Below are 288358 nucleotides of genomic sequence, written 5' to 3'. Positions count from 1 at the left end.
CTCTAGTTGCAGTGAGCCGGAGCTACTTTTCATTGTGGTGCGTGGGCTTCTCATTGCGGTGGCTTCTCTTGTTGCAGAGCATGGGCTCCAGGCACGCGGGCTTCAGTAGTTGTGGCATGCGGGCTCAGTAGTTGTGGCTCACAGGCTCTAGAGCGCAGGCTCAGTAGTTGTGGTGCACGGGTTAAGTTGCTCAGCAGCCTCTGAGATCTTCCCGGACCAGGTCTCAAACCTGTGTCCCCTGCATTGGCAGGCAGATTCTTAACCACTGCACCACCAGGGAAGCCCCTCATTCACTGTATTTTGTTTATCTTCTCTGCAACCTGCCACCTCTTTCTGCCCTTAGCTCTAGTAATCTGAGTGCTGGCTCTAGTGCAAACTCGTGGATTTATACAGTCTAATTTAGACTCACAGTTGGTTAGAAAATAGGACCCATAAGCCTAGGCTCATCTTTTCTGAAGAGAGAAATATATATTGTGTGCTGTAACGTGAGGGAGAGTTGGTGTGGGAGTGGAGAGGTGAGTGGAACGAGGGAAAGGCGGCACATCACGTACAGGTGGCCCTGATGTCAACGTGAGTGGCTGTCGTGCTGTAGCTGCCACGCAACAGCACTTGGCCTAAGGTTACATTAATAAAGATATTGTCTCTAGAATGGGGGCTGCTCTACACTGATCCTTCATTCAACTGATATTTGTTGTGTGTCAGATATATTACACAGTATTTATGCATCTAGGAAACCTCAGTGAACTACAAAGAAGCAACCATTGCTGTCTTCGTGGAGCATATGTTCTACTGGTAAGGGGCAGACTGTATACTATAAGCATAGTAAATGAGGGAAGTGTTTATATTAGAAGTTGCTAAATGCTTTAAAGAAGGTGATTCAGAGTACAAGTGTGTGGGGAGAGGGAAGATGTCTGTTGTGGTCAGTGTGGGCCTCATTGAGAAGGTGACCTTTGAGAAAAGACTGAAGGACCTGAATTTTTCAAGAGGATGTCTGGGGGATGTTCTTTCCAGGCAGGGAGGACCTCCAGTGCAAATGCATGAGAGCAGCAATGTGCCTGTGTCAATTCACTGTATTTTTAACATTGGTTATTTTAATATTTGTTTATAACATCTCTGTTTGTTTCTCTTTCAAGTTTGCTACAACAAATTTGATAGTTTCCTATAATGTAATGTTCCCTATGGTATACCTGTTTTCTGCAGGTATTTTCAAGTTTGAGCTTGGTAATGAAGGTGATGTTTTAGTCTGTTTGATAGTCTCCATGTCTGAGAAGAGAGCAGCTGTGTTTCTGCTTTTCTGCTTCCTTTTGGTTCTTTTGGATCTGAGAATGGAGGGGTGCTTCTTTCTGTTCCTGCTAACCTTTGACTGCTGGCCTTTTTTGCCTTTGTAAAGTTACTCGTAGGGTAAGCAAGACCTGGCACAGGTGTTCCTGCCGCCAAGAAGCTTTGGGTTCACTCTGTCAGGGACCTGGGTCACTCCCACTTGGGTATCACCTTAAACCATTTTCACAATTTGAGATTCCTTAGCCAGCTCAGGTTGTGAGTCCCTAGGTGTCAGTTCTCTTGAGGCCCAGTCTGGGCCCAAAAGTCCCCCGGTTTGGGGGGAAGAGGGAAAGGTTTCCACTAACTGCCCTGATGTTGAAAATTCAGCTTTTTGAAACCCCAGCTTAAAGTGATCAGGTTTCCTAAAAATGTCCGCCTTTCATAGGCTTTGTGCTCTGACTTTTGCTGCCCCTCGCCCATGCAGTCCCTGAGCAGAAGCCCAGAACAACAATAACCAGAAATGCTTGCAGGCATAAGAGCCTCCTATATTCCACTTTTCTCTCTGGTTACGTGTCTTTCTCCAAAAATTGGCCTGGGAACAACCTACTGCTGTTTGGACTCCTCAGTCCATTTCGGAGATGTTGAACGTATTGAAACCAGTGTGTGCAGGGTGTGTGTGTGCGCAGGGGGGAGTGATCTGAATGCCGGTTGTTTTTAGTCTCTCATATCCTTAAATGTGTTCAAGTTGGCGTGGGATCCCCAGAACATAATGGAATTTGGGTGCTTAAATGCTTGTGAAGTGCTATACACATGGCCATGGACCAGCACAAGAGAAAATGCACTTTGTTTAGGCTTCTTATCTATTTCCAGCTGTTTAAGAATGTGTTTCACATCTTTACTAGACAACTGCTTGCATGTCTCAAGGCTGTATGATTTCCACAAGTCTTAATACAAGAAGCTGAGCAGTCTTTTTAATTGTTAACATATTTACTGGAGAGAAAATAGATTCATCTGTACAAATGATCAGGCTTGAGAAATGAAGCCTTCAAAGACACACAGGTAAGGAATCGACAATTCCTCTTATTTATTAGGAAAACAGGCTGTATGTTATATTTTAAAATGTCAGTTTTCTCATGCATGCTCTTATGCAAAGTTAATGAAATAGAATATTTTCATTAAAATATTTTCAAATAGCTATGTTACTGAAATTAGGACTACAGTGAAGACTAAAAATATTTTAACCCAAATTATAAAGCATTTTGTTCTGAAGACATAAGTGTACTCTTATCGTCCTGTGCTTACCATATTGTAAAGTTTAAAATCCTTGTGAAAATTGCAAGTGTCAACTTTCCTACTGATGCGGTGCATAGATTTCAAAGTCCAGTCTTTTTTTTTTTTTTTTTTTTTTGCGGTGTTGTGGCCTCTCCCGTTGCGGAGCACAGGCTCCGGACGCGCAGGCTCAGCGGCCATGGCTCACGGGCCCAGCCGCTCCACGGCATGTGGGATCTTCCCGGACTGGGGCACAAACCCGTGTCCCCTGCATCGGCAGGCGGACTCTCAACCACTGCGCCACCAGGGAAGCCCCAAAGTCCAGTCTTTATTGTTTTATAGTACATGCTTTTTGAAGGGCACAGTCCATCACAGAAGAAAATATTTCTTTTTCTTATTTATGCAACACATATGTTCATGCCATTCAGTTTCAGAGTAGAGTGAGTTGATTGTTCTTCATTCTTTAAAAAGTAAAATGAGATAATAATCGCCTGAAAGTATCTATCATAGAAAAGTTATTTCCTTTCCCTGTGGGTTCCATCAGCAATGATGAATTCAGAGTAGTGCCCTGAGTGAAGGTGGTGGGCGCCTTTCCAGGGCCCAGGGTAGTGGTGTGGAGTAACACGGGTTTCTTTCCTTGTGCAAGAAGCCAGGCCAACTCACCCCTTCCTGACTCCGTAGCCTCTAGATGACCCACCTCAAGTTCCAGAGGGCAGAGGTTCTCAATGACCCCTGAGTAGCTGACTCGAGTCATCGTGGGTGATTTCTTCCACATTGCTTTTTGCACACTTACTCAGAAATTGCAATCTCAAAGGGGAAAGCACATCTCTCTCTTTAGAGTCAGCAGGGCAGAGTTGGGGAGGGGGCAGTGTGGTCTGGGTGTGGGGGACTGGGACTGAATGTTGATTCACCACTTATGGCCTTTGGAACTTACACAAACGCTGTGTTTCTCTGCCTCTGTTTTCTCACTTGTCAGAGAAGAACAAAGACTGTTTCCACCTCATGCACTTGCTCCGAGGAAACAATGAGATCATACGTGGAAGGAATTTAGGCTTTGGCATATAGAAAGTGCTCAATAAATGTTTGATTTTAGTATTCAGACACAAGAAATGTTTTGCACAGATTTGGTTAACTCACCTGGGAAGAGGAATATTCTTGAGAGAGAGTTTTGAATGCAGTTCAGAAATAATTAAATGCCTTCCTTGATTGAAATAGAATGGCAATTAAGACAATGAAGCATTTTTCTCTGTGTTATCTAGGACATATTATTCTCATTTTCCTCTTGTAATGGGAAAATTTGAAACTCACACATAGTGGTGACAAATTACACACCCTGAGGTTAATTGTTTCCCTACAAATACATTTCGAGTAGGGAAGGTGCATGATTCCAGAGGTTTCAGAATCCAACTGTGGGTAGCATGGTGCTTGGGACTCACAGAGGCCTGGGTTTCTGGTGTGGCCAGCATAGGATTTTGGAAAAGTTTTTTTAACGTCCTGCGATCTCAGCCTCCCTCACCATAATTAGGGGTAAAAGTACCAAACTGCCGTGGTGGTATCTGCAGGTTTGTAGGTGACAGGCTATCACATACTATTACATCATAGCCGAGCCACAACCAAAAGCTGACTTTGCAATATGTTCCAGGGGCTTACTTATTGTAAGAGGGAGCAACCTGTTCACATAAAATGAACCAATTAACCAAACTCTGTTCACTTTACCCAAGCAAACTGTCTCCCAAATGTGTGTCTCTGGTTATCTGGGATGGGGCACAGACAACACTGATATGTGTCCAGGAATAGGGTGATGGCATGGAGGGGGCAGAGGTGACTTTCAGTGTCATAGCTCTTGCATCTATTAATTTCCCCATGCACATGAATATCTATTTGATGGTGTTTATTTTATTTCACTAATATGTATCGGGAAGGCTTTGTGACAGATGAATAACCCACAGTCCTTGTCTTCAAAGGAACATAGGGCAGAAGAGGGACTTATGTGGTTGGTATGATATCTGTTGGTTTAAAACCTCAGGAGCTTCCCGGGTAAAATCTGAAACTGACCCCTGTACACGGAGGGCAAGGGGAGACCGAAGAAAGAGGCAGACGACTCCAGATTTGTAGGTGGCAGGTTTGATAAGCAAGAGAACTTACATACGAGGCTTGTCTTGGGTGGCTGCAAGATGAGTAGATCTCTGCACATGCCCATCCGAATCTTAAAAGTTTAGGTAGATTTGGGATAATGGATTTCAGTCACGTATCCTGTCCGGATGGTCTCAACAACACATTGCTCTCTCAAGGCCATGTCCTTGAAAACAGTTCCCACTGTGGGAATGGGGGCAAACGTACATTTCAAGGACAGGGGAGGGGGTGAAGAGCCTCAGATTGCCCTTATTCAGCTCGAGGGTCAACAGGGGGTCACATCTTTTCCATGACCTCCTCCAAAAATGTCACAGTAGGCTAACACTGACAAAAGCCTAAAATCTCTTATGAGTTAACGTAAGACAAGTTTATTTCTTGCTTGTATTAAAGTGCATTTCCTCGCGCAGTTTTAGGGACCCAGACTCCTTTGACCCTGTGATTCTGACATCCCAGAGCAGGGGTCAGCAAACTTGGCTCTTGGGTCAAATTTGAATACTTTTTTTGTAATTTTTTTTTGTAAATAAAATTTTATTGGACCACGGCTACATCCATTTGTATGTATCACCTGTGCTTTGTAGCTGCGACGGCAGAGTGAGCACTTGCTGCGATGGCAGAGTGAGCACTTGCGACAGAGGGAGTATATAGCCCATGAGCCCTGAAATACTGACTCTCAGCACTTTACAGAAAAAGTTTGTTAAGCCCTGCCTTATAGCATTGGAGTCTTCGCTTGGATTCTCTGATTCAGCTCACAGAAGGGGGAAGAAGGGTGGAAGATTCTGTGGGAGGTTTTTATAAACTATATTTGGAAATGGCTTCCAGCAATTCCACCTACACTTTATTGGCCAGAGCTCAACTGGAGCCATACCTAGCTGCTAGGGAAGCTGAGAAATGCAGTCTTAGCAATGGCCCAGGAGGAAACACATAGCAGTTCTCCACAGACTGGTACTGTGCTAGACTCTTCCATTTACTCTATCTTCGTTGTTCCTCAAGACAACTGTTCAATGGGTACAGTACTACTTTGCTGATGAGGTACCTGAGGTTCAGAGAGGTTAAGCAACTTGCCTCAAGGTCACTCAGCATCAAAATAGTGGGAGTGGGGATTTGATAGTCAGGAGATCTTGCTCTGAAACTTGCACTATTCTCTCTGAAAAAAACTTTTTTTAAATTGTGGTAAAATACACATAACATGTACCACTTCAGCCATTTTTAAGTGTACAGTTCAGTGGCATATACAATATATTTTGGAGAGTGGGGAGTTTCTTAGATTTTGACAGGAACTTAAAAGCTCAGGGCTTTCACTTCAATGATAATATTAAAAAGTTAAGCATAGTCAGACTTATCTGGGTAATTTCCATAAAACCGAGTACTGACATAAAATTTTTAATCTCACATTTTAGTTAGTGTTTATTGGTGCCAACAGTGATTCTTTATTGTCATAATCTGGTAAGAAAGGGACAGAGGTGGATTTGCTACTGAAATAACTCCTTTAAGATCTTCCTATACCACATGTATTAAGGAATGCTTTGTGGTGGTTCAAAAAAAGAGAAAAATGGTAGAAGAATTGAGACATTTCACCAGACATAATTATACAGACATATCAGCCTCAAAGAACCTACTTTTTTGAACTCAGAGCCATCTTGACATTTGAGTGGCAATTTAGTTTCCACAAAACAATGTTTTCCAGCGTTTTATTATTGTTCATTTATAAATCTTTGCTTTTGTGGTGTTTTTCATTATTTTTGTCATTTGTTTTCACAGTTGTTTGTGCCATATGCATAAAGAATTTATCCCTAGTTTTATGCTTGTGCATATTTAAGTAAGATAGTAAAATTAATTTAAATAAAAACATGAGGGATCCAGGAGAATGTTTTCTTTTTAAAAGGTATGTGTACAGTTGTCCCTTGGTATCCGAGGGGGATTGGTTCCAGGACTCCACAAATAGAAAAATCCAAGGACGTTCAAGTCCCTTATGTAAAATGATGTCGTCCAGTCGGCCGTCCATATCCACAGGGTTCCACATCCAGTGGATTCAACCAACCTTGGATCCAGAGCACAGGGGTACGGAGGGCTGACTGTATATGACTCAAGTTTACAAAAGACCACCCCACAGAGATAGTTTTCTTTTACAAAAGAGTTATATTTGAATTAGGAAACTACCAGTCAGGACAGGCTAATCTAAGCTGCAATAACAAGCAAACCCCAAATCCCCAGTGGCTTAGATCACTTGTTTCCATTAAGTCTACTGGGTATATTGGCCAAGACCTCTGCTCATTGTGATCATGGACAGCAGGACCCCAGCTGGTGGATCTACCCTTGGTAATGCCTCTGGTTGAGGGGAGTGACTACTCTGGGTCCTCTCACTTCTAAATAAATGCTCTGGCTCAAGTAGGTCAGATGACCACACCTCACTACAAGCAGAGGACTGTAATTTTGGGGGGGTACCCAGAGGAGAGAGAAACCAGGAATCAGCTCACAGCAATAATGTGTGTAACAGAAAGCATCCTTCATCTTTCTGTAAAGTAGTACCCTGTGCCCTGGTTTCAACACTTTCTATTCCCTGGTAGAGTTGCAGACAGCTTTCTTAGTTTCATGGACATTTGTGGCTCTTGGGTTACAGCCAGGCCTGGCCACTTACTAGCCACGGGGCAAGGGCAGATCTCAACCTCAGCTCCTCCCTTGTAAAATGGGGGAGAAATGTCGATTGCATGGTTTGTTGAGAGGAGTCAAGACAACAACTCATGTGAAACCACCTTCTCAGTTGTAAACTCTTATCCAAAGGAAGGTAATAGTATTGCTTCTGGTAATAAGTCATACCACACTGAGGATAAAGAACAGATAGTAATGATTTCACCCTACAGCACTTGTTACACGATCAATATTTTCTCACAAAAATTTCCTGAAAATTCACAAGAAATATTTCCTTCGGTGATCTGCTCATAAAACCTGAAGAGAATAGCTCTCCAATGGAAAAGCAGAATGTTCCTCTTGGCTAGACAATGAAAATGCATTTTATATGGCCCCAAATCTATATGGTCCAATTTTCTAGCAGATTCCTACATTAAAAAATGTGAGGTTGAAGAAAAGAAGCACTATCTATTTTCTTAAGGAGCAGTAGCTTTAAGTTGGGGATCAATATTTTAAAAACTACAAATGTCTCACAAAATCGTGCTGAAGATAGAAACACAGGAAGATTCTTGTACTACTGTAGCACTGATTCCTAAAACTGAAATCACCCAAGTATCTTGGAGTTCTAATTTAGTGGAACTGGATGGCATCCTATGATGGTCTTGTCCAACACTCTTATTTTCCAGATGAAGAAAGTAAGGTCTGGAACAGTTAATTGACTTGCCCTAGATCATGTTCCTTAGACACAAGCTGATAAGTCAAGTATTTTTTCCCTTTACCCAACCTGAAATTATAGAGATGAACACAATGGAGGAAGAAATGTTTCTCTGTTCTCTCATACAATTGCTAATAAAAATCTCTTCTAATCAGAACCTGTGAAATTCCCCACATTGTGTATCTGCAAGTGGACAAAGGGCCCACTGGAAATTCTTGTGAAGGTCTAGCAATGATTTTGAGATTCCTTTTCTGCATATCTAAAATTATTTCCCCACTTCAGAATTTTCAAAATGATGTTTTGATCCACAGGAAATGTATGAATTGAGTAAGAAAATAAGATACCAATTTCTCATTGAATAATTTCATTATCTGATTATTCTATTTAATTGGGTGTGGAAGTGTACTTTTCATCCTAGGAGAAGAATTTTCACATTGTCCACAAAAAGAAAAAGAAAGATAAGCTACCTTCCTAGGCATATTAGTCAGGAGAGGCTCGATTATGCTGCAGTAAAAAAAACCTCTGGGATGGGACATACAGTAACAAAAGATTAGTTCCCATTCATGTTAAAAGTCCACTGTGAGTTGGAGGGCTCTTCACTCCACATTATCTTTGCAAAGAATGGCAGGTGAGGCGAAACTCCATCTGGGGGTGGCCAGCAGCTGTGACACGGGGAAGGGGATTTGGTGAATTGCACACTGGCTCTTAAAGCTTCTGCCTGTAAATAACACACACTACTACTGCTCATTCCTCATTTGTCAAAGCAGATTACAAGGTCACATCTAAATGCAGAAGGATCAGAATACTTTCATCTTACTATGCCCCTGGAAGAGGAAAAGTCCTAATTTTGGTGAGCATCTCTAATGGCTACCATACTAGGAATAAAAAAAGAAGAAAATAAACAGAACAGGACCCACCGCCTCCCGCCACCTGACACAACTGTCAAAAAGCCAGAGCCTCACACCATCGGTATGAAGCAAATCCCCAATCAGGGGTAATGAAATATCTGTCAGCTACACAACAAAATCTCTTAACACATTAATTTGAGGCAGGTAAGATTTCCTGAATCCACTTCTCCATCTTCATACATTAGTATTGCATAGACTAGGAAGGAGGTACAAATGAACTAAACTAAACGTGGGGCTGGGATGAAGTTTCCAGAAATTCATTGTGGGCCAGCTAAATGGAGAAATCACTTCTTTATGACATGATTATACCAATCAATAGAGTCTTTCTAAAATAATTTGACAGTAAAAAAGTTAGAGCCTGATCAGACAGAAAAGTTCATATTCACTTAAGTTGCTAATAAGAGTAATTGTTTAATGGGTCACCCTACAAAGACACCCTGAACCTTTAAAACTTAGCCTTTTGGGGAAATGTCTGAAGTTCTGGAATATGTTTAAACAAGCTTCATTTGTTTCTTTTATTTGGGTACAATTATTTGCTTAGACACATAATTTTAAACTTTTAGTGTATTACTAGCAACAAAGTGTTTCAAGTGGGGGGAAAAACTAGCCCAGAACGTCCCCAAAATTAAAAAATAGAGTTTTGTACTTTCCAGAATAATAAGCACTTTTATAGTCTTTCTTTAAATCCTTCTTGGTAAAAACCTACAAAGCAAAAGGAAAGGGTGAGAGTCAAAGTCTGCTGATTTGCTGTTTAATTATATCTTCCCCCCCCCTTAAAATTTTATAACAGAGCAGAGTTAACATTAACACTCAAAGCACAATAAACCAAACATATTTTATTACGTATTTTATGTTCAAGATGAAAATTAAGGTATAATAGTGAGATGATTTTATACAGAGGCACCATGAATTCTCTGTGAATAGGGGTAAGTCGATTTTGTGTTTTGTGCCTTAGTTTTCTAAACTATCATTACTAATTATATAAATAGCAAACTTTTATTGAATATGGACTACAGTACCAGGGCCTGTACCAAATACTTTACATTTTCCCCTCACTTATTCTTCACAGCAAACTTACTTTTACAAACAAGGAAATTGAGGATGAAATGACTTCAACAAAGTCACCTATCTAGTTAACAGCGGAATCCTCTTTTGGGTTAAATCATCGTGGTTAACATTTCAAGCAAGGTATCTGATAATTGCAGTGTTTTTCTAATCCAGCTGTCCTGGAGAGGAAAGAATTTAAATTGGCAGTGGTTCCTTTATTCATAAATATGTGAATGCCCACTCTGTGCCTCGTCCTGTCTTAAAGCCTGTGGATATAGAGCTGAATAAATTTGCAAGGCACAGAGGTTAAGAAAAGTGGGTTCTGGCATCAGACCAACAAACTTGGTTTGGGATCTTCAGTGCAACCTTGGACAGGAACTCTAGCTTCACCTGAAAACTGGGAAATTATATGGATGCTTTACTTCATGGTTTTCCTGGTAGATTAAATGAGATAATGAAAGTCAAGTATTTAGAACAGTACATTGCATAAGATGCTCCATGGTATGCTCTCAGTAAACACTAGCTTTTATTGTTAATTTTTGTCATTGTCGTTTGTATAAGCAACCACAGACATTGTCGAGGAGCTCACTGATTAGGGAGGACGGAGAGACACTTAAAGGATATTTCCTGTCCAATATGATATGAGCATTAGGCGAATCAGGAAAAGGCGCGAGTGACTGCCTATAGTATGGGTTTGGAAAGTTTTCGCGGAAGAGGTGAGCTTGAGCCGGTGATTGCAAGAGGAGAGGAGCTTCTCCAGGTGGAGAAGGGTGTAGGCGTTCCGCCCCTGTACAAAGGTGCGGCGGCAAAGGTGTGTTTGGAGGAATCTCTAGGCTCCGGCGAAGTGGAACATTCTAGTGAGGGCAAGAGGAATGAAAAGCGAATCGAAAGCCAGTAGTGGGAACTTGGGTGATCTGGCCCAGGAAAGGCCCTGCCTTGGGCGGCAGTGACGGGAGGGAGGTAGGCAGGGTGGTCGCGAGGTGGCGCTGTGGCTCCACGTAAAGGGACGATTCGGGCACCCGCGGGTCACTGCGCGCCCAGGGCAGCCTCGAGGAGGCGGGGCACGGCGGTCTCGGTGGGCTTGGCACCATCTTCATACAGCCACCAAATAATGACGGTGATAAAGGTAATAAATACGCAGTTAACCCGAAGCAGTCTCTTCTAGGACACAGGGCATCAATAATCAGAAACTGTGAGCGAGGAACAATTGAAAGCGCGGAACTGTCCACCAGGGATCAGTGCGCGCGCAATCCGCATAATTTGCGGACCCCGGCGGAACCTGCCTCGCCCGCCTGGAGCCGAGCTGGGCGCTAACCTGTAGCCTCTGCGCGGCTCCTGCGCCCCGTGGGCGACCTCCTGCTACCTGCAGGCCAAAGGAGCCACAGTTTCCACGCCTGCCGTGGGGCGCTCAGTCTGCAGCCTGCCTGCACCGTTCCTCTGACTGGACCTGAGATCTTTGGAGGACTACTTCGCTGGATTTCACGTGTACATATGGACACACGAATCACATATGAGCTCAGGCTCAGACACGAGTACCATGTTTCTGCACACATATTACATGCATACCCGCTCACATAAAGGAGGAATGTCTACACGTGACACATGCACACACTATACACATGCACTTGTATACTCACTTTTGTGTGCAACAATCCTCCTCAAGCACACGCGCACACATGCACCCAAGTGCGCGATGTCACTCACTGCCACAGACTCGTATTCCACAGACCCACGGTATGCAACCACTCTTCGTTTGTACAAACATATTTGCACACTCACATCACACACATCCAGCAAAGACCTCCAAGCGCGGAGTGGTGCGTAAACACCCAGTGAATTGCACCTTAAAGAAAACACACTCGAGAACTTTTTGTGACTGGGACATCTCGAGCTTGTCTGCTAAACTCCTCCTCCCTTCTACTTTCCTCTAAGCAAACACGCCTTCTCCTCCTTCCCTTCCGCTCCAAATCCTCGGAGGCCTCAGTTTCCTTCTTTCAGATCTGCACTACTGAAGGGATGCTAATTTCCAAACAGCCCGGCAGCCCTGTTCTCCCACCCTGGAGTCTCCTTCCGTGCGGGGAGCGAGGGCCATTCAGACTCCAGAATCAAGCAGCCTGATCAGACTCCAATCCCACCGGCTGGAGGACTGTGTGGAAGGGTCAGGGGAGGGGTAAGGTCGCGCCCTGGGGCAGCCTTGGACTGGGACCTTTCTGGCAGTGCCCCTAACTGTGTTGTCTCTGCACAGACTAACTTCAGCTTTTAGCTATGGTCATTCCAAGGCCATGTGGCCTTCCTCCATTAAAGCACATCCGCAGGTGTCCAGATTTTTGCCCTCTGATGGGCGTCCCAGGCATCCCCGCAGTCTTTTATTTAGTCTATTTCAATTAGGCGACTTTGCGTCCGCCTGGAGCTCTAAAACTTCAGCTAGGGCTGGGGAGAAGCGGCTAACTGGAGGTCACATAACAAATGTGGCAGAGCCAGGGCTGGAGCTGGCACGACCCTAGCGCGCCCTGCCGCCGGCGGCCCGGAGAGACGCGGGCATCTGTATCCGACCGCTGGAATGCGCACGCAGTCCGCGTATTACAGCTTTTCAGAACCGTTTACCGTCCTCTCTACCCTCTGCTGCCTACCTTCGGGGAGACAGCTTGCGCCCACGCTCCTTTGTCATCCAGGATACCTACGGGCCCGAGAGCTAAAGGGATCTTCGAGCCATGGGGTCAAGCACCAAGGCGAATGCGGGAGATGAGCACCGAAGCTGGGTGAGTGGTTTGGATCCAAGGTTCAGAGCATACATAGGCTCTGAAGAAATTTCGGCTCGGTGAGTTTACTAGCAATGCAGCTGTGGGCAAGTTTCATTTTAATCACAGAGCGTCAGTTTTCTCACCTGTAAAATAGGGGTGATCTTACCTGCCTCGTTTGTCTGTTGTGGGACTTCAGTGAGTTTATGCCCATAAAACCTTCAACAAATGGGATCTATTCTTATCTGGGGACCACCCCAGAGGAAACCCGAGAGTCTGCAGGTTCGATTCGGGAAAGGTTCGTTAGAACCCCTGGCCTCAAGCCCTCGTCCCAGCAGACTAAGCGCTCCAAAGCCAGAGCCCCAGCGGTGTTATTTGCCTGACCTCTACCTCCTAGCTCTCTGTGGGTGACTCTGTCCTTCTCTAGGCCTCAGTTTCCCTGTCCGTGCTGTGGGAAGAGGCACGCTCCCAGGGTCTGGAAGTATCAGCCGGACTGGGCGCAAATCGGGGCTTCTCTGCAGCGCTGGGGGTCGGAATCAGGGTTCATGGTCCAGGGAAATGCCCCCTTCCCTTTGCCGCTTGCCGGAGAGGACTGACAGCAAGGAGGGAGGACAGACGATTTCCGGTGGAACCATGGCCAGGGCAGCGCGTAGAGGCATTAGGAGGGCAGGGGCACGGTTTTGCCGCGGGCGACCGGGACCCGTTGTTTGACCACCCCCGCCAGCGTCTGGGTGCTGATCAGGGGCCGCTGCGGAGCTGCGTCCCGCTCAGGTCCTCTCTTTCCCAGGGCCCCGGGCCACCACCCTGCACCCACCTATCCCTCTCCTCTCTGGGGCAGTGCCTTGGCCTCTGTCCAACCCTGCCCGTGACTCCAGCAGGGCCGCCTTCGGAGACTTTGGCCTTCATCGCCCCGTCTTTCCCTTTTCCCTTCTTCCCAGCTTTGGAGGAGGCATATTTCCTCCGGTTTCACTCTGGTCTCTGGCTAGCGGCAAAAGGCAGGGGGCCTTTCCCCGACAGGCGGCCCTTCTGGGAGCGTGTCTCCCTAAGGGGGACCGAAACGAGGGAATTTTCTAAATGACAGGTCCCAAGTCTGGCTTCCTGGGGGTGGACTCGCGGAGAAGATTCCCTCTTTCCCTGGGACGTCCCCCTAGTCTTAGCTGGGCAGTGTTTATCTTGTCTCCGCTCTTTTGGGGAGCGGGGGTGTTTCCGTTTGCACTCCCCGGAAGTTACCGCGGCGACTGATGCTCTCCAGGAAACGGAATTGATCTCTTTGTGACGTAAGAGGCTTGGGATGGCCGCGAGTGAGAGGGTTTGCAAGGTCGGGGTGGGGAGAAGGGCTTGCGCACAGGGCCTGAGTTGCCCCCAGCGCGGGGAGACCCCGAGGGCTGGGCAGCCTTGTCTGCTGTCTGGAGCAACGGAGAGGAAGAGGGTGGACGCTGTACCGCGCCCACCGCCAGGCGGAGGAAACTCTGAGAAGCCCCGAGGGAGTCTTCACTCCAGGGGAATATAAAGCCCTTCCAATTGCTCCTGCCACATATAGACTCACTCTGCTGTATATTTTCCTCATGTACATGTTCTTTACCCCTCACTTTCTTCCTCCCTAATTCTGCAGGTCTGGACAATGCCTGGAAATCTGCATTTCTAACAAAATTCCTCCTTTCCCCATTTGATTACACTGATAAGCAGGGTTTACCTTATAAGTGATTACCGTTATAAGTTACCCTAAAGTCATATCACCCATGCTATAAAGCCTGGGCAATGCTATGCATACAAGTTTGTCTCTCCACAGAGGATGTGGCTATAACGTAAAGAGGATGAAGACATTCTCGGTACATACTTTACAGTCACCCCTGTACACACACGTTTTGCTCGCTGCAGGTGGTGCAAACCTTACATGAGGGAAGACTGAAAAGCGTTTAAGGGATTTTTCAAAGTTTAAAACTGCCAGTGCTACTTCATGATTCACCAGAGGAAATCCACAAAAAGGTACCATTCTGCTGGCCTGGGTGTTGTTCCCAGTTTTCTATCACCCTCTTCGTCTCTTTTCCACCTTCTCTTTAGCTTCCTTCCTACTTAAACATTTCTTACTAGGTAAGAGAGCAAGGTTGAAAGCACAAGGATGCCCAGAAGAAAAACTACGAATACACTCTGCTTGGTTAAAATAAAGTACACTCAGCATCCCAGGTGAGGTATCTGCTGCCTCTGCATAGCCAAATGGACTTGGTCGTAGCAAAAGATACCTGCCCCCTTTTGCTTTTCCTCCCATGGCCTGGTGGATGTGGAGGTTGCCTTCCTCCTATTTAGTTCCTGGAGATTACTGGCTCTGGGGCAGGAATTGGGCTGCTGAAGGCTTCTTTCTCTGGGCCAGTTTCTCTTTTGGATCACGCAGCTTCAGGCCCCTCCACAAACACATCATTTGCAGAGTGATTCTAGATTTGCTTGACCCCCTAGAAATCCATCTGTTGTGTTACTCTCACTGATCCTGGTCATCAGAGTGGCTGTGTCTCTCCTTTCTCTGTCACCTTTAGCAGTGATCTGATGCCCCATTGTGTGTTCCCCATCACTGGGGTGTGTACCTCACCAGACTCAACTTGGGAGTCTTAACACTGTTTACTGGAGAGTGAAATGGAGGCTCCGGCAATTAAAGAGAGGGAGGTATCGGTCTTATGCCGGTGCTACCTGGGGCTCTTTGATAGGGGGGTGGCCTCTGCTTCCTGGTCCCCCTTCTCTGAAGGATCCCCTCAGAGAAGGCAGGGGATGGTCCAGGAAGGGGAAGGGATGGGCTCTGGGGACCCTTTGGGCCTTGGAGGTTAAACTTGGAGCTTTGGGAAATTTTCAGCAGGCCAAGATTCAACTGTGCACTTAAATTTTGTAGAGATGGAGAGTGTCCAGCTTCCCCTTTCCCCTCTTCACAAACCTATAATCCTTCCAGTGTTTCCACCAACATACCTCTCCTGAACATATACTGTGTGCCAGGAACTCTGGTGGGTGGTGTGGGGATCCTGATGGAACAAACAGATCTCTTCGAGAGCATCTTGGAGGAAATGGCATTAATTACAGTACCAGGGAGGAAGAGCTCAGCACATGAAATGGTCCAAATTAAATGGTATGAGACTGGGCAGGCTTTGTGCACAAGAGACAAAGCAGTGTTGAAGACAGTGGCCATGTATCCTCAGGCCTGAAACACAATCTTTCAACTAGTTTACGAATCTGGAAGTGGCTCCCACTTTCCTGCTCTGCCAAGAGTACTAAGTTTAACTTCTGCCTGTCTCCATTCCATTCAACATGGGCATGTGTACTTTTCCATCATTGATCCCATGAGGTCCCTAAATCAAAGGGCCAAGAAAGGCCGGCAGAAAGGGGACCTGGATTTCTGGCAGACAATTTCCCCGAAGGAGGCCTTAGCAGACTTGGCTGCATTCAGGGAGTTCCTTTGAGGGCAATGAAACAGAAGTTCACCATGTGCTTATTAGAGGTTACAGCCTGCTAAAAAATGATGGGGCACGTTACCCAGAAACATCTAGCTATTTCCTTTGCCAGCCACAAGCATATAAGTTGAAAGGTCTGAGGGAGGAGATCATTTCGTCTTCCCTTCCTTCCTCCCTTCATTCCCTCCTTCCTCATCTCTCTCTTTCTTGACAGGTGTCAGAGGCCGAAGTTGGGGGGAAGGTTTGTTCAAGCCCCCCATTTTAACAGAATGAGGAAGAGAGAAACTCTACACCAAATAACTAATCAGAGACGTTGTTTTTGCTTTGGTAGCTACTCTAAGGAAAAAACTGTTTGGGGGGCGGGGATGAGGGGGTGGAGATTGAATCCGAGCAAATTTTAAAACGCAGCCTGGCACAGCTCCAGTGCGAGCATTCGTTAGGTAAACGGTGGTTTACCTATCCCGCGGAATGCTCCAGAGAAGTGAGCACGTGAGGACAGTGCCTAACGCCGGCGGTCTCCAGTCTAGCGGCGGAGCGAGAGGTGTTTCGTGGCTTGACTAGGGGCAGAGCGCGGGTCCCCCACTCCCTGGGGATCCACGGCGCCTTGCTTGCCGGGGCCCAGGGTCCACCCCACCCTCCCAGCGTGGAGGCAGTGCCATCTGCGAGCTCCCAGTGCCGATCTCACGCACCCATTTTTCCAGCCACCACCCCTCCTCAAAGCGAAGAGGTGGACGCCTGGCATGCGCGTCCTGCTTCTTCTGCCCGGGCTCTCCCATCTCCTCCACTTTTGCGCCCGACGTCCCAGGACAGCGGAGCAGGACACGACCCTGGGAGGGCGCAGCCTGCGCGCCTCGAGCGCGCTCAGGGCTCGGCGAGGATGCTTAGCTGACTGCAATGGCCGGGATGCAGACCCCAGCTCAAATCCCTGAGAAGAATATCCTCCTCCCCTTCCTTCTGTCTCCCTTCTGCCCGGCTCTGCCCAGCTCAGCCCCGCTCCTCTCCAGCTCGGACACGGGTACTAAGCGATCCTTCGCGCGCCACTTTGCGAGGAACTTTGGCAGCCTCCCCTGCGCCAGCCGGAGAGGGATGTTAACGAGGGAGCGTGACCCTGCGCTAAGAGCCGGCAGGCTCCTGCGCCGCGATTGGCTGCGGCGAGGCGGAAGGATGGCGTTATGCAAATGAAGGGGCGGGCCCTTGCCGCGCGGGCCCCGCCTCCTCCCCTTGGGGTTAGTGTGCTTGTGTTTAGCTCCGGGGAGAGTCAAACTGGATTCCATAGGGAAAGCCTGCAAATCACTTCTATTTTAGCAAGGAGAAAACAGAATCTCCGTTCAACAGGGTCCACCTCTCTCTCTCTCCCCCTCTCCTCTCCTTTCCTCTCTGTCTTTCCCTACCCCCCCTCCCCCTTTCCCCACCCCACTCTCCCTCTCTGGTTTATCTGTCTAGGGCAACCAGCGTCCTCCTCATCTATACGCACCAAAGAAACATCTTTGGTTGGGAGAGAAGGAGGAAAAAAACAAAAAAAGGGAGAGAGAGGAAAAACTTGCCTGGTAGTGGAAAATGACGAAGTAGCAAAGCCGGCAGCGCGAGTTGAGTCTATTGTTTCTTAAATTGCCATCAGGGTTTTTTTTTTTTTCTTCCTGCTTCTTCAAGCGAACGGTACCTCTACAAAAGGAAACTCCAGTCCCTCCTGTCTTCCACCGGCCTGTGATCATTACAAAAAGAAAAAGAAAAAAAAAAAGCACCCAAACCAAAAGTTAACCAACCAAACAATCCCCAACAGCCAAGCATACATCTCTGTTTTTTAAGTTTCGATCTTTTTGTTGGATTTTCCCTTCCTTTTTTCTCTCCTTTTTTTTTTCCCCTTCGGGTTATCGCTCAGTTTTGAGCGAAGGTTTACATTTTTAAAAAATTTGCTTTCCAGCCCCCCTTGATGTTCTAGCGCGAGTTCAACGACTCAAAAAAAAAATCTCTGGCTGGCGTTTCTTTCCTTTTTTTTTTTTTTTTTTTTCAAATTTTCAAGGGGGAGGAGATTTTCCACAAGAAAAGGTTGTTTTCATGTTTGGGATTCAGCAAAGCATCGAATGGAGTGGGAGCAGCATGAAGGAAGAGCCGCCGGGCAGCGGCAGGAACGCGGTGCGGACGTGGATGCAGGGCGCCGGGGTGCTGGACGCCAACACGGCGGCGCAGAGGTGAGTACCGCTTGGGGACCGCGGCCGGGGAGGCAAGCGGCGAGCAGCAGAGCCCGGAGGTGGTAGCGGAAGCCGCCGCCCCGGGGCCGGGCCGCGCTCGTGCGTCTGCCGCTCGGCTCTGCTCGTCTCCGGGGCTCCACGCCCCCCGGCCGCTCTGTCTTGGTTGCCTGCGGCCGCAGAGCCGGGAGCTGCCTGCGAGGAGCCCGCGCTTTACCGGCACTTTTCCCTGCCTGGTCTGTGACTGTTTTCATTTTGTTTTAAGCCTGAAGAGGCGTCTCACCAGTATGATGTTGGATATCTGTGTTTCTCTGTGATTGCTGTTTCTTTTCAGGCCGCCTGTCTTTTCTTTCTTTCCTATTTTTTTCTGTTCTTTCTTTTTCTCTTTCTTTCTTTCTTTTCCTTGCCTTTTCTTCTCTATTTCTTTCCTTCCTCCTTCCTCTCTCTTCATTCTTCTTTTCCTTCCTCCTTTCTTTCTTCTTTCTTTCCTTTTCCCCCTCTTTAAAAAACTTTCCTTCTCCTTCCTTTCCTCCCTTACTTCCTCCCTTTCTTTCCCCCTTTCTTCTCCTTCCCTCTTCCTTCTTTCCTTCCTCTTCTTTCTTCACTCTTTCTTTCTCTTTCCTCTTTTTCCTTCTCTTAACTCCTTTTTCTCCCCTTTTCTCTTTCCGTGTCCCCATAGAATCATCTCTTATTTCTCCTCTCTGGTTCTCCCTCCCTCTCCCTTTAGCTTTCAGTTTTTCTTGGTCCACCCGAAGAACAGCAACTCCTAACTTTAATTCTGATGTCTCCTAAAAGTCTTCCCCACCGTCTAGGACCATGGCCCCTTCTAGCCCCTTTGCCACTCTCAGCTCCTGGATGCTAGGCTGTATGGCCTAGAGGCACTGCTTTTGGAGATGGACCTGGCGGAACTTTCCTGGGCACCCTCAGTACCCTTTCTGGGGACTCCTGGTCCCAAGTGAGAAATGGTCCCCCCCTTTTTTTTAGGCCACCAGCTGGGCTTGGGGGAATGGGAGATCTGGTGGCTCCGAGCTCTCTCCGGCCCAGAGAGGGCGGAAGGGGAAGAATGAAGATGACTAACTACATCACCCTCATCTTCTCCGGGCTGGGGACAAGTGTACACAACACTGTTCCCATCCCCGATGATAGTAAGGGTGGAGGTGGTTGGTAGTGAGAGTGAGTTGGGTAACTGGGCTAGAAACAAAAGGATGCGTGTGTGTGTGTGTGTGCGCGTGTGTGTGCGTGTGTGTGCGCGCACCCTTGTGTTGGCCAGGTCGGGCTGTCAGTGGCCGCCCTGCGCCCCCGGCGCCCCAGGCTCCAGCCCCCGGGAGGGCGCCCTCAGCCGTCAGCCCTTATCCATAGGATTTCTGGAAAGGGTGTGAGGATTTCTGCGGAACAGCGAACCTTTGTCAGGACAGGTCTTTTTTAAAAATCCCCAATTCCCTTTCCCACAGCGACCACTCCTGACTGCTCTGAGTTCCACCCGCAGATCCTTTTTCTCCACATGCTTTATTTGGGCGGTGAGGGGACAGACGGCTCCCCGAGGCCGGGCACCCGCGGCTGGGCAGTGGAGACAGGGGGCGCATGAGGTTTCCCGGAGGATGGCTGCTTCAGCGAGGAGGGGAGCATGTTCCCCAACCATTCGCACCTGCGCAAGGGAGATTCGAGGGGGTGTCGAGAACCAACTCCCATGCCCACCCTCCTCCTAAGTTGTAAACGACAGGCTTTGTTCCACGATCGCGCGTCCCCTCATCCACCGCTACTTTTCTTCCTCCCGATGCAGCGCGCGTCAGGTCGGAGTAAACGCGTACAGCGTTTTGTCTCTTGCGCAAAACCCAAAGAAAACTTTCACACCTCTTCGTCGGGCTCGGGGGGGCGCGCAGGTCCTCGGCGGGGAGGACTGGCCGGGCGACAGCACGCGTGTCCCGTCGCAGGCTGGGCCCGGGGCGCCTGAGGGGGCGTGTAGGGGGCCCACGGGGCGTTTTGGGGGCAGAGGAGGCGGGTGTTTGAGGGTTCGCGCGTGTGTAAGGGGTGACAAGGGGTCACGGGTGTTGTCCCGCTGAGCCGTCTAACTCTGCGTCTTTGGCCGCAGCGGGGTGGGTCTGGCCCGGGCTCACTTTCCGAAGCAGCCGCCTTCCAATATGCGGAAATCCAACTTCTTCCGCTTCGTCCTGGCCCTCTACGACAGACAGGGCCAGCCCGCGGAGATCGAGGGGACAGCCTTGGCGGGGTTCGTGGAGAAGGAAAAAGTAAGTGGGCGCCTCGGGAGGCGCGCTCCCCAGCGAGGGCAAAGCATCCGTAACACGCCCCGCGCGGGGTCCCCCAAGCCGCTTCCCGTTCCGGGAGAACGCGGGCTCCTCGTTCCTGAGGTTCTGCTCCAGAAAAGTTCGTGCTGAGTCCCGAAAGATGGAGAGAGGCGGGCCCGGCTTCGCACTCCAGAGTCAAGGGCGCCGGGACGAACCCGCCCTCGACCGCGCGACCACGCGCGGCTCCTGCCTCTGCTGGAGCGGGCTCGAGCCCCCAGGCCCTAGGAACGGGATCGCCCGTGCGCGCCCCATGGAACTTTTTGGAAAGTTGGAGCAGTAAGGGTCGGGAGGGCGGCAGAGGAATCCCAGCTGGCCGCAATTTCTGCTGCCCCCGGGCCTGTCCGGCTCCCAGGCCAGGGGTCCCCGCTTGGGGAAAGTTGCCTCGAAGTCGGTCCACTAGCTCACGCCGACCTCCCTCCCGCGTCTCTTGTGTCCTTGCGGCCTGCTGCGACCCAGGACGCCAGCAGGGAGCAAAGCTCAGTCGTCCGCCATCCTCGGGGTAAACCGGCCTCTGCTAAGTTTCGCCCGAAGAGGCTTCACCTGAGAAGGCCCTGAGTGGCTCGAGGGCGGCCGCATTAGCGAGCGCGTACCTGGGCCCAGGTGTGGCGCCTCGGCCCCGCTGGGCCGCTTTCTTTCTTCTTCGCCGTCCTAAGGCCTGGTTCCTCCGCTTAGCATAGACTTCATGCCCAGGTCCCTTGCGTTCAGCGGGCTAGAGCGGTCAGGGCCTTGGTGGCTCCCGGAGAGCACGCAGAGGGACTCCAGCCGTGGGAAGGGAGAGAACCCGGGGTGGGGGGGACGGGGGGGGGATCCGTCCGTCCGATTCCCAGCTGCTGTGCTTGGGGGCGGGGCTGCCTTCCAAACTCTCTCGGGCTGGACTAGAGGCCCTCGTCCGGGAACTGGGGAAGGGGGTCCTGGCTGTGCTTCTCCAGGACAGTCGGCCTTCCATCAGCCTCGGAGCCCCATTCTTTGTTTGTTTGTTTCCTGCAGATCCTCTCTCACTTAATTCTCCTTCGTTCCCCTATCCCCCGCCCCTCCCCCAGGAATGAGGACGCAGCGGGATTTCTACGTTCGCCTCATTGACTCCATGACAAAACAAATGAGTTTCTTAAATTCGCGCCGCGGGGGTGACTCTACGGCCGCGAAATTTGGGAGAGTCAAGGAGCCGGCTACTCCTTAGCGGGAGGGCTGGGACTCGAACTCTCAATGCCAGGGCGGACCGCGCTCTCAGCGCAGCCTTGCAAGCGCCCCAAAGCACGTTGACTCGCCGCGCGGGAGATGGCTGGGCGGCCCCTTCTTCTCAAGGGAACTTCAGACCTTGCGATTTGAGACTACTTACTGGGTGCTGCGCGGGGAGGGTACGGGCTGAACTTCCTTTGACCCGGCCGGGGGGCCCCAGGGGGCGCAAAGGTGCCCAGAGACCCTGGTGCAGACCGGGCTGAACTTGTGAAACCCAAACCGTCAGGGCCTCCGCCGGGGGGCAGAGGTAGAGGAAGCGGGTGAGGGGCAAAGGCAGCTTCCCCAGGAACGGTGCGGTGGTCTGAGAGCGCGCTTGACCCACTCTACACATTTTTTAAAGAAGAGATGGTGGTGGTGGTAGTGCTGGAAGACGGAGCGACAATTGTCAGAAGATATCTTGCAAAAATCCCCCTGCTTTTGCCTCCAAGTTTGGCAAGAAGCCAGGCAGCGTGAGCGAGCTTGTGGTCTTAAAGGTACATAGACGGCATTTTCTTACGTTCCCAGCATGCGGGTGCCGAGCGGTATACATGCCGAGTTATGTTTTAAAAGACACAATTATGAGGCGAGTCAGAAAAGAGATCTGACGTTTTTACGAGGCGCATGAACATTTTTTCTTTTTAAGAAAAAGTTTAGGAATTAAATGTCTGGTTAGGTAGTTGGAGGATTTCGTGACAAAAAAGAAGACAGTTTTATTGGGTGGGGGACAAATCAGAACAAAGAGAAAAGTTACCCATTGTGTACTAACCACCAATTCAGTGAGAGGGGTAAGACTGGTTTGCATGATGGCGGTTTTAAAAGATTCCCTTTAAAATAAGGGACGTAGTTTTCATAAATGCTGGCTTGGAAGGTTTCAAATTAGAGTATACATGCATATTTAAAAATTATTTTTAGATACCCATGGCTTAAATATGTTGTACAAAATGCACGTTAATAACCTGTTGGGAGTTTTAAAATCTACTCAGCAAGAACCCATTTAATAACAGCTAATTGTAATTATTACCTTCATATTTCATTGTGAACCAAGTGAAAAACATGAGGGTATGCCATGTATTTTTTAAAATGATAAATACATATCTCTTGAAATCTATTTCAAGTTATTAGCCTAAAATATTTGACTTTCTTGAAGATCTGTTTTATTTCTTAGTTGATTGTTCAGAGTAAACACACATTTATACTTTTGGTATTATTATTGTTTTTTATTATTATTACTATACTGGTTTTGATCATTACATAGGATAATTCCCTTTGATTTGGACGCTCTGTATGTTGTTAAATTTTTTTTTTTGCCAAGCAAAAAAATGCAAAAGCCTGATTTCAGTAACTTTTTAAACAAATGATATCAAAACAAAAATGTCTTAAGTGGAGTTTTGTGTTTAAAAAATTGTCTTTGATACCCTGGATATTTTTTCCTGCCATTCCCATCAGAGGAAAGAAAAGATGGGAGGGGGAGAGGGAAAGTATGATTTCTAATACATATTCCTTATGTACTTATTACAGTTTATTTTTTAAAGAATAAAAACTCCCCACAAACCAGTATGTAAGACCTGTCTGCTTGTGAAACATTGGCCACTTAAATATTAAATTATCGGCAACTCTACGAAGTGGACAGTTGTAAGGAACACAAAATCAGGACATGTTTGACGTGATACCTTCTCTCAAAACTTTATTTTAGGCCCCGTAAACCAAAAGTGCCACAAGAATTGATCTTCCCATTATGAGATGAAATGACTTTACACACTCTTCTAAGGAGGAAGAATAATCTTGATTCTTATAAAGCAATACATCTAATATCATTTTACTAACAAGGTCATAGAGCTTAGGGAAAACTATAGCTTAAGGCATTCTTTGCACGGTTTCATAAATTCTATCGTGGTGGGGATGGGACCAGAATAAGATACAGTGTAGTAATAGCAGGTATAAGAGAGTTACTTGCCATACTGTGACATCTCACTGAAAGTTAAAATTATAAAATTATAAATGTAGGCAATTATATATTTTGGTGGGGAGTGACCTGAAAAAAAGGCTTAGTAATTATCTGAATTTAGTCTAAAAATATCAAGAAAAAAGATTTTTCCAGGCATACCTGTTTGCTTTCATAATAGTTGTCTAATGCCTTCTCTGTAGCTTTTACTTTGAAAGGCAATCCCTGCCCGTTATCCGGTTGCTTCTTCCTTGATTATGTGCTGTAAGAGTTTGGGAAGTAGGTTAGCTTCTTGTGTACACAGCTAATACAATAGTCTTCAAAAAGCAGATCAGCGTGGAGAGCATGACTTTCCTTAGCTGTGACATAATAACTATGTTTTAGCTTCGAAGAGTAAAACAGTGGATTCTCATCTAGCTTGAAATTATTCTGTGATAATTAAATGCCAAGTCGGATTTTTAAATTCTTAAATTTTTGATTTTAGTTAAGTGTGCAGTGACTCCTTCAATCAGAAGTAAGTCTTGACAGAAGGTGACCGATTAAACGGTTACTATTTTTTTCCCCCTGTGAAATTCTTCCAGGTAGATTGACTCAGGATTTTGATAGAGTGCAGAATGGAATAATTTCAGTGACTGATGAGTTCTAGTAACATCATAAGTTTCAGTGGGAATAGCTAAGCATAGTTCAAGTGTCTCCTCTTAGCTGCTTATTTATCATAACATTTTTCACGTCAGAGATGCAGCTTTATGTATGTGATGTCATACCTTTGACTCACAAGTTGGGGTTAAAACTTGAAGGGAATCTTTGGCAAGCAAAATTCAAAACTAGCTGTGCACTTTGTATTTTCATAGAATGTTTGTGATCTTGAGTGGAGTTAGCAGCATTGAGATCAAACAGAAATGTACTCAGTCAACCAAGATGTATTGGTAGGACACAGTATTTCACACCTTTTCAAAGTGTCTCATTACGCTATTTGGGGTAATGACTCTTAATTTTGGACTCTACCAGGAAAGGGAAAGCTTTATTAGAAGTGAATGTGTAAGGATCTGAGCCCTCTTACCCCTATGCTTTTCTTATAAAACACTAAGGATATAATTATGCTTAAAATATTTGTCCACAGCCGCATAGCACAGGGAAATCAGCTCGGTGCTATGTGACCACCTAGAGGGGTGGGATGGGGAGGGTGTGAGGGAGGGAGACGCAAGAGGGGGAGGAGATATGGGAACATATGTATATGTATAGCTGATTCACTTTGTTGTAAAGCAGAAACTAACACACCATTGTGAAGCAATTATACTCCAATAAAGATGTAAAAAATAAATAAAATAAAAGCATTCAATTTCTGAAAAAAATAAAATATTTGTCCACCAACTAGAAAATAAGAAGCTTGCTTTTGGGAAGGGTTTTTCAAAACCAAGTTTAGCTGGACTAAAAATAGGGTTCTTTTGTTTTTTGTCATTGCTGTTTTTGGTATTCCATTAGTGAGCATGCAGAAAGGCCTGTAGGATCCAGAAGTTTATGGCTGTTGCATCCAGAAACAGTATCTACTGCAGAAACTCAAATGAACTCAGTGGGAGACGTCTGAGTTTTAATGCGCCTCAGTTCAGATTTTCCTGTAGTATCTGAGATATAATTACATTCTGTGATTGCTTCAGTGAGTTATCTTTAAATAGTTTTTTTAAAAAAAAAAACACCTTTAACTTATCTGCCCTCTTACCATCTTGCTTTGAAAAAAGGGACATTTTTATAATTCAATGAGAGAGTACCAAATTCCATAAAGTTATCAAAAACAAAACATTCCCTGCCCCCAAACCAAAGCTCTTTTTTGGAAAAGGAAAAATAATAAGTCACATAATCCTTGTGTGTATGGATTTGAAGGTAGGTGATATGGTGAGGGGACCCCTAAAAAGCCCCAGGGCAGTGGGAAGTCTAAGGTACAATAATCAGAACTACTGTTATAGTTCTCTTTCCAGCTAATCTTTATGTATTTGTTTTGATGTTCCTGGTACTTTAAGTTATTGATGCAAGTGCATTTTTTCCTATTGATTGTTTCATCATATCCTGCCACAGCTACATAGATTTGATTAACAGCCCTTTCTGTTCATGGTTCTTCATTGGTAGATAAGCACATTTTTAGTGTATCAATATGTTCCTAAGGAATTCAACTAGGCCAGCAGAGAGGTTCTTTCATATATTTGGGGAAACAAACAAACAAAAAATGACACAGCAAGTTTATAGTTAGGAGCCATATTTTAGCAGCTGTCTCTCTTCTTTGGTAACATGTCAAAAATGCAGGTGATTTGAATTTTCTTGCATATAGAGGAATGAAGAAGTTTGGAATTTTTATGCATGATCAGGACCTGTGTTTGGGAAAATGTAAACTCATCACAGTGGAAAACGTGTTGTTTGGAGTCTGGGGGTGAAAACAAAGCTGATGGTTTTGGAGAGATTGCCAGAGCCAGATGGCCTAGTACTTTCCCAGTCTGGCGGTCCAACTGCTCCCTCCTGGATAATATACAGCCATTTGTTTGGGGATATTTACGCTAGAGCTGTTTCCATGTGAATGTTTGAACAGCATTAAAAATGAACATATTAGTAGTGATGCATTTATCGAATTTGTATGACTACACAGTCTGTTCTTGTGTCTTATGTTGCTGAGGGGAATGAAGAAGTGTCTGGATGTTGGTGAACTGTTTATATAGTTGTTGAGCAAGAATGATTTGGTCTTAGTTATTAAACTACGTAAGCATTTGGAAACTAACTGAAGTAATGGCAGCACCTACCTGGAAGCTCAGTTGTGAAAATTAAATGAATTCATACATGGAAAATGCTTAGAACAGTGACTAGCATACATTAAGTGCTTAATAAATTAGACGCTTTTATTATTTTATTATTATTACTATTATTACCCCATTGAGTTGACAAAGCCAGTTGTATCTACTAATATAGTTGTAAATGTTGTTATCATATGAGTGAAATATCTTTTATTACTGCTAGAAAGAGAAATATTGCATGATATTGTTAGAATGATTCAGTTTTTATCTTGGTGTTTGAATAATATGAGAGATTTTATTTGAGACACAAAAGATGCATTCTGAAGCTACCTGCTTTTGGTGCACGTTCTCTTTATTCAGGGCTGTGATGTAACTGAACAGCATACTGAATATGATATTCCTATGCAACTTTCCTAATTCAGTTCTGCAAACAGGCCTGCTTAGCTGCTGAGCTTAAATTACATCTTTGTAATTTGTTCACCAGTAGCCAAGCTGCTAATTGAAGCAAAATAATTTTTTATTTCACTATTAGTTTTGGATTGCTGTCTGACACAGTTGTTTCTGAAACGTCACATTTGTAGTGTTTTCGTTGGCACAGGTTAATTTTTAACTAAGGCTCCCTCACCTACTGGAAATTTCTGGAACCGCATTAGCTAACACTTTTTTTTTTTTTTAAATGACAAGCAGTGGAACTTGGTGGTTGAAAGTAATGATTAATATTACAGCATGTTGATAACAGGTGTTCATATTTTTTTTATTAGTTTTGATTCTTGGTAATTTGCTGCCAAAGTCGTGTTGACAATCTGTATTTAGAGGACACTTTACTTCTGGTTGAAGGAGATACTTTGTACATTCATGAATGGATTCTTTAAGGTGACAAATTAGGTTTGGCGTTTTATTCTGTATTTGGAAAAAAGAGTGATGTATTTTCAAGGTTACTGTTTTGATTTAAATGGAAAATTAGGAGTTTTTGTTAGTTATAGGTTACCTATCTACCTGTCTTCCTTCCTCCCTTCCTTCCTTCCTTCTTCCCTCCCTTTCTTCCTTCCTTCCTTTCTTTCTTTCCTTTCATTCTCTCTTTCTGTCTTTCTAAATTAATGATGACAAGTCTCCGATTGTTGCTTTGTAAACCAAGAAAGACTCCTAACGAAAACATTTTGTTCCTAAAAACCTTTCAGATTTTAATGAACCAAAGTCAAAAGTATTCTCTTTGCCCACTTTATTTTTGCATGGAACAGAAAGAGTTAAAATTATTTGAAAAGTAAACAAAGAAAACTGTGCTCAATTCCCTGTATTTCTTTCCGCGTGCCATTGAGGTGTGATCCCTGTGTAAGTTCACCGTGTATTTTCTGTTTTACTATGCGGTCTTTATCCATAGTAAGTTTCAATTAACTTTTAAGACCCAGTGATATTTTAGAAAGGTGGAGATGAACCACAGTTCACAAGATGCCTTCTAAAACAGTGGCAACAGAGGCAGATTTTTTCTATTGATTGATTTCTTTTCAAAGATGGTATAGGTTAATGTGTAATTGGGCATTTGAAACTGATGGCATTTCATCCTCTCACAGCAAACCTTCTGGCACTATTGTTGTGTAAGAATGTGAAAGTTTGGGCTGCCCTGGTGGCGCAGTGGTTGAGAGTCCGCCTGCCGATGCAGGCGACACGGGTTCGTGCCCCGGTCTGGGAGGATCCCACATGCCGCGTAAGCGACTGGGCCCGTGGGCCATGGCCGCTGAGCCTGCGCGTCCGGGGCCTGTGCTCCGCAACGGGAGAGGCCACAGCAGTGAGTAGGCCTGTGTACCGCAAAAAAAAGAAAGAAAACAATTATTCTTGAAAAAAACCTCAATCAGAAAGTCAACAGAGTATTAAAAATAATTGTGATATTTTCATTATTCTCATTAGAGGAGAACATTAAGGGAGGCTAGTATATCAGAAGAATAAATCTGCTCCAAATATGTCACGTTTTGACAACTTGTTTATCAATTTCACCAGGTGTTTAAAGTTGAGATGAAGTTCGTGCTGTTTATTCTTTTACTTTTTTTCCTGTACAAGCAGTCCTGCCACCTTAAGGGATTTATTTGCATTGGCAGGATTAATGTAAACATCATTTTCTATTTGATATTGTATTTTGTTGTTGTTTCTTAGGTTAAACCTCAACTTGCTTCACCATCAATTCATTTATTTAAATAATATATTTGATATGCTTCCTCTCCCCTCCTGCCCATCTCTGGAACAGGCCTCCCATCCTTACTCCTTCCTGGTGAACACACTGATTTCTTTAAACCACTGTTGTTTTTGTCGCTTTCACGGCAGACCTACCTTCCTCCCAGTGAGCAGACACATGACTTACTATGGAGGATGAAGATAAGCCTTCTTCTTGGTGTTTCATTGTCTACCTCCTAAACCAGGTGTCTGTTAAAATGGTTTCACTTAAAGTAGTCAATGCTGTTTATATGCTTCTGTGATCTCCCAACTGATCCGGCCTCAAAGAGCTTCACTCACACCCCACAGAGGCACATATTAAATTGGGAAAACAAGCAGAAACTTCTCCCTAAGCTGGTGTTAGAGGACCCCTTTCCTTTTAGGCTCGAAGTCTGCGTTTGCTGAACTGTGAACCAGTCTTGACGTGTGTACTAAATGTACACGGTAGAATTTGTGTGAAAGCTGGAGGGAGAACTTGTTGACATTTTTAAAAAGTCTGTTTTATTGTTGACACTCTACATCGGAGACATTCATCAAAATAGACTTACCCTGTTTTCCTATGTTGAATCTCATCAGAATGTCGATTTCTTGGACCATACTTTTATATGATAGTGTGCTATGTGTGTGGTGTGTGTGTGTGTGTGTGTTTTAACAAGCTTTTTCAGTAACAAAAACTCCTTAGGTGAGGTTGGAGGTGGAGCTGCCTTTGACGGAGTTTCACTGTATAGCTAACTCTATTACACTGAGGTTCTAGATTATTACTCTATTTCCAGGATTTTAGTTCTACTCCTTAGGAGAGAGAAAAGACTCTCTGTTTCACTTGTTTTTATTTCAGAGGTCACAGAAGCAGCAAGCACTTCTTTGTCTGTGGTTATGTGCTGAGAAGTATTGTTCTGCTGAGGCCCCAAGGAAAGGGACAGAAGAAACTTCATGCTTCCTTCCGTCCCCAGAGTTTAACTATTTCTGAGCAAAAATCCAAACTCATGCTTTCATTTTTCTATGCTTGATGTAGAGAAAGATTCTCCATTTTGACTCTGCTGCCAGAAGCGAAGTGGCAGGTTGAGATTGGTAGAGATGTATTACGGAGGCCCTGGGCCTTCAACGAATGATGTTCAGTCACCAAAGACAAAAACATGGAATACCTGGGAGACCATGGATCATCTACTGTTTTGGGGGGTCGTCAACATATTTTCACTGCAGCATATCTTTTTTTTTTTTTTTTTGTGGTACGCGGGCCTCTCACTGTCGTGGCCTCTCCTGTTGCGGAGCACAGGCTCCGGACACGCAGGCTCAGCGGCCATGGCCCACGGGCCCAGCCGCTCCGCGGCATGTGGGATCTTCCTGGACCGGGGCACGAACCCGTGTCCCCTGCATCGGCAGGCGGACTCTCAACCACTGTGCCACCAGGGAAGTCCCCTGCAGCATATCTTTAATTGAGTATCATCACGGGCCCACTGATTTCAGTGGAACCAGCAGCCTCAGTAAAAAATAATATTGGCATTATCTAGAAAGACTCAAAATGAGAAGGTCTGATGTAATTGATACTCCTTTCTCCTCCCAAAACCAATTTTTTTTTAAAAAGGAAGGAAAACCCCATTAATACCTGTGAATTTCATTTACCAAGTTACTTGTATTAGTTTAGCATGACAGAAAACTAAAGTTGAACCAGAGGTTTTCAGGGGTATTAAGAGAACGTACAAAACATGTAGTGATAATAGGATTTCCCAGAAATGCATGATGGAATTTTTTAGCACCATGTATGAGATCTCATCAGTTATTTACAGTGTTTGATTTTTTAAAGCAGTGATTGCAGTAAATCAGGCAGATATAAGTTTTGGTTTTTAAAATATTTTCAATTAATGCATTTTCTTGAGTAAAGCAACTTCTTGGGTATTTAAAAGGTCTTTTAAGATTGCAGGAATGCATCATCAGTGCATGCTAAAACTAATGGGTGAAAATTTAAGTCATAATATGATGTTAACATAATCTAGATGATTTCCCCAGAAGATAGTTATGAATGACTTAAAGTAGTAACTTTACAGTACACAAATCTGGCTGTGCTCTCTGATGGGTGGCAGGCACCCCCTTAACCAAATGGTCAGAGTTTACTGCATTAGTGGAATGAGTTGACAGTGTGATGTGATACAAGGAGAAGAACTCAGCATCCTGTCTGTGGTATTCCGGCCCTGAATTACATAACTTTAGTCTAAGCCTGAGGAAACATTAGACAAACCCAAATTGAGGATGTTCTACAAAATGGCCTGTATTCTTCAAAAATGTCAATGTCATGAAATACAAAGACTCAGGAATATTCCTTTTTTAAGGAGATATGACAACTGAATGCTGTGATTGGTATTGGTTTTGTTGTTGTTTGCTATAAAGGACATTACTGGGTATTTGGTGAATCTCAGGTGTTGATTTGATTACTGTATTGTACCAATGTTAATTTTCTGTTCAGATAATTGTGCTATGGTTATGTAAGAGAATTCCTTGTTTTAAGGAAATACATTCTGAAGTATTTAGGGCATGTCTGCAGTTAACTAATAAATGGTTCAGGAAAAGAAAACAGAGAAGGAAAGAAGAATAAAGCAAATTTACTAAAATGTAAACACTTGAGGCATCTGGGTAGAGTATCATGGAATTCTTTATATATCCTCACAACTTTTCTATACATCTAAAATTCTATACATCTAAAATTATGGCAAAATAAAACATTAAAACTATAGGGTTATAACATGCTTTCGATGGGCCAATGGTAGAGAAATGTTTTCTCCTTATACAGGTACTTTTTCTCATTTTTTAATTTGTTGCAATTTTTGTTTTGTACTGGAGTTAGGTAACAAAGCCAGAGCCTGCTCTGAGGGTCTGCACACATAGTGTCATAAGCTGTCCTCCATCATTTACAGTTCTAAAAGTCTCAGGTTCATAAACAAGCACATTCCTGACAACTATAAGTTAGTTACTGCAGTTTTTGTGTGTCCTAAAAAAAGGGTAGTCTCTGGTTAATTTAAGTAGTTTCATCACCAAGAAATTGAGTTATCTGAATGGTGTGAAAGTAATTTTATTAAGAATTTGAAGCTGTGTTATATTAGTATTACGCAGTGCTACATTGTCAAGTTAGTTAAAATGTATCCCCATGCAGAGCACTGCTCTACCCATAGCTGTGAGCTTTTCTCTGGCCCAGGTATTAACATGTACATCTTCCAGTAAGCAGAGGTCTCAAGGAAACTTCCAGCAACCTTAAGTAACATGTTTGTACACATATTACTAAAAACATCTTGGCTGGTGAGGTGGTTTGGGACTCCAAATTTTGAGAGTCAGATGTAATTCTTCTTAGTTGAGGGAGATAACTATGGCTTAACTCCCCGCCCAACCCTGCCCTTCCCCCAGCATATGCGGGCGAGTATTACTGTTTGGGTGGTTATACACCCCAGAGAGCACATGTTTTCAACCTGTAGGCAGGAAGGATTTCCGGATTGATGAATCATCACAAGACAGTGAGTGGACTCATAACCATACCCTCACTTGTTTTCTGCTACTTACCTCTTGAATATTACATGTTGGAGTTGGAAGTAGTAAAATGAGGTGACAAATACAAATCATTTAAAAATAAAATCCATGTGCTTTTCTATATTTTAAATCACTAGTATCTCAGTCTGCTAAGCCTTCTGGGTTTTTCCTTCCCCACTGATTAGATTTATTTTTATTCTGAACTGAAGAGAGAACTGTGGTTGTCTTGATGACAGAAGCCCATCTCATACAAGGATCCAAAGATGTGCATTATAATAAGGTGGTTGATGGGACAGAGAGGAACATATCCCCTTCCACTCAATTTGGGTTGATCCTTAACAACTGTCTTAAAACAATCAGCCCAGTGAGGCCTTTGGCTCTGAAAGCTAGTTGGCCTTGCAGCACTGGTGAATGGTCAAGAACTCGATTGTGGTAGTTTGTCCTCTGCTACTTGGTTCCATTCTTAGCCCAAATCGTGCCTTTGTTTACAGGCCGTAGCGTATGAAGGCCAAGACGAGAACCCAGAGATGCGCCGAGTCTTGCCCACACACGAAATCACGTGCAGGTAAGAAATACCTTGTTCTTTCCCTTTAATTAGCAAAGAGAAGATGAATTCGTATCTCAAATCTAGGTGAATCAGGTCTATTTTTGGGTATATGTTTATCTTCTGATAGACAATCTAAAAACTGTTAGATGTGAGTATTTGGTAGTAAAGTGTCAGGCATCACAGTGGTTCTCAATTATTTATTAGATTTCATCCTAAAAGACGTATGTTTCCATTTTGATATCACATTGTTAATGGGTGCAAAGCAGTGCTGTCCCCTTTTTCCTTTCAACCCTTTTAGTGTTAATATATGTGCTCAACTGCATTGCTAGTAAAATAAGAGTTCTATTGATGTCTGCAGAAACCTCTGTTTGGGTAAGACGTGAAAGTTATAGTTCCCCTTTTTAATTCTTCCACTTAAAAATGTGACCATACATACATAGGCATCATTCCTCCCCACACCAACCCTGCATCTGATCTCTTAATCTTAGTTACCTTTTATATAACTATGACAGTGTAGCTAACATTTCTTAAATGTATCGAGCTTTTGGAAGGATGGCAAAGATGAGTCACTGAAAGGTATAAACATTCATGTTGTCCACAAATGAGTATCTTTATTTTTGTCTGAAGCTACGTTTGAAACCAGGCAAGCAGACCACATTCACTTCCGTGGCCTCAGCCAACCCTCCACATGGGAGAGTAAACCAGAGAACAGCCTTGTAACTTGTAGTTTAGGATTCTAATTCTTCGTAAAATAACACTGGCGCTTTGCTTCTGATATATTCTGAGTAATTGGATAAAGCATGACGATGACACTCTGCACCAGGGAAGGGCTACTAATTGCTTTGTTAGCAACACAGGCTCTCCTGGCACAGAGTGTTCTTGGCTCCTGACTGTTACTCACCAAACCATTTAGGACTTTCAGCTGCCGCTTCAGCATGGGTGGGTTTATTTGCTGCCCACGGACCTGTGGGGAAAGCAATCTGAAAACTCTACAGGTGGAAATAAAATAGAAAAGAGATGAACGTGTTTCCTTAGTGAAGTCCCAAATAGTAACTTCTTCTGTATCTATAATAGGTATGTATGTTAAAATTTCTTTTTTCTCCTTTTTAAAAAAACATACTGCTAATATACTATTCTAAAATATACAGGAGTTTCGCAAGTTTTCACTTCAGTGATTTGTAAAACTTGTTAATTGTTCTGAAAACAGGTTGCTTTTCTCTAACTTTAAAGCAGCAACAAAATCCAAAAATATGGTCATGGATTTCTTAGAAGACATTATTAGGCAAAATTAGTGTTATACTGTATACAACAATTGCACAGCTAAAGCTGAGCTGCACTCTTCAGAATGAGTAAAGTCATTCTGAAAAGCATTAAAAAATGATCTCCTTCATATTACTATTTTTCCAACCATATCTCTATTTTATCTTCCCACAATTAGCATGTTGTTAGAATGAATTTTCCGTATTCTATTCCATGTGATTCCAGCAAACAGGAGACAGGAAGATGGATCTCAACCAATAGGCCAACTAATATCTATAAATCATAGATTTGCATCTCATATCTGCACTTGTTTGGACTATGCTAGAAATTCTTCTTAAAATACTTAAATATATATTATGCCTTTCACACACAAGCCTACACTATTAATGCAGTTCATATTTTTCTTGTTCTTAAAATTCATTGGTCCAAAGTACTTTGGGTAACCCTATTGCATGAGCTGTCTAAAGGGCTTACTGCAATGGGATTGTTATTATTGTCTCTCTTTGAGACAAAACCCCTTTGACTTGATGGCACAGAACCCTTTCCATGGAATTCTGGGAGAGGTTCTGCATTTTTGGTAAACTGGAATCTATTATACCAATCATCATTATTACATTTTGCTAACACTTGGTGATGAAACTCTTAAAAAGTATGGCCCCATGAAGGATTTTTAAAAGCAGGATGCATTCCACAAAGCATTTGATTATAAATGCATCTCCACATCCTGCGTTTAAAATGTGAATGGAAAATAGGAGCTCTGCTTGGTAGGCGAGTCCAGTTCCCAGCCCCCCAGGCAGGGCGATGCAGCTTTTCTCCCTTTCCAGTGAACAGGACAGTTGCAGGGGATGGGTGCTGTATTTAGGATGGCACTCTTTTCCCACTGTCAGTGCCTAGCACCTTGTGAACCATGAGCTCCCAGGGCTAGCCTGGCCCCTCGATATGGCTTGTTCTTCCTTCCTCTTTGGCTGGTTTATTCTCATTTTTTCCTTCCGATTCCCACTTAAGCATCCCTGGTCGTTGGCCTGAGCGAGGTCCCCTTATTATGCATTCCTGTGATATCCTGCGCTTTTCCTTCATAGCATGCAGCACATTGTAATTGTGTGTCCAAGGCCTGTCTTTCTTTGCTGGACTAAATGCTCCTTGAAGACAAAGAAGTTACCCAGTTTTCCTCTCTGCTTTAGTTGCCCATTTGTCAAATGGGGAGAAACTATTACTTCTCTCACAGGGCGGTTGTTAAGATTAAATGCTGTAATCCCCATAAACGCTTATCACGGTACCTGACACATAGTAAGTGCCGAATGTCTATTGTTAGTAGTAGCAGCAGGAGTATCAGTATTGATAGAAGCAGTGGAAGTGGTGGGGGCAGTAGTAGCAACACCTGCAGTGTGTAGTTAAGCACCTGGCACAGAGTTGCTCAAAGGGAAAGATGGTAAGAGAATATTGAAGGGAAGGGAAGCGTCTACTAAAATGTTAACATGCTTTGTTCATTCTAGGTGTGCTGTTAAGGATATTTTCATTCATTCTTTTAGCACGTACGTAGGAGAGCTGACAGGTTAGCCTGGGAGAATGAAACCCAGAAAACATAACTAGACAGCACTGCAGAAAGGGTGGCCTGGGATAAGAGGTGAGGCCAAGGACCACAGCTGCTCAGAGAAAGGAGGACATACTTGCAGGTGGGTTTTAGCTGCAGGAATTGGGAGGAAGGTGACACAGGACCCGGATTTTAGAGGGTGCACGAAGGAGCGTTTTGGTCCATTTGTTGGCAGTCCAGGCACGATTTCTCTGGGGAGAGGTCTGCAGATGGTGGGCCTTTGGCCTGGAGCTGGGCAGAGAGTCAGGGCGAAGGATAACCAACTTCTGAGGTCTTTTCTCAAAGGTGCGAGGTAAAGCTATGGGCTTACATGGGACTGACAAGGATGGGCAAATAGAAAGAGAAGAGGCCATGGATACATTCTTGGGCAACAATCTCATTTAGTGTGTTCGAGAATTAGGAAAAAGAACCTTGAGCATACAGAGCATGGAAATAAAAGGAGGGTGTTTCAGAGGCAGGGAGCCATCCATGTAGTAAGTGTGGGGAGATCCAGATAAACTTGAAGACTGAGAAAAGCACCAGAAAGTCAGCTGGCGCTGAGGTCCAGAAGCCAGCTTTTATGGGGTTCAGGTGGCAAGGAGTGACGGCAGCTCTGGCAAGGGGACAGCTGGACAGTGAAGAAACCAACTCCTCAAGAGAAAAAAAGGAGCGAGTCGTTTTTTCATCTTTTTAAGAATGGAAAAACTTATGTTGGTTAAACAGGGAAAAAATGAACTTATTACTATTAATCGGACTATTCAGATAACTCATATATCTCATTCTCTAGCCACTTTGGCTAAATGGGTTAGATAATCTTGCTTTTTGTTGTTTGCTGATGTTTTTTGCTGATGCTTTCCTCCTCTTGAGACAGCCTCAACTTATGGGAAGAAGTTCCATGTCCCTAAGATGAGGATCTGCAGGCCTCATGACCAGGAAACATGTATATGTTTCTTGCCCTGATTTATGAAGCCATGTGTCAGCGCACTAGAGATACGCCACCTGTGTCATGCTGCTAAGGAAGAAACTCACAAGCTTGGTTTTCCCTGGACTATCTTGTCCGAGGGATGCACAGTCTTGCTGGGGAGAGTCCACAGGGTATGTAGGACACCAGGTGCTGGGTCCCCACCCCTGTGATGGGCCACACTGCTCTCCTGCCACTTGGGTTGCAGGTTGAGAAGGGGTGTGAAGTAGTGGGAATCCCGCTCTGTGACAAAGCGAATGAGGAAACTGCAAACCTCCTGACAGATTCCTGCTTTAGGGAGCAAATGCCAGGTCTGCGCCTGGTGCAGTGCCTGACCAACACAGCATTTGAAGGGATGAAGATCCATCAGTGATGAGGACATCATTAGCATGTGATTTCTTCTGGTAACCTGGTAACTTTTCCCTTGAAGTGCTTTTGCGTCTGTTGTTCCATGTACTGTATTGTTTCAGCCCAAAACCTCTCCTGCCTTAAACACAAGTGAATCTGTTCTCCCTTCATTCTGTCCTTCTTGCTTAATGCCTGCCTTGTGTATGGTCGTGGTCGGTACCCACCTTTCTCAGTCCTTCTGAGTTCAGTACAGGGACACGGGGAGCAGTTCAGCTTGGAGAAGGTCTTGACACTGTCCCTAAGAAAGCCCTGTCGCTGTCCCTAACAGGCCCTGAAGCTATCCCTGAGGCCCTGATGCTGTGCCTAACTCAGGCCCTGATAATGTCTTTAACTAAGACCCTGATGCTGATCCTAGCTAAGGCCCTGACATTGTCCCTAACTAAGACCCTGAAGCTGTCCCTAACACAGGCCCTGAGGCTATCCCTAACTCAGGCTCTGACTCTGTCCCTACCTCAAGCCCTGAGGCTGGTCCTAACTCAGGCCCTGATGCTCTCAATAACTAACATCTTGACACTATCCCTAGCTCTTTCCCAGACTCTGTCCCTAGCTAATGTCATGACTCTGATCCTAACAAAAGCCCTGATGCTGTCCCTAACAAAGGCCCTGAAGCTACTCCTAACTCAGGCCCTGCCACTGTCCATACCTAAGGCCCTAATGCTAGTCCTAATGCAAACCCTGATGCTAGGCCTAACTCAGGCTCTGATACTGGTCCTAACTAAGGCCCTGAAGCTGTCCCTAACATAGGCCTTGATGCCGTCAATAACTGAAGTCCTGACACTACCCTTAGGTAATGTCATGAGGCAACTCACCAAAGTCCCAACGGTGTCCCTAAGTAAGCCCTGAGGCCATCGCTAACTCAGGCCCTGAGGCTGTCCCTAACTCAAGCACTGACCCTGTCCCTAATGGAGGCCCTGATACTGTGCCTAACTCAGGTCCTGGCAATGTCTTTAACTAAGACCCTGATGCTGATCCTAACTACGGTCCTGATGCTGGTCCTACGTCATGCCCTGACACTCTCCCTAACTAAGGCTCTGACGCTGTGCATAATATCTTGGTCTGTCCCTAATTCCCTGAGGCTTTCCATAACTAAAGACCTGACACTGTTTCTAACAGCCTGACTCTGTACCTGATACTGAATAAGCAGCCTCTCTGCACCGGTTTTGAATTGAATCTCAAGAACAGTGTTTTGGAAGAAATAGAAAAGATTAGTTTTATCACTCTGCCAGCCAATAGAGGACATAGCAGGCTCGTGCCCTCAACAACTGTGTGTCCCAATGCGGGAGGATCTGGTGAGGTGTTTTACAGCAATGGTTCAAGGGTGTGGTTGCTGATAAGGATCAGGGTGTATACAGGGCCTGCACTCCTTTAATCTGGCCTCAGATAGTCTCTTGAGGAGCTTCTCTGGAATGAAGAATGCTAACATCTTCCATTTGTTGGGGGTTTTAGTGACTTAAGGAGCTCAAAAATATTGTTATGTGTATCCCTTGAGGCAGAACCAGGACCCTGCCTCAAGGCTGCACTATTGTTTCTTGACTGTTCCTCCCTGTCTCTGCATCCCCTCCCTTCCCTGATTAGCAACTGTTCGAATCCACCCTTTGGAACTCAGGGAAGGTCCTGGAGTGTCTAGTCTATTCCCCACAAACAAGTTAGGAGGCACACAGAAAGGCTTCTGTGCCCAGGAGACCCACAGAGTCCCACTCAGTTTAACTCCTCCTCTTCTAGACACTCCTCAATCTTTAGGACAACAGGTTTTTGACAAGAAAAGGAATAATCATTTCAGATTGAGACATTAATCATAAACTTGGCACAGGAACTCGGTTTTAAGGGGACTCAGTTTTAATCCCCACTTCAGTTTTATCTTTCCCCACATCTTTCAGGCAACGGGGCAACGACTGCTCTGGCTGCTTCCTGCTGAAACTGGGGGTGGGGGCGGGCGTCATCCTGCCTAAATCTGGGGGAATGGATACCAAATTACAAATATTTGAGTTCCAAGTCCTGGACCTGAGACTCGTATGATTAAGATCTCAATCCCTTGGTCTGCCATTTTGGTGCAACCAACCCAGTTAAAATAGGAGGGGTAACAACTGAAACTTTAATAGTAAAAGTAGATCTCATTCCCTTAGGAATTCAGAAGAATAAGCCTGAAACCCAGTCTGGAACTGGCACTTTGGAGAGACTTTGTAGCCAGTTGTCTAATTTTACCTAAGTAGGTCTTAACTTCTGATGTAGTATTAACATATCCATAACAGGAGCTATTGACCACTACACATATGTCTCATCTTTCTATTAGTATCTGATCTAACATCATTGTTTAAAATTTAATAGTTAAGAGAGGAGTCCTTGAAAACGTACAGTTGCAGCTACCAGCAGACATTGTTTTGAAAATGGCTAGTGGCATCCCAAGTCTGACATAGCTCAGAAATTCAAGTTCAACAATACAGGAATGTGAGGACTTCCCTGGCAGACCAGTGGTTAAGACTTCATCTTCCAATGCAGGGGGTGCTGGTTTGATCCCTGGGTGGGGAGCTAAGATCCCACATGCCTCGTGGCCTAAAAACCAAAACATGAAACAGAAACAATACTGTAACAAATTCAATAAAGACTTAAAAAATGGTCCACATCAAAAAAAAAAATCTTGAAAAAGAAAACAAAAAAACAATACAGGAATGCATCTAAAATCACATCTACAATGGTCACTTAGCTTTACCTTGGATGTCTGAAGCATAGTTACTCCTTTTTGACTGTCAAATGCATTCCCCTCCTCAATGCCAAAGCAGATGTACAATGCATGTCCGAAAGGCTACAAAACGGGCCTCTTTGGTCAGTAAAATTTAAGTTAAACCATGTATAAGCCAAAGCGACTTCCTCACACCTCAATACGTGAAGAGTTTTTTTCCCTTTTGATTACAAGTCTTTCAATAGAAAGCATTGATGATCAAAACGTCAATCCCTCAGTGCCAGAATGATTCAGCTGTTTGGCCCACGTATAGATCATGTCCCTCAGCGCTAGGCCTCCTTTATATTTGCCTAGTTAATCCACATTGGGGGAATACTGATCAGGTATCATGAACATGCTCAGAGGTATGTTAATGAGAAAATGCTTTATATAGGCCATACATTTTATTATTCATACCCAATTGTCACACAAGCATTGTACATGTGCTTTTAGCAGTAGACCTAAAGCAAACAGTGATACATCATGAGTAATTACATTCTGATAACTTCACTAGGTAATTTTCCTTTCCTCCTAAACATCAGGGCAAAAGTGAAGCCAACACAGTAACTTTCATAAATACACACTTCAATACAGAGGTGTCATTTACCCAACTGCTCAAAGTCCTAAGTAGCTCCAGGGGAAGGACTTCCCTGTGTCTGGAAAACACAGATCAAAGCCAGTAACAAAAAAACAAAAACGTTATAACCATATTCACCAGTTCACCCAGTAACCAATCCTTTTGTTAACTTTTTATGAAGCCATCAGATTCTCCATTAAGATTTTTCATTTCTTACCCAGTTTGGCATTATGATACGAAATTTATCAGAGACCTGTGTTTGCCAAAAGGCCCTTCACATAGATCTTCTTGAAAATGGAGCACTTTTCCAAAGTTTAGAGCACAACAATAACTATCTATAAATCACATAAAGACTTAAAAGGTCACGGTTAAACATTTGATCACAATGTAAATGACAAAAGAAACAATTATTGCTGTTACATGAAACATTTAAAAATAACTAGAATTATGACTGATAACATTTTACCAGGACATACTAGATTTTTAGGAATTCCATGTAATTTAACATACTAATCAAACATTTCTCTCTGAGATGGCTCAGGGGCCTTCTAAAGCACCTCAAAGTTAGCTGGAGATCAAAAGAACTGTTAGAATTGGCCAAACAACACTTAACCAAAGTAAGGAGATTTCAAACAAAAATACAGATCACAGACACAGGCAAAGGAACTCACAAGCTGTTATTAAAAGCTGTGTTCCAAGAAAACTTTGGAGGGAGAAACCAAAGCCAGTCTTGCCCTAACCCACTTCCAACAAAATCCATTTACCCAACTAAATTTAATCCAATAGAAAATCCTGATCATGCACAACTTGTTTCCTCAGTGTTCTCTTTTCACAAATTTTCATCACCTTCTGTATCCATCTTATTTTGCCCCTTATTTTCTTCTGCATTCAGAAACTAACAGCTCTAGTACAAAGTGACTTTCTTTTCTCTTTGTACTATCAGCCTGGTACCTAGCTGCTCACTTTGTTTATTACGTAGCTTCATAAATGCTTGAACATATGGAACTTCTTTTGTCTTTCTCTTCCTGTTACAAAATAACTCTACCTGAAGGATAGTATAGTCATTTAGGCTACCATTCAAAGACCACCTTTCCTCATTTTCAAGAATGTATCCATATGTTGGCCAGACAAAACTACAATAGAATTCCATTATTTTCTTAGTCTTAGGTTTACAACTACAGGTTGACCAGTCTGCCAGGATTTTGCCCATTGGCTATCCGATGGAACTGAAGAAGCACTTCCTATGTCTGAACCATAGAACACTCATACGCGGACTAAGAACAAAACAAGATCCTCACCACCAATGGAAGCCTCAAACCAAAGGAAACCAAACAGAAACCAAAAACCAAACAGCACAAGACTCAAATCAGCTTCCAAGTCTCAACTTAGCCTGTGACCTCTGTCCAAGTGGTGCACCTTCCAATTGAGATTTCCAGGAACGGAAAGTCACCCAAATGGGAGCCAAAGTTCCCCCAAATGTACAGGGCTAAAAGGACCTCAGAGTGCATGCCAGGGGAGTTACCACATGCTGGCTGAGGTATCGCAACATCCTAAATGCTACTTTTCTGGTTCCCCAAAATAATCCCTTGGAGTAGGACATTCGGGGCAATCCAGGAAGGAGGAAGAGAGGAATATCCTCAAGGCAAAGATGGCCTTGGCAGTTGCTAGGGTGGTCCCTCTTCCGCCATCTTCTCCACTGCTGGGATGGCAGATGGGGTATGACTGGGGCTTGGCCTCTCCAGGCAAGGGTCCCAGGCAGTCTGGCCTCTAAAGGAATTCTACAACCCTACACTCTCTCAAAAGAGGCTGGCATGGAGAAAATCAGAGTGTCCAATCAAGTCAGGGGACCCACAGGGGCCTTCCCCAAGTCAGCCCCATACTGGGTACTAAACTTGATGCCGAAAACTCGACCTCTGTGCACCAGTGCCAAATCGGATCTCAGAGACAGAGGTTTGGAAGAAGTAGAAAAGAATAGCTTTACTGCTTTGCCAGCCACAGGGGGACACAGAAAACTCGTGTCCTCAAAAACTGTGTGTCCCAATGCAGGAGGATCTGGTGAGGAGTTTTACAGCAATGGTTTAAGGACACAGTTGCTCCTAAGGATTAGTGTGTGTACAGGGCCTTAACTCCCTTTAATCTGGCCTCAGATGGTCTCTTGATGAGCTTCTCTGGAATGAAGAATGCTAAAATCTTCTATTTTGTGGGGGTTTTAGTTTGGTAAAGAGCCCAAAGATACTCTTATGTACATCCCTTTAAGGCCCTGAGGCTGTCCTTAACAAAGGCCCTCAACTTATCTTTAACTGAGGCCCTGACACTAACTAAGGACTGAGGCTGTCTCTAACTAAGGCCCTGAGTCTGTCTTTAACTAATGGCCTCACTCTTTCCCTAACTAAGGCCCTGACACAGTCCCTGACACGGCCCCTAATAACATGAGCTGTCCCTCATTAATGCCCTGATGCGGCCCATAACTGATGTACTGAAGATGGCACTAAGGTCCTGACCATGTCACTAATGACCCAAAATGTCTCTTACTAAAGCCCTCAAGTTACCTCTGAGGCCCTAAAGATGTCCATAACTAAGTCCCTGACACTCTCTCTAAGACCCTCAAGTTATCTTTAACTGAGGCCATGACAATATCCCTAACAAAGGACTTGATGCTGTCTCTAACTAAGGCCCTGAGTCTGTCTTTACCTAATGGCCTCACTCTTCCCCTAACTACGCCCTGACACTGCCCCTAACCAAGGCCCTGACACTTTTCTTAACTAGGGACTTGCCACTGTCCCTACCTAAAACCCTGACACCGTCTGTAACTAATGACCTGACTCCTTCCCTAACTAACACCCTAGTTTTGGCCCTAACGCCCTGACACTGATTCTAATTATGGCCATGATGCTGGCTCTAAGGCCCTGAATATATCCCTAAGTAACAGCCTGACTTTTGACTAAGGCTCTCCCTTATAGTCTAAGCTGTCCCTTATAGTCTAAGCTGTCACTAAATAATGCCCTGATCCTGTCCATAACTAAGGCCCTGAATATGTCCCTAAGTACATCTCTGACGATGTCCCTAACAGCCCGAACTGTCTCTTCAAGTTATCTCTGAGGCTCTGACACTGGCTCTTACTAAGGCCTCACCCTGGGGCTGTCCCAGGCTGCTGAGCAGTTTTCTCTTGTCCGCATCTCTAGACAGCTGCCTGCCACTGGCCACTCTAAGATTCTGCGATGCAGTGGTCCCACGTGGGATGTGCCTGTGTAGGCTCACCTGCGGGAGGAGAGTCATGGCCACTCCGCCCTCCAGGGGACTGCAGCTCAGGGTAGGAATCTCTCAGCCAGTGTCTGGACACAGGGTTCTGTGTCCTTGTTTGTTGTAAATCCCTTGGAGTTACCTCTCACATTTTTGAATGGATATACCCCGCTCTGCATATTTATAATATAAATTATTTACCACATTAAAATCCAGGAATGACATTCTTAGAATGAGCAGGAGAACACTGGATGCCCCCCCTCAATGATCTATTACTTGGAGGATTTAAAATTCTAATGAGAAAACACTCACTCTCCTCACACTCTTGGGTGTCAGCACAAGGCGGGAATCAGCTGCATCCTTTATTTATCCCTCTGATTTTCCAGAACCTTTCCTTCAAGGAGAAATCTCTGGGCTCTGCGGGAACTGTGAGTGGTGGCCGTCAGGTAAATCTGAGACTGAAAAGCAAGAGGAAGAGAGACAGAGGAGGAGATAAGAATCGGTGACAAGGAGAAGCAGGGGCGTCCACGTTCAATCGCAGGCTGAGAGTCTGAGTTAGTGTCCAGCGAAGCTAAGGACCACCAGGGTCTGGCCCCACTGGCCTTGTCACCTGGTGTGGGGACTGCGGACAGCCAAACTCCCATGGCCACTCTCAGAGAAATCAGGGAGGTGGGAGGGCACCCCTGAGAGCCAGATTGAAAATGGTCATGCTGTGAAATAATAAGATGCCCTTTCAGAAAAGTGAAGACTGTCCTCTTGGTTCTCAAAGACTTGCAAATACTCTGTGTCCTTCTGGAGGCATGCTGAAGCCTTCAGCCTTTGAGGGCAGTAATGGGAGTACATCTGGGCTCAAAACCATCCAGCACTCACTCCCTGAGGGTGCTGAGGATGACCCGTGTCCACCCCTCGGGTGCTGTGGGGCCTGAAATCCCCTGATCACCGACGACGGGAGGGGCCGCACAGACACTGCACTGGACCACCGGGGGCCTGGCTGGTGGGCTACAGTCCTTTATCAGATACATGGTTTGCAAACATCTTGGGCCATTTTGGATGGTGGATTATCTTATTCCCTGCTCCTTTTATACACAACTGTTTTTCATTTTGAGGAAGTCCAATTCATCTATTTTGTCTTTTGTTGCTTGTGCTTTTGGTAGCAAATCTAAGAAATCATGACCAAATCGAAGGTCATGAAGATTTACTCTCATGTTTTCTTCTATGAGTTTTATAATTTTGGTTCTTACATCTAGGCCTTTGGTCCATTTTGTGTTGATTTTGTATACAGGGTGGGGGGAGGTAAGGGTCCAACTTTATTCTTCTGCATGGGGGTATCCAGTTGTTCCAGAACCTGTGCTCACTGTTTGGGAGAAAATACCTGCAAATGATGTGACCAAAAAGGGCGTAATTTCTAAAGTATACAAATAGCTGATACAACTCAAAAAAAAATAAAAAAGTGGGCAGAAGGTCTAAATAGACATTTTTCCAAAGAAGACATACAGATGGCCAATAGGCACATGAAAAGATGCTCCACATCGCTAATTATTAGAGAATGCAAATCAAAACTACAGTGAGTTATCACCTCATAGTGGTCAGAATGGCCATCATTAAAATGTCTACAAATAAATGCTGGAGGGGGTGTGGAGAAAAGGAAACCCTCCTACACTGTTGGTGGGGATGTAAATTGATGCAGCCACTATGGAAAACAGTATGGAGGTTCCTCAAAAAACTAAAAATAGAATTACCATATGAACCAGCAATCCCACTCCTGGGCATATATCCAGACAAAACTATAATTCAAAGAGATACGTGCACCCTAGCGTTCACAGCAGCACTATTCACAATAGCCAAGACATGGAAGCAAGCTGAATGTCCCTCAAAAGATGAATGGCTATAGAAGATGTGGTACATATGTATAATGGAATATTACTCAGCCATAAAACAGAATGAAATAATGCCATTTGCAGCTACATGGATGGACCTAGAGATTATCACACTAAGTGAAGTAAGCCATAGAGAGAACGACAGATACCATATGATATCACTTATATGTGGAATCTAAAATGAGACCCAAATGAACCTATATACAAAACAAAAACAGACTCACAGATTTAAGAAAACAGACTTGTGGTTGCCAAGGGGAAGATGAGGGGAGGGATGGATTGGGAGTTTGGGATTAGTAGAAGCAAACTATTATATATAGGGTGGATAAACAACAAGGTCTTACTGTACAGCACAGGGAACTATATTCAGTACCCTGTAATAAACCATAATGGAAAAGAATATGAAAAACAGTATGTATATATGTATGTGTGTGTGTGTGTGTGTGTATATATATATATATCTGAATCACTTTGTTGTACAGCAGAAATTAACACGACTTTGTAGGTCAACTATTCTTCAATAAAATAAATTTTTTAAAAATTAGGTTGAGATTATACCATCAATTAATTTGAAGTCACTTTTATAAAGTAGGCCTTATTTCCCTTGTCCTTTCATCCTGGGACAAATGTATAACAGATAGAAACCAACCTGGATTACTCCAGGCTGAACTCATATCACACAGAACTTTAATTGTTGAACAAACCATTAATACCAGTTACACCATGGGATGTCCTGATTCAATATCAAGTTTGTAAACCTTGTATCAAGCCTGCAGAATCCACTAAATTTGGAAATTCAAACTGAAATGAAGCCAACTATCCCATGACTTCTCTAAAACTAGTTATACAACAATCAATTGGAAACCATATGCAATCAAATGAATGTAGACAGAAACAACTCTACCCTTCCTTTGTTTTCGTTTTAGATGAAGACGGTATTTAAGGTGATGTCTTGGGCCATTCCAAGGTGTTACTCAATTCCCTGGGTATCTCCCATGCACACAGGATGTACACGTGTTAGTTAACTTGTTTGTGCAACTACATGAAGGTAGTTAATACCACAAAACTGGATACGTAAAATGAATTAAACGCTAAAGTCATGTTTTGTATCTGTAATGACAATGGAAAAAAAAGTGCAGCGCTGATATTTGTTACAAAAACGAACGTTAAAATCATCCTTAGTGAAAAAAGCCATACAGAAAAGGCCACCCAGGGCTTCCCTGGTGGCACAGTGGTTGAGAGTCCGCCTGCCGATGCAGGGGACACGGGTTCGTGCCCCGGTCCGGGAGGATCCCACATGCCGCGGAGCAGCTGGGCCCGTGAGCCATGGCCGCTGAGCCTGCGCGTCCGGAGCCTGTGCATATCACAAGGGGAAAAAAAGAAAGAAAAGCCCACCCAGATCCCACACTCATCTTGTCTGCTTCAAATCCATCAAGGTTGTCCAAATGAGGGGAAAACTCAGTAATGCGTCCAGAAAAAGAAAACTGGATCAGGATGGAAAAAGACATTTTCATACAGTTGGGAGAGCAGATGAAAGTTGAAGTGGGCCTGTGTATTAAATTATAATGTGGACATCATGATTTCCTCATTTAGGGATTATGTGCTGGTTCCTTGGGTAAAACACACTGAGCATTTTGTGTGAAGTGGCAAATGTGAGTACTTTTTGCCATTATTGAAACTTTTCTGTACATTTTAAGTTACTGGAAAGTAAATAACTTTTGTAAACAACCATGTCAGTACCATGCCAGAAAATCAGATAAGACAGACATCAAACTTAGTTATAGAGGCCAAGACTTACCCAGACCACGTTCAACCAAAGTTGTGATACTTACTTCCCTTGTAGGAGTCCACATGGTATTAACAGGCACCGTGGGAAGAGTATGTTAGTTAGCTACCATGTCGTGGGTCCTGTGGATTACCTGGGGTGCAGTAGAAACAGTGAGATTTTAGTATTACAATTTTTCACATTACTTCAAAAAATATGTTAAAAAATAAATTCAGTAGAGTTGCAAAATATGGAATCAATATACACAAATCAGTTTTATTTCTGCACACTAATAATGAACCACCAGGAAGAAAAATCAAGAAAACAATCCCATTTACAATTCCATCAAAAAGAACAAACTATTTAGGAATAAATTTAACCAAGGACATGAAAGACCTATACTCAGAAAACTATAAAGCATTGATAAAGAAATTGAAGACACAATAGAAAACAATATTCCATGCTCATGCATCAGAAAAATTACTATTATTAAAATGTTTGGGGCTTCCCTGGTGGCGCAGTGGTTGAGAGTCCGCCTGCCGATGCAGGGGACACGGGTTTGTGCCCCGGTACAGGAGGATCCCACGTGCCGCGGAGCGGCTGGGTCCGTGAGCCATGACCGCTGAGCCTGCGCGTCCGGAGCCTGTGCTCCGCAACGGGAGACGCCACAACAGTGAGAGGTCCGCGTACCACAAAAAAAAAAAAAAAAAAAATGTTTGTTCTACCCAAAGCCATCAACAAACAGTGCCAGGAAAACTAGACACCAGTCTCCAAAGAACGACACTGGTCACCATCTACACTGCACATAAAACTAACTAAAACGCACAGTATTCCACACTAAACCCTTTCTCTCCTGAGTGCCCTGAAGATGCACCCCACCCACCCAGCAGTCAGCTGCACAGGAGGATTCTCCACACTTGCTCATTTTTTCGTCTTGTGGAATCTCCTCACCAGTGGTTCCTGAGAAAACCCAGCTCCTGTTAGTGTGGACAATGCCTCATGGTCCAGAAACCTAAGCCCTGACAGGAGACAAAGCTCCTGTCTGCTTGTCACAGAGCAAAGTCTGTGGGCAGGGTGCACCTGTGCCCCCAGGGTCAGACAGGTGGGTTCGGCGCCCCCTGTGGGACGTCAGAGAAGTGCCAGGAGTGCCGCACTCACAAACCCAGAGGCCTCATTCGGAAGGCAGTTCTGCTGTATATACTAAGTTTGGAAATCCAAACTGAAATGGAGCCAAGTATCTCACTGTATCTTCTCAAAACATGGTTAAGGAACAATTAATCAGAAACCATATGTAATGAAATGAATGTAGACACAAACTTCCCAACTTAAACCAAAATTCACTCAAAATTGCCCATAGACAAATTTAAATTACCAAACTATAAAAATCCTAGAAAAAAAAAAGAAAATCTACATGACCTTGGGTTTGGCGACCTTATTCAGAAAACCAAAAGACAAACCACAAACTGCAAGAAACTATTTCCAAAACACGTATCTGATAAAGGATCTGTACTCAAATTATGCCAACAATGCCATTAAAATTTGGTAAAGGTTGAAACACACACCTGGCCCAAGAAGATAAACAGGCAGTAAATAAGCATACAAGAATAAACTCAAGATGCTGGTGGAATGCACGTACAACCAACTTCGGAAGACAGTTTGGCAGTTTTTTCCAAATCTAAACAGTCTCACCTTAGGATCCAAGAAGTGTACCTCTTGTATTTAGACAACTGCTTTGAAAAACTGTATTCAAACCAAAACTAGCATCAAGTAATGCACAGCAGCTCTATTCATAATGGTTAAAAACTTAAAGATATCAGGATGTCCTTCTGCAGATGAATTCATAAGCAAATTAGGGCAGATACATGCCAAGGGGAGCAGAATACACCACCCCAAAATATGCCCATTTGACAGAAGGATTATTGTGGACGGATTAATTTAAGAAACGGGGGCTTCCCTGGTGGCGCAGTGGTTGAGAGTCCGCCTGCCGATGCAGGGGACATGGATTCGTGCCCCCGTCTGGGAAGATCCCACATGCCGCGGAGCAGCTGGGCCCGTGGGCCATGGCCACTGAGCCCGCGTGTCCAGAGCCTGTGCTCTGCGACTGGAGGGGCCACAGCAGTGAGAGGCCCGCGTACTGCATTAAAAAAAAAGAAAAGAAAAGAAACAGACCCAGGAGAATCTTTCAAAACCAAGTAGAAAATGCCCTTTTATGAGGTAAATTTACAATTATTAAGGATATCTCCATTTGTAAGGGTATGTCCCTCTCTGGACCAGGAATTGAATGATGACTAAATATCAAGAAAAGCTTGTTGGGACTTCCTTGCTGGTCCAGTGGTTCAGACTCCATGCTCCCAATGCAGGGGACCAGGGTTCAATCCCTGGTCAGGGAACTAGATCCCGCATGCTGCAAATAAGAGCCCGCATGCCGCAACTAAAGATTCCACAGGCCTCAACTAAGACCCAGCGCAGCTAAGTAAATAAATGTTTAAAAAAAAAAAAAGCGTGTCAATGAAACAGGCCTGGATATAAATCTGTGTAACAACCATACCCTTGTTTACTGTGCTTTGCCTAATAACCTCCCTTAAATGGCTGACTCCATTCCCTAACATCTTTTTTTGGTCTCAGCAGAAGCATTTAAGGTAATGGCTTGGGCCATTTCAGGGAGTGACTCAGTTTTCCTGGGCATCTTTCAAGTATACAGGAGGTATGCATGGTATATATTAAACTTCTGATTGTTTTCTCCAGTTCATCTCCTTTTCATTACAAGGGAGATCTCAATGAAGAACACAGAAGAGTAGAGGGAAAATTATTTTTTCTCTCATATACATGCAATGCAATAGCATTCAGCAATATAAAGGAATGGACCATCAACCCGGGCAAAAAAAAAAAAAAAATAAATAAATGCATCTAACACATTGCTAAGTGAAAGAATCCAGTCTGAAGTGCTACACACTGTATGACCTCATTTATATGACATTCTAGAAAAGGCAAAACTGACATGGTAAACTGCTTATGGAATATGTGGTTGAAACAGTCCATATAATACTTTAGTGGTGAATAGCTGTCACTATGTATTTGTCTACACCCACAGATTTTTACAACCCAACAAGTAAATTACAATCTATTCAAATTTAGCTACTTAGGATATGGGAGTGTCAAAGACTGGCATACAGAATGTAACAAGAATCTAACTGATTTACAAATGTATGAAAAAACTCACTGTTGGTGGTGGGACAAAATGGGCTGACCTAAGTTAACTCTGGAAATGAGCGGACTCTGTAGGCCAAAGGCAAAATATGCCATACATACACAGTGGACTCTAAGTTCTCTCCCATGAGGGGTAGCAGCTAACAGTACTGAAACTACTATATCAGTCATCGAATGGAACAAGCAGTGAATTTAATAAACGACAAATGGAGGAAGCCAGGTTTCTGACCATTGGAGTGGGAAGTCACAGACAAAGAGAGAAGGTTACAATATTCATGTAATAACAGATCATGTTGGAGATATCAGTATAAACTATCTTTAGCCTAATAGAGATACACCTAATTATAAAGATTTCCATGTGGAACTATGTGTATATGCGCAGGCTGGGATACATGCACATATTTCCATGCACTGTCAGCTAGGCATATTTAGCTCCCACATGTAAGTTTTTAATACCATTCTCTAATAAAAGGAACAAGGGCTCTTTGAAGAAAGGGCTGCTGCTAGGACTGAGACAGTAAATATATGAAGCAGGATAATCTTAAAATATCAGAAAGTAAAGAAGTACCAAAAATTAGAAAAAACACATGAAAGAAAAATTATGTAAAATGAAAACAGGAGCAAATGGAAAAAGCTCTCAACAGCCAAAGCAAGAATGAACTAAGCAGTCTAATAATGTAGTGCTGGATTATAACCAAAAGTTTACAATAAATATTCACGTGTCCAAACTGGCATAAATAAATTACATAGTTTTTGGTGAATGGTGTTAAATAGAAATCTCCTATGCAGAAAGCTTCTAAACAATGTATATAGCCACTCAGCTGTCCATCAAGGATGTGAAGCTAACCCCTCTCTCCTCAAGTGTGGCTTCTGCATTATGACTTCCTCCTACATAAGACATACAGGATGGACATGGGAAAAAATTAACCTCACTGTGGGAAAACTTGACAAACATTACCTCAGCTAGGTGACCAAAATTAAGAATATAAGGGAGAAGTTCCCTTAAAAGCCTGTCCTCTTGATATATAGTGAAGAGGAAGCACTTCACATCTGTGGTCTGCTTTTTCAAAGCCAAGTCTAACCACGACAAAACCACCAAGCAAATCCCAGCACCCGGCAGTCTATACAATACCTGAGCAGCCCTCCTCCACGCTGTCAAGGTCATGGAAACAAGGAGAGTCTGAGCAACTGTCAGAGCCCAGAGAAGACTAAACAGACATGATGACCCCGTGTCCTATGCGACCCTGGAACAAGGAAAGGTATAACAAAGGGAACGTGAATAGGGACTTCAGTTAATAATAAAGTATCAGTATTTCTTCATTATTTGTGATGATTCTGTAGAAAATTAGACAAGACAAATTAAAAGTCAGATAAGAGAAAACTACTGTAACAGGAAATCTAGAGGAAACGGGTGATTTCTTTGTAAAAACACATTACCAAAATGAACCCTAAATTAAGGAAAACACAAAAAGACCAATTAATCACTGAGGAACCTCTTCCCCATACTGGTTATCCTATCACTGTTCCAGGCTTTCCCTCTCCCGGGACAGGGAAGGAACAGGGACAGAGCTGTTTGGCAGCTCCCCTAGTATATGACCCCACCCAGTGTCTTCACCTCCCCCAGCCATGCCTACCCAGTGAGAACACCTGAGGATGGATCAAGGAGTACTGATTTGGATGTGTCAACTAGGACTTTATTTTATTCCCAGCAACTGGACACACTTACTGAAGTAAAATAAATTAGTATTTATTGTAAGGGTATAAATACATTAAAACTTGCAAGTGGCAAGTTGAAGAATGGGTTTGGACCTGGCAGGTCCAGGGGCTCACACTGTCTCAGTGTGATCTTGCTTCTCTCCAAACCTTTGTCCCGCTCAGTGCCTTTGGGGGACCCCATTCACAGGCTCTCTCACTGCCCTTGGGCCAACAGCTATTCTAGGCTGACAACCATTCACCATCCATTTTCCAAGAAAGAGTTTCTCCTTTTCCTGGATTCCAAGAAAGTCATGGTTTTAAATGCCTTTGGTCTGGCTTGGGTTACAGTCTCATACTTCACCCATCACCAGAAGATGGAAAATGGGACTGGCTAGACGTGGGCAGTAAACCTATCTTCGAGCTGGGTGGAACATGGGGTCATCCTTTTGGAACTGTTTGGACTGGAAGCAGGTGAGATGTAATTCTCAAAGGAAAACTGAGGCACTTGGGCATGACAACAGATGCTGGCCAGGAAAAAGCAACAGATTCTATGTCAATGACAGCTCACTGTACAGCACAGAATCTGACACAAAAGGAAGAAAGGGGTTCACTTAGGGTCAGGGGCTGCAGCTACTTATCCAGTGCTTTTACTGTCCTCCCAAGACTGCAAGAAGTTCTTTCACTTGCTGAAAAGGTAGGATTATTCTTGATGGTAAACTCAAGTCTCCTGCCTTGGGCACCAGGTCCTCACATCTCAGAGGATGGCCCAGAAGAGCCCATGTGCCCTCAGAAGACACACAGACCTCATTCCTGCCCCTGAGAGGTGGGAGCCCTTGAGCTATGCCATCTCCCTGGCCATATTAATTGCCCATCCCTGAAAAACAATACTGCTCCTTTTCCACTTTCTTCTGTCTCCTTTACTAAGGGAAGAAACCAAATGCTAGGGTGGTAAGGAAACTCTTGTGCAATGAAGTAATGGGAGGCTCAAGAATTATTCCATGCCATGGAACCCATAATTGGCAGGCTTTCCAGAGGCCACATGGATGCATATGGCTCTCCAAGACAATGCAGTCTCAGTGTGAACCTCCCGTTGGGAGGTCCAGTTGCTCCCGTATCTTTTTATTTTTTATTTTTTTATTTTTTGCAGTACGCGGGCCTCTCACTGTTGTGGCCTGTCCCGTTGCAGAGCACAGGCTCCGGACGCGCAGGCTCAGCGGCCATGGCTCACGGGCCCAGCCGCCCCGCGGCATGTGGGATCTTCCCAGACCGGGGCACGAACCCGTGTCCTCTGCATCGGCAGGCGGACTCTTAACCACTGCGCCACCAGGGAAGCCCCGCTCCCATATCTTTGATTCTTAATGAATATGAATGTCAAAAGTTTCTAACGACTGAAAGGACAAAGGATTGCAGGACCATGGTCTGCTGTATGGTTGTTGTGTCAGGGACACACTCCAATGTTTAGAGGATTATCACCTCTCTTAGCAAGCTACAAGGCTGTGAGGGGGAGGGCTTTTTCTCAACCACATGGATGTTGGTAGTTGAAACTTCTCAAAGGAATGTCTACACTGCCCAGGTAGCTGTTCAATTGCCCGGCAGCATGGTCAGCTCAGTAACTATACATGAGGGCCTGACAATGCCCAGGCTGGACTGAGCTAGAGGACCACAGATGCCTGCCTGGATAGTCAGAGGTCGAGGGCTGTCCTGCCTGAGACTTGGTCATCTATTCATGCCCACTCAGATGGGACAAAGGATGCCTCCAGTGCCAGGAGGGCCCCACCAGCCCTCAAGAAGGCAGCATCTGGGGGCTGGCAGGTCACTGCACCCAGTCCTGTAAAAATCCACACATGTCCACTGAGTGCCCTCCTGTCTGGGCTGTGCTGGAACCTGGGGCTGCCCAGGCAGAGTAGGGCCAGCATCACCCTTCCCAGGTGGGAGGGCAGAAGGAAACCATGCATGACTTCTGACACCCTCCCCAATCCTTGACAGAGGTTGAGGTGGATAAGAAACAGTCCGAGACAAGAACAGACATTTCATTCTTCTCTCAGAGCCCAGGACTGGGGGAAGGGAGGCCAGAAAAACAGTTATTCACCTCAGCTCCCTGACTCCTGTTTGACCCAGGGCAAGTCCTATCCATTCTGGAGGCTTCAGAGAGAAGAACAGGGGAGGGCAATGAGGGCCAATTGTGCTTAAACCTAACTCTAACCTTTACCCTAAGAACCCTAACCTCTAACAGTAACCCCCTAACAACCCTAGCCTCAGACCCCTAGACCCTCGCCCCTGACCCCCAAACTCTAATCCCTGACCATGACCTTTAACCACAACCCTCTACAATAACTCCCCAACAATGACCCATAACCCTAAACCGTGACCCCTGAACCCTCACACTGACTCAGCCCCAGGCCTAAAGCCTGGCCTAGTGAGTACCGAGAAAGGATCTATGAACTCTCAAATAAACCAAAGAATTAAATCTTCCTGACCACGAATTTAGCAATGGTTTCTTAGATTTGACAGTAAAGCATAAGAAATGAAAGAAAACAATAGATAAATTGGATTTCCTCAAAATTACAAACCTTTGTGCATCAAAAGAGGCTATCCAGAAAGTAAAATGACAGCCCACAGAATTGAAAAAAATATTGGCACATTATATATCTGATAAGACTCTTTATCTAGAATATACCCAGGACTTTTACAACTCATCAACAAAAAGACAAACAATACAATTTTTGAAACGGACAAATGACTTGCATGGACTGTCCTCCAGGCAAGACATACAAATGGTCAACAAGGACATGAAAAGATGTCAAACATCAGTGACGCAGTGGTTGAGAGTCCGCCTGCCGATGCAGGGGACACGGGTTCGTGCCCCGGTCCGGGAAGATCCCAAAATGCAACGGAGCGGCTGGGCCTGTGAGCCATGGCCGCTGAGCCTGCGCGTCCAGAGCCTGTGCTCCGCAACGGGAGAGGCCACAACAGTGAGAGGCCCGCGTACCACAGGAAAAAAAAAAAAAAAGAAAAGAGTAGTAGCCCCTGCTCGCCGCAAGTAGAGAAAGCCCGCGCACAGCAATGAAGACCCAACACAGCCAAAAAATTAAAAATAAAATAAACTTTGTTTAAAAAATGGTTTAAATGGTAAATGTTATGTGTTTTTAATCACAATGGAAAAAATGAATGAAATAATGATCAATGTTACAATGCGGATAAACAGTGAAAACATCCCAAGTGAAAGAAGCCATACAGAAAACCACCCAGATCATGCTCATCTTGTACACTTTCAATCCAGCAAGGTTTTTAAAGTGAGGAAAAGCCCCAGTGATGGTTCCAGGAAAAGAAAACTGGATTCGAATAGAAAAATACATTTCCACAAAGCTGGGGCAGCTGGTGAAAGTTGAAGCAGGTCTGTGGATAGGATTATAATGTGGAAATCATAATTATTCCTCATTTGGGGGTTATGTGCTGGTTTCCTGGGAGAGTAGCCCTCCCACTCTCACAGGGTAAAACAAACTGGAGTATTCTGTGAATGTGGAAAACTTTATACTGCTATTTAAAGTTTTTTATACACTTGAAATTTACTAGAAAATAAGTACTTATCAAACCAACCATGTCATACCATGCCAGAAATACAGACATCAAACTCTGTTATAGAGGCCAAGCCCTACCCAGATCCAGTTCACACACAGTGGGGATGCTAATCACCCTTGTAGGAGTCCACATACTACAAGAGGCACCATGGGAAGATTATATTGGGAGCCACTATGTCTTGGATGCTGTGGATGACCTGGATGTAGTTGAAACAGTGGGATTTCTGAATTCTAGTTTTCCACATCCAACCACCAAAAAACTGTTACAACTAACAAATGAATTCAGTAAAGCTACAAGATACAAAAAAAAAAAATCAATGCACAAAAATCATTTATCATTCTATACACTGATAATGAACCATCAGAAAGAGAAATATTTTTTTAATCCCACTTACAATTGCATCCAAAAAGATAACTAGGAGTAAATTTAACCAAGGATGTGAAGGACCTGCACACTGAAAACTGGAAGACACTGATAAAGAAAACTGAACAGACAAAAATAAATGGAAATATACCCCGTGTTCATGGGTAAAAAGAATATTGTGAAAATATGCATTCTAAGGTGGGACTTCCCTAGCCATCCAGGGGTTGGGACTCTGCGCTCCCACTGCAGGGGGCGCAGGTTCCATCCCTGGTTGGGGAACTAAGATCCCACATCCTGCATGCCACATGGTGTGGCCCAAAATTTTTTTTTAATTAAAAAAATATATGCATTCTAGCCAAATTAATGTACATTTTCAACGCAATCCCTACCAAAAGTCCAATGACATTTTCCATAGAAACAGAACAAACAATCTTAAGACGTGTGTGGAGCCACAAAGGACCCAGAAGAGCCAAAGCGACCCTGAGGAAGGAGAACGGGCTGGAGGCATCTCGCTCCCTGACTTCACACTTCATTATGAAGCTACAGTCCCAAAGAAGTGTGGAGCTGGCACAAAAACAGGCACACGGACCAGAGGAACAGAGCAGAGAGCCCAGGAATCAACCTACAGGTATGTGGTCAGTTAATTCACAAGTAAGGAGCCAAGAACATACACCAGGGAAAGGACAGTCCCCTCAATAAACGGTGCTGGGAAAACCAGACGCCACATGCCAAAGAACAACACTGCACTATGTCTACACCACACACAAAAGGGGCCAAAAATCCAGTTTTCCACATCAAGCCCTTCCTCTCCTGGGTCCTCTGAAGACAGACACCCGCAGCAGTCAGCCACGCACAGGAACCTTCTGCCCACTTTTCCTCACCTTTTCCCTCAGCGGCATCACCTCCTGGCAGGTCCTGAGGAGACCAGGCTCCTGTCTGCATGAACTGGACCCCACAGTGTCCCAAAGCTGAAGCCCCAGGGGGTCCTGAGGAGACCCAGCTTCTGTTAGTGTGGACTCGACCCTGGGTTGTCCCGAAGCCCAGCCATCAGCATGGACTCGGCCCCGCGTGTCCCAGAAGCCAAAGCCCCAGCGGGTCCTGAGGTGGCAGGGCTCCCATCAGCTGCGCATGGCGCCAAGTCCGCAGGCAGAATGGGCCTTCCCGCGGAGGGCCAGGGAGGCGGGCTCACGTTCCCTGCCAGCCAATGGGAATGTGCAGACCAAGCCACCTCCCAGTTCAGTGGAGGCCCCGCCCCCTGAAGGCACTTCCCCTGCATCCACTAAACTGTGGAAATGCAAACTGAAATACAGTCAAGTATCCCATGACTTCTCCAAAATAGTTAAGAAACAATTAACTGGAAACTGTATGAAATGAAATGACCAGACACAAACTTTAAAACTTACGCCAAACTCACTCAAATTTATTAACAGACATTTAAAATGTGAAACTATCAAAATTACAGAGATAAACACAGAAATACATGACCTTGGGTTTAGTCTCTCGATCATGAGCTTTGAGTTTTAACACACAACACAAAAAGCCAATCCACAAAAGAAAAAAGTAATATTATGGACTTTATCAAATTAAAGATTTCTACTCTCAAAGACGTTATTCAGAAAATCAAAAGACAAGACACAAACTGGGAGAAAAATATTTGCAAAACTTGTATCTGATAAAGGATCTGGACTCAGAATAGACAAAGACCTCTAAAACAACCCCATAAAAAAAAAAATGGGTGAAGATCTGATCTGGTCACCCAGCCAAAAAAGATATACAGATAGTAAAAATCATACAAAAACAAGCTCAACATCATATACCATTAGGGAATTACAAATTAAAATCATGAGATATCACAGCACACCTATTAGCACTGCTAAACTCCAAAAATATGACAATACCAATTGCTAGAGGGTGAGGAACAACAGGAACTCTCCCTCATTGCCAGTGGGATGCATGTACAGCCACTTTGTAAGACAATTTGGCAGTTTTTTCCAAAGCTAAACAAGTCTTACCTTGGGATCCAACAATTGTGCTTCCAGTATTTAGGCAACTGCTTTGAAAATCTATGTCCAAATGCAAACAAGGATGCAATTATGCACAGCAGCACTATTCATAATGGCTAAAAACTTGAAGAAATCAGGATATCCTTCCAAAGATGAATGCATAAGCATCCATGTCGAGGCAAGTAGAATATGCCACCCCAAAATCTCTCTCTCTGGCATGAGGATTATTTCAGTTGGATTTTTTTAAAAAAAGAAAAAAAGGAATCTCAGAAAACTGAGTAGAGATTGCCCTTTTGTGAAGGACATTTACAATACAGAAATCTCCATTTATAAGGGTATGTCCCGCTTTGCACCAGAAACAGAAGGATAATGAAATCTCAAGTAACACTCATCAATGGAGATGTCCTGACTTAAATGTGCAAACAATCATACCCTTCTTTACTGTGCTTTGCATGATAACCTGCCATAACTGGCCTTCCCCCCCTTCCCCGACATCTTTCTTCTGTTTTTAGCTGAAGACGGTATTTAAGGGGATCATTTCAGGGAGTGACTCAGTTTTCCGTGGTATCCTCCCTGTATTCAGAAGGTATACATGTTATTAAATTTGTTTTTCTCCTGGTAATCTTTTATTACAGGGGCGGGGGGGGGCGTCTCAACCAAGAACCTAGAAAAATAGAGGGAAAATTGTTCTTCCTCCCATACATGTGCAGTGGAATACTACTCAGCAGAAAGGAATGCACCACCAACCTATGGAAAGATATGGATATATCCTCAGTATGTATTGCTAAGTGAAAGAATCCAGTCTGAGGAGGCTGCACACAGTATGACCCCATTTACGACATTCTGGGAAAGGCAAAGCTACATAGATGATAAGCAGATCATGGGGTGGGGGGGTTGAAGTATACCATGTGATACTCTAGGATGGATACCTGTCACTATGCATTTGTCTAAGCCCATAGATGTGTGTAGCCCAAGGGGTCAATCATAATCTATTCAAATTTAGTTATTTAGAATGTAGGCATGTTGCAGGATGGAATACATAATGTGACAGAGTCTAAATGTATTAGAAATATATGGAAACAACTCACTGGAGGGGATGGGGTAAAAGGTGCTGACCTAAGTTACCTTTGGAAATGAATGGAATCTGTAGACTAAAGGCAAAATGGACCGTATATAAACAGTGGGCTTTATTTTATGAAGTTATTTCCAGGGTGTAGTAGCTAACAATTCTGAAACCTCTGCACATGTAACCTGGAAAGGAGCAATGCACAGATAAATGGCAGATGGTGGGAGCCAGGCTCCTTGCTGTGGGCGTGGGAAGTTACAGATAAGCAAGGGGAGAGCCTCTGCCCTCGTAATCCTGGATCTGGGCTTCCTGGGAGGATGCTGACTGGCCAGAGGAAACACACAGATCTTCATGCTGGGAAGACCCTGCAGACACAGGAACTTCACGCCCCATCTTTCCACCCATATCTGCTGGAAACACCCAGTCTTTTGTAATCAGTCACTTGCAGCTTTTAAGACATTCTCATCCCTCAGCAGATAAAGGAGCATGAGGGTCTTGCTTACCCCTAAGCTGTCCCAGAATCCAGGCCCTGGAGGTGGAGCCAGGTTGGGGGTTCCTGGGCCTCTGAATCCAGGCCCTGGGGGTGGAGCCAGGTTGGGGGTTCCTGGGCCTCTGACCAGCAGGTGAGAGGAGGGAGGAAGACCGGTCCTGAGGACAGAGGTTCCCTCAAGTCTGTGAGCCCAGGAGCCCCGATGGGGTTCATTCCCAGTACGGACATGGCCGGGGCCTGCAGTGGTTCTCTGTTCCCCCTGGGCCCTTTGATGAAGCCATGGCAGCACTGGGCCCAGACGACTCCTGGCGGTGTCTCAAACTCTGACACAACGGCTTTACAAAGGAACAAGAGAATGAAGGTCAGCCCCTGATGGCCACTCCTTTCTGGCTCTGAGTTGCTTCCACCAGGACCGCAGTCACCTGCACAGTCTGCTGTGACCTACCTGTCCCCACTGGCCTTTTCTCTCCCTCCCTGTGATGATTCCAGTGACATTTCCAGCCCGGACCCCTCTCCCAGGCCAGACGCCTCTGTCCAGCCGCTGCATCCCCGTCTCCCTTGGGGGCTAACAGGCCCCTCAGAGGACTGGGATCCTGCAGCTCCCCACACCCAGGAGCAGCCCCACCTTCCCAGGTTGCTGAGCCCAGGCACCGGTAACCGAGCAGGACCCTACGCGGCCTTCCTAGGACAGACCCCTCCCCCACATCCTCTGCTGTAGCTCCTCTCTGAAGTACCTGGATAACAGTGTCTGATGCACGCTTCCTGAGTTGTTTTACAGATGCTAAAACCACCACCGAGTGGAAGAAATTAACTACTTGATGATCATGAACAGGTAGCCCCAGAGATTCTGCTGCCTAATAATTTATAATGTTAACTGCCTGTTACCTCATCTTCAACCAGAGAACTGTGCACCAGCTGATCACACACCCTTCAACCCCCCTCCTTCACCTGGCCTTTAAAATTGCCTTGCTGATATCGCTCAGGGACTTCAGGGTTTTAGAGCACAAGCCACCTGTCCTCCTTGTATTGGCGCTTGTACAATTAAGGCTGCACCTTCCTTCACCACACCCGGTGTCAGACTGGCTTTACTGCACTCGGGCAAGCGGACCCACGTTTTGTTCGGTAACACTGGGGTCTCCCAGGCTCACAGCCTCCTTGTGCCCCACTGACTGTCATCTGCTCCTCCAGAGTCTTGTAGCAAAAATAGAAATGAAGTTTTCCCTCCCCTGAGAACAAGGAAAATAAAGGGAACAGTGAACAGGCTAGAGAAGAAACATAACCTGGCCTGAAAGAGTTCATCACTCCTTGTTTTACTCTGTCACTCATTTGTAGTAACTAGATTTGTACTTTACAAAACTAACCTCACTCCATGACACTATGTAATTTACCTTTAGCACCCATCACCCCTGACTCTGTGTGAGTTACATCCCCTGCCTCTCACTCCCTAACCTTATGTCCAGCACTTACATTCTATACGCCCCTCCTAACAAATCACCCCCTATGGTTTTTGCATTTCAGAAACGAGGTCACCGCCGATAAACCAGAGGCAAACGGACGCAATTACCAGACTGCTGGACCCCAATTACCGGGCGGCCTGATGCCAACTGTGACTGTTTTGAAATAATGCAAAGGAAAGGAGGAATGCAAGACCTTCACTACTTTTATCCTTAACCTATACCCCGACTGCGAGAGTCCCACATAAAAAATCTTCCCTGATTCTCAAGGTGTGCCCAGTTCTTGAGGCGCTAGCCGGCTGTGTCTTCCCTGCTGCCTGGCAGAAAAATAAAGCCATCTCTCTCTTCCTCCAAAATCCCTGTCTCCGTATTTCTGCTCGGCCTCGGTGCACAGGGAAGCCGAGATTTCGACAACACTCTGTGGCCAGTTCCCACGCTAATTCCCCTCTACACCCACAGCCCTCGCCCAAGCCCGATCTGGTGCCTGGTTCCTCCATCAGGCCTGACAAAGCTCCCTGCCCACAGGGTGCGTCTCACATCCCACCCCAATGTGGTCTTTCTGAAGCATAAACGAGACTGACTCTCTCCCACCTGTAATCCCCCAAATGTTTCCCCACTTTCACTAGGGCATCTGCCGGGAGAGACATCTGCCAAGGCCCTGAGAGTCCCCGGCATCCCCACTAGGCTGCTGGCTCCTGAGCTCCCCGACAATGAGCACCTCAGCAGGCTGGGAGACACGGCCGGAAACCCCAGAACTGCTCACCTCAGGACGGGGCAGGCACTGCCACGGCCTCATCAAAGAGAGCAGAGAAGGCTTCCCCAGCTGGGACACAAACTCTGCACGAGTGGCCTCTCCTTGAGCCATTACATCACCTCGTGTGACTTGAGGGAAGGAAGGACCAAGGCACACTTGGTTCCTAAGGAGGATGGTATAGGCTCAGTCACGTCCCCCCAAATTCACATGCTGAATCCCTAACCCCAGGACGTGGCTGTATTTGGAGATGGGATTTTTAAAGAGGTGATCAAGGTAAAAATGAGGTCAGTAGGGTGGATCCTAATCCAATAGGATTGATGTCCTACAAGAAGAGATTAGGACACAGATAGGCACAGGGGGAGACCATATGAGGACCTGGGGAGAAGATGGCTGTCTAAGCACCAAGGAGAGAGGCCTCAGGAGAAGCCAGCGTGCACACACCTTGATCTCCGACAGCATCCAGGACTGGGAGATAGGTCTGTTATTCAAGCTGCCCTGTCTGTGCTATTTGTTACGGCGGTCCTGAGCAGACTCACACACAGGGTAACTCAGGGCTCAGACTGGACAGAGCCCACTCTCCCTCCCCCTGTACGTGAGTTACAGGAGCCCCAGGAACTGAGGAGGGGGTCCCTGAGGAGAGGCACAAGATAGAAGATTTTCGGCATAACACGACTGCATTCACGTTAAACGTGCCTGAAGTCCAATCACACGAGATGGTTTTGTCCTGTATGTACATCGGCACCTTCAGTCTGAACTGTAGATCTTTGGCTTCACCAGCTCCACTGAGAGCATTAGCTTCACCTGCTGTGGACCGTCTCCTATAGGATTTCCAGAACCACAAAGCATCGAAGCTTCACAGGACCCAGAGTCTGTGCGCTACCGTCCAGGTGACCCTCACAGGAGAGCCGTGCAGCTGCCCGTGAGAAACAATTTCCCTTTTTCCTGTTCACAGCTACCCTGCACCTCCCAGCCTTCCCACCCCTTACAGCTGGGGCGTAGTGCCTCGTGTTACCAAGGGGAAGGGGTGGATGGAGGTGGTGACGGCCTTGGCCAGCCTGCATCCTAGGACGGAGGGCATGATGCCCACCTGGCCACCCCACCCTGCTGGTTGGAGCCCTCACCTGGAAGCAGGAAGGAGAAACCAGGGGGACAGAGCCTGGGCCCCCACACGCACCTGCCCTGGACTCTCACAAGAAGGGGACAGAGACATCTTGAGCTTCAGCCCAGTTTTGGGAGACACTTTGTTCCAGCAACAAACTATGCCTTAAAAGCCAAGGTGCTTTACAAACCCCTCCCCAGCTGTCACAGAAAGTCAGGCTTCATCTCATCACACTTTTCTCAAACCCCAGCTCACGGTGAGACCACCTCTCAGGTGATGGTGCTTCAGAGCAGCCCCTTTAAAAGATCCCAGGAGTTCAGCTCTCCCAGCCCTGCCTTCAGTTTAAGGGAGAAGTTTCCTTGACAAACCTGCTCAGTTTCCTTGACAACCAAGCTTCGCAATCTCCCAAACTCTTCTCCTTCAAACATTCCTATTCTAGGCTGGATGAGCCTAAAGAGACAGTGCCGTCATCACGTGCCAGAAAACGATTCCCCCAAGCCCGTAGTTATTGGTTACATGGTGCTATTGATGATGAGATCCCAGGAGAGCCAGCTTTGCAATATAACCATTTCCGGACTCGGCACTTTCCACGGACAGAGTGGAGTGGCTGTTTCCACGTGCCCCGTGGTGGAAGAGTTCACCTAATGCAGCCAGGACTTCATCCTTTCCAGGTGATTCCAGGGTCCTCACTCTGCCCAGACCCCACCCACATGGCTGCTGTCTGTGCCAGTCCATACAGGACCTTGGTAATCTCCTAAAATGAGGGTTATTTTATACACAGGCAATGGGTTGAATGCTGGCCCCAAAAGATGTGTCCCTCCAGAACACGTGAACAGGACCATATCTGGGAAAAGGGTCTTCGTATATATAGTTAAGGATCTCGAGGTGAGGTCATCTTGGGTTAGGGCGGCCCTCAATCCAATTGAGAGAGTCCTTATGAGAGACAAAACACGAGAGACTCAGACACAGAGGAGAAGCCACGTGAAGACAGAGGCAGAGACGGGAGGGATGCAGCCGCAAGCCTGGGGATGCCTGGAGACCCCAGAAGCTGGAAAAGGCAGGAAGAACCCTATCCTGGAGCCTCTGGAGGGACTTCCGTCCTGCAACACCTTGATCTCAGATGCCTGCTCTCCAGGACTGGGGGAGGATGAATTCCTGTTGTTTTAAACCACCCACCTTGTGGTCATTTGTTACAGAAGCCACAGAACGGTCACACAGACCCTGCTCTGTAGGATCCCGGAAGTGCAGGTCTCACTAAAAGCAGATAGAGGCTGGATTACAGAACCCTTAGAGTCAGCACTGAGCCCTAGAAGTCCTAAAGCAGTGGCTGGACACCAGAATGTTGAGGGGTCAATTCGGAAGCCCATCCCCAAGGGTACTGGCTGCACACGGCCTCCCCAGGTTTTTATGCCTGTACCTGTTGGGGATAAGTATTTCCACCCTAATTCAGGACTTCTGATGTCACCGTTCACGTTGATAATTAAGAACCCACTAGTTACACAGATGAAAACCCTATCAGGACACCTGCTCCAGTGGTAAAGAATTCTGAAGTTGGTCAGAGGTGGGGAATCGTCTCCCAAGCAGCCAGCAGCCCCCCGGCAAGGAGTGTCCTCATTGCAAAGCTGGTGGACGGTGCTGAGGCGTCTGTGAGTAAACGTGAGCTGAGCCCCAGGCCAGCTGCTGCTGAACTGTTCCCACCCTTCCCAGGTAAAACACCTGAATGTGTGCAAGGACTTGAAAGCCTAGAGGAAAGGGCTTGGAGTCACACCAGCCACAGCACGCAGGCCAATTTGGTGCCTGCAGGCCAGCCGGAATGGTCCTGGCCCCGGGCGCTCTTCTGGAAGCTTTCCATTTCCCTGCCTGAGGCACCCCTCCTGTCCCGGCCCCCACTGTTTTCCTTCCTCACCTCTGCCCGGGGAGAAATTCCAGCGGCAGGTATGGGTGACACATTCTCTTGTTTAGCAGATGGCAGCCCGGCAACTCCTGCAGAAAGTCCAGCAGAGCCCCACTCACACCGGGCCACCCACAGAGCCGCAGCCCCTCACTCCCTCCCACCAGCCCAGTCCCGAGACTGCTGACGGGGCAGAGAATATGGCGTCAGGCACAGCTGCAGGGGCTCTTGCTGCCTGGAGCGGTGTTTACATTGACCTCAACCCAGGCACACCTGGGGAGGGCTGGCCGGCAGGGTCAGGCTGCCCAGGTCAGCCAATCCTCGCCCCTCAGGGGCTCATAGCTGCAGAAAATGGGCCTTGCTGCACCGCCCAGGTCCAAGGAACAGGTGTGGGGTCCTGAGGGTCAGGATAGACAAGGGGCTGCAGCCCTGGCTTGTTTTCTAATCATTTTAACTGGCCCGTGAGCGGGAGACAACTTCAAGAAGTGCAAACCCAGCTTTGCACGCCAAGCCCTTCCGGCTCCCTACCCAGGAGGGAGGGTGTAGGGAAACCCTGTATGACCTCTGATGCCCTAAGAACACTGGACTGATGTTGAGTTCAATTTGAAACAGTGAGGGACCAGAGCAGACACTTCATTCATCTTCTATCAGGGCTCAGGGCTGGAGGAGCAGAAAACAACGGCCGAGCTCAGCCTTGATGCTAATCCCGACGCGGATCCTCACCCTAAACTCTGATCCTGACCCTAAGCCCTGAGCTAACCTTAGCCCTAACCCGTACCCTAAACCTGTACCTTACCCTAACCCATACTCTACCCGTATCCTACCTGTACCCTAATTCTAGCCCATGTCCTAACACCCACTCTAACGCAGGACCCTAACACCCTGAGACCAAAACCATAAACCTTAAGGAATAAACAAAACCACAACCATAACCAAAACCATAAACCATAAAATGTATTCATTAACCATACGCATAAATAAGTCATAACTGTAAACATAACCATAAGACATAAACCATAACAGCAACCATACACAGCCCCAGCCCTAATGCGAACCCTCCAAACCACTTACACCAAGCCAAATCTAATCAAATTATACAAATACATCATAAAAAAGAAAACTACCCCAGTATACCTCATAAAGATGAATGTAAAAATCTACCACAAAATAATAGCAACAGGAAACGAAAAGAACATTAAATGGATAATGCCATAAGCAAGTATCTCTACACCAGAAATTTCAGGTTGTTCAACATATTAAAATTAAGCAATGTAATAAACCACAATAAAAGTGTGAAGTAAAACACACGATCATATCAATTAATGCAGAAAAAACTAAAATAAAAAACCTGTGTTATTTCATGATACAAACACTCAAGAAAGCAGGAATAAAAGGAAATTTGTTCAATATGGAAAAGAGTAGTACAAAAAGCCACAGCAAACATCATGCTCAATGTTAAAGACAAAGGTTTACTCCTGAAATCAGGAACAAGGCCAGGAAGCTGGTCTTCATCATTGTTACTCAATAGGATGCCGGAAGTCCTACCCAGAATCTTGAGGAAAGAAATAGGAGGCATCCATGTGTGAATGGAAAAATTCAAACTGTGTCTCTTCACAGAACACAGATCACATCATTTTATATATAAAACTACCTATAATGAACAAAAAATTATTTGAGCTAGTCAACTAATGCAGCAAAGTTATAGAACAAAAAATCAATTCACAAAAATCTATCTTATATGTATACACTAGCAATAAATAACCTGAAAAAGCATTTATGATAACAATTTCACTGTAAATAATGTCAACGTCAATGTTTAGGAATATATTTAGTGAAGATACAAGACTTGTTTTATGTGTGTAAATTTGTATGTTTGAAATTACTGGAAAGTAAATTACTTTTCAAAACATCATGTATGTCAATAGCACGCCAGAAAAGCAGAGAAAACATCAAGCTTCCATAGAGCAGCCGAGCCCTACGCAGATCCAGTACACCCGAAGTCCACGTGTCATTTAGAGGCACTGGGGGAAGGTTCTATTAGGGGCCACTGTCCTCCGTGTTGTGGACGGCCTGGATACGGTAGAAACAGTGGGATTTTGGAATTCCAATTTTCCACTTCATTCCACAAAAAAACTATTAGAACTAATAAATGAATTCAGTAAAGTTGCAAAATCAATACACAGAAATCAGTTGCATTTCTAAACACTAATAATGAACCATCAGAAAGAGAAAGAAGGCAACCCTATTTACAACTGCGCCATAAAGAACAAAATACCTGGGAATAAAGTTAACCAAGGAAGTGAAAGACCTGCACACTGCAAACTTTAAGACATTGATGAAGAAATTGAAAAAGACACACCAAGAAATGGAAAGATTACCCTGTTCTCATGGAACGGAAGAATTAACATTGTTAGAGTATGCCTTCTACCCAAAGCGGGGCACACAGCGAGTGCAGGCCCTCCCGAAATGCCATGGCATTTTCCACAGAAACAGAGCAAATCCTCCTAAGGCGCGCGTGGAGCCACAAAGGACCCCGAAGGGCCAAGGCGACCCTGAGGAAGGAGAACGGGCCGCAGGCATCTCCCTCCCTGACTTCACACTACGTGGCGAAGCTACAGTCCCCAAAACAGTGTGGAACTGGCTCAAAACAGGCGCACAGCCCAGAGGGACGGGACGGAGAGCCCAGAACCCACCCCGCACGGTGGGGGGGGGGGGCGTTAAGTTACGACAAGGGGGCCAAGGACACACCGAGTGGAAGGGCAGCCCCACGGTAAACGGTGCGGTGAAGGCTGCACACCCCGTAACCCACGCGGCTCCACCGCACACCAGCCTGACCAAAAACCCAGCTTTGCACGCCAAGCCCTTCCGGCTCGCATGAAGACGGACCCCCGCAGCCGTCAGTCGCCCCCAGGAAGCTTCTCCTCACTTTTCCTCACTGTCTCCTCACCTTTTCCGCCGGCGTCGCCTGCGTCCTCAGGAAACCCAGCTCCCGTCAGCGTGGACGCAGCCCCACGTTGTCCTGAAGCCGAAACCCCAGCGAGTCCTGAGGAGACCGAGCTCCTGTCAGCACAGACGCTGAGCCCAGCGTCCCAGGCGCAGCCCCGGCAGTGCCTGAGGAGACACAACTCCCCTCAGCTGCGCTGACAGCCGAGTCCGCGGGGAACGCGCATGCGCTGTGGGGTCAGAGAGTCGGGCTCAGCGCCACCCTGTGGTCGGTGCGGGAAGTGGTCGGTTACTGGAGACAGCGCCCCCTGCTGGCGGAACTGCTGAATCTGTTAAACCGTGGAAATTCAAACTGAAATGGAGACAAATATCCCCAAAGTTTTCGGAAAACAGTTAGGGAACAATTAACTGAGAAAGGAGAAGAGGCTGGAGGCATCTCCCTACTTGACTTCACACACTGTTGAAAAGCTGAAACAGTGTGGAATTGGAACAAAAACAGGCGCAGGGACCAGAGGAACCGGACAGAGAGCCCAGAATTCAACACGCATGGCTGGGGTCGGTTAATTTATATCAAAGGGGCCAAGGACACGCCGAGGGGAAGGACAGTCCCCACCGTAAACAGTGCTGGGAAAACTGGACACCTCATAACTCCAACAAATTGGAAACCATTTGGAACGCAATGGACGTAGATGCAAACTTTACAACTTACACCAAATTCACTCAAAGTTATTCACAGACAAAATTTAAATACAAAACTATTCAAAATTATGGAAGCAAACATAGAAGACAATTGACAATGAGCTTGAGTTTGGTCATGTAGATCATGAGCTTTGGAGTTTTAACACACAGCACAAAAAAGCAATCTACAAAGAAAAACAAGGAATACTGTGGACTTTATAAAATTAAAGATATCTACTCCATGAAAGACCTTATTCAGAAAATCAAAAGACAAGTCACAAACTGGGAGAAAAATGCTTGCAAACACACATCTGACGAAGGATTTGTCTCAAAACATACGAAGAATGCTAACACAGACAACCCCATGAAAAATAGGGAAAGATCTGACTGGACACCTGGCCAAAGAAGATACACAGACAGTACACAGAACTATGCCCAGGACTAGGGGGCAGAAAAACAATGGTCCAGCTCAACTTTCTGAGCCATTTGTGGCCGTGGACTACACCTGTCCTTCCTGGAGGCCTCAGAGGGATGGAGAAGGAGGAAGGGGTAGAGGGCCAGTTATGCTTAAACTCTAACCCTGACCATTCTCACCACCTTCATTGGACATGGTCTAAGAAGTCCTAGCCATAGTAATCAGATTTTAAAAAGAAATAAAAGGAATCTCATGGCAGAGGAAAAAGTAAAACTGTCACTGTTTGTAGATGACATGATACTCTATACAGAAAATCTTGAAGATGACACCCAAAACCAAATAGAACTCATCAGAAAGTTCAGTAAAGTTGCAGAATACAAAATTAATCTACAGAAATTGGTTGCATTTCTGTGCACTCACAACAAACTGTCAGAATGAGAAATTAAGGAAACAACCCCATGAGCAATGACATTAACAAAGATAATATACCTAGGAATACACCTAACCCAGGAGGTAAAAGACCTATACTCAGAAAACTGGAAGACATTGATGAAAGAAATGAAGATGACACAAACAAATGGAAATATATACCATGCTCATGGATTAAAAGAATCCATATTGTTAAAATGATTCCACACCCCAAGGCAACCTAGAGATTGGATGCCATTTCTATCAAAATACCAATGGAATTTTTTTGGAGAACTAGAACAAAGAATTCTAAAATGTGTATAGAAACACAAAAGAACATGAATAGTCAATACAATCTTAAGAAAGAAGCACAAACCTGGACATATCACGCTCCCTGATTTCAAACTATACTACACATCTAGAATCATTAAGACAGTATGGTATTGGCACAAAGGAAATATGCATAGAGCCATGGAATAGAATTGAGAGCCCAGAAACAAACCCACACTTATACAGTCAATTTATCTATGACAAAGGAGGTGAGAATATACAATGGGGAAAATATAGCCTCTTCGATAAATAGTGTTGAGAAAACTGGACAGCTACATACACAAGAATGAAACTGGAATCTTTTCTTATACCATCTACAAAATAACCTCAAAATGAATCAAATACTTCAATGTAAGACCTGAAGCCATAAAACTCCTAGAAGAAAACATAGGCAGTACACTCTTTGACATCAGTCTTAGCAATACTTTTTGGATCTGCCTCCTCAAGCAAAATAAACCAATGGGACTCCATCCAACTGAAAGGCTTTCCAGCAGCAGAAGAAACCATCCACAAAAGAAAAGGCAGCCTACTGAATGTGAGAAATATTTGCAAACAATATATCTGGTAAGTGGTTCATACGCAAAATAGACCAAGAACTCATTCACACAACTCAACCTCCAAAAAAACAAAAACCCAATTAAAAAATTGGCAGAGGACAGAACATGTTTCCAAAGAATATATACAGATGGCCAAAAGACACATGAAAAGATGTTCAACATCACTCATCATCAGGGAAATGCACGTTCAAACCACAATGAGAGTATCACCTCACACCTGAAAGAATGGCTATCATCCAAAAGACAACACATAATAAATATTGCCAAGGACGTGGAGAAAAGGGAACTCTCACTCACTTTTGTTGGGAATGTTCATTGGTACAGCCACTATGGAAAACAGTATGGAGGCTCCTCAAGAAATTAAAAATAGACCTACCGTATGATGCAGGAATTATACTTGGGGGTATCTTTCTGAAGGAAACAAAAACACAACTTCAAAAATATATATGCACCCTTATGTTCATGAAGCCTTTATTAACAATAGTCAAGATATGGAAGCCACCAAACTATCCATCAATAGACAAATGGATAAAGAAGGTTTCATATATATATGTGAAAACTGGACACACACACTTAAGCACACTGGAACATGACTCAGCCATAAAAAAAGAATGAAATCTTGGGCTTCCCTGGTGGCGCAGTGGTTAAGTATCTGCCTGCCAATGCAGGGGACACGGTTCGATCCCTGGCACAGGGAGATACCACATGCCACAGAGCAACTAAGCCCGTGCGCCACAAGTACTGAGCCTGCACTCTACAGCCTGCAAGCCATAACTACTGAGCCCATGTGCCACAACTACTGAAGCCCATGCGCCTAGAGCCTGTGCTCCATGACGGGAGAAGCCACCACAATGAGAAGCCCGCGCACCACAACGAAGAGTAGCCCCTGCTCGCCACAACTAGAGAAAGCCCATGTGCAGCAACAAAGACCCACCACAGCCAAAAATAAAAACAAATTAATTTATTTTTTAAAAAAATATGAAATCTTGCAAGAACATGAATGGACCTAGAGGGCATTATGCTAAATGAGATATAGCAGACAGAGAAAGAGAATTACCTTATGATGTCATTTATATGTAGAATCTATAAAACAAAACAAATGAAGAAACACAACAAAACAGAAATGGACTCATGGATGCCAAGAACATGCTGGTGGTTGCTAGGTGGGTGGGTGCAGGGATGAGTGCAATAGGTGAGAAAGATTGAAAGGTTCCAAATTCCAGTTATAAAACAAACGTCATGGGGTGTGATATACAGCATAGGGAATAGAGTCCATAATACTGTAATAACACAGTATGGTGACAAATGGTAACTAGACTTATCTTGGTGATTATTTTGTAGTGTATAAAAATATCAAGTCACTATGTTGTATACCAGAAAACTAATATATAATAATTGCCCATCAAGTATACACCAATTTTTAAAAAGAAGAAAAGGTACTATCTTTTAAAAAACAGAGTGTTGGGGAACTCCCCAGTGGTCCAGTAGTTAGGACTCCGCGCTTTCACTGCCGAGGGAGCGGATTCGATCCCTGGTCAGGGAACTAAGATCCTGCAAGTTGTGCAGCTCGGCCAAAAAAAAAAAAAAAAGAAAGAGTGTAGTGAGATAAAGAGCGGATGTCAGATGAAACGATGAAAGAACGCGGGTTGAAAGGCCATCTGTGAAAGTGTCTGCTGAAGTTTGACACTCAAGTGGCCCAGACAAACAGAACTTGAAGAGAAGCAGCCATGTGATGCTACTGGAATGTTCATTTGTTTCTTTGTTTAAATAGGGTTTATTTTTTTTTAAGATGTTTTGAGTTCACAGCAAAATTGGGCAGAGTACAGAGAGGTGCCACGTGCCCCCTGCTCTGCTGTTACTGCTCTCCCCATCTACCCCCTCCGCCCACCCACACAGGTGCTCAGAGTTTCCCTCTCCCCAGCTATCCTATCAGCATTCTGGGTGTTGGTCACTATCGATGAATCTGCATGGACACATCATGATCACCAGAGTCCAGAGTTTACACTAGGGTTCACTCCTGGTGTTGCACAGTCTATGGGTTTTGACAAATGTACCTTGCCATGAATGTATCACACTGAATAGTTTCACTGCCTTAAAACTCCTCTGTGCTCGACCTATTTATCATACCCCACCCCTTAACCCCGCCACAAACCCCTAGCAACCCACCCTTTCCATGGTTTGCCTTTTCCCGAATGTCATATGTAGTTGGTACCCTAAGCTATGCCACCTTTCCAGACTGGCTTCTTTCAGTGACTGATATGCACTTAAGGTGCCCCTCCCGTCTCCTATGGCTCCTTCTCTCTCTCTCATTTCTTTTCAGTGTGAAGAACATTCTGTTGCATGGATGGAGCCCCGTCTATCTGTCCAATCACCTCCCGAAGAACATGTTGGTTGCTTCCAAGTTCTGGCAGTTATGAATAAAGCTGCCGTAAACGTCCGGGCGCAGGTTTCTGTGTAGATGGAAGCATTGGACTCATTTGGGTCCATTGATACCAAGGAGCTTGAGGACTGGATCGTATGGTAAGAACGTGTTTCATTTTGAAAGACACAGTCCATGTTCACAGAGCTTCTGAAGATGGTAGCTGAGAGCATGTCAGCATGCTGAGGACTCAAGCCAAGGAAGGAGGTAGAATTCAAAGATGCCGGCAGGGAAGATGTGGCCAAGACAGAACCTGACCTCCACCCTCTTAGAGCTGACGGCTGGTCCTGAGAATTGAATGGACATGAAACAGACTCACAGGAGGGAACCATACACATTTATTTCCCACAAGTTTTACCTGACCAGGGCGCCCTCTAAGGAAACGAAGAAAGACCCAGAGAAGTGGCAAAACCTAAATTCTTTTCTGTTGGGTTGAACAGAGAGGTGATTGTGGAAAAGGAACCACACTATGTGGGGAGGCTAAGGAGGTTGAGAATTATGCTGCACAAAGTCTGTTTGCACGGAATTCTCTCATTCTCCACTGCCTGCCCTTGACGATCACAGTGTCACTCTCCTTCCAGCAGAGGGAAGGCGTATTCCTGGGGGGAGCGGGGGCGGGGGGTGCAGTGGCGGGGGGGACATGTTATCTGCTGCTTCCAGGAAGAAGGGGAAGGCTCAGCTCACCCTTAGACCTGCTCTATTGGGGGGTGGGGGAGGGGGTGTTTATTTGTTTGTTTTGGTTTTGCTTTGTTTTTTGAAGTGTCCGTAGCTCAAGACAATATTCTGGTTTCCTTCTCATCTAAGTCCTTTCCCTGGGGTTGGCTTCTGACAAGAGGAGGGACACATGTTTCTGACACGATGGGCCAGGCAGGCAAGGAGGGATAAGATGGGTGCAGGCCCGTGCCTGTTCTCTTCTCACGTGTTGGGAAGACGATTCTGCTCTTGCCAGATGGGATCTAATTTCTCCATGAACGATCTAGCAAGATATCAGCTGAAAAGAGGGAGGGCAGAGGTCAGAAGAACGTGGAGAAGATGGATGATAGATGCTGGGGTCTCCTGAGCAGTGATTTCATCAGAGGCACATGCACATCCCTGGTCTCTGGACCACCACGTTTATGGTCGATTTGGTGTGTAGGTCATTTTCAATGTACGGTGGTACCATCAGACCACTTTGGGGTACTGTCTCCGGCTCACCTGAGTGGTGCCGTCGTGCCCACGTAAGACGGGGCTCACCCAGGGATGGCATGGTGCCAGAGAAAGGGAGATGGCGGTATGTCATTGAGCTTAAGGTATTTCTAAGAGAGTGACTCTCTGAAGCGGCTGAGGCAGAAGGAGGGCAGCTGGATATCTGTCTGCTTGTTTGTTGGCTATGCGGGGGGGGGGGGGTGTTGTTTATTTTCTGGACAAAGTGAAAGAACTCTTAAAGTGAAGGCATTTGTACAAGGGGTCTGGCAGGATGGGAGGGTGGGGCTCAGTCCGTGTGCCATGAAATCTAGAGAATCTAGAGTGGCTCAGACTCAGGCCTTTTCTCGTAAACAGGCAGAGAGGGGAGCTGGCTTTGGTCATGGCAAAGCTAACTGGCACCTCAGTAGTCATGACAGAGGGTTCCCAGAATGAACTGATCTGCAGGGGCCAACATGCCTGCAGCCCTTCCCCCTCAGACCTCAGGCCTCAGCCCCCAGGTGGTGTACCTTTCACAGGACAGATTTCTTTCCTACTTGCAGGGAGACAGAGAGGAGATCTTTTGCATGGGTCTTTTCTTAAGTAATATTAATTCAAAATAATCAATATGTCATTAAGGCCTATTTAGAAGTGACCTGCCCTGGACCCTAACAATATACACATACATACATACAAGAAAGAGAGAGAGAAAGAAGAGACAGAGAGAGAAGGGACAGAGAAGTAGAGACAGACTGAAACGTAAAGAGGCAGAGAGAAATAGACAGAGAGACAACGAACACAAGAGACAGGGAATGAGTAGAAGTCACACGATTTCTATCAATCAGTCTGCACATTGGAACCCAGTCACAATGTCCATCCACCCTGGAGGGGTGGGGATCACACAAGGATGTGTGACCAGGAGGCACGAATGTGGGAGCCATGGTGGGGGCGGCCCACCCCAGGGCCAAGATGAGACACGGACCTGAATCTAAACACAGCACGAGGACCTGGAAGGTTGTTGCTGGGGCGGGAGGGGTGATGTCTGAATTTTACTGAATTTCAACCCCCCAGGGTGGGGGTGGGAGGACTGAAAAACTGGCAGGAAGGGGAGTGGCTCTCCCTAGATCCCAGAGCAGAGCCGGGCCTGTTCAGTTGTGTCCTGTGCTATGCCGGCCCTTTAGGGAACCCTTCCTTTGCTAAGCCTGTGCATGAGCTCCATGTGATACCAGCCCACGGGTTTTACAGGCACTGTAGGTGTTTCCGGGTCTGTACACCTAATGGCCTCCCTGGGAAGTAGATGCCAGCATGACCCCCACTGCGCAGATGGGGGACTGCGGAGGCCCTGAGAGGCACATGGCTTACCTAGGGTCACATTACTGGCAAGGAGGAGCCGGGTCTGAACCCTGCTGTGTCCTCAGAGCTGGGGCCTTGGTGGCACCCAGGCCTCCCCGGGGCTGTGGAGTGGGCCGTGTTGGTGTCACTGCGCAGGGACGTGGCAGGGGTGGGGGTGGGCAGTCAGCAGCCCAGAGGTGCCCTTGGAGAGCTGTGTGTAAGGAGGAAGCCCAGGTAAGGGGACCCCAGGAAGGGACCTCACTTCCCTAGCCATAGAGCCAAGCAGAATTGGAACCTGGGTGACCAGGTGCCTACTTCTAGAGGAGCCCCCTACCCAGCTCACTTGGTTGGAGATGCTCGAATGGACATGTTGTGCTGTGTCCCAGTACCCCGAGGCCGTGGCCTCAGGAAAGGCCCCAGAAAGAGTAATTTTGGATGCTGCAGGCATTGGGTCAGGTCTCACCCCAGACGCCTTTGGCCATCTGCCCAGAGGGACCCAAAGGTAACACTGGGAGGCCCAGGCCAGGCCAGGCCAGGCCGCCGCTCTGATCCCATCCAAGTAGCCCTATGTCCCCCTCCCTGGACGTGTGGCGGTCAGGGCTTCTGTGGGCTGGGTCTGCCTGCCGCTAGAGCAGGGTGATGAGGGGTCAGAGGCCGGGGGCGCCGGTCACGTCCACACCTCCGGTCAAAGCTGGCTGGGCGGGATGTGGAAAGCCAGGGCAGCACGCTTCTGCCCGAGGTCTATCCCAAGCCCTCTAGGTGGATCTCTTGCCTCCCCGGTAGGAGGAGAGCAGACACAGGTCTGTGATCGATCTGGGAGCAGAAGTTCGAGTGGGCAGCAGCAGTGGCGGTGATAACGGCCAGGCAGGGCTCTGATACCTCCGGGCCGGGCCAGCTGCTGGTCACTGTCATTGCAGAGCCTCACACTGGAGATCGGCGACGAGCTCATCCATAGGGACACCCGACCCACCGTCTCCCCAAGTGAGGGGCCGGGACACCACACTGCCCGTGAGGGCAGGTGCAGGCCTCGGGTGAGTGTGGCCATGGAGGGATCCGCGGACCCGGGGCCCAGAGGTAAGCGGGGAAGGCCTCCTGCCCGGACGCCACCCAGGCCACACCCCAGGCTCCAGCCCCCGGCTTCCACGGAGCTCAGCACACCCGGCTCTGACCTGGAGCACCATGTCCACCTTCCCCCGGGGCAGCTGGAGCCCACCCAGGCAGAGCACAAGGGTGAGCAGGCCGGGGGTGGGTGCACGTGAGGGTGTGGGGAGGGGTGAGTGCTGGGCCACACGGCGGGGAGTCCCCCGAGGCTGGGGTTGGGCCCGGAGCCAAGGCTGGCCTGAGGCCACCCATCCCATGGACTGCCGTCAGAGAGGACATCCTGCTGTGAGTTCCTGGACTGGGAATTCTCTGGGAAGCTCTGGGTAGAGTTCTGTCCTCAGAAGGGCACACGGAAAGGCAGGCATGTGGGTCATCTTTTCTGCTGTCACAGCTCCAGCACTTCCCCGGACCTTAAACCTGGCTCCAACTCCCAGACCTTTCTATCTAGAGGCGTTAGCCGCAGGCGCAGGACCAGGGACCAACGAAAGGGAAATCCCAGGCTAAGGAATAGCCTGCCAAAGACACTGCACCAGGCGAGGATTTACCAGCCCAGCAGGGAGAGCCGGCACGTGCGCCTGCAGGAGACCCAGAGCCATCTCTGGGAACGCCACCCCAGGGGCGGAGCTGGCCTTGCAGCCACCATCACTGTCTGCTCCCGACCTACACCACCAACATGCTCCCCAGCCCGAACTTTACTTCCCTTGCCCTGTTGTTGTTTCTATTTTTTATTTTTTGTAATTTTGTTGTTTTCTTTCACATGGTTTATGGTATTCTGCACTTCGTTTTTTAAGTTTAAAATAATAAAATTCATGTTCTTTCAATTTTAAATTGTGCAATTCAGGAGCATTAAGCACATTCACAGTGCTGTGCAACCATCACCACTGTCTAGTTTCAGACCCTTTCATTCCCCCTCCCCCCAGTGAAACCCTGTACTGAAACCATGCTCTCCCCGTTCCTCTCTTCCCCAGCCCCTGACAACCCCTAATCCTCTTTCTTTCTCTGTTTCTTTACCTATTCTGGGTGTTTCCTATCAACGAAATCATACAAAAGGTGGCTTTCTGTTTCTGCCCACATATCTTAAGAGGGGACTGGTGAATTCTTGTATTTTTTTTTTCATCTGAAATAGCATTTTGGTATTTGAAAGGGAAATCCAGGTGGATTAAAGATGTCACATACAAAACGAAGCCCGTTTAGTAAGTATGTGCATAGTCTCAGGGTACACACTGCTGTTCTAAGTGTGACACCCCAGCCAGAAGACAGAAAGGAAGTGCTGAGCTCTTCCTGTGGCCCAAAAATAACTAACAAAACGAAACCAAGAAAGACAGCTGGAAAGACAAACCCCAACACAAACTGGAAAAGCATTCCTCATAACCCAGAGCCAGAGAAAGACCTAACATCCCGGTGGCCCCAAAACCCTCTCGAAAATCAAATGTTCTGAAAAGAAACAGAAAAACACATGCAGTTGCAATGAGAGGCTATGCACATGGTCAGTGTAGCTTAGAGACTGCTTGACCTCTCAGATGAGGACACACGCAAATGCAAACACTGGGGACACTGCATTGGTCATCATCACCGAGGTAGGCATTTAGTCTGGTGACGACCAGCCCTGGGGACCACGTGAGCGAGCAGAGTCCCCAGCAGATCCCCCAAAGGGAATAGTGAACGGACACTCCTCCCCAGGGGAACAGTGTGCAGGACCCATCATAGTGCCACAGGTGCATCCCTTTACCCTTTACTAGCAGTGTGGATCCTTAGAGGGGATCCCACCCCAATTCTTGCACAATTTTTCCTCTCAGCTTAGACGCCAACCCTCGGCGTCCGAAAGCTGCAGCCCTGGTGGTACTTGAGGAGACAGAACTCTTTCAGGTGTGCACACGGCCAAGTCCACCATGGAGGGCGGACATGCCAGTGGGTCAGAGGCGGGGGCGAGGGGGCGCTCAGCGCCCCCTGTGTTCAATGCGGAAAGTGCAGGCCACACCTCATTTCCAGTTCACTGGACACAGCGCCCCTGCTGGCAAAACTGCTGAATCCATTAAACTGTGGAAATTCAGTCTGAAATGGAACCAAATATCGCATACGGTCTCCAAAACAGTTAAGGAACAATGAATTGGAAACCCTACGGGATGAAATGAATGTAGATGCAAACTTTGCAACTTACACCAGATCACTCAAAATTGTTCAGAGACACATTTTAAATGCAAACTTCTCAATATTATAGAAGAAAATATAGCAGAAAATTGACATGAGCTTTGAGTCTTAACACACAACACAAATAGGCAATCCACAAAGAAAAACAAGGAATACTGTGGACTTGATAAAATTAAAGATTTCTAATCTGTGAAACACCTTATTCAGAAAAGCAAAAGACAAGTCAAGAACTAGGAGACAAATATTTGCAAACACATGTAATAAAGGATTTGTCTCCAAATAGACAAAGAACACTAACAGAAACAATCCCTTTAAAAATAGGAAAAGATCTGAAGGGACGCCTGGCCAAAGTTACCCAGATAGCATGCAAAATTATGCACATGACTGAGGAGCAGAAAAACAATGGTCCAGCTCAACTCCCTGAATAATGTGTGACCCTGGACTAGTCCTGTTCTTCCTGGAGGCATCAGAGAGATGGAGAGGGAGGAAGGGGAAGAGGGCCAGATATGTTGACATATAACTCTAACCCTGACCACACTCCTCACTTTCATTCAACATAATTAAATAAAAAGAAATAAGAGAAATCTGATGGCAGAGGAAAAAGTAAAATTGTCACTCTTTGTAGATGGCATGACACTCTGTGTAGAAAATGCTGAAGGCAACACCCAAAACCAAATAGAACTCATCAGAAAACACAGTTAAGTTGCAGGATACAAAATTAATCTACAGAAATTGGTTGCATTTCTATACACTCACAACAAACTATCAGAATGAGAAATTAAGAAAACAATTCCATGGACAATGACATTAACAAAAATAAAATACCTAGGAGTACACCTAACCCAGGAGGTAAAAGACCTGTACTCAGAAAACTGGAAGCCATTGGTGAAAGAAAATGAAGATGACGCAGACAAATGGAATGATATGCTGTGCTCATGGAACGAAAGAATTCGCATTGTTAAAATGCTTCCACACAACCAAGGCAATCGAGAGATATGATGCCATTCCTCTCAAAATATCAGTGGATTTTCTCAGAAAACTACAACAAAAAATTCCAAAATGTGTTATGGAAACACAAAAGAACCTAAAGAGTCAATAAAATCTTAGGAAGAAGCACAAATTTGGACATATCATATTGCCTGATTTCAAGCTATACTGCAAACCTAGAATCATCAAGACAGCATGGTATTGGCACAAATGAAATAAACATAGATACAAGGAACATAACTGAAAATACAGAAATAAACCCACGCTTATATGATCAATTCATCTATGGTGAGAGGGGTGAGAATATACAATGGGGAAAAGACAGCCTCTTCAATAAATGGTGTTGGGAAAAGTGGACAGCTACATGCACAAAAATCACCATTGGATTCCGTTCTCATACCATCTACAAAGACAACCTCAAAATAAATCCAGCACTGCAAATACTTCAATCCTGAAGCCATAAAACTCCTATTAGAAAACATAGGAAGTACACTCTTTGACATCAATCTCAGCAATATTTTTTTGGATTGGTCTCCTCAAGGAAGGGAAACAGAAGCAAACTAAACCAAAAGGACTCTATCCAACCAAAAATGTTTTCAACAGCAAAGCCAACCATGCACAAAACCAAAAGAAAGCATACTGAATGTGAAAAAATATTTGCAAATAGTGTATCTGATAAGGGGTTCATAATCAAAAACAGACCAAGAACTCACACAACTCAACTTCCCAAAAAACCCCTAACCCTAACCTTAACCCTAACCTGTATAATTCTTCCTTTTAGGGGGAAACATTGTAGAAGGCAGACCATGTTGCTGTTAGCCAAAGGTTCTTGCCCTTTACCCACAGTATTAAGTCTTTGGGGAAATTCAAACTGATCCTTGACTCTGAGTGTACTCATTTTCACCATTCCCTAGACTCACAATAAAATAAGTACATTGATACAGGACACCAGCCCTTTCTAACTATTAATAATGAATTGTAGCCTTGCATATTCTTGAATAAACAGTTCAGAAAATGCTTTTCTAAAATTTTATTGTCTAAAATTATCTTGTCTTAATTTGTCTTTCTTGCAGGATTCAGAGGCTTTTCTCTCAAATCTAGTAGCTAGCAAGACCATCTTTGCTAAGGTAGACAGGCTAACAGAAATCATCAATTTCCAGGACCCAAGGATTTAAATAATGTTTTAAATGACTGGTCTCAACGAACTTATGGTTACCAGGGGGGAATTGAGGAGGGAAGGGATAGCTAGGGAGTTTGGGATTGACATGTACACACTGCTATATTCAAAACGGATAACCAACAAGGAGCTACTGTATAGCACAGGGAACCCTGCTCAATGTTATGTGGCAGCCTGGATGGGAGGAGAGTCTGGGGGAGAATGGATACGTGTATATGTATGGCTGAGTCGCTTTGCTGTGCACCTGAAACTATCACAACATTGTTAATCGGCTATACTCCAATATAAAATAAAAAGTTTAAAAAAATAAAATAGGGCCTTCCCTGGTGGCGCAGTGGTTGAGAGTCTGCCTGCCGATGCAGGAGACACGGGTTCGTGCCCCGGTCCGGGAAGATCCCACATGCCACGGAGCAGCTGGGCCCGTGAGCCGTGGCCACTGAGCCTGTGCGTCCGGAGCCTGTGCTCCGCAACGGGAGAGGCCACAGCAGTGAGAGGCCCGCGTACTGCAAATAAAATAAAATAAAATAAAATAAAATGATCAAATAAATAAATAAATAAAAATAAACGAATGGTCTCAGAAACTGAACTCACTGATGTCTCTAGTTAACAAAACTACACACCTCATTGCCAAAGAGGAGATGATACATAATCTACAGTAAGGGTCTCCATGCCCTTAATGCTTTCAGAAAAGATTTAAAATCAGAAGTCATATATTAAAAAAGACTTATATGATGTATATGTTGGGGTTGTTTTATTTTCTATTCTCAGCTCTTTTGTCTAAAATTTAAAAGATAGTCAATATATTTGAGGCCCCTTTCGATCTTTCTATTCCTCGATTTCATTATTAACTTTGTATTTGCAATTGGTGCAAAAATATATAATACATTTCTATTGTCTGAGTACTCAAAAAATTGTCAAAACTTACCTAAATATGTTTTTCTATCATTTGAAAACTTTTTTAGCTATTATTTGTTTTCATTCAGCTAACAACCCAAATTAAAATAATAAAAAAGCAGTATGTGAGCATGAGTGCCTTGAGAAGGGGTCACCACGCTGTCATCCTTACAGTTCCCTATTTGTTGTGAGTTGTACGAACTTCTCCTTTCAGAGCAGTCATCTTGTTTTTGCCAGGAATATATGATAGGGCATGGTCCTTCTGAGGTCTGCTTATTCAGTGAGTGTGAGATGATTCGTATCACTTTCTTTGGTTTATTTTGACTGTAATGTATTTTTTTCTGCATTAAAGTTTGAATTACTTAACAGAAAAAAAAAACCAGTATATGCATGTTTACTTTCTATGGTTACCTGTGTTTCTAAACATTTTGTGGGATAGTAATTTAAGTGTTTTTTAAGTAAATAAATTTTGTTGTAAAGCTATTGATTATTTAGTAGAATTTAAAAAGCAACATAGAATCTATAAGAACATTTGGGATAAAGTTGTGATTTATGAAGAATTTGTATTTTAGTATCGTGTCAGAAAGTCTCTAGATGGTGTACAGAGCTATCAAGTAGGCTATAGACATTTTTTTTTTTGAGTCAAACTAGTTTTAATCACAGTAGCTTATTTTTACCCCCTTCCCTTGACTTGACCAGTCGTTAAACTAAATCAACTGACATTGTGTTGACACAGTTTAATACACCAAGTCATTTTGATAAGACTCCTTTGTGGCTTTAACTTCTATGTCTAATTACATCATTAACGCTCCAAATTCATTTTCTCCCTATAGGAACTTTAGTTCCATTATAATGTGTGCTAGATAACAACCTAAGATGCATTAAAAATGGTTAAATTTTGATTTCAGAGAAAATAGAAAAGAAACCAATGGTAGGATATTTAAAGTATGTTTAAATAAAGAAAGTGTAAGGTCTACTTTTTAAAAAATACAAATAAGGAGAGGCGGGGAAGACATTCTGGAAACAGCAGTTCTCATAATTCATTTTCCATTTAATGGTCACTAAATTGCCATGTTTCATGATCCCAGGGGCTGGAGACAATTGTGGAACCTCTATTTTTTTTTTTTTCTGAGTCATTGTGAATAATAACATTGCACTGATCTAATTTTATTCTTTGGAGATGTAATATCTTGGCCACATTAATAACAACATCTACTATCACTATCTTTAAAAACTAACCAAAACTATGGCAAGTTCAGAAACATCAGAAGTCCACACTAGCAGTAAGAATATGATTTTAATTTTCTTTTGAATGAAAAGGATAGAATATAAAATCCTTTGCATTGTTAATTTGTAAATTGAGTTGGAATTAATTTGAATCTAGCTTCTCCTTTACTTCATCTTTCTAGGGACTCATTCACCTTGTAGTTGCCAAACCTAGACTGTTTGGCCAAATATGTTGCTGTAAAGATCTAAAATGCTCCTTTTCTTTGTTTTTTATTTATAATGCTCACCCTCAAACTAAGCTTTTTGTGTGTTCTGATTTGGTGCCATTTGTAACTGTGTCCCAGTGGCCACATCCCGCTTGACTTAATTAACTGCTTATCCATTTTTTTGTTTTTTCTGTTCAAGCAAACTTAAGACTTATTACCAGTTTCTTAGTGTTACAAAGAAGACTCCATTATCGTAAGGCAGTGAAATGTATGATATGTTCAGAACCTAAAATCCTGGCTCCCATTTCAGACCTAAGGCTGGCATGCATGATAAGGATAGAGCCACTTTGTTTTAATATGGAGAAGAGAATACGTGACTTATTGTTTTCATTAGGTTACTAACCAGCAGGAGAGGTGACGGGCCACTGTTTTTGTTTTTGCTTTTTTAACGAAACGCGTTTTACCCTTTATTTCTATATAATTTATGTTTTTAGAGTTCAATTGTTATTTCTGTAATTATCTTCAATTTCCATATGCTTATTATTGAATCACTGAAAAACTCGTCTTTAAAATTCATATCATTCCATTCTATCTCTTATAAGTGTTAAATGTATGATAAAAGTATGATAATTTTAAATTACCTTCAGCTCCTGGATATAACTGCAAGAAAAGTACTAATTTGTGGGTATTTAAGAAAAGCCGGAGAATAAACTCATACTTTAAAATATCACGTCTCTTTTCAACTCTTTTACTGTTTATAACAAAAAGCCGTAGATAATTTTCATCTTTCTTTCAAAATCATGTTATCTCTCTAAACCTGTTTTTAAGCAGTGGGAAAACATTTTGTACGTTGCAACCGGTTGGCTTTTTCCCCTGGATTCTTTCTGATTCAGGCGGGGTTGGTGAAAGGCTGTGCCTTGTTGTGTTTGACCAATGGATCTCTAACTTAGCACACATGGGAATCACCTGGGGGGCTTGCTCCACCATGGATCTCTGGGCCCACCCCCAGAGTTCCTGACCCAGTAGGTGAGGCCCAAGAACTTTAATTCCTAACAAGCTCTCAGGTGATGTGGGCGTTGCTGATCCATGCACTACACTTTGAGAACCACTCCTTGATACCTGCAGTAAATGCTAGAAAAGAACCATGTTGAGTTTTTTAAAGATACTTTTGTGAGAAAAAAATGCTGAGTGAACATGGACATCAGTAAAGTTAGGACTGTGCTGCAGGGTGATGCTTATCCAGTGTCAATTGTTTTTGAATCTAGTTTTATCCTGCCCCCTGAGATGCAGAGAAATGTCACTTTTTGAGTGGACATAAAACAATGTCCCTAACTTGGAGTTTAATATTTCCTACGTTGAAAGAATTGAATGACATCTCTTTGAAGATTGCAAAGGCTTTATCATCTTGCTATTTCCTCTATATAAGATTGGGAACGATGTTTTTATCTTTGTATCCATCATTCTGTTACATAGTAGAAACCTAGATAATTGTTGAGTTAAATTGTTTTAACCAATTAATCTTTTTCACCCTTCATTAGCATATTTTACTTTTTAAAATTTATTTATTTATTGTCTGCTTTTGGTCTTTGTTGCTGCTCGCAGGCTTTCTCTAGTTGTGGCGAGCGGGGCTACTCTTCGTTGCGGTGCGCGGTCTTCTCATTGTTGTGGCTTCTCTTGTTGCGGAGCATGGGCTCTAGGCATGCGAGCTTCAGTAGTTGCGACACTGAAGTTGTGGCTCAGTAGTTGTGGCTCGCAGGCTCTAGAGCACAGGCTCAGCAGTTGTGGCGCATGGGCTTAGTTGCTCCACAGCATGTGGGATCTTCCAGGACCATGGCTCGAACCCGTGTCCCCTGCATTGGCAGGCGGATTCTTAACCACTGCGCCACCAGGGAAGCCCTGCAATTTTGTTTTGATCCTCAACTTCCAACTTTTAATTACCCTGTAAGCATGCAGTACAGTGGTATTAGTTATATGCACAGTATTGTACAACCATCACCACTATTTCCAAAATTTCATCATCCCAAACGGAGGCTTTGTAACCATTAGCAGTAGTTCCCCACCCGCCTCCTTCCCCAGCCCCTGGTAACTTCTGATCTCCTTTCTGTTTCTGTGAATTTGCCTACTCTAGATATTTCATATAAGTGGAGTCATGCAATATTTGTCCATTTTGTGACTGGGTTATTTCACTTAGCATGTTTTCAAGGTTCATCCCTGTTGTAGCATGCGTCAGAACTTCATTCCTTTTATGGCTGAATAGCATTTCATTGTATGCATATACCACATTTTGTGTCTTCATTCATCTGTTGATAGTCACTTGAATTTTTCCTACCTTTCGACTATTGTGATTAGTGCTGCTGTGAACACGGGTGTACAACCGTCTGTTTGAAGTCCTGTTTTCAGTTCTTTTAGGTATATTGGCTTAAAAACAGCAACAACAAAAAGATTCAGAGGAAGTTGTAAAGATTGTGCAGACAGGGAGATCAGTTCGGGGCTTTGTGACCACCTAGAGGGGTGGGATAGGGAGGGTGGGAGGGAGGGAGATGCAAGGGGGAAGAGATATGGGAACATAGGTATATGTATAACTGATTCACTTTGTTATAAAGCAGAAACTAACACACCATTGTAAAGCAATTATACTCCAATTAAGATGTTAAAAAAAAAAAGATTGTGCAGAGAGGTCCTTTGTACCCTTCACTCAATTTGCACACTGGCTTTTAAAACCAAAAGGAAGTTTAGGCACAAAGGAATAATGTGGTAGACCAGAGAGAGATCAATTCCTGATAAAGCTGTTATTATTTAAATCTTATCTCACTAACCATAAAGACAAATTCCAAAAGAACTCCTGTTATCTTGGACCTACTGTCAGGGGGGTCCAGAGTCAATGGAATAGGAACCACTTGTGATCAGAGTGATAAGACCAAATGTCAACCATGTTGAACGTGTATCAGGTGCATAAGTGCCAGTAGTGCAATCAGCATTAAGTAAAGCACTCCTGTCTTCAGAATAGGTGGTCTTATATCTGAAACCCACTAAGGTTTTAGAACCCTGAAAAACCTAAAGCACATTTGGCATCACTGGGAGAAATAAAAAGAGTATTATTTAGACCTTGGACCTAGTTGGTTCTAACCAGTTTATGTCATATCTTCAATGGCTATGCCATTTTTTAAAGGTTGTGCCATGCCTCCTTATCTCCTTTCTCACAAGTATTTTTTCAAGATTGAGCGTTGACTCCCTCAGGATTGGCTGTGGAGGGAGAATCTTAATGCACAGTGAAAGCACGGAAGTTAGGCTACATATAAGGTGAATCTTGGACAAAAAAAATCTTGGTCAGCTCTACTGAATGTGGGTGGAGACTACCCAAGGTCACGAATACCAGGAGAATCTGAAGAGATGCCTTTCTGCTTACAACAAAAGCTAGTGCCATTATTTGGCCAAAAGTGGTGCTTCTGGGCCACGGGGCCACAGGCATCTTCATTTCAGAAGAGTAGCTCTGCTCTGCATTTGCATAACTAAAAGTCCCCTTAAGGGGCTTCCCTAGAATGAAAATGGATTAACGTCAGCTTTGAAATGAAAATTTTTCATTTCCTATCCGTGGCAAAGAGAGCTCAGCCCCAGGAAGTCGCTGTCTGTTCATTCAGCCAGGCTTCCCCCTGACATAGTCAGGCCCAGGGCAAGAGTGCAGATGGACACCCATAGACCATATGTCTAATATTTAAAAATTATAAGCCAATACAGGGAACTATACTCAGTATCTTGTAACAACGTATAATGGAAAAGAATCTGAAAAACAGCGTATATATATTATATATATATATGTATATGAATGACTTTGCTGTACACTTGAAACTAACATTGTAAATTAACTACACTTCAATTTTAAAAAGAGCATTAAAAATAAATAAATAAATATTAAAAATAAATAAAAATTAAGAAGCATTAATTTGTACAAATAATAAAAGTCGCTAAATAAACATTATTTATACATCACACGCACAAAATAATCTGGGCCAACTTTTCCGAAACTTTAGGGTGTAGAAATAACGCTCTCAATGTGAGAAGCTTTATCTACAAGGAATAAAGCAGGTGTCACAGAGACATCTTAATTTTTCTGTATTGCCATACATACAGCCTTGTTATTTGATACATGATGAGTACCAAACCTGCAGTAAAAATCCTCTTTGTCTTTAAGTCTAATATTTCTGAATTTAGTGCCCTGATTAATTTCACATCTTAATTTGAACTTTGGACATTTTCCTTGAACTGTGAAAGAAAACTTTCTGGTTCCATAATGCCTTTTAAAAAAATGCTTAAATGCCACTTGAAAGTACAGAAAGTTAAAAGGTTAAAGCAATATGATGTAAAATAATTTTACTTGACCAAGACTTTAGTATTGTATTCATTTAAAATTTTTGAGGATTTGAAGGATTAGATAAGTTTAAAAGAACTAACTAATCTTCAAGAAAGAGCAAAGATAATGCTGGGAAAGAATAGACGTTTCTTAAAATGCATATCATGTCTGCCACTACTGAATGCACAGCATAATGCCTCGCTACAGAATGCTAAACAGCTGGTTTCCTGGTGTGTCCACATCGATTTCCATTGTGTGTAGAATGCAGGGCAGGTATTTTATTCAAAGCGTTCCCACTTAATGAAAACGCTATATAAGACCACATCCCCTTCACTTTTTGAATGCAAATCTTGAAAGAGAAGCTAATGTCATTTTCTTCTACTGTGAGTACTTAGGGATTATGCTAAGAGTTTGGAAATAAATTCTTCCTTTAAGATTTAGATTCAAGTAGCAATATATTCTGGACCAAAGCAGATAAGCAGATACATAATGACTCCCTGGCTGACAAAAATCTGACTCTAAGAAGGTAAGCTTCTAGAAGCCCACTTTTCACAACTAGTTGACAACTAAATTCTCAACATCTGGAAGGTAGCTATGCTCACCACTATACCACCAACGCTAAATTCTCAACATCTGTAACTAGTTTGCTTAATTTTATGTTATGGAAATTTCACCTTAGGTTTTTTTTAAGATAAGATCACAACTCATGTAAATATAAAATACACATATCAAGGAATTTATTCAACTTACAATTAATAAGGGAGCCAGTAAGATGTTAAAAGATGTTCCAAGGGATCCTTATATAAGAATAAAACTGCTAGTCAGATACAAAATTGGTTAATGTCCAACAAGGCCATGCATTGTAACGTCCTGAGGTTACCTATTTTGCCAGACAGGAATTATTTGAATCACTAGTGGACAGAAATCTGTATTCATCTCTGCTCCTACAGAATTTTATTTATTTATTTTTATAAATTTTATTTATTTTATCGATTTTATTTTTGGCTGCATTAGGTCTTCGTTGCTGCGCGCGGGCTTTTCTCTGGTTGCGGCGAGCGGGGGCTACTCTTCATTGTGGTGTGCGGGCTTCTCATTGCGGTGGCTTCTCTTGTTGCAGAGCACAGGCTCTAGGCGCCTGGGCTTCAGTAGTTGTGGCTCGTGGGCTCAGTAGTTGTGGCTCGCGGGCTCTAGAGCGCAGGCTCAGTAGTTGTGGCGTACGGGCTTAGTTGCTCCGCGGCATGTGGGATCTTTCCAGACCAGGGCTCGAACCCATGTCCCCTGCATTGGCAGGCAGATTCTTAACCACTGTGTCACCAGGGAAGCCCCAGAATTTTAAAATAGCCCAGAAAGTGTCAAGATCAGCACTGCACTGAAAGAAAACCAGCAATCTCTTTTACCTATTTCCAAGTTTTAAATACTTTTTCTATACTTAAAAGTGGTTTAGAGACTGTCATACAAAGTGAAGTAAGTCAGAAAGAGAAAAACAAATATCGTATATTAACGTATATATGTGGAACCTAGAAAAATGGTACAGATGAACTGGTTTGCAGGGCAGAAATTGAGACTCAGATGTAGAGAACAAACGTATGGACACGAAGGGGGGAAAGCGGCGGCAGTGGGGTGGTGGCGTGATGAATTAGGCGATTGGGATTGACATGTATACACTGATGTGTGTACAATGGATGACTAATAAGGACCTGCTGTATAAAAAAATAAATAAAACAAATTTTTTAAAGTGGTTTAAATGGTACATTTTATGTTATTACATTTTACTATAGTAAGAAATCAAATGAGAAATACACATACATACATACATACATACATACACGTTTTTTCTGATATTGTGTGTATCTGCCGCCCAGGAGAGGAAGGGGTACTCATGTGGATGACAGTTAAATTCTCATTAGTGATGAACAAATGGTCATTCTGGTGTTACACACCAGTACTGCAATGGATAGATAGTGTATATTCATCCCTGAAAGATGGATCTGCTCTTTGAGCTGGAAACACTGGGTTTCTGTGCCTGCAAGGCCAGAGGTCAGACTTGGTAGAAAATTCACCAAGGTAACAAATGTGGACTGGTGAAGTCTTTCTTGATAGACAGCTCTTTGTACTCTCCCTGGTCAAAGAGAGAAGAGAGTCCTTTTCTTATTTTGAAGTTTAACAACTTCATGTTGGCCCTGAAGCATTTTTTTTTCAGATCTTGAAATCAAATGTTTAACCATTTATCTACTTCTCTGACTTTTGAGATATACCATACTGTTGAAATAAGTTTACTAAACTCCAATTACTGTGGAATGTTTGCTGAGATATTCAGGCAAATTACTCACCACTTGAAGTCATCCAAAGTATACTCAATTGTGAGGTAAAAGCTGGATGGGATACAAGCGCCTATAGAACACTTGTGCCGTTGTAAGGAAGCTCTGTTCCTTCCCATGAGATAACTATCACTCACTTCCTTCCTGGTCTTTCAATTCCCATGCTCTTTGTGAACGTTTATGGCAGGGTTTTATGTTGAGGGGAACATTGGCCGATATTACGTTCAAGTGCTCTTTCTGTCAAAAGCGTTTTCAAGCTCTTTACTGGTTATAGTAGTTACACTGCAGCTTGGTAGAGTTGCATTAGATGCTACTTCTTTTGATATGGTATCCTCATGACGTGTATGTTTATGAGCTACCTGCTTCTCCAATATATGGTAAACTGACTGTCAAAACAGTTTCCTTGGAATCCCGGGGTTTGGATCAAAATCATCCAGTTCTGCTACTCAAAGTGAATTAAACTAGGAGAATTGCTGAGAGCTGTTTCCATTTCCTCCTTTCAGATGCACCTGGAAGCACTGAGTCACAAGGTTGTTTTCAAAGTTCATGTCCTATAGTATTTCCCATCACTTTGGGCAAGAAAACTATCAGTGTCCTACACGGACTAAGTGAAACGAGAGGAGGTGATTGTGCATAGATCTACCCAGGAGAGAACCTGTACAGAGAGCCAGGACTCTGGGAGTCTCACTGCCAGTTACTGATGTGGAGATAATTTATCGAGACTTTTCTGCTGTGTTCCCACTGCCATGGAAGACTCAACAACAAACAAGCAAGATATCTTCTCTCTTTCATTCCAAGAAGCCTTTGTGTTTCATGGCCCACCTCCCTTTCCCAAAGGGCTACGTCGTATGGGCTGAGGAGTTATGGGAATGCTCTCCCCTCTACCTCTGGGTTCATTTGAGGAATAAGCAGTTTATTCAGCGAGCCAGATGTTGTCAGGGGATGGGGAGAAAACTGGCATAACTCCCCTGGGGAGGAGAGAGTTGGTTACACCTGGAATAATTACACCTTGAAACCCACTCCACTTTTGGTTTTATAAATTATGAGATATAAGAAAATTTTATTGTTTAAGCCATTTCGAGTCTTAGTTTTCTGTTACTTTGCAGCCCCAAATATTGTAACATACTTACATATGTAAAATCTGTCCAAAAATGTACACAAGTGAGACCATTCGGACACACTGCTCGGTACTTTGCTTTGTTCGTTAAATATGTCTTGTGGCTGTTTCCATATCTCCTTGTACAGATCTATCCATCCTCTTTTTAATGGGTGCATGGATTTTCAATGTATTAAATAACATCATTTATCAACCAGCCCCCAGTGATTGAATGGTTGTTTCCAGGATTTTTAATTTTTAATTTAAAGATTATTTTAATTATCTTTTCCATTTTTCCCCAGCTTTAATGAGGTGTGATTGACAAATAAAAACTATATATATTTGGCACTTGCCCAGTGGCGCAGGGGTTGAGAATCCGCCTGCCAATGCAGGGGGAGCAGGTTCGAGCCCTGGTCCTGGAAGATCCCACATGCCGCAGAGCAACTAAGCCCGTGTGCCACAACTACTGAGCCTGCGCTCTAGAGCCCACAAGGCACAACTACTGAGCCCAAGTGCCTAGAACCCGCGCACCGCAACAAAGAGTAGCCCCCACTCGCGGAAACTAGAGAAAGCCCAGGCACAGCAGTGAAGACCCAACGTAAGCAAAAATAAATAAACAAATAAATAAATAAATAAAACTGTATATATTTAAAGTGTACATGATTTTTTGAGAGTTTTGAAAATATTTTATTATTCCTGGTGGTTATATAATTTTAATGATTTTATACACACTAAACATTTAATACAGAGAAATAATAATGTATATGTCTTTTGTTCCCTTTGAATCCACATTATCACGTAACTGTGTAAATAGCAGTTCTAACTGGGCCATGAACTGGGATTGGAAAAGCCAAATGATTCAACAGAACCTTAACCTGTGCCTAGTTGAGCCTAATCTTCTTGTGGTAGGAGGAATCCAAAAACATTTTCAAAGCCTTTGGAGTTAATTCTTGGCATTACATGTTGTTCCACAGAAATGCAAGAGTAGAGGGATCTACTGATAAAAACTTGCCAGGAAGAGAATTTTATTTTTATTTTTTTTAATTGAGGTAACATTGGTTTATAACATTATGTAAGTTTCATGTGTACAGCATTCTAATTTGACTTCTGTATACACTACAGTGTGCTCACCACCGAAAGTAGAGCTTCCATCTATCACCATAGCGTTGACTCCCTTTACCCATTTTACCCTTCCCCCCGCCCCCTTTCCCCTCTGGTAACCACCAACCTGTTCTCTGTATCTATGTGTTAGTCTTTGTTTTGTTTGTTCACTTACTACTTTTAAAAAAAATTTTATTGAAGTATAAGTTGATTTACAATGTTATGTTAATTTCTGCTGTATAACAAAGTGACTCAGTTTTACATATATATTCTTTTTCATATTCTTTTCCATTATGGTTTATCACAGGATATTAGTTTCCTGTGCTATGCAGTAGGACCTTGTTGTTCATCCATTCTCTATATAATAGTTTGCATCTGCTAATCCCAAACTCCCACTCCATCCCTCCCCAACCCCTCTCCCCCCTTGGCAATCACAAGTCTGTTCTCTATGTCTGTGAGTCTGTTCCTATTTCATAGGTAAGTTCATTTGTGTCATATTTTCGATCCCACATATAAGTGACAGCATATGGTATTTGTCTTTCTCTGTCTGGCTTACTTCACTTAGTATGATAATCTCTAGGTCCATCCATGTTGCTGCAAATGGCATTATTTCATTCTTCGTAATGGCTGAGTAGTATTCCATTATATATATGTATGGACCACATCTTCTTTATCCATTCATCTGTCAGTGGACATTTAGGTTGTTTCCACGTCCTGGCTATTGTGAACAATGCTGCTATGAACATAGGGATGCATGTATCTTTTCGAATTATGGTTTTCTCCAGGTATATGCCCAGGAGTGGGATTGCAGGATCATACAGTAACTCTATTTTTAGTTTTTTAGGGAACCTCCATACTGTTCTCCATAGTGGCTGCACCAATTTACATTCCCACCAACAGTCTAAGAGGGTTCCCTTTTTTCCACACTCTCTCCAGCATTTATTATTTGTAGAATTTTTAATGATTATTAGCCCCCAATTTAGAGATGAGAAAGCTAAGGCTTAGTGAGGTTCAGTGTACTGCCCACACCATATGCTGTTTGGATGTGTGTGTACATTGTGAAAGGGTGACCACAGTGGAGCTAATTAACATATCCATCACCTCATATGGTTACCTTTTGTGTGTGTGTATGTGTGTGTGTGTGTGTGTGTGTGTGTGTGTGTGTGTGGTGAAAACGTTTATCATCTACTCTCAGGACATTTCAATTATATAACACATTACTGTGTCTTATTACTGTAGTTACCATGCTGTACATTAGAGCTCCAGAACTTATTCCTCTTGTAACTGAAAGTTTGTACCCTTTGACCAACATCTCTGTATTTCCTCCGTAGCACCCTCAACTTTTATTATTTTTACAGCCTTATTGACACACAGTAAACTTCCCATATTTGAAGTGTACATGCTGATCCGTTTTCAGATCCGTATACATCCCCACAACTCTCACCAACAGCAAACAGTGAACATATTTGTCACCCTCAGAACTTTCCTGGTGCCCCTTTCTTCCTGTCTCCTGCCACCAGCCGCAATCATCCTTCTTTTTAACGAAGCCATAGACTTTCATTGTATTAGATATCGTCATTTATTAACCAGTCTCCATTTCTGGGGGATGATTTTCCCTAGTTTTTGTTCTTAATTTTAATCTTTTTTTACCTATTACAGACACTGCTCCTGTAAACATCCTTGAACAGCTATCTTGGTTTGGCTGTTCTCTTAAAGACATAAAACCTCACTGACATTTCGCTTCTTATGTTCTTTAAAGTCACAGTTCAAATTATTATTCAGATGACCCACCAGGTACCTTTCATGCACCATTTGAAAACTTCTTGGCCTCATCTGTCACTTTTCCAGTCACCAAGGCAGTGATCATTTCTGTGTAGACGTGACGGATTTCAAGCTGGTGTGACCACACCAGGTTCTGCCCTGGGTCTGCTTCACCGCTTCCCTCCTCCTGCCCTAGGGCTTCCCTGTTGACATAGCAGGACCCCAGCTTGGCACCCAAGTGAGTCTGTGCTACAGAAAGGGAGGGGGGTCAACATCCCAGGAGGCGAATGTTTGACCAGTTGGAGAAGGGAGTCAGGTGCTGTTTCTCCTCCCCACACCCCCCAGCCTGCTCCCCGGGCAGACTGTCCTAAGGTGCCAGTTACGTGACTCCTTGGAGGATGGTCCCCCAGGACTGAGCAGCTAAGGAGCAGCAGGTTTAAGGACGCATCTTTCTCCCGGTAGTGCCTCTCGCTCTTTCCAGACCTCCTTGCCCTGGTCCCTCACTCCTCTGCTGTCTGAAATTGCACTCCCTAACACAGTCGGAGCACGTAAACTTTCGCCTGAAGCTGTGCTTTCTGGGGAATCCAGGCGAAGACAGTTGGACTTCCCACGTGATTATACTGACTTTAAGCCATCTGTAAATCTTCTTAGTTATCAATGTTGTAATTAAATACTGAGTTCTTGGGATTGTAAAGGATGGTATGCAGCAAATGCAGACCTGCTCCCTCCTCTTCTGGATAAGAGAGGTGTAAGAGGATGAGGGGTCCGGGAAGTAGCAGAGACTTTGACAAAAACGCATCCTATAACCTTGTTCACTGTCCGCCTTCTCCCCCTCTTCTCTCCTCTGTGCCCTGATATCTGTCCTTCATCTCAAGCATTCTTCTGAGGAGCCCCTTTGGAGGACGTCCACACCAGCCATCACGTCACATCCAGTGCTCAGGTACCCTGTTGCTGTCTTACCTGGTCCCTCAGCAGCATTTGGCTCAGTTAACTGCTGGCTGATTGAAAGCTTCTCTAGGCTTCTATGCCGGAGCTACCGTCACACCCTACCTCAGGGACTGTTTCTGGGCCAGCATTGCCAGACCACTGGCTGTTAACGGAGGGCCGAGGGTCTCCCCGCAGCCGTCTTCAACTTCTCCATCTGTGCTCTCTCCGCAGATACTCTCATCCAACCCCATGGTTTTAGATGTATCTCTAGGCTGATGACTTTCAAGTCCCCGTCTTCTACCTTTTCTTTCTCTCTTGAACCTCAGACTCCAATCATCAACTCATTTCTACTTGAATATCTACTTGGATATTTCCATCTATCAACTCATTTGTCCTTGGATATCTCGAACATGTTGACTTTTCTTGGGTCAGCATCTTTCACACGCTAATGTCTCTTTTCTGAAATACTCTTCCCTAGATCTTGACATGGTTGTGGCTCTCCTTGGGCTCTTTCTTATCACTTGGGTCTCTGCTCGGATATCATTCCTCCGAGAGAACTTCCCTGACATCTCTGGTTCAGGTGGTCCTGGTCCTGAGATCCTCCGTATCCCGTTACCCAGCTTTATTTTAGCCACGTCATTTATCACTGTCTGAAATTATCTCATTATTTGTTTCTTCCTTCTTTCTTCCTTTGTCTAAGTACAGACTCTCTCCCTCTCCTAGACTACTTGACCTTTGCCCTGTTTCCCTACTATATCCCTGGACATTAGAATAGTGCCTGGAATACAATAGGAACTCATTCTTTGGCTACAAAATACATATTTGTGGAATTAATGAAGATGTGTGGTAGCATTCTGGGTTGGCTACTTCCCTGCAGCAGGCTGTTTTAAATGACTTGAAACAAATGAGATCAGAGGGTGGTTTGCAATCTTTGGAAAGAACTGTCTTTTCTGCCCATTAAGAGGAAAATTTCCCTGGCCTTCCTTTCATTACTTTTACAATTATTATGCTTTTGCCCGAAGAATTAGGGTCACAAAGACCTTATTGAATTGTGAGGAATAGAAATCATCCCGTGCCTGCCCTCTGTATCTGATGCATGTGGAGAATGTCGGAGCTTGGAGGAGGGACCCGAGACGAAAAGGAGGGAATGTATGGTGAACCTAGAGGGCAGGAGTGTCCTGAGACACTTTAGCCGCTGTGCTGGTTGGCTCAATAGAGGGGTTAATATGTGGTCCTATCCCTGAAGCCTGGACGCGGATCCCAACTTCAGACTTCCCTGTTCAATAGCTGGGCACCCCTGAGTAAGTCAATTCACTTCTCTCTACTCCAGTTTTCCCATCTGTATGGAGATGAGGATGATGATAAAAATAAAATACCTCTGTCGGGTTGCATAAGAATTAAATAAAATTATCTATCCCAGTAAAATATTTGGCGGTTACCAAACTGGATTTCTAGCTAGTTTGCTAAAAGGGGCCAGACTTGAAGTGTCACAGAGCAAGTAAACTAATAGTTCTCCTAGGGGAATATTTAACCTAGCCTCACATTTATTAAACAGGTTAAAAATCCCCTTGGTCCCTCCTGCGCCCCTCCCATTTTGCTCCTTTCTCTCCTTTCCTGTCTCCTTCTTCTATTCCTCAGACGTATAGAGGAAAAGAGGAAGAAAAGGGGGAAATAAGTATTCCCTCCAATATTTATTTTTTTAAAGCTTTTATTCATCTGTTTCTTTAAGGAACTCTTAATACGTGACTTCGTGGAAAAGCCGCCGGCCCTCAGAAGCCACTAGAGGGCCAGCTCTGCTTGCTGGTCCCAGCCGGTTCTCCCACCACCTTTGCTGCAAGAAAGATCTGAAATACCCTCCATTCCCGCTGCTGCTCTCCAAAGGAAAAGCAGCAGGAAACGGCTGGTGTCTCCTTTCCGCGGCGGCCAGTGGCCCAGGCGCCGAGTGGCCGAGTCGCCCAGGGCCTTGGTGCCCATCCCGTGAGCTGCGGCACGCCCTCCCCCGCTCCCCCCGCATGAAGCGTGGGCTGCAGGATGGGCAGCGGCCGCCCGTGGGAACTTCCCGTTGCCACGTGGAGGGCCAGGAAGGAAAGGACACAGACGCGTGGTCTTCTCCGCCTCCTTCCCACAAGGTTGGGGCCAGCTATAAGGCGAGACCCAGGACCAGGGCTGAGGTGGCTGCCCGCCCCGCCCATCCCGAGCAGGGCATCAGAGGGCCTGCCTCGCTGTCTGGACCTCTCATGGACAGGAAGGGGTGTTCCTTCCGCAGGCCTTTTAACAGCCCCTCACCTCCGCAGACAACCTCTTGCCTGCCAACTAAGGGGAAGGGGCTGCCTGTGTGTGTGTGTGTGTGTGTGTGTGTGTGTGTGTGTGTGTGTGTGTGTTGGGGGGGCAGGTTTGCTCCAAGATGAATTCCAGAGGCCCCGGGGCTTAGTGAGGACTGTGGGACTGTGTATTAGTTCGTTTGCTCAGGGCGCAATAACGAAATACCAGACCCGGTGGCTTAAAGGACAGAAACTAATTTTCTCACAGATCTGGAGGCTGGAAGTCCAAGAGCAAAGGTGTCTGCAGGGCTGGTGTCCCCTGAGGCTTCGTGCTTCCTCTTCACACGGTCATGCCTCTGCCCCAGGAGCCCCTTCCTCTTCTTTTATGGACACCAGGCCTCACTTTAACCGAATCACCCCTTTAAAGACCTGTCTCCAAACAGGTTACGCTCTGAGGTACTGGAGGTTAGGCCTCCATCGCATGAGTCTGGGGGACACGATTCAGCCCATAGCAGACTGTGACTCAGGGGGCTCAGTTCTCTTCAATGTCAAGAACAGCTTAAAAGCCCACCAGCGTTCACATCCTCCAACTGGGATGACAGAGGCAAGGAGGGGAGGCGGGGGTGGGGAACACCGGTAAGGACAGGGGGGACCGTCTTCTGGTGGCCAGTGGGAAGGCCAGGGAGGATTGTGAAGGTGCTGGTGGTGGACAGAGGGGTGGTGTGAATTGTGCCCCACTTCGTGTGGTCAGTGCCCTGCTGTTGGTGGGCAGAGCTGGGGCTGTCCTCCTGCCCTGCAGAAACCCATGACGTGACACAAGAAGACACCGCCTGCTGTGGCCACCTGGTCCCTCAAGTGGGGAATCCAATGCTCTTCTTGGTTTCACCTTTCTAGGATGAAGCCCTTTGTGTGTCACGGGAAGGATGGAGAACGAGAAGGGTACGTGGGGTCCAGTTCAGGCCAAGAAGCCTCATTAGAAAACCCAGGAAGGTGGTTAAAGGGTCCTAACTTGATAGGAGGGTGGGAAAACCAGGACCCTCCTTGATATGTAAAACCCTCCTCCCGTCCTCTTTCCTTCATTCCCATCTCTGGAGCTACACCTCAAGAAGTCATAGCAGGAGACAGTCTCCAGCATGATGGTCTAAAGATGCCACCTCTTCCCATCTGCTGTGATGCTGTGATGTGTGTGTGTGTGTGTGTGTGTGTGTGTGTGTGTGATGCTGTGATGTGTGTGTGATGCTGTGATGTGTGTGTGTGTGAGATGCTGTGATGTGTGTGTGTGATGCTGTGGTGTGTGTGATGTGTGTGTGTGTGATGCTGTGATGTGTGTGATGCTATGATGCTGTGATGTGTGTGTGTGTGATGTGTGTATGTGTGTGATGCTGTGATGTGTGTGTGTGTGTGTGATGCTGTGATGTGTGTGTGTGTGTGTGTGTGTGTGTATGTACAGTCAGGCCACCCAAGACAGCTGTGCTCTTTGTCTCTGTACATCCCCTGCTGGACCAGTCCCCGCCTCACCTACACTCTACTCACTTGGCTGACCTTCCCTCTTAATCGTAGAGCCTGATCAGTAAATGCCTACATACCTGCCATGGCCCAGCTAGTGATTGTGCTAATCTTTAGATCAGAACTATCCCCACCATGATAGCTTATCAAAGGGGCAGTGGGAAGCGGGCTCCACTGCTGGTCTCTCTGGTGACAGCTGAGCCCCCCTGACATCAATTCCCTCTCTGACTGGTAACCTCCCTGCCCCTCAGAAGCGAAGGCTGCTGCCCTGTCCTGCGTGCCGTCTGCACCCACGGCGGGGTGTTGCTCCGGGCCCTTGTGTACGATCCCTCATCCACTAAACCACCGATGTCTCTGTCGCTGACTCCAGGCTCTTTCTTGCGTCTGGGCAAGTACAGGGCTTGCAGGCCTGTGGGAAGCAGCCCAGCGCGGAGGGCGTGTGAGTTGCAGCTGGGGGAGGTTCGGGGTAGCTGTGGCGGTGCGGGGACGCTCTAGCCTTCCCCACCACTCGCTCCTCCAAGACCGGGGCCAGTTCCTAGCACTCGCTCAGCCTCAGCCTTACGTGCATCTCCTCACGCTAGTCTTATCTATTACACCATCCTCCAAATCAACTGGAACATTCTCAAGGCCACATTCTAAGGCTTCCCCCAGCCCACCCAGCTGTAAGATGAGAGCTCTGAGGGAGCAACTTGAAACTAAGTTATGAAGAGGCCACGATTCTGCTATTCTGAGGTGGCTGTGAAATAGCTTCACCATAGTGTTTATGGGAAGAAAATTCATTCTTTGGGAAATCAGGGGCTGCAAAAAGATGTCAAATGATAGAAAAAACAAAAAACAAGAAATGGATTTCTTGGAATCCAGAGATGACTGTACTGTCCCCAACTCTCTCCTGTTTCTTGGGATGAGCTCAGTTGTTCCTTCCAAGGAACATGCCAAATGCTTTCAAAGGACAGACTGCCTGTGGACTCTAGAGTGCAGACTCTTTCCACAGTGGTGGCTGGTGTGAGCAACACAGTCCCAACATGGCTGAAAAGGCAAGAAAGGTGGTTTAAGTGGGAGCAGAAAACAACTTGCCCTCCCACCGCCACCGCCCGCTGGGGTCCCACTCAGAAGTGTTAGAAGGTGGAGATGCTGGAAAGTTTTCCTGGGATTCCAGGGGAGCGGGTGTGGGCCGGGGGCTCAGGCGAGGCATGAATTCTGCGCTGGGAGTTTGGGCTACATATTTCTGGGGAAAAAAAGTCTGCAACCGTGTTTCTTGCTAAGTAGGCCTGCAATCAGGGAAACCAGAGTAACTCTGAGAGAAACTATGGGGCAACAAAGCCACGGGTGTATATGCTGCCTCTGGCCTCCCAGATGTTTTCCTCCCTCAGCAGCAACCTCATTACAACCGCCAATATTTCCAAGAGCTCCTAAGCCGCCTTCCACAGCCCACACTTTCCCCCATGCTGAGGGGCTTCTGCGCGTGGAGTTCAAAACGTGCTTATGGCTAGTGAATAACCCTGCTAGTTGTAGGAAGATTTAAACCACAGAAAAATGTCAATTACCTGTTATTGGACCACCCAGAGAATATCACTGATAATATTGTAGGCTCCTGGTCTTACTTGTCAATGCATGCTTTAAAAAACTTTAAAAACATACATGATGTATACACACACACACACACACACACACACACACATATAAAATCCTTTTATCTTCACTTTTCCATTTAACATTATATCACGAGCATTTCTTCCGCGGGTGGCGCCCCCTTGAGAGAATTCCTCAGACGCCAGGGAAACGTTCCAGGCAGAGCCTGGGGGGAGAGGCCGCCTCTCTTTCCCTCACTGACAAAGCACAGGGGTCAGCAGTCCGGACTGAGCAGAAGCCTGGATCTTACCCCAGCTTGGTGCTCTCCCCCAGGTCAGTCAGAGCTGTTCGCCTGCCCATGCCAAGTTCCCTCCCATGGGGGCTGCTCGAGCTTTCCACAGTTTCAGCATCAACGATACTTTTGTCTGCTCCCCTTGGGAAGAGGGCTGGATACTCTGCTTTTGTGTCCTTGATGGATCCAGCCCAAGTTCGATGGACCCGTGTACTTGCTCAGTTTCCCTTGATGGCCCGGTTCCAAGAACAGCTCAGAAGCCAAGGAAACCAAAATCCATGCCTCTGCAGCCAAAATGGAGAGGCTGTTTCCTGATACTCCGTGTGTGTGTGTGCGTGCGTGTGTGTACGTGCGTGTGTGTGTAGTCCCAACCTGTGATTTTATTTGTCATAGTATAAAACAGCTTAGTGCACAGTTTTTTCCCTGCTTTCATGCAAATAGATGATCTATCCTTCCCCAGCTGACTCAGTTGTGAAGAATAAGTGGCTGTGAATGAAAATTTTTGCAAATGAATCCAACTAACAACTGAACCAGAGCTTTGTTGATGATGAAAATCATCAATGTTTTAGTAGATGTATAGCTGCTTCCTCAGGTGTGAGCTATATATATTGTAGGTAATATGTTTCTTTTTTCAAAAAAAATTTATTTGTTTATTACTGTTTATTTTGGGCTGTGTTGGATCTTCATTGCTGTGCGCGGGCTTTCTCTAGTTGTGGCGAGCGGGGGCTACTCTTTGTTGCAGTGCGCGGGCTTCTCATTGTGGTGGCTTCTCTTGTTGTGGAGCATGGGCTCTAGGCGCTTGGGCTTTAGTAGTTGTGGCACGTGCGCTCAGTAGCTGTGGCACGTGGGCTCAGTAGTTGTGGCTCGAGGACTCTAGAGTGCAGACTCAGTAGTTGTTGCACGTGGGCTTAGTTGCTCCACGGCATGTGGGATCTTCCCAGACCAGGGCTCGAACCCATGTCCCCTGCATTGGCAGGTGGATTCTTAACTGCGCCACCAGGGAAGTCCTGGTACCAATGTTTGCAAATAACTTATTTTTAAAATTGTGATAAAAGATTTACCATTTTAGCCATTTTAAAGTATACAGTTCTCTGTCATGAAGTACGTTCACATTGTTGTACAACCATCACCACCTGTCCATCTCCAGAACTTTTTCATTTTTCCCAACTGAAACTCTATACCCATTAAATAATATCTCCCCGTTATCCCTTCCCCAGCTTCTAGTAACCATTCTTCTACTTTTTGGAAAATAACTCATTTTTCACATCAATTAGAGTGTATTCTAGGTTATGCTTATATCATTGCTCACATTCATTCACTCATTTATTCATTTTACAAATATTTATTGAAGGCCCGTACTGGTGAGTAGAACAAAACACCTGCCCATGTGAAGCTTATGTGCTTAAACAATTAACTGATAAAAATAAAATAAGTGTAGGGTAGTAACAAATGCTATGTAGGGAAACAGTTACCAGGTGGTCCAAGATGGTTTCTCGCAGGATGTGAAATTGTTGATGGAGACTTAAGAGAAGTGAAAGAGAGTCATGCAAGAATCTAAGGGAGGAGAATGGGGGGGAGGTCCCGGGACGGGGGAAAGCCTGGAAGGAATAGATGCACCAACCCCGAGGAGGTGTATCAATTACAGGATTTTCGCTCCAGGTAGTAGAATATCCAATCAAGAATGGCTTATGGGAGTTTCCCTGGTGGCGCAGTGGATAAGAATCCGCCTGCCAATGCAGGGGACACAGGTTTGAGCCCTGGTCCAGGAAGATCCCACATGCTGCGGAGCAACTAAGCCCGTGTGCCATAACTACTGGGCCTGTGCTCTAGAGCCCGTGAGCCACAACTGCTGATCCTGCGCGCCACCGGTACTGAAGCCCATGTGCCCAGAGCCTGTGCTCCACAAGAGAAGCCACCACAATAAGCCTGTGCACTGCAATGAAGAGTAACCCCTGCTCACCGCAACTAGAGAAAGCCCGTGTGCAGCAATGAAGACCCAACACAGTCAAATATAAATAAATAAAATTTAAAAAAAAAGAATGGCTTATGGGAATTTCCCTGGTGGTCCAGTGGTTAAGACTCCACACTTCCGCTGCCAGGGTCCTGGTTTTTGATCCCTGGTCGGGGAACTAAGATCCTGTAAGCCCGTGGCATAGCCAAAAAAAAAAAAAAAAAAGAATGGCTTAGACCACCCTTTCTCAAAGTGAGATCTGGGGGGGCTTCCCTGGTGGTGCAGTGGTTGAGAGTCCGCCTGCCGATGCAGGGGACACGGGTTCATGCCTTGGTCCGGGAAGATCCCACATGCCGCAGAGCGGCTGGGCCCATGAGCCATGGCCACTGAGCCTGCACGTCCGGAGCCTGTGCTCTGCAACGGGAGAGGCCACAACAGTGAGAGGCCTGCGTACCACAAAAAAAAAAAAAAAAAAATGAGATCTGGGGATCCCCTGGGGATTCCCAAGACCCTTTTAAGACATCTGTGAGGTTAAAGCATTTTCATAATAAGACCAAGACCACCTTCATTATTTCACAAGTGTAAAGTGGAGGTATTTCAGCGGCTATATGATGTGTGATATCACAGAGATGAAGTGCAGAAGCAATTATTATCAGAGACCAGCCATCTCCCATTAACTCAGACTTAAAGAGATTTGCAAAAAGGTAGAACAACGACTCTTCCTACTAATTTTTTCTTTTGGAACATATAATTATTTTTTTCATAAATCCATGTTGTTTATGTGAACAACAAATGGGTTTATTATCTTTATTTATAAATATTTAAACTTTTTCTCTGTCTCAGTTTCTAGCATGGTAAATACTGAGTCATAGCACACATAGGCAGAAGCTCTTTGGGATTCTCAGTAATTTTTTTTTTTAAGATCTATTTATTTATTTATTTTTATTTTTGGCTGCGTTGGGATCTTCGTTGACGCATGCGGGATCTTTCATTGTGGTATGCAGGCTTCTCTCTAGTTGTGGCATGCAGGTTTTCTCTTCTCTAGTTGTGGCACGCAGGCTCCAGGGCACGTGGGCTCTGTAGTTTGTGGCACGCAGGCTCTCTCGTTGAGGCGTACGAGCTCAGTAGTTGTGGCGCATGGGCTTAGTTGCCCTGCGGCACATGGGATCTTAGTTCTTTGACCACTAGCTTAACCAATAAGGATATTTGTTATCTCACATGATCAGAGGTTCAAAGGCAGCGTGGTGGCCCCTGGGATAGATGCAGCGGTTCAACCATGACATTGAGAACAAGGGTGCTTTCCAGCTTTCCACCTTTCCATCTGGCTACTCTCAGCTTGTCAGCAGCATCCCTTCTTCATGGTCAAGAGACAGATGTCTGAGCAGTTATAGACATTGCAGATACGCACACATCTAGCCAAGAAAGGAATCTCCTCCCATGAGTCTCCACAGTAGGGGAAAATTTTTGCCTAAAAGCTTTCCTACAGAAACAGTGGGCCAGGATCAGGCCACATGCCCATACTCCAGCCCTAAGTCCTAGAGGTGAGTCTTGGCATTTTCAGCTTCTATGGAAGGGGTTTCTGCAGCACGAAAGGTGGGGGGAGGGTACGGTAGGGCTGGGGCATGGGAACAGCTTGGCCTGTTGGAGAAGCCACAGGCCATCCACGGTGGGAGCATGGGAACACTGTTGGTGACACGTGTGGAAGAAAGTGAGGAGAAGGTTAGGATCTACTACTTTAGCTTAGAAAATGTTATTATAGCTGGGTCCGAGGTTGACCTGGGTCCTGGGTAATTTTTGATAAGGTTCAGTCAACAGCAAGAATGAGATCCAGCTGTTTTGCTGGATGAAAACTTGATATGAATTTAGAATGCATTATCCTAAATTCCTTAAAACTTAAGCCATAAATTCAGTGAGTTAAGGGTTGGACTTTTTGTGATACATTTTAATTTCTTCACCAGACTTTTAATTAAAAGGCAATCTGATATACAATAGCCAAGATATGGAAGCAACGTAGGTGTCCATCAACAGATGAATGGATGAAGATGTGGCACATATATACTACGGAATACTACTCAGCCGTAAAAAAGAATGAAATTTGCAACAGCATGGATGGACTTGGAGGGCATTGTGCTGAGTGAAATAAGTCAGAGCAAGACTTATTTCTGTATGAGCTACTGTATGATCTCACTTGTATGTGGAATCTAAGACATACAACAAACTAGTGAATATAACAAAAAAGCAATAAACTCACAGATATAGAGAACAAACTAGTGGTTACCAGTGGGGAGAAGGAAGTGGGGAGTGGGCAAGGTAGGACTAGGGGACTCAGAGGTACAAACTACTATATATAAGATAAATAAGCTACCAGGATATATTGTACAGCACAGGGAATATAGCCGATATTTTATAGAATAACTATAAATGAAATATAACACTTAAAATTGTAAATCACTATGTTGTACACCTGAAACTTATATAACATTGTACTGTACCTCAATTGAAAAAAAAAAAAGGTAATCTGATTAATGCAGGAAAGGACTATGGGAAGGGTGGGTAAGGCATTTCGTAATTATGGCCGGAGTATCAGGCTTTTTACCTGGAAAGCCTGGGCTGGCCAGCAGTTACGTGCATCTTGGACTTGGGCTGCACCTTCCCTAGGCAAAGGGCAGAAGTGCAGGTGACCCCTAAGGACAGTTCTTCCTCTGTGCTCTTTGCTAATTGGGACTGGACTCCAAAAAACTGCCCAAACAAACCCAAGCCAGATGGATCACAATTTTTCTTGTCCTTTGTATTATCATTTCCCATCAATGATTTTTTTTCAAATGTCAATCAAACGTTTATTGATACTCTTCTAAATACTGGACACTGGTTAATTGACCCTTGACACAAAAATAGACTTAAGTGTTATAAGCTCAAGAAATACCCAAGTGGAAAATTTTCATGGCCTTAAGAAGTTGGTTTTTAGATATAGTGTCACATGATTTCCTTTAGTCAAAATGACCCTGTATCTAAATATCTCTGTTAGAATGTACTTTGCCTGATTTTACAAAAGCCCTCACAGGGCAATCATGGGCTTTCATGATGGGAATTCTGATTTTGAAAATGATGACCCGGACATGGGAACGTCAGTGTGTTGATGGTGGGTGTATGTTCTAGAAGCAACGCAGTAAAGTCCGTCCGGTAAATTTGGTTGTCTGGCCTAGTGCAGATAACAAAATCAAGGCTGAAAAAATATAGATTTGTTGTTGTTAGTGATGTTGTTTTGTAATTGAAGTTCTATTTATTAGAGATTTACTATTTAGGTCAGACATTTGCTGATTCAGTTTTTAAAGAATTTGCAAACATTGCTTCCTCGGGCTCCCCCAGCCTGGGGGTGTAGAGCACAGAGGCATGAATAATAATTGTAGTTATAGTAAGGCTGGGAGCACTGAACTTTTACCCTGCCCCCATCCCCAAGGCACCAGGCCTGGGGGCAGGGAGAAATGTGCTTGCAGCTTGGGCCTGCCAGCACTGTCAGCTGAGGTAGGATGCTTTGTCATGTAACGGAGGGCAAGGAAAATGTGCATGTTCACGAAGCACAGGGCTTAACGGATTAGTTTATGGGACCCGTCAAAGCTGTGTTAATAGAAGGAATGCAAATTTCCTATGCATTCCAGACAGGAGAGGGTTTTGGATGAAAATTAATCCTGGTCAAGGCAAGCGATGTTTGATTTTAAATACACTAAGAGAAGCCAGCTGCAGTTCCAAATGGAACATCCCCCCATCTTTGAAATCAGAGCTCACTCCTCCCATCTCCCTGCAGCCCACTGGCTGCTCTGCAGAAGCATCAGTAATCTGGTAGAGATGAAAGGGCATCAACATCCTTTTGATACCAGCCGCTTGTGAAATTTGCAAGACACAGAGAAGGAGAAAGAGGGGAATTGAGGCTTGATCCTTTCTGTAAAGAAGGGTGATGGATGGGGGAGAGGGTAGGGGAAGAGTCTTGGAAGGGGAAGGGGTTTACGGGCAAGGGCTGCCTGAAGAGAGAGAAGGGAGAGATTTGCAAAAATAAATAAATAAATAAATAAAAAATCTCTTTCTACTACAACACAGAACATTCTAAATGTTTCTAAATTCAAAACAAAAAAGATTGAACTATATTCAGGATTCTAATAGATTTAGTATACTTTACATGTAGCAAATGACAAGGTGTTTGTGGCTAGGGTTTGCAGATGTATGGAAGGAGTGATGACGTGAATGTTTCTTGGATGTAATGTATTCTCCAGCAGGTATCAGAAATAGTTGGTTCAATATAAATCCAAGAAGTTCCCTAAGAGAAATGGCAAAGGGAACTTTGCAGGATGAGTAGTTGAACCTGCCTACATGGATGATTTAGGCTTCTCCAACAGGCCTGCTCCTCTTGGGTGTAGGTGCTGGACACTGGCTGCTCTTAATTTCTTCTTCAAAGGTGAAAAAGGGATGTAACATTGGCGGTAAGAGAGCCCATCCTTACCTCCGAGAGAAGAGCAGTGGCAACTCTGAGACAGATGAGGTCAGGGAAGTTGGCTCTGGTTTCTACACAGGCAGAGTGGGAGAATCTGTCCAACTTTCTCTCCCTGGCAAATCTGGCCTTGGATTCCAGCCCAGGCCAGGAGCTCCGTCAGGGCTGGGCTTGAGGGAGAGCGTGCTTGGTCAGCAGTTATGAGGCAATGGAACAAAAGTGAAATTGGGTCCCAAGCAAGGGTGGGTCAGACCTGGGTTCTGGGTCATAGTGTAAAGTGGAAACTGGTGTGGAGTCCTGGGAAGGGGCAAACAAGGAAACAAGTTTCGACTTGAAACATCAAGTTTAAAACCAGGATTTGAAGGGGCAGGTTGGCAGCCCTGAATTGGCAAGAAGGTGAGGCTGCGAGGATGAGCTCAGATAGATCCCAGAAGAAAACCTACACAGGCAAGAACATTTACGGAGTGGGACGGATCGAACTGTTGAGAGCCAGCATAAGGACTATGGAAATAGGACCTGCTCTGGCCCGTGGAAAACCAGAATGGCTGCCAAAAAGAAAGGGCAAATCCTCTGGGCTACTCCCCCTGGGAAAGCGGAGGGCAAAGTCTCATAGCATTCAGGGAGCTCTCCTCCCCTCCACTTCCCACCACGCCCTGGCCCTTTCAGCCCATACGGTGTCTCTAGCCGTCTTTGTGGAGCCCGTAACTGGACAGGTTGCCCTGGTGTGTGCTCACTCTTGGGTAGGTGTTCTTTGTGCTAATGACCCATGAGGAGGGGCTGCTGACGCCTGCAGGGGATCCTGGACGGGGTGGGGGGTGGGGCCTCTGCCTGCTCTGCAGACCTTGCGGCTTCTCATCATCCACAGCTGTGTGAGCCGGTTCTCTTCTGTCTGTCTGTCTCTCTTTGTATACACACACACACACACACACACACACACACACACACACAGGAAACAGGAGATCTGTGTATTCTGCATATCTGTATCTCACTGGTTCTGTTTCTCCAGAGGACCTGACTAACACCTCCTCTCACCCTCCCTGCATTCTCACCGCTTGTCCTCTTTGACCCCTTTGCCCTCCAGTGACCCTCCCCTGCTCCTCCTTCTTCCCTATCATTCTTTCCTACAGAAATAACCATGTTTCAGTCTTTTTTATTCTTCCTTTCAACTGTGCCTCTGAGTCTTCCATAGTGTAGAAGAAAAAGCTCCACATGTGAGTAAAGGCACTTGCATTTTAATCCTGGCTCTTTCATTTATTAGCTGTGTTGACCTGGACATGTGTCATCGCCATTGTAGTTAAGCCGAGTGGAAACCTCACTGCCCCAGGACCTGTGTCAACCCTGGAAATGTTCTAAGCCAGCTGTTTCCTCAGCTTCCTGAGAACAGAGTGTGTCTTACACTATGACAGTAGCCTCGACCTCCAAGTATGCATGAGGCACACAGTAGGTGTTCAATATATGTGTGCCTTGTGTCAGGAGCACAATGTTATAAGCACCAACTTTGAGACCAGCTGTGCCATGAACCCGCCTCTGAGACGCAGAAATGGTGCTTCACGGAGAATGCCTGGAATTTCTAAAAGCCTGGAAAATCACCCAATGTGTCTCTAAATCCAACTACAAATGTACCTAGGTTCCCAGTCACAGTGTCATCCTTGGTTTCTTTCATGGTTGTCACCCTCCCGGTTTTAATGTCTCCCTTGCATCCTGCCTTCCTAGATCCTGACCTTTGGCTCCTGATATATCTCTCATTTCACTCCTGGCTTTGGCTTTGGCCCACCTATCTCTTTGGCCTGAAGTCCCAGCTCCAAATTCTGCCTTGGAGTCTGTAGCTGCTTTCCCCCCATTCCCAAGCCCTTGCTGGATCCTGAAAAACTGCAGCATCAGGAACAGTGCACGGGACCCCACTGTACATTGTACATGTATATTGGTGACTCAGTCTTTACCAGTCTGTGAATACAGGTAGAGCCTCATTTAAATGAATGCCCAAATCTTAGTTGCTCTGAGGTCTCACCTTTTCAATCTTTTATAGTAGCCTCTCTTACTTTTACAAAATCACTTAGGAAATACCAGGGTACCTAGACATATTCACAAACTAGTGCTGGTCACTGGTTGCCACTATGGCTACTTGAACTTGGACCTAATGATCCAGATCCTAACAGTTGTACACATGCTGCTCCATGGGCAATACTTAGATTCCACTGCTACGACCACCACTAGATGCTGGTGGAACGGGAGACCCACCACGCATGATGCCAATAAAACCGGAACATCTCTGGTGCTCTAAAAAACCAGAAATCCTTTCTGCTACCTTGGGCAGCAGAAGGCTGCTCCTCTTCTTGCAAGGAGCACGCTTACTATCTGAGAGGTCTGCAGGACAGGCCCGCGTATGAGTAGTTACATCATAGCTGGAAGTAATCACTCTTCCCTAATTCTCAGACCCTTTCACTGGAGCTAGCTTTCAGAACCATTGTAAACTTCAGGTGCCAAGACAAGTCAATGGGGTAAATACAGTCTTTTCAACAAATGGTGCTGGGACAACTGAATATCCACATGTAAAAGAATTAAGTTGAATGCATATCATATACCATACACAAAAATCAACTCAAAATGGAAAAGAAACATAAGTGTGAGAGCTAAAGTTATAAAACTCTTAGGGACTTCCCTGGTGGTCCGGGGGTAAAGAGTCTGTCTTACAATGCAGGGGACGTGGGTTCGATCCCTGGTCGGGGAACTAAGATCTTGTATGCCACGGGGCAACCAAGCCTGCGCACCACAACTACTGAGCTCACCTGCCTCAACTAGAGGCCCCATGCCGCAAACTACAGAGCTCACACGCTCTGGAGCCTGCACGCCACAACTAGAGAAGAGAAAACCCGCCACCACAACTAGAGAGAAGCCCGCGCACCACAACGAAGAGCTCACATGCCTCAATGAAGATCCCGCTTGCCACAACTAAGACCCGACACAGCCAAAAATAAATAAGTAAATGATAAATAAATCTTAAAAAAATAAAATTATAAAACTCTTAGAAGAAAACCTAGGAATAAATCTTTATAATCTAGGGTTAGGCAATGATTTCTTAGATATGACACCAAATGCACAATGAAAGGAAGAATTCATAAATTGGACTTTATCAAAACTAAAAACTTTTACACTTCAAATGACATCATCAGGAAAGTGAAAAGATAACTCACAGAACTGGAAAAGGTAGCATATTTATATAACTGATAAGGGACTTGTATCCAGAATATATAAAGAAAGAACTCTTACTTAAGAAGAAGAAAATAAATACTTCCATTTTAAAAATGGGCGAAGGATTTGAAGAAACATTTCTCAAAAGAGATATACACATGGCCAGTAAGCACATGAAAGGATGTTCGACATCATTAGTCATTAGGGAAATGCACATTAAAACCAAAATGAGATACCACTTTATACTTGCTAGGATGGCCAGAATAGAAAAGCCAATAAAAAGTGTTGGTGAGGATATAGGGAAAGTGCTGCTGGAATGTAAAATGGTACCGTCGCTGTGGAAAAGTTTGGCAGCTTCTCAAAACGTTCCCACATGACCCAACAATTCTCTTAGAGAAACAAAAATAAATGTCCCACAAAGACTTGCACAAAATGTTCATAGCAGCATTGCTCACAGTAGCCAAAAAGTGGAAACAACCCCCTTGCCCCTCAACTGGTGAATGGATAAATAAAATGTGTTATATCCACACAGTATAATACGAATAATAATAAAAAGGAATGAAGTACTGATACATGCTACAACATGGATGAACCTCAAAACCATTAGGCTGAGTTGAAAGAATCCAGTCATAAAAGACCACGTATTACATGTCTCCATTTATATAAAATGTCCATAAAAGGCACATCTATAGAGACAAAAAGTAGTTTCGTGGTTGCCAGAGATTAGGGGAAGGGTGGGGAGTGACTTTAAGTGGGTACGTGGTTTCCTTTTGCAGGGATGAAACGTTCTAAAATTAGACAGCGGCGTTGGTTGCGCAATTCTGTAAAGGTACTGAAGACCATTGAATTGTATACTTTACACGGGTGAATTTTATGGTATGTAAGTTATATCTCTATAAATTTTTTTTTTTAAAGAAGTCTGATTAATTCAGGGATATTTGTCTCCGAGACAGATAAAACTTGCAACTTAAAAAAATACATCAGTTACTTCAGGTGCAGTTCCTGGGGCCTATGACCTTTGTGAGAATCTACAAAAAGATTTTTGAGACCTAAAAAAAAATGTATCGGCTTTAAACTGTAAAGACTTACCTGAAATAAATCAAAAGCTGACAAAATATAATAATACGTCAACGAACCAATGAAAGCCAACTCATATGAAACTAATATGCATACACATACATTGACGTAATATGGGATGTGAGTGTACTTCACATGTGACATGAAGGGATGACACCCCCAGGAGCAGGGTGCTAGGACTATGAGAGTCTCGGGACAGGGAAGCTGCTCCACGCAGCCAATTGTTTCTTTCCTTAAAGTGAGGCCTTTCTTAAGGCTTCTGTAGTCCTCCCCTGTACGCTTGCCCCTTTCTGGCCTCCCAAGCTCCTCAGACATAACAATGATAGACAGGGTTCAAGATTTTGCCTTCCAGAAAGTTTGTTATCCTACATAAAAATCAGTGTATGCAAAGCAGTTTTATAATAGAGCAAATCAAGCGTTCTCATTCCACTCAACAGAGGAACCCAGCTCCGCTGTGCAAGGCACCTGCTTCCAAACCACCCTGGAATGGCCCTTACCGTGTTGCAGAAAATATATGTCCATGCTTGTGTCCTCCACATTAAAAATAGTGTGCTCCCTGAGGATTTGGATGTGTCTCATTTACTACTGGACCCCAGGGCCCAGCGCAGTGCCAGGCACATGCTCTGGGCCCAAAAAGAATTTCTTAATAGGTAAGTTATTTTTATTTATAGTGTTCAGGGTGACAATCACCACGTGCCTGGGTTCTTGCTTTCACATTCTAAACTTCTACCTTCACATACCAATAAAGTGGCTCAAAAAGTAAATAAATTAAAACCTTTAAAAGTAAATAAATTCCAATCCTCTTTGGGAAAGAATATAAAAGAAAAAGTGTTATCATATCACTATTGGGCAACCATTATAGTAATATTTCATTCATGCAAGAATTATCAATGGATGCTAAAGTTAGCGGGTGAAAGTTGAAGGATTAACAGGATATTTACACAGACTCGAAGTATCTTTCCACAAGATGGTGATATCATGGTTTATAAGAAATAGGTATTTGGTCGTTCAGATGGCCAAAATATATATTTCTCATACATTTGGACTTCACCTACAGTTCCTGGCTCACAGCTCCCCAAACCTTTGGAATTTCCTGAGCTATAAGAGCAATGGGATGATTATTTGGTCTCTTGTCTTCAGTTCCTGAAAATGCTTTGGGGAAGGTGACTTTTGGATCCCACCCAAGAGTGGGGGCTGGTTGCCAGGAAAACCAACCATGAAATCAGAGGGTTGGAACTTTCGGTACCATCCCCCATCTCGGTGGAGAGGAGAGGGGCTGGAGGTTGAATGACTCGCCAGTGGCCAATGATTTAATCAATCGCGCCCGTGTAACGAAGCCTCCATAAAAACCCCAAAGGAGAGGGTTTGGAGAGCTTCTGGGCTGGTGAACGTGTTTGATGAGAGTGGAGTGCTTGGAGAGACCCTTTCCCCATACCTCACCCTATGTATCTCTTCATCTAGCCATTGATTCATATCCTTTTATGATAAATCAGTCATCTGGTGAGTAAACGGGTTTTCCTGAGTCCTGTGAGCCATTCTAGAAAATTAATCAAACCCGAGGAGGGGGTTGTGAGAGTCTCCGATTTATAGTCAGTCGGTCAGAAGCACAGGTAATAATAACCTGGGCTTGCGACTGGCATCTGAAGTGGAGGGTGGTCTTGTGGGACTGAGCCCCCTACCTGTGGAATCTGATCCTATCTCCAGGTAGATAGTGTCAGAAATGAGTTGGATTCTTGGACACCCCACTGGTGTCAGAGAATTGCTTATTGGTATGGGGAAGCCTACCCACACACACACACACACACACACACACACACACACACACTGGAATTGGGTCCGGGAACCCTTTTTCAAGTTACTTATTAATTTTACAAAGAGAAAATAATAACTTTTCAGAGCAGACACCATCCCAACTGACAGCCAAAGTTAACATCACCAGTAATGGGACAAATTGCTACCTCTTGAAAGGATGCACTGAGAATAACACAGCATCAGTTCTGGAGGATTCTGGCGCAAAATACACAGACTGAATCGAATCATGAGAAAAGCATCAGATGTACCCAAACTGAGGGACATTTTACAAAATAACTGACTCCTCAAAAATGTCAAGGCTAGGAAAAACAGGCCAAAACAGAAAGTTTTCCAGGGCGAAGAGGCCTAGGTAGACACTAGAACAGAATGCAGCCTATAATTTGGGGTTTCCTCTTGTCTTTCTTATGGGGCATTAAGGACATTATTGGGCCAATTGGCAAAACCTGAGAAGAGTCTATAGTTTAGCTAATAGTATCGTATGAGGGTTAATTTTCTGATTTTGATTATCTTCCTGTGGTTACGTTGCACTTAAGCCCTTGTTCAGGAAATACCCACTTAAAGTGTTTACGGGTAAAGGGGCAATGTGTCTGCAACTTACTCTCAAGTGTTTCAGGAAAAAAATTTGATATACAAAGAACGATAAAGTGATGTGGTAAAACATTAACATTTGGGGAATGTGGGTAAAGGTCGTATGGAACTCCATGTACTATTCTTGCAATCTGCTGGGAAGTCGGCAATTATGCCAAAAAAAACAAAAAAGGTGAGAAATGTTAAAATATCTTTTGTCTCTGGTCATTAAAGCCATTGTTGGATGTCATTTGTGGCACTTAGGGAGTCTGGTAAACATGTGAAAACTCGTCAAAAGGACTCGGAGTCATTAGCATTCCTTACCTTTCTATTTTCTCTCTTGGCAAGGCCCATCCTTTTGCGTGGGTCCAGATAACTTTGATTTCTGTGCAATATGAATTTATAAATTCCATATGTTAGAATGTGCATTTGGATACATATCTTCCAAAATAACAGTGGCTTAAATGGGATAGAAGTTTAGTTTCTCTCTCGAGGAACAGAACTCAGCAGTCTGTCAGGCCAGGGCTGGTCTGGAGGGAGGCTCCTTTATCAATAGAGATCAAGTCTTACTGCTCTGATGTGCTCGGTGTATGGCCTCATGATCCAAGTTGGTGACTGAGGCTCCAGACAGCACATCTCTACTCTAATCAGTAGGAAATGGGAAGGAACGAAGAAGGGTGTCCCACAGTCCCCATTGAAGGACGTTTTCTGGCCATTGCACACAACAGTTTTGGTTACATCTCTGTTCCAAGGCAACTTCTAGCTGCAAGAGAGGCTGTGCATTGCATTCTGGAATGCAATGGAATGTATACATTCCATCCAAAAGTTAAGAAGGAAGAGAATGGTTATTGGGATGTGAAATAAGTCCATGTTCCAAAGCGAGATAAAGGTACTCTATAAGGAAACTCTTGCAACTGTGACTCAAGTGACAGTATTGGGGCTGCCTGGTGGCATAAAGGATAGTAGATTTGGGGGTGGCCTAGGACATGTAAGTGGAGACAAGAGCTATTTGGAAAGAGGAGAAGAAAATGGAAACAACCCTGTGGATCCTGTGGGAAGTGAGATGAAATAGACCTAACCCTATGGATGCTGTGGGAAGTGAGACAAAATAGAGCTAAGACCTCTGCGTAAGTGACTAAGACTCCAGCTGAATATAGGGAGAAAGGGAAGATAAGGAAAACAGGAAAAAGGAAGAGACTGGGAAGAAAGGACCAGACGGCCTGAGCAAGGGAGACGTCAGGAGTAACAGGGGGGTAAAGTCCAGCTGTTCCAGCTGCTGGAGGCTGGCTCTGGGGTCCCTGGGACTGTGGCCTCTTACTCACCTGTAAGGAGAGTCCTGGGAAGCACAGCTTGGTCTGGCATAAGGAACCACCAGTCATTTGTAGCGTTGGAGACTCTCCTGGCTTCATGAAAAGCCTTTATACAACTAAGCTGGGTGAGCAGACACAGTACCAGGGCCAGAAAAAAAAGTTAGGCTACACTGAGAAGAAATCCTAATTGTGTGCTAGTAGGAGCTTTAATGACTCCTGATAGATCAACCCATGGCTTTGCTGCCGCCTTCAGGGATATCACGGGGATGGCTGGAGGACTCAGTGTGGTGGCTAAATACTCGGAAAGCTGCTCACAAGGCTTCTGAGTCAATAGAATTTTTTTTTAGTCCTCTAAAAAAAACTGCCTTTCATCCAATAAATACTTCCCTGTGAGGAGAATCATCAGGGATATTTACCTTTCAGCCAAGCCTATGGGGCAAAAAGATGTATTGAGGTAAAATTATGCACTTGAAGTTTCCTAGGGAATAGGCAACTTGCTCATAAAGCACTTCATTCAGCGCAAAATGGTTACATTATAGCGTCCTAGAGCTGGAAGGGACCCTTCTCTTTGGGTATAAATATTTCTACAGAAGGCTGCAGAGACTGGAGTTTGCTTTGTTTATGGAAATCTGCTCCACCTCGCTCCTGAGAATTTCACGATGGTGGACCTTCCCTTTGCCAATAACTTCAGAGTCGAAGACTGGCGAATGTTTGCAAGTTTTGCGGAATGTTATGCATATCTGGACTTGAACCCCTTTGAAGAGCTTCCGCCGCGGTTGAGGGTCTGTGCCTGCTCCCAGGACATCACTTCCCTGAGGCCTCAAACGGTTCTTTAAAAGGACGAGGGACACCAAGATACTAATCAGAGCAGTGACAAAGCAGCGGGAAAGATCTGGCATCTCAGTCTAGACCCAAGCATTGCAAACTGCTTGGCCTAATAAAAACACACTGAAGGCAACACATTTTTGTTTCGTAACATATGAGAGGGCAGGTTGCCAAGTACTTGGCTATGAATGTGGAATCCATTAAAAAAAAAAAATCCCTGCACTTTGTCACTGTCCTTATACTGGATTAACCCTATAGCATCAGAAATGACACCAGAGATTTACTTAAGTCATTTTAATGTGAAGCTTTCTCTCTTGGCAGTGACTTTCTGCAAAACTGGCAAAGCAGCTTCCAGGGAGTCCTTTCAGGTATGTACACTGGCCTGTAGGTGGAAAGTGTAAGAAACCTTCCCCAAACCTTTCTACTGAAGAGTTATCTGCTGGGGAGAAAGATTAAAGTTAAACTAAACAGAACAAAAAATGCCTAAGTGTTGTTTGTTTTCCTGAAAGTAAAATTTGACTTATAATTAAAACACACTTTTTTTTTTTTTTAAAGGAGGACCTTAGGGGCCTTTTTTTTTTTTCCAGCTCATTCTTAGCCCAAAGCCTCATGACTCCTTTTTATCTTTGGGGGTGATATTGAAGAGTGGAATCCTTCATCATGAAACTGAAGGAACTTTAAAGACCATTCAGTCCAACACCCCAGTTTGATGGGTAGGGAAGTGAAGTAATTAGCCCAGGGTCTCCTGGCAAACCAAAGCCTGGGTCACCCATCTCCGAGTCCCAGCATCTCGCAGTATCCTAACACTTCTGAAGAGTAGGCTCGCCACAAGAGAATTCATCAATGAACTATGTACTTCTTGCTGTCTCTGTGAATGAAAAGCTCCGCTCCAAAACTTCAACTACTAGAAATAAGGGAGTTAGACTTGTAGGCCCTAAATGCCATTGCCAGTTACAATAAGGTCTAGGAAGAGAATGTCCTCAAACATATTATCCTATTTGAGTGCCATTTTCCTGTGGAAGAAGTCTTGGTTCAATTGTGAGTGCCCAAGATAGGTTACCAGGGTGTTTCTGGTTTGTTTTGTTTGTTTGCTCCTGTGATATCAGTTCTTAACTGGAACATGGGAGGTGAAAGGCAGGAAGAAAAGAAATGGGTATTTTTTTAAACCCTCTACTTTAAAACTGAAAGCTTTGAAAGGAGTAAGAGCTAGCCTTGCTGCAGACTTTATCCAAGCCATGGCTGGAGATGCCTGTAACCCTCAAACAGTCATTCCCATTTTACGCATGGGGAAATGACAGCAGAGAGAGGCAAAGGACTTTCCCAGGGTCATCTGATCGCAGGAAACAGCATTTCAGGTGACTTGTTCCAGAATTTGTGCTTCTAGTCACAGATGATGGGACTCTTCTCCAGACCTATTGAGAGGTATGGGTTCTGCCTTCAAGTTGGCTGCTTCCCCTTCGACAGTTCTGTGGCCTTTAGTTCCTTCCTGCTCTGCTGATTCAGGACCCCAGGAAGCCTGGCTTCCTGTCAAGATCATTTTGAGGGACTGCCAGCAGAAATGCAGACTCAGCAAAGCAGTGCTCACCACGGGAGAGGCTGCAAAAGGTCAGAGAGCCAGAGGCAAAGGCAGACCCACAGAAGTGCTTGTGCGCGCAAACATGCGCTGAAAATTACCTTCTAGGGGAGACAGGGAAAGGGGGTGGGTACAAGAACTGAAAAGCAAAACCACACGGATGAACCTGGGGGAGACTATGCCGAGAGAAATAAGCCAGACACAGACTGACACTGCATGATCCCACTTATACACGGAACCTAAAAAAGTCAAACTCTTAGAACCAGAGGGTAGAATGGTGCTCGTCAGGAGCTGAGTGGGGAAAATGGGGAGATGTTGGGCAAAGGGCACAAACTTTCAGTATTTAATAAGTTGACTAAGTTCTAAAGATCTACTGTATGGCATGGTGACTATAGTTAATAATATGGTACGATATACTTGAAATTGGCTGAGAGAGTAGATCTTAACTGCTCTCACTCCCCATCCCTCCCCAAAAAGGTTAAAGTGATGACGTATTAATTAACTTGATTATGGTAATCATTTCACAATGTATATGTATGTTAAGTCATCATGTAGTACACCTTAAGGAACTCGCTTTGTACAACCTAAAAGAAAAAAGCAAGAAACAGCAACTAGATAAGTTTGGGGATGCCAGAAATTCTTTAAAAGTCTATTTATTTCCTTGTAGAAAGAAATATTTCTGCCCTTATTAGGAAGGAGAAAAATATAGTCTTTTGTTTGTTAAATCTATCCACTGAGTTTTAACTTTTTATTTATTTGTTTTTAAACTGGGATGAAATTCACATAACATAAAATTAACCAAAGTGCACAATTCAGCGGCATTTAGTACACATTCGTGATGTGCAACCCCCAACTCTAGTTCCAGACATTTTCATCACTCCAAAAGAAAACTCCATACCCATCAAACAGTTGCTGCCTCTTCTTTCCTGCCCCCAACCCCTGGCAACAACAGAAACTCTTACATAGCGGCTTAATGAGTTTGGGGACTTTATCCCTCATGGATGGCAGGGAAGAGTGCATGACAGGACCGTAAAACTAGACTAAGGGCCTGTTTCTTCCATTCTGCCTTTGCTGGGGCTGGAAAGGAAAAATCCAGTGGTGGTTTTGGTGCAAAGATGCTGCTGCTTCTCCAGGGCAGACTGGTACCATGTGCCCACTCATACTGTCTCTTGCTGCAACCTGCACTTCTTGTCCCCCAGATTATTTCCCCTGACACCAAACAGTCTGGCCAGGGAACACTAGGTAAATGTTAGGACCCTCCGCAGAGCATCGAGGCTTAAAAAAAATAAGATAACATGATAAAAAAAAGCCAAAACCTCAAATATATAACATACAGGGTTTGCAAACATTCAGCCCAATATTTTGTAACCTTTTCTGTTTTCTTTCGACCTTTTTAATTGTGAAATAGAACACACACACAAACATATGAAACAGAGATGGACAGCTCATTGTTTTATCACAAAGCAAAGAGCCACATTCCGAAACATTACGTAAGGCAACTCAGAATGCTCACGTATGCTCCCTAACCTCCCTTTGGAGGTGACCTCAGGCCAGAACTTTATGGCAATCATCTCCTTGCTAAGTGTGTATCTTCCAACACTATAGCTGAATTTGCCTGCATTTTGAATTTTGTATAAATGGACCACAGGGTATGGACTCTTCTGTAACTGGTGTTTTTGGCTCAGCATCCTTTGTGAGAGTCATTCATGTTGTTGAATATAACAGTTGTTCATTCTTTTTCATGGCTGTGTAGTATGCCATTGCATGACTGTAGCAGTTTACTTATTTTTTTTATAGGTACACTTTTATATAGTTTCTTTTTACCAGCTTTATTGAGTTATAATTGACAGATAAAATTGTATATAAGTTGTACAACATGATGATTTGATTGTTTACTTATTCTCCTGCTATGGCTAGCAGGTTTTACCCAGCTTCCGGCTATTACAAATGCTGCTGCTATGAGCACTCTTGTGCACGTCTTTTGATGTTGGGCATATTCGATGTTGGGCATATTCGATGTTGGGCATATTCCTAAAGTGAGATTGCTGGCTTAGAGCATAGGTTCATTTTAGCAGATGCTGCCAAACAGTTTTCAAAGTGGTTATACCAATCTAAACTTTCATCCAACTCTATTTGAGAGATTCCCTTGGTCCACATTCTTACTGCCAGTCTGCTTTGTCAATCTTTTGGATTTTAGCCATTCTGCTTGGCGTGTCACGCTATCTCATTATGATTTTAATTTGTATATCCCTGATTATCGCTGAGGTTGAACACTTTGAACATGTTAATTGTTCATTTGGATTTTTTTTTTATCGGGGGGGAATTGCCTGTTGAAGTCTTTTACCTACTTTGGGGTTGTTTGTTTTCCTTTTTATCTGTGGGAGTTGTTTATACATTCTGGATATGAGCCCTTTGTTATGTGTTGCAAATGTCTTCCTACCTGTGACTTGCCTTTGTGCTCCTTTTCTTTCTTTCTTTCATCAAAGTATATCATGACATGTTTACATGCACAGAAATTCTTAATTTTCATGCAGTTAAGTTTATTTATTTTCTTTTTGGTTACTGGTTTTCATAGGCTGTTGAAGAAGTCTTTTCTATCCTCAGGTCACGAAGACAGTCTTCAATATTGCCTCCTAGTTCTGAACTATCCAATATGGCAGCCACTTGTGGCCATTTAAATGAAAGTTAATTAAAATGAAATAAAATTTTAAAATATTCAGCCCTTCAGTTGCCTGTATTGAACAGCACAAATGAGAAAATATTTCCATTTTCTCTTGGTCTGTACTGATCTAGAAGCTTTATTGTCTTGTCTTTCATAGTTAGATCTACAATCCACCTGGAGTTAATTTTTGTTTATGGGGTGGGGTGGGGTGGAGGTAAGGTTTCATTTTTTTCTGTAAGGGCATCCAACTGTCCTAGAACCATATAATGACAAAGACTTCCATCACTGGTCTGCAGTTTCACCTTTGATGTAAATCAAGCATTCATATAGGATCTGCTTGTCTCTGTGTTCTCTCTTCTTTTTATGTATTTGTACCCAAACCACATTGTCTTCATTTCTGTAGCTTTATAGTAAGTTTTAATATCTGGTAGAGCAAGTCCACCTACTTCCTGTTTCTTCAAGAGCATCTTGATAATCCTTAGCCCTTTGCATCTCCTAATAAATTCCAGAATTGGTTTATCATTCTATTGTGTTTGTATCTTTTGGTCTATTTTATACTTTTTTATAACATTTGCTTTTGTCCTGACCATATATATATTGTATAGTATATAAAGTGTTTCTCCTCCAAATCTGTCAATCCTTGAATATAGTCCCACAGAATATTTGTTTACTTTCTATTTTCAAAAACTTACTATGGGCAATACTCTTTGGAAATAAATGTGTTATATGAGCAAAAATATTGCAAGAAAATCAATATTTGGAGATTTTGATATGGTTGTATATAATCTATAGGGCATTTGCAGGTGAACTGACCTCTTGAAACGTTTTTGAGTCTTTAAACCCAGGAGTATGGTATGCAGGTCAGGGTGTCCAGAAACAAATGTTTAATGGAGTTTGGAGCACAGGAGTTTATGAGGGAAAAGGAAAGCAGCAGAATTGGGCAGAGGAAGAAATCAGATCCAGACCTGACAAAGCTTGGGCTACCCTGGTGTGTTTTGGAGCATTTATTGTTGTGAGAGTGTCCGGTGTTGGGCTGAAATGTCCATGCTGAGTCATGAAACCCAGGCTGCCCGGGAGGGGCCGGAAGAGAGTGACCCTAGGCAAAGCAGCACTCAGCAGCTGAGGCAGGCCCCCAGGAACTGCACGTCCAGGCTCTGCATTCCCCACAGCTGGGCAGAGTGTCCTTCCCTGAAGGAGGACTGGGTGTGTCTGGCACTTCCAGGTCTACGCAGCTCATTCTTAAGCTTTTTAATTTTCTCCTCCACCTTCTTTCCTGGCAATTCTGGGATTTCAACTTTTCTAATGGTGAGTTTGCACCCGAGACCCTTACCAGGATGTTGAATCCTGTATCCCAGGAGAGCACTGCCAAGTCAATAGACTCCTCTGAACCCACATTTATATTCTGGCCCCCTGGATCAAGCACCCTTAGAATCCAGTCCCCGGCATACTGGCTAGGGCTTGCAGCACTTTTGTGGGATATAATCCCTCAGCATGTCCCTAGCTGCCACAGACTGTGACTTAAGCTAGCGATAGGCATAGTGACCAAGGAGGGGGAATTCCGAGGAACCTAGGCTCTTCTGCATGGTGTTCCAGCAAGTGGGAGTGCTAGCTCTTACTGGGGATTCGGGGATGATGGGCCACTTCTGCAGGCTCAGAAGGTCCACAGGAGTCCAGGAAGCCAAAATCTTCAGTGTCATTGCCCATATGTCTCTATCCCATCCAGGGTCTGACCGGCCTCTGCTGGGCGTTTAATCTTCATTTCCTTTGTCCTTAGCTTTCTCTGCCTTGTCGCTGCAGGAGACGAGAGCTTCATTTTATGCAACCAAGGAGGCCTCTGGTTTTCACACCTGGCTTTCAACTGCCCATTACCTTCAACTCTTTACCATCTCTCTGTAGAACATCAAGGATGCATATCAATAGCTATCCAAACCAATCATCTCTATAGCCACTATTTCCTCCGTAAGTCTCAAGGGCCTGATAGCGACCTCTGCCAATGCTTTCACTTCGACCAGGACACCTTCCTCACGTGCCAACAGAAGGATGTGAACAACAGAACCAGCACCTTGTGCCAAGGGCTGTCTGAGTCCCACCCACCTACCATCAGTAAGGGAGACCTGCTGGCTGGCTCTGAACCCCATCTTATCACCTGCTTCCTCAAATCTCTCCTGAGCCAGCCGTCATGGGTGAGAGTCTTCAGAAGCAGAGGCAGAGACCGACTTTGAGGTGCAAGATGTTTATGAGGGCTCAACACTTGGGGAAGGGAAGGGAGGCAGCAAGGTCAGGCACAGCAAAGGGTCAAACAGCAATGCTGGCCCCATGACACTCCGTCAGCGCAGCAGGGAGTGGCCAAGAGCTTTGGAATATCGTGCATTAGCTGAAAATGGCCCTAAGTATGTCCCTGTCCTGTGTGTGTCACTGGATGTATGCTGCTCTGGGACCCGTGTAACCTCAGGCAAGGCAGCTTTCTGCAGCTGGAGGCTGCGTGCAGCCCGCATCCGCATGGCTGAGCAGAAAGCTCTTTCTTGAAGGGCATCTAGATGACAGCTCCATGTCTGCCACACGTGATGCCTCTCATTTGTGTCGATTTCCACAATGGTTAGTTCTGCATAGAGTTCTGGTACACATTCCAACAGATACCTTCCTATGTATTCACTATTTTACCACTGTTGTAAGATTTTTTTTTTTTTGGTGATTCCCCGTTATTTAAAAAAAATTTTTTTAACTATAGTTGATTTACAATATTGTGTTAGTTTTCAGTGTACAGCAAAGTGATTCAGCCATATATATATATATATTCTTTTTCTGACTCTTTTCCATTACAGGTTATTACAAGATATTGAATAGAGCTCCCTGTGCTCTGCAGTGAGTCCTTGCTGTTTATCTATTTTACATACAGTAGTGTGTATCTGTTAATCTCATACCCCTAATTTATCCCTCGCCCCCTTCCCCTTTGGTGACCATACGTTTGTTTTCTATGCCTGCAAGTCTGTTTCTGTTTTGTAAATAAGTTCATTTGTATTATCTTTTTTTAGATTCCATATATAAGTGATACCATATAATATTTACCTTTCTCTGACTTACTTCACTTAGTATGATAATCTCTAGGTCCATCCATGTTGCTGCAATGGCATTATTTCATTCTTTAATGGCTGAGTAATATTCCATTCATCTGTCGATGGACATTTAGGTTGCTTCCATGTCTTGGCTATCGTAAATAGTGCTGCTATGAACATTGGTGTGCATGTATATCTTTTTAAACTTTTTATATTCTACCTGATTATTGTTTTATATAGTATATACTAGTATGTAGAAATACATTTTAATATTGATATTAGTAACCTTACCTCATTTTTTAATACTAATTGTATACTTGTGGATTTTTAAACATATGTATCAGGTCATCTTGTAAACAGTGTTTCTTCTTTTTCAAACATATACCTTTTACTTTTTTCTTGTGCTGCTTTCTGCACTGGCTTGGTCCTCCATCATGATGGTAAATAGAAGTGGTCAGAGCAGGCATCCTTGTTGCCAGTTCAAGGGGAGAGCTTTCAACATTTCACTACTTCGTATGATGCTTGTAGGTTTCTACACTATTTGGTGTGTTTGTTGAAAATTCTGCACACACTTTATCAAGCTCAGAAAATTCCTTTTTATTCCTACTTTGCTAGTACATACATTAAAAAAATCATAAATAGTGCTGAATTTTATTCAACATTTTTTTCTGACTGATTTTTGAATGTTAAACTAAACTAACATTCATAGAAAAGCCCACCTTGGTTGTGATGTATATTAACTTCTTTACATATTGCTGGATTCATTCTGCTGATCATTTGTGTAGTTTTACATTAAAGTTTATGAGTGAGATTAGCCTGTTAATTTTCTTTTTGGTAATGTCTTTGTTAGGTTTTGGTATCAAGGTTGTGTGGACCTCATGGAATGGTTAGGGATTATTTCCTTTTTCTATTCTTTGAAGGAAAATTAGATTGGTGCTAGTTTTTCCTTAAATATAATTCAGTGAACTCACTGATGAAGCTGTCTGGGCCTGGAGTTTCCTTTGCAGGAAGATTTTAAATTATAGATCTAATTTAAAATAGTAGATATAGGACTAGTCCGGTTTTATATTTCTAATTGTGCCAGTTTGGAAAATTGTATTTTCAAGGAACTTCTCTATTTCAATCAAATTTTCAGACTTATTGGCATACAGCTGTTCATAACGTTATCTCAGTGTCTTTTTAATGATTGAAAAATCTGTAGAAATGTTCCCTTTTTCATTTTTTGGCATTATCTGTGCTTTAATTAGTCCCAGGAGGAGTTTATTAATTTTATTAGTCTTTTCAAAGAATTAACTTTTGACTGTTTCCATTTATTTGCACTTTCTTTGTGCTTAAAGAAATCTCTCAGAAGAATACTTTGCTTATACTTTTTTTTAAAGCTTCCTTTATATCTTCAGAAAGGAAACTAACATTTTTTAAATTTTTTTTTTTTTTTTTTGCGGTACACGGGCCTCTCACTGTTGTGGTCTCTCCCGTTGTGGAGCACAGGCTCCAGACGTGCATGGGCCCAGCCGCTCCGCGACACGTGGGATCCTCCTGGACCGGGGCATGAACCCGTGTCCCCTGCGTCGGCAGGCGGCAGGCGGACTCTCAACCACGTGCCACCAGGGAAGCCCTTAATTATTCTTTTTTTTTAAATGTATTTATTTTATTTTTGGCTGCACTGGGTCTTCGTTGCTGACCGTGGGCTTTCTCTAGTTGTGGTGAGCGGGGGCTACTCTTTGTTGCGGTGCACGGGCTTCTCACTGACGTGGCTTCTCTTGTTGTGGAGCACCAGCTCTAGGCATGTGGGCTCAGTAGCTGTGGCTCGCGGGCTCTAGAGTGCAGGCTCAGTAGTCGTGGCACACGGGCTTAGTTGCTCCGCGGCATGTGGGATCTTCCTGGGCCAGGGCTCGAACCCGTGTCCCCTGCACTGGCAGGCAGATTCTTAACCACTGCGCCACCAGGGAAGCCTCTACTTTGCTTATTCTTATTTCAGGCTCATTTTTTATTACATGCTTTTAAAAACTTTCCATGTTCGCATGGCTCTAGCTACATCTTAATTCTGGGATGTAATATTTTCAAAAACTTCCAGTGTAAAATATTTTCTAGTTCCCACTGTGATTTTCTAAATCCATGAGTTATTTAGGAGTATATAGAATTTTCAAATATGTAGATAATTTTTACTTTTTTTCTTGTTTTCTATCTTAACTGCATCACTGTCTGAGAATGTACTCTGTATGATTTAGAGCATTTGAATTTGTTGAGACTTGCTATATGGCCCAGCATTTTCATAAACATTCCATGTAGACTTGAGAAGAATTTGTGATCTGCACTTGTGGGTGCAGTATTCTCTATATATCTATTAGGTAAGGTCTGCTTATCCAGTTGTTCAGATCTATTTCTCACTAGCTCTCCATCTGCTCGTTTTAAGTTACTGATATATGCATCTTCCACTATATTTGTAGATTTGTCTCTACCTTCTTGCAATTCTGTCCATGGTTTTGCTTTCTATATTTTGAGGCTATGTGTATTAGGCACACACAAATTCAGAACTGTTATGTCTTCTTGGTGAATGAAGCATACCATCATCATGAAGCATCCCTCTTTACTTCCAGTCATGCTTTTTTGCCATAATGCCTACTTTCTTTTGGTAGTTTTTGCATGGTTTGTCTTTTTAAATTTTTGTTCTTCTTTCAAAAATTGTGGTACAATGCACATACAATTTACTGTCTTAACCATTAAAATTTTTAAAAATTGCGGTAAAAATTCTGTTAACATGAAGTTGACCATTTTAGTCATTTTAAAGTGTACAATAAAGTACATTTACATTGTTCTGCAGTTAATCTCCAGAAGTCTTTTCATCTTACCACACTGAAGACGCTATATGTGTATCCAGTTAACAATTCCCCATCCTTCCTCCCCACCCGCTGCTTGGCAATCACCCTTCCTACTCTGTAAGAATTTGTCTACTCTAGATGCCCTCATACAAATACAATCAGACAGTAATTTGTTTCTTGCTGCTGGTTTATTTCACATAGCACAATGTTGTCAAGGTTCATCCATGTTGTAGCATGTGTAGCATTTCCTCCCTTTCTAAGGCTGAGTAATATTCCATTGTGTGTATATACCACATTAAAAAAAAATCTATTCATCTGTTGATGGACACTTGGGTTGCTCCCACCTTTTTGCGATTGTGAATAATGCTGCTATGAACATGAGTATATAATATTTGTTTGAGTCCTTGCTTTCAATTCTTTTGGGTATATACCCAGAAGTGGAAGTGCTGGGTCATATGGTCATTCTGTTTAATTTTTTGAGAAACTGCCATCATGTTTTCCATAGTGGTCGCACCATTTTACATTCCTACCAGCAATGCACAAGTATTTTAATTTCACTGCATCTTTGCCAACACTTGTTATTTTCTGTTTTTTGTTTTTGTTTTGATAACAGTTGTCTTAATGTGTGCGAGGTGATACTCTGGACTTAAGTTGCTGTCAAAAGCAAAGGACCTTAGGGCACAAGGACCCCAAATCTCAGAATCACCTCCCTGTTCTGTCTACCCCTGATAGTTTTCACTTTTGTGAACCTACCAGATGTTTCCAAGCAGATGTTTTGAGGAATACATTGTCTATTTTGTTTTAGTAGTACTTAGTGGGAGGGTTAGTCTGAATTATCTGGACCACCATCACTTCTTTTCTGTATTTCAAGAAGAAATGAAGTGGGCCTTAAAGGTAGAAGGAGAGTAGGAGTCCACGGATTTAATATTTCTTTATTTTTTAACCCACGTTATTTCCCACGTCTATATTTTAAGTAACCTGGAGTAGATATCCTGGCTGAGTACTCGCAGTAGCTCAAATTAACAGGCAGTGAATTTTTTTTTTTTTTTTTTTAGATTAAGTGGGAATAAAAAGAGAAGAAAATCCATGGAAGAAAAAGGAGTGGAAGAAGAAGGGGAGGGAGAAGGAGGACCTAGAGGGATAGAGATGGAGAAGGCAGAAAAGTGGGAAGAAGAAAAGAGAAAGATGAAGCAGGGAGAACAGAATTAAAGGAAGCTCCATTTAGCTTTACCAAGACCTGTAGCCAGTGCTTCTGTAGAAATCCAGAGTTACTCCTTGTTTAACAAGCAAACAAACAAAAAATTCCTTTCACATTGTCCTTTCCTTGCCAACCATTCACTTATTTTCATGACTGGTCATGGAAAAGGAAATTAGTTCATTCACTCAACAAATATTTCTTAGGTACCCACTATATGCCAAGCTCTGTTCTGGGCACTGAGGATGAACAAATGAACAAAACCTACACAAGCCCTTGCCCTTACTGAGCTTCCGTTCTAGTGGGCCACTGTACCCAAGGTACAGTGATTGAGGTGCTAAATGCTATAACAAACAGATCACAACTTCTCAGCAGGTTAACATAATAAGGTCTGTTGTCTGCTCAGCTGAGAGTCCTTGCATGTATTTTTGGTCATGCAGATCTGCCCTGCTCATTCAGAGTCACACTTCTGCTTCACGTCTATTGGCAAGAACTAGTCACATGGCCCCATAGGCAAGGGCATGGCTGGGAAATGTAGTTCCCAGTAACAAACACAAGTCTTTGGTGATAGCAAACTGATTCTTCACATGGAAAGATACAGACAAGAAACTGAATAACAAATTATTTATTACTTTAGGAGGTGATAAATGCTATGAGAAAAATGCAGTGTCTGGGAGGGGGGAGTATTGAAATTTTAAATAGACTGGCAAGAGATGGACTCACTAGGCTGAGCAAAGCTTGAAGGAAGCAGAGGAGTGAGCCATGTGAATATAGGGGAGACGGTGTTACTGGAAGAGGAAACACTCAAAAAGGAGCCCATTATGGCTGAAACAGAGCCAGCGGAGAGAGGCAGGAGATGAGGTCAAACTAATCAGAGGCAAATCGTGTGGGACTCTAGTTTCATCCTCTGAATGAGATGAGAAGAAATCAGATGGGCGTGAGCAGAGGAGAGCTAGGATTCAATCTGCACTTTATCGAGACCAGTGTGGTGGCTATGTTGGGAATACACTGAATGGGGGCAAAGGGAAGGAGATAAAAGTGCATGGGACCAGAGTGGCAACAACGGAGGTGATGAGAGATGTCAGTTGCTAGATACATTTTGAAGGCAAAGCAGGATATGTAGATGGATTGAAGATGGAGTTTGAGAGAAAGACAGGAGTGACTGTGGCCTGAGCAATTAAGAGATGGAGCCAGGGAAGACCATGGTGGAGCACGTTTGTCGGGGTGGGGGGAGTCAAGAACTCACCTCTGGACATGTTGAGCTTGCGACGTCCATATGAGTTTCACGTGGAGACACTAAGAAGCTGCTGGATTAGGGTCTGAAGCTCAGGAGAAAGCCCTGGGCTTGAGCTACAGGTTTAGAGTCCTTTCTCAGGGTAAAGACGCTATTCAAAGCCTTGAGACCGAAAGAGAAGGGCAGGCAGTGTAGTTGAAAAAGAGAGACCCAAGGACTGAGCCTTAGGTCTGGACAGAATAAGATATAGCCACTGCTGGGGATGGGGAGAAAAAAAGTGAGGGAAGGAAGCGGGCGTGAGTGGGGAATTATTTGGGGCTGTGGTTCATCAGATCAGAATCAGAATGGAGCACCATTAATGGTGACCAAGGGGTCTGTTTTCCCCCAACTCCGCTCCTACCTGCCTGCCTCTAGCTGTGTACAATCCCAGTGGTCTGATGATGGGCAGGGCCCTCAGCTGCTCATTCCATGCTTCTGCACTCTTTCATCACCACCCCTTGCTCTCATAAAGGTTTGGTCATTCATTTAACAATTCTTTGCTGAATGCCTATATATGTGCCAGGCCCTGAGTGAACAAGCTAGACAAGGCCTGTGCCCTTATGGAGCTTATACTCCAAGGGGGCTGGGGCAGATAATAAACAATCAACAAACAGACAAACAAGAACATTCCTAATCCAGGGTAAAAGAATAGAGAATGCCCTGCTTTGGTTAAGGGGATCATGAAAATTCTCTTCCAGGAGGGGACATCTGAGCTGAGACCTGAGTGCTAAAAGGATGATGGCCATCAGATCTGGGGGGGTCAAGGATCTGGCTGGAGGGAGGCTTGCAGTGCTGCAGGGGGCTGTTGAAGGCCAGTGTGCTGATCATGGCGAGGAGCCCCCTCACACAGGACCTTGTAGGCTATGGTTAAGAATTTGATTTTATTCTAAGTGTGGCGAGGACACCTCCCATGGGTTTAAGCAGAGGACTCACGTGACATTTCACAGACCTCACTGGGTTGGTCAGATGGAGAGCAGACAGTAGCGGGCAGAGTGGAGGCAGCGAAAGGAGTTAGGAGGGTTTTCTAGCTGAGGCCACAGGTGGCATCTTGCACTAGGATGGGCCAGGATGCACGTTGTATTGGACGAACGGGTGGGTCTGGCAATCACATATATCAAGCTCTTCTCTGGGTCCAGCCCTATGCAAGGCCAAGAAAAGCACCTACTAAAGAAACGTCAGCGAGGTACAGTCCTTGCCCTCAGCTTACTGAGTGCTGAATTACAGGAAACTCAGACCACACATATTAAGGTGCCGGGTAAACACAAAGCAACCAATAAGTCAGTGCATAGGAGTGGCTGACTAGGTGTAGAAGGGGGACTGGAAACAGTAACTGGCTACCGCGTAAAGAAGAGACTTTGGAGCCTTCTCCAGACGGGCGGGGCGGCTCATTTTCCAGCGGGCAGCGGCAGAGCTTCGCGAGCAGCGCTGCCTCCCCGCCCCCAGCCCACGGCCCCGCGTGGCGGCGGGGCCTGGATTGTCCAAGAACTTGGCTCCGGGCTCCAGTTTCCCAACTCACTCGGAGCTCAGAGAATTGGTGACTCAGGCGAGGGCCCTCCCGGCACGCTGCGTTCTCAGCCGGCCTGCAGTGACTCACCACCTCGCTCCCTCCCTCACTGCTGACCCCGGGCCAATCCCTTAATGAGTCTACACCCCACTCTTCTCACTTGGCCGGGACAATTGCCTGGTGCAGTTTTTAGCTCCCCGGGGGCAGGGCTTCTGTCAGCAACCGTCCAGGTTCCTCGAGAGAGGCTTCTCGTAGGGTCTGGAGGAGCATAAAACCCTTGGGTGGACCCAAGGTCTCAGGCCCTCCCCGTGCACCGAAGGAGGGCTTTAATGCCTGTGCATTCTTCTAATTCCAGAGCCTTTCAACAGCATTTTATACCGAATACAATTCCGCAAGTCTTGGTGTCCTGGAGGAATTTTCCCTTGGACACCTCTTGGTCAAAATTTGCTTGGGGGAAACAAAAAAGCAACCAGAGTAGGCCCCCAAAGTCTGCAAAGCAGAGACCAGTGGCAATGGGAGGTGAGAGTGCGGCGGACTGACCAACGGGCCCCGGGGCAAGGGGACCACCGCGCGAGGGCGCGGGCGGATGCTCTGCTCGCCCGCGCAACCGAAAACGGGCGGCGAGTATCGCGAGAGGGCTCAGCTCCCCTGCAGCGAGCCCTCGGGCAGGAGCAGAGGCCCAGGCGGCGGGCGTGGGCTGCGGGGTCGCTCGCTTGGTTCCCCGGCTGGCATCTCGGCGCCCCTACTTCCAGCGCGCCCCGTCGCAGCCAGGCGACCTGAGCGTCCCCCAACCAGCCTTGGGCCGGAGTGCTGCCCGCGGTCCTTCGCTCGCCCGGCCGCCAGCGCTCGCCGCCCGGCCGCCAGCGCTCGCCGCTCGGCTGGGACCCGGCAGGTGGACTGCGGCGGGCGCACCCTCCTTCCGGCCCCGGTCCCTCTCCCGGACCCTCCCTCGAGCCCTGGCGCGCCTCTGCTCCCCGGCCAGAGCTCGCAATCTGCGCCCCCGAGTTACCTGCCTCGGGAAGTCCCAGTTCGCAAGCAGCCCGGACTGTAAAAGGGTGGATTCGGCAGAGCCCAAAACCACATTCCTAGGGGAGGGGTGGGGTCCCCATCTAGAGGGTCGCGGATCGCATTACCGGCCGAGGGGAGGAGACAGCGGAAGGGAGAGTCAACAGGGGTAAAAGTTGCTTTTCGCTTAGTACTCCCCCTCCCCCTCCCTAACGCGCTGCGATGCCGGTTGGCTCGGGGACCCAGTGTCCGCCCAGGTTCCGGAGCCCGACGGCCCCGGAACGGTTTGGCAGGACAGAGGCATCTTTACATCCGCGGATGCGGCAGTCAGAGCGCCGGTTGGTCTGCAGGGCTGCCGGGCTCCGGGGCCCCGAGGGCGACCCCCGGCTGCCCGGGGGCGGGAAGCAGAAGCCCGCCTCCGGGCACCGAAGATCTAGAGCAATAACAGACGCATAAATAAATCAATGAGCAGCTCTTTGCTGCCAGCAGCAGGGAACCCTCGGGCTGATTAAATGCAGACGTGGGGTGTCTGCCAGGACAGGAGGGCGGTGGGGTACAGGGAACCGGCGTGGAGGCGAAGGGTGGGGGGAAGGGAGGCCGGGCCAGGAGCGACGGGAAAGACCCAAAGCCACGTTTTTAAACATGGAGGGGGGGGAATTTTAAAGGCAAACAGTACGGGGGAGGGGGGGGCCGGGCTGCGGGCCTCTGGGCCTCCCAGCCACCCGGGGCAACTTTCCGGGCGGGAGGTGCGGCCCGAGGGGCGGCGCCGGCGGCGGGAGGCGGGAGTCCGAGGCCGAGGGAGGGGGGGGAGTCACTTTAAAGGCTCTTTCTTACCCATAATGCTTTGTGGGGACGTTGACAAGTGGATCCAAGATGGCGTAGAAAGTAATGACAGGTAAGTCCTGACTTCCCCCTTCTCTGCTGCTGGGACCGCTCCGCGAGCTGCCGGAGCCCTCCGGAGAGGGGACCGGACTCCCCTCCGGTCCTCCGAGTCTCGGGAAGGGCGGCCCCGGGGCGGGCCTGGGGCCTAGACGGCCCGCGGCGGGGCCTGGGAAGCGGGGCTCTTCGAGGCGAGGCCCGGACGCTGGGGCTGTTTACAGCTTCTTCCCCTCCCTGGCCCCCTTCCCCTCCGCTGGGGGCCGCGGAGCCCTCGGCCCAGGCCGTGGAGGGGGCCTCGCAGACCCCGGCCGCGAGCCTGAGGGAGGTTTGTCCAGCCCACGGCACTCCGGGAGGGGGAGTCGAGCCGCCTTGCACGCTCGCCTCCTCCGGGTCGCGGCTGGGGGTGGGGAGCGTGCAGGCCTCCCACGCCCCGCTCGATTGCCCCCTCTGGGCTCGGACTTCCACGCGGGGTGGGGCGGGGGCCGGAGGGTGGGCGCGGGGAAAAGTGGGTCAGGGGTGCACCCCTCCCTCCCCCGCCGAGGGCTGTTGCCTGAGCTTCACTTTCTTTACCCCCTTTCTCCGCCCCCTCCTCGGAAATTCTCATTGGCCCACAAGCACATCAACAAAAATAAAAACAGAGGATCCTTTCCTGGAGATTCCTTCAAGACTTCCCTTTTCTTGAGCTAAGGGACCGCAGTTTTATCTAAGGAACTTTGATTGCTCTCCCCCCAAATTATTTGAGGCTTCTGCACCCTCCCCTTTGCTGAGGATCCTCCAGCCAGGGTTGGAAATCAGGGCCTTAGGATTCTTCTTGGATTGAGACCCTCAGGTTTTGTTTGAAACTCAAAATTGTTGTTCCTTCACCCTCACCACTTACACTTTCCAGGCAAATCGTTAATAGATGTGTAACTCCAGAGACAGTGGATTCCTAGAGTTGGGCGGGGGGAGGGGGGAGGAAGGCGTCGTCCTGGCTAGTTCTTAATTTTGCCCTCTCTTTAACTCGTATGAATGGATTTCTTCTCCTTCATCTTTTCTTTTTTCTCCTTTTTTTTATTTCATTTTTTGAAAGTAAGGTCAGTCAGATATGACATTTTTATGTTTGGATTTTAAGAGCACTTTATAATTATTCTTTTATCACACAGAGAGGAAATGTTTTTGTTTTAAAGTAAAGCAAACAGACTCATTTACAAAGCTGCATACTGTACCATTTTGGTAACTTTTTCCATTTGAAATTTATATGCCCTTTCACTTCAGGCTGATAGAATGTTTGCTACTGATCATGTCTCTTACTGGTGTTGTATAGACACATTATACTTTTCTGTTTATCTCAGGAATTGGATGAAGTAATTGATCACTAAAGAACTACAGTGCTGGTGAGATGTGTAAGGTGAGACTGCAGTTAAAAATGATTTACCTTTTTTCCTTCTTTATTTTAATCAAGTCATGAGGGTGAGACTGAAACTAAGTAATTTGATGGGGCCATCTTTATTTCCAAATCACTCACTCAGTCAAATGGGAGTAGAGGCAGGGCTAGATTTGGAAAGGACAACTGTGTCAAGTATACCAAACTTTTCAGCTACTGGAGCTTATCCAGAGCCAAGTGTTATTTGCAGCCATCCTTGATTAGTATCTTCACCAGGGGTAATTATAGTTTGCCTATTTAAATTCCCTTGTGTAACTTTAATTGAATGTCTTAATTTTATCTGTGCTTTGGTGTCCATCACTTAGTCTGCATTGAGTGTTAGTGATTGTGTATGTGGATTTTGTATGTCTGCAGTTTGTGGGACTCGTGTAAAGTACACCCTTTCCATTGGAAAGCGTTATTTCAGGCACATCCTGCTTTTATTTTCTGAAAAATGGAACAGTGCTTGTCTCTCTCATAATTATTTGGAAATAAAAATGATAGTGTTGCATTTTGGTTATAGGTTATTAGGGATGAGACTGGCTTGTCATTATCTTCTGGTCACATGTAGTGTGTGAATTCAGAGTGTTGCTTTATTTAATCTAACTTATAAGGCTTTGGATTTATAGAACATTATTAATATAGTGTCACTGAACAGTCAGTATTCTGTACTGGTGAGAAGGAGAGTGGTTTGCTAATTTTACATTATTCACAAGCAATTTTCTCAACTTTAAAAATATATCTTTTTATTTATTTTTTATTTTAGTCATTGTAGATGTACTATACTACAGTGTGTGTGAGTGTGTCTGTAAAATATTTTACTATGGTTTATTGAGAAAATGTAAGTTGTTATGGTAGATTGGTTACTGCAGGGTTTTGTTTTTTTTTCCTTTAACACATCTGGGTAGCCTTTGAATTTTGAAGTCCACTCACAAAGTTTTCATCTCTATCACACATCTGTTTAAGAAGAGTAAGCTGTGCTTTATTTTATTCCAGATTGAGGCATACAATTGACATTTTTGCCTTAAAAAAAATACTTGGGAGAGGAAGGTGGACATAAACCAAGATCTTTTTGTAAGTGCACACACCACATTTGCTTGTGTTTGAAACTCAGAAGTGCTTGTGTGTATTACATATATTTTTATTTTTATTGTTAGCAGAGCAAATATGGATTTTAAAATTTATTTATTTTCAGCTTACAGATGGAGGCATATTCATGCCTTAGACCTCCCAAACTGTACCTTTTATCTTTTTTTTTTAAATACATATTACTTTGGGGAAAGAACCAATGATCTACTTTTGGGCCTATGGAGATGTTTGTTTATAATCCAAAAGGGACTATTTAGAAATAGGTAATCTTGTGTGGCCAGTGTTGTTTGGCCTGAGCTGTGTCAAGACATTTTCCACAATTTTCACACATGTAGACCATGTGAAGTGTTAGTATTCACTTCAAAGTGAAGTTGGTGGTTGGCCACCGAACAGGTTGTCACACTAAGCATTCTAAAATGGGAAATGCCATAGTATTGAAGTTTGTGGTGAAGCGGGGGTCTGTGTCTTTGAGCTGAATGAAGACACAGCTTTTTTAGTCTGTCCTTTTGGCTGGGAAGCTGGGACACTATTTTTAGGTAAGGCGGGAGTTTTGGGGAGTCAGTAAGTGCCTCTCTATCAGCTGGTGTGCTTGATTTTTGCAGTTGTTAGCAAGAAGTTTCATTTCTAATACCATAAGTATTCAATCTACATTGTTTTAAAGTCTGTATACATTTATGGACAGTCCAGTGTTTTACTGGAGAAGGGAGTGATGCCAAAATAACAGGGGAAATCATTCCTACTTGCAAAGGCCTTGTGTAGTTTAAAAATATAGAGCATATTCATGAAAGGCTAAGAATATTGCAGAGGGACCTACAAATAAGTAGACCAGATCTTACACATGCATTTTTGTTCTCTGTTTAAGCAGTAGGCATGGTATTGATATTAAATGTAAATTAGTCTATATTATCTGTCAGACTATATTTAAGATTCTAAATACAGGCCCAGCACAAGAAGTAAGGTCCTTTGCCTGTTGTTTTAAATGCATAGCAGTTTTAAATGCATAGTAGATTTGGGGCCAAGTTTATCAACTTGTCGGTAAACAAGAGATGGGGAGGAGCTACTTAAAAAATTATAAACAAATTGTTATGGCTGTTTATTTCCATAAACTTAGATAAGTATACATGCAAATATAATTTGATTTCTAAGTAATAGTTTGAATTGTTTTCTAGGAGAGAAGTATGATATGTGTGGAGAGTGTGGCCACAGCAGCTTGTAGTTCATTTAAATTGCTGGGTGTAGTCGGGATGACTTCGGTAGCATTGGCTAGGAGCAGCGTAAAACTTAGTGGTCTGTCACTTCACCGGTGGCTGAGATTATCCTTTTGAGCTACACTGAATTTAATAGAGTTAATATTCCTCTTTCAAAAATAAATAGATATAACGTGAAGATTTTTAATTTATATGTATATATATGTGTGCATATATATTTATATATGTATATATCTTTATTTTAAAAGCTACCAATTGTATAAAGCAAATTGAAGGTTTTTCAGCATACTACTAAAGAGTCATACCAACTTGTTTACTGGTGTAAATTGTACTGGGTCAGTTTCTCCAAGGGCAGGAAGTTGTATGGTAAAGCCAGAATTTGTGTGTTCAACTTGTTTTGACTCCCCAAAACTCTGATTCATCATTAGGTTCTTCAAAGAATGCACGGCAAATTTTTTTGAGTAAACCATTGTGACGTGTGAATGTTTGTGATTTTTGTTATTTCTGTGCCATATTTTAGGTGTTCTCGGAACATCTGAATTTGCCTTTTTGCTTTCTTCTGTCGATATTCTCCTTGTGGTGAAAATATTCCTGTGAGGCGAGCTTCCTTTCAGTAGGCAATATGTGTAACTAATATAGTTAAAAAAATTATTTATTTTTATGTAAAACTGATGCATGGGGCTTCCCTGGTGGCGCAGTGGTTGAGAGTCCGCCTGCCGATGCAGGGAACACGGGTTCGTGCCCCAGTCTGGGAAGATCCCACATGCCGCGGAGCGGCTGGGCCCGTGAGCCATGGCCGCTGAGCCTGCGGCTCCGGAGCCTGTGCTCTGCAACGGGAGAGGCCACAACAGTGAGAGGCCCGCGTACCAAAAACAGAACAAAACAAAACAAAACTGATGCATGCTATGGTAAACAAATCGGAGCAGTGCTAAGTGTATATAGGAAAAAAGATAAAAAGCCTCTGCTCTCCTTCCTCCATCTTTAGCCATGTCCCCCTAATCTGACCGTAGAAAGCAGTTGGTGTTACGTGGTGTTTGGAAGACCTCTCTTGCCTAGGTGCGCGGGCAGTAGTGAAAGCAGAGGGAGAAGTCAGGGAAGGCACGGCCACTGAACCCGTTTAGATGTTAGGCAGGGATTCCGCCCTTATTTCCTGTGATGTTAATTAATATTGATAATCTTAAACTTCCATTAGTTTAAGATAACTGTAATTGAATTGTTAGTGAAACACTCAAACAGTTAATTGCATTGTCAGGTTGGTAAAGTTTTGATTTGTTGATCTTGTAAGGAAATAAATAATTGGAAATTGAATTCACATAACCTTAGGGCTGGGAGTAATGTTGGTAATTATCATCTGTGGAATTTTATGATGAGATGCACAGTATACTTACTATAGGCTTTTTATAACTCATTATCTTTCCTTTAGTTTTCAGAACAACTCCAAGATAGCTGTTATTTCTGCTTTGCAGAGGAAATTTAGGTTAAATGTGAATTAACAAACATAACGTCACAAGACTAGTAAGTAGTGGTGCTGGCGTTGTGCCTTGGAAAGGGCGTTCTCTTTCCATTGCAGTATGCTCTGCTGCTTCTATCTAGTCTGTCTTATTTTCCAGATGAGGAAATTGAGGCCTGGAGAAGTCAAGTGGCTTGCCCAAGGTCACACAGCTGATTAGTAGCAACATTAAACCAAACTTTTATCTCTGGACCCTTATCTCAGGACTCTTGGTCCTGGCTGGTTATGCTACATTTTATTGAAGTACTATGGACCAAAGGACCATATGCTGTGACCACTGGATACAAATGCTTCAGAACTGATATATCAGCAGTGGTGTTTTCTAGTATGTATTAAAAGGTTCCTTCTCTCTCTTTCAGACATTATAAAGAGCTCTGATGGGCTATTTGGGTGATACCCAGTGCAGTGAACTGCAGGTGAGTAAGGTCTGGGAGAGCCTTATTTACAAAGCAAGGACTTGATAATGCCTGAGGAAAAGACAAAAGAGACTTAATCTAGAGGAGGGTGTCTGGTCAGCAAGATGAGGTGGGACAAGGTGGAGGAAGTAGGGCACTGGTGCAGCAGTGGTGACCTGACTGAATTGGCTACTTCTGGAGCAGACTGGATGATGGTGAACCTACTCCACACAGACTGCCTGACGCTTTGTCAGTTTGTTTGAAGAGAAGTGCGGGTAGGTTAATCTTCCACTTCTGTTTTGAATGAGTAACTGCACAGGGATTCAACCTATCTGCATATGATTGGATCTTCAGAGGTCCTTCAGTTTTTTGTGTCAACATTCTTGAGTGTTGATCACCCAGTGCTCTGATGAACAGGTTAAGTATTAAATTGTTTGTTTTTCCTGTTATCTACTATGTGTGTATTGTCATGAATGACTGTATATATCTGCATTTTTGAGGCTCTAGATGCCAAGAACATATCAAAGGAAACAAAAGGTTAAACTTTTTTCCTAATGGTTGTATTAGTCCTTCAAATTATTTGTTTTTTGCTGAAATGCCCTAAGAATGACATTTTAGTCTTGAGTATTTATTATTTCACAGTTAGTAATCTTCTTGGTCCATTATGGTATCTTGGCCATTCAGTATTAAACTAAGAAAATGGTAATACTACAGAAAAACAGTTAGAAGACTGTTTTAATATTGTCCTTGTGGGGCATCGGTGCTAAAATTATTTTTTGATACATTTTTAATACTAGTCCCAGAGACTTTAATGAGACAATGCTATATACTTTTAGGGTTTATAATTAAACTTAGGCTTGGCTACTTACTGATTGCTAAAGTAAAACATTGTTGTAGGGGTTCTTTGTTTCCTGAGTTAGGGTAGTTTGCACATTCATCCCCCGCAGGTTCATGGGGGTGATCAGAAGACTAGTTGAGCTGGTTTCTTGGTCCTTGGAAAGCTGGGGTCTGGGTTGTCATAGGTCATTGTGATAAGAAGTGTGTGAGAGTTAAGGCCAAAGTGAGCAGTAAAAGAGAGGTGTGGTCCTCTTCCTGAGAGTATATCGAGTTTGCATCCTGGGACCCCTAGTTTCCGCAGTATGGTAGAACTTTCTCTCTTAAATTACAAAATAATTTAAGAATTGTTATTAAGTAAATTGTTAAATATTTGGGTTACTACCCCTAAAACAGTTGATTTTCTTTTTGGCATTCTGTTAAAAATATATATATATATATGTATATATATATATATATATATATATACACACACACACACACACACACACACACACATATTGTACTCATTTTTAATTATGATGCATATAATTTGAATTTTTCTTATTTATTAGGTTATGAAACATTTCCATGTTATAGTTGTCACAATTTTAATTGACATGATTACACTTTGAGAGGCTGCAAAATATTTCATCAAGTCATGCCGTCAGTAATTTACTTCAATCTTTTTATGTTAGATGTTTATGTTGCTGGCTGGTTTTCAGTTAATACTTGAATCTACGTTATTGTATATATTATTGTATTTTTTTCTGGCTAATTATATCTCTAGGATAAATTTTTGAATGCATTATTGTGTTAAATGGTATGAATGTTTTTATGGCTTTTGATATATATCACCATACTGTTTTTTAAGAATGTTATACCAGTTTGTACCACTAAGAGATATACAGATGAACCTGTTTCACCATAACTGGATATAAATACGTTTTTTCTTAAAAGATTTTGCTTATTTAATAGTGTAAAGTGGCATTTGTACTTCTTTGTTCTATAATGTTGAATTTTTCTCTTTGAGTCTCTTCATGGTGAATTGTTTGTTCATATCCTTTGCTATTTTAATCAGCAAACTATTGATGTGGGCTTTGGATGGTAAGGCACGTATAACCAGCTAATAAACAGGTGCTTATTAAAAAGATGATCAGAACATGTTCAGTGAGAATGTTCAGAGAGAGTCTAGTCTAGATGGTAAATTTTCTTGAGAATAGTGGTTGAAGGGGAACAGGTGAGTTATTCCAGATTCAGTTCAGCAAATGTTTAGTACGCATCTGTGTACCATGTGTTGCATCCTCTTAGTGCTTCTCAAGTCATCATGGCATATACTTGGTTGAAGGAGGAGGCTGCTTGAGGCTGCTTGAGGCTTGACTTGTTGGGACTTTGGCTCTGAAGTCGCTTTGTGGAGGGCTGAGGGGATCACTGACTAGAACATCTTTAGCTCATTCACGGCATACCACAGTGCCACGGCACTTTGAGAAGCTCTGTTCTGAAGGATACAAAGATGAATAAAACATCATTTCCTCTGACAAGGAACGAATCATCTAGTAGAGAGAGTAGGGGCACCAAAACAAGAAAGGACTAATAGGAATTTGAAGGGTGCTGTAAGAGGGGTTCAGACAAGGTGCTTAGGGGTTCAGTGGAGGGAGTGATACTGCCCCCTTGGGGATATAAGCTAACACTTCAACTGAGGAGGTGGCATTTAAATTGCACCACTGTGAAATTGAGGCGCCATGGCAAGAAGAGGGCATTCTGGAGGGAAGGGTAGCTTGAGCAAAGGCTGAGGGGTGGTGTTGGAAATGAGGTGGCTGTCCGGAAACTGCGTATCCAAATTACCCGGACCCTGGGTTACATGAAGGAACGTAGCGCACAGTGCGGCTGTTGAGAGGTCATGACTGGGTTTTGGAGAATGAATATGATGGATTGTCAGTGAGGAGAAACTAGAGACAGCGTTTTCAGTTGGGTTCCTGGTATTACTCCAGGTGAGGGATGATGAGTGCCTGAGTTGGTGTACTTGGGGATGAAAGGAGGTGGTGGAGTCAAGAGGTATTTTGGAGGTTGAACAGAGAGATGTGGTGACTGATTAGGTAGGAGGGGAAGCGAACAGTCAGTTCTATGTCTCAAGTCAGAGATGATGCTGAGGTTTTTATGGTTGGATGGCTGGCAGAATGGGGCAGCAGAAGTCAGGAGGAAGAACAGGCCTTAGGGGTTTAGAATAGAGAAAAGACGAGTTTGGTTTTGTGAGTTTAAGGAACTAGTAGAAAGGTGAAATCAGAATCTTAACCCTGGAAGGAACAGATGAGGAAGTTCAGGGCCCAGAGGAGCTAGAGGGACCAGTGAGGTCTCACAGTTAGATAAAGCAGAGTGTAGACTGCAGCTGCCTGATTCCCAGTCCAGCACTCTCTTCACTGCCTCAGACTGAGAAACTTCTCTGCGGTGTTTTCCTCGCACCCAGGTGTGCTCAATAGGAAGTTGGAAGTGGCAGAGCTTATGTTGGGAGTGAAGAGTTTATTTCTTAATTACATTTTTTTATTATGGAAAATTCCAGATGTATAGAAGTGGAAAGGGTATAATCAGTCCCACTGTACCCGTTGTTCAACTTTAATAGTTACTAATGTTGTTTCATCTGTTTCCTCCCTCTCCATCAGTTATATTGAAGCAAATCGGGTAGAGTGTTTTGGTGAACCTGAACTCTGGGTATCTGTAGTTAAGGAGAATCGAACAGTTCAGTAGGGTATGTTCTGAGCTTTCTGGGTGGGGGTCTAGAGTGAACAGAAGTAGTATTAATTGCCAGAATTCCTGGGCAAATCACTTACGTCTTCTGAGCCTTCGTTTGTCTGTGAGACGGAGGTAATAATGGCAGCGTCACAGAATCACCTGAGATAAGGTGTAGAAAACCCTCTGTGAACTGTGAGCCTGAAGTGACGCAGATTTTAGTTGTTGGTAATAACAGAAAGGTGATGCTATTCCTTTGGGCTTCTGTGTTGCTGGCATTCAGTACATTTTTATTATTCAACAAAGAATTATGTGAGGTACCTGAGGCTTCAACAGGGAACAAAACAGACAAAATCTCAGCTCTCCTGGAGCTCATGTTCTAGGTCTGGAGTATAATAGGAAGCTAATACCTTAATAGTGATTAGTGTGGGCCAGACACTGTTCTAAGTGCTTTCATATTTTACCCTATTTAATTCTTGCAGCAATGCCTTGAAGTGTAGCACTGTTATTATTCCCATTTTGCAGATTTGGAAATCAAAGCAAATTTTTAAGCAGATTGCCTCAGGTCACAATGCCAGGATTCATATTGAGGCAGAGCTGGCTTCAAGCCTTACACTCTTACCCCTGTGCCATTAGAACGCTTCAGCTCATTCATGGCGTACTAGTGTTTGATACAAATAAAAAAGGTAGGCCCTGACTGAAATTATCCCTAAACAAGTAAGTGTTCTCTTCTTGTGGGAGAAAAAAGACAAAAACAAATGAAAAAAATGGCAGTACACAGTTCTCTGTGGATGGGGGTATATTAATATTCTTACATAGACAAGTATTTTTCTTCCTAACTTTTTATAGGCTTCACCAACTTTCTTGGTTTCTTTAGATGCAAATGGCCACCTCAGTGGAAGGAAGTCATTTTCCTGTTGGTACTTGGGAAGAATCGCTTCTTGAATGAAGCTCCTTCTTGTTTACAATTCTTCTTTTTCTCCTGCTGCTCTCTCCTTACCTTGGGGCAGTTCCCTTCTGTGATTTCCCCGGTTCTCTGCTCCTCCTTTTGCGCACAGCTGTGGTGTCCCTTCCCAGTCTCATCATCTGCCCATGTTCTCAAGGATTCCTTCCTTCTGCCTTTGCCTTCTCTTCCCTGGCCTGCCTCCGTCAGTCACCTTGGGCCTTACCCTCTGTTTTGGCTTTTCTGAGTTTATTCATTGGGACGAACATCAGGACCAATTTCCCGCCTCTGGCTCTGGCGCTGCCCTGCCAGCTCTTGTTTCTCCTTCATGGGCAGGGAAGATTGGGAAATGGGCAGTGAGCATTCCTTAAGTTTGCATCGGGATTAGGACATGGGTCTCACTCCTTTTAAGGAGGGTTAGGAGGGTATTATGGCTTGCGTACTTGTGGGTTTTTTTTTAAAATATTGTTAAAATATACATAACATAAAATTTACCATTTTAATCATTTTAGCATACAGTTCAGTGTCATTAAGTGCATTCACATTGTTGTACAGCCAGCACCACCATCCATCTCCGGAACTTTGTCATCTACCCAAATTGAAGTTCTGTACTCATTAAACACTAACCCTCCATTCCCCTTTCCCTCAAGCACCTGGCAAACATCATTCTACTTTCTGTTTCTAAGAATTCGAATAGGGTCCTTTCATACCATAGGTACCTCATGTAAGTGCACTGATACAATATTTGTCTTTTTGCGACTGGCTTATTTCACTTAGCATGTCTTCAAGGTTCATCCATATTGTAGCATGTGGCAGCATTTTCTTCCTTTTTAAGGCTAAATAATATGCCATTGTATGTAAATATATTTTTAAAAATCCATCCATTTTTTTGATAGACACTCGGGTTGCTTCCACCTTTTGGCTGTTGTGAATTATGTTGCTGTGAACTTGGGTGTATACATATCTGTTCAGGTCCCTACTTTCAGTTCTTTTGGGAAATGCCCAGAAGTGGAATTGTTAGATCATATGGTAATTCTGTGTTTAATTTTTTGAGGCATCCCCATATTGTATTCCATAGCAGTAGCACCATTTTATGTTCACCAGAAATGTAAAAGGGTTCCAATTTCTCCACACCCTCGCCAACAGTTATTTTTTTGATAGTAGCCATCCTAATGGGTGTGAAATGATAATATATACTTGTTTTTAAAGGTGTTTTATGTAGAATAATAGAATTTCAGGACTAGAAATGGTATTAAAGATTTCTAATTCAGTTAGCTGTAGACAGCAACGAATGTTCTCATATGTCTTAGCATTTTCACTTCTTTCTCAGTTGGAAAAAGGCATTTTGGGCAGATGGGTGTCTACTGGATCTTCGGCTCAAGATGAACTATGTCTGACCCAGGCAGGGTACATGGAATGCAGCTTTGCAAGAGATCTGCTCTTCTCTTCTGCCAGTGACTCTTATTTCTTATACTTCTTTACAGTTTCCAACTGTGTCTTCTGGGTTATTTAATCTTCTTTCTGGCTTCTTTAAGGGATAAGGTAATTGTATTCAAATAAACATATTTATTTAAAAAAGCTAGGTAAGTTAGCATTTAATGAGCCCAAGATCAGTATAAACTGCTCAGATGATTAAAAAGACTGTATTCAATATCAATTTGAAGGAAACCTAAATATTACTCCTGGATGTTAGCTATAATTCCTTACTATGTAAAATAAGTCACCCCTTTTCAATCTTTTTTTTTTTTAATTTGGAGGAGATGAATTAAGCAGCATAAAATAAAATATATTTTATATTTACGAGAAGATTATAACTTCTGGATTAGTTTGGGTTTTGAATCTTTTTTAAGTTAAAGAATACTGTTAGTTTAATTTATATTATGAAAATCTTTACGCCTACAGCAAAGTTGTAAGAATAGTATAATCAATACCCAATTGTTAGTGTTATGTCATAATTTGCCTTGTCTCTCTTTCTCTGTCAAATAGCTAGAATTTTTCTTTTTCCTGAGCCAGCTGAAAGTAAGTGGCAGACATCTTAGATGGCATTTCATTCATACTTCACCATGTGTCTCCTAAGAATGAGGACATATTTCTTCATAAACATAATACCATTATCACACCTAAGGAGGTAATTCAGTAATACTAATAGTTATACTATCAGATATCAAGTCCATGTATAATTTTTCCTATTTCTCCCCAAAATATATTTTATTTCTTTAGTTTCTTTTTTTTTAAAATTTATTTATTTAATTTATTTATTTTTGGCTGCGTTGGGTCTTCGTTGCTGTGTGCGGGCTTTCTCTAGTTGCGGCAAGCAGGGCCTACTCTTCATTGCGGTGCGTGCGCTTCTCACTGTGGTGGCTTCTCTTGTTGCGGAGCACAGGCTCTAGGCGTGCGGGCTTCAGCAGTTGTGGCACACGGGCTTAGTTGCTCTGCAGCATGCGGGATCTTCCCGGACCAGGGCTCAAACCCGTGTCCCCTGCACTGGCAGGCAGATTCTTAACCATTGCCCCACCAGTTATTCTTTTTTTCAAAAATTATTTCCTCATTTGTTTTTATGTGATGATGCCTTTATTTATTTATTTTTTATTATTGTTTATTTTTGGCTGTGTTGGGTCTTTGTTGCTGCACATGGGCTTTCTCTAGTTGTGGCAAGTGGGGGCTACTCTTCATTGTGGTGCGCGGACTTCTCATTGTGGTGGCTTCTCTTGTTGCGGAGCATGGGCTCTAGGTGCGTGGGCTTCAGTAATTGCAGCACCCAGGCTCAGTAGTTGCGGCACACGGGCCCTAGAGTGCGCGGGCTTCAGTAGTTGCAGTGTGTAGCCTCAGTAGTTGTGGCTCGTGGGCTCTAGAGCGCAGGCTCAGTAGTTGTGGTGTACGGGCTTAGTTGCTCCGCGGCATGTGGGATCTTCCCGGACCAGGGCACGAACCCGTGTCCCCTGCATTGGCAGGTGGACTCTCAACCACTGTGCCACCAGGGAAATCCGGTACGCTTTTGTTTTAATTATGCAGTTGGCTCTCTTGCGTTGATTTACATTTTATTTATAAAGCTCAACTGCTTTGGATTATGATGTGTTTACAAGGCTGCACAGATAATCTGGAAGGGAAAATGAAGAAATACAAATGACAGAAAATGTTTTATAATAATAAAATTTTCTTGGCAAGCAGCAACCTTTTCTCAAAGTCAGTCTTTTAATATAATTTGCTTGCTTCATAAATATGGGTTTTTTGTTTTTTCATATCTTTATTGATTAGTAAGCATGTTAAATGACTTGGGAGGAATCTCACTCTCTTCAAGAAATAATTTGGAATTATTGATCCAGAATGCTGACAATTCTCAAAAATGGGCCAGGAAAATCAAAGTAATAGATGGAAAAAAAAATCTCAATTTTAGCTCTTGATATAACTTTTCTTAAATTTAGGGTTTTTTTTTTTTTATAATTTAAGTTACTAAAACAGATGGTGGAAGGTCCATCAAGATATTTATTTTATGTATTTAAAGCATTTTACTTTGCTGTATTGAATTCCATTCATTCTGGAATTTAGGAGAATTTACCTCTTTATGAAAGAGATTATTCAGAGTAGAAAATGATTGATGACCTTCACTTCCAGTTTTCTTCTCAATAGACTTAGTCTCTCTTCTAATGCTTCTTGCATACTCAGTAATTTTATAAGTTTTAGAGAAAAATGCAAGTCTGGCTGAATATTAAGCACAGTACAATAAATAAAGCTTTTTTACTTTGCAGAATATTTTACATGTGTGTCCCATAGATTCATCAGAGATTCTAGTTTTGCATAAAGGCAAGTACATTTAAAGACAATACAACATCCCTGTCTATGACATTGGCATTCGAATGAGAAGTGAATTTGGTTCAGGACAGTTCTTGGAATGCTTGGCATTTAGGTTATTTTAGGTCAACTCTTTCGGAAATTCAATTAGAGTATTTATTGAATGGTTTTAGTGAGCTGAATGGTTGTCATGGGGATATAGATGATATAAAACATGACTCCTATTTATAAAATAGTTGTGTTTGTCAGATAAGGCATCTTACATGATGTATTTAATCCAAGATAATGGATGAGTAAGAGGCAGATCATTCTATAGGAAGTAATTTTGGTTTTGAGAGAGGCATTCTTAGGGAAATAGGCCTTGAAGTGTTCATTTAGAGCTGGACAGGATTCAGGTCCGGAGAGAGGAGGGAAAGGATATTTGGGTAGAGGGAAGGGCATTGGCAGAGCCTCAGAGGCCTGACGGTCCCTGGGGCCTGTGTGGGAATGGTGGGAAAGTTGGGTTGCAGTCAGCCTGTGGGTGGCCTGGACGTTGGGTAATGAGCATGGACGTCAGTTTATGGGCGCCTTCTCTAGAGTGGTCTGTAACTTGCTTCCTCCCTGAGGAAGTGTGACACGCTTGTGCTAGCTGCAGTGTCTTCCCCACAGCTGTGCTGTCCATTGAGGAGAAGGGGGCCTGCTCTGCCATGGCTTCCTTACTCCTCAGGGTATGGCATGTGAGTTATTTTAATAATGTATCAATCTGCCTTTTCTTTTGTCACAATGCATTTACTTTCTAAAGTGGTCTTGTTCTCAGGATAATAATTGGGTTTCCACAGGGAAAATAATAATGTATGAGGCAAATTACTGACTAAAGGCAAATTACTGACTTAAAAAAATGAATCTCTAATTTTTTTCTAGTAGTTCTTCTTTTGTTTAAATTTTTGTTTTGTTCGTTATGTAAAGAAACTTATGTATAGTAATTTCTGCTCAGGTGGATAGTGGTAATGTTTAGCACAGCTCATTGGTCTTCTGAAACCTTTACAAATGCAGTCTGATTCATTCCAGCCAAGTTAATTACGAGGTAGATAATTTTCTTTTCCCTAATGGAGACAAATGTAAAAGACAGAGATACAGAAATCATCTTCAGTTTAGATTGAAGAAATTTTAGTTACTACTGTTTGTTCCTGCTATTTGATCACAGTTTATTTTTGTTTTTTGAAGTCTGTCTCTAATCAAATAAGATTTAATTTTTTAGAAGTAAAAGAGGACCATGACTAAATTAATAAGAAAAGTTAATTTAGGACAATAATTGATTTTTAAAAATATAAAAGTATATTTCATGACTTGATTTCAAGATGATCTGGCGGTTATCCTTACACTGTTGCAGAAGGAAGTCCACAGTGGGACGAGAATGGTGCTGACAAATCACCTCCCTTATTATCTATTACTGAACATGTCTTAGTCCAGGCCAGTCTGCCTACCACCTCGGTGGTACACTGTTGATTTCATTTTTTTCCAGTATTTACTTTTGGTCCTGGACCAATTATCTAGCTGTGATGGGATTCTTCAAAAGTATCCTACATTTTGTACCTAGTGAACTAGTGATTGTTCTGTTTGCAGACATTCTTTCTGAGGCTCTGCTCTTGCCTCGAAAACCTGCATTTGCAGAAAGGGAAATGTATAGGTTTCCCTTTTAAATTTATTTATTTTTATTTATTTTTTATTTATTTTTGGCTGTGTTGGGTCTTCGTTTCTGCGCGAGGGCTTTCTCTCGTTGCGGCGAGCGGGGGCCACTCTTCACCGCGGTACGCGGGCCCCTCACTGCCGCGGCCTCTCTTGTTGCGGAGCACAGGCTCCAGACGTGCAGGCTCAGTAGTTGTGGCTCACGGGCCCCGTTGCCCCGTGGCATGTGGGATCCTCCCAGACCAGGTCTCGAACCCGTGTCCCCCCCATCGGCAGGCAGACTCTCAACCACTGCGCCACCAGGGAAGCCCAGGTTTTCCTTTTATTAACAAACTTATCCTTCTTTATCTCTTTCCAGTTTGTTTTTTTTGTTTTTTTTTTGCTGTACGCGGGCCTCTCACTGCTGTGGCCTCTCGCGTTGTGGAGCACAGGCTCCGGACGCGCAGGCCCAGCGGCCATGACTCACGGGCCCAGCCGCTCCACGGCATGTGGGATCTTCCCGGACCGGGGCACGAACCCATGTGCCCTGCATTGGCAGGCAGACTCTCAACCACTGCGCCACCAGGGAAGCCCCTCTTTCCAGTTTTTAAAAACCGTGTCCATTGTGATATTGGGATTCATATTTTAAAAATAATTTAAAAATTTTATTCTTAAAATTATCATACACTAAAACTAACTTTTTTCTTTTATTCTGTTAATTTCACACGTGTAGTTTGTGCAACCATCACTACAATCAGAATACAGAATAATATTATCACTCTCCAGAATTCCCTAATGCTATCCTTTTATAGTTAACTGTTCCCATCCTATAACCTCTGCAACCACTGATCTTTTCTCCATCCCTATAGTTTTGTCTTTTTGAGAATGTCATATAAATGGAATCATACATGTAAGCTTTTGAGACTGGGTTCTTTTACTCTGTCTTTGAGATTCATCTAAGTTATTGCATGTATTGAAAGTTTATTCCTTTTTATTACTGAGTAGTTTTCCATTGTCACTCATTGAAGGACATTTGGGTTGTTTCCAGTTTTTAACAGTTATGAATAGAGCTGCTGTAAACATTTGTGTACAGACTTTTGTGCAAACATAGTTTTCATTTCTCTATCTCTAGGGTAGCTGTCTCTGGGGAGAGGGGATTGCTGGGTGATATAGTGAGTATATTTTTAACTTTATAAGAAACTGTCAGCCCTTTTTCCAGAGTGTCTGTACCACTTTATATTCTCCCACTAGCAGCAATGTATGAGAATTCCCCCTATTCCACATCACTGATACTATCAGTGATTTTAATTTAGCCATTCTAATAGGTATGTGGTAATATCTTATCATGGTTTTAATTTGCATTTCTCTGATAACTAATGCCGTTGGACATCTTTTCGTGTGCTTATTTGCCATCATTAGATCCTCTTAGTGGAATGCCCGTTAAAATGTTTTGCCTAGTTTTTTTTTTTTTTTTTTTTTTGTGGTACGCGGGCCTCTCACTGTTGTGGCCTCTCCTGTTGCGGAGCACAGGCTCCGGACACGCAGGCCAAGCGGCCATGGCTCACGGGCCCAGCTGCTCCGCAGCATGTGGGATCTTCCCGGACTGGGGCACGAACCCGTGTCCCCTGCATCGGCAGGCGGACTCTCAACCAATGCGCCACCAGGGAAGCCCTGCCTAGCTTTTAATTGGGTTGTTTTCTTACTGTTGAGTTTTGAGAATTCTTTATATATTTGGATACAAATCCTTTTTCAGGTATGTGATTTGCAGTTGGTTTTTTCTCAGTCTTTAGCTTGGCTTCCTATCCTTCTAACATAATAGTGTCTTTCAAAGAGCAAAAAGGTTTAATTTTGAGAAAGTCCAATTCATAAATTTTTTTCTTTTTTATATTATACTAAGATGGGTAGATTTTAAAATAAGTTTCTGCTCTATAAAAGTGGTGAAAAGTAACTTAGTGATGGGAATGTTCTCATAAAGTTGACTTTGTGGAAGGTGCAAATGTTATTTTCTGGAAAGGTAGTACTATATAATATACTCCTTAGTCTTGGCAACATCTAGGACTTTTGTTTAACCAAAGAATGCAATTGGTTGAGGTTTGTGAGGGTTTTCACACTTTTTTAAAAAATGATAATCACTAATGTGGTTAAATATGTATACTTTCATAATGCAGAACTATGTAGGAATTAGTCCTTAAGACTCTTCCAGGGTTAAAATATTACATTCACATTTGATGCTTTTGGGAGTGCCTGAGTCTGAGTTTCTGCTTCACTGGAACAGCATTAGAACTTTGAGTGTAGGTTCAGATTCAGTGTCATGGCTAAAAGCACGAGCTGCATCAGAGTGTCTGCATTTGAATCCTGCCTTTTATTTACAGTGTAACTGTGGGTGAGTAACTTAACTTCTCTGTGCTTCAGTTTCCTTATCTGTTAGTGGGAATGATAATAATAACATCCACCTTGTAAGGTCGTTTATGAGGAATCAAGTAGATTACATAATATAGTCATTTCAACAGCCTCTGGCCCACAGTAGGCATTCAGCAAATGGCTCTTGTTATTATTTTTATTATTATTGCTGAAATAGCTTTATGATAAAATTGTTTAAACAAATGTTTTGGAATATTTTCAAGAGTCGGAATAACCACATATCACAGTAAGTCATTTCTCTCCCATGCCCACTTTTTTCTCTTTGCACTTATTGTTAATCAATACCTGTGACTAGTGTTTTTAATAATCATGTGTATATACACTATTTTACAAGACAACTGTCAGTTCATTCCATTTTTCACATCCTGTGAGGTACTAATCAGATATACACATATACATCAATTCGCTTCAGCTGCCTGAAATATCAACCTAAATTGGCTTAAGCTGGAAAGAAATTTGAGTTAGGCTCACCTAACTGCGAAGTCAGGCACAGCTAGCTGGATTCAGGGCTCAAGTAAAGTCATCAGGACTCAGGTTCTCCCCACGAGTCAACTCTGCCTTTCCTTGTGTGGACTTCAGTTGTAGGAGCTGTATGTTACAAAAATGGCTGTAGCATATTCACCCCCTGTAGCCTGTCAGCGTTTAGATTCAGCCGGAAAGAGTGCCTGTCTCTTTCCCAGAAGCCTCAGCAAAAGTCTCATGATGTCTCATTGGCTCTTATGGGGTCACATGTCTGACCTGGAGCCAATCGCTGTTTGAGGCTGTGAGACTGGGATTGGCCAGTTCTGGTCACATGGCACCCTGGCTCTTTGGCAGAGTCGACCCCACTGGAGCCATGCCGACTGAGAGTCGGGGAGAGGTACCTACTCTGAGGGAATTTGTGGGCTTTTATTACCATAAAAAGGGATGGACGCTGGCTGGTCAAACGACTAATATGCTATTAGGCTCTTTTTGTAGATCGGCAACAGATCACAGGGGTTAATGGATTTGAATTAGAATCTGGGTTACTGCTTCCAGCTTTTTTGTCTGTGAGTTACATCCTCCAGGAATGCCGTTCCCCGCAGGGGCAGGAGTTTGCGGAAAGTTAGTGTTGTGTATTCTTTTGGTGAAAGTTGGATAATTTTTAACACGAAGAGAAAGAGTTGAGGCAAATAGGGGTGGCCCTCGCAATGGGTGGACGTGGTGCTTCTTCCCACACTGGTGGGTTCAAGCGACTCAGCGCCCTTCTCCAGGCCTTTCTGTCCCCGTGGCAGAGGCTGTAGAAGACCCAGCTTGGTCAGTGTCTGTCCACCACGTAGCAGGGTCGCGTGCTATAGACACGGGTGTATCCGTGTATCCTGGCCAAGAGTGTCGGCTGCGTGGTGAGGTGTGTCTGGGAGCTGGCCTCGTGTAGAGGTAGTTTCTAGATCTGTGATTTTTGTAGTCCATTTTAGCGTGGCTTGAGACATTGTCTCTCTTTGACTTCGTCTGGCAGTTTTTATTTTATGTTTTTCAAGAAGGCACTTGAACTTCTTCAGGAGTATGTGTAGCCAGGTCATGCTGTTTTCTGAAGAACCAGGGAAGACAGTTACCAGAGACTTGCCTTGTATGGAGAGCTACACTACAGAAGTACCTGCAGTGAGGTTCAGGGAGACCGCAGTTAGAAATGAACTGTTGGGACCTGATTAATTAACAAACGTAGTTGTGGTAGGCATCTTCATATCCAGTGCTGAGGTGGGCACCTGAGCCTACATATCAGAGACATTAACTCTTGAAATTAAGCCACTTCCCCCCATAGCTCCCGGAGTTAGTAATTCTGTCCCTAATCTCTACTTCTGTGTTACTTTTATTGAGATATCCCTGGCTAATATGTTTGGTGATTAATGTTGACGGTAGTCTTTGTGATCTCCCCTCAGAGCCAGTTTTAGGGGTTAGCTTGCCTTCGTCAGCGACGTACAAGTACACTTGTTTCTCCAGTGGCTATTGGGGAGCATAATCATTATTATGATTGCATAATCATAACCATTATTATTTTATCGAGATGGAGAAAATGGGTGAAAATAATTCCTCTGTCAAGTAGATAAAGTAGTTACATAGCATGATATTTTATTTTCTATAAATACAGTGTTGTATGTTGAAATCTGTAAAGTGATTTCCACTTCGTATAAATTGAAAATATGGAATTTTAGTGAAATAACAATAGCTAACTAACACTTACTGAGCACTCGCTGTATGCCAGGCATTCTTTTAAGCACTTTACACGTATTATTTCACTTAATTCTTAAGTGAAAATAAATAACCATAGGAGGTAGGTATTAGTTGTCTTCTTGCCATTTGAGAGGTGAGCAAGTTGAGATACTTGAGGCTAAGTCATTTGCTCCAGGTCACACAGCTGGTGAGTGACACAGCTGGTGAGTTCTGAATGTAAGTCCTCTGGCTCCAAGTCTGTGCTTTGGATCACTGTGCTGTGTTCTCTCCCTAGCAAAGATTTTAGCTCATGTGTTGTTAGTTTTTTGTTTCATTTTACTTCTTTTTGTAATATTTTCTAGATGTGGGCTAGGAGTTTTATAGAGAAGATTTGCTAATTCTAGGACCTTTGGAATCCATGGATTTATCCATCTTCTGTTGCTGTTATTTGGCAAGCAAACACTATATGCTTGTTTATATCAGTAGGTCTCAACCAGGAATGATTTTGCCCCCCAGGGGACATTTGCTGATGTCTGGAAATAGACATCTTTAGTTGTCGTAAGTCAGGAGACGTGCTCCTGGCACCTAGTGGTCAGAGGCCGGGATGCTGCTGAAACATCGTATGAAGCACAGGACAGCTTCCGCAACAAAGAACTGTTCAGCCCAGAATGTCAAGAGCATCAGCTCTGGCCTATAGAATAAGCTACTGATGATCCTGTAATGCCATTCTGATCTCTAATGGGCAAAGTCACGTTAGTATTGTAGAAATGATTACTTTTGATGTTTATTTGATAATTGATTTCCCCAAATTAATGCACGTTTGTATAAGGGACATAAACACCAACTATAACTGAAATATTTAAGTTCCCCTAAAGTAAACTGGGAATTATAGCCCACTGAGGGAGAGCTGAGGAAGTTTAAAGGGAGGCCATGTAATACCTGAGGATACAATACTCTAAATATTTGTTGGATTACCTTGTGAATAACACAATTAGATTTCATTTTTTGTGTTGTGTTACCTTGTCAAATGTATAAACATTTTAAATATCCTGTAATTTTAAAAACCGTGTTTTGGTATTTTTTAATAAAAATTTCATACTGAGAAAAGCGGAGAATATTACATTGTACCCCGTGTATGTACCACCCATATTTAACAAACGCTGACAAATACTGAAATCCATTTTGAGCTCTTTCTCATCCCATCCCTTAGGTGTTTCTACATTTTTTGTTATACCAAACATCTCAAAAGTTGAAGGGGCCTGGAACTCTTCCGATGTCTGTCATCAGGCCTCACTCACTGCTGCTGCCTTTTGTCTGCCTGTCAGCTTCTCCCCTCATCTTTCACTGCAGTATATAGGCGGCAGAGGGCGGAGCCAGGTTGTCTTTTCAGAGCTGGAAAGGCCAGGCCGAGAGTGGATGTGCAGGCTGGAGGGAGGCGGGAGGACAGTAAGTATGGGTTTCCCCCAATGACTGAAAGCAGAGCATTCCCAGGAAACCTTCCATAAGCCGACATGGCGTAAAGCGAAGAAGCAGTGACCATAGGATACATCTTGCTAACGGATGCACAAAATAAATTGCGCTAAAGCACAGAAGTCCAGTGACAGTTCAGAGCTATGGTGGCTTGATGCTGAGGTGCTGAGTGTGGTTCCCGGGAAGGAGCTGGGCAGTGCCCCTTGCACCCGCTTTTGCAGCTCGCAGTGTGGATTGCCTCTGTAAGGGCTGCTGCAAAACACACGCCGAACACTGTTTTCACTTTCCCCCCTTTTTTGTAAAAGTAGATATCCTCTTTGGATTTCTTTTGGTTAGGAAAACAGGCACTAACGTGGGTCCTTCTTAAAAGCAAAGTGGCATAAATTGAGCTTTGGAAAGATGGAGGAGACCTGTACCTTGGGGCCATTTGGTAAGGTAGAAAGTGGGGAGAGTGAGCGAGGGTGGGAACAGGCAAGAAGAGCAGTCTCCATCCCGACAGAGATGGTGATAAGAGGTCAGCAAGGGTGATCCTCCGAAGCAGTGTTGTGACTGTCAGGTCCAAGGGTTTTAGGTATTCTTTGCCCAGGTTTTCTGCTCCCTGCATTATGAGTGATAGAGCTCAGGAGAGGCTGCGCTTGAATTCTCAATCTCTATTACTTGGACTGCTTAGTGGTCTGTTATTAATGGCAATGCCTGCTTCTCACCAGTTGTTCACAGGACTTCTACATGATAGGTTCCTTCTTCTTTTTTGTTTTTTTTGACCGCACCATGCCGCCTGCGGGATCTTAGTTCCCCAACCAGGGATCAAACCCTCCCCCCGCCCATTTCCGCCATGGAAGCGCGGAGTCCCAACCACTGGACTGCCCGATAGGTTCCTTCTTTATTTAAACACCTCCCATCATGCTCCATTGCTATGGAATAAAGCCCTCACTTCTTGTGGCATTGGAGGGCATTCTTAGCTCCTTTCCCTCCTTCTCTGACACACCTGGAGTGTATCATGTGCTTTCTCTTGCCGTGGTGGCTTCTTGTGCATATTCTCTCTGAAAAACTCCCCTGTGCTCTCCCTGTCATCTCTGCACAGTGAACTTGTGTTCTTCTTTTGAGGCCAGCTCATGCCTTTCGGCAGATGGAAGGTATTTCTCGTTATTTTTCACTTGTGCTTTGCCTGTCTTGCTAGAATCTGAGTTTCTCGAAAGGAGTAATGACATGCTTCCTCGTTGAGTTTAGTGCTGCTAACACAGGGCCTGGCCTCAGGAAATGTTTGCTGAACTGAATTAATAGCCAGTTCAAACTTGCCCTTGAGCCAGTGTTTTGTACTGGTGGGAAAAATCCTACATGGTATGGACTTTGATTCTCTGCAGTCTCAGTTACAGAATTATAAGACTGAAAATAGGAGGCTGGGATAGGAAACATTTTTGCACCTTCTGGTTTTAAAAAAAAAGAGACGCCTTCATGGCTTATTACACGTTGTAATATTCAGCATCATGTTTCATTTATAAATTTGATGTATTGTTGGCATGATCCTGACTTACGGTTGATATTTTGCTTGGATTTTAGTGAAGACTTCATAAAATAGAAAGGAGAAGCATAGAGTTTGTAGCGTCAGTAGTTGCTCCTCAGCTCTGACCTTGATCAAAAGGCTGCTTGAGAGTAACTATTCAGATAGCTAGTTGGGCCAGTTGAGTTAGGAATGGGGCTAGAATTGATAATTAGTAACTTTTTAAAACCTTTTCTTATTTGTTCTTTCTCCCTGTCTTTAGGATTTTTGTCCCTGAGTCATGGAAGACAGAAGAGCTGAGAAGTCATGTGAACAAGCGTGTGAATCACTTAAGAGACAGGACTATGAAATGACCCTCAAGCACTGCACAGAGGCCCTCCTTTCTCTTGGCCAGTACTCCATGGCTGACTTCACAGGGCCGTGTCCACTGGAGATAGAAAGCATCAAAATCGAGAGTCTTCTTTACAGAATCGCCTCCTTTTTGCAGCTGGTGAGTAAACACTGTCAATGAGCCAGTGCTGAACCATGTAAAATGGCTGTTTTCTGTGAGTGGGACTATTGCTGATCACTGCTGCTACAAATCACCACGTTCTGGGCTGAGGACACAAGTGAAGTGGCTAGTGATTGCTGAATATCTTTGATGGCAAGTAACTGTGTTTTTAAGCCTTGAAAGTATTACTATCGTTTAGCATTTTGGATTATTCACTCCATTCAACAAATATTTCAACCAATATTATTCACTCAATTCAATGAATGTTTACGCTGTTCTAGGTATCTGCTATACGTTGGTGAAAGAGAAAGAGAAAGATCCCTCCTTCATAGTACTTTTTCTAGTAGGGGGGGCAGACAATAAACCATAGGCATTATAATTAGGTAAACACTTTAGATTGTTAGAAGGTAACAGTCTGCATGGAAAAAAAAGTAGAATAGAGGGTTACTAGGGTTAGGGTTAGGGTTAGGGTTGCAGTTTTAAATTGGGTTAAGATGGGCCTCATGATATAGGTGATAGGAAGGAGGTAAGGAAGTGAGCCATGTTGAAATCTGGAAGAAGATCATTACAGGCAGAGGGAACAGTCAGTGCGGAATTCCTGAGGCAGAAGCATGCCTTCCACGTCTGAGGAACAGTTGGGAGGCCCTTTTGCTGGAGTAACGTGCCCAAGGGGGAGAGTGCAACAGGGCTAGATCCTGTGGGACCCTTCAGGCCACTGTAAGGGCTGGTGTCTGCTCTACTTGAGATGGGACGCTGTGGTGGGATTTTGAGCAGAGGAGTGGCATGGTCTGCTTTAATAGGAGTTATTTGGCCTTTGTGTTGAGAATAGACTGTAAAAGAATAAGAGCAGATGCAGGGAGACTAGTTTGGAAGCTGTTAGAATAATCTAGGCCAGCGGTGAAGTGGCTTAGATCAAAATGCTAGCAGTGGAGATGGTGAGAAGTGGTTTGTTCTGGTTACAATCTGAAGATAGAACGAAGCAGATGTCCTAATGTACTGAAGGCAGGGAGTGAGAGATATGGAGCAGGCATAGTTTACTTACTTTGCCCTTTTTTTGTCTGAGCAATTGGAAGCATGGAGTTTCCTTACACTGAGATGAGAGGGCTGTAGGTGGGGAGATGGGAAAGAGTTCATTTTGGACATACTGATTTGAGATGACATTTAGATATCCAGCTGGAGATGTTGAATAAGCAGTTGGAAATGCAGGTCTGGAGTTTGGGAGAGAGGTCTGGGCTAAAGATGTTGATTTGAGAGTCTGTGGCCTATAGATGATATATAAAGTCTTACACCTGGGTCGGATCAGCAGGGGAATGAGTATAGGTAGAGAGAAGGGGCGGGCTGAGGACTTAGTCTTGTGGCACTAGTTTAAGAGGTTGGGAGGAGAAGCAAAGCATCCAGAAAAGCAGCCCGTGAGGTTAAGGAAAACTAAGAGAGTAAGATGTCCTAGGAACCAATCAAAGAAGGCCTGTGTCCAAAGGAGGGAAGGTTCAGTGTCCGTTGCTGTGGGTGGAGTCGTGAGGATTGAGAATTGACTGAGAAATGACAGTGTGTCTAAATGGGTACATGTAAGTGTATCTAACTGGATCCACTGGCAGTCACTGGTGACCTCCATGAGAGCAGCTTCCATGGAGTGGTGGGTGAAAGCCTAATAAAAGAGAGTTTAAGAGAAAGTCAGCGGGAAGGGAATTGAAATACACGATACAGACAATTCTTGAGTTTGCCCCACTGAAGCACAAAAAAATGGAATGGTAGCTGGTGGGAGAAGTGAAGTGAAGAGAAGGATCTTTTCAGATGAGAGAAATAAGAGCATGTTTGTTTCTAGGACTGAACCGTTAGAAAACAAAAAATTAATGATGTAGGAGAAATAGAAGAAGCTTGCTGGAGCGCTGTTCTTGAGTAGGCCCTGGAGCAGATCTGCACAGGTGGTAGGATGGGCTTTAGGAAGGAACAGCGCTGGCTCACCTGGTAACAGGTGGAAGGCACAGTGTGCCGGGAAGCGGGCAGCCATGGTAGTGGCCATCCGTGGAAAGCCTCTTCTCAGGGCTGCAGTTTACTCAGTGAAGTCATTAGCTGAGAGTGAGGGTGGGGAAGAGATTTCTGGTGCCTTGAGGTTGGAGAGGGCGAGGGGAGGAGTGTGAATAAATGGCCTAGGGAAGTGTACTGTAATGTCTGTTTGTAGAATGTTGTGTAAACCTCGGCCAGAGCTAGCTTTACTCTGTGCATATTAAATTTGCAACATTAGTGATTAAACTTTGAAACAAAGCTGAGCTTTTTGATAAAATCTCTTTTAAGCAGCCCTTGAACTACTTAACTTTATCTTGTATCTTTTATTTTGCAGAAAAACTATGGGCAAGCTGATGAAGATTGTAGGCATGGTATGTTTAAAAGCAGGATTCTTTTCTGCTGTGAAGATTTTGAATTATTTAATTGAGCAGTGTTTAAGATTTGTTTTTTTTATATGCTAATTTCAAAAGTGATTATAATATTTAAAAAACCCACCTCACGGTGGTGCTGAGTGACTAATTTGGATGGCGATTTTCCTGCTATGATGGGTGCACACATGAACATTGTTCCTAATCACAAGTGTTGGCATTGCTGTCACCCCCTTGGGAACATTACATTGATAATGCCCTTTTAAAGTTTGTGTGAGTATTTTCAGTCAATAAAGAGCCATATTTTAAGAACTGTAGCGCATAACACACATTGATTAAAACGTTAAGCTTGGATAAATTGAAAAGCTGGGCCTCTGCCTCCTAAAATGTTCTTTTCCCCTTCATTAGAACATTTCCCTTAGAGAGCAGAGACTGGCTAGAATGCTCTTTAGTGCTTTTTCCTGTTTTCTTTTGGGCAGGAAATTGATTAATAAGATTCGTGCTCTTTGGGTACTCATAGAATAGGAATCCTTTTCTTGGAGATTGCTGCCAGTTCACTGGAATGAGTCTAGAAGTGAGTGGGAGGAGGGTTCAGGGTACATTCTCTCACACTCTTGGTGGGAGTGTGTCACAGCTCAGTGATTTGGATAATATAATGTTTCAATTATCCAGATTGGGGTTGGGGGGCTGAGGTGTCTAACATAAGTTAAAGTTTTTTTTCCTATTTGCTCCTTTGTGTCAAAACTTTTAAAGGTATTAGCTCTTTTTGTTGTTAACCTTACAAAACCATCTTATCTACTCCTGGGGCATATTGGACATAATTTAACCATTCATTAAAGATTCAGTGACCTCTTTGTAAACCTTGCTTCATAGAATTGTATACTTTGGGAGTTAATTGGCGTGAGAGATATCTAGTACCATCTTCCGTTAAAAAAATCTTTACTATCTGTGGACATTTAAAAGTTACCAACAAGCCAGATAATAAGTCAGATAATATAGAGGAATATGAAGAAGGGACCCACTTCCCCTTCTCCCCCATCTGAAGGAACCATGTTATCAGTTTGCTGCATCTTCTTCACCTTTCTCTGTAGTGATAAGCACAAATGCTTATAATACATAGGTAGGGTTTTCCTTTAAAAATTAAAAAAGAATTATGTGATCATCACACAGTTTCTTGCTTTCTTCTGTAACAATAGATCATGGACATCTTACTATGTTAATAATACATCAGCTCCAATTCCTGCTGAATATTCCATGGCACAGATGTGCTGTAATTTATTCAGCTATTCCCATATTGACGGGCATTCAGGTGGTTCTAGTTTCCTAGTTTGTTATAGTTCATCCTGTAGTAAACATATATTCTTTCTTACTGTTGCCTTTGTTTCTTTATGGTAGTCTTAAAAGTTAGATATCTGGGTTAAGGAGTTTTAAAAGTTGGATGTCTGGGTTAAAATACACTTGAATGCCTGTTTCCTGTGAGCTCACTAACTGGAACCTCTCAGTCTTGACATTGTGACAATCTTGTGTGTGAGAAATGGCCCCTCTTTCTTTAATGTTCCCTTCCATGAGTACTAGTGAGGTTGATGCTTTTCATTTGGAGACACACAAAGTCCCAGAAGAGTAACTGACTTGTGAAGAGTTGTCGAAGGGTAAACGCTGTGGGTGAAGGAACATAAGGAAAAACGCTGCGTTTTTTGTTAATTGTTTTATTAGCGTTTTCAAGTTAGATACTATTTTACAGCTGCTGAATTACCGCAATAAAAGCTTAACCAGGAAACCTTGGGGATGAAGGATAAGCCTGTTACCTGGATTGTGATCATCGTAACATGAATGTATACGTATGTCCACACTCAGCAGACTGTATACATCAATTACGTGCAGTTTTTGGATACTGATTATGTCTCTGTAATGTGGGGAGAAAAGTTTAACCAATGCCTAAGATAAGGTTGCAGTGAAATGAGTGTATGCTTGTGGTGTGGTAGAGTATGAAGCGGAATACGGCTTGGTAACATGTTCGTTCCTTTGACCCACTAATCTTAGTTCTGGGATACTGTCCCAAGTAAATATTCCAAAAGAAGGAAGAAATTGTATGTGGAATGGTTTTCATTGCAATACTGTGTGGAAAAGCAGAAAATCGGTTAGCTTGCAATAAGGGTTCATTGATTACACTCTGTGCATTCCTTGTTACCATTTATGTGATAAGTAAGAACATGGAAGTGCTTATTTAATGTATATAAACTTTGTCGTTTGAAATAGACATTTGGGAGTATTGGCAAAGTTTACATGTGTATATTGCTAATTGTAGAGTTCTGCTTTTATATTATGTACATGTAATTTTTTTTTCTTTTCACCTTTTGGTAACTTGTGTTTTTTTAAATTGAAAGTTGATTTACAGTATTAGTTTAAAGTGTACAGCAAGCTTATTTTTATATAAGGTAATAAAATACCGCAGTTAAGCAGTCAGTAATAAAAAGCAACACGAGAATCTCAATCTCTGTTAATTATTATATTGGTTTGTAACGCTAGATAGCCCAAATAGCTCCTGCCTTAATGGCCCCAGAGCTTTGTTTGAATTTTATGTACTAGAGTATCATCCTGGTGTCTGCTCCCTCACTGTCAGGCTATCAGTTTGCATTCCTTACAACTCTCAACATGCCTCATTGCAACTACCCTCCCCCTCTTCTCCACTTGCTGCTTCTGACCCTGATTTCACTTTCTTAGGCAGGGATAGGAAACCAGACAGGCAATCTTTGTCATGGAGTTAAAAAACATTGAAACATTTTTTATTATGAAAAATTTAAAACATACAGGAAACTAGGGGAAAGAGTATAATAAACATTCATAGTCCCGAAACTTAGGTTGTAACCTTTTGCCATATTTACTTCATTAATTTTTTTCTGAACTATTTAAAAATAATTATAGACATCATGATATTTACTCCTAAATACTTCAGTATGCATCTCTAATAAAAAATAAGGTCATGTATAACCACAATATTATTATTAACCTAATAAAAATGGCCATAATTCCCTAATGTCCAAAACCAGTCCATAATCAGATTTACCTGGTTGTTCCCAAAATTTTTTTTTTAAGGCTGATTTGTTTAAGCCAGGAACTAATCAGAGTCATAAGATTTAATAGTTGGAATTCTACTTAAATAAGAAATAGGTTCTGAGTGAGGACTCAAGGGCATCCTGAAAATAAACTACACAGACTTTAAGTTCATGGAGTTTAGTTCTGAGTTTGGTGTTGTGTTCTGGATAGTGAGGGTTGTCAAGCCAGTGACCACTGAGTATGTGAGGTGGTCAAGTCTGTTTTCATTATCTGAACATACGCTGTATTTGGCGTAACAGGAAAACTTTCATAACATAAGGATTCTTTTTCTTCCTCTGAAATATTCATCATATAGGAAACTCACTTTTTTTTTACACTAACAAAAGGGAATGAGGTAAACGGAGAAAGTGAAATCAAAAGATAGTCTTATCAACTAAGAGTTTTGTGCTACATGTACTGTGTAGATCAAACTCAGTCATTATAACATCAATGAATACTTTTCATAAGGCTGCAAGATTTTTATTTTATTTTTTTTTAGGCTGCAAGATTTTTAAACCCTAGGTGAGAGTGTCATTAATTTAAGAAATTAATGTAAACAAAGGAGTTTGGGCCATCAATTGATATTTATTATGTTGATAACTTGCCCTGTGAAGTAAGTGATTCAGTAAGCAAAAAGCCCTGTTAAATAGATGCTGACTGTATTACAAAAGGCAAATTGATACATGATTGATTGAACCTTCTATACTTTCCTTCTCTGAAGAGTTTTGATTAAATAGATTTTATATTTTATGGTAATTAAAAATGTTTTGGAAAAATAATTAATAGGGGTAACAATACTTATTCAGAATTATTTCTGAGTAAGACCCTCTGAAGTATTTTGTTTAATCACACTGTAATATCATTCCAGCTTTATGGGTGAGGAAACAGATTTTGTGAGATTAAGTAACTTGCTTAAGAGCATAGAGACAGTCCAGAGTGGAGCTGTGGTTTTGAAGTGAGGTCTTTCTGATCTGAAAGGCCATGCTCCTTCTCTTTATCCTAAGGTACAACCTATTTATTCTTTAGGGTTTTACAGACATTATTCTATTGAGTGTAATAAACCTGGGGGGAAAAAAGGCAAATGGGTATTTTATATTCTAGAAATGAAAAACACTGAGGCTCCGGATCACGTAGACGATAGTGGAGCGGGACAGGAGTTTGGATCTTTAAGCCTCTAGTCCATCCAGTTTTTCCTGTTGACCAGAATGTTAAATAGGGATGCAGTTCAATAATATTTCTTAATTATTTGTTCTTTAGATACACTTGTGGTAACTATTTAAAAAATTTCATGTATATAAGCTTTATTTCTCCAACAGGAATTAAAAAGCTTTTTACTTTGAAATAATTATGGATTCACGGGAAGTTGCGAATATAGTACAGAGTGATCCCATGTACCTTTCCCCCCACTGGTTACATCTTGCATAACTGTAGTACAATATCAAAACCAGGAAGTTGACATTGGTTCAATGAATATGTGTAATTCTATTTCATTTTATTATGTGTGGATTCAGGTAACCACCAGCACAGTCCTGATGCAGAAGAGTTCCATCACAGTGAAGATCTCTCTTGTGCTACCCTTCGCAGTTACACTCACTGTCTTCCCTCCCTGTGTAACCCCTGGCAGCCACTGATCTGTTCTCCACCTCCATAATTTTGTCATTTTGAAAATACCACATAATGGAACCATATTGTACGTGATCTTTTTAAGGATGACTTTTTTTCTCTCACCATGTGTTTGAGACCCATCCAAGTTTTTGTGTGTATCAGTAGTTCATCCATTTTTGTGGCTGAGTGGTATTCCACAGCATGGCTGTACCACAGTTTGTTCTTCAGCAGGAACCTAAGGCTTTCTGGAATAGGACCTTAACTTCCACTCTTCATTTCCCCATAATGCCTATTAACTGTTTTAAGTAAATTTCTTATATGTAAGTTGTTAGGGATAGAATATAAATCAGGAAACTGTTTTTTTAATATTTAAGTTAAGTTGGAGACCATCCTCTGAGTATGCAGACTCCCTTTTTGTTGTTTTGCTGTACGCGGGCCTCTCACTGTTGTGGCCTCTCCCGTTGTGGAGCGCAGGCTCCGGATGCGCAGGCTCAGCGGCCATGACTCATGGGCCCAGCCGCTCCGCGGCACGCGGGATCTTCCCGGACCGGGGCACGAACCCGCATCCCCTGCATCGGCAGGCGGACTCTCAACCACTGCGCCACCAGGGAAGCCCCAGACTCTCTTTTGTATGAGTAGATATTTAAGTAAGCAATAGTCTTTGAACTACACCCTTTGAACTCAGTTGCAAGAGCCTCACCATGGTTATATGACTGTCTGTTCTAGACCTTTTCTTATTTATGCAGGGTGTCAGTTATAGTCATGAGTGACATTATAAATGTATTTCATGTTGTTTTTCACTCATAGAATAAATACTAGCATTAATTTTATATTAGCTCAAATTATATGTATACCATAAAAAGAGAAGATTTAAAATGAGTGGTACCTTGCCTTGTAAAATCTCAATAAAAACTATACCAAAGCGGGGCGGGGGGGTGGGGGGACGGACAGACACGGACGGGCAGGATGATGACACTGAAATTAAGATTATTGTGAACACCTGAAAACATAGCCCTCTCACATAGTGCAAAGAAAATAGTCAGAAGAGGAGCAAAATGTCAGTTCTTCTCAGTAAGCAAATTATTTTTTTCAAAAGCAAGCAAATCAACCATGGAAACAGTGAAGTAAGGGAGTGCCTTAGCAGAGGATTTCCTCTGAGTGCTTACAACGGACATAGAAAGACGTTGACTTCTGACGTTGACATAAAGGCACTGAAAGAGTTTTAAGATTAAAAAATACAGTTAAGTTGATTTTTTTAAATAGAAACAACTTTCAGTTTTTTAATAAATTTTATTTATTTATTTATTTATTTATTTATAGCTGCATTGGGTCTTGGTTGCTGCACTCAGGCTTTCTCCAGTTGCATCGAACAGGGGTTAACTCTTCGTGTGGTGCATGGGCCTCTCACTGTGGAGGCTTCTCCCGTGGGGGAGCACAGGCTCCAGGCACGCGGGCTTCAGCAGTTGTGGCACACGGGCTCAGTTGCTCCACGGCATGTGGGATCTTGCTGGACCAGGGCTCAAACCCGTGTCCCCTGCATTGGCAGGTGGATTCTTAACCACCGCACCACCAGGGAAGCCCCCTTCTTCCAGTTTTTGAACAGTTAACAGAGATTAACTTTCCTGTAATGATACAGCAAATGCATCTTGGAAGTTAGGGTTCTTTATAACGAGGAGGCTGAAGGCTCGGCAAGCAGCATGCTCGCTCTCTCTCTCTCTTTCTAATGCACACACAGTACAACAGGCTACTCAGGAGTCCAAGAGCCTTTACTCTGAGCTGCAGTTGAAGGAAAGAGTACTTCCAAAAATATATAATAAGGTCTCAGCTTCAAAGTTTATGGCACACACAAGAGGTCTGTAAAAGAGATTTTTGTGACCAGGTTAAGGACTGAATACTGGAAGGAGCAGAGAGCAAGGTAGCAGGGATTTGGGGAAAAAGAAAAGAGAGAGAATGAGAGAGAGTATAGTATTTAAATCTGGAGATGAAATATTCAGAAGAGGTCTGTGTGATACCTGAGATTGAATACTGTTAAGGCTTTTCATTTTCCAAAAGCATCTTATAAAGGAAAGATTATATCTGCAAACGACCTTGGGAGGAAAGACATAAAATGCCACAAAAGCTGCGGTCCGCATGTCTTAAAGTATTATGTATTACAATTGGAAGTAAAGAGAGGGCAAGGGGAAAAAGGGTTGAGACAGAGGAGAAGCATGGTGGAAAAAAAAAGAAACTATTTGGAAAAATGGACCCGGGTGAGAGATTTGCCACAGAGTTCTTATTCTGGTTTACCTTATACTTCTTGTTACTTGTTACAAGTGGACATTTTAACCTGACTTAGGCCTTCTGCTGTTTGGAGTCTGTTTATAAACTCCTCCCCTAACCCCACCCCAATAGATGTTTGGCAATAAGTTTATTGCCCAAAAATTAAATGGCTGATATTTAGGAAAGGAATTTATTTATAAATTATAAATTTGTTTTATATATTTATTAAATGAATCTATTTCATTTTTGATTCAGTTCCTGATGTGTTGGTTCTGAGAATGTGATTATTTCCAAGTGGTGAATAACTTCACTTTATTAATGACTCAAGGATTTAGTTTAATGGTAATTTTTAAATTTCTTTCAAAAAATTTGGAAAAATGCTACCTTGATTAGGCTATGCTCTTCAATAAAAGGCTTTAGAAATAACTAAGGACTTGATAAGAAAAATACCCTTTTATGGTCATGTTACTGAAAAAATAACAGACTAATATTCAGCATTTACTGAACTTTAAGCTTGTTTTCAATTATCTTTCTCATTGCAGGTAATTCTTTACAGGCAAGGGGAATTACATTTTAATTGTTGATCCTCTCCTTTTGGTAGCCAGGGGCTGTCAAACACTTAACAGAAGCTGTTTTTGTTGAAACAGTTGAATGAGTACTCCTTTAGGATTAGTCATATTCTGGTCCAAAACATTCCAAGTAAGACATATTTCAAGTGTTAGAAAATCTTACAAAAACTTAAGAATGAGAAGGAATAGAGACTTGAATTTAGCAACGCAACTAAGGTGTTCAGATTTTTCCTTTGTAACTCCCAGGGGAAGGAAGAAGTTATGTGCTCACTGTAGAATTTCACAGATAGCTGGGGGAAGAGAATTTATTTGTAAGGAATCATAACTTTTTTACAGTTGCCCAAGATTAGGTTATGTTTTAATGTCATCTCTTTTGGCAAGTTCAATTATTATAGCTGAGGCAAGTTTAAGAATACACCAGGCCATACTTAGTTTTTCTTTCAAGCTTTTTCAAGATGTTAAAGGTAATACAGGACCAGATTGGCAGCACTGCAATTTGATTTTATCATATGACACCATAGCAGGATAGCTTTTTATCTATAGTAGTTGACTGTTTCTTTGCCATAGTTCTTCATGTGGGATCCTACAAGACATAAACTGAATTGCATTTAAAGACAGCCGTTAGAAGAAAGTACATCAGTAGTGTTTCTTGTCTAAAATGTTTAGAGAGAAGAAAGGGAAACATAATTTTGACAAATCTGGAGACATTTAGACATCAGTGTAATGGAAGAACTTTTGCAAAATAAAATTCAGCATATACCTTGTGCAAAACCAAAGAGTGCTTGTAAAATATCATGTCATTTAATACTCTTTAAACATGACATAGTCATCTGAGATTGAAATATTCTTACGTTTTTTTCATTTCCCTGAGACATTCTTTAGCTCTTTAATATCTTTAATTCTTTAATATCCCAATTACTGAAAAGGAACTAGGATAGTTCCTCAACAGTTCTTAATACTATTTTATAATTTTTAGAGGGGAACGTAACATCTAGGGAACTCTTGAGGAGATTGTGCTAGATAACTTCATATAATTAACACAGTCTTTACCACAACCTTATTAGGTAGCTACTGTCACCTCCATTTTACGGGGGAGGAAACAGGCTTAGCGAATGTGAGTGATCCAGACCTTGGTAGGACTGTCATGTTTCTTCAGAGCGTTTTATTAATGCTTGCATTATATTATTTGATCCTTGCAGCACATTTTTTTCATCTTGCAGTTCTACAGATGACCACACTGAGGACCAGAGAGATAAAATGACTTTTGCCGAAGGTCATATTTAAGTAGTTTCAGGAATAGTAAGATCTGGGGGGAGATGTGGGCTTACTGTGGAATTTTCTGAGATGCTCAAGACATTCTTAAGGATGCTCCGTTGTTGTTATTCATGTATTGGGATTGTCAGTTGAGGAGATAAGTGATCTGTAACATGGATGCTGTGACAGCAGGTTGGTCTAAACTGAAAGTAATTGAATAAAACCTTCTTGAATACAGAGACTGCACCTTTCAATTTAATAATCTGATTCAATAAAGTATATATGTAGAAGATGTTTAATACAGTGTTCTTTTTTTTTTTTTTTTTTTGCGGTACGCGGGCCTCTCACTGCTGCGGCCTCTCCCGTTGCGGAGCACAGGCTCCGGACACGCAGGCCCAGCGGCCATGGCTCACGGGCCCAGCCGCTACGCGGCATGTGGGATCTTCCCGGAGCGGGGCAGGAACCCGTGTCCCCTGCATCGGCAGGCGGACTCTCAACCACTGCGCCACCAGGGAAGCCCCATACAGTGTTCTTTTTAATAGTTAAAAATTGGAACTCTTCTGGATCAAGGGAATAGTTAAGTAAATTGATGTATCTACTTGATGGAACATAATATAGCTAATAATATAAATATAAACACTGTAATATGGAAAATACTGAATATGTCAAGGGGAAGTAAAGTAGGATATAAACTGTTATATCAGTTACAGTCATGTAAAAATTATGTAAATATTGATCAGAATTTGAAGAAAACAGGAATAAGTGAAAACAGTTTTTTGGTTGAGTGGTGAGTTTGTGGTGAACTTCTGTGTAGAATTTTATTAGTGTTCTTTTGTTATGTTATTTGGGTAATAAAAAAATTGAACCATATAACAAAAGGATGTATTCAGTACAACCAAAATAAATATATTAAGAACAGGGATTCCCGGGTGGCGCAGTGGTTAAGAATCCGCCTGCCAATGCAGGAGACATGGGTTCGAGCCCTGGCCCGGGAAGATCCCACATGCTGCGGAGCAGCTAAGCCCGTGCGCCACAACTACTGAGCCTGCGCTCTAGAGCCCGCGAGCCACAACTGCTGAGCCAGCGTGCCACAACTACTGAAGCCTGTGCGCCTAGAGCCTGTGCTCTGCAACAAGAGAAGCCACCGCAATGAGAAGCCCGCGCACCGCAACGAAGAGTAGACCCTGCTCACCGCAACTAGAGAAAGCCCACAGGCAGCAATGAAGACCCAACGCAGCCAAAAATAAATAAATAAAATAATTACATTTATTAAAAAAATATATATATATATATTAAGGACGGACCCAATGGACTTTAAATGCAGTATATTATATTGATACTTAAAACATTTCCTTGAAAATAATTAGAAAAAATGCAATTTCCAAAATATTTTCTTTCAGCAAATTATCTTTTTGCAAAGGAAGCTGAAGTGTGTATAAACTAAAAATAGAATCTTGGACTTAGCAGTAAAGAGAAAGGTACAGATTGTTTTACTGGTTGAACCATTAGCAGTTGTGGGAAATCATCTCAAATGACATGGCATAAAAATGAGTATATTCTGTATTAGAAATATGTTCTTGTGATTGTATTAAATTAAGTCAGTAAACCCTTGCAGACAAATTGGGTAGCATTTTCTCTGGCCATTTGACCATTGGGTTCTTAGTTAATCTTGCTGGTTTTGATAAAAGCTAATTCTTAATTACTTAGGAATATCAAAATATTGAGGTTTGCAGTTTCTATTCTTATGCATTTTAATGGCACTGGGTCTCTTTGTCAAAAATGCAAGAACTTTATTCAGCGAATATCTATCTCTGCAGTTTAAAAGCCCTCATTTACCCAGAAATCACAGGTTGGACAGTATTTTCACTGGAGAGCTGTAAGATTAATGCTCCTCATGATTTTGTGGTGATCCTACCTGACTATAGGCTGTAGTAGGTTAGGTATGTTGATTGTCCCGTTTTTTCTTGGCTTTATGCATGTCATGGACAGAACTGAAACATCACTGCCATCCTCTAGTAGTTACAGTTATTCTTTTAGTATGAAAGAAGTCATGCTTGGGATAGTGTGCTAATAATAAAATTGAGAAAAATGTGTATCGAATGTTACGCGGTTAATGATGGCTGTTCTTTCATGACAGTGCTGGGAGAAGGACTGGCCAAGGGAGATGGTACCTTTCAAGCAGTACTTTGCTGCATGCAGCTTAAAGGAAAGCTCCAACTTGTATCCAGCATTCTTGCCAAGTCACTGACAGGAGAGTCCCTGGTATGTTGATGAGTTCTAAATTTGAATGTCTGAAAACGGATTCATCCATTTGACTCCTTAGGTGTATTACCTACGTTCCTCTAGGTTCTGTCAGAAATCAAAGTTTGTAAGTATCTTGAGATGCTTATTTCTCTTCAACAAACTGATGTTTAATCATTGGATTCTTGTAGTTTGTGATAATATGTATAAGAATTGGAGATATTTTTTAAGCTTTGAAAGTATAGAATAACTAAATGATTTTCTTTAAAGGTATAATTTAACAGAACCTGGAAATATTTTTGAGTTTTAAAATGTTCCTGTGGACATATGATCTTATAGGGTTCTTAAATTCAACAATTTATTTTATAAAATGCTTAAGTTTATCTAAACTAAGTAATAATTACTGTTGTTTCTGAAGATGTCATATGTGTAAGTTAATATTCATGACTGCTCTGATGGAGTTATCTAATTCTTTTCAGACTTTGGGATAAATGTTTGTATGTAGTATATAATTTTTGAGAGTTTTTGTTTGTTTTTGGATGAGATAATTGAAAGACTACTTTTTTTGTACTTTAGAGTTGGCAATCTATAGAAATTGGAAGAAAAGAGATATTATAACTTTTTTTTACCAGTTGGTAACTGTTACAGGATTGGCTGATATTTTTCAGGAATCATAATGAAAAGCAGTGAAAGCAAGAAAATATATGTATACTTTGTTATACAGCATGAATTCTCTATACTTTTATTCTGAATTAACATAAATTGTGGAAAGCAGGAGCAAAGTTGTGTTTTCACTGCAAATAAATATATATTTGGTAAAAAAAAAATGGAAATTAGGAAAGTACTTTGTATATTGTTGAGTGCAATGTAATGACCCGTCTCAGAGGGTAATTTAGTTATTTTCTAAGGAATTATTTTGCTGTGAATTGTTTAGTTGGTTTAACAGTATTTTTGGATGTCACCATTTTAACAAATGAATATAAAAGCTAAGATGTGTTATTAATATAGCAAAATTGTATGGGTATTTAGTTCTAAATAGATGATAAAGAATAGCTCTCTTCTTTATTATTTAGATAATTCTATCCTTAAGGAACTTTTCTATATAAGTTAAGCATATTACAGTTTTACCTGTTGGATTTTTACTTATTTTATTTTATTATTTTTTAATTTATTGAGGTATAATTGCTTCACAGTGTTGTGCTAGTTTCTGCTGTAGAGCAAAGTGAAATAGCCACACGTATTCCCCCCTGACCCCAACTTCTGGATTTCCCTCCCATCTAGGTCACCACAGAGCATAGAGCAGTAGTCACCACAGAGCTGTACAGCAGGCTCTCAACTAGTTATCTATTCCATACACAGCAGTGTATACATGTCAGTCCTAATCTCCCAATTCATCCCACCCTCCCTTTCCCCCCTTGGTGTTCATACGTTTGTTCTCTACATCTGTGTCTCTATTTCTGCTTTGCAGATAGGTTCATCTGTACCACTTTTCTCGATTCCACATATATGCATTAATATATGGTGTTTGTTTTTCTCTTTCTGACTTACTTCACTCTGTATGACAGTCTCTAGGTCCATCCACATCTCTACAAATGACCCAGTTTCATTCCTTTTAATGTCGGAGTAATATTCCGTTGTATATATGTACCACATCTTCTTTATCCATTCATCTGTTGATGGACATTTAGGTTGCTTCCATGACCTGGCTATTGTAAACAGTGCTGCAATTAACATTGTGGTACATGACTCTTTCTGAATTATGGTTTTCTCAGGGTATATGCCCAGGAGTGGGATTGGTGGGTCATACGGTAGTTCTATTCTTAGTTTTTTAAGGAACCTCCATACTGTTCTGCATGGTGGCTGTATCAACTTACATTCCCACCAACAGTGTAGGAGGGTTCCCTTTTCTCCACACCTTCTCCAGCATTTATTGTTTGTAGATTTTTAAATTTAAAATTAGGAAGAAGCAATTTGCTTTCAAATCTCAAGTGAAATTTGAATTTCAGAAGAGTGAATGTTTTATGTATTTTCCTTCAACAGCTTTGTTAATGAACCATCTTTAAGTAGTGTGATCATTGTATGTGAATCTGAGTCATGAGTAACTGAGTTCACCATTTTGTAAATCTAGCCTATTAGTTTTAGGAAAAAGGAGTTTTAAAAAGTTGAGGTTAAAAAAAAAAGTTGAGGTTTATTTTTTTCTTTACTTACTCTATCTTGCTCTTCAGTGATACCCTTTGTGAATATTTTATTGAATTAATCTTAAATTCTTAGGCAAGGTGAATACAGTGTTTTAGGGCACACTGTATCTTTTGTCCTGTTAATCTTTTTAACTTTGCGCATAGGTGGTTAGCTTTATCATCACCTCTATGATGGTAATGGTAATGAGGATGGGAGATGAGTTTTCTTTTTACAGATGAACCTTAGAAACAGCTGAAGAGTTAAGTCCCCATAGTAAAGAACTAATACACTACTTGGTTTTTCCATTTTTCATTTGCCGTTTCAGAATGGGATGGTAACAAAAGATTTGACAAGACTAAAAATACTTCTCACAGAAACGGAGGTAAGACTATTTCAGTGGATCTCTTTGGGAAGAGTTTAACTCAGTCTGGCTAGTACGTGTTCTTTATTAAAATTTGGAAAATCACTGGGCATCAGCAAGGCTTTAAAGATGGGGTACTGCAGCCTTTAGACTTTCTGTAACCAGGCTTGGTCCCATCCTAGGAACTTTGCTTCCTATCAACGTGCCTCTGCATCCCAGGTCTTCTGTTTTGTCCCTAATTTTTGTTAGCTGTCTCTGGCCAATATATGGAAAGATAATGGGGAAATTTTAGTTTTTAACTACATCTGGCTATTAGAAAATTCTGTTTTTAATAGTGAGATACTCCTCAAGCCTTCTGTGTTTTTAAGTAACTAATGGAAGTCTGTGATTTGAGGAGGTTTTTTAGGGAGTGAGTTTAGCTGGTGGAAATAATGGGTATCAGGGTAAATGGTGAACAAAAATGTGCTCTGGTGAAGCAGTTGAAGGCTGGGGACAGCAGTGGCATGTAAAAGGCCCGTGGCTTTGCAAATCTCAAATTTCTATTCCTCATACAGGCATATAAAAGTATTTTTATTTAGATGTCTCATTTTAAAAATAGCCATTTTTGTCAGTTTTTATCATAAATGGAAGCCCATGTAAAGTGATCGATTGATTGGCTTATTTATTTAGAAAGTGGCACCTACTGTGTGCTAGGTATTATGCTTGGTGCTGAGGATACAGTGCTGAACAGGACACTCATGGTCCTTGTCGTCTGGGAGGTTAGAGTCTTGGGGAGGAGATAGACAATAAATACATAAATTAATTAAACAAGTATAGGTATAATTCGCATTGAGGTAAGTGGTATGAGGGAAAAGAATAAGCTTTCTGTGATTGGGAAAGAATAAGCTTTCTGTGATGGAAAAATAACTGGCATGGTGGTGAGGGGATGAGACACTTAAGCTGAGTTGAGAATGGAGAAGGTGCTGGTCTCGTGGAGAGTGCGATAAGGGTGCTCCCATCAGGCCAAGAGGATGAGAAGAGCCCCCAGGTGTAAACCTTGACCTCCTGTAGATTACTTTCCCACTTCAAATCTAATCATACATCGCAGTTCATACCAACAAATAAGTAAGCAAAGAAGATAGTCATCGTGAATTATATAAGCTGCATAAAGATACTGTTTGTTTTGCTACAATTAAATATAGCCTTTTAAAAAATGTTATTTTCTTAGTCTTATGTTACCTTATTATGAATTAACTGAGAATCAATAAGCTCTAATTAACTTCAAAGCCATTTCCCTTCTGGTATATATGTAGTCTTTTAATTTCTAAGAAGTAAAATACGACAATTATAAGTGTTTTAGACTTTTAAAATGAGAACATAAAATAAGATGATTTGGGGCCTTGTTCTCCTCTTTTATTACCTTAGTTGAATTAGCAGCTTTACATCTGATAATCGTACACAAATATATATAAAATTTTATTTTTAATATTTATAGTCCTGTTATGTATAAGGTCACAAATATCACTTGACTCTCATTTTGTGACTGTACTCTTGGAATAAGTGACTTAAATTTTGTTTATAATTTCTTTTCTGTGTAACCAGAGTAGTAGTATTTTTGGTTAGTGAATTGGTACTATTAAAAAATCCATCTAGAAAAAGCTAACAAACAATGATACCCTTACTTATTATTGCACCTGACGTATTTAAAAATAGCAACAATTTGTTATTTAAAGATTGGGCTGAGCTGATGTTTAACCTGTAAATGCTGGTGGGTTAGAATAAAGACATGGAACTAAAGGCTGACTAATGAAAAGAAAAACAACACATATTCTTTAGAAAAATTTCAAATATCCAATCAATAGATTTGATTGTAAATTTACAGGAATTCTAGCAGTGTGAACTTCGGCTGCCTTCCCTGAAGGTCTCAGTAAAGACTGAAGATCACAAACTAATTGATGTTGCCCTTCTGTCTTAGGGTCTGAGCATATAAAAAGGGTGTTAAAAAAACAAAACTAAACACAATACCAGGAAACTAAAAGCCACAGTGGCCAAATATTCAGCCCAGGCTTGAGCTTCTCATTTTTACCAGCTCTTCTGATGAGGATGTGCTGTTCACCAGACCCCACCAGACTGAGAACTACAGTGTCAGCACATGCGTACTCTGCCCGTTTGCAGATTGTTGTAGATGCTGACTCACGAAATACACCACGTATGTTTCCCTTCTGACAGTTATAAATGCTTTAAGCTTCATTTCATCACCAAAACATTTTTCCCCATTTTTTCTCACATATTTGGTAAATTTACTTTGATAAATTTTTTTAGAGGAGATACTTTCAATTTATACGTGAAGTGAATTTTTAGCTCTTATAAATTCTGTGTAGTTAGAATCATATTTTAAGGGCTAGTGTGGGACTATGCTGCTTAGATCTTGCTTATAGAATTTTAAAGGATCTTTTAATATACCTTTTTGGTGCGCATAGAGTCCTTATAATGTTAATAATTACTCCTGATTTATTTGTTAGCTTATGTATTCTTATATTCAGTCCTCATTTTACAAAAAGAATGGGTTGTCTTTAAAAACTTGTTAGTAAGTAGTTTGAGAATCAGAAGGCATTTTCCTGTTGAAACAGTATTATGGTGATTTAGTTCCAGCCCAACCTAAAAAGGGTCCAATTTAATCAGTGACATGTAAATTATGGTGATATTACTGTTTCAGTTATACCCAATTAGCATTTATGCCATTCTTTCTATGGTACAAGACATTCCAAATATCATCTTGGGATACCGTTTCCTCCTTCTCATTCAGTTCAGCATTTACTGAGTGCGTGTGCTCTTCAAGGTTCTTTGCGTTTTGGAAAGCTGAGAAATCCATGAAAAACAATCTGAAGGGCCAGCCCAAGATGTGCATAGCTGATGTACCCACAGGGCAGCCTGTGGTAAGCAGGTTCTGTAATGGAAGTACAAGCAGGGAAAGGAGAGATAAACACCCTGCAGGGAAACCAGGGAGGCTAGTGTCAGAACTGAAGTTAAAGGATAGAGGCAGCTAAGTAAAGACCCAGGAGTGACTTGGTCCAATAAGTTGGCAGTCAGCTGTTTCAGGGGTAGATGAGACAAGTAGTAATGATGCTCTTACCTAGGATAGTGGCGGGGGGGTTGAGTATGAGACAGACATGAGAGGCATTCTAGACCTGGTTGGGCAAAGATTTGGAGAATACTCGGAGCAGGACAGAGTCTGACTTTCAGGGTTTCAGCCTGGCTCTTTTGGGGGAAGATGAATCCATTCACTTGAGATAAGCAGCACTGAAGGAAGATGAGATTTGGGGTTAAAGTTGATGAATTTTATTTAAACATACTGTGTTTGAAGTGCATGGGTGGTCATCCATCCATCTACCCATCCCCCCATCCATCCAGATTTACTGAGCATTCATTATGTGCCGGATCCTCTGAGGCACGGGAATGCAGAAAGGCAGTTGCAGGCTGTCGACAGTGGGTCTGTGCATGGCTGACAGTGACCCAGCATGTAAAATGCTATAGGATAGTTAAGCGGCACTTAACTATTCTCTAGCTGGCACTCAGTTGAAATTGGGGGTGTGGAGCTTAGAGTAACGTTATAGCCAAAGGGGCAGATGGAGGTCTTACCTGCATTCAAGGGGTCGAGAAAGCCAGGAAGTCAGGGTGAGTGGGTCCCCAGCCATGGGCTCCACTGTGGGAGAAGGTCTTATCCTAGAGCAGCAAGGGGGACTCGGCCAGGATACGCTCCCAGGTCCTGAAGTGGTGGTGCTGCTGCACTTGATGCAGGAGAAGCTGGTCATGCTGTGGGGTTAGCAGAGGAGAGTGCAGTACGTACACGGACGGAAGGCGCTGCTCCACGGGGTTCAGGGCTGGGGACTGAGACTTCTCTTGCACCCAGGTAATTTTTATGTAGGGAAGGAATCTCTGTCAGTTTCCTTAATGAGGACCACAGAAGTACTTCTTTTCCATACTTACATATGGAAACTAGAGCAAAGAGCAAAAAACACCGTTTGCATATTAATGTTTATTTAAAATTTCTAAATATTCAATCTAAAGCTTTTTAAAAAATATTTAAAATTTCCAAGTTTAATTCAACATCAACTAGTTATTTCTTATTATAAAAATTTCTTTCATTTGAAAAATTGCAGACAGCAACTGGTAATGTCCTCCCTGGATATCACGTGGAAGACTTAGAAGAGGGTAAGTACGAAACTGCATAACTTCTGGTAGCTGTGATTTTGAGCATTGCTTCTTTATTGATTATGGGAGGAAATTTCTGAGTTAGATTACATGTTAGTGGAGGTACAGGAGAGAATATAAAGATATGATTTTAAGAAGTAGTGCGGATGGAAGCAGTTTGTTCACTAGCCCCTGTCATGGAGTTATAGAGTACGGAGATGGGAGGTAACCCCGGAAGTGACCTATTTTACCTTCTTTCCTCCATGTGCGCAGTTCTGAACTTGAATGAACCCTGCTCTTAGCAACCTGTAGAGGGAGGTCTTTCCTCCTTTCTCTCTATCACAGGCTAGTACAGTTACTACTTTTGGGAAGTGCTGACCTGTAAGCTGAGTTGTTCCTGCCACAATGAAAGTCTGTGATTCTCCTCTTCTCCTGCCAGGGGAAGGTGAAGAGAGACTGGCATTCATTGAGCGTTTGCTAAATGATGTCTACCACGTAGTGGCTTTCACAGAAACGAGTACTGACTTCTTAGAGTCTTTCTTCATCTTTTTGACAGGTGATAAAACTGATGTTCATTAAGGTTCGGTAATTCTCCCAGTCACGCAGATAGGAAGGGGTGAAACGCAGCTTTAAGCTCAGCCGGGCAGAGTGTGTTTTGGGGGCGGGGGAGCACAGTGACTTGTGAGGGGGTAGAAAATGGCTGCAAGGTCCTGGGAAACTTATCGCTGCTCGCTCAGCCTCTAGAGCTCAGCCGTTCTCTCTGATGCTTTGTTTGCCTTGGCTTATTTGGAACCTTTTATCCACGTGCATTAAAACTCATTGTATTCAGAAGGAAACTAATGTTATTTTTTAGCTCTTATCTCAGAATTCACCTTTTTGAACTTTATTTCAATTATTAAAAAAAGATTACTTTATTCAGTGCCATGTGTCAGACAGACCCTAAGGAACGTGGATGGTAATGTGGAACTTCTTCTCACTCCATATGCAGTACTGGAATTTGTTTTACAAAATTTCCTTCCAGGATACCATAATTTTCTCATTCCTGAAATAGTTCCTAATAGAGACACGACTCATACTTAAGAAATGACAAGCATGCCAAACACATCTCCCCTTTAGATGCCAGGCAGGAGACTGCACTTGGAAGTATGTCTGCCAGTCGCTGGGGCAGAGTAAGGGTCGTTGATTTGTCTTAGCTGCTGTGTAACTGCTTCTTCAATGATTTCTAAGTTTCATATGGCTAAGTGATTTATAATTCGTTTGATTGGTAGATGGCTCTTTTGGTAGAGGCAAGCATGTCATGTTCTTTTTACATCATCTGAGATGATGTGTATGGAGGGTTTATAGTATTTCTTACACATTAAAATATCAGAATTATCAGCAAGCCTCAAATGATAAGACTATATATCCTGATTACTCTCTAGGATCTTGTAATGGTTGGCATTTCCGCCCACCACCTAGGGGAATCACAAGCAGCGAGGAATATACTTTGTGTAAAAGGTAACGTGAATTTTTTTTTTAAACCAATGACATGTCTTTATTCAAAGGATAGTTAATTTTCCTTCACTTTTTGAAAAGTAGTAATTCCGATTTAAAGAAGATAATATGTGAAGGAAGAAGCATAACAATTGAGTAGAATGGTTTATTTTCAATTTGAAACAGAAGCCAAAATGGTCATTATCATTAAACAATAAAAATCAAAACCATATTGATGATCCTTCTTTTAATTATGAACAACAGTGATCTAAATGGAGATTGTTAAGACTTCTGTAATACCAGTTGGATTAATATGACTCAATTTAATTGCTGATCTCTTGTTTATGTGAAATTTACCTAAATTATGGTGATTGAAGTTGAAGTTACCTTATTTAAACTGAAATGGAGCATAAAATAGATAAAGAAATCTTAAATTATTTTAATAACTTTTCTAAAAAAAGAAAATCTATTATCACGTAATCTTAAATAGAATTTATGAGTAATTTATATTTGAAGGGCTAACCTTTCAAAATTTAATAATTATATGTTAAGGTAGAAAGAATTATTAAAGTTACATCAAGAAAGGTTCTTTTTATAAGAACTAGAAACTACTGGTTTTTTAGATATAAGTTCTAATTACTCTAGGTTGCTTTTGATAATGAAGGAAGTTTGATATGCAGCTTTGATGATTGAATAGTCAAGAGGTCAGGTTTGATTTTATTGCCGAAATAAAGAAACTAGGTAGTAAATTTTTAAAATCCTGGTGGCATCAATGTTGTAGGAGAGGTAGAACGTGATCCTATGCAAAGGAAGTATGAGAAAATTCATAGTCCAGATGAGACTATCAAACCTTCAATTTTTAGGGAAATAATTTAAAGCAAAGCAATAGAAAGACAAATATTTGGCTTATTACGACATACTGAAGAGAAACAAATGCATGATTTTAAATGTGTCTTAAGCATAAGAGAACTTAATAAATAGCATAATTTAAGTTCAAGTACTTTATGTATCATCAAGAAAAGCTTTAAATACACTTGTCTTTTCAAATAGGGTGAAACACTTGATAATGTACACTGTGCTGTGGTTCATTTTGTATTTCTTATTATTCATATTTTTCCAGTTGAAAAATTATCTATAACATAACATTGCTTTTATCCATTTGCTATTTATAGTTTGATTTTCGTTTTTTCTCTCAGAAGGTCTTTTATTATTTTTTGAATGTTTAAAAACTGGCTGGATCTATTATTTTATAGAGTATTTAAAACTTAAAAAAGTTACTGATCAAAGTCTTGCATTTTTATCTGTTTTGACCATTGAATTATCAGTTGATTTTTCTGAGTCATAAGAATTGAGAAATATTAACCCTATAGCCTCTAAAATGAACGTTTATGAATTTACCCATTGAAGAATTTAATCTGACTATTGAATTAATTGTGATTCTTACATAAAACTTTTATTCTTTATTTATTTAAAACTTCAAGCAAATTAATATAGTCCAATATTTTCAATGAAATATAGGCAATAGTAATGTAGAGAAGAGTGAAGGCATTACATTTGAAGGTGAAAAGTAGAAGCCTTGAAATGTTAATTCAGTGACATATTACTTTTTTTTTTTTTTTTTTCCAGAACAAAATTTCTAGTATGTGGAAAATTTTCTTTAGGTCATATCATTTTGGGAAGTAGGGCATACCTGTGCTTGACGAACTAATCCACTTGATGTCAGTGTTGCTTTAGAAAAATTCCGCTCTAAGAGGAGTTGTCTAACAGAGTTGTTATATCATGAAGGAAGCTACCTTTGCAATGCCAGTTTTTGTGGGTGGGGGGAGGTTATGAATATGTTCTGCTTTGTCATCCCCTTATTCCAGAGAAAGAGGTCAGTGAACATGGGGGGGTTGCTGTTTTGATTAACTGTTACAAATGTTTCCTAAACGTCTTCTTCCTCTTCGGTGCAAGACATGTGATAAATATGGCCTTTCAGGAGATGAAGTTTTGTTTTTGTTATTGGAGAGTCGGAGGGCAAATGCTGGAAGTTTATCTTTTAAATGGTCCAACAAAGTATATGATAAAACAGTCTTTCCTATTCTACTTAGATTTTTAGAGCAAGGAATCTGTAGGTATGGTGCCCAGTGTACTTCAGCACATTCCCAGGAAGAACTAGCAGAATGGCAGAAAAGATATGCTTCACGGTTGATAAAATTGAAACAGCAAAATGAGAATAAACAGCTCTCAGGCAGTTACATGGAAACCTTGATAGAAAAGTGGATGAATTCATTATCTCCTGAGAAAGTGGTGAGGAAAATAAACTGCATTTTTTTGTTTGTTTGTTTTAAACAGTGCCCTTGTTTGAGTCTTGACTTTGTTTCATGCTGTATCTTGGTTTATTTCCCTATCCTCTATATGAAACACTTGATTCTTGATAAAGTGTTTTTAGTAGCAAAAGTAGACCCATTTGCTAAAATAAAGAGCAGAACTAAACCATTTGTTTGGAGACTTTGCAGGTATTATATTAATTTGTCTTCATTCAGGGAGTTTTTATTGCCATTTTTTGTTGTTGTTGTTGTTAGTTTTCTTATGTCTCTTATTTTAGCTTTATTTTGTGCTTACAAAAATAACTGAAAATTAATGTATAAAATACCTTGCTTTGTAAACAGTCCCATCAGCATCTTTACCGTTAACATTTATTTACCGTGCCAAAAGTGTTTGTCTGTGTTTTTAGGAATAAAACGTAACATTAGTTGCTCTCTGTTTTCAGCTTAGTGAATGTATAGAAGGAGTAAAGGTAGAGCATAATCCTGATCTGTCCGTTACTGTCAACACCAAAAAATCTCACCAGACATGGACCTTTGCTCTCACTTGTAAGGTATGAATTTTGTGATAGTTTAAGAATATAAATGTTTTTCAATTTTCATAAAGGCTTTTTGGACCTTTAAATCTGTGTGTTGAAAGAGCATTGAAAATGTTTTATTCTAAGTACATTTTTATGTAGGTTCTGTATTGTGATAAAGCATATTTCTGTATTTTGATCATGAAGGGTACAGATTTTTCTTAGATTTTGAGATAAAAGCTTGGTAGATGTTTAGATACTTGCTTATTTATTTATTTGGTGAAGAGGTCTTCGACATGTTGTCTTCCAAACTTAAAACGTAGGATGGGGTTCACGGCTTGTAGTTAACTATTTAAAAATTGAATTGTTTAATCTGGTGGTTCTAAGATATTCAAACAATGAGTTTGTCTTTAATTTTGATTTAATGAAATCACAAATTCTGTAATAACGGGTTTTTAATATGAGACACTTTTCTGCAGTGCTTCCCATCCTGAATTATAATATTCAAAGTTTAAGAATGAAGCAAAGTAAAATATTTCTGTGAATATATGCAGTGGAAAAGTTTTGTGTACTTTTTTGTGATGTTTCTTCCACTGTACCATCTGCATCCTGGGATGAAAAATCTGGGAACGTTTAGCTTTGGCCTTGAACCCAATTCAGTGTCTTCAGAGGTCACTGCTCTCCTATGAAGACTTCCTCCTTGAGGCTAGATAAAACTTTTTTAGGCCAAGGGTATGGAAAGTTGGAGGTGATGGTGATACAGGGTGAAAGCTTTTGCCACAGTGAAAGATGAATGTATCACAGAAAGAGCAGGGAGGCTAGTAATGTAGCGTTAATATATCATTTTTGAAACTGTCAGCCTTATTGAGGTATAATTGACATCATAAATATATCATTTTAACAACTGATTTTTTTTTCTTAAATGGCTTATGAGTACAACTTGTATTTTTAACATAGTATCTTAGAAGCATGGGAAAGTAAAAGTCCCTTATGGCAATATTTTCATTGAAGAGCCCAATTGCAACTGGATTTTTCACCCCCTTGTACTCAACAAATTATTCTAATTTCCTTGTAGCCTGCAAGAATGCTGTACCGTGTAGCATTGCTTTACGATGCTCATCGCCCTCATTTTAGTATCGTTGCAATATCTGCCGGAGATAGTGCTACCCAGGTGTCACAAGAAGTCCCAGAAAACTGTCAAGAATGGATAGGAGGAAAGATGGCCCAAAATGGATTAGATCATTACGTGTATAAAGTCGGGATAGCATTTAACACAGAAATATTTGGAACTTTTCGCCAAACCATAGTTTTCGACTTTGGATTGGAACCAGTACTCATGCAAAGAGTAATGATTGATGCAGCTTCTACAGAAGGTAAAATTTAGACTTTTTTCCCCTGATAACGATGTATTAAAAGGCACTATAACAGCAACATTAAAAGATATGTATTGGCCCCTAAATATACCATGGACAGGGAGGGAATAGTAAAGAAAAAGATCCCAAGTTTATTGACTCATTTACTGTGTAATGGGATTAGAATGGTTTGCATTATGCCCTGGTCACTTCATACAGTCATCAGGCAAAGCTTGCTTTGAGGTTCCCCAGACTTGTATAAGTAGATGATCAGGTCTCTTTTGGTCTACCAACTTCATTTGATGATTTTAGCACAGTTAAAACCTTTCAGTATTAGTTTGGGTAGAATATAATTTCAATGGTAATTGTGAATACACCTACAGTGTCTATTTCCATGTTCAACTGATGGTTCAATTAACTTTGCTGATATTAGTATGTTATCTCTGAATGGAAAGTCCTAAAAATAAGCTTTCATAACTTGATTTTACTAGTATAAAAGAGACCAAAGTGCCTTTAATAGGATCTGCTTTCATGTTCTTGGGAAGAGGTCCCTGGTTTTAACATGCAGGCACCTGCAGAAGATGGTGAATTACTTTGTAAATTGTCATGTTACTGCCTAAACCTAAATTTTATGCCAAGATCCAACTGGATAAGGGAAGGGCATGTTAGCCTACATTTCTTTGGCTCTTGGTTGGATTTATAGGTGCTTTATTTTATTTCATGAGCACTAAATATTTATTTAACAAGCACTTTGTATAGCAGAGCTGTCTGAAACTTGCTATTATATTGGCTATAACTAAGCATATTGTGGAGGATGTTTTTCATTCTGTCCACAGTGTCCCATTTATGAGAACCTAGAAGTTTTTTTCATGAGTAAATGCTAGGACTTTATTTTTTGGACATAACGAACAGGTGGAACTGGCTCTGTCCCCTTACCTTTAGCTGTGAGTAGGGTTGAAGCAACATTTGTACCAAAATTGAACAAGTAGGTGTTACCTTCTTGTATATGTGCTCATATTATTACCCATACTTCATTTTACCCATATTTCTCATTTACTTTGATCCCTTTTACCTGTTTTTATTCTGTTGTGTTCTGCTTTTGTCATCTTTTTACTACTCTTTGGAATAAAAATATGTTAATTCCCATAGCCAAACAAATACAGTAGTTGATGAAATAAAAATACTTGATTTATATTTACTAATAGAGCAGTTAGTTGGCAGATTTTTTTCTGTAAAGGGCCAGATAGTAAATATTTTAGGTGTTACAGGGCAGATGATCTCCATTCCAATTACTCAGCTCTGCATTATAGTGAGAAAGCTGCCATAGGCAATATGTAAATGGATGGGTGTGACTGTGTTCCAATAAAACTTTATTTTCAAAAACAGCGCAGGCTGGATTTCTCTTGAATGCAGTGGTTTGTTTACTATTACGCCATTACGTTGCTTTTAGAGACTAGAACTTGAGAACTACTGGATTGCACCCTTCTTAAATCATAAGGAGATTTAAAATCATAGAGATACTGACATGCATCTCCTACTCTCAAATATAATTCTAAAAGGATGTTCTTGGCTTACATGTGGGTTGTACTTTAAAAGTTTGCTTTTAGATTGTGGCTTTTAACTCGTGACTCATTTCCCATAAAAATAAGTTTGTAAGTGTTGTCAAAAATCTGTACTAGTTAATAAAAGCCTATTTAATTAATAGTATAAACTATTAAATACCTGCAATAAAAAGGGAAAATGAGGAGGACTTCAGGGCACCCTATGGGCTTCAGAGATTGAGGGTGCTTTGGCTACTTTTGCCCCAGCTATGTGCTACTTTTCTAGTTGGAGAAACAGAGCAGTGGACAGACTTCAGAGTTAAATTGAACTGGATTCAGATCCTGATTTTCTAACTAATTCCTGTATGACCCTGGGCAGAGAACTTAACATCTCTGAGCTTCATGTGGAAACTTCTGGTAAATGGGGCTAGTAATATCTGTCATAGAGGATTATCGTGAGAACTGGAACTAAACCTTGCACAGCATCTGGCACATAGCAGGCATTCAGTAGATAGTAGCTGCTGATGTTATCATTAGCCATCATTAGGATAATTTCCGGTTTGCAAACAGAAAGAAAAAAGGAAGAGAGAAGGGTTTTTTGTTTTGTTTTGTTTTTGTGTTTTTGTTTTTCTAGTGAGGACCAAGACTAGGGTGCAGCCAAGGGACTGAAAAGCAGAGATGAAGACCCAAGTTATTGAGGTAACAGCACTTAGAGATCTTGGCAAGAGAAGTTGTCCCAAGATGAATGATGTTTTGAGACTGGTAACTGGAAGAAATAAAGAGTCTCATTTCTGATGTTTCTGATATATCAGTTTGAAAATATAGTAAAATTTATATTTGATTCAGATATGGTAGTGGGAATTAATACAGACAGGGATGTTCTCCCATTTGGTACCAATACTATATACCCTCCCCCCTTTCTATAATACTTTTTCTTAGTGACCTTTTTGCAGTTTGATATCTTTGCCTATTTTCCTTTAAACAAGGTCTTACTTCTAATTATGTTATGGAAAATAATTGAATAAAATCAAGCATTTTCTTGAACTAATTTGGAAACATTAAAACAATTTCACATAGTGAAATTTGTTTTTCAAGGACATAGGAAAAACAAATATTACAAGAGAACAATATAAAATCTACAAAATGTATTTTCTGATAAGATATTTTGAACATTATAAAGAGAAAAACTTAAATCTAGGTTTAGGCAAGCTAGATGACATTTGATTGGCTTTTTTTGTCATTAAATTAGCTGACCTGTTGTGCTCATTTTTAGTTCTGTCTTTGATATTTTTACTACTCTTACAATTGATGTAGTTTTTTTCATTGTTTTTTCCTTGTTGGTGAGGTTCAGGTACAGAAAAAGGCACTATATGAACTAAAAAAAATTTTTTTTGGATTAAAGATGTGCTTCTCACAAATTTGTGGCAAAGGACATTTACAAAAGAAGGAAGTTAGTGAGTTTCCCCCTTGCTTAGAACACAAACTGCATTATACACTTTATACCTCAATTTGAGTCATAGAAGATTTTTGCTTGACAAAACTGATCTGGAATTCTGCTTTGAATATCTGGAAGCTACATGTTGGAAATTAGTTCTTATATTTAAATTTGAAAACGGTATTTATTACACATTACTTTTAGTCTAGCAATGTATGTTAAAATTAACATTAAAAGTTAGTACGTCTTAAAAATTATCTCTGGCTGTCAAAGTTGTTGGTAAATTAAGGACATGTTTATATATATAAATATATAATGTTTACTATTACGGGGTCAGGAAATTAATAGAAAAATTGATTTAAAAAATAGGGGCTTCCCTGGCAGTCCAGTGGTTAAGACTCCACGCTTCCAATGCAGGGGGCATGGGTTCAATCCCTGGTTGGGGGAACTAAGATCCCATATACTGCATGGCGTGGCCAAAAAGAAAAAAAACAGAACAAACAAACAAAAAATAGTATATTTGTCAATAAAAGATAAATGTAACTGAGTAGAAGCATGTAAAAAGTGTGAGGTACTCCTATGTTGTTACTCCACTGTTTTAACTTTTTATTAGCCTCATTAAGAGAACAGACAACATGGATAAGCTAAGAGATGTTCATCTTACGTCTGAGTAGCTCTTTTAGTGAAAGGAACAATGTTGAAATGGATAGCTGAAGTCGTAGTTTGGGTTTCCTTTGGGATTTTGTTTTATTGTTGATTTGGGCTGTCAAGATTTGTAAAGCCACAGACCAAAATGTTTCCTAAGGAAGAGTGTTGTATCCAGTTTTGGAATTAGGAATCATTTCATCTCATTCTCTTTAAGTCCTAGATAAATATACCTGTTTTTAATAAATCCCACATTTGAAATGCATTTACTGCATGCTTCTTGTGTGTCAGCCTTTGTGCTGGGTATGTAGGGCACTGCATGTTTTTCTCCTAACTTCTTATCCACAGTCCAGGGTTTGTTAAGGATAATTTTCAAGTCTGCTGTACTACATACTTCAAGATAAAACAAACCAACCCTTTGGATGCTTTATTAGAATAGTAACTATGTGGCTGAAATGAGAGCATTTGCTATTCACAGTAATCAGAAGGGTGAGGGAAGTTGGGAAGCGAATCTTGTGTCAGACTAGTTATTCCAACCTTGGATTCTATTTTTGATAGTAACAGTTCTTCCCGTACGTTATCTTCAGGAAATTATGTTCTAATTATCAGGTACGTTCTAATTATCTTTAACTTTTTCTTATGAATTTCTCTTAAAATACATGTGTAGCTTCTCCCTATCATATCTCAGGGTGACACATTCCGTAGGTTTATAATTTGTCAGGGTTTCAGATTTATTATTATAGGAATTGGTTAATAAGTCAGTGTTAAACTCTCCCTAAGTGATTTTATGCATATTGATTCTAACCTGTTCACTTTTCATCTTTCCAGAATTTTTTTTTTTTTTAATTTTAGCCTAGTTTAGACTGAGGAAGAGCGCTTTCTTACCATGGATGGACTGGCTCAGGCTGCCCTGAGCAGTGTTCACGTCTGGGTTGCATGTTAGCTGGTGCATGTGCTGCATGGGGGGCGAGATGAGCCCCAGGACTAGGGTGTCCAGTGTCCCCCTGGGGGAGCCCCAGCTTCCTCCTTTGTTTAAAGAGGAGCTCTTAAGACCTAATGATCTTTAAGCACTGTAAGTAGGTGGGTAATTAAACAGGTTTAATAAGAAGCTTTTTACAACTGAGAGGATTGGAGGCAGAAGTTTGTCTCAAGTTGAACATGAGCAGGGAAAGAGAAGTGGTTTTTGCAGAAGATACCCTCAGTAGTCACTGGCCCCAGTCCATCTCGGACGCCTGAGTTAATGGCCAAGGTCAGTGGTTTGTAGACTTTTTGATGCCGGCACACATGGATTTTCCCAAGATTCTTCTCCCTGCTCCCCTAGCTCTCCCCTCTCCTATATTGTATTTATAGTTATTAAAAAGATGGAATAAAATTTAACATTGTTTCGGAATTGTTTTGAAATTGTTGTGCTACCAGCTGAAGACATTCATTTTAAGAACTTCATAAAATCAGGGTGGGAATCATGGTAGTAAATAGGTAAAATGAGAAAAACAAATACTATTTCTCATGCCACTTTTCCCAAAAAGCCTGAATACTTTTAGCCCAGAGTAGAATGATTTTCTGCAAAATTTGCTTTGTATTTTAAATAGGTGATACAAAAAGCTTTTTTAAAGGAAAGCTGTACCATTTTAAGTTTGTTATTATCCCAGTTACTTAAATGGCAGTTAGGAATAGCTAGTGACTTTTTAAAGAATGTGAATATAATATTGATGTAGGTATAGTCTGAATCAGTTTCTTATTTAAAATAAAATTATGAAATATAATTTCCCTATGCCCAAAGAATAGACATCCTTTTATTACCTATTAAATAAATTCTTCAATACTGCACAGAGTTTAGTGTTTTTTTCTTTGAAGAGCTGGTTATTTGGTTTCTGTACCATTAGTGTTTCTCCTTTTGACTTTTGAATTAAGGGAAGAAAATTATGTACATCCTTGCTATTTTGTTAATAGTATCTGATCTTTAGTGATGGTATAATCTGTTTTAGGAGTGTTGGCGTTTGTATAATTTAAATATTTTTTATAGCTATGATCTAATGAAAGGATAGGAAGGGCCCGATTTTAGAGTGATTTAGGAACAAAATGTGGTTAGTTTATGAAACTTCTCGTGAGGCTACTGCAAAAACAGACCATCATTATCTCATCCAGAGGATTTTAAAAATGCAAAATTTTAACAAGAAGACCGTCTTTATATATTGATGGTTATAGTTGTGTTTTTATTGCCATTTGATGAATAATAAAACTGGCATGTAAAAATGCCTTTTCAAGGAACAAAGATTAGAAATTAGGACTTGTACATTTTGATCTTTATTATGATACTAGGATAAACTATTTTCTAATATTGAGAAATTTCTCTTGGTGGATGACTATACTTACATGTTTATAATTTATATATAACATTTAAATATAGCAAAATCTGTCACTAAGCAAGACAAGACAATTATACAATCTGCTCTCATTTCAAAGATAGCACAGGATAACTTGTCTTTGCGCTTTGGAGACTGATCTCTGTTTAAACTTTTTATTATTTCTTCCTAAAATTTTAACTTGAGTTGTAAAACCATCTTTCCAATTAGATTATATTAAAACTGGATCTTGGCCTAATGAGTTAGTTAAGCAAATATTTTTTCCCCTTTTGGTCAAGTTTCATATTTATAGGTGTATGTGTGTTCCACCCAATAGAAAACTAAAATGCACTGTGGATAGAGTGAGGCTACCCAATGCTCAGGATTTGTGTTACGATGTATTTCACCTGGTGCTGGTATTCTGCTGCATTTTTTTTCCAGAGCTGTGAAAACTTGATCAGTCGTTCATTTGGACATTGTGCTCTACTTACCATGCAATTTAACTGAGGCTAAACTGGATTTTTCTGAAATGGCATTTGAATAGTACATTTTATCACTTTTAATGTGGAATTTAATGTGGGGAAAAAACACAAAAGGTTTTTGTTTCTCTAGTAGGAAGAGAAAAGTGATTATCACCTGATGAGATTTTGTCTTATGAGAAATTTACCATACTTTCTTCCTGCAGATCAGATTTCTCTTGACTAAAGGATTAAGTTCTAAATGTTAATCTATATTTTTTAAATGTTAATAACTATTTCTGGTATGTCCTAGCCTGAGGTACAAAAAAATATTTTTTACATGAATTCCTATTTATGTTATTTTGTTAACCTAGACAAAAACATATTTCTCACATGGGGAGAACACTCTGTCAACTGGGGTTTTATATTGTTTCATTTTTAAGAACTTTAGCATACAAAATTTTCTTACCAAAATGCACAGTGTATTATTTGAGAATTTTAATGTTGTGTTCCTTTATAAATGTGTTTTTTGTTTCCATTTAGATCTTGAGTACCTGATGCATGCAAAACAGCAGCTAGTAACCACGGCTAAGCGTTGGGATTCTTCTTCTAAGACTATTATAGATTTTGAACCTAATGAAACTACTGATTTGGAGAAGAGCCTTCTTATCAGATACCAAATTCCTCTCTCTGCCGACCAGCTATTTACCCAGTCCGTTTTAGACAAATCATTGACCAAGACCAACTATCAGTCACGGCTGCATGACCTCCTTTATATTGAGGAGATAGCCCAGTACAAGGAAGTCAGCAAGTAAGTTACTTTAGAAACACTTTGCTTTTCTTTCTTTCTTTTTTAAAATCTCCCCTTTGGATAGTGTTTTTCATGTTTAAAATACGGAGGGGTGCCTAAGCGCAGCCAGGTGGTGAAACGGTTGTTATTCAGCAGCTGTTATCCAGGATTGGTATATGAGCTTAAGGGAAGAGCTGTGCTCACCTTGGCATCCCTAGTGTACGGTGCCTTGGCTGCCGTGTGCTGGGAGTACAAACGCATGGTCCCTGCTCTTCAGGAGGTCTCTGTCAGTGGGAGGGCAAACACTCAATGATTATTTGTCGAATAAATGTTCAAAAACTGAAGGAGACCACGTATTTTGAAAAATAATCATGAAAGTAGTATTGAGGGAATTCATACTGGTTTCTTACATTTTAATTATAAGGATTGGACTATACAGGAACACCTCAGAGATAGTGTGGGTTTGGTTCCAGACCACCACGATAAAGCAAATATTGCAGTAAAGCAAGTCACATGAATTTGTTGATTTCCCAGTACATATAAGAGTTAGGTTTACACTGTTCTGTAGGCTATTAAGTGAAATATCAGGATGTCTAAAGAAAAAGGTACATACCTTAATTAAAAAATACTTTATTGCTAAAAAATGCCAACCATCATCTGGCCTTCAGCAAGTCATAATCTTTTTGCCGGTGGAGGGTCTTGCCTCAGTGTTGCTGGCTGCTGACTGATCAGGGTGGTTCGTGGTTGCTGAAGGTTGGGGTGGCTACCTTATTTTAATTTCTTAAAATTGCTGCATCGATTGACTCTTCATGAGCAGTTTCTCTGTAGCAGCCACACTGTTTGATGGCATTTTATCCACAGTTAGAACTTCTTCCAAATTGGAGTCAATCCTCTCAAACCCTGCCACTGCTTTATCATCTAAGTTTATGTCATATTCTAAATCCTTTGTTGTCATCTCAACAGTCTTCACAGCCTCTTCACCAGGAGTAGATTCCACTCTCTTTGCTCATCCATAGGAAGGAACTCCTCATCTGTTAGCTTTTTATCACGAGATTGCAGTAATTCAGTCCCATCTTCAGGCTCCACTTCTAATTCTAGTTCTCTTGCTGTTTCCACCACATCTGCAGTTTCTTCCTCCACTGAAGTCTTGAACCCCTCAAAGTCATCCATGAGGGTTGGAATCAGCTTCTTTTATTAAACTATGGTTAATGTTGATATTCTGACCTCTTCCCATGAATTACAAATGTTTTTAATGGCGTCTAGAATGGCAGATCCTTTCTAGAAGGTGTTCAATTGACTTTGCCCAGATCCATCAGAGGAATCACTGTCTGTAGCAGCCATAGCCTATGAAATATATTCCTTAAATAATAAGACTTGCTAGTCGAAGTTACTCCTTGATCTATGGGCTTTAGAATGGATGTTGTGTTATCAGGCATGAAAACAACATTAATCTTGCTGTTCCTCTCCATCAGAGCTCTTGGGTAACCAGGTGCATTGATAGGAGTAGTATTTTGAAAGGAATCTTTTTTCTGAGCAGTAGGTCTCAACAGGGGACTTAAAATATTCAGTTAACCATGTTGTAAACAGATGTGCTGTCATCCAGGCTTTGTTGTTCCATTTATAGGGCACAGGTGGAGTAGATTTAACATATTTCTTAAGGGCCCTAGGATTTTTGGAATCGTAAGTGAACATTGGCTTCAACTTAAAGTCACCAGCTGCATTAGCCCGTAATGAGAGCCAGCCTGCCCTTTGAAGCTCTGAAGCCAGGCAGTGACTTCCCCTCTCTAAAGTCCTAGGTAGAGTCTTCTTCCAACAGAAGGCTGTTTCATCTATACTGAGAATCTGCCGTTTAGTGTAGCCACCTTCATGAAGTATCTTAGCTAGATCTTCTGGGTAACTTGTTAAAGCTTTTTGCGTCAGCATTTGCTGCTTCACCTTGCACTTCTACTTATATTATGGAGATGGCTTCTTTTTTAAACCTCGTGAACCAACCTCTGCTAGCTTCAAGCTTTTCTTCTGCAGCTTCTTCACCTCTCTCAACCTTCATAGAATTAAAGAGAGTTGGGGCTTGTTCTGGATTAGGGTTTGGTTTGAGGGAATGTTGTGGCTGGTTTGATCTATCCAAACCACTAAAACTTTCTCCATATCAGCAGTAAAGCTGTTTTTCTTTCTTACTATTTGTGTGTTCATTGAAGTACAACTTCTAATTTCCTTCAAGAACTTTTCCTTCACAGTCACAACTTGGCTATAACTGGTACACGAGGCCTAGCTTTTGGCCTGCCTCAGCTTTTGACATGCCTTCCTCACTAAGCTTGATCATTTCTGGCTTTTGATTTAAAGTGAGAGACATGTGACTCTTTCTTTCACTTGAACACTTAGAGGTCATTATAGGGTTATTAATTGGCCTAATTTCATTACTCTTGTGTCTCAGGGAATAGGGGGCCTGAGGAGAGGGAGAGAGATGGGGGAACGGCCAGTTGGTGGAGCAATCAGAACACACACAGTTGTTTGCTGTCTTGCACGGTTGCGTTTTGTGGCATCGCAAAACAGTTAAAATGGTAACATAAAAGATCACCATAACACATATAATAATAATGGAAAAGTTTGAAATACTGTGAGAACTACCAGAATGTGACACAGAGACATGAAGTGAACAAATGTTGTTGGAAAAATGGCACCTATAGCCTTGCTTGACTTAGGGTTGCCATAAACCTTCAATTCGTAAAAAATGCAGTATCTGCAAAGGACAGTGAAGTGCAGTAAAACAAGGTAGACCTGTACTTTTACGTGGTCACCTTAGAATTTCTCTTTTTGAAAATGGATTGAATGAAACCTCTCAAGATTAGAAAAAATGTATTTTGGCTTGAGGCTGAATTTGATAATCAGGTTTATCTTTTTATTTTTTAAAGAAAGATGATTTTTTTTCAAAGCAGTCCAGATATTAAGAGTTCTTTTTATGTTAAGTTTTAGTATGAGATGTGTGGAGATGGTAAGAATAATACTGCATTTCATTTAAGTTTTAGAATATGCTTCTGAGTTCTTTCAAGATTTATTTTCAACTTCTCTTGTCCTCAGCTACATGGTGTTGTGCATTCCATAATGATTCCACCTTGCAGTGAAATCGATTTCATTCTAAGATACACATTTTCAAAAGAAATTGGCTCCGGCTGAAGCTCTCATGTGCATGTGCATCAGAGTGTGTCGTGGCCTGCAGGACTGGGGCATTGTGGCTGCCCAGCACTAAAGCTGGCAGGACAAGCCCGATATGCGGATGCTCACTTCATCATTGCCGTGGCTGAGGCCTCTGTTGATTCAACCTTGGTTCTGTGGCTCTGCCTCAATAGACCCAGCTGTTTTTTGGCTTATTACCTTGGTTGACTTTTGTTGTCATTCATTTAGTCAGAAATTGCATGAAGGGAAACTCACTATATATAGCTTTGAAGTGTTTTTAAAGTTACACTCAAGAGGTATAACTATTTCTAGCATAGATGGAGCCATATTTCTTTTAGCTAGAAGTATGGTTTTAAATTGGCTGGAAACTTTCATGGGCTACTATTCTGCCATTTCGAAAAATGTTAGGAATCCTGTAAGCTTTCAAGTTGATCTTAAAATGTGGCATGGAACCATGGAAAGATGGTTTTTCTTTTTAAGACATATCTTTGTTAATTATAGGATATATTTTGTATTTTAGGTATTTCTGAGTTACTAAATCTCAAAAATGCATATTATTTTAATACTTAAGAACGCTTACTAATGTCTTTTTAGTTTCAGCCTGTTAATCTTTTAGAAAAATTAAATATTAGTAGCTGTAACTTTGAGAAGGCCTCTAATGTCTGCATCTTGAACATATGGTGACTCTTCTGTGGGAAAAGCTGTATTTCTTAGTTCTAGTGTCTCTGCCTCAAGAGTTTTGTTGCAAGGCACAACTGAATGTTATAAAAGAATTCTCTTATTGCTTTAAAACTGTGAGATTAATTTTTCATGCCTACTAAATTGTGATCAAGTGTTTTGGGATGGTAGATTCTAAAACAGATGTAACAATAAAACTTTAATATATTACCCAAGTTAGTTGAGAAAACATTATAGGATTACAAGAATTTGTTAGGGAATAATATGAAGTAGGTGAAATGGGAATATGGTGCCTGGAAAAAAAATCAGATTATTACAAGCATGTAAAATTAATTCAATGAACAGAATTTATTGAGTATTCAAAGTGTTAGGTTCTAGGCTGGTCATTGCTGATTCTGAGGTAAACAAGTTACGTTTCGTTTCCCCAGAGCTTGAATGACATATCTAAGTCAGCTTTCTGGACCAGGTGGCATTTAAGCTGAATTTTGAAAACAGGTAGAATTGTCAGGTGAAGAAATAGGGCAAAGGTATTTAGTTTCAAGAAACAGGATAGGAGAATAAGAGCATAGAGTTGTGGGGAAGCTGCAAGTCGGTCATCGTAATTTTAATGGAAGGGACGTGTGTGGTGGGGTGGTGAGATAGAAAGCTGTTTACACTTTACCCTCGGAGCCGCCTATCATCAGACTCACATTTTACAGAGACCCTCTAGTGGTGGCTTGGAGAATAGATCTGAAGCAAGACATCATGGTAGGAGTTTGTTACAGTAATTCAAGTTAGAAATGTTGAGATGCAGATAATTTAGGAAGAAGAGGAACTAACAGGGCTTGGTGATTGTATGATGGGGAATGAAGGTTGGTGAGAGAGACAAGGTCAAGGATAACTTGGTGATTTTATGATGGGGAATGAAGGTTGGTGAGAGAGACAAGGTCAAGGATAACTTGGTTTCTGGCTGGGACAACTAGGTGGATAGTGCCATTACCCAAGCTGTCTGATACATGGGAGGATTGGTTTGGGGTGGTATGTGGGGAAGTCACATGGTGATTCTCTTTTGCTTGTACTGAATTTGCAGAGCATGTAATCCAATGTGCGTATTTGGCAGTTAGGTTTACAGCCCAGAGCTGAGAGATCTAGGAGAGGGCATCCTCGTCTTGTGAGAGCCGGCAGGGTAAGGAGAGAGCAGGGTGGATGCTTAGAAGGGGGGTGGTGCTTGGATGGGAGACGGAGGAACAGCCAGAAAAGTAGGAGGAGAACTAGGAGAGGGTGACTGTACAGAAGCCAGTGGAAGAGGGAGTTTAAAGGAAACGGAAAGTGGTCGCAAAGTAATAATAACTTTACAAAAGATCAGAAAGCTGGACATCAAGTTTAGCAACAGAGAGGTCACTTGTGAACTGAGAGTGGACTGCAAGGAATCTCTTTGCTCTGAGAAGGTTGTTAATGACCACACATCAGTTATATGGATGATAAAAGCAAAGTAGAAATTTAACTTCATTTGAAAAAACATGAAAAACCTAAGGGTTCCTGTTCTTCTGTAAAGCATATATTTTATTTTTTTTTAAAAAGGAAGGTGAACATAGACTATATGTAAACTGGGGAGGGTGGTATACTTTTGTTTCATTTTATGACTTATTTTTGTATGAATCCTTAGTGCACATTCCAGTCTTGAAAGAATCAAACATAAGTAGATAACATACAATCTGTGTTTCTTTAAATTATATTGTACTTTTCTAGTTTGGATCTAGTGAAATATGGATAGAGAATGAGAGAAATATAACATGATTTTAAAAAATTCCATATGTGTGTATATATATATATATATATATATGATACACAGAGCAAGTACTACTGGAATTCATTTGATCCTCATAGAAAGCCACGTTATTAGATATTAAATTTATATTTATAATAAAGTATATTTTTACATATCTTTTTGGAGCCTTAAGTATTCTAAGTGTTTTTTAAATATTTATTTATTTTGGGCTGCGTTGGGTCTTTGTTGCTGTGCGTGGGCTTTCTCTAGTTGCGGTGAGCAGAGGCCACTCCTCGTTGCGGTGCGTGGGCTTCTCACTGCAGTGGCTTCTCGTGTTGCAGAGCACGGGCTCTAGGCGCACGGGCTTCAGTAGTTGTGGCGCACGGGCTTAGTTGCTCCATGGCATGTGGGATCTTCCCGGACTAGGGCTGGAACCCATGTCCCCTGCATTGGCAGGCGGATTCTTAACCACTGTGCCCCCAGGGAAGCCCTTAAGTGTACTTTAAAATAACTAATGGAGCTTATAAACGCTATGACTTGTTACGTGCTTAAATAGCTGTTCAGATGTATTATTTTCCTTAAGTGTTTTCTTATTTCTGTTAAAATATTTCTCTAGTTTTACAGTTTTCTAACTTTAAAGTATATAAATGGAAACTCAAAATTTGAATATAATGTTTTAATTAGAATTGGTTTCCTAATATTGTAAGCAGTACAAATGTTTGTGTTACAGAAGTGCATAATGTTTTAGAAAAGGTTTTTTTTTCTTTTTCCTTAAGAATTTATAAGACATTCTTGACATGACGTCAAGAAAATTCAGAAAATTTCAGAAAATCACGAGAAAATTCAGTAGTACCGTTAAAAAGTAGCCTTTTCCACAAATGGGTATATAGATTATAAAACAGTTTTTTCATTCAAATTTTTTAAACCTTATTAAGAAAAAGGAGACAGGGCTTCCCTGGTGGCGCAGTGGTTGAGAGTCCGCCTGCCAATGCAGGGGACACGGGTTCGTGCCCCGGTCCAGGAAGATCCCACATGCCGCGGAGCGGCTGGGCCCGTGAGCCATGGCCACTGAGCCTGCGTGTCCGGAGCCTGTGCTCCGCAACGGGAGAAGCCACAACAGTGAGAGGCCCGCGTACTGCAAAAAAAAAAAAAAAAAAGAAAAGAAAAAGGAGACAGTCTTCCCATTGTTACCACTTTGTCTTCTCTCTCACAGCACCATTTCAGAGTGGCAAAGGAGAAGAGCTATTAATTAATTTAAATCTTTCTTTCACTTCATCTTTCTTGACTGTGAATTAATCTTCATTCTGTGCTTCCTGCACACACACGTTCTCTTGCATGCTCACGTGTGCTCAGGGAAGTGGGAGTGAGTGCGCCAGCCATTGTCTAATAAGATAGCCTTTAACTTTTCTTTCCACAATTCGGGCATGAGACCTGCCTTGATGTAGCCATGAGTAAAAATGTATTCTGGATGTTATTCGTCAGCGGTATTGGAAGAGAAATTTTATGGTTAGAATCTTGGTAAGATCTACTTGGAAAGCAGCAGTTTAATAAAAGTCTGTTGTAGCTTCAGTACAGTACATTTCCTTCTGGCTTTAGGTGATTTTAAAGTCTTGATTGTCCTAGTGGTATATTCAAACAGACTTTCATACTAACTAATACATGATATTTCATTTTATTAAAAAATCGTACTTAGTTTCATTTTAAATGCTCAAACTTAAAAATATGTGTATTCTTCAACACAACTAAGCATGCATTTTTATAAACTTGGAGAGTTTATTCACTTAAAGTTTTGTTGTTTCCAGCTTGGATTAAAGACAGTATATAATTTGTAGCTCAGTGGAGTGGAATTGATAATGAACCTTTAATTTTTCTATGTTTATGTTTGATTTGTTTTACTCTTTTATTTAGTTTTAATGTTTTTGATGTAAAATATTCAAACTCATTTTCTACTTCTGACTTAGGTTCAACCTTAAAGTGCAATTGCAGATTCTAGCAAGCTTCATGCTCACTGGAGTTTCTGGAGGTGCAAAGTATGCTCAGAATGGACAACTTTTTGGCCGTTTCAAGCTTACTGAAACACTTTCTGAAGATACTTTGGCTGGACGGCTGGTGATGACCAAAGTCAATGCTGTTTATTTATTACCAGTCCCTAAAGAGAAGTTAGTACAGACCCAGGGAACCAAAGAGAAGGTTTATGAAGCTACTATTGAAGAAAAAACAAAAGAATATATATTTTTAAGGATATCCAGGGAATGCTGTGAAGAACTTAATCTTCGGCCTGATTATGACACACAGGTATGTTTTGAAGTGTGGCAGCTTCACTGTGGTTGTCTGTAGTTTCCCTGTCAGCAGATCCTCTTCTTCTGGTTTGTTTTCCCTCCCTCTGCCACAACTAGAAGTGCAGTTGCCTTTGAAGTATTGATTCTGGTGGGTGGAGAATTGGACCTTTGATAACTTTTAGAGAAAATCTGTTCTCTTTAAGTAAAATCTAAAATTTTCCAGTTTTATACGAGGTCAAGCTTTCTGATTTCTGTTTTAAATCAGCAGCGGAAGAACAGATTAAAATAAACTAAGCTAGATCCTGGGGCAGTTCTTATCTGAAGTTGTATCTGCTCCTGTTCTTTTTTTTTTTTTTGCGGTACGCGGGCCTCTCACTGTTGTGGCCTCTCCCGTTGCGGAGCACAGGCTCCGGACGCACAGGCTCAGCGGCCATGGCTCACGGGCCCAGCCGCTCCGCAGCATGTGGGATCTTCCTGGACCCGGGCACGAACCCGTGTCCCCTGCATCGGCAGGTGGACTCTCAACCACTGCGCCACCAGGGAAGCCCTGCTCTTGTTCTTTTTGTCTTTATTGATTTTTAGGTGAACTGTGCTCAGTCTCCCATATTTAACTGGAAAGCTACTCTTTTTTTCTTTTTAAATATAGCATTTGGTGAATATTATCCATTCATAGTAAATCGATACAGTGTCATAGGCCTGGTTTTAACCCTTGAGAGATGATATTTCACAGATGTTCTACTAATTTTATCAAATATATTCTTCTTAGGAATGGTGGAATCAGATAATCTTTATTTAGAGATTAAGTAATTTACAAGTGCCTCAGTTTCTTTAGCTGAAAAATGAGGTTAATAATAGTATACACGTCATTGGTGCTATTAAACGGGATAATCTATGTAAAGTGCATGTTACAGTGCCTGGCACTGAATAAACAAAGCAAATATTAGGCATAGTAAGTATTATTACACTATGATTACACTTTAAAGGCATCTCTAAACTTGGCCCCTGTAAAAGGTATCTCCACAGAGCATTCTAGGAAGCTGAAAAGCACTGATGTTGGCTTTAATGCTTTTAAAAAAATTTTTTTTGTTTTGTCTTTCAGGTTGAACTTCAGTTTCAATTAAATCGATTACCCCTCTGTGAAATGCATTATGCGCTAGACAGGATCAAGGACAATGGGGTTTTGTTTCCAGACATCACTATGACTCCAACCATACCTTGGAGTCCCAACAGGTACAAAAAAGAGATATCTCATTCCAGAAGTTACATAAATTTTAAATTTAATATCTGTATCAAATAACTCAAATATGTTTATAAGAAAGTTTCCATATATTCTTCAAGAGAGATGTTATTAGTTGAGAAAAGAGAGTACAAGAACTCTTAGAATGAAGCATTTGAAGTTCATCATCGATTTTCTTCACTTTTCCTCAGAGTCTAAAAGAGTTCTATTGCTTTTCTCAACAGCCTTAATTTGATAGAATGCCAAGCAATTTAGGAATATTCCTGAGTAGAAGCTGAATAGGGAAACTAGGGCCTTTCTAAAGTGGTTCAAATAGTTAATTTAAAATAATTTTTGAATAGGGAAGACATTTTTGTAATTTAGGAAAATGGAGGAAGTATCATGGAAGATGCTGTAAAGTTAATTGTTATGTAAATATTTTTCTGCTTAATTCTCTTTACACATCTTTACATGTAGTTAAATATGATACCTCTGTTTTGTTTCCAGACTAACTGTAGTGACAGCTCTATGACTGCATCTTTTTTATTCTTTTACTGGATTTTATCCTCTTGGCCCCTGCCCATGCCCAGCTCACTCCACCTTTTTTTTGTTTTTAAATCTCAGTGGCTCCACAAACTAGTTTATTTTTTAATCACTTGTGTCAATCTAGTCATGGTAGCGTGGCCCTGCTCCATCTCTGACGGAGGCTCTGGTATCTTTACTGAGTGGTTTCCAAGGTCACCCTGGGTGCTGACATGAGCTGGCAGACAGGGGAAGCAGGAGCACGGAGGGCCATGTAGGAAATTTTTATGGGCCAGACCTAGGAGTGACTTATATCATTTCCCCTCACACTTCATTTCTTCTGGTCCTAAAAACAGAACAAAGCAAAATATGCCTTATAATACAAAATCCAAGTCATTTCTCCCTTGTTTTCACTTTCCTCATTCTTGTTTTTACTGCCAAAGTCCTTGAGCAAGGGTGGCCACCCTACCTGCAGTGTATTCTCTCTCCTCGCCCCTGTGATCTTGCTCTCTGCTGCTCTCACCCTCCTGAAAGTGGTGAGTGGCCCACCGATTGTAAACACCCAGTGACATCTCATAGTGTTAGCTCTTATGTGATTCAGCTTCTCTGCATCCTTCCCTTTCCATCCCTAGAGCCAGTGCGTAATTTAGAGCTGGACTATTTCAGTAGCCTTCTAGTTGGTCGTCAGTCCTGCTGTCTGTGTCTCTATTCTGTGGTCCAACCCACATACTTCTTCCAGAGTTACTTTGCTAAAATAATCATTTCATTTCACTGCTTATAAACCTCTGAAGGGCTTCTGCTTGATATGCAGATAAAGTCTGAACGTCCTAATACAAAACTCATATTATGTGGTCTCATTGACAATGCTTCTCAACAGTATCTTTTCAGGTTTCTTTTACTTTTTTCTTCTTACTCTCCCTTTCTTCCTTTAAATCGTCATGTTCTAGCCATATAGAATTACTTTGATGTTTGTTTAATTTGCCCTGAACTTATTTGCCTCCTTATCTTTTAAAAAATTCTTTAAAGTTAAAAAAAATCGTGGTAAAATCTACATAACGTAAAATTTACCATGTTAACCATTTTTAAAGTGTGCAGTTCAAGAGTGCTAAGTGTACTCACATTGTTGTGTAGTTTATCTCCGGAACCTTTTCATGTTGCAAAACTGAAACTTTATACTCATTAAATGCTGCATTTCCCCCTCCCCCAGCCCTGTGTTCTATCTGTGTTTTTTTCTCCCTGAAATAATCTTTGCCCAATATTGATCTATTGGAGGATCTACCTGTCCTTTAAAATTTAGTCCCGCTCAAGGACTCTCTCCTTCTAGTAAATGAATATGCTCTTCCTTTTCATTATTTCAACAAATATTTATTGATGCCTAGTATGTGCTAGGTTCAGTCAGTTTTGTACTCTCAAGCATAATTTCTCTAAAATTGATTTTTCTCAGTTGTGTACATTTCTGCTGTTCTCATTAGACTCTGAGCTTTTTAGAAGAGACCACATCTTATTTGTCTTTGAATCTCCAACACAGCCTTGCACATTATTAACATATGACACATTTAAGTTAATAAGAGTATCATGTTTAAAGAAGAAAATTAGGGTTTCAAATGTGAGGCTATACCAGTAAACTTATAGGCATTGACTTGATATGTTCACTTCTGAAAAATATATTGTGTATAGCAGTATATTCAAATACCACTGATTGCAAGTGTTAACTGCAAAAGTAAGGAAATGTCAAGTAGCAGAAAACTTTCAAGCAGGAAGAGATTTCATACCACTATAATTTAAATAGTAATTAAAAATGTATCTAGGTCTAGGAACGCTGAGAAGCTATTAGCCATTTAAAATCTTTTCTAGAATAAGGTGGAATATAGAAAGATAAATGAAATTGAGAAATTATTCTTGAGCATGTAGTCTATAAATTAATCACAACAATGCGTCAGACCAGGAAAAAAAAAAGAACTTAGAATTAATTTGGTTCAGGGAATAAAATAACTCTTATTTTATTCAGAGTAAACTTGAAAAGACTTTATATTGTTTTAATTGTGAAATTCAGAGATGACTTTTACCAGCATGTTTATTGTAAATCTTCTTCCCTTTATTAAGCAGGTAGTATAATAAATAGAGACAATTTGTTTTACTTATTGGCTTTCTGTAAATGTTCATCATTCATGACCAGAAACTATAGAGATGACTCACATTGGTAAAGTTTCTGATCTACTCTGAAGCGTTTATTTGCACTGAAACAATTGACAAGTAGAATGGTCTATATAAATAAAATGAAGAGATATCAACATATTTTAGAATTATACCCGTAAATCTGTCACTAATCTCTTAGATTTATACTTATGTATATAATCTAATATCGATCTCATTCATAAGTTCATTAAAGTCCCCAAATTTGAGAGATTAGAGGGTATTCTAAAAACATTTTTTGATTTTCAAAAGTGTGTGCTGGTCAAGTAATATCTTGTTTTTCTGAGATCCTCAGAAAATACTATAGTAATAGAAGTCAAAGTTAATTTTGCACTTATTGCTCAGTTATTTTTCTTAACAGCTTACATGCATTATCTTATTTGATCCTTTAAAATATCTATCTGATGCAAGTATCATTATCTCCATGTACAGATAAAGGAACCATTGGGGTCAGATATCGTAGGATCATAGCGGTCAGGTATAGATGCATGCGACAGTTTGTTGGATTGACTGTGGCTTAAACAAATAGAAGTAGAGGCCCAGAGCTGGGTGGTCGAGGGCTGGTATGGAGGCTCAGCAGTACCTTTGCAGACCTAGTCTCCCTTTTCTCTCTACTTAGAGAGCATATTAGTTTTCTTCGTGATGCCTGTTGTTGCCTCATGATTATAAGATGGCTTCTGCAGTTTTATTTATCATGAGCTTTTTCCAGCAAGGTGAAGGAGGAAGGCAAAGGAGCAGGAAGGCTTTCTTCTAGAGAGGCTTTGTTTTGTTTTATTGGGTATAGAAGCCCTTCTGAGGGACTTCTTTTACGTCTCGTTGACCAGAGTTGGGTCTCCAGCCACAGAGGCTGGAAAGGGAGTATTATAGCTGTCTGGGCTCAGTAGTAGAAGGAGGAAGAGATGGGCACCGCAGGTGGTTTGGGGGTAACCATTCCACAGTGTCTGCCACGTGTAGTAGCTCTGGACTTAGTACTTACCTAAAGGAGTTTCCTCATTTGTAGGAGATGGAGCATTGCTAGGTACTGGCAGAATTATGAGTAAAGAAACTGGTTAATGCTGAGGGATTCTTTGGAGTTTTCGTGAATGGCTTCCAGGAAATCTAGTGCCACTGGTCAGAGTCCTTTTGTTTTTTACTTAAAAAAAGTTAAATTTCAGAAAAATAAATAATAACATTTATTTTATTATTAATAATTACATCATATGCTTAAAATTTGTTTTTAAAATTGGTTTTCTAAGGTTTAAAATTAGGAGAATTTTGTTTGTTTGAAGTTATCTATCATAATATATAGCATTAGTTATAATTTTTTGAAACTGAAAGAGTTAAGAAAACTTTCCATAAATAACTAGCTTCTGTTTGAGTAGAGTGTAGCCTCACGGAGTGGGCATTTTGCTGTCTAAACTGTGTCCTCCTATTTCAGGATTATTTTGTAGGCATTTTGCAAATTTTCTAAGAGTCTCTTTACACGCCCTTCCTATTTTGGTTTACATCTCTATCATTTTTACCATAGTTGTTGCAATATTTAGTATTATAATTGTAGTTATGAGAAAGAATGCTGTTGATTCTCCACTTAGTTTGATCCCTTTCAGCATCTGCCGTCCATTTAAATCTTCAAAACTTAGCCAAGTCATAGAAGGGACACTAATAAGATAGATTTCATTACAACAGCCATTTGTGTTGCCATGACAGGTGTTCTGTACCCAGAAAAATAGGACGTACGTATGTTATTTGTGTGTGTGAAAATAATCAGAAAACATTTCATATTGTTTGACCTTAAAAAAAAACCCTGCTATTTTCTGAATTAAGAACTTTATAAAAGTTTGATATCTCTTAACCAGTGACACAGGTTTTTCTCTTTTTCTTTTGTTTTAAATTTTACTGAAAGATCTTTCAATGGATTAGAATTTGAAAATCAGTTAGTTTCCCTTTTCCATTTTATTTGCTATGCAAAGAAGCTGCTGTTACATAGCAACTAGACTGGAAGTGTGTTGTGATGTCTCTTGGTTAGTTACCAGAATCTTTTTGCACTTGGAAAGGACAGGATAACTAAAGTGAATTTTGATCAGAGTAGTAAAACACCCTACACCGACTTTGTTGGGAATTTTTTAAAAAGTAGTTTTAGAATAAGCATTTGTTTTTATAGATGCTATGTTATGTCAGTATTTTTAATGGTTCAGTGAAATCCAAGATACTTGTGTGCCATGTTCTGCTTATGAATAAGATGCATGTGTTTAAAATAACTTACATATTAATTTTCTTTAGACAATGGGATGAGCAGTTGGATCCTCGGCTAAACGCAAAACAGAAAGAGGCTGTTCTGGCCGTTACGACCCCACTTTCAATACAGCTGCCTCCTGTTCTCATCATCGGCCCCTATGGCACCGGCAAAACATTCACCCTGGCTCAGGCCGTCAAGCACATTCTCCAGCAGCAGGAGACCAGGTGAGATGGCGTTGTGTGTGCCCTGGTCTCATCAGAAGGGCACAGTTTCTGTCCTTGTTGTGAAGACAAAGCAAGGGCTAGAGAGACAATTTTCATCTTGCTTGTAAAAATTAAAAAAAGATACAAATAAAGAAAAAGAGCCACACTCAAACCCCAAAGCACTAAAATTTGAATTCTCTGAAAACGTACTGTTTTTAAAAATTGGCAACATAGAGAATGGTAGCTTTTAAATAGTCCTCAAAACGCCAAGTCTGCTAAGAGATTGTGATAAATGTTAGTGCCAAAAGGGTTGGGTTTTTAAAAAATAATTTTATATGATAGATTTAAAAATAATTTGGGGGAACTTATCTCCTTTACAGCTTAAAGAGTAATTAAGCTTTAGTAATAATTTCCTAGAAGCATAACTGAATAATATGTTAGAGGTTACTGAGTAGGTTGAGGGAAATGTATTATATTAAAATGGCCACTGCTTTTTTTTGGTATTATACTGCTTGAATGGTTTTGTGTTTCATCATTCTTTTTATTTGCACCATTTATTTCAGCAGGATTCTCATTTGCACCCATTCTAATAGTGCTGCTGATCTCTACATAAAGGATTATTTACATCCATATGTAGAAGCAGGCAATCCCCAGGCAAGACCTCTCAGGTATTCTTTTAAGGCTTATTATGTCTCTGTATCATACTTTATTATTCTTAAGAAAAGGTGTCTATAAAGATTTTAGTAACTTTGAGAAAACCAAAATCTTTAACTGTGCATTGGCATTTGGAGGTTATGCCTTTTGAAGAAACCATTTAAATTAAGGAAAAATTTAAAAATCTTTGACCATTTCTTAAACATTAAGTAAAGAGAAAGACATCCTTTTTTAAGTTTTGTATGTAAAAAATGTGGTTACAATCTGAGCCGATTTTGATGTGTTCCTCTAAAAGCTACTATATATAAATTTATGATTAAATCAATTTTAATTAAAATTCTAGCATATTTTGCATGGCAGAGTAGTCATGCAGTGATAGTTGTTTATGGAAATAAAATTTTGACTGTGATCATGCAGGTAATTTCATAGACGCTACACATTTAGAGAAGCATGAAATTGAAGTGATTTCTGCAGCACGGTGTAACCGACTGGTACTTATAGCTCTTTGCTATCATTTAAGAGATAAAGAAAATTCTAGGTTAATACAGGTCTACTAAGTGTCTATGGATATGAAATGTTCTTAGATATAGGGTTGTGGGGGAATAAAATCCTTTTCTTCAGAAAACAATAAAGAACCATTAAATGGTTATTATACCATTTGCTCTCATTGTTATATGAATTAATGTTTAGTTTTGCCATTTTACAAACTAATATGTCATGCCCTATGTTGTTCAAATACAATTATTGTTTAAAAATTAATTTCTAACCACACTTTTGAATCATAATTCACTAACTTTTTCTTTCTAGTTGAGCTTAGGCATGGAAAAATGAGGTTACGCTATTTAATTCTTTAGTAACCATAAGCAAAGCCATTCGAATGATTTTGCAATTGCATTAAAAAGAACAAAAGAGAAAAAAGTGGCATGGCCTGTTAACACAGGTTTTTATGCCGTACTCTGTTTCTACTCTGAAGACAAATTAGAGAAGAAATAAGTATTTTAAGTAGAACTCAGTTTTATTTGATAAGAAAATATCACATGTATATAGTCACTATAAATGAAAATGTGATATTTACCAATGGATAAATTCATCGAAAACTAGTTTGCTTCAGATTCTAATCTTTTTTAGCCCCTAAGTGAAATTGAGTTAGCTAGTAGCATTTTTGCTGTGAGTGTTCTTACTTCAGTGTCGATAAGATGTTTTATTGTTGGTAGAGCTTGTGTGTGTGCTTATGTTTGTGTATGTATGTTATGTAGGAACTGTGACAATCTCATTTATCATTGTACTTGGCTTGGAAACAGTGGAGTGAAGACCCCTCAAAGCTTGGTTGACCTAGCATAGGTCATTTGACATTTGGGGCAGGAGAGCTGTGGTTGATGAACACTGAACTCCATTATTTGGCTAGCATTATGTTTAGCTTTTCCCATGTAAAATTATTGTTTGGGTGTTACAATCCAACATGTAGTGCATCTAAACATGTAGGATAAGAAGTTATGTTCCAGTAGGGTCTATGTATAGTTGTAGTGGCCCAAATACAGAAACTTGCCCTCTAGCAGAAAATATTTGAATTTATTTAAATACAAATTTCATGTTATTTCATTTAATAAGTGGAATAAAATAAGAAAAGACTTGGGCCTTTATGTGGCGCTGTATTTTCGCCATAGTTTTTCTGTTCAGGAAAGATGTTAACTTGTGAATGTATTTCCTAGGAGGGTTAATACATTGAAATGTTAGGATTTATTAGCACCATCTATTATATTAACTGAGATTAATTTATAATTTTCCTAATGGACAACAAATATGAGTGGTATGGGAGATGCAGTAGAGAAAATTAGAATGGCCGAGCACTCTGGGGAGATCAGCTTTATGTGAATTGTCCCAGAACGCAGGGGAAAGAACACAAGAGGGTCCTAAGTGTCCGCATGTGACCTTGAAGACTTGTTGTCTCTGTGGAATAAGAGCGATGATGACAAGTTGACCTTCCCACACTGTAGCTTAGAGTGGGCCCTAGTAAACGTGACAAAGTAGGAAAATAGCCATAAACATTAAATAGTTAAAACAGTAAATATGTTTAAATATGCACACTTGTCGTTAAAATGTATAAAATTCTATTAGTTGCCAGGAGTTGAGCTTAAATTATTTTGGGATGGAGGTTTTAGAATCCATTTTAATTATATTTAGTTTCAGTTTTTATTCTTACTTTATTAGAATTAGAAGATTTTAAAATGGAATAGAGAGGAAAACATAGTTTCTGTGTATGCTTCTGAAAATCAGTAGCTGATTCTGGCAGAGCTATCACTTATTAGATAAAGGCTATCTATGGAGAAAGTGTACATTTACTGTTTTCTGGACAAATAGAAGGTATATGTTGTTTTATAAAGATCTTTAAATAAATAAATAAGGTCTTTCCGATTCTGTAGTATCTTATGTAATAATATTTTGGGGGTGTTCATTGCATATGAATTCAATACATGAATAAAATTTCAGTGAATTAAAGTGATATATTACCAGACAGTCTTCTGTTTTAAATTTCAGTATAATTCATGTGGGGTATGTGGACAGTTTATTTCTAGAAATATGTAAATTACTTAGTTGGTGTCACCTTTTATACCATGGACTTGAAAGTGTCAGTTCTCCAATTTTGAAAAATGTTGTTGGATGTGTTTTAAGTAATCTTATAGACAGTGTCTACCTTAAATGTTGCACAAGATGGAAGTACTGAGAAAATATTTAAGTCTTTTTTAAGTCAGCACTAGACTATTATATTTTTAAGGAAATGGGCCTAATGATCAAACTTTGTATTCTTACTAACTTCATCTTGAGTTAGCTTTCCAAGGTAACTCCAAAAAGTCAGTAATGAGGCTTAGAACTTCAATTTCTATTTTTTCTTTGAGAAAGAAGCAGTGCCTGGAGTTAGATTTGATAAGTAATTTGGAAAATGAATTTTTCAATTTTATAATGAAATGTTCACTTAAGAAAATATGGGAAAGCATGAAGAATCAAAATTATCTATAACCTTACCAGTCAGAGATAACTACTACTAACATTTTACAGTTTAATTTCTAGTCATTTATATGCTTAAATACGCACACGTAAGTTAATATTAATGGAATCATAATTTGTAAATACTTTTTCAGATAATTTGTAAAATGAGATTTTTCATATATTTAAAAGTAAATTCTGCTTTGCTGATTTGATTAAATATTTTTTTATTAAAACCTAAAACATGTTTAAGATTTTTACATCTTTTAGGAGTGGTGTTGGTTACTTTCACAGTCCTTCCTATCATAGTAATGCTTTTAAAATACATTACTTTCCTCTATTACAATTTATTTATAAGTTAGGGACATTTATTAAATGCTTTTTTTTTGCTTTGCTTTGCTTAAAAAAAGACAATAACCAGTTTTAATTGTTTCATGGAGGGTTAGAACACATTGTAGAAGATCATGAGGTTAGTGTTTGTGCATATGACATTTGAGCTGCCTTTGAAACGCTCTAGAGGAGACAGATGTCAAATAAATAGTTGGATATGCATCTTGGAGCTCAGAGGTGAGGCCTTGGCTGGAGAGAGAAGAATGTGTGAGTCATCAGGGTATTGGTGGTAATTGAAGCCATGGGCCTGGGATGAGATTGTCAGGTGAGAGGACAGAGCTTGATGAGAGCACTAAAGGCTAAGCCTTGAGGAACCAGCTTAGAGAGGTGGAAGGAAAGCAGGGAGCGGTTGAGTTATGGCAGCCGAGGGAGAGAATATTTCAAGGAGGGAGCAACCACAGAGCTGGATGCTGCTAATAAGTAACTTGATGGGCCCGGAAAATGTCCAAACGATTTAGTGACACGGAAGTTTATGTCCCTTGATTGGACCCTCACAGTCTCCTAAGTTCTTTGCTGCTTCACTGATTGCTGCTTCCCAGTCTCCTTTCCTGTGTCCCTCCATTCCCCAGCCTCTACATGTGGAAGTGGTCCATCAGCCATTCTTCCAACTAGTTTCCTTTTTATCTACACTTACTCTCCAGGTGAGCTCTTCTAGTCTCAGGGTTTAAGTATGATCTCAGTTGTATATTTCTTGTCTTAGGCATTCTTTTGAACTCCACACTTATAAATACCTCTGCTTACTGGATATCTCTACTTGGATGTCTACTACTAAATATGTCCAAAACTGAATTCTCAGTTCCCACCCCAAATTTGTTCCTCCCTATCACCACTACTGCCACTCATCCAGTTTCAAAGCCATGGAACATCCTTTCTCTTAAATTCCACATCTAGTATATCAGTAAATTCTGTCAGCATTACTCTCAAAATATGCAGTGATCTGACCATTTTCACATCTCTACTGTTACCACCCCGGTTCAAGCTATCATTTTTTCTTGTCTGGATCCTTACAGCGGCCTCCTAATGGGTCTCCTTGATATTGCCCCCTCCCCCTGCCTCTCTCCCAGTCCCTGGTGTGATGGAGCAGCTGGTACTGGTTTGTGAGAGCCAATCATGTGCATATCTTCCCAAGTTCATGTGAAATTGGCCATGATAGTAGGTTTTATACCCCAGAAACCAGCTAACACTGCAGATCAGGTCACCCCCCACCCCCCCGAAGGCTGATTGTTCAACATTTACCACCACACCACTGTCCAGCCCTCTTCCTGCCTCCAAAACTGTGTATTCTGTCCAAAGAAACAGAGGGGTCCTTCAACAACCTAAGGCGTGTCTCATGACATGTGCCCTGTTACAACTCTCTGATGGCTTTCCATTGAAATCAGAATAAATCCAAAGTCTTTATGAAAGTTTGCAAGCCATGTGACTTGCCTCTGTGCTGGACCATAGTAGATACCCAGCAGATCTTTGTGATGTGGGTGGGTTAGGGATGGGGGGAGGTGGGTGGGTGGATGGATGAGTTGTTTCTGTACCATCTTAGTAATCTGTTGTATGAGTCCTATTTCTGTTTTTCTTTTGCAATTAATAGACGAGATGCTCTTTCTTAAGATTTTTCTGATGGTCCAGAATTTAAATTTATTTTTAAATTTCCAGAACTTTAGATAGAGGTCTATTTAAATATAGGTATAAGAATATATTCTAAAGTGAAGTGCAAGTAACTTTTAAATTTCTCTTGTAAGTATGCAATTCACTATATTTTATTAGCATAGATAATTAAAATATAAGTATATTTTTGTAAGAATATTCTAGGAAAAAAAATAATTCCCAAATGGGAATGTTTTGAAGTAAAAAAACGAATGCTTATGAAACTCTGTGTGTCATTCTGTTGTAAGATTATTCTGAACACTTAAAAATAATTAGATATTTATCTTACCATAGTGTATATACTTTCTGCTTGATTCATTTTTTGGTGGGGGGAGTTACAGTTGTATGTTAAATTCTAACCCAGTAGAGTGTTAACAGTTACCAGACTTATTTGCTAATTTCCAGGTATTGTAGTCTTAACATCATAATGTCGATATTTTGATAATCAGGTACTGGTAAGATGTTAATAAGTATAAATTGGAAATGTTATCTTCTTTTATAGGGTATACTTCAGAAATCGCTGGGTAAAGACTGTCCACCCAGTTGTGCATCAGTACTGTTTGATCTCAAGCGCACATTCCACCTTTCAGATGCCACAGAAAGAAGATATTCTTAAACACCGAGTGGTTGTTGTTACATTGAATACTTCCCAGTACCTCTGTCAGTTGGACCTTGAACCTGGTATGCTGACTCAAGACACAGAGGGGGTGCCTGAATGCACAGGGCTCTGCATTCAGTTTAGATCAGGGGCTGGCCTGTGGGCCGTAGCTGGCCTACTGTCTGTTTTTATAAATCAAGTGTTATTGGATGGAACACAATCATGCCCATTTATTTACCTGTATTTTCTATGGATTCTTTTGTGCTACAGCAGCTGAGTCGAGTAGTTGCAACAGAGGTTGTATGGTCAAAAAAACCTAAAATGTGTACTGTTTGGCCCTTCACATACACAAAATTTATCAACCCCTAGTTTAGACATTTTAGTGACTGCTACTCTGTTTGTTCTCTAATTGATCAGATGATGTTTACTTACTATTGATCATGTGAAAAATTCAAATTTGGACAGTGTTGGTCTTTTTACAATTTTCTCAAGTTTTTAATTTTAAAATAGTTTTCCATTAATACAGTGTAGAGACAACAATCATGATAGGTTTTTTATGACATACTATTAAGATTATTTAAGTACAGGAACTATGTAAAATCAAACTAATATTATACAAAGTACAGACAGATGGTGACAAGAAGTTCTGATAAATATGGCAGAACTTAACCATCAAAGTGTGGTGTCACTTTAAGGTAGTTGCTTTGGAAGAATATTCATTTATTACCGCTTTATTATAATTGTTGACATTGGTCAACGCTTTTTTGCTCTCTCCTTTTGGAATTGCTTTCAGAGCCAGTGACAAATTCTTTTAAGTCTCTGGAAGGTAGACAGTTCTCTTCACCTTGTATTCCTGGCACTTGGCCCAGGGTATAGACACCTGGAGGCCCTTGATAAACCTCTGTTTATCTTAAAGAATGAACAGTGGCCAAAGTTTCTTTTTTGAGGGTAGAGTTAATTTTAGAAAAGCTTCAAAATCTTTCTGAGGCATATCTGGTAAATAAGGTAGGTTATCAAACTGAGCAATACCATTAGGGGTTGAAAAAAAAAAAAGAGAGAGACGTGCCTCTCATGTAATGAGACTTATTTTTCTTGTGCACGCAGCTCATAGCTGGCTGGTGAGGGCAGTTACAAAAGCAGAGTTTCAAAAATGTTTTGAACAGTGGCTGCATCCATTGGAATGAGTTATATTTCCTCTCAACTGACTTCTTTGATGGAACAACACTTATTTGCAATGTAAATTTTGGTATGTTTATTTAACAATCAGTCTCATTACTTCATGATTATACTCTGCATATTTGCCACGTAAATTAAATACCCAAGCCTCCTGAACAGTATAGTTTTGAGGAAGAGTAAAGAATGGCTTTGAAGAGCAAGAGTGTAGAACATTTATTGCAAGTCAACAATCTGCTTTGTTTTAGGCATTGTTTATACTTTATTTAATTCTCATATCAACTCTGTGGAGGGTTATTTTACAGCTAAGACAACCAAGGCTCAGGCTAAATCAGTTTGACTAATTCAGGTTTCTTTTACTAGCTTAAGCAACAATATAACAATTTCATGATTTATTCAGTTCCTGATTTAAGCCTAGTTCTATTTAATTAAAATGTTATCTAATGAAAACAGATTTTTTTCACTAGTCTCAGTTTTTTCCAGTTTGATCCTATAATTATATAGTCATCTTCCTTAATTAGTCTTGTAGAACAAAAAGCACAAATTCTCCTCAACAGGGAGAAAAATGCATGTGTCCAAATCATGCTTGGGCCACTGTCATTAAATAGACAACAGTTATTGTTACTTGTACTGTCAACACAGCCATTTGTTTGAATGGACCGTGATGATGGTGGTGATGGTGGTGGCGGTTATTACTGCCAGTCAGTAAGGTTTAGAAAGTTCCCAACCTAGAAACAAGTTGCATTAGGAAGTCGTATAAACAGATTGTTTGGAACTTGTTGCTATCCATAGAAATAGAGGTTAGGTTCTTGGGCCAACTCACAGGAGGCTAATTAATCTAGAGAGTTACAACTGGTCAGAGAAGCTACTTTGTGTTCTTTGCTGTGCTAGTAAAAACAGGGCCCCCCTCTCTCTACCTCAGTGAGCTAGCCATAGGGGGCAACATTTACTTCTACACACTGAGACAGCAAGATTTTTCTTCTGTCTCCTCTTTTAGGGGCAAAGAGGCTTTTCCTCCTTTCTGTACACAGATTCCTGTGCCTCAGTGTGAGTGGCAGCAGTAACCCAGACGTGGGCGTTTACATCTGGGGGATATTTGATAATGTACATTTTTGATACTTGTGTCACTTTTGTTTTTTTCTTTTTCAGACTGGTGATAGTTTTACAGCCAGGATAGGGTCTTAGGCTAAAACATTGTATATAATCTGTATGCACACATGCACGCACACACACACGCTAAACCTAAATAATCAAAATAGTGAATTTGCTAACAGATAACCTTTGTTTTTGGTCAAAGTTAGATTATCACTTTCTCCTTTATATTAGATTTTGGGTATGATTTTCTTTAATGTCTGATGTATGTGTTTAAGCTAAAGTTACTTATAAACTACCATTGTTTTATTTTTGGTGTTTTAGCAAATAAATAGTGAAAGGATTTTGGGCCTATCACTGTTTTGTTGCCAGCTTTTCTTTGTGGTGAAAAGCTGCTATCTTGTACTTTTAAAGTCTTTTTTATGTGTCCTGATTTAACTGTTAGTCTTGGGGCCATTAGTACCAGATGCCATTTACATATCTATTGTTGAGTAAAATAGTTATTCCTTTCAACTTCTATTTTTAAATAATGATTTAAATATATGATCTTCTAAATTGAGGACTGGCATTAAAAGTACTCACAGCTCTTAAATCAGGACACTAAACTCTTTCCTTAAAAGAAAGACACTACTCCTCCCTTTATCACTGCTGTAACATGCGGTCCTGTGTTTATACTGTACTTCGCAGGGTTTTTTACGCACGTTCTATTAGATGAGGCTGCCCAGGCCATGGAGTGTGAAACCATTATGCCCCTAGCATTAGCAACTAAGGACACGCGGGTTGTCCTGGCTGGTGACCACATGCAGGTGAGTGCCCTCTGAGTCACGGTGGTGAAAGAAACTTCTGTTATATTTTGATGTTTAATATTTTGTTTTCTAAAACAGCCTGTGAAATTGTGCCATGCGTGTCAGTTTAAGTACTTTAAATATCTCTGTACTAATAGTGGAAAATGTTGGTGTTTCTGAAGGAAAATTGCTACCCCACCCCACCCCACTTTTTTTCCTTCTTTGGATAGAGAGTGGAATGAATGGGTCTATCAGTGTTCTAATTGTCATGTTTATTAATTTGAAGTTCCGTTCTCTGTAGTATGAATATTTGATTCTTACTTTTCTTTATCAAATAAATTTAAATTATCCTTCTTACGATTCCCCAGTTCCTGTCCCCAACATTTGTTTTCCTGAAGGGTTAATTTTTCATTATCATGGGAAACAAAGTGCCTAATTAAAAATAATAGCCAAAATCTCAAAGAACTTGTCTGGTCTTAATACCGATGTATGAAAGAAAATTACAGTTTTTCTATTAAAATATCAGTTTTGCAAAGTTTCAGTTTGAGGTTCTTTCTGTTTTGTCACAGTTGGTTGAGATTGAACCTACACAGTGTTGTAGCTATCCATTTAGGAAAGAGTTGAAGGTAGAGGGACAAGTTCTGTTTTCGTTTCTTTGCCAGAAATTTAATTTTGTTCTTAGCATCAAAGTTATAATCAAGGATGGCTCCTTACACTTTACGAGATAAAGATGGCTTTTTTGCTAATTAATAAAAATAAGTGTTTTAGTCATAGGCGGTGTATCCTGCTAGCTCACTGTTTAAAATAGTTGCTTAATTTTAGTGAGACAGTTGATTGACTCCCCCAATGATGCAGTGGGTTGCATCCCTAAAATTACTAAGGTAGTAGCTATTTATTATTAAGTTGGAAGAGTCTTTTTTTTTTTTTTTTTTTTTTTGCGGTACGCAGGCCTCTCACTGTTGTGGCCTCTCCCGTTGCGGAGCACAGGCTCCGGACGCCCAGACGCGCAGGCTCAGCGGCCATGGCTCATGGGCCCAGCCGCTCCGCGGCATGTGGGATCTTCCTGGACAGGGGCACGAACCCGTGTCCCCTGCATCGGCAGGCGGACTCAACCACTGCGCCACCAGGGAAGCCCGGAAGAGTCCTTTATTAACCTATGCGTAGAAACTCTAGGTTAGTGTTGGCATGCTGAAACGAAAAGTTAGACAATTTAGCCTCATTCTATATAGTAGTAAAATTGTTCCTAGAAAAATATGTTTGACTCTGCTTATTCCAGCATTCAGCATGTTGAGGTTTAGTACATCAGAAGTTTCAGCATGGTGGATTTTTTTAAAAGTATGTTAAAAAAAATACTACTTGTATATTTAGTTAAATTCTCTCCATGTGTCTCTCTGTTACAGCTCAGCCCTTTTGTTTACAGTGAGTTTGCCAGGGAAAGAAACCTTCACGTTTCACTGCTTGATCGGCTCTATGAGCATTACCCTGCCGAGTTTCCCTGCAGGATCCTCCTGTGTGAGAACTACCGCTCCCACGAAGCTATCATCAAGTAGGTGTGAGCTGCCCCTCTGTCACACTTTGTGTGGTCCGGTGGAAGGGGACTCAAAACAGCACTGTTCCTAGGGACAGATTATTCCCAGCAGAGTTACATGGTGTCCCTAGTGTTGCAAATTATGTTTAATTTTATGTCTGTGAAAGTATACTTCAAAAGTCAGCTGTAATTTATTATAGTAGGGCAGTTCTGGAAACAAAAACTTTAGGTTCTACTAGCTATAAACATATTTTTCTGTGACTAAATATATAATGTGTATGTAAAACTACATGATGTAATAAACAAATATGTTGACAAGCCACATAATGGTTTGCGTATGTGTGTCTGGCTGTGTTATACAAGGAGTCTATTTTAAAAGAAAGGAAGGATGGGAGGGAGGAAGGAAAGAAAACCATGAAACTTAGTAATAAAGTTTTAAAAGGTCTCTATTAAATATAGTATGCATCTATACAAGTAAAAGTAGCACAAATGGTAGCCCAGTGAATAGTCACAAACCAAACGTACCCCTCAACCGGCATCCAGACCAAAAAACAGAATGTTTCCAGCACCCTGGGAAGCCCCTTTGTGCTGCATTCCTGTCACTGTCACCACCAAAATCTTAGGATTTTTTCAAGTTTAGTATAATTTAATAATATTGATTACGGCGGTCATGTGAAACTAATTTTTAGGTTTCTCTGAAAGCAGTAGGAGAGATATAAAAATAAGTTTAGGTTTAAATATGGCTTTTATCAATATCTCAAAATGTGATTCCTCTTTTATTGTTGCCAGTCATTTGCTACAGTCAGTGATGAATCGAGTACTACGTAGTATCTTCATTAGTAGAGTATTCATTTTACAATTGAAGACTGGAATACCCTTCAATTGTGTGTATTGTTTCAGTGTCTATAGATCTTTGTGTTTGCATAAGTATATGATCCACATAAATAAAAATATACATTTAAAAAATTTTAGTACAGAAAACCATAACAGCTAGCAAATTTCCTCATGAAACAAGAGTTTCATCTAGTACTGAACTGTCGTCATTTCTTCCTTTTCTTTCTATGTTCTGGCTTCATGCCTTCCCCAGATCAATTCATTTATTAGTGGTATACCAGGAGCCCACTGTGTTTTCATTGCTGTGGCTAATTTTGGTGAAAATCTTGGCATCATGGGTATTAGATGTTTGGATTAAAATTAATCATGGGCATAAAGCAACGTGAGATTTGACTGGTAATTTTTTCTTATGGGTAAAATTAATTTTGATGATAGGTTACTTTTTATTTATATATTTATTTCGGTCTTTTTCTGCAGTTACACCTCTGAGCTCTTCTATGAGGGCAAACTGATGGCCAGTGGAAAGCAGCCAGCACACAAGGATTTCTACCCACTAACCTTCTTTACAGCACGAGGGGAAGATGTACAAGAGAAAAATAGCACAGCTTTTTATAATAATGCAGAGGTACCTTAGTCATTTTTGCAAATTGTTGACATTTTTGCAGTCATATATATAGTCTGGTCTTATTAAGCATTTATTTAAAATTTGGGGTTGATATTTTATTGTGTGTTGACTTCATTTACATGAAAATAGTATGGAAGTTTATTCTTTCTTGTGTAACATTGATTTGTTAAGATGAATCTGCCATGGGAAACAAAAACTTTGATTTACATTTTGTCTTATGCCAAAATACAGAACCTCATTCAAAAGAAGCCATCTAAAATGGACTGTGGTCACAATTTATAGTGCACACTCCAATGAGGCATCGTTTTACATGAGTAAAAAGACTTGACTTGTGGAATCCTGTGCTCCAGGGGGTCACACAGACCCACATGACGATGGTGCTAACCCATTATGTGCTGCAACTTGTGTGGTTCTCTCACAGTTTCTGACTTTTTAAGTTCAGAGAAAATGTGGGGAGTATGAGGGGTCAGATCAGGTAGCAGACAAACACCTGTGATGTCTTTAGGGGCCAGCGGGCCAGAGAGCCTGAGATTTGGTTCTGGCTGTCACAAGGGAGTGGAGTTCTGGACTTCAGGAAACCCAGGGGAGGATGTGTACATCGTTGGTCATTAGAAGAATGATTCGTGATATGTGATCTCCATCTCCCTTTCTTCCCTTGAGTCCCGTGATTTACTCATTTTATTTACAAAAAAAAATGCCATTTATTAGGTAATAGTAATTCATCTTTCCATTAAAAAATTGGTCAGAGGCCTGTAGTTAGAAGTCAGTACAAGAAAATTGACAGTACCTACTTGATAAACCCCTAGCCAAAAGTAAAGAAACTTGACATTTTAATTAGTCTGTGCCAATTAATTTTAGGAAAAGGTAAACTTTTCTTTACCTGTTTGAAATATTGACAAATAACTCTAGGGTTTCCTTTATTACTTTTGCACTCAGGTTGGAAACTGCTGGCTGGAAAATCAGTTAAGAAGAGAAAGGAAAATAAATATACTATTATACTGTCTTTTATAATTAACCATGTAATTACCTTTAGTAGTATGCTTTGTTTGTGTGAATTCAAATTACTGTCTGGTGTCACTTGCTTTCAGCCTGATGAATTTCTCTTAGTGTTTCTTTTAGGGCAGGTCTGCTAGTAAAGAATTCTTTCAGTTTTTGTTTTTTTCTGGGAATGTCTTTATTTTGCCTTCATTTTTGAAAAGTAGTTTTGCTGGATATTAGATTATTGAGTTATTTCTTTCAGCACACTGAAATATGCTTTCCTACTGCTTTATTGCCCTCATTGTTTCTGATGAGCAGTCATCTGTTAATCTTACTAGAGTTCTTTGTAAGTGATGAGTTGTTTTTCTGTTGCTGTTATCAAGATTTTGTTTTTGTCTGTGACTTCTACCGTGTTGACTATGGTACAAGCAAAGGAGACTGCTTGCTTCACCCACTGTCCCACGCAGGCCCTCCCTGTGCAGCAGGAGATGGGGAAGGGGAATAGGTGCCACCCAGGTGCTGCCAGCTGCTCATGGCCTCCTGCTGCACCTTGCTGGGGAAAACGAGATCTCTGATGTGCATCCACTGCTGTAACCGCCTGGAGTAGCTCTTTCACCCCAGGGAGCTGGAGCAGGTGGGAGCTGCCCCTCGGCTGCTGAGACAGTCCAGTAAGACAGGGGGCTGCGGGAGAGCGGGGCAGTCCCAGCCTTCCACTCTTCTTCCCGACTTTCTGTAGATTTTGTTGAAACAATGCTTCTCAGCTTCTTGGCAGCTCTTTGATCAGTCTCCAGAGACTTTGAATGATTATCTGTTGGCCTTGACCAGCTTCATAGATGTCTATCTGGGAGAGGGCTTTCCCCAAGCTCCTCATACCATTCCAAGTCTGTGTATTTTGACTACAGTTTTATGCTGCCTACTATATAAGGGGTAACAGAGGGACGAAGTGGAGAACTGGTTATGTGTTGCTTGTTCCTTATGGGTGAGAGCGCCATGTTTTCAATCCAGTTGACTCATCGGAATCCTTGGACGGTCTGGGTAGTTGTTTCACTTGCTGTTATTTCATTATAACAACAGGATGACTAGAGTCTATTCCTCTGTCATTCATTGAATTTACATGTGGAAGTGGGAACTGCATCCTGGCCATTAATCCTCGAGTTCTTAAAAGGAATAAAACTATCAAATTTTTGTATATTTACTATTATAAATTTAAGTAGATATTAACTAACAAATAGTAAATAAATAATGTATTTAAAAGACATTAAAATTTTCTCTTTCCTCTCTCTGCCCCTGGACTCTTGCCTGACCCTCTATTGAGCTTGCCTTATAATACGTATTTTAAATCAGGAATCTGTTTTCTAACTGTACAGTAATCTCTTCACAGGCAAGGAGCGTGTTTTAGTAACCATTTTGTCCCCTACTGTGCCAAGCATCAACACTATTTGTTTGATGAAGTCATCGAATCAAAGTAGATTAAACTACACTAAAAGTTCTACTCTAATTCACTAAGTGGGGTCCAGAAAATCCAGATGGTAAAATACGGGCTTACTTCACTGCAAGGTTAATGACAGGGCGTGGGCAGAGTTGTACCATGAGAAGGCAGTGAACTCTGAGAGTCTGTCCTGAGGTCCAGATCTGCCCCAGTCCCAGCTGCGGTTTGCTGCCAGCTGTTGGCTGTTCTGTCTACTTATATCCACGGGGAGAGGAGGAAGGGTAGCCCTCGCACTGCTGAGACGTTGGCGGCGCTGACTCTAGGGCTCTCCTAATGGGTTTCATCGGCCTGAGCTACAGAGTGGACTGAGAAATACTGGGAACGTGGGGTTGCCAGTCCCACGCGCCTCTCTCTAAACAGGAACCCCAACCTGTCCCCATTTGAGAAGGGGCGCCAGGTAAGGGGTGGGGCCAATGGCCAGTTACATCGTCTCCGATTTTCACGTTTTCACTGGGTGCACTATTGTAGAGATTTACTGCTTGAAATGTAAACAAAAATGTGTTCACATCAGCAAAGCATTATTCCTGGTTTGAGGTGGTTTTAAAACGACATTTGCTAAAATGGAATCCTTTGTACATCGATTTCAGTTACCATATTCTTTTCTCCAAGCACTTGTATAACTTTAATATGTATACATGTACGTTTGTTTAAAGGTCTTTGAAGTGGTGGAACGTGTGGAAGAGTTAAGAAGGAAGTGGCCAGTAGCGTGGGGGAAGTTAGATGACGGCAGTATTGGTGTGGTGACTCCGTATGCCGACCAGGTGTTCAGGATACGCGCTGAACTTCGAAAAAAGAGATTATCTGATGTTAACGTCGAAAGGGTGCTAAATGTTCAAGGTAGCTATTAATGGAAATGAATTAAGTTATTCAAATGGTTAGATCTTAAAGTGTGTGCACATTTGATTTTTAGTTTTCAAGATCTCTTTTCTGGACAAGCAATTATGTATTCATTTCATACCAAGTTCTTTAATGCCAAATTTGGCAATTCAAGGTCGAGCTCACTTACATGTTCGTTAAATTTCTATATCCAAATAAAAGAAGTATCAACAAATGGATTTCCTCCATGACTGTAACTGCAAATATCTGTATGCTGTAGTTGCAATCGCATACAACACCTATTGTTATAATGTATCTGAGAACTAATTTGTTTATAAAGATTTTTAAAAACTTGTACCTGTCAAGCAGATTTTTAAAGGCATAGCTTGTTCTTCATCTAGACTTTCCTAAGTGAATAAAGCAACTCTTTTAAATTTTCATGTAATTAGTTGCTGTGAAATTTGTGCATTTAAGTAAGTGAAGCAACACTATAATGTGAGTGCCAGAAAAGCCCAGTACAATCTGAGGTTTCATGGTAATATACAATAATAAGAGTAATACAATTTCTAGATTATGGGGAAAAAAAATAGCTCCAGTACCATGCATTCAGATCACACAGAATTGGGGTGTGCATTTTAGAAAGAATATTACTAACAAACTAGGAAGCGTCCAGAGACGACCTAGCATAGTTAGTGGTCTAGAAACTGCCCTGTGGAGTCAGAAATGGTTGAAGGAACTAGGATTCTTTGGCCTGGAGAAGAGAGAACGAAGAATTGACACTAGAACTGTATTCGCATCTGTGGAGACTTGTCACAGAATGAGGGAAGAGATGTGTCGATGTAAGAAAGAACATGTACGGACTCGTCTCTCTCTAGGCTTCCTTATGGAGTCAGTGCTTTTGGGTGTGTTTCCAGAAGTAGAGTTGCTGCATCATATGTTAGTTCTGTGTTTAATTTTTTGAGGAACTGCCATGGTATTTTCTATAGTGTTTTACATACTGTTTTATATTTCCACCTATGGTGAATAAGAGTTCCAGTTTCTCCACATCCTCATCAACACCTCTTATTTAGCAATAAGATTTAAAAAATGAAATGCTTTTATTATATCAATGGTTCAGAATAACAGGCCTCTTATTTTTAATTTTTTTTTTTTTTTACAGGAAAGCAATTCAGAGTTTTGTTTCTTAGCACAGTACGTACAAGACATACTTGTAAACATAAACAGACACCAATTAAAAAGAAAGAGCAACTGCTGGAAGATTCCACAGAGGACTTAGATTACGGTTTTTTATCTAACTATAAGCTTCTCAATACTGCCATCACAAGAGCACAGTCCCTGGTTGCCGTGGTGGGTGATCCCATTGCTCTGTGCTCTATTGGAAGATGCAGGTAATTATGTGTTAGTGTTTGAGACATTAAAGGGGGAAATGTAGAGTAATTTGCATCCCTATGCACATATTTATATGACCTCCTGGCTAATTAAAATCAAGTTTAGTCTTAACTAATACCCAGTGGGAACACAAAAATATATTGCTTTGAGCCTATTCATTATGTATATGAAATTGTGTGTTCATTGAATCAATCATCATTCATAAGATGTTTCCTGAGTGCCTACTGTGTTCTAAGTACTCTTCTAGCCACTGAGGATACATCAGTGAACAAAACACAAAAATCTCTGCCTTTGTGGGGCTTAACATTTTATTGGGGAGGAGAGGAACACCGACAGTAAGCAAAATAAAAACACTGTAGTATTTTATGTGGTAAGTTCAGTGGAAGAAATAGAACGTCAAGGGGCATTAGAAGTGATGGGGTAGGGTGGGCGGTTTGTGATCTCACATGGTGTTTGTGGTCAGAGAAGGCCTCACTGAGAAGCTGACTCTGGAGTTGAGGGTATGAGCTACGCAGGCTCCAGGGGTAAGAGTGCTCCAGGACAAGGCACTGACCAGTACGAGGGTCCTGAAGGTGGTTTTGTGTGTGTGCGTTATCTTTGATGGAGACTGAATTTCATACCCATACTCCCCTCTTTTTTCCTTCATTATTGTTTTAGCTTGTTTTTGATGAGTTTCCTTCTCATTTTCTCTCAAGGCTTCTCAATGCAAATCTTTGTGTCTGGTTAATCCAGAGGATCTTAAAATTAGGGGGTTAAAAAGGGTTGTTACTTATATTTGGGAAGAACTGTTAGTATTCCTTAGATTGTAGCCATAAGGAATGTTAAAATATCAACATAAATAAAAAACTTCTCCTTGTACACTTACGATTTATACTAGTTAATAGGACTTCTAATTGTATGAAGCCAGTAATATAAGACTTGGCCTACGCAGTGTTGAAAAACTATGTTACAAAAAAAGTTGAACAGAAATTTAGAATATCCTTTATGAAAAAGAAAGAAATGCACGAGGGATTACTTAAAATTTTTTAAGTATTCTGGTACCTGTCAGAGTGAGTTCAGAAAAGTAGAAAGAGGTGCCGATGGTCTCAAATACACCTTGGGTAGTTATTTCTTCGTGGTATGTTAGAGTAGACAAAGTTGTTAGGAAGGGGCCCGTTTAAACCAAGTTTTCTGTTGCAATATAGATATAGCAGCATTTTATTATCTGTTTTCCTGTCTCAGCAGGAAAAAAGTATTCTATGGCAAAGGAAACAATTTGGGACCTTTAAGAATAAGCTGCATACATTAGAGTTTAAGATTCCAAAAGAAGTTAATGTACTTTATAGGGGAAAGCCATTAATCACGTAGAGTTTAATTTATGGTTACATTCTGAAGAATAACCTTTTATTTTTAAGGAAGTAAAACTTGAATGGTCCATGATTTGTTTATATATAGCTAAACAGTTCTATTGTAAAATATCTTTAATTTCTTGTTTTAAAAATAGATTTCCATTAATTTTTAGCCACTAATGACAAAAAGTTGGGGAAGGAACTATATTAATTCCAAGATACCAATGAATAAAACTAAGTCTATTAATTTGGCTTCCTTCCTGAGAAGTTCACTTTAGCTACTTTACTATTCATTGCAAATATATTTGGTTAGAATATTGCTGTGGTAGTTTACCATTTTTGTTTATATTTATCATTTGATAAATGTGAGAACACATACAGTTTGATTAGAATTTTATTAGATTAACACATGTAAAGTAGGCTGACATGCATTAAAAGCAACTAGAAACTGTTGTGGGAATAAATAGGTATAACAGTAGTCTTGAGTGACATTACTTTTGGACATTCTTTATAAATAACCCCAAACGTTTACCAACATGCATATTTTTTAAAATCATTACCCCTTTCCACAGAGGTATATTATACTGTGAATTACATGAGATCAGCATTTTTCACCCCTTCTCTGACATAAGTCGTTATTTTCTCAGAGCAAATAGGTGAATGATTCTTCCTGAGGCCATGCTATCAGAATGATCCAGGGCTAATTTTTAACTTGAAGCCAGGCCTACAGGTTGCCTATTTCTTAACTACTCAGCTGGAGTGTGTCAAGGCCCTCAAATTAATTTATAAGCTAAGTAAAATATTTTCAGAGACTTCAATACATTGTGTAGGGAGAGAAAATCATGTGACCCATAGCTGAATGGGAATGCTGATAATCTGTTATTTGGACAATTTAATCCGCTCTAACCCAGGAGCTGATAGTTGAGGCTGTGGATATTTATGCTTTACTCTTTCCAGTTTCATTAGAAATTAAATTAATCTCATAATACAGGTAAACCTGGAGGACATAACGTGATTCTTAGGTACTATACTAATGAAGGCGTGAATTCTTTGTATCAATAGTTTGAGTTAATCAGGATGTCTCTCTCACTTGCTCATTTGATATTTATAAAAAACTAATATGATATTTCCAAATATTGATCAAGTTTTCAAGGAATGATTACTGTGTTTACTATACCAGTTTAGAAGGCAACCAGTTGTATAATCTTTTTTGTTGTAAAGGATTTTTAAACAATTTTTCTGTTAACCCTAAATGAATGGAGGGAACTTTCCCTTCTCCCACTTGACAAACAAACAAATATTAATGTAGTAGCTGCTGTTTATTGACAGCTTTCTCTGTGCCAGGTGCTAGGTCAAGTGCTTTGTACACTTTGCCTCGTTCAGTCATCCTAATAACCCGGTAATGTGCGTATTTTATTTGCATTTTAAATGGGCAGCCTGATGTAGAGTTTAAATTACTGCCCAGGACCACATAGCTACTAAGTGTCTCACTCAAACAGATGTCAGATTGACCTCACTGGGTTACCCTGCCTTTCCGAGGAAGCGAGGCGTGCGCGTGGATAAATCTACACTGAGTGAGGAGAGGTGATGGGGGAGGGGGGGCGGGGCGTGTTCATGCGTTTTTTCCAAACCAGAGAGTTTGGAAGAGATCTCTCTTTGAACCGAATTTCTTCATTAGCGAATTCCACCTGCTCAGTGAGATATAAACCTATTTCACACGTGTAGAGGTGTGTGTATGTGCACACACACCCTCTCTCTCTATGACCTGAGGACACCAAGTGATTTTTCAATGTTTTATCAGCCATCCTAGAAGCAAGGTTAGCATGAAAATGAAAGCAGACTTTGGGTTCATGCAGTGATTGAACGTAAGGTTTTGTCTTCTGAAAGTAACACTTACATTCACAACGTAGAGACACACCTGGGTTTTCTAACCAACATTACTAGAAAAAAAATTAACATGTTAACATTTTAAGGGAGGCGCTGAGAATTGGTGAAGCCTTTAACTAATCATAGTGGTGAATTCTTCAGTCTGAGTGTTGTTGAAATTCTCTAGTGATCTTCCAGTTATGTGTTCTGAAATGCCTCATAATGCCATGTGTAGTATTTCATTAAAGAATTGAGTTCAAGGACAGTTTGAAAGAGCCTTCACAAAGAGAGAAGAAAGGAATATTTTTGCCTTTAAGAATTTTTGAAGGAAAGAATACATTTCTCTGAAAGTTTAAAAGTGAGAAATAAAAGTCTTCTTAGTGATAAAGTATAATAATAATAATAACACTGTTGGTGCCCTGTTTTACACATGAGGAAACTGAGGTATGAAGAGAGGTTAAATAACTTGCCCAATGCTACAGGGCTGCTGAATGACAGAGCCACGACTGAAGCCCAGGCAGCCTAGTTCTAGAATCCACGTGCTTGACCATTTTGCTATTCCCTTAGGCTATCAAAAGACAAGCGAGATTTAAGATGGCAATTCCAGGTTGCTTTTGGAATTAGTTGAACTTGATTAGCTTCTAGCAAGTGTTTAGTGTTGCTTCTGAAACGGTTCCTTTAACTCAAAGGCTGTTTCCTTGAGATCCCTGGGATCTTGTAGATGAAAACTGTCACCAAGCTACCAGCTTCTTGTGACGTGTGAGGTTGTTTAAAGGTTCTGCTTAACTCGATGTTACTTCAGCGCAGTTGAGGTAAGTAAGAGCGTATAGGGACAGGGTATGGAGCTTGAAATAGAGCAAGTTCTAGCATTTTAGTTATGTAAGCTGGAAATGAAAATATGTTATAATAAATAAAAATTAAAAACTGGGCTGTAGTAAAGTCAATCCATTCTCTCCTCATTTTGCTGTGTCTTGAAGTTCACACGAATATAAAATGCCACTCTATGAAATTATTACTTTATCAATTAGACCAAAAAAACTTCCTTTTTAATACAGGATGTAGTAGAATTGTATTGATAAATATTAATACAGTTGAATATTTTGGGGTTCTTTATCAAAAGGGTAGGAAAGTTTTTGGATTTTATATCCTGAGTGCTATGTTGAAGATAGTCTTTCCTTAGCTGTCAGACTATGAGAAAAAAAATTTGATTCCTATGGAAAGGTTCTTAAGAATAAAAATAAAGGGCAGCTTTCAGTGTGCATTTCTTAGCAACACACACTTCCTGTAGCTGAATGAGTGTCTTGTTAGCCTTTATGTCTTATTGTTGGAAATACATATTTAATATTTTATAGCATTTTTACCTTTCCTATTGTTGACATGGAGGCCTGAAATTTTTTCTGGACCCATTTCTTAAACTCATCTTTAAAAAATTAGAGAAGATGGTAGAAAGCATATGTAAGAGAAACATAGTTTGAAATGAAAATCTGCAAAGTTTTATGAATGTATTAATAACTCCATTCCCATTCATATACTAACTTTTATAATATAAACCTTTTTATTTATGCTTCTTGAAGCCATCTTGATTACCTGCTGTCCACCTGGACACAAGGATACCAACTTGGAAGAAACCATATCACATATCTTTTATAGCATAATAAAACATTATTTGAACCTAATACCAAAGATAGGTATGCATATTTATAATAGTCATTCAAAATCCTAAAACTTTTTATATGTTATCTTTTGTAATATATAATATTTTTAATATTTGGAGATCAATTTTCAAAACTTCAGGAGCAACAGTGTACAACTGGATTAATTTTGAATGTATTTTTCTCCTTTAGTATTTATTAATTTGATTAGGAGGTAAATAATCATGAAAATTAGCATTCCAGGGCTTCCCTGGTGGCGCAGTGGTTAAGAATCCACCTGCCAATGCAGGGGACACGGGTTCGAGCCCTGGTCCAGGAAGATCCCACATGCCGCGGAGCAAATAAGTCCGTGCGCCATAACTGCTGAGCCTGCGCTCTAGAGCCCGCGAGCCACAACTACTGAAGCCCACGTGCCTAGAGCCCGTGCTCTGCAACAAGAGAAGCCACCGCAGTGAGAAGCCCGCGCACCGCAACGAGAGAAAGCCCACGAGCAGCAACAAAGACCCCGTGCACCCAAAAATAAATAAATAAATTTATTTAAAAAAAAAAATTAGCATTCCAACTTCCTGTGTTTTTCATAATTTAATTCTTTTAACTTAGTCAATTAATGTTATGAGCTTTGCTGTGACAAGCGTCAGTTAATTAAAAGAAAAATATAGGAATAACTGGTTAATTCTTAAGTTCCTTATGAGAATTATTTACTTTGTGGTTCAGATTTATGTCTGAATTGGCTTTTCTTAGTCACCCACCCAGCACGAGGCTACTTTGGCCCCATAATTCAAATTTGTGTGTGTGTGTGTATGTATATAATATATATATGTATACATACAAATGTGTATATGATGAGTATGCCTAGAAGTACAAATCTTTGATAAAATGAGTTATCAATTTTGAAATCCTTGCTTACTGTGTGGATAACAAAATCTGTCATTCCAAATTAGTGTGCATAGTCGGGCACTGACCATGTCACTTTCATTGATCAGCCAGAATTAATGGAGAGCAGAATTTGTATGTTCCACAGTACTAGACATGACTGTAGTTTCAGAACCAAACTTCTGAAGTCTTGTGATCTGGTGGGAAGATTATACCTGAATCATAGATGAATACTGGGCCTAAGGATTTGGGGTTGGGGTGGGGGCATTCGAAATTAATCTTTAGTTGCTTTTAGTCCTTTCTGTGATCTCGTCCACTGAAATTATAAACTGATCTTCTAAATCTTTTCTGTAGGAAATTTTGGGAGCGGTTTATTGCCCTGTGTCATGAAAATAATAGCCTACATGGAATCACTTTTGAACAGATCAAAGCTCAGCTAGAGGCTTTAGAACTAAAGAAGACATATGTGTTGAATCCACTGGCACCTGAATTTATCCCCCGGGCTCTGAGAGTGCAGCACACGGGAAATACCAACAGATTGCAGCAGTCACCCCCCAAGGTAAAGCCTGTCAGTGAAATTGAGGAGGTTAAAGAGAGAACAGTGCAGAGACGTCAGAGCTTTCTTGGGCTGCAGGTTACTTTACGTGTTGGAATTGAAGGTTACATTTGATGGCAACCAGTTTCTGCAAGAAACTTGTCCAGTGTGGACATTAATTGAAAATACAGTGTGGTGTTTAGCCATGCTCTTAATGGCATAAATCATCCTCAGAAAGTTTTCAAGGGGACTTCCCTGCGGTCCATGGCTAAGACTTCACCTTCCAATGCAGGGGGTGCAGGTTTGATCCCTAGCCGGGGAGCTAAGATCCCACATGCCTCACAGCCAAAAAAACCAAAACATAAAAAAACTGAAGCAATATATTGTAACAAATTCAATAAACACTTTAAAAATGGTCCACATCAAAAAAATCTTAAAAAAAGTTTTCAGGTACCTGATTAGGTCTGGTGCCCTTTGTATAATATAACCTCCCGGTCCTCTCTACTGATAGACTTATTTTAGCAAGATGTGAATAAAACAAAGCAGTTTAAAAGACCGCCACACATATTAAAAGCATGCTCTTATAGAATATTATATAGCATGCTCTTACAGCATATTTTTATAAGGAACAATATAATAATAGCAATATTTGTATAAAGAAAATAGCTCTAACCTCTTGTTGATGACCAATTCAAGTGGTGTTTGACACAGAAAATTTGGCTGACTGCTTGAAGGTTACTTTAATCGACTTTGACCAGTGTTTGTTGCATAAGAAGTAGTCCAGTCATTGGGATGGGATGGGGGGGAATCAAGGCCCCCATGTCTACTTTTGAACTATAGTTATTTTGGTCAGAAACAGCTGGTTTCTTTGCTAGATTGCCTGAAAAAAAAAAACTTGCACTTACCATCTAGAAAAGAAAGTTATGAGTGTGGCATGTTTAGTATTCTGGTTTTTGGGTGTATTTATAGTCATCAGCATGATATTAAACTTATTGACATGAATTAAGAGAGTATGCCAGTTTGGGGCTTCATTTTAAAAATGTAAAGGTTAATGTGCAAGAAATAATTATTGGTTTAATATCTTGAAGAACTTTTAGCTGAGTAAATATTAAACTGAGATGAGAACTGCTTTCTGTTTTAATGTACTGTTGTCTGAGTTTAATAAAAATGGACCTGATATACAATAATGCTTTAGTGACTTGGGACTAAGCAGATTAAGCATTTTGCATAACTGAATCCTCTAGATTTCTAAAGTTTAAACTATTGATAAATTAATAATCAACTTATTTATCAAATAGTTAAGTTTCTTCTATGTGACAGCTGTTACGGTAGGTAGTAGAGAAGCAAATTAGCCCCAGTGTTCTTGCAGCAGATGTTGGAGGGTAATGGTCAGAGGAAGTACCACTCCACCACGGTGGAGATTTCACGGTAAATTCACCGAGTGGATGGAGTGAGTGGGAGATTGGGGAGGCTGTCAGAAACTAGAACAGAAACTCCTTTAGGGCAGAGATTTTTGCCTGTATTATTTGCTGCTCTAGCCTCTGTGCCTAGAACAACATCTGGCTTATCACAGGTGCTTAGAAGTATTTTTAAGATTAATGAGTGAAGCTTAACAAAGAGCTCATAGGAAAAGCAAGAGGTGTGAGAGCAGGCTCTCCAGGGAACAGCAAGTAGCTTAAAGTAGGTGAAGAGTGGGAACCCAGTTAGAAACTTTTAAATTTTATTGTTTTTTATTTAAATGTTTCAGAGACATTATACTTTTTGCACATTCTTAAATACAATAACTACAATAAACTTTTTACTTAATTGATCAATGTTAGCATCAATTAATGTACCATAGGTGCAGCTAGATTCAAGCCATTATATCAAATGTGTACTGACCCTAAGCAAGATCCTGTGATTTGCTTTTTGTTTTTATTTTAAAGGTAAAGAAAATATTTGTTGAATCCACTTGCTTTTCCAACACTATAAACTCCCCGAAGACAAAAATCCTATTCTGTATACTTCTTATGGCCCCTAGTGCCTAGCCCCACTCTGCACATAGTGGCTGCTCAGTAGGTACCTGATAAGTGAATAATGGCTATGATGCATCCAGGAGAGTGCAGTGGGGATTCCTTCTTTCAGTAGGAAGGCTGTGTAGTTAAGGACCATAGCAGCCATCTCCCCAATTTTTTCTTTTTAACTTTTTGGGAAATTTTCTTCACTGATCCAGTAGATATCATCTGTTATTTCATTGTCACTAACACAGAGGTTCACTCAATTGTTTATATACCTGGTTATTTAAAGTTCTTTATATCATATATAATAATAATAATTTTAGGTAACTAAGTTGTAGTGAGCCAAAGGTTACTTTTGTCATCATCTCTCCCTTCACGCCCCAGTACTATATTTTACTTCTACTAAATTGTTCTGAGGATTGAATTTGTACTGGAGTCTTTTTTTATACAACTTTCTATTGTTGAAAATTTCAAATATATACATAAATAGATGAGTATAATGAATTCCCTATCATCCAGCTTCATTAACTATCAGTTTATCCTTGATCTTATTTCAGCTGTCAGCCCACCACTCCACCACCACATATACGCACTGGAGAATTTTGAAACAAATTCCAGATGTTTTATTTCATATGCTAGAGTCTTTTGATGAAGGGGAATTTACTTGCAAGAAAAGCGTGCTGTTTCTTAAAACAGGATACTAAGCCATATAATTTCCCCCCAAGTTTCCTTAATGTTTAACTTTTAATGCAATTCTGTGCATAAGAAATATTAAAAACTAGTAAGGTTAATGTTAGCCTAAGACTTAAAATCCCAGTCAGATTTAATGTAGATAAAATCATCAGAATGCTGGGTGATGGTTACACGTGCTCCAGGACCTGCTCCCTCAGCACGGTGTCTGGCAGCAAAGCCTGCCCCTAGCTCTTCACCAATCAAATGGCTTTATTCTCCTCACTAAGATGTAGGTTCTCTGGTAAGGGTTAGCGAAGGTACAGATATTAGGGGATCCAGGAGCAGGTGGTCCCAGCTAAGACTCACTGCCCCACTCTCCAGGCATCGTTTATCTGTAGGAAGGCATCTGTTTCACGGGTGCCTACAGAATCAGCACGTAGGAAAACAATTTGCTTGTCTTCAGTCTGCTTTCTCCTGGGCACGTGCTGGGAACAGTGTTCAGAAACTTTGCGAAGATGGGACAGATTCATTTGTACATACTATAAAAACTATTCAGAGGATAGATAATATTCAGAAATGGGTCCTCTGAGAAGACCATAGCATTGTTTTATAGATTTTAGTTTGTGAATTGTTCTTCACTGTCTGTAGCTGCTTATGTTGTGTCTCAGTGTCCAGACATCAGAAGACGTGTCAGACTTATGTGGCTCAGTAGCCTCAGTGCCCAGCCAGGGGTGGACATATCGTGGGCCCTCATAAACATTTGTTGAATGAATAAATGGAAAATGAAAGAATGAGTGAATGAAAAAATAAATACTTGAATGAATAAACGGTTGAGTAAAAAAAATGGTCCTCAAAAAACAGATGATGTGAACTACATTTGCTTTAAGCTTTCTACCAAAGGTATACATGCTTTCTGAAGGTTTATTAGCAGAAGTTTGGAATTATCATTATGGAATGACTTTTCTACATAGTTTGCTCTAGCTTACTGCTGCATTGTTATTTAGTTATATGCTACCAAACACTGTATATTTTGTATAGACCAAGCACACGTATTGCTCTACAGTTGCATGGGAAGTCTAAATATGCTAGAGGAGTTTTCCCATATTGAACTGTAACAGGGTGCTGAATTATGCTTGCAGATATGCCACTATCTTTTTGTGAGAGGCCCCAAGTTGCTTTTTTTCCCCCATTCGTTCAACAGTATTCATTGAGCCAGGCGATGTTCTAAGCTCAGGGAGTCAATAGTGACCTAAACAGATAAAGTCCTAGGTATTTAGGTCCTTCCCAAGTTCCTTTTTCACTTGGTTTATCACACAGCGCCCAGGGTGCTGATGTGTATTGTCTGGCATGCTTCCAGCTTTACAGTGCAGGATCAATCCAGGCTATGGTTATTCTTTGTATTGATTTCCTATTGCTGTTGTAACAAATTACCACAAGCCTAGTGACTTGAAATGACACCCATTTATTATCTCACATTCCTTTGAGTCAGATGTCCAGGTTTTTGTTGGTTTCTTGGCTCCAGGTCTCACAAGACCAGGATCAAGGTGTTGGTCGAATGGGCTCTTATCTGGAGGCTCTGGGAAGGCTCTGCTTCTAAGGTCATGCAGGTTGTTGGCAGAATCCAGTCCTTGTGGTTGTAAGGACTGAGGTCCCTGTTTCCTTGCTGGCTGTCAGCTGGGAGCCATTCTTAGCTCTGGAGGCTTCTTTCCAGTTCTCGCATGTGGCTCTACCTCTCAGAGCTGTCAACAGTGCATTGAAGCCTTCTCTCTCTTGGCATCTCTGACTTCCCCTTCTACCACTTGTATCTCTTCCTTCCTTTTCTTCCACATCTCTTTGACTCAGCTGGAGAGGTGTCTCTGCTTTTAGGGCTCATGTGATTAGATTGGATCGCCCCAGATAATCCAGGATAATCCTCCTATTTTAAGTCTTTAGTTACATCTGCAGAGCCCCTTTTGCCACATGACATGACAACTCATGGGTTCCAGGGAGTAGGGTGTGTATGTCTTTGGGGGGCTGTTGTGCCTTCCACACTGACCCAGTGACAGCATTTTCTCCACCTGACACACAGCCACCCCTGGTTGACAAGTCCTCAGAGGCTGAGAAATCTGAATGGTTTATTAGCCTCTTGGAACGGTCTTATCTCTGCTGTGTCACTGCTCTCCTTTCTTCTGTCAGCGTGTCTGCCTCTGGCTGCTCTTGTGGTCACTTCTCATTGCTTACGCCTCTCATCTTCCACCTGTTGCTGCCGTCCCTGCTGTCTGCCATTTTCTCCTTTCCTCTGCCTGCTTTTCTTTTCACTTCTCTATTCCTCAGAAGCTTGTTTTTTGTTTTTTTTTAATAGCTAATGACAGTCACTGTGAACATTCTCTTCTGGTTAATGGAGCAACTCTGATTCTTTCTTGACTATTCTTTTTCTGACATTTTAAGAGTTGGAGCTTAGCTGCCCTTGCCTACCCGTCGCTAACCAGCTGACCATAAGCCTTTGATGTTTAGTGCTAACCTGAATATTTAAAGTTGCTGACGGATAGGGAGATAAGTGACGCATCACTGTACCTTTGGTTTGGTCAAGAACAAATTCTTCTTCTTGCTATAGGCATTATCCCCCCACTTAAGCTTTCAGATATAATGTACAAATAAAAAATTTACGTGGTGGAAGGGTAAGTTGTATAATGTGCTACTTGTGTTGTGTAATGGCTTTGCACGTTACATTTAGCCAATGAAAAGAGAAAAAAATTTTTTTTAAGTCTAGAAACTCAGAACCATATGTTTCTTCACATATTTCTGCCCCAAAGTCATCATTTTTAATGGTAGACTAGCATGCCATTGTATGAATCTGCCATTGCTTATTTAATAAATTTTCTACTGATGGACATTTAGGTTCCTGGAAGTGCAATTATTGGGTTAAAGCATATGTACATTTCTGATGCTTGTTGACATCCACATTGCTTCCTAGAAAATTCGTACATTCTCTTAAGCAGATTATGACACTGTGCATTTTCCTGTTCCTTCAGTAAATTTTACAGTTTGATGCCATGAATCATACTCAAAATATCATAAACCCCAAAGCATATTTACCTTCATATTATTATTTTAAAGGTTCTCATCCTCAAGAGTTGAAGATTGATATTTTTCCCTTGAAAACGGCATTTACACTTCATCATTTAATTCATAGAAAATTTATAGAGAAGCTGCAAAGGAATAGAATTTAGGTTGCAGTCATATTGATGCATATTTCTTTTTATAAAAACATTAATTTAAAAAGAAAAAAGAATTTTAGATATCCTTAATTTGATGTTGAGGAAACTTGAGGCCTAGCACCATGACTTAATGTTTTTATTTTATTTTATTTTATTTTATTTATTTTTGGCTGTGTTGGGTCTTCGTCGCTGCGCACAGGTTTTCTCTAGTTGAGGCAAGCGGGGGCTAATCTTCATTGTGGTGCGCGGGCTTCTCATTGCGGTGGCTTCTCTTGTTGCGGAGGACAGGCTCTAGGCACACAGGCTTCAGTAGTTGCGGTGCGTGGGCTTAGTACTTGTGGGGCATGGGCTTAGTTGCTCTGCGGCATGTGGGATCTTTCCAGACCAGGGATCGAACCCCTGTCCCTTGCATTGGCAGGCGGATTCTAAGCCACTGCACCACCAGGGGAGTCCCTGACTTAATGTTTAAAAAGAAGGTTGGCTCAAAGGCCTCTAACGGTTATTAATTACAGACTCACAGTCTTTACATTTTAATTGTTGCTATATACATTTATTTTGCATGGAATGAGGAAAATGGTTTTTGTTCTTTAATATTAGGTGTGTTTAAATTATTATACATTTGTGTTTTTCTGTAAAGGGGAAAAGCCTCCATCATATCCAGAATGATCATTTCCAGAATGATGGAATTGGTAAGTGGAAAAATTAGCCCTATGAAAACTTGCTTTTATGATGTAAGACATTTATTCCAAATTTCATCATTTAGAAAGAGGAGGATGGAGAGGGACACACACACACACACACACACTCTGACACTTTGGAGCTCATGTAACTCTTTTATTCAACACATCTGTTCTTGTGAATGCTTTGATATGTCATTTCTGAAAAGAGGTGATTTTGTAGGTACCAAGGTACATATATATAGAAGTTTTGAGGATGAACATATTTATATCCTACAAATGTTGGGTATACAAATTTTCAAGATAAAGTTTATTTAAGTGATTAAAAATGTTGCAGAATTATGCTCTTAAAACAATAACTGCTTAACTGTTTTGTATGTGGCTGTGCTACAGTTGCAACTCAGAACTTTATTCTGAAGAATTGTTTACGTTTTCTAGTCTCAGAAGAATGTTTACTGTATGGTTTTCTCTCTTGAAGGACACATCTCCAGCTCCTTGCAAGACATTTAAAATTATGCTAGTTTTTACAAGGAATACTTTGTATATCTCAAGCTAATTTTAGGGAATATGGTAAAGTGATTGTTTTTTTAATATGCTCTACTCTTTCACACTGATAACTCTTTGAATATAAGATACCTTACGGCAAAGCTGGGGAATGTGTTTTGCTGTTGGATGATTTTAATTATTTTTGTCTACGTGAATATGTACAGCTGTTGGGTGCATCCTTTCTCTATTTGTTTTTCAGTTCAGCCCAATCCTTCTGTGCTTATTGGCAACCCTATTAGAGCATATACCCCTCCACCTCCTCTTGGACCTCACCCAAATTTGGGGAAATCTCCAAGCCCTGTTCAAAGAATAGATCCTCACACCGGGACAAGTATTCTTTATGTACCTGCCGTCTATGGAGGGAATGTAGTTATGTCCGTGCCTTTACCTGTAAGTAGATGTTTAAGATACTCTCTATTGAATGAATAAGATAAAGTAGGCTTCACTAGATTAGTGACTACCCCAAATAGTGTTCTACTCATCTGTCTCTCTCTTTTCTTTTTTTTTTGGTTTTCAATGTCTGTAAGCTTCTTTCATTCAAAGCAGCTCTTATGACCAAAGAAATGTGAATTGTTGCTTAAAATTTGTTACTATTTTGTCAGTGGCTATGAAGAAATCTGTAAATTGGGTGTTTTGGTTGAAAAGCCTTTGTATTAAGTATTTTTACTGGGGAAAATTGGGCCAAAAGTTAACAGAGCTAGTAAATTGGACTCTTGTTTTGTAAAGTGATGTTTTATTTTATCTTTTGCTTTTTCATTCTTATATAATTCACTAACCCTAAGAAATACAGTTCTTTGGAGGAGGGAAAAAGGTTTGGATTAGCTCCCTTGGATCTAAATTTATCTGAGAAATTCCACACCTTATGAAATCCTACTGGCACTTAAAAACATTATTAAATCATTTCTAAGACTATAGATTTTTAGAGGGCTTCCATCTTATGTTAAAACTCATTTTTCTTTTCTTTAAGATTTTTGAGTATTTTGGTAATTAAAAAAATTTGCTGTTTACTAATATTTCCAAATTCAGGAATTTTAGCCTAGAAAATATTTCTTCATTTAAGATAAGTACTGTAGTTTCAGGTAGAGGTGATCATTGTCAAGGATCTTTGGCACCCCTGCCTACACCCCCAAAATGCAAAAACGCCTAGCTGCCAACATTTTTCAGCCATGTTGGTCATGGTGGTTCACAATCCCGGCGGCCAGTGAGAATAACTGTCAATAAGAAATATGTCATTTATGTCGACTCCCCATAGACTTTCCATTTGAGCTGAGTTATTTCTTCCCAGACAGCCTGGCAACATTACACGTCATCTGCTTTAAACAGTAAGGCCCTCGGGATTTATGTTGCATTTTACTATAGGTCAGAGAGACTTAAAGATTTCTAAGAGTCTGAACTTAACAGTTGTATTATAATAAAATAACAGGGGTGGTAGCTCAGATGTCATTGTGTTCATTCATTTTATATTAATATGCAGAGATTATATATTTTGACATACCTAAAGAAATTTTCTGTTTCTGTGGTTTAATTAATCAGAAGCATTAATTAAATTAATGACCTGTTTGAATTTTGCCTACAGTAAATGAACATTAAATGATTTGGTTATTCATATAAAATAGTAATACATATTTTTTGAGTTGAGACTCCTTAGACTGAATTTTTTCTTAAATTTTTTCCCTGTTCTCTTATTCAAGTTTATTAAACTGTATATCTATGCAATTATGACTTTAAAAGACAGTTTTCATGGTAATCAGTGACATATATGCATTCATACTGAGGGAAAATGATTCAAGACTATAAAATGATTTGATGCCTCAAGGAATAATTACCAATTTTAAGTCCTTGATTTCTTCCTAACCTAGTGTGTAAGGGAAATGGTCAGTTTTCCCTTACATACTAAAGATTCAAGGAGCTTTTTTTTTTTCTTTTTTTGCCAGTTGAGATATAGCGGTCATTCTGCCAGTTGGTACTATTAGCATTCATTTTGTAGTTATTCATTTTGATAAAATTAACATCTCTGTGTGTGTTTGCTCTTTCCTAATTAATAGCACTATAGCAGTTTGCCTTTCAAAATGTACTGAAAGCAATTATTTTATTTCTTATAATAACCTAGGTACCATGGACAGGATACCAGGGTAGGTTTGCAGTTGATCCTCGGATCATTACACACCAGGCAGCCATGGCCTACAATATGAACCTCTTACAGACGCATGGGCGGGGGTCTCCTATACCTTATGGCCTTGGGCATCACCCACCTGTCAGCATAGGGCAGACGCAAAACCAGCATCAGGAGAAGGACCAACATGAGCAGAGTCGAAACGGTGAGTTGCTGCTGTTCTCGTGCCCCTAAACTGACGACGCGCCAGGTTGTGAGTTGCTGTGCTGTTCTCGTGCTCCTAGACTGACGACATGCCAGGTTGTATCAACGCATAAGGTTCCTTTAACAGTGCGAGTGTTAACTCGTTCATAGATTATAAGCCTTTTCGAGGAGGAATCTGATGTAAAAACTGTGGATCCTCTCTCCAGAAGATACAGATATGTGCACAGATACAAAACTTAGATGTACCCTACCACTTACGATTGATGGTATCAATTTCCTGGAAAAATGTTAATATTTAGATTTTTTTTAAATGGTAGTCATTTAAAATTGAGACAGAAAACCCTCTCCTGTTAAACATTTTTGTTGACCCAAAATATTTTTGTAGCATACTAAACATTAATGCTACTGTGGCAATCGTTTATTTAAAGTAGTTATTTCTTATGCAAATCGTAGTCTCTTGTCTGCTAGAATTATAAATAAGGAAAAATTGCCCTGTGTAATTTTTAAAGTCAGGTTTATTGAGGTATAATTTATATACAGTAAAATCCACCCTTTTAGAATGTAGTTTGATGTGTTTTGACAAATACACAGAGCTGTTCACCACCACCAGTATCAAGATTCAGGGTGTTTACATTTCAAACAACTCCCTCCTGTCCCTTTGCAGTCACTTCCCTCCTCCAGCCCCAGCCCTGGGCAACCACTGATCTGACTTTTGTGCCTATACCTTGGTCTTTTCTCTAGTTTGTCATATAAATGGAATCATAGTGTCTGGCTTCATTCACTTAGCTTAGTGCTTTTGAGATTTATTTGTGTTGTCTGTGTCAGTTGTTTGTTCCTTTTTGCTGTTGATTAGTATTCCCTTATATGGATGAACCACAGTGTTTTTTATCTCTCCATCAGTTGTTTTTATCTATCCTTAATTATTTCTAATTTTTGGCTCTTATGAGTAAAGCTGCTGTGAACATACGTATTGAAGATATTTTCATTTCTCTTGGGTAAATACCCAGGATTGAGCTTGTTGAGCACATTTGTTAACTTTATAAGAAACTGCCATACTGTTTTCCAAAGTGGCCAAACCATCTTTCATTTCTGGTATGTGTGAGATTTCCAGTTGCTCCACATTCTCGTTAGTACTTGGTATTGTCAGTCTTTTTAATTTTACCCCTGCTTATGGGTATCTGATAGTATCTGATTGTTGTATTAATTTGCATGTTCCTAATGACTAATGATGTTGAGTATCTTTTCATTGGGCTTATTTGCCACCTGTATATCTTTGATGAAGTGTCTATTTGTACCTTTTGTCCACTTTTTTATTGGTTTGTCTTACGAAGTTATAAGAGTTCTGTATACATTCTGAATACAAATCTTTAATTAGATATATGTTTTGAAAATATTTTCTCCCAGGATATGGCTTGCCTTTTGATTTTCTTAACAGTATCTTTCAAAGAATAAAAGTTTCCCTTTTTGATTAAGTCCAGTTTATCCAATTTCTTCTTCTTTGGGTCATGTTTTTGGTGTTACGTCAAATTTTTTTTGCCTAATCCAAGATCACAAAGATCTTCCGGGTTTTTTTCTAGACGTTTCATAGTCTTAGCTCTTATATTAGGTCTCCTTTGAGTTAATTTTTATATGTGGTGTGAGGTAAGAATTGAAGGGTTCTTTTGTTCTCATTTTGTTTTGTTTTTACATATATGTATGCTCAGTTGTTCTAACACCGTTTGTTGAAAATACTCTCCTTCCTCCATTAAGATGACTTGGTACCTTTGTTGAAAATCAGTTTACTGCCTATGTGAAGTCTGTATCATCTTCTATTGATGCATATGTTTGTTCATGCCAAATATACTGTCTTGATTACTGTAGCTTCATAAACGTCTTCAAATCAGGTAGTATGAGTCCTCCAACTTTGTTTTTCTTTTTCAAAATTGTGTATTCCAGGCCCTTTGCATTTCCACATACATTTTAGAATCAGCTCGTGAGTTTCTACCAAAAAAAGCCTGCTGGGATTTTGATTGGGATTGTGTGGAATCTGTAGGTCAATTTGGAGGAGAGCTGACATCTTAATATTTAGTCTTCTGTTATATGAACGCGGTGTCTCTCTCTTCTTTAAGGTCTTTACTTTCAGCCTTTTAAAAAAAAGAGTTTTCAGAATACAACTCTTGCACTCATTTTGTTAAGGCAAAAGCTTAGATTAATAGAGGTATCTTAGTGTTAGAATTTTCCTCCTCAGTAGTGTATCCCACAAAATTCCAGTGTTCTATTTTTATTTCATTCAGTTCAGTACACTTTCTAGTTTCTCTTAAAATTAGATCCATGGATTATTTAGAAAGGTGAGTTTGGGTGAGTTATTGGGGATTTTCTAAGAATTTTTCTGTTAACTGATTCCTAGTTTTAATTCCATTGTGGTAAGGGAACATATTTTGCATGACTTTGAATCCTTTTGAATTTATTGAGATTTCTTTTATGGCTCAAGATATGGTCTATCTTTATAAATGTTCCGTGTACATTTGAGAAGAATGGAGTGCTCTAGTGCTATAGGTCAAGTTGGTTGATACGATTGTTCAAGTCTACTTTATCTTTGCTGATTTTCTGTCTACGTTGAAAAAAAAAGAATACTGAGAGAAGAATATTGAATTCTCCAAATATAATTGGTATTTATCTATTTTTCTTTAAAGTTTTAAAATTTAATTTATTTTTTATACAGCAGGTTCTTATTAGTCATCAATTTTATACACATCAGTGTATACATGTCAATCCCAATCACCCAATTCATCACACCACCATCCACCACTGCCACTTTCCCCCCTTGGTGTCCATACATTTGTTCTCTGCATCTGTGTCTCTATTTCTGCCCTGCAAACCGGTTCATCTGTACCATTTTTCTACATTCCACATATATGCGTTAATATACGATATTTGTTTTTCTCTTTCTGACTTATTTCACTCTGTGACAGTCTCAAGATCCATCCACGTCTCTACCAATGACGCAATTTCATTCCTTTTTATGGTTGAGTAATATTCCATTGCATACATGTACTACATCTTCTTCATCCATTTGTCTGTCGATGGGCATTTAGGTTGCTTCCATGACCTGGCTATTGTTAATAGTGCTGCAGTGAACATTGTGGTGCATGTGTCTTTTTGTATTATGGTTTTCTCTGGGTATATTATGCTCAGTAGTGGGATTGCTGGGTCATATGGTAATTCTATTTTTAGTTGGTTTTGTTTTTTTTTTTTTTTTTGCGGTATGCGGACCTCTCACTGCTGTGGCCACTCCCGTTGCGGAGAACAGGCTCCAGATGCGCAGGCTCAGCGGCCATGGCTCATGGGCCCAGCCACTCCATGGTATGTGAGATCTTCCCGGACTGGGGCACGAACCCGTGTCCCCTGCATCGGCAGGTGGACTCTCAACCACTGTGCCACCAGGGAAGCCCTATTTTTAGTTTTTTAAGGAACCTCCATACTGTTCTCCATAGTGGCTGTATCAGTTTGCATTCCCACCAACAGTGCAAGAGGGTTCCCTTTTCTCCACACCCTCTCCAGCATTTGTGGTTTGTAGATTTTCTGATGAGGCCCATTCTAACCGGTGTGAGGTGATACCTCATTGTAGTTTTGACTTGCATTTCTCTAATAATTAGTGATGTTGAGCAGCTTTTCATGTGCTTCTTGGCCATCTGTATGTCTTCTTTGGAGAAATGTCTATTTAGGTCTTCTGCCCATTTCTTGATTGGATTGTTTGTTTTTTTAATATTGAGCTGCATGAGCTGTTTATATATTTTGGAGATTAATCCTTTGTCTGTTGATTCCTTTGCAAGTATTTTCTCCCATTCTGAGGGTTGTCTTTTCGTCTTGTTTGTAGTTTCCTTTGCTGTTCAAAAGCTTTTAAGCTTCATTAGGTCCCATTTTTTAATTTTTGTTTTTATTTCCATTACTCTAGGAGGTAGATCTCAAAAAGATCTTGCTGTGATTTATGTCAAAGAGTGTTCTGCCTACGTCTTCCTCTAAGAGTTTTATAGTGTCTGGTCTTACATTTAGGTCTCTAATCCATTTTGAGTTAATTTTTGTGTATGGTGTCAGGGAGTGTTCTAATTTCATTCTTTTACATGTAGCTGTCCAGTTTTCCCAGCACCACTTATTGAAGAGACTGTCTTTTCTCCATTGTATATCCTTGCCTCCTTTGTCATAGATTAGTTGACCATAGGTGCGTGGGTTTATCTCTGGGCTTTCTATCCTGTTCCATTGATCTATATTTCTGGTTTTGTGCCAGTACCATACTGTCTTGATTTCTGTAGCTTTGTAGTATAGTCTGAAGTCAGGGAGTCTGATTCCTCCAGCTCCGTTTTTTTACCTCAAGACTGCTTTGGCTATTCAGGGTCTTTTGTGTCTCCCTACAAATTTTAAGACTTTTTGTTCTAGTTCTGTAAAAAATGCCACTGGTAATTTGATAGGGATTGCATTGAACCTGTAGATTGCTTTGGGTAGTATAGTCATTTTTACAGTATGGATTCTTCCAACCCAAGAACATGGTATACCTCTCCATCTGTTTGTGTCATCTTTGATTTCTTTCATCAGTGTCTTACAGTTTTCTGAGTACAGGTCTTTTACCTCCTTAGGTAGATTTATTCCTAGGTATTTTGTTCTTTTTGTTTCAGTGGTGAATGGGATTGTTCCCTTAATTTTCTGATCTTTCATTGTTAGTGTATAGGAATGCAAGCAATTTCTGTGCATTAATTTTGTATCCTGCAACTTTACCGAATTCATTGATTAGCTCTAGTAGTTTTCTGGTGGCATCTTTAGGATTCTCTATGTATAGTATCATGTCATCTGCAAACAGTGACAGTTTTACTTCTTCTTTTCCAATTTGGATTCCTTTTATTTCTTTTTCTTCTCTGATTGCCGTGGCTAGCACTTCCGAAACGATGTTGAATAATACTGGCGAGGATGGACATCCTTGTCATGTTCATTATCTTAGAGGAAATGCTTTCAGTTTTTCACCATTGAGAATGATGTTTGCTGTGGGTTTATCGTATATGGCCTTTATTATGTTGAGGTAGGTTTCCTCTCTGCCCACTTTCTGGAGAGTTTTTATCATAAATATGTGTTGAATTTTGTCAAAAGCTTTTTCTGCATCTATTGAGATGATCATATGTTTTTTATTTAGTTTGTTAATATGGTGTATCACATCGGTTGATTTGTGTGTACTGAAGAATCCTTGCATCCTTGGGATAAATCCCACTTGATCGTGGTGTATGATCCTTTTAATGTGTTGTTGGATTCTGTTTGCTAATATTTTGTTGAGGATTTTTGCATGTATATTCATCAGTGATATTGGTCTGTAATTTTCTTCTCCTGTAGTATCTCTGTCTGGTTTTGGTATCAGGATGATGGTGGCCTCGTAGAATGAGTTTGGGAGTGTTCCTTCCTCTGCAGTTTTTTGGAAGAGTTTGAGAAGGATGGGTGTTAGCTCTTCTCTAAATGTTTGATAGAATTCACCTGTGAAGCCGTCTGGTCCTGGACTTTTGTTTGTTGGAAGATTTTTAATCACATTTTCAATTTCATTACTTGCTTGTGATTGGTCTGTTCATATTTTCCATTTCTTCCTGGTTCAGTCTTGGAAGATTATACCTTGCTAAGAATTTGTCTGTTTCTTCTGGCATAGAGTTGCTTGTAGCAGTCTCTTATGATGCTTTATATTTCTCCGGTGTCCATTGTAACTTCTCCTTTTTCATTTCTAATTTTACTGATTTGTGTCCTCTCCCTCGTTTTCTTGTTGAGTCTGGCTAAAGGTTTATCAGTTTTGTTTATCTTCTCAGAGAACCAATTTTTAGTTTTATTGATCTGTGCTATAGTTTTCTTTGTTTCTATTTCATTTATTTCTGCTCTGATCTTTATGATTTCTTTCCTTCTACTAACTTTGGGTTTTGTTTGTTCTTCTTTTTCTAGTTCCTTTAGGTGTAAGGTTAGATTGTTTATTTGAGATTTTTCTTGTTTCTTGAGGTAGGCTTGTATTGCTATAAACTTCCCTCTGAGAACTACTTTTGCTGCATCCCATAGGTTTTGGATCATTGTGTTTTCATGGTCATTTGTCTTTAGGTATTTTTTTAATTTCCTCTTTGATTTCTTCAGTTATCTCTTGGTTATTTAGTAACGTATTGTTTAGCCTCCATGTGTTTGTGTTTTTTTCATTTTTTTTCCCTGTAATTGATTTCTAATCTCATGGCGTTGTGGTTGGAAAAGATGCTTGATATGATTTCAGTTTGCTTAAATTTACTGAGGCTTGATTTGTGACCCAAGATGTGATCTATCCTGGAGAATGTTCCATATGCACGTGAGAAGAAAGTGTAATCTGCTGTTTTTGGATGGAATGTCCTATAAATATCAATTAAATTTGTCTGGTCTGTTGTGTCATTTAAAGCTTGTGTTTCCTTATTAATTTTCTGTCTGGATGATCTGTCCATTGGTGCAAGTGAAGTGTTAACGTCCCTCACTATTACTGTTTTACTGTCGATTTCCTCTTTTATACCTGTTAGCAGTTGCCTTATGTATTGAGGTGCTCCCATGTTGGGTGCATATATAATTGTTATATCTTCTTCTTGGATTGATCCCTTGATCATTATGTAGTGTCCTTCCTTGTCTCTTGTAACATTCTTTATTTAAAGTCTATTTTATCTGGTATGAATATTGCTACTCCAGCTTTCTTTTGATTTCCATTTGCGTGGAATATCCTTTTCCATACCCTCCCTTTCAGTCTGTATGTGTCCCTAGGTCTGAAGTGGGTCTCTTGTAGACAGCATATATATGGGTCTTGTTCCTGTATCTATTCAGCGAGCCTGTGTCTTTTGGTTGGAGCATTTAATCCATTCACGTTTAAGGTAATTATCAATATATATGTTCCTGTCACCATTTTCTTAATTGTTATGGGTTTGTTTTTGTAGGTCCTTTTCTTCTCTTGTGTTTCCCACTTAGAGAAGTTCCTTTAGCATTTGTTGTAGAGCTGGTTTGTTGGTGCTGAATTCTCTTAGCTTTTGCTTGTCTATAAAGCTTTTGATTTCTCCATCAAATCTGAATGAGATCCTTGCCCTGTAGAGTAATCTTGGTTGTAGGTTCTTCCCTTTGATCACTTTAAATATATCATGCCACTCCTTTCTGGGTTGTAGAGTTTCTGCTGAGAAATCAGGTGTTAACCTCATGGGAGTTCCCTTGTATGTTATTTGTCGTTTTTCCCTTGTTGCTTTCAATAATTTTTCTTTGTCTTTAATTTTTGTCAATTTTATTACTATGTATCTCGTTGTATTCCTCCTTGGGTTTATCCTGTCTGGGACTCTTTGCACTTCCTGGACTTGGGTGGCTCTTTCCTTTACCACGTTAGGGAAGTTTTCGACTGTAATCTCTTCAGATATTTTTTCGGGTCCTTTCTCTCTCTCTTCTCCTTCTGGGACCCCTATAATGAGAATGTTGTTGCGTTTAATGTTGTCCCAGAGGTCTCTGGCTGTCTTCATTTCTTTTCATTCTTTTTTTCTTTATTCTCTTGCATGGCAGTGAATTCCACAATTCTGTCTTCCAGGTCACTTATCTGTTCTGCCTCAGTTATTCTGCTATTGATTCCTTGTAGTGTAGTTTTCATTTCAGTTATTGTGTTGTTCGTCTCTGTTTGTTCTTTAATTCTTCCAGGTCTTTGTTAAACATTTCTTACATCTTCTTGATCTTTGCCTCCATTCTTTTTCCGAGGTCCTGGATCATCTTCACTATCATTATTCTGAATTCTTTTTCTGGAAGGTTGCCTATCTCCACTTCATTTAGTTGTTTTTCTGGGGTTTTATCTTGTTTCTTCATCTGGTACATAGTTCTCTGCCTTTTCATTTTGTCTGTCTTTCTGTGAATATGGTTTTCCCTCCACAGGTTGCAGAATTGTAGTTCTTCTTGCTTCTGCTGTCTGCCCTCTGGTGGATGAGGCTGTCTAAGAGGCTTGTGCAAGCTTCCTGATGGGAGAGACTGGTGGTGGGTAGAGCTGGGTGTTGCTCTGGTGGGCAGAGCTCAGTAAAACTTTAATCCACTTGTCTGCTGATGGGTGGGGTTGGGTTCCCTCCCTGTTGGTTGTTTAGCCTGAGGCGACCCAGCACTGGAGCCTACTGGCTCTTTGGTAGGGCTAATGGTGGACTCTGGGAGGGCTCATGCCAAGGAGTACTTCCCAGAACTTCTGCTGCCAGTGTCCTTGTCCCCACAGTGAGCCATAGCCACCCCCTGCCTCTGCAGGAGACCCTCCAACACTAACAGGTAGGTCTGGTTCAGTCTCCTGTGGGGTCACTGCTCCTTCCCCTGGGTCCTGATGCACATACTGCTCTGTGTGTGCCCTCCAAGTGTGGAGTCTCTCTTTCCCCTAGTCCTGTCGAAGTCTTGCAGTCAAATCCCACTAGGCTTCAAAGCCTGATTCTCTAGGAATTCCTCCTCCCATTGCCAGACCCCCAGTTTGGGAAGCCTGACGTGGGGCTCAGAACCTTCACTCCAGTGGATGGACTTCTGTGGTGTAAATGTTCTCCAGTTTGTGAGTCACCCACCCAGTGGTCATGGGATTTGATTTTATTGTGATTGCACCCCTCCAACTGTCTCATTGCGGCGTCTCCTTTGTCTTTGGATGTGGGGTATCTTTTTTTTTTTTAAACATCTTTATTGGAATATAATTGCTTTACAATGGTGTGTTAGTTTCTGCTGTATGACAAAGTGAATCAGCTATACATATACATATATCCCCGTATCCCCTCCCTCTTGCATCTCCCTCCCACCCTCCCTATCCCACCCCTCTAGGTGGTTACAAAGCACCGAGCTGATCTCCCTGTGCTATGCGGCTGCTTCCCAGTAGCTATCTGTTTTACATTTGGTAGTGTATATATGTCCATGGCACTCTCTCACTTCATCCCAGCTTACCTTTCCCCCTCCCCGTGTCCTCAAGTCCATTCTCTATGCCTGCATCTTTATTCCTCTCCTACCCCTAGGTTCATCAGAACCTTTTTTTTTTCTTTTTTTTTTTTAGATTCCATATATTTGTGTTAGCATACGGTATTTGTTTTTCTTTTTCTGACTTACTTCACTGTGTATGACACACTCTAGGTCCATCCACCTCAGTACAAATAACTCAGTTTCGTTTCCTTCTATGGCTGAGTAATACTCCATTGTATATATGTGCCACATCTTCTTTATCCATTCATCTGTCGTTGGACACCTAGGTTGCTTCCATGTCCTGGCTATTGTAATTAGTGCTGCAATGAACATTGTGGTACATGACTCTTTTTGAATTATGGTTTTCTCAGGGTATATGCCCAGGAGTGGGATTGCTGGGTCCTATGGTAATTCTATTTTTAGTTCTTTAAGGAACCTCCATACTGTTCTCCATAGTGGCTGTATCAGTTTACATTCCCATCAACAGTGTATGAAGGATCCTGTTTCTCCACACCCTCTCCAGCATTTATTGTTGTAGATTTTTTGCTGATGGCCATCCTGACCAGTGTGAGGTGATACCTCATTGTAGTTTTGATTTGCATTTCTCTAATGATTAGTGATGTTGAGCGTCCTTTCATGTGTTTGTTAGCAATCTGTGTATCTTTTTTGGAGAAATGTCTATTTAGGTCTTCTGCCCATTTTTGGATTGGGTTGTTTGTTTTTTTGATATTGAGCTGCTTGTATATTTTGGAGATTAATCCTTTGTTGGTTGCTTCCTTTGTAAATATTTTCTCCCATTCTGAGAGTTCTTTAACTTAACACTGTTTACTTTCCCATTTATGTTCTACCACTCAGGTACAGAAAAGGAACCTCAGAGTATTTCAGGTTTTCCTCTTCTGGTCTTTATCTGTTGTTATCATGCATTTATTTTACTTTTCCTATGTTATAAGCCTCAACCATTGTTATTTTCATTTAAAGAGCCAAGTATCTTTTTGAAGAGTTTTAAATAATAAGAAAAATAATCTTTTATATCTATCCATGTAGTTAGTAACTCTGGTAATCTTGATTTCTTTCTGTATATTCATGTTTCTATTTCAGTAATTTTTCTTCTGCCTGAAGGACTTCTTTTAACATTCCTTGTAGTTCAGGTCTGCTGGCAGTGAATTCTTTCAGCATTTGTATGTCTGAAAATGTTTTTATTTACAGAGTATAGAGTCTTGGTTGATAGTTTTTATCTTTCAGTATTTTAATGATGTTACTCTGCTGTTTTCTTGCTTACATTATTTTTAGTGAGAAATCTGATGTCATCCTTATCTTTGCTTTTCTGCATATAACATGTCTTTTTTTTCTCTGACTGCTTTTAAGAACTTATTTTTATACTGGTTTTAGTAATTTGTTTATGATGAAATGATATTCCTTGGTGTAGTTTTCTTCATGATTCTTGTGTTTGTGGTTTGTTGAGCTTCTTGTATCTGTGGGTTTACAGTTTTCATCAATTTGGTAATTTTTGACCTTTATTCAGAAATTGTTTCTGTCTCACCTCTTTTTCTCTTCAGGAATTCCAACTACCCATTTATTATGCTTCTTAAAGTTACCCCACAGTTCACAGATGCTCTTTTCATCTTTTAAAAAATTCTTTTTTCTTTTTGTGTTTCACCTTGCATTGTTTCTATTGCTATGCCTTCAAGTTCACCACGTTTTTCTTCTGCAGTGTCTAAACGTCTGCTAATTCCATCCAGTGTATTTTTCATCTCAGACATTGTAGTTTTCATTTCTTAAAGTTTAGTAGTAAGGCTATTCTGGCACAAAGTTCCAGTGGCATTCTTAAAAGAATGTTTTCAAGGAAGAACCCAAATTAAGGATTCTTTCAAGGGATTTAAAATATCCAGTAGTTAGTTCTTATAGATTAAAAGCCTTTCACGTGCGGAACTAGCATTGTCTATTATAATTGTGATTTTTTTAACCTTAATATTGCTTCCTTTAATGTTTGTCATCCACTTATATTTAGTTTGATATCTGTTACTTTTAAAAGTATAACTGCATTCTTTTCAGAATATCTTTATTTAGTTTAGATTCCTTTACTAAATTACATTGACGCATTATTTGGATTTTTGCATTCGTAAATGGCCAAAGTAGTAAACCTTTATAAATAGGCCTTTTCTATGTCTAGCTTAAGAAAATGAGGCTGTAAATTCCTGGAGAATGGGCAGTTATCTTTGGAGTTAGTTGATATTTTAAGGTTATTCCCTTATTAAGTTTTTGCCTTGTCAGAGAGATTTGCTTCATTTATAAATTTTCTTTCTTGCAGAGAAATTGCAACTCTGAAGATTTAAGAACAAAACCCAAGCAGTAATAATTAATAATTGTTGAAAAATGTTTAAAATATTCTGCTTCTTTGTCTAATATTGGATAGTCATTGGCATTTTGTAACATCTACTGAAGACAATTTATAAGAATTTTGAAATATTTTCTTAGGTAAAAGTGATACAAATAATCCTGGACCTGAAATTAATAAGATTCGGACACCAGAGAAAAAGCCTACAGAATCAAAACAGGTATGTGGTTTACCTTTAGTGAATGCATTGTTCTAATGGAGTTAGTTTGATTGATCATCTTGGAATCCTGGTATTTTAAAGAAAATTATCTACCTTTTTATGTATATCTTTTATGTTTGTTGTTTCATGAGGATCTGGTGGGTCATGTTGCACTCTCTCCCTCCACCTTTTCTTTGTCTACACTATTTTATTTATCAGAATACTTTTTTCAAATTGTGTTATTTAGCAATAGACTTGAATTCAGAGACTTCCAATGATAAAGTAATAAATGAAGACACAGCTATAGATGTGTTACTAAAAATTATCTCAGATTGGGAAGAGCTGTTATAGTGTGAAGGGAAGACTTAACTTCCTCAAGTCCCTCACCTTGTCCTCTCGTCACACCTGCTGTGTGCATCCTTAACTCTTAACCTGTTTGTTCATCTGCTTTTTCTGCTTCTGTGCTCGTGAACCAGTGAGGGAAAATCAAATCATTGGTTGAATTAGTGCCACTGGAAACTCATGCTTTCTGATCTCAGGGAACCTGTGGGGTGCCTCCCCATTTCTTTTGTATGTGCCTGGCTCCCTTTGCCCAGTTTTCTCAGCAGCTCTTCTGATGCCTGCTTACCTTCTACCTGTTATTCTTACGATCAGGGGATGACCTTGCCTTAGAGTGAAATTCATCAGGATTTCACGCTCTTAACTCAGAACTTTAGTCCTCACACTTTTCCTGTGTCCTTGAACATCCTTCTATATCACCGATCTCAGAGGAAGAGTTTCCATTAAGACTTATCTCTCCTCTTCCGGTCACCTCACAGAACTTGTCCCTTCTCTTCATTTATCTTCAGATTCTTTCCAGCTACTCGTTCTTCCTCCTCAGCCTGTAAGTAAATTGATTGATAGACTATTTTTATAAAAGATACTTTATTTGGCCTTTATTTCCTTTATATAGCTACTGCCTAATTTCTCCTTTTTCCCCTCATCTCTTATTTGTCCCTTAACCAACACAGACTAGTATTAGGCCTTAACATTTCACTAAAACTGTTGAGCTCAAAGTGACCAGGGACTTCCCCGGCGGTCCAGTGGTTAGGACTCCGCACTTGCCCTGCCATGGGCCTGGGTTCGATCCCTGGTTAGGGAACTAAGATCCTGCAAGTGGTGCAGCCAAAGGAAAAAAAAAAAAAAAACAAAACTCAAAGTGACCAAATCTTATGAACATGCTTCAGTTGTAGCCTTACTTGACTTTTCTTTGGTATTTGGCACTATTTTCTGCCTCTTTCTTCTTGACCATCTTGTTTCTTTTGGTTTCTTTGATACACATTTCTACTTATCACAACTCCTTCTACATGATCTTCTGTCTCTTTTATAATTTCCTGTCCACCCCTTCCCATCTGTCCCTAGGCCTTAAGTTGGGGTTTCCCAGGGTTCTGTCATGGTCCCATATAACTCTCTCTGCATTCTGTGCTTTCTTACCATAAACTAGTCCAATTCCACAATTTCCATTACTTGCTCCCTGATGGTGACTTCCAAATCTGTATCTGCAACCTCAGGCTGGCTTTAAGCAACTGTTCTCTGTATTCAGGTACTTATGCCTCATAAGCAGCCCTGACTCACAGTTTATACAACTGGAAGGGCTCAGTACCCACTGGAGGAGCTGCAGTGCCAATTAGGCAGCCAGGGGAGCTTGCTGATAGAGTAAGAAGGAAGCAGCAGTGAGAGTAGGCATCCTGTGTGTTTGGGAACGGGTGCAGAGAGAAAGCAGAGGGCGTGTGCGGCGGTACAGCAGCAGCACCGGTAGTCAGAGGACCAGGGTTAGGGTTAGGACAGACCCAACCGGGAGAGTCTTAGGTGCTGTCAGAGCAGCTGAAGCCAAGACAGCCAAATGTCTCTCACGTCCTTCTTTAAAATTTTCTGTTGTGGTCTTTCCCTGTTAGGGGACTAGGCAACCTGATAGACATGTTTCATTTTCTTTTCCACCCTGATGCTTCGTCCTGGGGCCTAGGGGGAAAATGTCCTAGCTCTCCTTGACTCAGGATTAAGAGGAAAGCAATAGAGGAGAATCTAATTCTGATAATATTAGAGTCAGACTCCTTCAGACTTTACAGTCATCTCCCCTGCTTGGCCTGTTGTAGTATCGTAGAGGAGCACAGTCTTGATCTAAATTTCTGCGACACTGGCCCAGCTTCTTGTCCAGCTCAAAGTCAGAAGTGAAGAAGGCAATTGAAACATCAGCTTATCCACAGACACAACCTTGACATCTAATCATGGTCACCCTCATGCAATCAGCGTGTGCCTGTCAACAGTATCTTCTGGAGAAAGGTGTATCTCAGCTGAAATGTCGCTTCAGTCATTAAAAAGATGAAGATTTATAGGGGAAAATGTTTGTTGATAAAGAGCCTTAATCAGGTTCTGAGACAGTTGAAGAGCAGGCATTGCAGCTGCCTGGGAAGACTGGGGCAGAGTTACCATCCATCTCATTTCATTTCTGAGATAATTTATACATACCCAGTAGTCTTCAGGGTCTTATTGGCCAGATTTAACGCTGGTCCATTTGAGCTAGACATGAGGATGCTCTTGGGGCATGATTGGCACATCGCAGCCATCTGTGGCAATAGCTTGGTTGCCAGGTTACCCCAGCTTCAATGCAGGAGCAAACTGCTTGTTCTGTCTTCTTGAGAGTGGTCAGTTTCATGTCACTTAAGATCAGACTTGTGTTTCAGAAGGATGACAGCACTCCCTAGCTTAAAAACCTTTGGTAGCTTGCCACAGTTTACAGGATTAAGAACATGTTTATTCTCAGTATTGACTCATTCAGGGTCTCGTGTAATTGGGCTTCTGCAGTTTCATCTGATTTCAAGAAGGGGAAGATTCGCATGTAAGTCCAGTTGTAGCTCTATGTGCACAGAACTTCTCATCTCAAATCTGCTTCAGTGTATAAGCTGTTACCTTTATCTAGTATGTACTTCCCTCATACTAGATAAAAAAACTCCAGCTTTTTATGCAAGATTATCATTATCTCCATGAAGTCACCTTTAATTTTCTCAGGCTCCAGGATGTCATCTCACGTCCTCTTACAACACCTCTAATGTTATTTTTACACGTTGGTATCCTCTACTGGACTCTAAGCCAGAGCTTAGAGCTTAGCAGACTTGTTCTGTGAAAGGCCCGATACTAAATTTTCAGGCTTTGTGGGCCGTGTGGTTTCTGTTGCAGCCGCTCACCTCTGCCGTTGTAGTGAGGAAGCAGCCGTAGACAGTGGGTCAACTTGCACAACTGTGGCTGTGTTCCAGTAACACTTTATGCACAGAAATCCGGTGGACTGGAAGTGGCCTGGGGGTCGTAGTTTGCCAACCCCCGCTCTGCACTCCTGGGGGTACAGACTGAGTCTGACTGTTTTTTTATCTCCAGCCCCAGGCACAGTGTCCTTGGTAGGCCCTCAGTAAGTGTTTGTTGAAGGAATAATGGCAAAAATTGACAGCCAAGCTTTTAATGCAAAGGCGATATAGTACTTTTTTTGTTGTTCACTTCAAAGTTATTTAGACTGAGACTTTTTTTATATTAATATAGATACGTTTGAGGAAGAGATGTATAAAAACAATAAAATCAGAAGGAAAGAACACATTTTAATGATTTATATCAGAAGGAAGTAAATGGTTATCTTTCCAAGGAAGAAAGTGTGAAAATAAAAATAATGTTTTTAAAGGAATTAAAGTGGATATGCTAATAAAATAGTAGTATCTTTCCTTGTGACTCACATTTAATATGTGGGTTTTTTTCTGTTTCATCGTTCCTAATTTAAAGAATATTCCCTCATTTGATTGTCAGAAAGTGATTTATTGGGCCCCCAGCGCTCCTGCTATTACAGATAAGAATGGATCATATCTTTTAGATGTGCTAGGGGTGGGAAAAGGCGGTGAACCACAGGACTTAGATCTTCCTCAGCTAAAAAATACATCTTCTTTTTTTAGATGGATTTGGAATCAAATCCACAGAACAGAAGTCCTGAATCACGTCCTGGTGTTGTTTATCCCAAATTTCATCGCAAAGACAATCTCAACCCAAGACACATAAATCTCCCTGTTCCTGCTCCCCATGCACAGTATGCAGTGCCCAGTCGCCATTTTCATCCACTTCCCCAGCTGCCAAGACCACCGTTTGCAATTCCACAGCAGCACGCCTTGTCAAGTCAGCAGCAGAATAATCTGCCTGAACAACCAAATCAGATGCCGCCCCACCCGAATCAGGGAGTCCCGCAGCAGGATCCGCTGGGTCAGCCGCCGCCTCAGCTTTCTGCTGCCTGTCAGGCAGGCCCCAACAGTGCTTTTTTTAATACTCCGGTTTCTCATCGACCACAGTCCCCTCCTGCAGAGGCTGCACTTCCTGAGCAGCAGCCCCCTCCCATGCTGCAGGGGGGCCACAGTCCTCTGCGAGCCATTGCGCAGCCCGGCCCCATTCTTCCTTCACATCTGAATAACTTCGCTGATGAGAACCCCCCAGGACTGCCTGTAGGAGAGGCTTTAGGTAAGTTCTCTGATCGCTGCTGGATGCGACAAATTCAGAGATGATTTACTCAAATGACATTGCTGTACAATATTTCTTGAGTCAGGATTGATTCATTTCTTCAAATAACGCCAGCAAAAGAATCAGTCAGTTAGTGTGGTAATCAGAATCTAGTTCCAAATGCTATATAATAATACTAAGCATCCAGTTGATGTCAGGTTATGTCGTAGGTAAGGAAGAATCATCATCATCACCATAACTTGCGTTACTGGCAAGTTCAGAAAACATGCTTCTCCAAAACTCGAATTGTAGCCATTTCTTTCTGGAGAATATCTGGTTGTAAAAACTCTTGAAAGAATTAACTTGAAACCCGAAATGCTGAAAACATAAACTTCGCACCAATGTTTCTACAGATCGTGTGCATGGGAGTGTGGCCCTGGAAGCATTACGGCAGCAGCAGGCGCGGCTCCAGCAGTGGAGTGAGCATCACGCCTATCTCAGCCAGGGCAGTGTTCCTTACCCACACCATCACCATCCTCACCCTCACCCTCACCTCCAGCATCTTCCCCAGCCGCCCATTGGATTACATCAGCCACCAGTGAGAGCAGACTGGAAGCTCCCCAGCAGTGCCGAAGATGAAGCAGAAACAGCTGACTCAAGGTATCCCAGCAGACTGACACGAGCCCCTACTGTTGTCCTTCTTGAGTGGTGTCCTTTTAGCCTCAGACTGGAATATTGTCCCAAAGAAATTGGATGCCGGCCTTCTAGGTACATTGCTCCACAGTTCTGTCGATTGACTCTAAAATATAGAGCATCTTTTGAGAAGTAACTCTTCTGAAAATCTAGGCATGGACGACCCGCTGTGGCTCGTAAGTCAATGTGGCCTCTTGCTTTGCAGTCCTTCTGAAAGAAACGTACCATCACTGTGCGTGGTTTTTTCATACTCAGTCATAATGCAAAGAATGCAAAGAGGACAGGATTAAATTAGAGGTTAAAAGTTAAAAATTATAAATTTATCATCAATATGTTTTTTTCTAGTAGCACGAAATTCTACCGTCTTTTAAGTATAGATGTTTGAGTGTTCAGTCCTCATTCTAAACTTGTTTTTATGGTGTCATGTGAATGCATTGAAGTGTTTCCTAATCCCTTCTGAATAAGATCCACCATTATGGTGACCTTTTATAGCCGTTAGTTGCCAAAGGCATGTAAAGACCAGGACAGCTGTTTTTACCACCAAGGGAAAAGAGAGAAATCAGACACTTGGGCATATTTAGCGTCTTCAGTTCAACACCTATGAGTGTTAATGCTCCCTGCTCTTGAGATGAATTAACGTTAGTTCTGATTAAGTAGTATGCTGTTGTTTGTAAAAATTACACATGTAGTTGATTAAGCTCTCCTTAATGTGATGAAGCTTTTCTTTTGTTTTCTCCTCCTCATATTTCATCATCCTTATGTAGGTTTCAAGACTTAATCAGAGAACTGTCTAATCGTGATCAAAGTGAAACACGGGAACTAGCTGAGATGCCGCCACCTCAATCAAGACTTTTGCAATATAGACAAATTCAGACCAGGAGCCCACCAGCAGTCCCCTCGCCCCCGTCCAGTGCAGACCACAGTACCCACTTTTCCAACTTCAGTGACAGCAGCAGAGACCTCGAAGTAGCCAGCAACCCAGCATTTCCACAGCGCCTGCCGCCGCAGCTGTTCAATTCGCCTTTCTCGTTGCCGTCTGAACACCTCGCCCCTCCTCCCTTGAAATGCCTGGCACCTGATGGAGCATGGACTTTCGCCAACTTACAGCAGAATCGCCTGATGGGGCCGGGTTTTCCCTATGGCCTACCTCCACTGCCGCCCAGGCCACCGCAGACCCCTTTTGTGCACATGCAGAGCCATCAGCCTGCTGTCAGCCAAGAGCCCTTCCACCCGCTGTCGGCTCGCACGGTGTCGTCCTCTTCGCTCCCCAGCTTAGAAGAGGTAAAATGTCTTTCTTCTGCGCTTCTCCTTTCAGGATCGTTGATTGTGAAAAAGATCAATATTTGTTGGTTTGATGGTGACGGTGGACAGAACTTAACTATATTTAATAGTCTTGTAAAGATAATATTTTCTTGCAACTTGTTTATTTTTCAGCTTCATTTTAAAGAGTTGTTTATTTTTTTATTGAAGTCTAGTTGGTTTACAGTATTGTGTTAGTTTCAGGTGTACAGCAAAGTGATTCAGTTATATATTTTTTTTTGTTCAGGTTATTTTCCATTGTAGGTTATTATGAGATATTGAATACTATTCCCTGTTATACAGCAAATCTTTGTTGCTTATCTGTTTTATTTATAGTATTCTGTATCGGTTAATCCCATACTCCCAATTTATCCCTTCCCCCTCTCCCTTTCCCTTTTGGTAAACCATAAGTTTATTTTCTATGTCTATGTGTCTGTTTCTGTTTTGTATATAGATTCATCTGTATTATTTTGTAGATTCCACATGTAAGTGGTACCATGGGATATTTGTCTTTCTCTGCCTGACTTCACCTAGTATGATATTCTCTAGGTCCATCCATGTTGCTACAAATGGCAATATTTCATTCTTCTTTATGTCTGAGAAATATTTCATTGTGTGTATGTAGGTGTGTGTATGTGTGTGTGTGTGCATGTAGGTATGTGTATGTATGTGTGTGTGTGTGTGTGTGTATATATATATATATATATATATATATATATATATATATACCGCATCTTCTTTATCCGTTCATCTGTTGATTGACACTTAGGTTGTTTCCGTGTCTTGGCTATTGTAAACAGTGCTGCTATGAACACTGGGGGTGCATGTATCTTTTCAAATTAGAGTATTTGTCTTTTCTGGATATATGCCCAGGAGTGAAATTGCTAAATCATATGGTAGCTCTGTTTTTAGTTTCTTAAAGAACCTCCATACTGTTTTCCACAGTGGCTGCACCAACTTACATTCCCACAAACAGTGTGGGAGGGTAACTGTATCTCTCTCCAGCATATTTATTATTTGTAGACTTTTTGATGATGGCCAATCTGACCAGTGTGAGGTGATACCTCACTGTGGGTTTGATTTGCATTTCTCTAATAATTAGCAATGTTGAGCATCTTCTCGTGTGCTTTTTGGCCATCCGTATGTCTTCTTTAGAGAAGTGTCTATTTAGGTCTTCTGCCCATTTTTTGATTGGGTTGTTTGTTTTCTTGATACTGAGTTGTATGAGCCATTTGTGTATTTTGGAAGTTAACCCCTTGTTGGTCAGGTCGTTTGCAAATTTTTTTTTCCATTCCTTAGGTTGTCTTTTCGTTTTGTTGATGGTTTCCTTTGCTGTGCAAAAGCTTTTAAGTTTGATTAGGTCCCACTTGTTTATTTTTGCTTTTATTTCTTTTGCCTTGAGAGATTGGTCTGAGAATATACTGCTGTGGTTTATATCCAAAAATGTTTGGCTGTGTTCTCTTCTAGGAGTTGTTTGGTGCCATGTCTTATATTTAGGTCTTTAAACCATTTTGAGTATATTTTTGTGTATGATGTGATGAGGGAGTGGAGTGTTCTAATTTCACTGATTTACCTGAGGCTGTTCTTGGAACTTATTTTAATTTTCCCCTTTTATTATGCTATTTCAGGCTTTGTAGAATGGTCATTGTTACAACCTGAAGCCTTTTATTGCTGTTTTAGAACACTTAACATCTGACTGACTTGAGGAGGCTATTCATTCAAGAAGCTTCATCCTGTCTGATCTGGGGAAATGGTTTTTAGTGGCTCACCTTTTTACTTACATTATATTTGTTAATTACAAATTTGTTCATTAAGGTTTTCCATAGATGTTGGTTTTCTCAGCCAGTGGTCAGTTGCAAGGGCTGTGCTCTTTCTCCTGTCGTTCATCCTGGTGCTTTCTTAGACTGGGGCAGTTAATACACAATGACACTGATTCCCAAATATCAGAATTTGCAGTCTTCAACGTAGAATTGACTCTGCTAAACTAAGCAGTCTAGGGTAAACTGAATTATACTTTGGTATTGCTAAAGAGCATCTTTATGGACCTTCACTGATATAAAAATCTTAGTAATTCTAGGTTATAAAATTTCAAAAACGGTACATTCGGTGTGGACTCTAAAAATGTTGTCTAGCTGTTCCTGTCAAGCCTACAGTGATTAAAGGTAAGAATGTGTAAAGCTCGTGTGGTCGTTATCAATCACAGATGTCTTCTTAAAGCAGGGTAAACATTTTGAATTTTGAGATATGAAAAATATTTTTTTGACATTAGCTTCATTTTGTCGGTTCTTAATGATTTCTAAAGGCTTTAGAAATAATTTATTCATGTTTTGCAAATTTTCTGCTACAGATGCTGATTAAAAAGTCAAGTTTCATAGGGAAGCTTCTATATCTTATTTGTAGGGTTTTGGAGGTAATTTGTTCAAATTGTTCCAGTATTCATTGATTGGCTCATCATTGATTGGCTCCTTCTTATCACATATAATTTGCAATATTTTCTCTCATTTTGTGGACTGTCTTTTCCCCCTCTTGAGGGTATCCTTTGATGCACAAAAGTTTTTAGTTTAGATAAGGTCCAATTTATCTGTTTTCTCTTTGGTCGTTCTGCTTCTGGTGTCATGTCTAAGAAACTGTTGTCTAATCCAAGATCACAAAGATTTACATCTACCTTTCCTAGTTTTAGTTCTTACATTTAATTCTTTGATCCATTTTGAGTTAATTTTTGTACATTTTATGAGGTATGTGTCTAATTCATTATTTTGCATGTGGTTGTTCAGTTTTCTTTGCACTATTTATTGAAAAGATCATTCTTTCTCCATTTTATGGTCTTGGCAACCTTGTCAAAAAATCAACTGACCACAGACCTATGGGTTTATTTCTGGACTCTAAATTCTCTTCCTTGATCTATATATGTCCTTATGCAATACCATGCTGGCTTGTATACTGTAGCTTTGTAGTGAGTTCTGTATTTGGAAGTATGAGTCTTTGGTACTTTGTTTTTCTATTTCAAGATTGTTTTGGCTATTCTGGGTCCCTTGAATTACCATATGGAATTTAGGGTTAGTTTGTCAGTTTCTGCAAAAAAAATCTAACTGGGATTTTAAAAGGGATTGCATTAAATTTGTAGATTAACTTGGGAAGTATTGCCATCTTAACAATATAAAGTCTTCTGGTTCCTGAACGTGGTACCTTTCCACTTATTTAGGTCTTTTAAAATTTCTTTCAACAGTATTTTGTAGTTTTCCAGTTATAAGTCTTACACTTCTTTTGTTAAATTTATTCCAAAGTATCATATTATTTTTTGTGCTATGGTACATGGAATTGTTTTCTTAGTTTCATTTTTTGGATTGTTCACTGCTAGTGTTTAGAAGTGCAATTGATTGTATATCTGCAAACTTGCAGAACTCTTTATTAGCTCTAATAGATTTTTTGTGTGTGAATACCTTAGGATTTTTTATGTAGAAGATAATGTCATCTGCAAATATAGTTTTGTTCTTTCCTTCCAATCTAGATGTCTTTTATTTCTTTTTCTTGCCTAATTGCCTGGCCAGAACTTCTAGTATAATGTTTAGGGTACATTTTTGGCAAAATTAGAGGAAGACAAGCATTTCCGGCGTGAGTTTTCCAAATTTCCTTCTGTTATTGATTTCTAATTTCACTCCATGTGGTTGGAGAACTTACTTTGTATAATTCTAATCTTTTAAAATTTATTGAGACTTGTTGTATGGCCTATCCTGGAGAATGTTTCAGGTACACTGGGGAAGAATGTATATCTTGCTCTCGTTGGGTGGCATGTTCTATAGATATGTTAGGTCTATTTGGTTTATATTGTTCAAATTTTCTCTTTCCTTTGGGTCTGCTGTCTAGGTTTTATATCCATTATCAAAAGTAGGGTGTTGAAGTCTCCAAATATTATTGTTGAATTGTGTAGTTCTCCTTTTAATTCTGTCAGTTTATGCTTCATGTATTTTGGGGTTCTGTCCTTAGGTTTACGTATGTTTATAATTGTTAAATCTCCTTGTCTACCTTTTATCATTATATGATATCGTTTCTCTCTCATAACAATTTTTGTCTTCAAGTATGTTTTTTTCTGATATTTGTGTAGCCACCCCAGCTCTCTTTTGGTTACCATTTGCATGGAATGTCTTTTCTCATCCTTTTGCCTTTTGATTTTGTTGTCATTTGTTTGTTTAGTGATTTTTCTGAACTAATTTTTCAAATTTAAAGTTAATTTTTAAATTTTGAACTAATTTTTTAAAGTCAGTATTTGTTGTGTGTGGCCTCTGAAGTTTTTCTTCCATGGGCTTAATGATCAACTAGTCATTGCCCAGAGGTTTCCTTAACCACCCCATTCCAAAAACATTGCCCAGTTTTTGCAGAGGCATCTGTGTGTATGTGTGTTTGCGCACACCTTCCGTACTCGGCCAGGCAGTTTACACCTCTGCTTCAGCTTTAACTTCCTGCTTCTCCAGCCTCCAGATCAGCCAGAGGTGAGAATTTTTCTGGCCTTTCCTGAGCACGTGCACAGCATGTGTGTGGTCTTCTAGATTCCCAGGGAGGAACAGGTCGGAGCTATTCGAAGTCTTTATTCCCTAAAGTATCTTATAACCCAGCCTTTCCTCCAAAGCTTTTTGTTAGTCTGTTGTTTGGTCCAACTGCTATCCATTGCTTCAGGCAGCAGCAACTAAAACATCGGCCTTGTAAATAATTTCGGTATGGCCCCTTCGGCACTGGTTGAGTTCTGAGTTAGATAAGAGTCAAGTGTTGTTTTGTACCAGACAGGTGAAAACGAATAATTACAGCTCTTTGACAGTGAGGCCCCTTCTGCTCTGATAGTAGTGCTGGAAACGCAGGGTCTTATTTTCAAGGCTACCACTCAGCTGGAGAAGCAGGGGCATGGGCCTGTGGGAAATGAAAGTACTGCAAATCTTGCTCTTCTTACTGAAATTTTCTGGTTTCTCTTGATTAAGTGCTCCCCTGGTTGCTGCAAGCTTTAGTTTCCTAAATTCCAAGAAAGTTGATTGTGACGGTTTTTGTCAGTTTTTTCATTGCTTTTATGGAGTTCCTCGTTCCACCATTTTTACTGATAACCCTTGTGATATTTTGATCTAACCAGTAGAATGAGTTCATAATGTTTGGGGGAAATAACATGCCACAGTTTTTATAAGGTTTTATAAAGTTTTGTACTTTGCTAAATAATGTTGGATACTGAATAGTGTACTTTTAATCATTGATCTATTTAAATGTTTCTTAGTTTTGGAATTTAAGTTCTCTGTACCTTCGCGCTCTTAACGTTTGTTACTACTGTTTAGCTGTGAGTACATGAATAAGTACCTTCAATTGTCAGTGGGTTCTTAGAGTGCAATTACTTTTGCAAAAACATTTGGTCACCTTTATTTTGATGCATGAGATTCACAAATGATGACTGACTTGCAACACTGAAGAAAATACCTTGACAAGGAAAATATTATTTTTACCACATTTACAGGATTTGACGTTTTCAGTACATTAGGATAACTTCTGTCTGTTATGTTGTACAAAACGATTTTGCATGAATCATCTCACAGAATGAATGGTTTATATGTTTGCTGTTTATTTCCAACCTTTTAAAATAATTTCCTTAACATTAACAATACAGAAAAATGTGTTATTTCCCTACGTACTGTTAATTCTTTCATTGCTAGAAACCTTGGTAGATGAAGCTTATGTTGGATGAAAACATCTAGATGTTAGCTTAACAGTTAACTTGAACAGATATGGTTTTTCATGTTGTGTTTCATTAGTTTTCTCTTTTTTTAATAATAATTTTGATTTTCTTTTGACAAATGATATACCTGGTCAGCATGGAAAATGTGGAAGTTAGAGAAATTATTCCTCATTTCACTATACCAGGATAGCTCCTGTAATGTCGGGGAGGAAGAAATTGCCTCTACCCTTCTAGGTTCTTCTGGCTGGTCTGAGAATTAAATTGACATGAGACAGCTTAATAGGAGAAAATCAAACAAAGTTTAATATCATCTGTACATGGGAGAGACCCAGGAAAACTGAGTAACTCACCAAAATGGTCAAAGCCCTCACCTTAAATACCATCTTCAGCTAAGACAAAAGGATGTGGGGTGGTGGTTGGAGTTCAGAGTGCAGGAAGGCAGTTGGCTTGGAGATGGAAAATCAAGTGTGTGGTTTGCCGGAAGTGCAGCCAGTGGGACCCAGAGAGGAATTTTAACAAACGGGCTTTGCTGGGTTCCTCCCTGTCTAGACACTTAGTTCGCACTATAGTGATCTCTGGTGACATCTCCCTTCCTGGAACAGGTCCTCTATCTGCATTCTTTTAGGCAGTTAGCGGGAAGGTCAGAGATTCTTCCTGAGGCTTTTGGGCCTTAAAAACAATCAGCCTAAATTAATCCTCAAGCCAGAGAGACATTTTGGGATAGCCAATTTTGTTCACCTACAGTAACAGATAGCTTTTCATAGCGTTCACAAGTGAGAACATGTGGCTGTCATGGAGGGGTATTACTTGTTGGAGACGTGAAACAATTTTTTTCCCTAATTGCTGTGCTCAGTTATATCGCCCCATCCAACCTTTCTTTCTACCAGGTCAAGATCCCTAAACGTGATCTTGATCCTATTCAGTGGCACTTTTTGCTACTTAAAATTTTTAGAGTCTTCTCATTTAGATGCTTAAGGCATCAATCCATGGATTTTCCTTACCTACCTCAAAAGCCCGGGCCCTCAGCTGCTTGGATGAAGCTAGGGCTCTGTGGTTTGGTTGTAGTGCCTGCACCCACTCCCACTTCTGGTTCTTTACTGATGTGATGAGATAAGGAGAACGAAGAGCAGAGGTGCCTTCCTTACCTGGACCAGGTTACAGACCATTCCTGATTGGAAATAGATTGATAAATTGCTCCAATTTGATTTCACATTTCAGTGTAAGCTTGAGGTTATGATTTAATTTTCTCCAAATATTTAGCCAGTTGTTTTCATACTCTTTATTAAATGATTGCATATTCACTAGATAGAATAGTAGTTTTCTTGTCAAATACTAAATTCTTTATAATACCACTGTATCACATTTGTGTTTCATTCAACTCACTGCTGTTAGGGGGAGGGGGAGATGAAATGCAAGGAGCAGCAATAGAAGTTATCTCTTGGCTTCTGAACTTCCAAGGATTCAGTTTCTAGTAATTTTGGCATGATTTGGGATTTTTTCAAGGGTAATTTTGATCTGAATAAGGTTTTTCATTTTGCATGATATCTTTACAATCTAATCTCTGAGTAAGATGCAGTTCTTCAGTATATACTGCAATCTGTTTCTGGACTTTCTATTTTTCTCCTCATCTGTCTATATGTTTCTGTACCAGAATTACACTGTTTTAATTTTTGAGACTTTCTGGTATTCTAATTTGATAGTGTGACGTCTCCCTTATTACTTTGTTTTTTTCTTCCAGTTTCGGTTTGGGGAGTGCCGGGGAGAAGAGGTTATTTTCTGGTTTTTCTACCAGAAGTTTAGAATACCTATGTGAACTCCTCTCCCCGAAACGGAAACAAAAACCTTTCTTAGGTTTTAATTTCACTTACATCAAATGGATAGCTTAAATTGGGGGAAATTTTGTCTTTACAAATATTTTAAACCTCTCATTTAGGAACTGTACAGTCTTCAGTATTTTAATTTTTTTTTCCTTCTTCCCTCCTTCTCTTCCTTTTTTCTTTGTTTTCTGAGTGTTCCTCTGTAAAATTCTGTAGTGTTTTCATTTCTGGTTAAATTTATTCTTAGGTTGAGTTTTCCTTGCTTTTTGTTTATGAACAGGACCTTTTTTTTTTCCCCATTATACTTTCCAGTTATTTTATCTTGAGAGATAAATCCTCATTCTTCTTAAGTGGAGATAGTTTTATCACGTTAAAAAACTTTTGTTTAACATAGAGCCAGCAGTGCAGAACACTGGTGCAGAACAAAGCTTTTGCCATTTAAGAGGTACTTTGCCATGAAATAATAGTTTGATTAAAAGGCCTCACTAGTAATAAATGGAAAGTTCCTTTGAAAAGTGTCATATTTTAAAAGTCTCCGAATAAGCATTTGGAGCTGCACATTTCTGTGCTGCGCTGGTGGCATTGTTGTAATGGCCTTCTAACAAAAACGGAATTTTTGTAAGTCACTCATTCTGATCAGCTTCCTATAAATCAGCATTTACTTATGCCATCTTAGAGATGACGAGTAAGCCTCTGTGAGGTATCTGCTTTGAAATAGTTCTGTCTTATGTGTTGGCTTTTGAACAAAGACACTTTTTAACCCATCTGTTTATTTTCATTTTTTTCTTTCAAACAGATAGTTTTGAGGTTAGTTTTCAAAACGATTTTCAGGAAGTACTTGTCCTTCAATACTCAGTGATTTCAATACTGTTGTCTAATCATCCTCCCTCTCCCCCGCCAAGTCTCCTTCTATGGAGCAAGGTATTATTGTACAGATGTAGCTTGAAGATTATATTCTTGGCTGATCAACGTAGTCTGCCTGTTCTGACTTGAAAGGTGGATGGATGATGATAGGTCATGATTTATGTTGCACGACCAGGTAGTATTGCTGTCCTCTCAGAAGCGTCTTCTCAGATCGTCACTATGTGGTATCTAATGCATATAACAGAGACAGTGATCAACAAATTAATAAATTAGACCTGTAATTTAAGCATGAATATGCTTAAATTATCAAAGCTAATCATTTAAATGAGATGCTCTATTTTAATTAAAGTGTCTGGCACCATAGTTAATGAGACTTGGAATTTCCACCAGAGCATTTAGCTCTTCCTTAGTGATTAGCTTTGATAGTATAATTATAAATGGAGCCCTAATTCATTAAGTTGCTAACCTTTCCCCCAGTCATTTATTCATATATATACATGTGAATGGCTTGCTAACCTTACACATTAGAGGTGTACCTTATAAAACAGTGGTAAGCAGGTTATGAATTTTTACTTAAACTGACAACAATCTTTAAAAATAGAAATTCATACATGAGTTTAGTCATTTAGCTTTTTCTTCTTAAATGGCTTTTGAAACTTTAGCATTACACTTTGATTTTTAGAAGGAGATATTAGCAGTGGACTTAGAAAATAATGATCATATGTTTAGCGACATAACAAATTCACAGTTTAAGCATGAAGAATGTTTATAAACACACAAACATATATGGAGTCCATACTGAACCCAGGACTAAGGATCTCCAGCAGAGGAGAATAAGCCTTTAAGGAATAAATAATGACATTATTTAAGACCTGAGGACTCTAAAATTAAGTTCTGCATGCCAGTCATTGATAGGGTTGCCATCTAAAAGTAAAGGAGCAATCTGCTTGGCAGGAGATGTGTGTAGAAAGAGTAGTCTTCTCTTCAGGAAAAAAACTGAGAACTGGGCGAAGGCAACAGGAAACAAAAAGTGGTCAGGAAATAAGAAAAGAAGAAAGAAAACAAAAGGTGAAAAGTATAGTTTATATATTGAACAGCCTAAGGGCCCACAGGACTGAAGTGTAGGTGGAAATGAAAAGGCGTTCTCTGTCAGAAATATATATGTATTTTTATAGGCAAGTGATCTTTTTCTCAAATTTTTGTTTGCGGGCCCTTCTCTTTCAGTGTACTTCATAGGAATTTCCCTCTGTGGGGAGAAAAGCTGAAATTTTAAACTCATTGCCCATAATGCATTCTATTGTAATCAGTTAGCATGCTCTCTATAGTTTTTTTAATTTAAATAACTTAAATAGGCTTGTATATGTCATAACACTTTAATTATTTTAGCAAATACATCAAATTGTTAAGGTCGGTGATGGATGTTTGGACTTTTTAATAATAAAAAGTTAAAATATATCCTCATTGACAAGGACTTTGATTTTTTGAAGGCTTTAAAGTAAAACTTAGAACTTTGGGATTAGTCAAGGCCTTGAAGATCACTTATTCTAACTCCTCCTTTTAAAAAGAAACTGAGGCAGTGAGATGTTGAAGGACTTAGAGCTTAAGCAGTTACTAATCACAGCAGAGCTGAGACTCCTGACCTCCAGTCTCGCGTTGTTTCTGGAGCATCACACTGTTGTTCATATCCTTATGCCACAAATAAGGTTTACTCCGAGAAAGCAGGAAGTGATTGCAGTTACATGAAGTAGACGTGGCAGGTGGGTGGGTGAGGCCAGGGGTGAGACAAATCATGTTCTTGAGACCAAATAATTAAATCTTCAATTATATGACGTTCTCCTTTGCGGAGAAGGGGAGGGATGGTGGTGGAGAGAGAAGGAGATGGTTCATTTTAGGATCCCGTATTCTTAGAGCTATCCAGTTCTACCTACTAAATGTTTGACAGCTCAGATAATTAACTTGGAGATCTCAAATATCAGAAGATTAACTATAAGGAATTTATTTCTCAATGTTCTTTAAAAATTATAAACAGAATTCTCTGGCATTACCTTCTTTTTTGAAATTAATTATGATAACTGTGATTCTTCATAGTTATAATTATTCTTCAGAGTTATCATAGCTATGAGTTGAAGGTAAACTCCTGTGTACTATTTTATTTATGTTAAGCTGACATATTTTCATCGTAAGAGGGATTGTGGTCTATAATTGATAACTTGACTGTTTCACATTCAAGAAGAGTTGACAAGAGCCAGAATGAGTCAAGGTAGCTCAAAATGTCACAGCAGTGAACCTGACATTTCTCTCTTAGATGTAATATTGCATTCCTTCTAGTATCTCCTCTATTACCTTGTGTTTGGATGTAGGAAAAGAACATCGCTTGGTGGGAAAACACTGTTTGCAGAGTGTAAGTGCCCTTGCCTGTGAAATGCTTTCAAATGGTATTTTTCTGTATTTAGACCTAAATTGATTTTAATGCACTTTGGTACAAAGTCACGTTCATTTTAGTGTACCTTTCTTTCAAGAAAAACAAAACAAAACCCAGAGATAAATGTACTGTGGTTTTGAAAATTAAGATAAATTTTTGCTTCTATTATGATTGAATCTTATCAACCTAATGTGACATTGACGTTTTCAAACTTCTGTTAAGATAATGCATTTTATTTTAAAAATAATTATTTTAAAATAATATAAAAGAAATGGTGGAGAGTGGCATAATTATTTAGGTGAGAGATGATGGTGGTTTGGACTATGATGGAGCAGTAGTAATGGCGAGAAGTAAATTCAAGGTCTGTTTGTAGCTAAGATCTACAGGGATTCCTGATGGATCTGATGTGACGTGAAATGCGGTGAAATAGAACCACCTCTTTCTTGTTTCTGCTAACTACATTTCAGTTGCTCAGCAGCCACGTGTGGCTCAGCGCCGTTTTACTGAACAGGGCAGGTCCCCAGCATCTCCCATACCACGGAAGGGTCTTTTGGACAGAATCGCTCAACTGAAGGACTCACACCCTTCAGCTCTTTGAAACTGTCTTGTATTATTTCTTTGCTAATTGCCTGCCATCTTTTTTTCTCTGTTTCTCACTTCCTGAAGCTTCTGTTGATAAGATGTTAGACTTCCTGGATTCTTCAGATTCTTTCTTCCTCTCACATTTTAATGTTTGTATTTTTCCTGCTGTCTGAGATTTCCTTCATGTTACCTACAGACCCTTCTATCACACTTTACATTTGAGCCCTCAGATTCTTTAATTTCCAAGAGTTCTTCCTTCTCAGGTTTTTCCTTTTTCATAGCATCTTATTTTTGTTTTTATAAATGCAGTGCCTTTTCTGAGGAAACCAATTGAGAGTTTGTTGTTGTTGTTTTGTCTTAGATTTTTAGTAAGAACTAAAAAAGCATTTAAAAAATATTTTAAAAACATAATTGCTACTTCTTTTTCCTGGGCCCTCCTTTTTTCCTGTTTATCTGTGAGCATCTTTGACGCTGGAGACTCCCTTTAAATGTCCGGTAACCCTTGATTATCTGTGTCCCTGAAAAGCAGTTTGGGAGTTTTACGGTTCCTTGATGACTCACTGCCTGGCAGGCTTTTCGCTGGGGACTTTTTAATGCTTGAATCTTCTGGTTGTTGCGGAGGAGTGCAGAGTGAGACTACTTGTTCTCTGTACAGACTTTCAGTTAATCCCCCCCGTTTTATCCCTTCGTCCTCCCTTCACTTTCCATGGTAGCTTGTGTTTCTGAGGCCCGAGCCTCTCTGGAATCCTGCAGAGTGGACTGATTCTCCTCTCAACTGGTAGCTCTAACTCCATCCTTCTTCCACAGACAGTCTTCCATGTGTTCCAGAAATGTGTCCTATGTTGATGGCCAGTCATCCAGTCTTGATTGTTATAGATCCTTTATGTTCATTTATTATTATTTTAGTGGAGTCTTGGGCCAGTCTCCACCATTAACTGGGGATCATGCCTTTAAAAAAAAAACACAGTTTCAGAAGTTATCAAGTCCTTTTCAATAGATTACATGACACGAACCCATAGACATTACTGTTGCACACCACAGTTTATCCAACACACATTGCCTGGCTTGCTAATATTGTTTTTAATCTTATAGTGATACTCCTCTCCTAGTTTCTTTCTTCCTAGGTAAGTCGACAAAACTGTAGCACATTGCTTTAGACGTAAGATCGTAACCTTACTGGGAGCTAAATTGAAGTAAGTTAGTAGAGCCCAAGAGTGTTCTATAGTCAGGAATTTCTTCTTCAAAGCTTGGGGAAATTAAATAGAAAATATGGTATGTGTTCAACATTAAACATTTAAATCCTTTTGCTGAATACTTATTGAGGACTTTTAGGTTCTAGGCATGGTGTTTAGGTGCCGGGAATACACAAGTGAGTAAGGTCTGATTTCTGCCCCAGAGTCTTTGCGTGTCCCTGACATTTTAATTTAGGTCAAGGTTACATTGCCTCTTCTTGGATCACACAAATCCAGGCCAAAAACATATTTTTAGATTAAAAGAAAAACGTGAGCATCTCCAGAGAATCAGTTTTGTTAGTGAACCAATAACCTTCATATTGTATGAAAATTTATAGTTGAACAAGATGTAAAGCGATGGAATTTAGTGGTATTTTAGACGAGTAAATTTGTAAAGTCGTGAAAAATTATTAAATATCCTAGAAATGAGATAAAACTCAGAGAGTACAGACTGATAGTCCAGATTTTTTTTTTAACTTGTTCAGTGGTTTTTTAGAAAATTAAATTTGACTAGTTTGAGTGCCAGGCATGTATTCTTTAGTTTATCACAGCATAACTCCGTATTGTTCAACACCTGGTCTGATTTACATTACACATTTAGGTTATAGACCTGGTCCTACGGGCATTAGAATTTTCCAACTTCAAATGAGAGAAGAAGTAAAGTGCAGCTATTAAATATGGTGTAATAAATGAGTTTTCATGACATAAAAAGATATCTGTGATATTTTAGTGAGAAATTACCAGGTTGTATGTATCATTTTAAGTGAAGGTGTATGTTCATATGCATACAGGGGAAGATGCTCGTAATACCTGGTTTTCTGCTTTTAGTGATGTTAAGTTGATTAACGTTTATCGGTGATCAGATGATAGCAGTCTGATCCACCAATTTTAGAAGTTCCCAGCGACCTTTCAGATTTAGCCGCTATTGATGACTGTTGTTTAGAACTGTTGTTTCATTAGAGATGGCGATTTTAAAATTCTTTTAGTTTCTTTTGTATCTATTTTTCTTCTATGAAAGAGAACTTCTCCTCACTAAATGTTTCATTCCTTCAAATCTGGCCTATATAGAAAAAATGAGTAGTTCTTGCCCTTTGTTTTCTTGCCCTAAATTTTCAGAGTAATGAATTGGTACCTTAGCAGGCCCCAGAGATGACCACTCAGGCTCCCCTCACCGTTTTTTCCTTTGGAATATCATCATGAATTAGGTATCATTATATATTTGAGTTTGCAGTTCATTGTAGCCATTCTGCAGTGGGACACACTGTTATGTCTCTGGCCAGTGGGAGCCCCTTCATATTGGTGGCTGTGTTCTTTGACATATTGACAGTGACCTTTGGCAGCTTCCTTGCTTTCAGACAGGACAAGATGTCTCTAGCTCATCTCGTACCTGTTCCGCCCCTGACCAGGAATCAGGTGTTTCTCAGGGCAGCCCTGATGGAGACTGTAGTCTGGTACTGAAGGTGCTCTCTGGTACTGCTTGTCCCTGCTTTTTCACTGGGCAGAGCCGGGAAGTACTTTGTTTTTTGAGAGAAAAATAAATCATGAGTTCATATTGATACTTCCAAGTCAATGAAGGATTATAGGGTTTTTAATATTTGTGTTTTTCACTTTACACTAGAGATCATTGTTCCTAATAAATGACTAACAGCTGGTTATTTGCTTTATATGTATATACATACACATAGATAAGATATAGATAGATAAGGGTGTGTGTGTAATAGTTTCATAATAACAGTACTGATGTTAAATTAGCAATAAATGCAGTTGAAGACACCTGTGTGGTTCATTTTGTCCTAAGGCTATATCCCATAGATATATTTAGTTAAAATACTGGATTTTAGGGGCTTCCCTGGTGGCGCAGTGGTTGGGAGTCTGCCTGCCGATGTGGGGGACGCGGGTTCGTGCCCCGGTCCGGGAGGATCCCGCATGCCGCGGAGCGGTTGGGCCCGTGGGCCGTGGCCGCTGGGCCTGTGAGTCCGGAGCCTGTGCTCCGCGGCGGGAGAGGCCGCGGCAGTGGGAGGCCCACGTACCGCAAAAAAACAAAAACAAACAAACAAAACTGGATTTTAAAGGTATCTGAAATAATTCTTCTGTGTGTGGTTATAGCACTTATTCGATAAACATTTGAGTTTATTTCTGTTTGGTTTTAGTTTTCAAATCTAATTTTGATTTTAGGAAGCACTTATCAGTACATGGTCCCAAAGTCCAAATTATAAAACAAGTGATATTCACAGGTTAAACTTCCATTCCTGACTCTACTCCTTCCTTATCCCTTCCCCCTATAGAAAACAATTATTTTTTTAAATTAAACTTCTCATTATTTCTTTTTGAAAATAAAAGCAGATACTTATGTATGTACATGTACCACCCTTTCGTAGATAAAAGGTAGCATGTTATACATGTTGTTGTGTATCATGATAGATCAGAGCTCATCCATAGCAGTATTTAGAAATCTTCCTCATTCTTTTTACAGCTGCATAGTACTTTCATTATATAGCTGTACCATGGTTTATTGAACTGGTCTCCTATTGACAGACATTTGGATTGCTTCCAGTCCTTTGTTATTAAAAAATAGTGCTTCAGGGCTTCCCTGGTGGCACAGTGGTTGAGAATCTGCCTGCTAATGCAGGGGACACGGGTTCAAGCCCTGGTCTGGGAGGATCCCACATGCCGCGGAGCAACTGGGCCCGTGAGCCACAATTACTGAGCCTGTGCGTCTGGAGCCTGTGCTCCACAACAAGAGAGTCCGCGATAGTGAGAGGCCCGTGCACCACGATGAAGAGTGGCCCCCGCTTGCCACAACTAGAGAAAGCCCTCACGCAGAAACAAAGACCCAACACAGCAAAAATAAATAAATAAATAAAATAAAAATAAATAAATAAATAATAAAATAAAATTAGAGTTTACCAAGCGATCCACCAATTCCATTAAAAAAAAAAATAGTGCTTCAGTGAATAGCCTTATGCACACGTCAGAAGGATCTCAAAAACTTTTATTTATGTGATTTTTAAATATCTATCAACAGTTTTTTAATATAAGCTATCAGTGTTTGAAACTAATAATTTAAAATAAATATCAATTCATTTAAAAATTATAATAATAAACTCATTCCTTGTTAACAAAAATAACTATTTTCCAGAACAAAAATGTTTAGTGAAAATAGTGCCATTTTTTCAGTTTTGCAAATCTTCTGCAATATGTCATTTTGGTTGACGTATATGAAGAAAACTCTGTCATGCAGATATGTACCTGGAAAAGGGATTTTAAATTTTAATGACCTTTTCAGATAATTATAGATACTCTCCCTTGATACTACACCAAAACTTGGCAGTTGGTAGTTTCTTAAAGGTTAGTTGCAATATGGAGTCAAAAATTTCACTGTGACGGCCCTGATCACAGCAAAAGCTTATGGGAGCCAGAACTCTGAGGGAGGGGAGCCATCTCTGCTTGGTGGGCCTGTGGTGCCAGGAGGGTGGGGCCAGACCTTGTTGCCTTTTCCTGTCTGTCCTCCTGCCCCTTGGCCCTAGACTCTGCACGTTGTGGGAGTGGGTGGTTTCTGGTCAGAGGACTATCAAGGGGGCTCCCAAGGACCTAGAAATCACCAGGGAGCTCATGGAGAGGAGGAGCTTAAGAAAGTGACTCTGTGGAATTGTTTATGAATTCGTGGGCCCAGGTCTGATGTACACATACATGGATCAGATCCTAATTAGCATACCAAAGACATGGAGAACTGAGCTGATGGATAGACCTCTGCCCAGGTCACGGACTGAATCCAGAGTGGCAGGCACTCAGTGCAGATCCAGATAGCACCACAAAGGCTTTAAAAACTAAGCTGACTTTGAAACCATAGCCCACAGAAGACAGGTTGGAACTTAACATTACCACATCAGTTGCCTGCTAAAACAAAAATATCAGTATCAACATTCTCCGTAGGGTTTAAACAAACCCAGGGTCTCATGAGTTAATATTTTAAATGTCCATAATACAATCCAAGATTACTCAGTATATAAGAAATTATGGAAATCTCAGCTCACACAGGAAAAGCCCGTCAACAGGTGCCCGCAGTAAGATGATACAGACTTTGGAATTATCTGAAAAACACTTTAAAGCATCTTATTATTAAAGTGCTCCAAAGAGCAATCACAGACCTCTTGAAACAAATGTTAAAAAGTCTTAGCAGAGAAAGAGAAGATATTAAAAAAAAACAAAACAAAACCAAGTAGACATTTTAAAACTGAAAAATGCAATAACCAAAAATTTAAAACTCACTTGATGGTCTCAGTAGCAGAATGGAAATGACAGAGGAGAGAGTCAGTGAACTTGAAGATCAATAGAATTTACCTAATCTGCACTACAGAAAGAACAAAGATTGGATGGGGTGTGGGGGTGGGGAGGAACACAGAGCCTCAGAGGCCTATGGGACAAAAACAGAGGTTGAATATTCAATCTTTTGAATTTCATCAGAGTCCAAGGAGGAGAGGAGAAAAAAATGTGATGCTGAAAAATATCTGACAAAATAATAGCAGAAAACGTCCCAAGTTTGGTGAAAGACATAAGCCTACAGATTTAAGGAGCAGAGTGAATCCTAAATAGGATAAACCCAAGGAAATTTGCACCTGGGCATATTATAATCAAATGGCTAAAAGCAAAAAGCAAAGAAAATAATCTTGAGAGAAGCCAGAGAAAACACATCTCATTAGAGAACAATAATGCAAATGACTAATGATTTCTCATCAGAAACCATGGAAGCCAGAAGGAAGTGGCAAACATTTTTAAAGTGCTGAAAGAAAAGAACTTTTAACCCAGAAATGTATATGCTGCAAGACTGTCCTTCAGGAATGATGGTAAAATAAAGACATTTACTGATAAAGGAAAACTAAGAGAATTTTTAGCCAGCAGACCTCCTCTAAAAGAATTGTTAAAGGAAGTTCTTCAGACAGAGGGAAAATGATACCAGAAGGAAACTAGGCACATCAGCAATGGAAGTTGAGCAACAGATACAGTAAATATCTGGATAAATATGATAAACTGTTCTCCTTGAGTTCTATCAAAATTCCCAGTTGAGAGCAAAATATATAACATTGTCTGATTGTTTTTCATTATATATAGATATAATATATAAAAACAACTATAACTATAGCATAAAGAGGAAAAGTAAAGAACCGAATACGGTAATAAGTTTTCTACATCTCAACTGAAGTGATAAAATATAGATTCTAAGTAGATGATGAAAAGTTAAGTATGTATTCCATTATCCCTAGAACACCTATTTAAAAATCATATAAGGAGACATAGAATCACAAAATTAAAATGAAATTACAAAAACATGTTCAAATAGCCCAAAAGAAGGCAGGAAAAGGAAAACAAAGGAACATAAAACAGGAAATGAACAGGAAACAAAAGACATAAGACAACTGACTTAAATCTAAACATATCAGTAATTACATTATATACATGATCTAAACATACCAATTAAAAGTCAGAGATTGTCAGGATGGGTTTTTCAAATAGTTCTAATTATACGCTATCTACAAGAAACGTTAAAAATATAACAATATAGGTAGTTAAAAGCAAAGGATGGAGAAAGGCATACCATGCAAAGACTAATCAAAAGAAAGCTAGAGTGGCTATATTAGTGTCAGACAAAGTAAACTTCAGCGCATAGGAAGTTATCCAAGAGGGACATTAGTACTGATAAGAGGGTCAGTACATTAAAAGGAAATAACAGTCTTAAGTGTGCATGCATCTAACAACAGAACTTCAAAATACGTGAAGCAAAATCTAAAAGGAGTAACAGACAAATCCACAATTATAGTTTGAGACTTTGACTCTCCCGTCTCAGTATTTAATAGATCTAATAGACAGGAAATCAGCCAGGATATAGAAAAAGTGAGCAGCATCATTAACCAGCTGCATTTAGTTGACATTTATGGGACACTCCAACCAACAACAGCAGAATATATGATCTTTCCAAGTGCAGATGTCACATTCACCAATAAAATATGTTATCTGACCATAATGGAATTAAACTAGAAATGCATAACCAAAGGATAACCAGAAAATCTCCAAGACTTGGGAATTAAACTGCATATATCTAAATAATAAATGAGTGAAAGAGGAAGTCTCAAGGGAAATTAGAAAATGTCTCAGATCAATAATCTAAGCTTCTATCCCAAGAAATTAGAAAAGGAAGAATAAAATAAATTAAAATCAAGCAGAGGGAAGGGAATAATAAAGATGAGAACCGAATTCAATAAAAAATGAAAACAAAAATAATAGAGAAAAATCAGTGAAACCCAAAGCCAGTTCTTTGGAAAGATCCATAAAACGGATAAAGCTTTAGCAAGAGTGACAGAGGAAAGGAGAGAAGCACAAACTACCAATATCAGGCACGAAAGAGGAGATACCACTGAATCCAGTAGACATTAAAAAGGATAACAGTAAAGGAATACTGTGAACAGCTCTTTGCATAAAATCCAGCAACTTAGATAAAGTGGATCACTTCTCTGAATACCACAAACTACAAAAACTCACTGAAGACTAAATAGATAGCATATGAATAGTCTTATAACTGTTAACAAAATTGAATTTGTCATTTAAAAACCTGCCAAAGAAGAAATCTGCAGGCCCAGATGGTTCGCTGCTGAATTCCTCCAAACATGTAAAGAAATACCACCAATTTACGCAATCTCTTCCAGAGAATGGAGGAGAAGGGCACACTTCTTAACTTACTGTATATGGCTAGCATTACTCTGATACCAAAACTAGACAAAGACAGTACAAGAAAGAGAAAACTACAGACATATCTGTGAACATCATTGCAATATCCTCAACAAAACATTAACAAATTGAATTCAGCAATATATAAAAAAGAACAATACACTACAGTCATGTCGGAGCTTATTTCCAGAATGCAAGGCTGGTCCAGTGTTTGAAAATAAATCAATGTAATCCACCATACTAACAGTCTAACGAGAAAAATCACATGATTATATCAATAGACATCCCCCCCCCCAAAAAAAAGCCTATATACACATTTGACAGAACAGAACATCCATTCATAAAAACTCTTGGCAAACTAGAAGTAGAAGGGATATTCCTCAACCTGTTAAAGGGCACCTATAAAAATCCTACAGCTACCATCACGATTAATGGTAGAGACTGAATGCTGAACGCTTCTAAGATAAGGAAGGAGTTAAGATGTCAGCTCTCAACATTCCTGTTCAACGTTATCCTGGAAGTCTTAGCCAGTGCAGTACATCAATAAAAAGAAAAGACACAGAGTTTGGAAAGGCAGAAATAAAACTGTCCCTATTCACAGATGACATGATTGTCAATGTAGAAAAACCCAAGGAATCTACCCAGAAAACAAACCAACAAAAATTAATTTTGACTAATGTGAATTTAGCAAGGTTTTGAGGTAAAAGGTCAACACAAGTCAGTCCCATTTCCATATATTAGCAACATTCAATTGGAAACCAAAAGGTAAGAGCAAGTACCATTATAATAGCTCAGAGGAAAATTAAATGCTAGGTGCAAATTAACAAAACCTGTACAGGGTCTGTATGCTGGAAACTACAAAACTGCTAAAAGGTAATTTATTTGGTGTATAAACCATTTCATTCAGTTGTCAGCAAGATTTCTCTGCTTATCCTCAAATTACCTTTGAGGACAGATTCCAAAGTAGCAAATCATATTTTCATGCATCTACCTACATCTGTGTTGTATGAAGTAGGTATACCAGGGGACCATCTATATATTATATTTATATATGTACGTATGTATATTATGTGTGAGTGTGTGTGTGTGTGTGTGTATACACACACACATATATATATAAATAAAATCTTCAACATATCTAATTTTAAGAACGTTCAAACAATGCCAAGTTTTGGTTCTTTTTCTAACAGAGGATCAGTTGCATTCATAATGTCATTTGAAGTTGTATTTTATACTTAATCTACCCATTCATCTTTGTCAGCAGCTGCCTAGGAGCTGTTATAAACATGTTACACAGTACTTCCACAAGTACTGTGCGTGTCAACTGTGTGATTTTTTTGGATTTCAGTTTGGAAGATATAAATGACACACATTTTTTTTAAAGTTTAATTGAATATTTTCTCCTTTTATATCAGCTTTCCATTGCTTTCTGATTTTTAGTTTTCCTCATTTAAGTGTTGTGGTTCACATATCTATTCATTGCAAAAAGGGGCTTATAAAGTTAATGCCTGGAATTCATATGAGTATCACCAGGGAATTTGATTGTTATAACCTGTTTTCTGAGGCCATAACAGATTTTAGTTTTGTACTTTAGTATTCACACATAAAGCCTTTTTTTTTTTTTTTTTTTTTTTTTTTTTTGCTGTACACGGGCCTCTCACTGTTGTGGCCTCTCCCGTTGCGGAGCACAGGCTCCGGACGCGCAGGCTCAGCGGCCATGGCTCACGGGCCCAGCCACCCCGCGGCTTGTGGGATCTTCCCGGACCGGGGCACGAACCTGCGTCCCCTGCATCGGCAGGCGGACTCTCAACCACTGCGCCACCAGGGAAGCCCACACATAAAGCCTTTAGAATGTGATCCCCTACAGTTTCTGACTGGGCTGAACACTCAGGGCATGGTAATAAAAAGAAGCACTTCACTTTGAGTCTAAGAGCTAATCACCTTCATAACAAACCTTGATAAAAGGCACCCTGCAAGCTGCTGTGACCGTTCATTCATTGCCTAGCCATACAGAGCGCAAAGCAGTTTAGGAATGTTGGTTATTCTACTCAACACCATAAGTTAATGACCTTGATGAAGAAATTTCAAACGTGCTGATTAAATTCACAGTTGACACTAGTTAGAATGGTTACTATTCTAGAAAATAGGAATCAAATTTGGAATGATCTTAACCATTGGAAAAGAATACCTTTAAAGCAGAGTAAAACTAAAGATGAATTTAGATACTATACATAAAGACAGAAGAACAATAAAAACATACGAGAAAAGGTATTAATGGGATGGAAGTATTAGCTCTCGCCTTTCTCATCCAGTAGCTAAAACTTTGGAAACGTAGAAATGACCTGGACATCCTCATTTAACAGTGAGAGAAGGTCTCTCCTCCCTCCCCTTCCCGCCTTTCTGCTCAAGGCAGCCAGTCCAGACCCATTCCCTTCCCGTTTGTACCCTTGTGGTTCCGTCCGTGACGACTTTGCTCTCACATACTTGGGCCCACAAATTCCCGCACTTCATTGGCCTGACAATATCTGCTTGTGACATCTTATATTCCCCCCGAATCCTGCTATTTCTGTGCCTCTCTCTCTCTCTTCTCTGTAATCTAACCTCTAGTTCCTGATTTCTAGTTATTTGTAGCAACGGTGGTAAAAGAAAGTTTCCTCCCAATCATAATGACCACGAACTGAATAGCAAATCTGTTACTTCCGGGGGAGGGAGAGGGGGCAGTAAAAAGCCAATCCTGTTCTGTCATGTAAGCTCTAACACGGAAGCTTATCCTTTATGTTACGTCAACAGCAAACCTTCCTATGTGCCAAATGCTATGCATGCTGAACTTGCTCAGGTCTCACAGCAGCCCTAAGAGGCAGGCACTGTGGACAGGGAAGCCACATTTACAGATGAAGTTCCCAAGAGGCTAGGTCAATTGCCGGGTGATGCTGCCGGGCTAACTGAACACCTGACTGCTACTCCGTATTGCCTTTGCCCTTAGAACTGAGCCTGAGCATGGCCACAGCAATCGGGCCCGAGAGCTTGGAGGGCACTTAAGTAGCAGTAAAAAATCATGAAATGCTGGCAAATACATCCTGTCGGAGGGTCAAAGAAATTTTGGTTGTGCAAGTGTAGGGAGGAGAAAAACGTTAATTGGGTTTCAAACATACGAAGGATTTGTTGAAGAATAATGAATGTTCCGTTTCAGTCGAAGACTTTCCGAAGGAAGACGTGCAGAGAGGGCGATCGGGAGTACCTCTGTTGGGTGGGAGGAACCCTGTCTTACCATCAGGTCTAAGGAATGACAAACCAGGAGGTTGTGAAGGGCCCATGAGATGAGTCTCAAACAGACGAATGTGTTCAAGATGTTGTGATTCAGTTGATCGTGACTGTAATTTCCCCATTTAATTTTGAGCAGATATGCTTCTTCATTCTTATTCTTAATCTAATGTTACCTAAAATGTGGATAGAGCTTTAGAACTGAAGACAGGTAGTTCAGCCCCATACTTTACAGACAGGAAAACAGAGTCAGAAGTTAGACGTGTGTTGTCATAGGAATACCTGCTAAGGGCCAGAACTGAGTTTTGACCCCAGGTCTCCTGACACCATGTCCACAGCTCAGGCTGCTTTTTGGGGGTTTTGATAGTCACAGAAGAAAGTGTTTTTGAGAATTTCTACTTAATAGAGTGAGATTGCTGTGTGCATAAGAGAGTGGGGTGTAAGTTTTCACTGATTTATGAACTGTCCTTTTTCTTTGTGTAGTATGAACCCAGAGGACCTGGTCGGCCCTTGTACCAAAGAAGAATCTCATCTAGCTCAGTCCAGCCTTGTTCTGAAGAAGTAAGCACTCCTCAAGACAGCCTTGCCCAGTGTAAAGAGCTTCAGGACCATAATAACCAATCTTCTTTCAACTTTTCCTCCCCGGAGTCCTGGGTAAACACCACCTCATCTACCCCCTATCAGAACATTCCGTGCAATGGATCCAGCAGGACAGCTCAGCCCAGAGAGTTGATAGGTAAGACAGGGTTGGGGGTTGCCACGATTGCAGTTTTAACTACTCAGCTCCTGGGTATTTATGGAGTTTTTCTTCTCCCATTCCTTCCATTCGCATTATTATCTTGGAACAGTATTTAATGCTCATAGCTCGCAGGTGTGCCTCAGGATACACATTAATTTAGGACTGTATTGGTTCCATGTTTATGGTCTGGAAGGTAAGTAGACCTACCCGTATTTGGGAACTGATCATTTTGATCATTTTAACCTGTGAATGCGTGAAAGAAGTAAGGGAACCTAGAATGTGTTTCTAAATCAGATCACCTTTGCTTGGGAAAAGCTTGTTTTCTGGATTTTCGTGTTTTCTTCTGGGTTGGGGGCGGCAGTTGGTTAGGTCAATTTCAGTTTTCAAGGATTTATTGTCAATAAAGTTGTTGACAGTTTGCTACACAATAGAGTTTGGCCATAAGAGAAACCAGTAAAGTCTGACATTTTGAGATTTAGAAATCCAGTGTTTATTCCTTATATTCTAATGAACTGAGAAATCCAAGTCCAAAGAAGAAAAGAAAGAAGGCATAGGAAGGCCTTGGAATGGACATGGCTGTAAACCTGTGTGCTGGGAAGTCTGAAGTCTTCTTCAGCCTTGAACGCGAGTGCACGTTTATCTTTCCTTTGTTTCCCTCTTTTTTATGTGGAATGTAAAGAATGATACTGTTGGAGTTCTCCGATCTGTATAGCCTTCTCTTTGTAGGCTGTAGTCATTTATCTTTGTGAGCAAGTCTGTGATCGTCGGTGAATTTCTGCCTTGATAGCATCAACCTTTGTATTTTAAATTAATTTTGTTCATCTTTAGAATGTGAATCCATTGTGCCTGTAACTGACCCATTTTGGAGTATGTGCCATACAAGCATATTTTTAGAACAATAGACATGGTAGGTCAAAAAGCATTAAAAAGGTATTGGTTTCTTTCCTGTCAAGAGACACGGTCATTTTAATCTTTCAACGTTCATTAGTACCTTCTATGGTTAAAGTGTTGTATTTTGCCTGGGACTGCTTTGTCATTTTAAAGGTCTAACAGAAATGCACTCATCATATTTGAATTTCCTGAAAAACATCTAAATTACAAATAAGTGATGAAAATTTGTTACTTCTTAGTTGTTTTGTGTATTATAATTTATTTTAAAGACAACATCATTTCTCCTTTTTTTCTGCCTAAATTTTAAGATAGCTTTTGGCCGAAATCAGTAAAAATCTGATAAAGTTGAAGTTTCCTGAGCAAGTGCCCAAAGCACATGTCATTTATGGTGTCTTCTCCACAAATATAAAATTCTTATTTTCTTCATTGCTAGGAGACAAATAGTATTCTTTAGTTGAAAGTAACACTTAGCTAAGTATTTAAAAATTAATTCAAAATCACTACTATCCTGAAGCACAGCTTCTTGTCTAACAGTATGTATGTGTGTGTGTATTTCTTATTTTATTTTATATTTTATTCTATTTTATATTTTCATTTCATTTTTAGAGGAATGTAGCAATTGCCGGTGGTGAATCAGAAGGGAAATAATCACCACTTGGGGAACTTCTTTCTGAAGTTTGAGACTTATTTCTTGAGTTGAAGGAAATTGTTCATATTATATTGGTTTGGAATTTGAAAGAGGTCATGATATGGCCATATTTTCTCCACAATTACAAGCCTGAGAGCAAAGCTCATGTCTCTGACCTTTTTGAACTTTGGATTTCCCATTTTGGTACTGATCACACTTGGTAAATGCCTGCCTGCTGAGTGAGGAGATCATGAGAATAGACCCTGTGCGATCGAGGGGGTGATCCAGTCTCACTGCGGGCCCTCTGTGTCCTCAGCGAGGGTGGGGATCGTCTCTCCAGCACATATGTGTTCGGGTTCTATTCACTTCTCTTGGTGACAAGGCATACTTTATCAAGCATTTTCTTTTTATGCACAGATGAAAATTAAAGATTAGGTAGAGATATGTATTTTGAAAAAAGTCATTGGTTGCCAGATTAGTAAAATTCATAGTTTTAAAGAATAGTTTGTCTTACCAGGAGCATATATGGTAAATCAAATTGACAGAGATCTTACATTCATGATTAGATAAGCGTGTAGGCATTAGGCTAAACTGCCTCTAAAATATTATTCTGTAAGTATTTATTATTTACTTGAAAACATTCTAAACTCTAATTATATTGTCATGAAGATGAGAATATGGGTAAAGAAGACTTAGTAAAGTAAATAAAAATAGTAAGTTTTTGAACAGCCAGTAAAATGTTTATTTTGTATATTAGGCAGTACAGGCCACTTTTATATTGAAGTGTTTGTTAAACTAATGCTCTTAAAAACAATTGTTTCATTCACAAAATCAGTGACATATGGACAGAAAGGTGGTAAACGTTCCAGAAAGCTGTTAAATGGCTTAAAATAATTTTGAACAATTTTGTGAATTTTTAAAGTTTTAAAATAATAATATGAAATTAGCATAATGAATCAATGAAATACTAAAACTAAAAAATGAAATATTTTCTCCTTAACTTTCCACAAATAGGTAATAAACACAAGGAAAAATGTCCATAAATGTCAGTAATCAAAGATGTGCAAAGTAGAACTACAAGATAATTATTTATTTATAAAATAAGCTGAAGTTAAAAAAAATAGTAACACTAGTGTTGTGATGTAGTAGGGAAATGAGCAAGCGTTGTTGGTTGAGTATAAGTGGGCAGTATTTTCCTGCAGGGAAGCTTGGCCATAGTTAATCAAAAACGTTCACTGTGTATGTACTATACGACCCAGCCATTGTACCTCTAGGGATTTATCGTAAGGGAGCAGTCGTGAATACTTAGGAATATTTATCTATAACAACATTTATCACAGTGTAGAAAAGTGAAAAATTGACTATTATCCATATTTCTAAAAATGAGAGATTACTTTAAAAAGTCATGAAATATCTGCGTTATATGACATCCTTGGGGAAAAATGCACCAGCAAGTTAAATTAGCTCTGGTATTCGGAAATATTAATGACTTATTTTCTTCTTTGGCCTTTGTGTAATTTCCAAGTTATCCTCAATGAATATGTATTATGATTTTAATCCAATCTAATGTTAGTTAAACTTTTAAAAGATTGAGAGCAAAAGCAATGTTTAAAGCAAGGTATGATTTGGGGGCCATAAAATCAGTTAGGAAGAGTGGAGTCGGATATGAAAGGGCCTTGGGGTTCGCCAGATGATAGGAGACGTGAAGTAAAGGCTGCAGCAGCTTCCCCCCTTATTCCATGTTTCCTTACATATTACAAGAAAAGGTAGTATTTTTAAGAAATTGAATCCAGGTGCTGCTGTTTCTTAGGTTAATAATAGAAGCTGTTTTAACCAGAAGTCTGCATATAGAGCTCATTTTTATTTAAGAAAGAACCTGTTTTTTCCCATTTTCAAACTGTGAGCAGTTAATATAATAAATAGCAAAGTGTGCAATTGTACAAGTTAGTTTTTTGAAGCAAAACCTTCAGACTTGACCTTTAGTTTTATATGTTTAGTTATCACAGTTCACATAGTTAATTCTTCTTCCAGTGTTTATGAGATGGAGAAGTTCAGTTAGATGTGTTGTGATTGCAGAGTGTTGTGGCAGAAGTTGTCTGTCCTTGTGGCTCTCCTGTCGCTGAGTTCCTGGAGATGAGAACCAGCTGTGACACACTGAACTAGTGAGATGCCTGAGGGTCGCTGGGCTTGCCCTTAAATCGGTGCTACTCTTCTCTGCTTCTAGCTCCGCCCAAGACCGGCAAACCCCCTGAGGATCATCTGAAGCCTGAAAACCTCGAGGGGTCCAGTTCCTTCAATTACAGCGTCCTGCAGCATCTCGGCCAGTTCCCCCCACTCATGCCCAACAAGCAGATCGCGGAGTCGGCCAGCAGCAGCAGCCAGCAGAGCTGTGGAGGCAGCAAGCCCGCCATGTCGTACGCCAGCGCTCTGCGGGCCCCGCCCAAGCCCAGGCCGCCGCCGGAGCAGGCCAAGAAGAGCAGCGACCCTCTGTCTCTGTTCCAGGAACTCAGCCTGGGGAGCTCATCGGGCAGCAATGGCTTTTACTCCTATTTTAAATAATCACTTTTTTTTCCTCCAGGGAGAGTGTTTTCATTTCTGTTTGTATCAGTAGAATTAAGATAGCTGGACTTCACCTATAGATGCACAGTTCCCTTTGTTTTAATATTAAGTATGTTCTCAATTGCTTTGCTGCTAGACTTGCAACTAATTTTTTTTTTTTACAGTATATTCCATTATTTTGCATTTTTGACATGAGTCGGAATTTTGACAGCTTTTATGTGGAATAAAAAATATTTTTAAATTTGTGTATTGTTACATATGTTTGCATCAAGCTAGCAGCTAAGAGGTTAATTGTGCAACTATTAAAAAAGGAGAAAAAAAGTTTGTCTAAAATGTATTTAAAAAGAAAAAAAAATTGTAAGTAGCATTTACATTTATTCAGTAATATTACCATACGCTGGGTTTCTGTACCAGAAATGGCCAGTTGATGTACAAATGTATGTTATTTTTGCTTAAATTCATTGAAAATTTTTTAAAAAAAAGGGGGGCAGCATCTTCTAAATACTTTAAGTTTTATCAGCTTTTTTTGGTGACAAGATGCTGCATTCTAAAACTTTTATAGTTTTAGACTATGTATGATGTGCTGTTGTAATCTCCATCCACTGTAGGATAGAGTTAAAGGCATTCTTTGCAGGTGTATTTCATATGCCACTGTTTTTTGTAACATGAAAAAAACAGTGGCATACTTAATTATTTTTTGGACAAGCTACACTTTAAGCTTGTTTTTAATGTTAATTTGATAGTGTGTGTTTTTTTTTTAAACAAATCATGAAGCTGAAAAATTTTTAGGATTGTTGGTGCTTAGTAGACTTGATAACTATTTTAAAAATGCGTGAATTTAGTAACATCTTCTTTTCCTCACTATGCATGTGTAAATGTTCGTAATCTGGCTTCCCCCTCTCCAGTGGTATAAAGAGTTGTGCCGCTTTAAGGTTTTTTTTCCCTCCAGTAAAAATTTTGGTACCTTTATTTGATGTTTACATTAAAATGTGACATTATACATGGCAATTCAAATATTTTGCTAACTGTTTTGTTTGAGGAACATCATTAAAGAAGAAATATAATGTTTGTCAAAGATGTATCAAAATTCATCAAAATCTGGGGCAAGAAGCTGCCCTTGTTTTCATGTCTTTTGATTCTTCTAAAAGAACCCCACTGAACTTGTACAAAAATATACAATTTAAACAGCTATCTTAAATATCCTGCAGTCTAAACATTGTTTTGAATGAACTTTGGTAAAATCCAAAGAACAACGTTTACCCTCTTAAAACTTGTGGTCTTGTAACACTTTTGAAACGATGCATGTCCATATTGTTTTCCTGATCTAGTAGTACTACTTTTATACTTCAGAGATATCTTGAAACTACAATATAACCTTTTTAAAAAAAAACATGAAATAATAAGGTAAGGTTGGGAAACACTGCATATCCTGAACGGACCCTCATGATCCGTTCAAAACTAGTTTTCTTTCGGAAGACTGCCTTTGAATAGGCCATCGTCTATTCGCGGTCCATTTTTAAAGCAGAGTTGAAAAGTGGAGGGCAAAGAAAAGCGTCTGCGACGGGAGTTTAGTTGGTGTCAGCCAGCAGTAGTCCCCTGTAAGCCTCGGACAGTTTGGGAGAAGAGAGTGCCTTTAGTTACAGGCTGTCAAGCTCTAGGACAAATGAAGAGAACCTCTTTTTTATTCAGTTCTGTCCTTCTGCCCAGAGTGCAGTTCACTTCTCTGTGGCTTCACGTTACAGGCTGCAGGTCTCTGTGTAAGGCGGCAGATGTAGACGTGTAGACTGCAGACGTGCTAATGGTTAGTATAAATCACAGTTGGAAAACGGAGCCAGCAAGTTACAGCACCTCGTTTTCTCTGTAAGATGTCAGATGGCCACATTTAGTGATGTCAGATTTTACTCAACATAGTCACAAGGAAAGAAGAAAACGTTTTGCCATATAGCTGTGTATTTCTAACTCTGTGACAAAACTCAAGATACAGCCCAAATGAAAATGAGATCCCCCTGATGTGAGGATGTCGGTGAAGAATAATGTTCTTGTCAGTGATGATTCTCCTCCCCCAAAAATATACAGGACTGCAACGCAAGCCAGGTCAATGGTCGAAAGCATGCTGACCTGACAAAGACAGAACTACCCCATCAGGGCTGTCAGTTAACCCCTTGTCATAAAGTAATTGCCTAACCATCTGTTTTCCATACTTGAACCTTTAAAACATACCAGTTTTAAACTATTTATATTTAAATGTGCCCACCCTACCGCCCTTATATATTGATGGAAGCTTTGCGTAAGGAAGCTGTTACGCTGTTGTGACTTTGCTGCCCTAAGCAGTTATCTCTAAAAAACTAAAAGTCGCAGCTACTTCCTAGCCCACTGCTCTGCTGAGAACGTGAGTGCTCCTCACTCCTTATTGTTTCCACAGCCAGTCAAGGATTCGAATGTTTCCATCTCAGCTTTACTTAATGCCATCTTTCCGACTGTGCTTTAAATGTAAGGTATACATAATATCTTGTAACAGTTTTGAGAAAGTCTTACTGCAAGAATCATTGCAAGTTTCCATTGAAATGAGGCGTGGCTTCTGAGTACCGTTCATCCTGTTGGATATTACTTGGGTAGTGTTAGCAAGTGCCCACGAATCAGACTTAAAAAACAACTTACAGTCGGCCTTCCGTATCTGCGGGTTCCATGCCCACCAATTCAGCAAAGCATGGATCAAAGATATAAAAAAAAAAAATTCCAGAAAGTTCCAAAAAGGAGAGCTTGAATTTGCCATGCGCTCGCAACTATTTGCATAACATTTATATTGAATTAGGTATCATAAGTAATCTAGAGATGATTTAAAGTATATGGGAGGATGTGTGGAAGTTATATGCAAATGCTACGTCATTTTATGTAAGGGACTTGAGCATCCTCGGGTTTTGGTAGTCCTGGGGGTCCTGGAACGGATCCCCTGCAGACACTGAGGGGCGACTGTGTTTTATATTCTAGGTCCAACCTTAGAGTTCAGGTGGAACTTTTTCTTTTAAAGCTTGATGTAAGCTCTGGGATAATACCAAGTATTACCAACTTCCTTTTCTTCCAAAACAGGTTTCTTCTAAGTGCAGTTAGTTGTTCACATGTCTTTCTACTTCTTTGTTCTTTCTATCACTCTGAAGTTTCCTTTTTCTTGCCAGAACTATTTTTTATTAATTTTACTTTTTAATTTCAGTGCTACTGAGATTTTCTTTTTTTACCTTAAAGAAATTCTTTTGGGTGATAGAATTTGTAGAGTTTTCATGCTAAATTTTTTTTCCTATCTAAAAATGAATTTCTGTTAAGATCTGAATGAGCCTCATTCAGTGTAACATGGATATTTTCTGGTGGGTTTTTCAAAGGGGTTTTGGTCGCCATTTGGCATGTGCTTGGCCAAATTGTTATAGCAGAGCTTTGTTTTTGATTAATCAGCAGTTAATTATTGACCATTTAAACAACATGACTTTCATTTTCCTTTCCTCAGACAGAATGCTTTCTCTCCAGGTCATTTTGTATGTGTGAAATAATAAACTGTTTGCGTGGTTTTTTTTCATCAGAGATTCTAGAATAAGTTTGAGTTTGGTGTGAACATCAATTGGTCTTTTCAGTTCAAAAAACTGCAGAATAAGTAAAATAATTAGAATTCCCACTGAATAAGCATTACCTAATTAAACATAGCGATCTCCAAGACCTATTTGTGAAAATAGTTTCCTTTTTTATGGTGGCATTGAAATTGCTGAGAAAGTAACTGAATTCCCTACCTTGAGATAATTAAGATACAGTATTATCTTGCTCTGGTATAGTTGATCTTACATGTTTAATATTTTCCACGTATATACATTTCAAGAGCAAAGCTATAAACACATAGGAATGTATCTCTAGCGACCTGCGCTGGAGAGAGTCACCTTGCCTAAGAGCCAGTGTGTGAAAACCAATTTCAAGTTAAATTTCAGATTTCAGCTGTTGTTATTAAGAAAATTAAATTTACTGAAATCGCCATTTTAAGAAGAGGCACCTGCTATCCTTAGAATTGTTTCCTACTGGAGCTGTTTGTAAAAAGAGAACCCAGAAAAAGCCTATAAAAATACAAGATTAAAACTTTAAATGTATTGCAAGATACAGATTGCTACCTTAAATGTTACTTAGGCGCTCTGGTGTTTCTTCTAGCTCCACAAAGGTAGTACTTTGTCTTTTATGATTTACCCGACGTTGTTTCTTGCTAACCATCCCTTTAACTATTGAGAAACCCTCCATTTCTACCACCACCCTCATGTGCGCTCCTAAATCTCAAAGGATATGTCTTAATGGATCTGATGTTCACTCCGCTTTTTGCCACCTGACCCACACAGTATTGAGCAATTAGAAATAACGGATAATGTTCTAACCATGATTTCTTGTTCAGAATATCAGCTAGTGATGTCCGCCACATAGTATAAAGGTAACAGGAAAGAGCAAGTGGCACGTTAGTCTTCAGGGTGCTCGTTATATTAGGTTTCTCGAGTTCTCCATCTACTTGGGGTTGGATATTTATTGGCTGAGGTTTCCCTGTAAAGCTGCTAAATTCACACTACTTCCATACCTGTTTAATTAGCAATTTGAAGACCATTGTTATAAGGAGTGAATCAATCTTACTGGCATTTAACATTCTCTTAAAGCACATTCAGGAAGTGGCATTGTTATTACTTTAAATTAGAATATGAGATTAAACAGATTACAAAAAATTTTAATGTAACATTTAAATTTTTTGAAATGTTTGAAAATACCTACTTTGGAATAAACTTTAAGGAAACAGTCACAGGAGCTTCTAAATGTTTTTGAACGGAGGTACCTAACAGAAAAGAATATAGGCTTAGTAATGTGAACTGTGGTTAAATCCTAAACCCAGTTATACAGTATTAGTCTAAAGCTTCTAAAACTGGAGTGTTAAGAAAATCCAGAGACATTCATATACTTACAGTTTCAGTAATGTATTAGACCAGACTTTATTTGCAATTTGTTCAACAGAGAGATTTTATTTTGATACGAATATTAAGCATAAAGCATAGTAAGTTTTATATAATTCTGTAAGTTCATTAAACAATATTACGGAATTTTCATTATATTCTTTGGGAGTCTTTTTAGCTGTTTCTGCATCTCATATATGAGGTGTCTTCTGTGTTTTATTTTGCATACTAGCATGTGACTGCCTGCCTTAGAACTATGTATAGGAGGGGAAACCGATATTACTTAAAATTTTTGTTTTGATGTTTTGAAATGAATTTCATCATTAGTTCTTTTTTTTTTTTTTTTTTTTGATGTTTGAGCAGTTGAGGGGAAGGGGCCAATTCCATAGGTTTCAACCCAGAATAGAAGGAGTATCTCTTTACAGATATGTCCTGTTTTAAGATACGGACATTTTCAGCAGGATAGAGCTAGCGGATCTCCAGCTTTAGCCAGCGTCAGCATTAGCTGGAGGCCTTGTTAAAGTACAGGCTGCTGGACCTGCCCCACAGTCTCTGATGCCAGGCCGGAGCCTGGTCATCTGCGTTTCCAGCAGGTCCCCAGGCAGCACTGGCGTTGCTGGTCCAGGCACCGCACTTTGAGAACCACGGGTCTAGAGGAAGTCTGAGGGTCTCTTCAGCCACGCATTTATTTACTCAGTGTACAAAACTGATCTCTTGAGACATTTTTATAATTCTGATGCCGCGACGGGGACATTCATGGAGAAAGACCTCCGTGGAGTGCCGGGCCCTCTGGGGGGCGGCCACCCCCCACCCCCCACCCCTCAGCGCTCACCCCGTCTGAGGTCTGTGCTGCTCTTCCCCGTGACGGGGCAGGAGCTCTCGCATTTGGAGGGTGAGTTTGGTTTTGTGTGCACTGCAGCCTGGGCTTTGGTCTGGAAGCTGTGCGTTTGTTTGGAGCGCTTAGAGTCAGTCTTGATGCTCCACACACGCGGAGGTGAGGATTGTGGAAGGGAGCCATCCGACTGTCCCGAGAATGCAGTTCGCGTTTATTGAGGCCCCAGGTGCCCGAGGCCCCGTCCTAAGATGGCAGTGACCTGAAACATGGAAAACGATAGATAAACCCCAAATGGTGTAGTCGTAGTTTTTATGTTTTGGGGGATGAGGGAGGTGAGGGCAAAGGATTTGCTTTTCAAATTATGTGTTTCTCAGGTTAACAAAGTTAATTTGGATTCTCTGCCATGCCGGTAGGTGTTAGGGGAGCCTGAATTGTTGTATGTGGCAGAAAATTGATAATTGTCTCTGATTACTTTGCTACCTTAAAAAAAATCTATATATGTTTGCAAAAAAAAGTCTAGAGGTATCTACCACCTACACAGCATGAGTTATTCATAAACCATAGGTGCACATGTATGAGCAAGTTATTTTTGAGAAAGAAACTGCCTACAATATAATAAACCTACAGGTCTTTGGGTATTTTAAAATTCACGTGCTGTTGTTGTTAATATTCCCCCTGGAGTGCAGCTTGAGGGGTATTGGTCTCTGCCTCTGGTTTTTTGTTTGGCTTTGAATTTACCGAGACCCTAGAAAGAGAAGAAATTATTTTTAAGGTAATAGATTAGAGAATGACTCAGATGTAGACCGTATGATAAGCACCATAGAACACACAGCTTTGGAATTCTTAAGACACAGTACTTCTTCCTTGAAAGGCAAGATAACCTCTGGTGGGATTGTTTGTATGTTCAGCACAGGTTACTTTATCCAATTCCAACTCATAGGGAGCTTCAGTTTATTTATTCTTTGCACGATGCCTTGGAAGTGAAGACCTCTGTGTCTTTCAGCTGCTCAGAGGCTCTTTTGCCCAGGATGAAGTGCTGATGAGTCAGTTACACCTGAATGTTTCTCAGCGCCCCCCCCCCCCATACAGAGCAGGAGTCTTGGATTTTTACATGTCCAGACCATGCCTACTTCCTGTAAATCCATGTGTATGACATTGTACTGTATCCGCTTTCTGTGCCAGTCATCCCACCTGATTCTTTGAAACCCATGAAGGTACTGGTTAAGTGTAGTAGTCGTATCCTAGGTAAATCCAGTGATTAAAATACCTCTCCTCTCAATTATAAAGATAATGGGTTTTGCATCTTATTAAAGGGTTCTGTCATTAGTGACACAGGTTTTGTTTTTGTTTTTTTAATGCTTCAAGAATACAGTTCTTATCTAAACGTGTTCAGCTAACTTCATACAATCACGTGGCAAATTCATACTGGGTCTTATTTGGGCAAAAGCCTCCCAAAGGAAGGTTACATAAAACTGATCAGTTTCCATCTCTTAAAAGTACCAGTTGTACAGCCATCTAATAATCATAATTTCTGGCAAAATTATAACAAAATTATTATTTTTTCTTTGCAGTTAATGATACCTCATCTGAGAGTTCTAATACCTAAAGAGTTTATGCTTAAAAGTAAAAATGACTTTGTACCATAAAATAACCCCAAAGCCACTCTCTAGGGTTTTTATTTTCTTCCTTTTTTGTCATTTTCTTTTTTAACTTAGTTTTAGAATTACTTTAGTCGTTTTGGTTCCTTAGAACAAGTTTTCAATTTGGAGGTCTCTAATTCCTACATTGTGACCATTGTCTCAGTGAAGTTCTTTTGTTTTAAAAGATTCATGGTAACACAAAATGTATTTTACTGCTACAACTAAAATGTATTTATAATAAAATGCCTTTTTAATAATTTGGAGATCTGTTTGTTATGTGTGAACCACAATCCTCTGCTTCCTTTTAAGAGCAAAGGTCTGACAGAAGTTTAGCACAGCACTTTGATTTTATTCATGATATTAATCAGTAAAACCAGCTAAAGTAACAGAGCTCAACATTAATTTGCAAAATTGTGACTCTGTGGCTTCCAGAAATTTGCAACTTTACTTGTGTCTCTGAACTTCAGCAGAAGCAAAGGCCTAAAGGCTTCAAGTGTTACCTGAAAGTTTAAAGATCATCAGTGATCAGTGAGAAAATGAGCCCTTTTCAAATTGTCATTCAACGTGGTTCTTAGGAATTAAAAATAGTGATCATGAATTAGTCTTAACAAGTCACTTGTTGATGCTGGGCTTGTGGAGCCCAGAATTCATTTCAGAACTTGTAAACCTACTTGGTATCAATATATTATGAAGGTATAATAACACATTTCACAGGGGTGCGTGGCATGCATTGCTCCCTCCCCACCCCTGCCCCTCCCCTCCAGATGCCGGCTGTGCAGAACATTGCCCTGAGCCAGGGTCTTGTTTTTGTTGGGGAAATAATTCTTTGCATCTGCCATGATACGATTTTGAGAAGCATTAGCAGGTCAAAGGATGCTTTGTGTGCCCTGGCTCTTTTATTTTTAACACCCCATTAATGTGGCACCATAAATCTAACTTGAATATTCTGTGCTTAAAGTGTACAAATGTAAGAAGATAGGGCAGTCAGCCTTTCATAAGGACAATTTCTAATTCTTACTCATTGCAGTGGATTAGTTTTCAAGCTAGGTATCTTGCTTTC

General features: G+C 41.1%; 2 protein-coding genes and 1 long non-coding RNA gene across 9 annotated transcripts; 2 read left to right on the top strand and 1 right to left on the bottom strand.

Annotated features, from left to right (window-relative positions):
* The first annotated feature begins 17367 nt into the window (after window positions 1-17367).
* Window positions 17368-61387, top strand: LOC111182923 (transcription factor COE1-like). 3 transcript variants are annotated; one of them, XM_089901755.1, is made up of 4 exons: window positions 18490-20555; window positions 32747-32820; window positions 47005-47063; window positions 61098-61387. In XM_089901755.1, exons 1-3 carry the CDS (start codon window positions 20448-20450, stop codon window positions 47051-47053), a joined length of 231 nt encoding a protein of 76 aa, XP_089757881.1. In that variant the 5' UTR covers window positions 18490-20447; the 3' UTR covers window positions 47054-47063; window positions 61098-61387. The 3 variants fall into 3 exon arrangements, with proteins under 3 accessions (XP_089757880.1, XP_089757881.1, XP_089757879.1); XM_089901754.1 differs by lacking the exons at window positions 18490-20555; window positions 47005-47063 and adding an exon at window positions 17368-18312; XM_089901753.1 differs by lacking the exon at window positions 47005-47063 and having other exon boundaries at window positions 19810-20555.
* LOC111182924 (uncharacterized) lies at window positions 24982-68430 on the bottom strand. 3 transcript variants are annotated; one of them, XR_016389082.1, is made up of 6 exons: window positions 67725-68430; window positions 51516-51627; window positions 47244-47330; window positions 43847-43992; window positions 33704-39551; window positions 25855-28336 (listed from the first exon to the last, which is right to left on the bottom strand). It is a non-coding gene; the product is annotated as an uncharacterized LOC111182924 (long non-coding RNA). The 3 variants fall into 3 exon arrangements; XR_002646883.2 differs by having other exon boundaries at window positions 24982-39551; window positions 67725-67907; XR_016389083.1 differs by lacking the exon at window positions 51516-51627 and having other exon boundaries at window positions 24982-39551; window positions 67725-67904.
* Window positions 68431-131059: 62629 nt separating this feature from the next.
* Window positions 131060-287555, top strand: HELZ (helicase with zinc finger). Of its 3 annotated transcripts, none has more exons than XM_022589872.3 (33): window positions 131060-131129; window positions 132445-132500; window positions 136682-136738; window positions 154448-154675; window positions 157014-157050; window positions 167965-168089; window positions 170572-170628; window positions 174747-174798; window positions 176199-176274; window positions 178341-178539; window positions 179003-179110; window positions 180150-180447; window positions 187391-187658; window positions 195195-195528; window positions 196612-196742; window positions 201703-201882; window positions 202428-202529; window positions 208028-208206; window positions 211076-211194; window positions 212574-212719; window positions 214013-214160; window positions 217281-217464; window positions 218603-218831; window positions 224906-225110; window positions 231590-231641; window positions 232375-232565; window positions 234286-234493; window positions 245899-245978; window positions 249926-250478; window positions 250871-251117; window positions 251915-252431; window positions 275535-275787; window positions 279534-287555. In XM_022589872.3, exons 4-33 carry the CDS (start codon window positions 154466-154468, stop codon window positions 279866-279868), a joined length of 5823 nt encoding a protein of 1940 aa, XP_022445580.1. In that variant the 5' UTR covers window positions 131060-131129; window positions 132445-132500; window positions 136682-136738; window positions 154448-154465; the 3' UTR covers window positions 279869-287555. The 3 variants fall into 3 exon arrangements, with proteins under 3 accessions (XP_022445580.1, XP_022445575.1, XP_022445577.1); XM_022589867.3 differs by having other exon boundaries at window positions 202425-202529; XM_022589869.3 differs by lacking the exon at window positions 136682-136738 and having other exon boundaries at window positions 202425-202529.
* Window positions 287556-288358: the final 803 nt, after the last annotated feature.

The sequence above is a fragment of the Delphinapterus leucas genome, chromosome 19 (assembly GCF_059928025.1).
Source record: "Delphinapterus leucas isolate spDelLeu-1000000601 "Yukka" chromosome 19, BTC_Dleu_Yukka2, whole genome shotgun sequence".
NCBI lineage: Eukaryota > Metazoa > Chordata > Mammalia > Artiodactyla > Monodontidae > Delphinapterus > Delphinapterus leucas.
Note: the sequence above shows the minus strand (reverse complement) of the source record. Positions and strands in the feature narration are given on the sequence as shown.

What these genes read in the sequence shown, in the direction of transcription:
- LOC111182923 (XM_089901754.1), top strand. Translation starts at nt 18,205, where the DNA reads ATGGAGTGGGAGCAGCATGAAGGAAGAGCCGCCGGGCAGCGGCAGGAA. An exon ending in GCCAACACGGCGGCGCAGAG is followed by an intron (nt 18,313 to 32,746) that starts GTGAGTACCGCT and finishes CTTTGTTTACAG; the next exon opens with GCCGTAGCGTATGAAGGCCA. An exon ending in ACACACGAAATCACGTGCAG is followed by an intron (nt 32,821 to 61,097) that starts GTAAGAAATACC and finishes TTTGCATTTCAG; the next exon opens with AAACGAGGTCACCGCCGATA.
- HELZ (XM_022589869.3), top strand. Translation starts at nt 154,466, where the DNA reads ATGGAAGACAGAAGAGCTGAGAAGTCATGTGAACAAGCGTGTGAATCA. An exon ending in CACTGACAGGAGAGTCCCTG is followed by an intron (nt 168,090 to 170,571) that starts GTATGTTGATGA and finishes TTGCCGTTTCAG; the next exon opens with AATGGGATGGTAACAAAAGA. An exon ending in CCCCAGGCAAGACCTCTCAG is followed by an intron (nt 202,530 to 208,027) that starts GTATTCTTTTAA and finishes CTTCTTTTATAG; the next exon opens with GGTATACTTCAGAAATCGCT.